At 52.3% G+C, this 262,132-nt stretch overlaps 6 protein-coding genes across 7 annotated transcripts; 1 reads left to right on the forward strand and 5 right to left on the reverse strand.

The window, feature by feature from the left end:
- Positions 1-15,465: 15,465 nt before the first annotated feature.
- Positions 15,466-52,569, forward strand: AKNA (AT-hook transcription factor). The gene is made up of 22 exons (XM_054584910.1): positions 15,466-15,766; positions 18,577-19,643; positions 21,411-21,485; positions 26,661-26,817; positions 27,549-27,703; positions 30,195-30,254; positions 32,470-32,597; positions 33,049-33,268; positions 34,826-34,980; positions 35,083-35,265; positions 36,069-36,315; positions 37,239-37,345; positions 38,096-38,307; positions 40,218-40,377; positions 43,512-43,688; positions 44,685-44,800; positions 45,575-45,721; positions 47,193-47,288; positions 48,847-48,849; positions 48,923-49,036; positions 49,221-49,413; positions 52,174-52,569. The coding sequence occupies exons 1-22, from the start codon at positions 15,493-15,495 to the stop codon at positions 52,436-52,438; spliced, it is 4,311 nt and encodes a 1,436-aa protein (XP_054440885.1). The 5' UTR covers positions 15,466-15,492; the 3' UTR covers positions 52,439-52,569.
- Positions 52,570-54,839: 2,270 nt separating this feature from the next.
- Positions 54,840-58,291, reverse strand: LOC129079626 (alpha-1-acid glycoprotein-like). The gene is made up of 6 exons (XM_054584911.1): positions 58,181-58,291; positions 57,673-57,815; positions 57,361-57,434; positions 56,451-56,558; positions 56,215-56,318; positions 54,840-55,101 (listed from the first exon to the last, which is right to left on the reverse strand). The coding sequence occupies exons 1-6, from the start codon at positions 58,289-58,291 to the stop codon at positions 54,988-54,990; spliced, it is 654 nt and encodes a 217-aa protein (XP_054440886.1). The 3' UTR covers positions 54,840-54,987.
- Positions 58,292-68,802: 10,511 nt separating this feature from the next.
- On the reverse strand, positions 68,803-72,498 carry LOC129079627 (alpha-1-acid glycoprotein-like). Its single transcript, XM_054584912.1, has 7 exons — positions 72,468-72,498; positions 72,034-72,353; positions 71,530-71,672; positions 71,224-71,294; positions 70,311-70,418; positions 70,069-70,172; positions 68,803-68,955 (listed from the first exon to the last, which is right to left on the reverse strand). The coding sequence occupies exons 1-7, from the start codon at positions 72,481-72,483 to the stop codon at positions 68,842-68,844; spliced, it is 876 nt and encodes a 291-aa protein (XP_054440887.1). The 5' UTR covers positions 72,484-72,498; the 3' UTR covers positions 68,803-68,841.
- A 9,568-nt stretch (positions 72,499-82,066) lies between these two features.
- Positions 82,067-85,440, reverse strand: LOC129079629 (alpha-1-acid glycoprotein-like). Its single transcript, XM_054584913.1, has 6 exons — positions 85,330-85,440; positions 84,833-84,975; positions 84,512-84,582; positions 83,603-83,710; positions 83,362-83,465; positions 82,067-82,254 (listed from the first exon to the last, which is right to left on the reverse strand). The coding sequence occupies exons 1-6, from the start codon at positions 85,438-85,440 to the stop codon at positions 82,138-82,140; spliced, it is 654 nt and encodes a 217-aa protein (XP_054440888.1). The 3' UTR covers positions 82,067-82,137.
- Positions 85,441-100,742: 15,302 nt separating this feature from the next.
- LOC129079630 (alpha-1-acid glycoprotein 1-like) lies at positions 100,743-103,743 on the reverse strand. Its single transcript, XM_054584914.1, has 6 exons — positions 103,586-103,743; positions 103,054-103,196; positions 102,748-102,818; positions 101,835-101,942; positions 101,592-101,695; positions 100,743-100,930 (listed from the first exon to the last, which is right to left on the reverse strand). The coding sequence occupies exons 1-6, from the start codon at positions 103,694-103,696 to the stop codon at positions 100,814-100,816; spliced, it is 654 nt and encodes a 217-aa protein (XP_054440889.1). The 5' UTR covers positions 103,697-103,743; the 3' UTR covers positions 100,743-100,813.
- A 10,620-nt stretch (positions 103,744-114,363) lies between these two features.
- Positions 114,364-243,373, reverse strand: COL27A1 (collagen type XXVII alpha 1 chain). Of its 2 annotated transcripts, XM_054584494.1 has the most exons (62): positions 243,334-243,373; positions 241,659-242,104; positions 236,695-236,765; positions 231,656-233,379; positions 223,775-223,828; positions 219,676-219,729; positions 215,749-215,802; positions 214,234-214,287; positions 205,620-205,664; positions 204,951-205,004; positions 204,486-204,530; positions 201,481-201,534; positions 200,554-200,598; positions 192,227-192,280; positions 189,985-190,029; positions 182,142-182,195; positions 181,431-181,475; positions 178,168-178,221; positions 176,938-176,991; positions 176,306-176,359; positions 173,363-173,416; positions 173,167-173,220; positions 171,406-171,450; positions 169,896-169,949; positions 168,132-168,176; positions 163,755-163,808; positions 161,949-162,002; positions 161,665-161,718; positions 157,367-157,420; positions 151,829-151,882; positions 151,217-151,261; positions 151,088-151,132; positions 150,756-150,809; positions 149,800-149,853; positions 148,881-148,934; positions 147,399-147,452; positions 146,361-146,414; positions 142,155-142,262; positions 138,156-138,209; positions 137,943-138,050; positions 136,866-136,919; positions 135,830-135,883; positions 132,292-132,348; positions 132,045-132,098; positions 131,459-131,512; positions 131,125-131,178; positions 130,630-130,683; positions 130,441-130,548; positions 129,903-130,010; positions 128,930-129,037; positions 124,762-124,815; positions 124,215-124,277; positions 123,789-123,842; positions 123,600-123,635; positions 123,460-123,477; positions 123,218-123,253; positions 122,889-122,915; positions 121,019-121,084; positions 119,882-120,050; positions 118,813-118,922; positions 116,562-116,780; positions 114,364-114,552 (listed from the first exon to the last, which is right to left on the reverse strand). In XM_054584494.1, the coding sequence occupies exons 2-62, from the start codon at positions 241,715-241,717 to the stop codon at positions 114,406-114,408; spliced, it is 5,529 nt and encodes a 1,842-aa protein (XP_054440469.1). In that variant the 5' UTR covers positions 241,718-242,104; positions 243,334-243,373; the 3' UTR covers positions 114,364-114,405. The 2 variants fall into 2 exon arrangements, with proteins under 2 accessions (XP_054440469.1, XP_054440470.1); XM_054584495.1 differs by lacking the exons at positions 136,866-136,919; positions 243,334-243,373 and having other exon boundaries at positions 241,659-242,123.
- Between the last annotated feature and the right edge of the window lie 18,759 nt (positions 243,374-262,132).

The raw sequence follows: 262,132 nt of genomic DNA on the forward strand, positions 1-262,132 counted from the left end.
CCTCAGTTTTCTCATCTTTAAATTGGGAGCATAATACTCACCTAACTCATACATTATTGTAAGGGTTAGCTAAAATTTCCCCTCCTGGGACAGAGTAGGCCTTTAGTGGATAGAGGCTGCTGCTACTACAATTACCATTAGACATGTGTGTAGACAGTCACTGGCCACCTTGGGGGGCTGGGAAGAACTGGGCTGCAACACAGCCACACGCAGGACCTTGAGAAAATCTCCAGGTTTATTTATCTACCCTGTGAAAGAGGATGTTTCGAGGAACTCTTTAGATTAGTTCCATTGTTTTATTTCCTATAGGCCTGGTGCCATGTTTATTTATTTACTCCCTCAGCAACACGGCGAGGCAGGTGTTGTGAATCCCATTTACCTAAAGCTCAGTGGCAGAACTGGGGCAAGAGCCTAGGCCAGTTTGACACCTCACACAGCCGTCCTTCAAGATGCGCTTTCAGTGGACAGTGGATTGTCTCTGTCCTGCATTCACTGCGGGACTTTGGGCAAGTTCTTGCTTCTCTCCAGGACTGCGTTTCCCCGCTTGCCTAATGGTGGTTTGGACAATATGCTAATCATAATACCAACCTACCTAATAGGATAAGATCGGTCATAGTAAGCACTTACAATAGTGCCCGACACATAAGTGCTCAAGAAGCAGACCGTTTCCACTGTTTTGAAGTGTTTTGAAGTTATCATTACTGTTTTGAAGCAGACCGTTTCCACTATGAAAGTTTTCTTTCTTTCTCACTGCGACCTTGCACAAATGTCTTAACTCCGGGTTTCAGTCTCACGTCTGCAGTCGGACGGGTTCCAGGAGGTACAGGCAACCTCCCGGATTTGAGATTTTTGGTGTTGGAGCCGCATTTGTCCCTGGGGGCGGGCCGCCTCTCTGCGATTGGTGGAGTTTCCGAGACCCCGCCCCCTGGGGCCCCACCCCGCCCCGTCAGAGGCCGGCCTCGGAGATTTTGCAAAAAGTCGCCGCCCCGCCCCGCGCCCGGATTGGAGGCCTTTGTTTGCCGCTCAACTCCAGGAAAACCCCGCGCGGTGGCTGCCGGCAGGTGAGATACAGGGAGGGGGGCTCACGGTGGGTCCAGGGCGGTTCCGGCCCCTCGCTAGGTCTCAGTTTCTTGGTCGGGGAAATGGGGAGGGAAGGAAGGCAGCGCCGATGGGCACTGACCCACAGGGACGGTGCTGCTCTCGGTGTCTCCCACGTGGAAATACCACGCGCACAGGGAGGAGACCGATCGCCGCTCTGGGAATGAGAGGGGAGTCCCGGACAGGCGATCGGATCTCAGTTCAAACCCTGCCGGCTGCTGGTTTCCGCAGTCTGCACCTTCCGGCCTCAGTCTCCACCTCCGCACATTGGGGGCGTTGGCTTTTTGTCACTGTCTCCGGCTGGGGCTGGTCGCTGGGAGGGGAGCAGTCCCGAGGGAATCTGGAGGTGGTCCTTGGCTGGCCCTTGGGCTGTGTTTGGGCTAGAGGTGTGGTCGGGTAGCTGTGGTTACGGGGAGGTGGGACTTCTCAGTCTTGGGATTTGTGTGAGGTTCGCTCACCCGGCAACAACCCGCGCACCCTGACAACTCGGAGCCGCGAGCCCTCCCCTGATGCCTAACGCAAGTTTCTTTTCCTCTTTTTGGCAGGAGGAGAGAGGTAGAGCTAGGGGCCAGCATGGGGGCCGGGGCGGGCAGCTCAGACAGTGGTAGGAACCGGAATGGACTGCAGAAATAAGGCCAGCCCTTCTTGGTACACAGCTGGGGAGACTGAGGCTCAGAAACGGGGCATGGCTTTCCAAAGGTGCACAGCAAGGCAGGTGCAGAGCTGGCATCTCCCCAGTGTGATGGGGCTAGCACAGGCAGAGGCAGAGCCAGCTTTTTGTGAGACCTGGATGAGATTCCTTTGCTTGACTTTTGTTGAAAGAAATCACAGGTTGCAGCGGATCATTACCTAGGTTTCAAAAGCTTCTGCTTCTGAGTGAGAAAGTTGGAAAGGAAAGTTGTTGATAACAAACCAGGGCTATTTTGGAGCTGAGAAGAGAAGCTGAGACAGGCTGCAGTGAAAAGAGACATTGTTCTTATCCTCCTGAACAGAAGAAAAAGAAATGGCTGAAACTGAAGCATGAAGGACTGAGGTTAGATACATACGGGGACCTCCTAAGAGAATTTTTCTAGGCGCCACCTCCAGAGTTGGTGGATTTTGTTTTTTGGTCATTGGTCTTGTTTTCTCAAGAAAACAATTTCTGCCTATTCATTTGAGGGGGCCTAAGTCTGGCTTACATAACCAGTGGGTGGATGGACCCCAATGGTGTTTTGGGGACTGTTTTAGGTTTATTCCTAGGAACTGTCTCAGTTCTGCAGTAGGAGAAGGTGTCCATGTGGGGCTTTTGCCTCCCAAAGTCCAGTGGTTTGCATGTAAATCATGTGACTTGGGCTGTTTATTGCGAGGAAATTTCATCAGCTCCCACCAGCCTGAACAAAGCGCCAGGGGCGCCACGGTTGGGGTTTCCATAGAGCCTGGGAATGGTCCAGGCACTGAGGCTGTTGCTCTGAGAGGGTATTTTGAAAACTGGTACATGCCAAGGACATTTCAATTTACCCCCACGGGGAGGGGGATGGTGGTGAAGAAAGTGTTTTTAAAGCATCCAGCTGAATCACCAGCTGAATTCCACGACCCTTTTGTGCTTCCTCAGTCCTGGGAGTTGTGACAGATCTGGAGACTGGGAGTTACTCAAACTTGGTTCATATCCTCAGCCTGGCTTCAGCTCTGAGTGTCTTAGTTTTCCTGCCTGTAAAATTGGAATGGTAATGCCTACTCCAGTGCCACTTTAAGGCTCATGTAGGGTGGCATCATAGAGAGTTTTGTGCAGCCCACATTCTGAGCCTGGAGATGAGGAAACTGAAGCCCAGAGAAAGGAAGGAATAACAATGTTAATACTATTGGTAATAATAACTAATGGTTATCGAGTGCTATATTCTAGCCACTGTGCTAAGGGTTTTACTGCAAGGAGCGGGGTCTGGGAAGGCAGAAGCCCTTGTCTATCCTGTCCCTAGTCATCCTCCTGGTGCCCTGTACAAAACCCTACACAAAGTAGGTGTTTAATACATTATTGTTCACCTAGATTATATCACTTAATGTTCACATTGTTGCCATGAGGTGGGTGTGATTGTTGTCCTTGTTTTACAAATGAGAAGCCTGAGGTTCAGAGAACTTAAGTCACTCACCTGAGGTCACACAGCTCTTCACTGGGGTTTGAGGTCCGTCCTTTGGGATGTTGCAGGAGTGTGTCATCTGGTGAGAGCTGATTGTGCACCTCTCTTCCCACTGCTGTGCTTAGTGATATCATGTTGGTACCTGAAATTGTCCATAAAAAGAGTATTTATGCTATGAAAATCAGTAAATGCCACAAATCAGGACTTTTTCTTTCCTTTCCTTTTTTTTTTTTTTTTAAGGACAGTTGCATGTGAAGGGTGTTTGGGGATGGTGGCCAGCCTTGCTCTGGATGGCAGCCAGGAGTTGAGGGTTCCTGACTATGCAGGGAGCCCCAGGGGAGACAGGCCAGAATTCCCACACACCGCTGCAGGGCCCTTGAAGGGTGGGATTTGGGAAGGAAACCTTTCTGGATGAGACTCCTAGTCTATGCTATGGGTTGTGCAATATAGCAGCCCTCTGACTTGGGAACAGGTCCGTACAGGCCTGAATACCAGGCCAAAATATCTAGCCTTTAACCTGAAAGTGATGGCACCATCAGTAATCTTTAAGAAGGAAAAGACGTGACCAGAATGGTGCTCGAAGAAGATTTATCCAGCAGCATGTGCCCAAGGGACTGGAGGGTGGGTTGGGGCAGGGCAACTGTTTAGTTGACCCGGGGAGCCAGGATGAGGCTAACGATGCCCCCTCTGTGTTTTCTGAGCACCCACTGTGTGCTAAAAGCCATGAGAATACATCGTGCTGTTACTCTACACACATGCCCCTGAGGAAACTTTTACCCTCAGCCTACAAATGAAGATATCGGGGAGGTTCAGAGCTGCCCAGGCCTTCCTGCCCCCAGACCTTCTACATTTTTAATGTCTCGGTCCCACCTCCCTTTTAACCTACAGTCCCATTTTGGCTCTGGTCTTCCTTCCCAAGTGCTAGCCAAACTCCACCAAGGTTGTGGAGAGAGACCCCCTGCTCTCAGGGGTGGTCCAGCACTGGCCTCTAGATCCTAGTCAGCATGCTACCTCCCCCTGACCCTATCCCGAGGCTGAGCCTATTCTGGGGCAGGGGCTGTGCTTACAGCCGGAGTGGGATGCACAGCTGTTAGTCTTTTGGAATCTTGGGACCCCACAGCCAAGGACCAAAGACCATAAAGGACCAAACACCAATGTCCAGGAGGATGCACTCAGTCCTTCAATGTCAGGGATTCATTTGGAGGGTAACGCGTCACTGGCTGGTGCAGATCCAAGTCTGCCTCTAATGTGCTGTGTGACTTGAGGCAAGCTGTGTGACCTCTCTGTGGCTTCCTTCATCTGTCAAATGCCTGGTTATGAGCATCCAATCAGACAACGCATGCCCTGCCCTACATCTTTGAATGGCTAAGGCTGGGATTGCTTCCTTTCCTTTTTGTGATTTTCACATATTCCTCCATGTTGTGTAATAGCTATCTGTGCAGGAAAGAGCACATAGTATCAGGGTCTAAAAAAAGGAAGAGAGAAGGTGTGGGGCGGGAGTTACCGAACGTCCGAGCTGCCGAGGGCCTTGGAGAGCCCAGCCTCTCCGCCCAGCCTGCACCTGCGGCGGGAGGCCGAGGAGGGCGTACCCACCGTCAGGTCAAAACGGGGCAGACCTGTGGTGGCGGCTTCTGTCTTTCAGAATATAAGTGCTCACCTTACTCTCATTTTTTAAAATCAACTGTTATTTTTCCAAAAGACACATGAGGAAAAAGAGTAAACTTTTCTTAGTTCTACTACCTAGTAAAAATTATCAAAAACATTTTGGAGCACCTCTCTCTTTTTTCCCCTTTTCCCTGCCTTTCCTTTCTCCTTCCTTTCCTCCTTCCCTTCCCTTCTTCCATATTTTACTGCTTTCTTCTTTAATGGACTCAAACCAGATATATATTATTTTATAGCTTGGCTTGTTCACTTATCACGTTGTTTACATCATTTCATATTGTTCTCCACTATGACTCTCATAGCTGCATAATATTTCTCTGAGTGGAAATATAACTTAATTTAATGATCCATTATTTTGGGATGCTGCAGCTGTTTCCAACCTTCTCACCTCCTGCTAGGTTCAGTGGCAAAGTGATGATGATTTACTGTCTATATTTGGACGGCTTGGTTCAAACCCAGACCCTCTCCTGTTAAATGAGCATTGTAATTCCTACCTCCTTGGATTGGTAGGAGGATTAGATAAGGAGGTCCTAATCCATGGGAAGGCATTTACATAATAGGTGCACAATGAGGTTTGGCTGTTAGCAGTGCATTTCTGGCACATACACTCTCTTTTTGTTTGTCTCTCTGCAGAGCATGAATTTGGGAGTGTGTGTGTGTCTTCTCCTCAATATGCCACAGGCTCCTCATAGCCCATGTTTCAGCAGGCTGAGAAAGGCCTGCTTCCTCCTCTCCTTAAGTATTCAGGGTGGGGACGCAGTTTCTAGCTGGGTCAGTGACCTCCTAGAACTGGTGTGGGGACCACAGGGAGAGTGTCACAGGGGAATAGCAGCCTTTCTCTCCACTTGGGAGGGCTGGCTCTCCCTTTTTGTGTAGAGCACCCAGAACTAGAGCTGTGGCTAATATGGGGGAAGCTCCAGAGCCAGGAAAATTAAACTCAGTCCTGCAAGGAGCAAGCCATCTGGGCACTTCACGAAGATGGCCAATGTCATTTATGTGTGAGCTCTGTGTCAGCTGGGCCCTGGGCCAGGATCTTAGGCACACGGTCTCATTTATCACCCGAATGATGCTATAAAGTCAGTATCAACCCCATTTTACAGATAAGGAATCTGGAGTTTGGAAAGGTCCAGCAATTTGCCCAGGGCCACACATTTTTCAAGAGAGAACCTGGAGGTCTCTGACCACCCAAAAAGCCCATGCACCCCAACCCTTGTGCCCAGCAGCCTCCCATATATGTGGCATTTCTGCCTATGTGGGCAAGTGGAATCAAAGAACACAGGAGATTGAGTGCTGGGTGATCATTTCTGAAAATCTCATTAAGCCCTGAGGCTCAAAGCTAAGAGAAGGGAAGGCACTTGTCCTGTGTCACTCAGGCTTGAACTTGGGTCTCTACTTTCTCAGCCAGGCTCCCATCGGTTCTCCTTGGTTCCCTCTGGAAATCCTCACCTGCCTCCTCTCAGCCTCAGGCTCCCCGTAGATGAAATCTATGGGGGTAAACTCAGCAGACTGGCCAGGAGGCAGTGGGTGACCTTGAGGAGGGTGTTCTTTTCTTTCTCAGGAGAATGGGAGAAGTTGGGAGCTCAAGGAGGGGTTGAGAATGAAATAGCACAGCCTTCAGCTTCCAGGGCTCCTGAAGTTGCCAGCCCCTGGTTTTCTTCAGGATGGCTGAGACCCCACTGTACCTCCTGGGCCTCAGGACATTGTATGACAGAGTGACTGACTGCCCAGGGCTCATCACATCAGCAAGTAACACCCATCCCGGCACTGGGCTGTGTCCTGGGCTGCACCAGACGGCTTGAAGAGCCTCAGGCTCACCTTCCAGTCTGGCTAGTGTGCCAGGCACTTGGGCGGGGCTCAAGAAGGATTGAGAGAGGGAGGGGATGGAAGAGTGGGTGAGAAATGACTGCTGCAGCGTTAGAGCATCATGGCCCAGGGGCTGGAGGGAACAAATGACTGAGGGCTTGCAGGGCTCCTGTGGTAAGGACTTGTGCAGATGCAGCCACATGAGGGCCTCCTTCTGGGGAAAGTCCTCAAGTCTGGCAGTGGGGGCCAAAGGGTTTTTTGTTGTTGTTTTTATTGTGTGACCACGAACTAATCTCTTCCGCATCTCTGGGCCTCAGTTTCCTCGCCTCTACAAATACAATGGAATCATACTCCTGTCTTGCCTCCTTCCCAAAGCTATTTTCCAGCATCTTGCATTGTGAAGGATGAGAAAGCACATTAGAAAACGGAAAGGCTCTGCAGCACCAGAGCCTCATTCTAAAGCCAGAACATGGACTCAGTGAATTACAATTAGGTGGTAATGAGCTCCACTCCCGATTTTATCATGCCCACGTTATTAATTATCTCCAGAGGCTGCAACAGTGTGAGCACCAAGTGTAGTCATTGAGAGTTGGGTCCTTTGTGTGTCTGAATCTCTACCAGCACCAGCTTTGTGACCATGGGCAAGTGGCTTGAAATCTCCAGGCCTCTGGTTACCCACCTATAAAATGAGGATGTCACACCTGCCTCAGTGGGTTGTTTTGACAATTACTAGCCAGGGTTGGGCCACAGGCTGGACCCAGTAGCTCGGCCCTCATATATCACTGTGCTTCTGCTGCTGGGCACTGGGGATGTAATAGCGAGCACTTCGCAGATCTCCCTGTTGTCGGGGACAGATTAACTTCTCTTTTTTTGAAGATTTTATTTTATTTTTAGACAGAGGGGAAAGGAGGGAGAAAGAGGGAGAGAAACATCGATGTGTGAGAGAAGATGTGCAAGAGAAACATCTATTGGTTACCCTTCACATGCCCCCAACTCGGGACCTGGCCTACAACCCTGGCATGTGCTTTGACCGGGAATTGAACCAGTGACCTTTTGGTTTGTGGAATGATGGTCAACCCACTGAGCCACGCCGGTCAGGGCCAGACTTAACTTCTAATTCCAAAGGGTGAGTCCCCAAGGAGAGCACATGGGGCTGAGATCTACAGGTTGCCAGGAAGTTAACAGGGAGAAGTGGGGTTGAACGATGAGCGAAAGCACAGGTCCTTTGTCCCAGGAACAGCAAGGAGCCCCATGTGGCAGGAGCCCCCAAGGGAGGCCAAAGGGGAGGAAAGAGGGAGAAGAGGCAGGAGCAGCGGCCAGGCTATGGGGCGTGCCTGGCTGCCTGCCGTGGTAGCCACCTGGCGTTGATACCTGTGCTGCCGGGGTTAATAACCAGGGAGGGAGAATGAGTGAGTGACAGGGTGTCAGAGGAGCCGGCCCTTTGCAAAATGGCCCACATGGTCACCAGAGCTGGCAGGGAGGGGTTCTTCGGAGGGTTGGCTGTGCTCCCTGTTAGGCTAGGGGGTGTGGTTAGGACTCCACTGCCCAGACATGGGTAAAAGGCAGGGAAGGGGGCAGGGGTGGGGTGGTAATGGGACAAGGGCACCTGGTTGTAGCCTGGCTTTGCCAGATATGCACAGGCTGACCTGAGGAAGGTTCCTTTGTTCATTTGTTTGTTCGTTCGTTCATTCATTCATTCATTCATTCATTCGCTCGTGTTCCAGGCCCCTGGCTCTGCACTTTGCAGGTATTACCTCATTGGATCTTGGCAGCCGCCCTGTAACGTGGCTACTCCTCTTTTCCTTGTTTTACAGATAAGAAACTGAGGCTTAGAGAGATAAAGACTCAAAGGTCACAGAGCTAGCAAGAGATTTGAACTCAGGTCTGCATTGGCTCTAGGGTTCATTTTTCTCTCCCCCACTGGTGGTTCACAAACCTGGCTGCTCATCAGAATTACCTGGAGGGTTTTTTTGAACAATACCTAGACCAAATTGTTTCTCTTTTCTTTTTATTTCCCGAGCAGGGCCAGAGCTGGAGTCACATACATGTGGGGACTGGGTGCTGAGCCAGCCCCTCCACCCTGGCTCCTGCCTCTCGCCCCCTTGGTTCCCTCTGTTCTGGGTACACAGCCTTGCTCTTTTCAGGGAAAGCCTAGTTGACCCTCACCTTACCCACTGCACTTGCCCTTCTAGAATATTATGCCACCAGCCCTTCCTGTGGCTTGCTCCTGCCCCCTTTCTGCCTTTCAGTCCCTTGATTGAATGTCGCCTTCTCACAGAGACCTTTCTGGTCATCTCCATACCCTCTGCCCCAGCCTGTTACTCTCTGATCCATGGATTCTCTAACAGGACCCACATCCCTGTCACCTGAGACACTTCAAAGTCTCGATGCCCAGTGATTCTGTTGGTCTGGGTGAGCCATAGGCATCAGTATTACCAAAAGCAGCCTAGGATATGGATCACTCCTCCATCCTATCCTCTCTGTTTTGTTCGTGTGTGTGTGCGTGTGCGCGCGCGCGCACGTGTGTGTGTGTGTGTTGTCTGTGTCTCTACTAGAGTGGAGCCAGGGCTTGGCCTGTCTTGTGCCCTGCCTTCAAGGTCCAGAACCTTGAAAAACACTCAGTACACAATATGCTCAGTAAATAACTTGCAAATGAATGAATGGAAGGAGGGGGGCTTGTGGTAAAGTAGCTTGCCTTCTGATGAGCCCTGGGAACAAGAAGGGAAATTCACCTGATTGGCCGGTTCCCTATCTCTGTGCTATCTAGAAGATCCTACTGTAGCTATAGGCCCTGCTTGGGACAAGGAGAGTGGGTGGGAGGGCAGGAATTGTTGCAGCCTCGTTGGGTTGTTGTGTTGCATATGGGCAGACAGGATGGAGAATCAGAGCTGGAACGGTACCAAGCAAACATCCAGTCTGAGCTTCCATTGTATAGAGCAGCACTGAGGCCTAATGAGAGAGGGAGCCTTGGAGCTGTGGAAAAAGTTCCTAGAGGTTTGAAGCTGCTGGAGGCCTCCTTCCAGACTCTGCCTGCTGAGTGACATTGGCCAAGCCTCTGACCTTCTCTGGGCTTTGGTATACTCAGTCTGTATTTTGGCTGTGATGGTCCCAAGCTCTGACATGGGGAGTTTCCGTGAGCCCTTTCCTGGGCAGAAGAGACCCACCAGAGGGCCTGCAAGGGGTTAAGCTCCTCCTGCTCACTCTCACTCTGCACTCAGACAAACCCCCTCCTTCTGACAAACACTTATAGGAAATCAGGCTAGGCGCTTCCTGCCTAGGCGAGGCGAGGCGGCCCCAGCCGCAGCAGGGGCGGGGAGAGGTGGGGAGAGATGCTTGTCTGTGAGCAGCAGCTCGGGCTGGCAGAGCGGCCTGGAGGCGGGCCAGGGCGCCATGGAGGCAGGGGGCTCCCCAGGTTTAGAACAAAGACCTCACACGCAGGTCCTCTGAGCCCGGGCCAGCAGGATGGTGAAACCCGAGAGAGGTAAGGGAGTGGAGGAGGGCAGGGGAGGCCGCCTTCCCTCTGGACCGGCCAGTCACAGACTCTCTGGGACAGTCCAGGGAGGTTGGACCAGCCCAGCCAGGAAGTTGCAGCTGCTGCGACAGCTGTATGACTTCTCTCCCGGCTGAGGAGAACCCGGCCTCCACACTCGGGCAAGGGTGGACTTTAGGGGGGTTTCCTCAAGCCTCGAGATGCTGGATTCCGGTCCGAGCTCTGATTCTGATCTCTGTGAACTTGGACGAGCGCTGGTTCCTCTCTGTGCCTGGAGTGTCCTCATCTGAACAGGGAGAGTTAGTCCCACAGGCTGCTAAGGGGCCTCAGACATAATGTACGAATAAGGAGCAGGCCAGGAGGCAACAGAGGGTCCCCTTGAAAGAGTGGCCCCTTGTGCCACGTAAGGGCATGGAGAGGAGCCAGGGATGGTCCAGCAGACACAGCCCAGCTCTTCAGACCGGGGGACTGGAGTTTGCAGTAGCCAGCGTGCCTTTCCTCTTTCTCCAGGGCCTCTGCTTCTGCTGGGAAGAGTCAGGGGCTGGAGGGGGCCCGTCCGGAGCGGGGAGTGGCTGGTGCTTCCCCATGGGTCTAGTTTCTACACCCCTGGCAGGAACCCCTTGAGGACAGCAGGTCTGTGCCCTGCCAGCTGGTCAGAGAGGGAGGCCAAGTTTGGGGCTCTGACCCCAACAGCCCAGCCTTTTCGGAGGAGCCCCGCCACTTGATGTCCTTCCCCTTTCTCCTCCCCACGTGTGCCCCGCTACCCCCCAAGTGTGATGGACTTGCTTGCAGAGTCTCAGGCCCTGGGTTTGAACCCCTGGGCCGCACTTCCTGGCTGCGAGGCCATGTCAGGGCCTGCCACCTCTCTTTTGCTCCTTTTTGCACCTAGGAGATGTCAGAGTCAGGGCGGGGGCAGACGCGACATCCGGGACAGCGCTGGCTGGATGAGAAGGGGCTTCAGAAGGCATGGGGAGGGAGGTGGAGGCGGGCTGCGTGGCTGCAGGTGGCAGAGGAGAGCCAGGGAGATGGAGGCATAAAGGGAAGGGTCCTCAGGTTTGGAGCGGCTGAGGGGGCAGAGAAGCCTCTGAGTGGGGGTGGCTGACCCCTTCGGGAACTGGAGAGAGAAACCACAAGGGTCTCATAAACCCTTGAGAGAACCAGGGGCAAGGGTGGGGTGGTGGAGGGGAGGGGAGGTACAAAAGCCGGGGGGGGGGGGGTTAGTGAATCGTGTTTCCTTGAGGGGTTAGTCTCTCCAGGGCTGGCAGGAACCCCGCGCCCAGCAGCTCTGCCCTCGAGGGGCCTTCATGCCAGGGGGACTCTCCCGGGTTCAGTCCCCAGCTCATGGAGGCTGACTGGAACAACCGTGCCTTTGGCTGCCGTTCAAAGACCCCTGCCCACAATTCTATCGAGTTCTGTTTGTCCTTTCCGGCCTCTGTGCCTTTGCCTGTGCTGTTCCCTCTGCATGAAATGCCTTTCTCCCTTCTTCTCCCCACAATCCTCTTGGCCAACTGATACTTCTTCGATTACTCTTCTGTATAGTCCCCTCGCCCCCGCCCCACCTTCATTTGGAACGCTTTTACTCATTCCTGTATTCCTGTGTCTAGCGTTTTGCTGGCACATAGTAGGAGGCCATACACTTTTTTAAAAGTTAACTTTTAAAAGTTAATTTGCTCAATCTGTATCTTTGTTCCTATGAAATGGGGTCCCAGAACGGGGGTTAGCAGTTCTGAGCCTGTTGCCCTCTGAAGCCGACGACAGCCAGGAACCCCAAAGTTCATTTAGCCACCTCCCAGCCCGCCCTCACAGGGAGATGCCACATGGCCATGGCAGGAGCAGGTGGCATTTTGTCCACTATATAGTGAAGAAAACCGGCCCAGTGGGTCACTGAGGAGCAGCGGCCCCAGGCCCAGAACCTGGCCCCCAGCTGCCCAATGAGAGAGAAGTTTGCCTGAGTTTGGCATGTGGCCGGCATGCATGTGTGTTGCTGACTGACTGACCAGCTGACTGCCCGGTCCTGAGCTCCGTGGCACCGAGGGCCGGGACTTGCCTGGAAGACAGAGTCCCAGCTCAGAAGAAGCTCGTAGGTTTCGGGGCCTGGGCGCCTGTGCACAGCTCAGCCAGTGACCGCAGCTGCCTCTGGTGTGCGGCCTCCCCTGAACACAGAGAGATTTCTGAGCTGACTGAGTCATCCCAGGAGACAGGATGTTCCTCTTTGTGCCCCAGAGGCCTCTGTGATTGGGCAGGCTGCTCCATGGCATGGCTAGAAAAAAGCCCTTTAAAAAGTCAAAAAACCCACACATCTCCCCAGCCCCTTCGTTGGTTTCGGAGGTTTCAGAAATAGAAGGGCAACAGCTCTTAGCACCCGTTACACCTGCCATAGTAGCAGCAGTGGGAAGGTCTAGTCAGCCTAAAGGGCTGGCCTTGCTTGGGGTGCTGTTCCAAATGCGGATTCCTGGGCCCTGTCCCAGGGCCGCTGAGTGTGGCTCTCTTTGGGTCGAACTAGGAGTCTGCATTCTCACAAGATTCTCAACCAGCACTCAAATTTAAGGCCCACTGGCAGAGATTTCCAAGAGGGGTACAGGCCCCCCAGAGGGTATGAGAAACAGGATTAGAATGTCTCTTTTAAATATTTATTTTCTACTGCATCTTTTTTAAAATTTATTTTTGAAATATTTTTTCTAATACATGTAGTATATCTGCATGAGAATACATATGTATAAAGTTATAAGAATATACAGAGCAGAGCAAAAGTTAGTTTGCAGTTGTTCGTATGGAAAATAAATAATACAAGAATAAACTCTGTTTTGCATACTCACAAGTGTAAACCTACTTTTGCCACACCCTGTATACTGGGTATGCAAGCAAATATATGTCTTTCCTGATGTGTTGTGTGATTTTTAAACATTTTGGGTGGGAGACCACTGGGCCAAAGCAGGTAGTTCCAAATCTTGTTCTGTCATAAGCAGTGGGCGATCTTGGCCCAGTCACTCTTACATGTTGAGCTTCAGTTTTCTCATCTGAAAAATAGTATTCCTATGCCCCACTCACCTGTTGAGAACATACAGGAAAAGCTTCTAGCCCAGGCCAGCAAGAGAAGGTACAACATATGTAGTGGGTTCACAGGGCCATTCACCGGGTGATCTGGAGGGCACGCGGGGGGAGAGAGGAAGATTGAGGCCGGGAGACAATGAGGCTCCTGAGCCCCTGTCCGAGAAGCAGGGTTGCAGCCAGAGAGGGAGAGGGTTATTCCCTGCCCCGACCCCAGCGCTTGAGACGGCTGCAGCCTTTCTCAGGCTGCACGTTCCCTGGGGAGCTTTCTCTCCAGAAATAGTTGCCTGCTGACTTTTCTCAACCATACAAATCCGACTCTGACCAAGACCCAAGTGCTCACGAGGCTGCAGGGACAAACACAGACCTGTTTGTCCTGGGAGGCCTGGAGTTATTTATACTCAAATGTCTCCACTGCAAGATGACCTTTCACCCCAGGCTTGTGCTGGCCGTTGTGTGGCTGGACCTTAGTCTGCCCACCTGTGGAGCGAGGCCTGGAGGTCCTGCCAAGCTCCTTGGGTGGGACCATGCCTGCAGCTGTCAATCCTGTGTTTCTTTTTTTTAAACTTTTATTTGTTGTTCCACTTACTTATGCATTCATTGGTTGACTCTTGTATGTACCCAGACCAGGAATTGAACCGGCAATCTTGGCGTATCATATTGGGACGATGCTCTTACTAGTGGAGCTACCCTTCCAGGGCTCAGCTCTGTGTTTCCAGGACTCTGTGTGGTGCTTGGCCCAGAGGTGGCGCCTGGGGAATGAATGTTGGCCTTACCAGGAGGGGAGAGAAGGGAGTAGAGAGGAGATGAGAGACAGAGAAGGAAGAGGGAAAGAAGGAAAAAGAGGGAAAGAAGGCAGGCGGGGAGGAGCCCTCCTTCCGCTGCCACAGGTTCCTCTGCAGCCAGGCTTCCCCCGCACCCTCCCACCTGGCTCCTGGTTCATTCTCCCTGAGCAGCCAGAGATAAACTGCTTAGCCAAACCTCGATGTGCTCCTGGGTCAGGGGTGCTCTTTAAAGGCCCGAGCAGGACATGAGAGGCCCTTCTGGGCCTGGCCACCGCCTCTCCTTGCCCACACTCTCTGCTGTCCCATTGCCCAACCCCCAATACCACAGCCTTCAGGAAACCACTACCAGTCACCCCTCCTGCCTCTAGGCCTTTGTACTTGCCGGCCCCCGTGCCTGAAACGCTTTTTTAAAAATTGAGGTGACACGTAACATAAAATTAACTATTTTAAAGTGAACAGTTCAGTGGCTTGTGGTATAGTCACAATGTCGTGCAACCACCACCACTAGTTCCAAAACATTTTCATCAGCCCCCCAAAAAACCTGTGCCCATTAAGCAGTCACGCCCCAGGCGCCTGTCCCCCAGCCCCTGTTAACCACCAGTCTGCTTTCTCTCTCATGCATTTACCTATTCTCAATATGTCATGTCGGGGCACTCACACCGGATGCGACCTCCTGTGTCTGGCTTCTTTCACACAGCAGCAAGTTTTCAGGTTCATCCAGGTTGTAGCGTATGTCAGCGCTTCATTCCTTTTTATGGCTGATTTGTACAGCATTATATGTTTATACCACAAACTGTTTATATTCATCGCTGGTGGACGTTTGGGTTGCTTCCACTTTTGGGCTATACTGTGAGTACAGCTGCCCTGAACGTGCATGGACATGTATTTGTTTGAGTACCTGTTTTCAATTATTTGGGGTCCTGGAATGTTCTTTTCACCATCCCCCTACTCCCGATTTGAATTCTTACGGTGGGGGGTTGGGGGGTCAGAAAAGGTTCCCAGAGGAAGTGGCTTCTAGAGGGGACCTTCTCTGACTTCCTAGGCCTGCACTGAACCCCTGCCCTCCTCCTCGCCCCCCAGGCTCTGGCCTGTGCCCAGCGCCCATGCGTGGAGCCTGGCACCTGGTAACAATAGCACACACCACATACCTACCAGTGTGCTGGCCGCTGGGCTCCTTATCCTGTATATCAGGGAATTTTATACAACTCTTGAGGGAGAGAGGAGTTATTATGCCAGTTTGCCCATGGTCACACAGCTTCAAGGGGATGCAGCCAGGCACTGAACCAAGGCCATCTGATTCCAAAGTTCCTGCTGGTCACTTCTTGTTCAAAAGAAAGGAGGGGACTTGAGGACTAATGCCATCCCTTGATTGTGTCCCCCACAGGCCTCAGGCAGGATGGCTGCTGCTGAGAGGAGCCAGTGGTGACTGATGCCCTTAGTGGCAGCTCCATCTCCTGCAGATGGAGTGGCCCAGGTGAAGCTCAGGCCAGGCCCAATGGCCAGCTCGGGGACGGAGGTCCGCTGGGCCGAGCCAGGCCTGGCCAAGGGGCCCCAGCGGCGGCGCTGGGCCTGGACCGAGGAGGAAAAGGATGCTCTCGGGAGCGGGCCACACAGCTGGGGAGAAGAGGGGCCCTTTCCCGCCGCTGCCAGCCCCGAGCTTCTCGAGGACTTCCGCCTGGCCCAGCAGCACCTGCAGCCAGCGGAGTGGAACTTGGAGCTGCAGCCTGATGGGCACCAGGCCTCCGAGTCGGGAGAGTCTGCAGAAGAAGGTGAGACTTCCTCTCCCGGCCTCGCCCTGGGGTCCGCATCCAACCTCTTGGCCAGAGGCAGGGGCTGGGAGGGAGTGTTGGAAAGCCTTTAAATTAAAATCTGTGAAGCCTATAGTTTAAAATTTTTTAAGATTTAAATTACACAAGTAATACTGTTTATTGCAGAAATATCAGTGCAATATAAGCAAACAGAGGAACAACTAAAAATGAAGCATCCAGATGACTCTTTTCCATGTGTGCATATACAAATGTTATATGACTACGGAACAGTATTTTACAAACTATAGTGTAACCTGCTTTTTTTTTGTAACTTAATAGACACGAACAATTTCCCAGCTCATCAAAGATTCTTCCACAACCATTCCTAATGCCTGACTAGGAATTCCATGGTATGGATATTCTGAAATTTGCTGGGCCAGTCTCTTCCTGCTGGGTATTTAGGTAGTTTCTAGTTTTTGCCATTATAAATATGCAGAGATGGTTGTCATTAGCACATCTTTGCACACTTGATTTGCTAATAACCTCGGTCATTGAAATTGCCTAGTCCAGGGGTTATACCCATTGTCATGACTTTGTAAAATCCCACTTAGCAATGGGAATGTTGGCATCCCTTATTTTCTAAAATAGCCATTCCCCTTGCACTGAGACTAACTTAGACTAACTTGCTAGCTTGGCTTGGCAAGTCCCTTCTCTCAGAATCTTACTCTCCCCTTCTGTGACATGGGTGTCAGAATGCCGTTGGGAATAGTAAGAGATTGATGCGTGGTGCCTGTTGCACTCAGAGTATGAAGGAAATACCCCGTCTTAGGGTTCTGCGAATCTGGCAGGACCACATTGTGGGTAGAGGAGCCATTAGGCTGGTAGTGGATTTTTTGTACCTTGACTCAAAGCTCCTCCTGCCAGATCTGCCCAGAGCTCTGAGAAGCCACTGTGAGCTCTCCCTAAGGGAATGGTGACTGGCATGCACTGGGAGAAAAGGGCAGAGGCATCTCTTCCTGAGGTCGCATGGTAACCCTCTGCTATGATGTAACAGCTGCTGCCATGTCCTGTACCCTTAACTGTGTGCCCAGAGCAGGGCTAGGCAGAGCACAGGACTTGCCTCCTTCCCGCCTCATCGCCTTCTGCCAGGTAGGAGGGACTAGTGTCTAGTCTCAGTAAGGACTGCAGAGAGGTCAGATATTTGCCCATGGACCCCAGTGAAGGAGCAAAGGGGCCAGGATGGAACCCAGGGCTCCCTGGCTCCATAGCCCACCCGCTTCATCTCACTGCATGAACCACAGTGGCAGAAACTGACTTGCCTGCATGGCTGGGACATGGTGTTAGATCCAGGCCTGCTGGGAACCACTGTGTGATCTTTGGCCAAGATGCTTAACCTCTCTGGACTCCAAACATGCTACTGTAAACAAGAGAGACTTGCTGAAGGAGATTTAAAGGGGCTGAAGGATATAGATTCCAAGGGTAGAGGAAAGAGCATAGGGGAGGAGCAGAGAGTGGTACACGGGTTAATGATGAAGGTGCATCTGGCCAGAGCAGAGAGTCTGTGCTTGGCAGTATGCCGGCTGTGTCTCATGAAGCTTTGGGTCTATCCCAAAGACCTACATAGGATCTAGGACAGAGTAGGTGCTCAATAAATATTGCATGGATGATACATGGGTGAATGGATGAATGGGTGGGTGGGGAATGGATGGGTGAGTGGCTGGGTGGATGGATGGATGGATGGATGAATATTTCTTGAGCATTCATTGTGAAATAATCACAATGACTATCCATTTTCTGGGAAATTTACCTACCTTGTTGTCCTCCTTCCTTCCCTTTCTTTCCTTCTTTCCATTCAATTAACAAGTATTGAGCACCTACTCTGCAAATATAATAATAAATAAAAACAGAAAGTGTCCTTATACTCATGGAACTTACAGTCTAGTGAGGGGGGATATTAATGATAAAACCACACAAATAAGTGGAAAACTGCTGCTATGATAAGTATTTCAAAGTAAAGATTTTCAGCCTTCTGAAAACATATTAAGGGAGAATTAGACCTCGTGAGGGAGATGTGAGAGGACTTCCTTGTCGAGGCTGAGCGAATGTCCGAAGGACAAAGAGGAGGTAACTTAACTAGGCCAAGGGAGGTAAAAAGGACCCTGGCAGAGGGACCAGCATGTGCAGAGGCCCTGTGGTAGGAGAGGATGTGGTACGATGAGAGCCGGGAGAGGTCAGAGGGGCCCTGGAGAGAGATGGATCAGGAGAGCTCATGGGGGCCGGAGGCAGGGACCTTAGGGCCATTTTAAAGGTTCAGCTCTATCCTGGGAACAACAGGAAGGTATTAATGAGCTTTCAGATGTGGGGGTGAGGGCGAGGATTGAGGAGATGATTCGGTGGCCACTGCAGTGCTCCCAGGTGAGGTAAGATGTTGTCTTGGGCAAGGTGTGCTGCTCGACTTCAGAGCAGTAGGCGAGTTTGACGGCTCTATAGGAGGTGAGGGTCACAGACTGGATTCTGGGGGTGAGGGCGAGACAGATGGCAAAGGGGCCTCCCAGGTTTCTGGCTTGTGCAGCGGGATGGGATGGTATTGCCATTTGCTGGGACAGGAAACACAGGGAGCGGGGATAACCGGGTTTGAGGTGTGAGTTTGGAGGACCTTGGAGACAACTAGAGGAGGTTAGGAAAGTACTTGGCCATGTGGGCCGGGCCTTACTGGGAGTCTTACGGGGGTAAGATGCGGAACTGAGCACCCAGAGGGGTGAAATGGCTTAGGCAGCCTTCCACAGTGAGCGCAGACCCGACATATGCTAAGCAATTAACTGTCTTTCCAGAGCTTGAAGCAGAGGATGTGGACAGCCCAGCAAGTTCCAACCTGCCTCTCAACTGGCTCCCCCAGCAGGATCCTCCACCGGACATGACTGAAGAGGAGCCAGATGAGGCCCTTCGAGACCATGAGGCCGAAGAAGCTGGAGAGGGCTCCCCAAGGCTGGGGTATGAGACTGGTCTCTGCCCTGAGGACGATGGAAACACCAACCCCATGGCTCTGGGGTGGGGTCAGGCCACAGGCTGGGTAGCTTCTGGCAAACACACCAGTGGAGACACACTTCCAGAACATTCTGAGGTCAACCCAACTGTTGATCTCAGCTCTGCAAGGTCCTGGAGCAGTGGGACCGTGAGCCTCGGCCACCCTAGTGACAGCCTTGATTCTACCTGGGAAGGAGAGACTGATGTCCCCCAGCCCGCTGCCCTAGCAGAAGCTCCACCACAGAGCCCCAGTCACCACCTCCTAAATTCAGACGGCAGAACTGGAGGAAGCGTTGCTCTGGCAACCCCCACGGAGTTCCAGGACTCCTCCGCACCCCCAGCCCAGAGCCTCCAGTGTCCTGAAGATGGATGGAGGAGAGAGACTACCAGCCTCTCCTGCCCTCGGCCGGGGGACCAAGCCTGGAAGTGGACACGGACATCCCCTAAGGCGCTCCCTTCCCGATTCACTGGCTCTGTTAGCCCCTTGAATCCTCGGCCTAGGCCTGCCCGGCAGGACAGGCCACCGCCCAGGGAGGGAGCCGCTGTGGCTGGCCACTCATCTTCTGATGGCCCCAAGTACGGCCGGGGGCGGCTGAACTACCCGCTCCCTGATTTCTCCAAGGTGGGACCCCGGGTAAGGTTCCCCAAAGATGAGATTTACCGCCCCCCCAAGGCCAGGAGTCGCAGCAGGCAGCCTCAGGACCCTGGCAGACCACTGATCTTCAAGTCACCGGCCGAGATTGTACAGGAGGTGCTGTTGAGCAGTGAAGAAGCCTGCTTGGGAAAGGACCCGCCTCCTAGCCACCCTTTCACAGGGGTACCCCAAGAATTTCAGACGCCCGAACAAGCCACCAAGCTGGTCCATCAGCTCCAGGTAAGCCAGACTCATTTCTATAGGCATATCACCAAGGCACACGCCAGCTTGGGAGGCTTGGAGACTGGTAAGGATGGGGGGGCCTCCTGCTGGGCCAGGAGCCCCCTGCTGGTGGAGAGAGCGTTGTACCCCCAGCCATGAAGATAGTCCCAAGCCCTTTGCTCAGCAAGAGAAGTGAGGGCTCACTCATGCTGCAAGGATAGTCCATGCTTGTTTGTTTTGAACTTCTGCTATGAAAAAATTGGAAACATACACGAGAGAAAATAGTATAATGAGCCCCCCACATCCATCCCCCAGCTTCCACCCATGTCCCCATCACCCATACCCTGGCAGCCTTTTTCATCCGTGGCTCACGCCTTCTCCCCTCCCCCTGCTGGAGTATTTTGAAGCACATTTCAGGCATCAGATCATTTGATTAAAAAATATTTCAGTGTGTACATCGAAAGATAAGGATTCTACTTTAAACATACCCCCACTACCGTTATGATACCTAAAGTTAACACCAATTCCTTAACATTATCCAATATCCAATCAGTGTTCAGATCTCCCTATGTGTCTCAGAAATGGCTCATTTGTCTAGGGGGTTTGATTAAGGATCCAAACACAGCTCAAATATTGCATTTGGCCAGCGTGTCTTTTGAGCCCCTCCCTTTTTTTCTGTTTTCTTTTCCTTTTTCTCTTTCCTTCCTTTTCAAATTTCTTTCTTCCTTGTAAGTTATTTATTCAGGACCCAGTTCTGTCCTGCTCATGCACTTCCAGTGTCTCTTCCTATGTCCCTTTATCCTGCGTATGTTCAGTGTAGAGCTAGGGGCTTTTTCGGGTTCTAATCATCTGTGCATTTCCCCTCCAGACCACAAACATCACACAGGTAGGGAGCACATCCTGGGTGGCCCCCTCTGGAGGCAGGGGATGCCTGCTGGTCTCAGCTGTGATGTGAGCGGTGGCTGATGGCCACTGCCTTGATCCTGCCCTTCGCTTGGGGGTGACAAATGGTAGTATCCTCATGCTATCATTCCTTCTGCATTTATTTGATGGAAATTTTCTATAAAGTGAAACTTTCCCCTCCTCAACTATTTGGTTACCAAGGTCTTGTTCACATGGGAAAGACAGGAGAAATGCTTGACACTGTCCTTCCAATGACCAGTTTTCAGAACTATGCGTCACTTCCCTTGCATCCTTCAGAGGTAACGGGGGACATTCGTTTTTGCTGTCCTCCTTGTAATGACTTGTTTTAATGAAGCTCTTCAGTTTTGTTTAAGGTAAGTAGTGACTCTGAGTAGACACAACTGTTGTCTTCAAGCCTTCTATTTTCCTTCCAAGGGGGCCCTTGATCACTCATTCACTCATCCATTAAAACACACTTATTAAGCACATAATACTAAAGCTGCAAATAGGGCAGCGGGAAAGAGAGATGTGGGCCTTATGCGCAGAGCCTGCGGACAGGCAGGGAATCTAGACCCAAGCAGTTGCCGCCGTCTGTGATGGGGTCGTGCATGGAGGTAAAGCAGTCCCGCGGCCCTGCCCCCTGACTCATTGTCGGGGAGAGGGGAAAGGCTGGTGGGTAAGCTGTCTTGCGCCCTCGGACACGCCAGAATTTGGCCGTGGGGGTCTGCATTACATGTGAATCTGAAAGGGTCTCTCAGATCCCAACACTGAGTTTTTCCACTGTGAGGGGCCCAGAAGCCCCTTTGGGGGGTAGGATCCCTGGGAGGGGCCTCACAGCGAGGAGTCTGGGCAGGTGACCACATTGCTGTCTCTTTCCTGCAGGAGGACTACCACAAGCTCCTCACCAAGTATGCTGAGGCTGAGAACACTATCGACCAGCTGCGCCTGGGGGCCAAGGTACCCGGCTGCGGGGGCGGGGGGGGAGCCGGAGGTGTGGGCCCTGGCGCCTGGCAGATGACACTTTTTCAAAGTCTGCATGAGGGCTACTGCCTCTTGCCTCCTGAGACCTGCCTCGTAGGGATAGTGGAAGCCAGTCCTTCCTGGTTCTACCATAAGGTCGCTTGTTCTGAGACCTTGGCTAGCAGTCTTCAGGCTCAGTCTCCTTTATCACTGATGAGCTTTGATGTCCTTGAATCCTAGAATCCCCAGGGATGCCACCAGAAGCTCTCTCCTCCTAGATAAGCTCTAGGTTAAGACTGCCTGGGCTTGATTCCTAAATCCATTGCAGGTTAGCTGTAGGACCTTAAGGCAGTTACTTGGGCTCTCTGAGCCTCAAGGAAGTAGCACAGAATTTCTTAATTCTCCCCAGCCCCTCCCCACTCCCATCCACCCGTGTTTGTTTCCCTGGCCTGATCCTTCCAGGATCACAACTTTGCCTTTCTTCTCCCCCACCATTGACCACAGCCTCTCCCCTCACCCCGTGACTGAACGCTGAGTGAGTGCCCAGTGTGTGGCAGGGGAGCATGGAGTGCGAAATCCACCCACCCAAACAGAGCTGGCTGCCATCCTGCCCAGCCCCCATGTCAACTTGGGAGGAAGCTGTGGGACCTTCCCCTTTTCTGGGGTGAGGCAGGAAGTGAGACCTGTGGTTTCCTGCCTTCCCCCTCCCGCCTCTTGCCCCATCAGGTAGCAGCAAGGGAGGGGGTGGGAGCTGAGGCACGGAGAGGCAGACCCTCCCTCTCCCTGGCCTCCGGGCTCAGGCTCCCCACAGGGGCCTGCCCTGGCCACGCCCCAGGGCCCCTCCCCCACCACAGGGCCGCTCTCTGCCATCTAGAAGTGCCTCCCTGAAGTGTGTGCGGAGGCAGTAGTGTTGAGAAAGGGCCCTGTCCTAGCAGCAATGCCTTGCATCCCCACACCGGCCTCACACACAGGCAGGTCCCTTCCCCAGCCCCCCAGCCTCCTTGGACACATCTGTAAAAGGGGTCAATCAGACCTTTCTCCTGGGAGCCAATGGGCTCCACCCCAGATCTTAAGCCTCCTTACAGCTTTGAACTGCTGAGCCAGACTCCAGTGGAAGGGGGACGGTGCCGGGAGGACAGTAGGGAGGCTGGGTGCAGCCTCCTCTCCCGGGCAGCCACGTTCTCATGACTGTAGACCCTAGAAGGTCCCAGGGGAAAGACACTGGTCATCAGGTCCAAACCCACGGCTCCCTTTCTTGCAGAGGCTCCCTTTCTTGCAGAGGCTCCCTTTCTTGCAGACGGGAGAATTGGGGCCCCAGGGAAGGAAGAGGCTGCCAAAGGTCGTGGTCAGGGGCAGAGGCTCGACGCGTCTCTTCCTTCCCTCCTTCCCTTCTGTTCCTTCTTTACTCATTAAGGAAATGAGTCGATACAGGGAAAGCACAGACCTGGCACCTGGCAAGTTCTTCCTTAGAGATGGGGACAATTATTGTTATAACAGTATTACTAGGAAGGTGTCTGCTGGGTGCCCTTGTGCCGGGCGCAGTGCAGGCACAGGCAGCGGGGGCACAGTGGGAGGAGAGCTGTGGCACCTCCTCTCGTGGGCACTCCCCTAATCTGGCGGGGACTGGGGTCGCCCTCTGTGCAGTTGCCTTGGCCTAGCTGGTGACCGAGGCCCCATCAATAGGGAAGGTGGGAGAGGCTGGGAGTGGTCTGATGCCAGCTCGCCTACTCCCATTTCCTGGGAAAAGGACCCCTTGGACTGTGGGTTCTCCTCCAGAGAAGGGTGGGCACAGGTTAGCCGGACCCTTCCAGAAGCAAGACAACGTGCTCCTGAACCCTTAGTCTCATGGCGCCCTGGGGAGCAGTAGGGGAGGGTGCACCATCCCAGCGTGCAGAGGACACGGAGCCCAGGTGGGGAGGGGAGCAGTCAGTCCCGCGGGGCCTAGGGCTTCCATCCAGGCTTCTTACTCTGTCCAGGACTCTGCAGACCCAGCCCTGCAGGCTCTGGAGACCTGGGAGGAGTTTTCTGCCCAGAGCCCTTGTCAGGGAGGTGGGCGTGTTCCTGTTCCTCCAGGCTGAGCCTCCTGAAGCCACCTTTCCTGGACCTGCTGAGCCCCTCACTCTGCTCAGAGCCCCCTGGGGAGGGAGGCAGCCTGGGGACATTGCCCTGGGCACCCAGGATGGATGGCCAGCAACGGTAGGGCCTTCGCTGAGCAGTAAAAAGGTGCCAGGCCCAGGCCAAGTGCACTACCAGCGTTACTTTGTTTCATCCTCTTCCCAAGAGGAAACCAAGTCTGGCCAAGTGGAGTGGCTTGCTCTACACCCCACAGCTGGCAAGGGATTAAAAGCTGGGGATTAAACCTAGGTTCTGCCTGATTCCAAACTGTGTGCTCTCCCGCATTCTGGGTGAGCTCAACAACAGACCCTACACAGCAGACGCTTAGGGACCAGGCAGCATGATGATGTCCCAGTGAGAGTAGCAATAGTAATAAGTGATGTTTACTGACCGCTCTCCTAAGGAACTTACCATGGGGGAAACTGAGACATGGAGAGGTTAAGTAATTTGCCCACGATCACTCAATAAGCAGGTTCCAGAGCGGGGGTTTGAGCCGAGCAGTCTGGCTCCAAAGCCCACTTTAACACCACACAGTCTAGCAGGAGAATCTGGGGAGGCTGACCAGGAAGTCCCATGGCCTGGCCTGGGACCCTCCCTGGATCCAGACTGAGGGGGACTAGGAGCCAGGGCTATCAGGAGTTACTGCCTGGCTCTGTTCTCTACGTAGCTTAGGGCCAGAGTTTACCGTGATCTCTCGCATTCGGTGCCCTGTTGCCACCTCCCTGCAGCCTCTGTTCCCCATCTCAGTTGCTTCTCAGCTGCCGGGGCATCTGGGAGGCTGAGAGACCAGAAATTTACCCCAGAAAGAACCCAAGAATGACATAAAGCTGCCTTTCCTAGAAGTGTCTGGATGGCCACTAGTTGCTCCAGAAGCTCCTGGTGGAGGTGGGATGTGCTAGGGCTGAGGGGCAAGAGAGAGAGGTTTCTATATTCAGAGCGATTGGGAAACATTTCCTATTCTCTCCACTCCTTCCCCCTCCTCACCCCATTCATAAAGCCCATTAGCATTTTAAAGGCTCTGGGAAGCCCATCTGTGCAGAGTACAGTCAGTTATTTAACCCAATGTTCCCCCGCACTCACGGATTCACCCATTCACTGATAACCCCCTTGAGGGAGCTAGTCCAGTTTCTGGGGGCACCATGGGACACCCTGGCTTAAAAGGGGCACCCTGGAGCACATGGGTGGCTCCCAGCTGTGCTCTGGGAGGCAGCTCAGTAGCTGCCCACAGCTGCCTTCAGCTCCCTGATACAGGGCGTCTGCACAAGCCTATGGCCCCTCTGCTTCAAGCTCTTCTTGTCCCTAAAATAATGAGGCCTCGCACTGAAAGCTGCTTGTTCCTGTGGGCCGTAGGAGGCTGGGGGAGGGACAGGTGGGACAAGGAGTGACACAGAAGCCCGGGCTTCCCCCAGATTTGGGTCACCCTGGGAGGAGAGGGGTGGTGGTGGGCAGGGCCCCAGAGTTGGGTCTGAGCAGATGGCCAAGGGGATTATTAAAATCCAGCTTTGTTCTCATCAGAGGCTGGGTCTGGCCGAGGAGGAGGCAGCTGGAGGCAGGGTGGGGGTGTAGGATGTGGGGTGCGGGGGGAGGGGGACTACTCCCAAGCAATGCAGGACCATTGTCCCTCACGTTGTAGCAGATTTTTCTGCCACAGCCGGACGTGAAGGGCAGCTTAAGCAGGGAGAGGCGGCCTGCCTGCGGCCAGGGAGCTCCCGCCACCAGGCCCACCCTGAACTGCCCGCTCCTGACCCTGGGGAAGCGCCAGGCAGGAGGATAAGCTGCCTGGCACCTTGAGGAGCAGGGAGCACGGAGGCAGCACAGGGGAGTAGCTTTTCCAGGGACCTGGGGGGAGACGAGGGTGGGGGTGGGGGCGAGTGATCAATGGTGGTGGTGATGACGATGATGATGATGGTGATGGTGATGGCGATGCTGGCAGTGATGTGAGCGATGGGGCTTACAGTGATGATGGTGGCGATGAGGATCATGGCGGTGACGGTGCCAACAGTGCCGGTGATGGTGGTGATGAACGTGAGGCTGCTGTTTACTGAGCACTCGTTCTGTGCACAGAGAGGCCAGTGAACTCAGCTGCTCTAGGGCCCAAAGGGGGACGGGAATCCAGGCTCTGCAGAGCTCTTACACTACTCTGGGGGGCAGCAGACTTTTCTCTGTGGGGGGCCAGATCGTAAATATTTTTGTCTCTGCGGACCACATAGCCTCTATAGTAACAGCTCAGCTCTGCAGATGTAGCATGAAAGCAACCATACACAACACCTAAACAAACGAGCATGTCTGTGCTCCCTGGAACCTTATTCACAAAACAGACCGCAGTTTGCCCACCCGGCTCTAAACCACCATACGGTACATGGGTCTCCTCTAATTTTGAGCTTCAGATGGTCTTTCTTGGTTGACAGCCTGACTCCAGACCTCTCTCACACACGGAGCTACTTACCGTGTCAAATCCCTCTTTGATGATGGTGACCGGCTACAACCAAGACAGTAGTTCCTTTAGCTGTTGGTTTACTCATTCACTCAAACAGCCTTAATTGCTGGTATTATCAGTACAGTATTATTAGAAAGCTTTTATTAATAAATGTTATATCATTATAATATAATGATACTTGCTCTATGTTAAATATATTAAATATAGTATTGTGGTTATATTATAAATTATTATAACAGATATTATTTTAAAATTATTAACATAAAAAAATCCATAGACTTTGGGGTCAAAGCCACGTTATAATCCCAGCCCATGGGTTTATCAGCTGGAGGTTTTGGGTTAGTGACTTAACCTCTCTGAGTCTCAGTTTTCTCTCCTGTAGAATGGGAATGATCGTCCCTGCCCTGCTTCCCTTTGGGGACTTCCATAAGGAGAGAATGAAATGTAAGCCCTTTGGCCAGTCTTTGGCTTCCCTACCCAAGGGCTCCACCAAAGGTAGCATTTATTATTTCAGGCACGTTTGTTGAGTGCCTGAGTGACAGTGTGAATGAAGGTGAGGCCTTTTGGGTAGGTTTGCCGCAGCCCTGACCTGGCTCTTCCTGTGCCTCTCTCCCCGGCAGGTGAATCTGTACTCGGACCCGCCCCAGCCCAGCCACAGCATCCACACAGGGATGGTGCCCCAAGGGACCAAGGTCTTGTCCTTCATCATCCCACAGCCCCGTTCTGTGGAGCGGTGGTCGGGGCCCACCGAGGCCCCACAGGCCTCTGAAGCCTCAGGTGAGTTTGCGAGAGGAGAGATGGCAGGAGGGTCCCTTCCACTTGCGATTCTGCTCTGGGGGCACTTGGTTCACCCTGGGCTGGCACTGGCTTCAGGCCAGGCGAGGAAGACATATGAGGCCCCTTTCTGGGCCCTTTGCCTGGAAGAGGTCACCTGGAGATGTGGAAAGAGTCCCGCTTTAAACCAGAGCAGCCTGGGGGAACGCTTCTGCCACTTACCAACTGGGTAATCTTGGACGAGTTGCATCACAAAGAGCGTTGCCACTGTGGAGCCCATATGGGGCCCAGGCCCTGTACCCAGCCTTGCCACACATGATCCCAGTTACTCCGCATGGCTGGGTACATGTTGGCAATGTTACCCCTTGGTAGTTAGAGAGACCAAGGCCCAGGGAGAGGTGAGCACATGCTGGAGGCCCCACTGCTTCACGGGGGAGGGTTGGGATTGGAACTCACATCTTTCTGAGTTGGAGCCCACACTATTGACTGGGAACTCCAAGGCCTGACCGAGCTCTAGCTGTGTGGTCTGGGAAGATCCAGACCTTGTTCTCTCCTGTGAATGGGGACAAGCGCTTCCCAGCTCACTTCTATGGGCCTACATGAGGGAGGCGTGATCGTGAGGTAACTGAGCTGTAACTTGACAATGGGGACGGTTGTTTTGAGGTGCGGTGTCAGTCCCTGTGCCCCAGGAAGTACTGGTTGTGGCTCCAGTGTTCAGTGGTTGCATATTCCAGGGTGGTCTTCAGCTCGAGGAGACCCGAGCCCCTCCTCGCCCTCCAGCACACACACCCCAGGGTGGCTTCCAGAGAACCCGGGCATCGCCCAGGACCAGCCTTCAGCAGAGAGTACCCAGGCGCTGGCTTCTCAGGCTCGTCGGTTCCTGGCCAAGGTGAGTGGAACTCCAGCTTTGCCAGGTGAGACTGAGTCACTTGGAGGAAACAGAGCCTCTTCCTTTTAACTTGATCACGTCAAAAATGAGAGCCTCTCCCCTGGTTCCAGCCTCCTCCTTGTCACCCAGTGCTAGGTTGAAGTCCCTTTGTGGCATTACATCTTATCAAACTCTGTCCTGTAGTGCTTGCCAATGTCTTCTGGTTTGCCCCTCAGGGGACGCTCTCAGCTCTCAGGGTTCTGGAAGGGTAATGGAACCTCCACTTGACCTTTCCTCTTCAGGATAAATCACCCCATTTTCTTAGTTCATTTCATTACAGAAACCAACTCTCAGTCACCTCTCAAAGGGCCTTTATATTTTCATCGAAGAGTCCAAATAATGGTAAATTGTTTAGTAGGGCTGTTTATAACTGTGCACTTGGCCTCTTTCTAAAAATGGCTTAGAAAATACATGTATTATAACCACATTACAAAAACGGAAGTGAGCAAACTGGGGCAGAGAGGAAGTAAGGGTAGAAGGCAAAATAAAATGATCTTAGGGTGGAGTGAGGAAACAAAGTATTCTGTTGGACCCTGAACAGTACCAGATTCATGTCTGTCTTTGAGCTTCCTCGTTATCAATGCAAAAAGGGAGATGGAATAGTTACATACATCACTATGTTCAGAAAACCAATTCCTCTGGAGAAACACCAGCATTCTCTTCTTTTCCTTCTTTCTTCCTCCCTTCCTCTCTCCCTCTCTCCCTCCCTCCCTCCCTCCCTTCCTTTCCTTCTTTCCTTCCTCTCTTTTTTTGGTGACCGTTTTATTGAGATATAATTCACTCATTTAAAGTTAATATGTCAGTCATTTTTACTATATTCACAGTCATGCACCACCACCAAAATCAATTTTAGAACATTTCATCATCCAACAAGAAACTCCATCTCTATTAAGCAGTCACTCCCCATTCCCCTTCCTCCTTCCCCTGGTGGTTGCTCATCTACTTTCAGCCTCTAGGGTTTGTCTGTCCTAGACATTTCAGACAATAGTTGTCCTTTTGTGTCTGGCTTTTCTCACTTAGCATAATGTTTGCAGACTCATCCCTGTTGTAATAGCATGAACGGCACCACCATTCTGGGTCCCGTAACTGGAGAGACATTCTGGGCCGCTTGTGTTGTAAAGTGAAGCCAAGCCAATCCAAGGTCATCTCACCGAGCAGGAGCTGGGGAACCAGCTGACCCCTCCTGAGCCAAAGTTGCGCTCTCATTCAGGAGCCACTGATCACATGGCTATTGAGTGCCTGACCTATTGTCAGTCCACGCTGAGGTGTTTTCTAAGTGGAAAACACGTACTGGATTTTAAGGACTCAGTGAAACAAAAAGAATATAAAATGCCTCAATGATTATTTTTTTATATTGATTACATGTCAAAATTATATGTGAGATTTATAAAATATTCAAATTAACTCACCTTTTTCTACATTTTTCATATGCTTACTAGAAAATTTGAAATTAGAGCTGAGCTTTCATTACATTTTTATTTTGTGTTATGTAGATTATATAATTATATAAATTTCTGTTACTTTTCAACACTGATTTCAGTAGAGCTTTCCCAGAAATGATCCCCAAGTCATCTTTTGCCTTTTGCCTATTTTAATTAAAAATAGTTGTAAAGATAATAGATGCACATGTTAAAGGCCCTCACACAGTACATGGGTATATTCAGTGAAAAGTCTTTTCTCCTACCCTTGCACTTCTGTTCCATGCAAAAATGGTCAACATGCACACATGCACTTATAGAAATGGTCACATAGGTATACGGTACCCTGACCTTTTTAATGTCCTCAATTTGAGTATTTATTTCTGGGCAGGCCATAAATTCATTTTGTTCAAAGTTCAGGGAACATTCCTGTCCTTCTGCCACCCAGTGCTCCCTGGAAACAATGAATGTTTTAGTTTCTTGCATCTTTCTAGAGACAGTTTATTGTATATAAGCAATTGTATTTATATTTTTCCTTTCTTATTTTCCACATATTTTATACAGATGGTAGCATCCTGGAATCACTGTGCTGTACCTTTACTTGATGCTTTAAACTAAGTCTTAGAGGCATTTATACATCAGAACATATACGTGTGCCTTTCTCTTCCTGCTGTTTGCATACAATTCCACGGATAGGCATTTAACCTGTTTCCCCCAACGCCCACACCCTGCGCCCCATACTTCAGTTAACATCCTGCCTTACAAATCTTCATGCACATGAATGAATGTGCTTTGCTGTTGATAAATTCCTGGAGGTTCCCCTTTCATTTTCCCAAGGCTGCCCATGGCCAAGGTCGATGATGAAGTCAATTTCTGGCACGTGCCCCTCCGCACTTGGCAGAAAACCCACATCCCGAGGCAGGACCCAGCTCCCTGTGCCAAAGCGTGAATGTGGCTGAGTGCGGGAGTCCATAGGACTCATCTTCCAGAGTCCGGACTGATGGAGTGTGTTTCCTTCTGCCCCCAACGTCCAGGTGGAGTCCTTTGCGGGCCTGATGCAGGCGGGACGGCTGACGCCCCAGGATCAACTCAAGGTACCACCCCCTTCGGGAGAAGCCCTTAGAGCTGCCAAATAACCACTCTGTCTCCCGTCGTGGAGTCTCTGAAGCCTAACGTGCTGGAAGACAGGCCAGAGAATCCCAGACACAGTGTCTCCTTTTAGCAGAAACAGCCTCTGCTTAGCTTCCCAATGATAATGATCATTATGTCACAACAGTTACCACTTACTAAGCAGCGATGGTGTGCCAGGCACGGTGGCAGGCTTTTTGAGTACATTATTTCATTTTATCATAACAACCCAGCAAGGCAGTTACAGTCATCACCCCCATTTAACTGGCATGGAACTGAATCCCAGAGAGGTGACTTGAAGGCCACATAGCTACTAGGCAGCAGAGCCTGGACCCAGGTCTGTCTGATTCCCAAGTCCAGGGTCATAATCATTGCCCTGCATGGCTTCCCACCAATTACCTACTTTCAGCAACTAGAGAGAGGCCTCTTCTTCTTTATTTTCTTTAGTATAATAGTAATTGCCAAAAAATTGAAAACTGGGGGTGGGGGTGGGAGTGGGCGGGTAATGGGGAAGACCCCTGATCTAACCATTGCTGGCTTACTTCCTTTTGGGCTTTGGTATTTCTAGGTAGCTCTCGTCCTATGTAAAATTCAGGTTTTGGCTGCATCAGCCAGGGTCCCAAAGGAGCGGATGGAGCGCTCAGACCTGGGAGTGTGGGGTTCAGTGGAGGGGCAGTTTGCAGGGGTGTGGCAGTATCAGGGTCCTGGCAGGAACTGGGACACCTAGCGACTGGCACCTGCCTGGAGCTGTTCCTTCCCAGGTCTCTCTCCTCTTGCCCTGTGACCTCTCACAGGCGCCTCCCAGTGGACAGACCCCATGGGAAGCCAACGGTTAGGGAGCCCCGTTGGCACTCAAGGCACAGAACAGGGCAGGGAGGGAGAGGGCCCAGAGGGACAGACACTAAATTTTTGTAGTAAAAGTTATGGTACAGTGTTTCCTTCTGTGATTGTACAGATGTCACATGCATTTTCCAATTATAAACATATGACATGTATTGTATTAACTCATTGAGAGGATGATCAAGGACCTTAAAAATGAAAGCCATTCATTTTCTTCCCCTTTATCCTAATTCCTTCATAGACAGGGGTTGGGAGCTGTTAGAAAATCAAGCTTGACTGGGGACTATGGGGACCAGACGCTAGGTTGTCCTTGGCCTCAGTCTCTCGTCAGCAAAGAGTGAATGGGAGGGGATGATACTAAGCCAGGGATGGTGATCCCACCGCCCGTGGTTTCAGCCGTGTGTCAGCTATTGCCGCATCTACTGTGCAGGCCAAGTATCATTGTTAGGTCCAAAAGCTATGGAGCCAGAGGGCTAGGTTCAAATTCTGCCCTATATCTTGTTCACTCACTGAGAAACCATCACCAATGTTGTGCCTGTTTCCTCCTCTTTAAATGCAGATAATATTATACCCATCTTATTCAGGTTATGTTTAAGGTTAAATAAATAATGTGAAGTGCTGTAGCCCAGAGCCTCAATGCTCAGTAATGTTACTTATCTTTATCAGTAGTACGACAGTGATAAGGGTTTGGGAAAAAGTAACTGAAGTTCCAAAACCCACAGTGTTGCAAATTAAGAAGGAAGACCATCCTGACCAGGTGTCTCAGGTCATCACCTGGTTGGAGCGTCATCCTGTACGCCAAAAGGTTGCTGGTTCGATCTCCAATCAGGGCACATACTTAGTAGCAGGTTTGATCTCCAGTCAGGGCACGTACAGGAGGCAGTCAATTGATGTTTCTCTCTCTCTCACCCCCCGCCCCCACTTTCCCTCTCTCTAAAATCAATAAACATACCCTTGAGTGAGGATAAAAAAAAAAGTGAAGACTCACAGTCTCCCTAGGACGAGGTCCTTACAAGGACATAGTGATAGCGTATTTGACACTACAACTGTCATGGAACATTGGGGTTCTTGTAGTTCTACCCAGTAAGGACTGGTGTCCTCTGGAGCTGGTGGCTGAGACTCTATGCCATGCCAGTCTGTTGGCACAGAGCTCGACAAGGGCAGGCAGGCAGGCTCCAGAGGGTCCCAACCCCCGCCTCCCGGGGCTCAGAGGACCAGAGGCCTCCGCAAGCCCAGGCTGAGTGCATGGCCCTTGCGTGGACTGTCTTGGCCACTGTGTCTGCAGGGATGGAATGCACAGGGGCTGGGCACTCAGGTCTTATTCACCTGGTGTGGTTTCAGGGCTTCCAGCGTCTAAAGGCTGCCCACTCGGCCCTGGAGGAAGAATACCTGAAGGCCTGCAGGGAGCAGCACCTGGCCCAGCAGCCTGCTGGCTCCGAAGGGACGCCTGGGAAGTTTGATCCTGGCAGGTACCTGCTGGGGAGGGAAGCCAGGGGGAAGGGATAGTGCCCAACCAGCCACTTCCCTCGGTCACCAGGAGGCGCACACTTCATCCTCATAATTTATACACTAGGGGAACAGGGAGAATAAGTGCTATCCTAATTAGCTACCTATCCAAACGGGTAAATACTGAAGGCTGAGATTGTAGCCTTCTGGACACACTGCAGTGACATGTGGCCTTGGAGATAAGAGCTGAAACCTCTCATTGGAGAACAGGGAAACTGAGGCAGGAGGGTCAGGGATTTACTCAAGGTCCCATAGCCTATTAGTGCCAGAGGGGCACTCGGGCTGAGGCCTCCTGATCCGCAGTGGAACAGACCCTCCGTGGGCGCTCTCTGGGGTGTCCTCTGAACCCCGTCTCCCAGACGGGCCGATGTGGCTGCCACCCCCAGTTCCCTGTGCTGGTGTTTCCCATTCCAGGGAACTGGAGGCGGAGATATTCCAGCTGGGAATTCGCCTGGAAGAGTTGAAGGACCACATGGAAGAGAACCCGCAGGAGCCTGAGCGAGCAGGGTCCTCTGAGCGAGCAGACTCATCTCTGGACAGCCCCCCAGCCACGCCCCCCCCTCACAGGCCCACATGCCTGCCCTCTCCCTCGAGACCAGCCCACACGCCGGCCATCCAGACCCTCTGCCCGGAGGTATCGCTTTGCCCCATCATGTTGGTCTGTTCTTTCCTTCCGTCATTTCTTCATTAACTGACTTCTTTACTACATATTTATGAAGTGTGTACCATATGCCAGGACCCATGACACATGGTAGGAATTCAGTGGGAAACAAACAAACAAACAAACAAAAGGGTGGCTTCTACCCTCATGGAGTTTTCTGTCCAGTTGAACTAATTATATAGTTATTTAATTATAACTTTGATCAGTGCTATGAAAGAGACTTAGAGGGTTCTGTGAGTACAGATTATAGGATAACATAACTGAACTTGAGGGGGTCAGATAAGCTTTCCTTGAGGAAGTAATATTTAAATGAGCTCTGAGAGTGAATAGGAATTACCAGGTACAGAAGAAGCAATTCAGTGGCGAAAACAGCCTGTGCAAAGGGCCTGTGGCTAGCATGTGAAAGTGAAGGGGCAGTTGTCTGAAAGATGTGGCTGGAGAGGTGGGGGGGGGGGTCCCATGATGTAGGGGCTGTGGGACCCATCAAACACTTGATCTTAAACTGCTAGGTTTTTCAACAGGACACGACATAAGAGGGTATGCTGGTAGGCCAGTCAGAGGTGGGGAGGCGGCAGGGCAGACGGAGAGATGAACGTGGACTTGCAAGAGGTTTAACAGGCGCACTGACTGCGCTTGAAATGGTGGTGAGAGGGGAGGGAACCAGGATGACATCCAGGCTTCTAGCTTCTGGTACTGGATGGATTTGGGGACTGTTCGCCAAGACGGGATACCCTGATCAAAGGCCGTACACGGAAGGGGCTTTGTATAATTTTCTCCAGTCACGATCTGTTTTGCAGTGGTCACGCGGATGACTGAGGTGGAGTCTCTGTGCCTTGTTGCCTGTGCCCGTTGGCACCTGTGCTGCAAAAACTTACCTGCTGGGAATTAAGAGCAGGAGAGTGGGCGGCATGTTAGGTGGCCTGGGGCTGGTGGAGAGCTGCGTGCTGGCAGACTCTCCATGCCCGCTGACGTCTTGGGGCCCAGGGATATAGGGGAAATTCTCTCACCAAGTGCTCTGCCCCAGAGGGTGGGGAAACTCTACCAGGCGCTATCTCAAGTACTAATTGGTAAAAGCCTGAGGGCAGGAGGGGCTTCCAGGCTCTCGCAGTGAAGGTGTTTTGGGGGGCTGGATGTCTATACTGGCATGGAGGGGGGTCAGGGGAGATGCTTCTGGCAGAAAACCTAGGGTTGAAATCTCAGTTCTGCCCCTCGCTTCTGTGTGACTTTGGGCAAATCGCTTGTGCCTCAGTCACGACTGTAAAATGGGTCGTAATAATCGTATGTACTGACGGGATTGCTGTGAAGTACAGTGCCGGGCATGTAGTAGGTGCTCAATTAATGGCTGTTAGTATTGAGAACCTTATGCTTGGGGCCCTATATTTTGCATGCACATAAAAAGATCGGTGGAGCTAGGGAGTCTAGCCTACTTTTTACTCTTCAGCACCCAGCATGAGCCTGGCAGGAGGCAGGTCCTTAAAAAGTGATGTTTATGTATCTGCTGAATGTCTGCTCCTCCTTTCTGGCCCCCAGCACGACACGGCCAGCGTTGACCCCTGCACATTGCACGTGAACGTGGAGGCGAGCCCCGCTGGCAGTGGGGTGGCGGGCAGGCCACTGGGGCTCCCGGCCCGACTCAGGCACAAGGAGCTGCAGGTGGAGCAAGACTTCCCTGCACTCCTGGAACGGTGAGTGCCCCCCAGGAGGGAGCTGGGCATCTGGCCCAAGGGCTGGATCTTGGCTGTTCCTGCTGGGCAAGGGTCATGCCCCCTCTGTGTGCCCTTCTGCAGGTACCTCAGTGTGAAGTCCCTTCCAGAAGCCATGAGGGCAGAGGAGGAGGAGGAGGAGCAGCAGCAGGACCGAACCCTGACAGTTGATGGGTCAGCTCCAGACCCAAGGACAGCACAGACCAGCAGGCTTTCCTCAAGGCAGCTCCCGGTGCAGGCTGAGAGAAGTCACAGGACCCCCCTCGAGTACGTCTGTGAGCCTCCGCCACTCGCCCCATGCCAGCTCTGAAACAACAAGGGTGGTGATTGTCTTTGTGAGCCAGACAACTCTTCACAATCGAGACAGGGCTTTCATGACCTATAGCTCAGTATCTCTCCACGTATGCCATTGATAGCACTTGAAATGACTGTGGGTTGTGTGGGATGTGATTTTCAGGAGGAGAAAAGCAGCCTTAAATAACAATATTCTCCTTGTCAGTCTCAGACCATCTAAGTGCATCAAGGAGAGAGCCTCAGTGCTATTATATCTTCCTTGATCTTCCTTTAAAAAGAGAGAGAGAGAGCGCAAGCCTAAGGCCCAGAGTCTTTAACAGGCAACAGGATCTGTCTAGAATATGATAATACTGTTTTTGTGTTGCTTGTGTTTATTTTCAATGCTAGTTTCTTTTTGCAATGCAAAATACTGGTCTCCTATTTATAATAGTGACATAAAGTCTTTTTGAGTAGACTGAAGTTTAAAGAAATGGCTAAAACAGGGAAGATGGTATGCAAATTCCCGAAGCCTGGGAAACGATGCTTTCGCTCATGTGTTCCCACACTATTTCCCCTGTGGTGTGCTGGGTAGGTTTTATTGGCATTGCGTTTTGTGGTTGAGGAAAGTGTGGTTGAGAGAGGAGATGTGCCTTACCCAGGGTCACACAGCCAGAAGGTGGCAGAACCAGGACAGGCATCCAGGGATGCCTGATCAGAGCGTGTGCCCTGGATGCCGACTCCCAGGACAGGGCTGCCCGACTCAGGCCGGGGTGTGACATCCTCTCCTTCTTTGCCAGGGAGACCGTGGAGCAGATGGTGTCGAGGAAACCAGCAGGCTTCCATGCACCCATGGCCAGAGATGGGTCCCTGCTGGGCCTGGGCGAGGCGGAGGCAGCCCCTCCGGGCCCTGGTAGGCCATCCCACTCTCGGGGCACCGAGCCCGCGGCGTCCCACCAGAGCAGCCTCACCAGCCTAGAGGGAAGCGGCGTCTCTGAGCGCCTTCCACAGAAGTCTCTACGCCAAGCTGGTGGGCAGCATCCGGAGGTAGGTGTCCACAGGGGCATGGGCTCAAACCTCGGGGAGCTTTCTGCCTCCAGGCCATTGCTTCCACCATGCCTTCTCAAAATGCCTGCTCCTGTCGCTGCCAGTCACAGTCCTGCCCAACACACAGGGCTTACATCCAATGCCATCTGTTTGTCTTATCTTTGCCCGCCCCCGTCCCTCTGCCAGCGGCTCTTGTTCCTCCTCTAACTTGCAGCCCTCTGAGCCTGCTTAGCACAGCTGGAGGCTCATCCTTGACTCCACGTCCTATTTGTACCATTAGGGCAGTGGTTTTTAGTCTGTTACAGCGATCACGGGTCACTAGGGAAATGCTATAGAATATGACATGTTCCCATAGAAGAACACATACATAAGCATGCACATACAGACATGCACGCACACATACACCTATAGTCCTAATGAGCCCGTGGTAAGGAATCTACATTAGACCATGCACTCATGAGGGCCGGCACCTGGGTGGCTCTCTTTACGTTCTTTGTGCCTTGCGTGGGAGACCTGGTGTGCAGGAAGTTTGATGGGTTTCGTGTTCCTGATTCATTGGGCATTTCTGCAGTCAAATAGGACCATGGCGTCCCAGGCCCAGGCCAGAAGACATGTGGAAATGAGCGTCCCCATCCCATAATGGGCCTGCTTTCTCCTTTTTCTATTCCTCAGCTCAGGAAGTCTCCCCAGGGCCCTGGCTCCCACTCCTCAGGAAAGGGACTGGCTCAGGGTCCTCTCAGGGGTCTCTGCTCTTGGCCTGCTGCTCATGCTGGGGGCCTGTGCCTGGCTGTTGGAGCTGGGCCAGCCTCCCTAGTCCAGTCTGTGAGCTTCTGGAATGTGAGGCCCAGGCCAGGATTTGGGAAGGTCTTCCCAGTCTGCCTCAGGCACATTCCTCTGACTTAAAGAGACACTGCCTCTTACAGGAGTCCTGGATGGCATCCCCCGAGACAGACAGTGGCTTTGTGGGCTCAGAAACCAGCAGAGTGTCGCCCCTCACCCAGACGCCAGAGCATCGGCTCTCCCACATCAGGTACCCCGGGGACCCCCACCATTGTTTCATCAGTACCACACGCTGGGATAGCCTGGGAATCGAAGTGGCCTGTGAGCCCAGAACAGGGGCAGATGGGCTGGGTATTCTCAGAGACCTCATCGTCCCCTCAGCAATGGTCCCTTGTCCCCATCTTATTGACAGAAGGGAACTGAGGCTCAGAGAGGGAAAGTCACTTGCCCAGCGTCACTCAGCCAATTAACAGACCAGAAAAATAAATATGTGTTGAGCAAACAACCAAGTGAATACTGAATAAATAAACTCTGGGAGGGTGGTGTGAGGTGAGCAGGAGACAGGACAAAAGGCAGTCAGGGTGGCTACTTGGGGAAGAGACGCCTGGAACCCCAAGGGAAAAGAGAGGGTGAAGGGGACTTGGGTGAAGGGTGAGTGGCGGAGCCACCATGGAGTGACGGCCTCCAAGGCCAGGCACAGGCGCCTCAGGAGGCCCACGTGGCAACCCAGGACTCCATGGGAAGCAAGGATTAGAAATTCTATTTCTTTATGGATTTTCTAAGAACTGAGCTTTATAATTCTGCATATGCTAGTAGACAAACGTGAAACCCTGTAGTTTATAAGGAAATGCATTGTAATGGGCGTGTGCCCTCAGGAACACTCCTATCCTGGGTGCACAGTCCTAAAGTCGGGAGGTCATTGGTTTAGGGTCTGGAGGGGCTCGGAGACTGTGGCCTTTGTGTGTGTGACCTCAGTGTGTCTCCCTCCGTGATCCACCAGAGCCCCAGGGACATTAGCCCCGCCCTTCACGGCTTCTGTGCCCCGGGATGCAGCCTCCTACCCCCACACCAGGGGTCTTCCAGTCCCCAGAAGAGCCACTGAGCCAAGAACACCCAGGAGCCGAGCCCAGAGGCACCCCTCCACCTGGGACAGCCCTCTCCGGCGGAGGGCACCCAGCTTCCACCGGGAGCCGGAGATGGCGGCTGACGTGGGTGAGCGGACGTGCCTGGATTAGATGGGGTGGCTGGGTGGCCTGGATTAGAAAATCAAGCCAACAAAAAAACTTACATTACCCTTCATGATACAAAATATCATACAGGTTCATTGTAGGGAAATTTGAAATTACAACTAGGGTGGGCAAAATGGAACAAAAAAAAATATGCTGCAAACTGTTGCTGCTGCCATTTTGGTGTAGAACCTGTGAGAGGCCATCTGTGGCAGGGTGCGCGTGTGCCCGCGCGCGCTGATTTATTTACACTTAAAGCAAAAATAGGATCATATGATACATTAATGTTTGATAACCTTTTTTTCACTAAATATTCTATCATGAACACATCCCATGTCTATAAAAACTATCTGTAATTTATTTTTTTTACTTTTAAAAATGCACGTGAGCTTTTTATTGAAATAAAACACACAGGAAAGAACATAAATTGATGAATTTTCTCAGAGGGAACATAGACCCGGAAATGGAAGATGATCAGAGCCCCAGAACCCCCTCAAGCCCCTGCTAGTTGCCCCTGCCCCTCCCGAAGGTAACTACTGCTGTGACTTCTGACACCTCAGATTAGCTTTGTTTCCTTTTAAGGTGCATCATTTAAAAATTTTTAAATTAATCTTTAACTGAAAGCTTTATTAATTAATGGTAGAGTCACAGGCCATTGTAAGAAATAATACAGTGAGATCCTGTATGCTGTTCACACAGTTCCCCCCCAGTGACAACTTCTTGCAAAATTACAGTGCAGTGCCAACCAGATACTGACATGGACTCAGTTAGGGCCCTTCCACAGCAAGGACCCTCGTGTTGCCCCTCTAAGGACACACCCCCTTCCCTCCTGCCTCCACCCTCTCCTTAGTTCCTAGAAACCACTAATCTGTTCTCCATGTTTGTAATTTTGTCATTTCTAGAATGTTATTTATATAAATAGAACTATATAATAGTGGGTGTGACCTCAGTGTGTCTCCCTCCGTGATCCACCAGAGCCCCAGGGACATTAGCCCTGCCCTTCACGGGGCTAATATAATATATATATATTTATTTATATAAATAGAACTATATAATAATAAAACCTTGTGGGATTGGTTTTTTCACTCAGCCTAATTCTCTGAAAGTTTATCTAGATTGTTCCCTGTATTTGTGGTTTGTTTCTTTATCTTTATTGCTCAGTACTATTCCAAGGGCTCATTGTTTGTTTGTTTTTAAAGATTTTATTTATTTATTTTTAGAGAGAGGGGAGGGGAGGAGAAAGAGAGGGATACATCAGTGTGTGGTTGCCTCTTGCATGCACCCTGCTGGGGACCTGGCCTGCAACCCAGGCATGTGCCCTGACTGGGAATCCAACTGGCAACCCTTTGGTTTGCAGGCCGGCACTCAGTCCAGTGAGCCACACCAGCCAGGGTGGGCTCATTGTTTTTAATGCACAGGCCAGATTAGTGGTATTAACCTCTGGCTGCCCATCCCTTTGGGAGGCTAAAGTCATGAATGCTTTCCCCCAAAACATGCTCTCAGGGAAAAATGTGACTCATTTCAGAGAGCGGTGGAGGCTCCGAAGCCAATTCCAGGACAACATGGTGAGACGCATGACAGAGACTGGGGGGCTCACATGGGGCACAATGAGCTCTTTGCAGGGGGATTGCCCTGGAGACTTGGATCTGATGCCAAAAGAGTAGACTGTGAGAGACATTCTAATTTAGAAATAGCTCAGCAGGCCTAGCATATCACCCTAAACTCCCAGCAAAAACCTCATCTTCTGGTTTTGAGGTTAGTGGGTCATTACCTCATCAGGAACTTCATTTGTGACCTCTTCACCCCTCTCTCCCCCCAATTCTTCTACCCATACAAGTTCGCATATTGAGGGTCTTCTCCACGTAAACTCACTTGGGTCTCATTCTGCCTCCCCAGCTGTCCCTGGCTCGCAGTTGGAGGGGCGAAAGCGGACTTCAGAACAGCTCCACTCCAGCATGAGAGTCGGCCCACCCTCCACCCCGGCTCCTGCAGCTGCTGCTCTGCCCCGTGAACCGCCAGAAACCACCCCAGCCCTCCTCACTAGGACAGGGCGAGAGTAAGTCAGAGGCTTGGTCATCACAGAGACGAGACAGTTATGCTCAAGGGAGATACGGGCTTGCTCAGCCTTCACAGCCAGTGGTGGCTATGCTGGGGCCAGGCAGACGAGCCACCCGCCTTTCAGGCTGTTTCTATGGCACCTCACTGACCTAGACTTTAAAGACACATCTCCAGCCAGTGGGAGATGACCTAGGGGTTCACCTTTATGGTGCTGGAACCCCTCTTTCTGCCCTACAATGTTTCCCTTCCAAAACGGGTCTGCACTTACCAAGAATATGTTTTCTGCAGTTATGTATTCATTGTATGAACTGAGAAGAAGCACTTTTCAGTTTTCTTCCTTTCAATCCAAGCACAATTTTTCTACTAAGAAAGTTTTTCCTTGCTTGGTTGAACAGAAATGGGAAAATAGGTTGGGCAACACTCTTACCTCTAAGTCACTTTTGGCCAAAGATCAATCACATGCCCTTGTTGGATTGGGGTACCTGTTCCAGAATCCCAGGGGGCACTGGGGAGACTGCTTTGCAGTAACCACCTGAAGCCTCCATGGCTGTGCCGTCATGGGGCCATCTGTCATGTTGTCTCTGTGTAAAGTCAGGTCCACCTGCTGGTGTTTGGCTTCCAGGTCTAAGTTTAATAAGTGTACTCTGTGATCTCCCTGACATCAGCCTAGGAACTACAGGCGTATTTGTCTTTGATATGCCAGGCCTTGGGAATACCACAGTGGACAAGACACTGTCCTTAGCCTCATAAGGCTTACCATCTTGTAAGAGGGACAAAGAAACAGGTGGTCACGCCTAAGTGTGATAAACACAGATGGCAGAAGCTTGAAGGACAGTTGAAACACAGAGAAGGGGCATTTAGCTCAATCAGAGGCTTCAGGGAGGGCTTCCTGGCAGAAGTGGTTTCTCAGCTGAGACCAGAGGGAGAGGCATGAAAGAGTATCATGAGCAGGGGGAACAGCATATGCAAAGGACTTGAGGTGTGAGTCCTTTGAGGAGTCAAATGTTTATTCCAGCCAGAACTTTGAGCGTGAGGTGACGGGTGTTGAGCAATAAAGGCAGAGGTCAGGGGGGATACCTTGGAGGGCCTCAATGTCATGGTTAGAGGTTCGGATGGCGGCTCGGCCCAGAGGTGTTCACTGAATATCCATGAATGCATAAAGACTCACTTGAGCCCTGGCCGGTGTGGCTGCATTAGTTGGGTGTTGTCCCTTAAAATGAAAGGTTGTGTGTTTGGTCCCTGGTCAGGACACGAACAAGTGCCAGAGGCAGCCAATAATGTTTCTCTGTTGCATCGATGTTTCTCTCCCTCTCGCTCTCCCTCCCTTCCTCTGTCTCTGAAATCAATAAGCATGTCCTGAGGTGAGGATTAAAGAAAAAAAAGAATCACCTGAGACAGTAAGGGGGCTTTGAAACAGGGGAGTGGCGTGGTTAGGCTTACATTTTAGAAAGGGTTCTGGCCTCCACAAGGGTGAGAATAGAGGCCAGGAAAGAGGCAATGGGGCTGTGGGTGGGAAGCGGGGTGCATCTGAGAAGACACATTTAAGCACTGGGCGCACAGGACTTGGTAGTGGGTTAACTTTCGGGGGTGATCAGAGGAGAAGGGCCTCGGATGACTCTGAGGTGGGGCTGGCCGTACAGCTGGGTGCTGATATGGAGATGGGAGCCCAGCAGGGGGTGAAATGTGCAAGGAAAGATGAATTTTAAGTGCCAGCTCAGTCTCTAGAGAATTAAGTCAGGAAAATTAAGGTCCTGATTTAAAAAGAAGAAGGAGAAGGAGAAGAAGGAGCCAGAGAGAGCGACACCCAAGTGGGCGTTCCAAGTCTCAGACCCTCTCTGGGCCTGGGACAGGAAGCCAGAGCTGCCCCGGGCCTGGCCTCCCAGCGGTTACCTGGTGACGGAGCTCTGCCTCTCCTGCCGCCACCCTCACAGCTTGCCCTGGAAACCGCAACAAACGTCTCCTTGGGGATTGCCGGGGGAACTGACCGCCCTTGGACACGCACTGCACTGGGACGTAGCTAGAGACAGGCCTCCCGATCCCTGTGGCACCCTCATCCGAGAGCTGATGATTGCTGGAGGTGGTGCCCGGGGGCATCCACTGACGAGTCCAGGGGCCACCAGGCAAGAGCTAGCCCTGAGGGGAGCCCCCACTCCGGACGCTGGTCCCAAACAGCAGATGGAGAGGCTGCATTACCCCAGAGGATGGCCATGCTGAAGCAGACCCTGACTCTCTACTGGGGTTGGGCAGTGGGGGGGGTTTGTGTATGGGATTGTCCGGGTGGGACCACCTGCCGCAGCGTCAGTTACACCTTCAGAATGAGACTAGGGATTCAGGGGCTGGTTGGAGAGAAATGCAGACAGTATTCACTCCTAAGGTGCTAGTAGCTCATTGAGGTACCTTCCGATAAGAGGTTGCGCTGTGTTTGGGGTTCACAGGGATTCCAGCAGCCCCTTATGCTGCTCTGTCTGGGAGCCTGGAGTCTTGTTCAGTCATGTTCCCAGACCATCTGGGGTGTGTAGGGGTCTCAGGGGTCATGGGATGAGGAGGCCTGCTCCTTGTTTGCTGGAGGCTCACTGCCTGGCTGGGGAGGCAGATAGGTAGGCATCTTCTGCCAGGAGTGGGGAGAGGGGCTTGAACAACATAGGAAGCATTCGGGGAAACCCAGGAGGGAAGGGCTGAGTCAGGGCAGGAAGCGGCCAGGCCTGGAAGGATAGTTAGGATTTCTATAGACAGAGGTAGGAAAAGGAGGGCAGCCCAGCGGCCGAGGCAGGTCAGAATTCAGATTTTAAAGGGAAACTTCAGCCAGCACTCTCTGTAGTCTGTGCCCTTGTCTCTATCTTGAGAACTGGTCACTGGCGGTTCAAAAGAGCAGCTCAGAGGCCCTGCGTGTCAGGACAGGTGAGCCTCAGAGAAAGTTATGCTTTGTTCATTGAATGTACAGGGACGTGAACTCAGAGAGGTTCAAGATGAGCGGCAAAAACACAGAGAAGGTCTAGAATTAAATAACAGCGGAGTTGGACCCCATGTCTCCTAAGAAGGGACAGAGGCTGCTCCATCGGGCTGCACTCTGGGGGTGGCTGCAGCCCCGTTCACGTGCATCTGTCCTTTGTTGCTGTCTCCACCCCACCCCAGCCAGGCCATCCGCGAGCTGCAAGAGGAGGTGTCCCGGCTCCAGCTCCGGCTGGAGGACAGCCTGCACCAGCCACCCCGGGACAGCCCCACACGACCAGCGTCCACCTTCGACCGCCCTGCCCGGGCCCAGGACCGGCCAGCAGATTCCCCAGCCGCCTGGGGCTCTCACTATGGCAGGTGGGTCACCCCTAAACTCCCACTCTCGTGCCCTGGTAGCAGCTACAGAAGGCAGATGTGGCTGGCCTGTGGCTCCTCCAGATGTGCGGACGCAGGCACAGCCGCCCCCTCCCTCCTTCTCTCATTCACTTACTCATTCATTCACTCAACCCTTCATTCACTGTTACTTTTTTTTTTTTACTGTGTTATATTTGGTGCATAAAAATGTAATAAATGTATGTGTTAATAATAAAGTCTGATACAAGGAATACCGCTGACCTCACTGCTGACCTCACCACCCACCTGAAGAGCTAGAATATTTTCAGGACTCTCACCCTCTCACCCGCTCGCTCAGCAGATACTCCTTCGTGATGATAACAAAAGCGGTGAACTTGGAATTGTTCTCTAGAGGTGGGAGGAGGCACTAGGCTAAGGGTTTTATGGGCATTGTCTCACGAATCCTTCTAATAACCCTCTGAAGTAATTGCTCTTATTATCCCCATTTGACAGTTGAGGAAACTGAGGGTCAGAGAGGCCCAGAGCCATTTTCTGTGACTCTGACTCCAGGGTCTTTAGTTTGGACTTCCCTGCTCTCTTCCTCCCATTACAAGTAGTTCTCTGGGTTGACGGCCTCACTGATCATCTTTAAAGGCTGCATAAAACCTGCCCTGGCCAGTATGGCTCAGTTAGTTGGAGCATCGTCCTAAATACCAAAAGGTTGGGGGTTTAATTCCCAGTCAGAGCACATGCCTATGTTGCAGGTTCCATCCCCATTTGGGGCATGTAGGGCACATACCTAGGTTGCAGGTTCAATTCCTGATCAGGCCACATACCTAGGTTATGGGTTTGATCCCTGGTTAGAGCGCATATGGGAGGCAACCAATTGATGTTTTTCTCTCACATCGATGCTTCTCTCTCACATTGATGTTTCTCTCTCAAATCAGTAAACATATCAAAAAAAAAATTAAAGCTGTATAAAACCTCACCCAGTGACATCAGCTCTCATTCTTTTGCTAGTAAATCCACAGAGAGATTGTCCAGTGAGCCTGGAGGTGCAGAGCAAGCTGTCCCCACAGGAAGGCGGCGAGCCAGGTCCTCCTCGGTGCCGCGGGAGGTGCCGCGGCTGTCCTTGAGTAAGTGACCATCTGCCAAAACTGATTTCTGGAGGCCACAGTCTGGGCATGTTGGTTCAGTGGTGAGAGACTGCAGCAGCAGACTTAGAAAAAACTTGAGGAAGGCTTTTGTGTATCTGTTGTAGGCAATTGTGGTGCTCTGAAGCACAGTGAACATTCAGTAATAGCTATTGCATCTATAAGATATGTACAGGGTCCAATAGAAGTAAGGCATGCTTGAGTGTTGTTGGTAGGGTAATAACATGCGTGTAATAGTTCATAGTTTTAATTTGAACATTTCACCTAAAATGTCATATGGTGTGCTTGAGTATGATATTGTTATGTTACAGAATTACAGGTTTATGGTTTTGTAATTAAAAAAAAAAAAGGGTGTTGTTTGTGTCAGACCCTGTGTAGCACCTCACTTAATCTTCACTGCAAGATGGGCCATATTATCCATGTTTTGCAGATATAAGGACATGCAAGCCCAGAGGTACAGAGGACTTGCCTAAAATAACACAGCTCTGGAATCAGTGGCCGCATTGTTTACCTCCCCCGTGCAGTTAAAGGGACAGTTAACAGTGCAGGAAAGATAGCATCTTCCTCCTGGGATTGCTGTGGGGTGCACAGCATGGTGCACACAATGTGTCTAGACCAATACTGAGCGCAAAGGCAGGGGTCCGGATGTGTCGGCTGTTTCCACTAAGGGGGCGGATCTGGCATTCGATATGCGCACTCCCTGTGCTGCATGACCCACCTGCCTGCCGCTCTGAGGCCTCTCTCTTTTTATCCTAGGTTCCGAATCTGAGCCCACCTCCCCCTGGCTGTCCTCTGAGAAGGGAAGGACCACCAGAGATAGACCCCAGGCAGCTCGGGACAAAATGAGAGCAATGCGCGGTACTGGACAGCCAGACAGGGTCACCTTCCGGGGCCAATATACAGGTGGGCCAGAAGGGAGGGCTGGACTGGGCACAGTCCCCAGGGTGGTCACAGTCCCCAGGGTGGTCACAGTCCCCAGGGTGGTCTTCTCTATCATGAGAAGCCTTTGCCATTCAGCCATTTGAATACTATCATTTCTATGAGTTCTGAGCTACGGAAAACTTCAGGGAGCATGGCCTCTGTGAATCTCAGTGCTTTTCTTCCCTTGCTCAGCAAATAGTTTCTCCCCTTTGCCAGGTCCATGCATGGTTCAGCGCATTCAGCTGGTCAATCATAATGAGGTTTATTAGGCGCCTGCTGTTTGCTGGACCTGGGCTACAGGACAAACACTGATTCATTTATTCCTGGCCAACCTTCAGGTCTGATTCCCCAGGGGACCCCTCTGTCTTATGAAACAGGCACCTGGCACATAGTAAAGCTTGAGATGACACTTAGCAGGATTTCAAAGTGCTTAACATTAAAACAAATATGAATAGGGCTCCTATTTTCATGAATCTGACTATCTAGAGGAGAAGACAGTAACAAATAAGCACTTAGAGTAAGTTTGTAAGTTATTATGGTAAGTAAATTGCAGACATGGCTCTCACCCTCGCCTCACTGGGAGGGAGAGCGGTTAACCTCTGATTTGCACGGTTGAGCCCTGGGGACAAGGCAGGAAACAAGAGGCACTTACCCTGCCCCAGGGGGTAGTTCGAGGCCAAGAAATTAGAGGTGAGAGCAACAGTGAGTCCAGGGGACCGGAGTGCAGCACATAGAGAGTATAAAGTGGGAACCCCATAATGGCAGAGGAGAGAAAAATGATCAGTCATCCAGCATTATGCAGAAGATCTTATTTAACACTCAGGGATGCACAAGGCAGGGGGTGGCGGAAGGATCTGAGAGGCTGACCAACTTTCTAATAACATTGAGCGCTTTATATCTGCCAAGTGCTAGGCATCCTGCCTCGTGGATACAGCCCCATTCAGTTCTCCCAACAACCATTCACAAGCTGTTATGACTATGGGATGGATCTGGAATTCGATACACTCACTCCCTGAGCGCACGGCCCCATGCATAAGCCCTTCCCATCCCAACCAGCCAGTCAGGTCCGGGGAGGGTGGCTGTGCTCTTTGTCACTCATTATTATGTCTTCCTGACTTGCTTTCAAATCCTAACAGCCTGGATTTATTGATTGCGAGGTCGAGAACTGAGCAGACTATACCTAAATAGGATTTGAGATGAAACGGGAGTCTGAGAGAGCTTACCATAAACAGAAAGATCAATGTATTTTTATGTACATGTGTATACGTACGTACATGCATATATTTATATATATGTATTTGTGCACATACATTGTGTGTATGAGCGCACAATAGACAAAGGAGAGAGTGACTGTTCAAACCGTTTGGAGGGAGAGGAGAAAGGTCATGATACTAAATCCCCCTCAACTCTGCAGCCATGTAGAAAACCATGAAATTTCTGTGTTCATCCGCAGGCCAGGAGTACCATGTTCTGACCCCCAAGATTGTCCCAAGAGGCAGTAGCACAGTCTCCTGTCTCCACTGCCAGCCTGTTAGGACCCAGAACACAGGTAAGGGATGAAAGCGGCCAGGGCAGCGAGGCCGCTGCTTCTTTTCTCCAGGGAGGGGGCAGTCGGGCTGGGTGGGGGCCGGACCCTGAGCTTGAAGGCAGGTCGAATGCACAGGCGAGAGAACCAGATTTTTCGGTGATTCTCAGGCCTCCCAGGGTGTCCTTTCCTCACACCTGTTGCTCCAGGTGCTGCTGCCTAAAGCCACCTTGACCTTGACCTTGACATGGAGAAGCCATGGACACGATTTACGAAGTTCTTGATGGGTCCCCTTAGGAGTGGGCTGGGCAGCAGAGGGGCTGGTAGCAATGATTACATCTTTTCTCCCCTCCATCCTCCCTCCACTCCTGGTCTTTTCTCCCAAACCCAACCGGGGAAGAGTAGTGGGGAGAGCAATAGCCTGAGAATATGGACAGCTGTTTCTAGTCCCAGTTCTGCCACTGACTTCTTGTGTGACCTTAAGCAAGCTTCTTAACTTCTCTGAGCCTCAAGTTCCACATCCATAATGACAGGGTTGGAGATGGGCCCTGGGGCCCTTTCAAGCAATGATGATGATACGGATGAAGCTGTCATTTATTAAGCTCCTACTGTGTACAGGGCAGCGTGCTAAGCATTTTACAAACATTAATCCTCACACTTCTAAGAAGTATTTTATTATTATTATTATTATTATTATTATTCCCATTTTATGAGTGAGGAAGCTATGCTCAGAGAGGTCAAGTAACTCCCCCAAGGGCACATAGCTTACAAACGGTAGAGTCAGAATTTGAACACAGGTCTTTGTGACTCCAGAGCCCTGACTCTTCACAATGCCCCTCTGCCTTTGCTGGAGTTCCAATAGTACTTTTCATTGTTCGTTCATTCATTCATTCACTCATTCACCGCCTTCCCCTACTGGGCCCTGAGCTTTTCCCCAAGAAACTGTCAGCTAAGCAGACAGACACAGCAGAATGGTCGGAGCTGGGACGGGGGAGCACAGGGTGGGCTGCGGAGCACGCAACTCAGCCTGGTGTGTGGGAGGGTCTCCCAGAAGGTGTGCTGGCTGAGCTGAGGCCTGAAGGACGAGTGGGCTGGCCCTGGGACTCACTCAGAGGATTTGCATGGGAGAGAACAAGGCCACCCACTCTCCTCCTGCTAACTGGGCAGGTTTAGGCCCCCCCAACCCCTCTGGTGCCCGGGATCACTGTGAGCTGCTCCCACATGGAGAACCAGGTCGGTCTCTCTGTGGAGGATGGACCACAGCTACCGGGCTGCAGTCAGAGAGCTAGCTGGGCTTGGCATCAGAAAGAGGAGCGCCGCTTCCCAGCCCCGTGACCTTGGCAAATTATTCAACCTCTTGGAGCCTCAGCTTTCCCATCTGTAAAGTGGGGAGGGGGGAGTGATGACAGTAGCTAGCAAGTGGCTGGGGGGATTTGATAAAATAATGCACGGAGGCCCTGAGCAGAGGGCTGGGCTCATAAAGTGTGGACTCTCACTGTCTTGGTGGTGGTTGGTATTGTTGTCACCCAGAGGGAGGTGCTTCATCCTCTGCATGGTTCCTGAAGGAAGCTCAGTGCTTCAGGGGGTCTGCTTGGGAGACTCCAGGCCTCCTGAGGATTCAGACATAATCCTCTCCTGACATCTTTCTTGTCTGCCAGGTGCTGTCACCAGGGACCCACCAGGACCATCTCCCACTGATGCCCTGCGATGTCCCCTGTGTGGTGGATTTGGGTCCGCCCTGGAGGGGGAAGGCCCAGACTCAGCCACCTCAGGTAGGGACAGACCCTGAGCCTCTTCCCTCAGCTCTCCTTGATGGGGGTTTAGGGCCCGGGTCGGGTTCCCAGAGTGGCCAGCCCAGTGTCCAGCTCTAATAGGGCAGTGTCTGGACGGACCCTCTCTTCTCTGCCTGATCTTTCCAAGTGGTCACACCGTCTCTCTGGTGTCCTTCTGTGACAGAGGCCGAAAAGTCCACCACAAGAAGAAATGCACCTTCAACTTCCAGCCCCAAGCAGAGGAGCAAACGGACAGGGTCACCGCCCCGGCCGCCCGCTGGCCTGTGGTATCTGGCTGCTGCGCCCTCAGTACCAGCCCCTCCTGCTTTTGCCTACGTCTCCTCGGTTCCTGTCGTGCCTTACCCATCAGCCACTGTGTAAGAACCTTCCATTCCAACCCTCCCAGCCTCTCTGCCTGTAGTGCTTAGTAGTCAGCATTGGGACCTGTCTCAGGCAGCTGAGAACCCAGGCAGCATGTGCTCCTTTGTCTCCTCCTTCATGTCTAATGTGCAGAACAGGTCTGACCCTTGTGGAGTCACTCAGCAGACCCCGAATGCACTGTGTGTACCATACCGCATGCTTCGGCTTCCGGCGGAGGTGGTGGAGACACCTGTCTGTGCTCCGACTCATTGGGCAGGAAAGGTTTCACCTGGAATTTGGTGGCCCAGGAGAAACTGAGTGCTCCCTGTAACCGTGGGGTCTGTATTTCTGCAGCCATTCCATATCCTTGCAAGCTCAGACCTGTGGACAGAACTAACCAGGTTGCCGTCCCCAGGCTTGGAAGGGACATAGGAGAGGAGAAAGGCACTGGGCTTTGGTGCTCTGCAGAGCTGGCCAGCAGGACCTGTAATCTTAGGCAGGTTACTTTGTTCTTCTGTGAAAAGGATTGTGGTGAGGATTAAATGAACTAGTGGATGGACAGTCCATACTACACAGAGGGTGACCAGTAAGCACAGTGCTTCTAATGCTGCTGGAACCAGGGGCTGATGATACGCTAGAATTTTTCCAGCGGCAGGACTGAGCGTGCTCAGAAGGCTGAGGCCCGAGCACCCTTTGAAAGCTGCATGGGCCTATGCTGCCACCTAGTGGTCTGATCCCTCATAGTCCCTGTACCAGAAGCGCTCTCGCCAGGAGGGTTGGGCGGTTGGTCGGTCAGGTTTTGTTTTTGCAGCTTCTGCCTTCAGAGAAGTTTTGGGTAACTCTCGGCTGACCTGGTCATCAAACTATCCAAAGGTAGGGGTATGTGGGAACCCAGTAATTACATCAGAGAGTCCCCAAAGGGCAGGTTATTGTTCTTCAGGTTCAGGTGATATGTATCAGCGTCTACCAGGTGCTAGTTAGCTCTGAATGTGAATTCAGAGCTGGCCCTTTCCAGCCCTCTGATCCTGGGCCTCTGTCGCAGACAGACATTTACAGAGCGCTTAACGTGTCCAGGCAGCCTACAGAGGTTTTACCTGAATTTTCCTATTGGGTCTACCTGGGAGGTGGTTTCAGGCGAGGAAATGGAGCCCTTAAAAGGTGAAGTAGCCTGGCTAGGGCTCTGTGGCTGGACCAGTGGAATGGCCGAGCTTTGGGGCAGCCTCTTGCATCACCTACCTTCTCTGAGCTTCACTTTGCTCATTGGTGAAATAAGCGTAATAGAACTGACCAAATAAATGAGATGGTGCTGGTAAAGCACCTATCTCAGAACCTGGCTCGTGGGTTCCAAGGGACGGGGCCAAGGCACTGTATGTTACTGTTTGGGGAACTGGCAGACAGTTCTCAAAGGGCCTGCACCATTTTACAGCAGTGTATACGAGTTCCAGTCTCTCCACATCCTCGTCAGCACTCATTACTGTCTTTGACATTAGCCATCCCCACGGGCGTGAAACATATGAAGCAGCATCTCATGTGGTTTTGTTTTGCAGCTCCCTGAGGGCTAACGTTGTCAAGCATCTTTTCAGGGGCTTGTTGGCCACCTGTATATCTTTGGCGAGATGTCTCTTCAGGTCCTAGCAAAGCCCTTCTTCATTCACTGTACAATAATGCAAGTTAGAAAGCAGAAGATCAGGAATAAGACTAGAGTTCACAGTGTACCAGCAGATGACTCAGGCCAAGTCCTCCTAAACTCATTCCTGCTTGATTTAGGGGAAATGCTTCTTTACCCCCCACCCCCCACCAACACACACACCCTTTATTCCACAATACAGGGGCCGCACCCTCCTCTTGCCCAAGGCTGGTTTCTTTGAACCCTCAGCTCAGTGGCCTTAGATGAAGGCAGTAATCACCTCTTGGAGAAATCATGCCTTGTCTCCTGGCTTGTCAGCATACTTTCCCCAGCACTTTTTTTTTTTTTTTAAGATTTTATTTTTATTTATCTTTAGAGAGGGGAAGGGAGAGAGAAAGAGAAACATCAATGTGTGGTTGCCTCTCACACTTCCCCTGCTGGGGACCTGGCCCACAACCCAGACATGTGCCCTGACTGGGAATCCAACCAGCAGCTCTTTGGTTCATTCACAGACCAGCACTCAGTCCACTGAGCCACACCAGCCAGGGCTCCCCAGCACTTTAAAATGACACCCCACGTTCCTGCAGGACCAGGCTGGGAAGGACGCCTTTCCGCCTGCTGCCCTGGATGAGTGAAGCCAAAACCTCCCCCCACTGCAGAATCCTAATTATCATAATTGCGTCTCTCGAGCATTCTGCACTGGCACTGGGAGTCCCCTACATTACCTCTCTGAAGAACGGGGTTTGCTATAGAACCTAGGGTGATGCTGATATCCCCCACAGCTGGCTGTCAGATTTGAAGCTCCAAGAAAGTGACAGGGTCTGTGTTGTTCATTCACCGCTGTAACCCCAGGACCTAGCACCCAGCACATGGTCAAGAAATATTTGTGAAATAAATGGATAGACTGTACCAACCATTTTTGAGTACCTGTTCTGGATCAGGCACTCCATTTATCTTCCTTCGTCCTTCTAAGACATTCCTCGAAGTAGGTGTTTATTGTTCTCATTGTAGAGGTAAAGAAACCGAGGCCCAGAGAATAGGGGCCAGTGCCCTCACTGGGGCTGAGCACGGAGTTGGGTACAAACCTGGCGCTCCTCAGCTGCACCCAACCCCTCTCTGTGGTTAACAATGCACTTACCTGTCTCCTCAGGTTCTATGCACCTCCAGGAGGACCTACCTCAGCGCCCTCAGCCCGACTAGCGGCCGAGTGGCCCCCCACAGCCTCCTCTTGGCCAGCTGGAGGACAGCGGCACTCCATCCCGCTGGATCTGGAGGACCTGGAGGAGCTCAACAAGGCCCTGAGCCGAGCAGTCCAGGCGGCCGAGCGCGTCCGCTCCACCGCCAAGCACATGAGCCGCTCCCTGTCGGCCGACCTGCGCCAGGCCAACAGCCTGCGGGGCTCCTGCCTCTTCTGACAGCACGCAGCACTCGGAGACAGATGGCAGACCGATGAGCAGGCAGCCAGCCTGTTGCCGTCTCCAGTGAAGGCCCTTGAAGACCCCTCATGAGGAGTTCTCCCCACAGCACAGGCCCTGCGAGCTCAGCCTTGGTTTTTTCCAAACAGAAGGGCCCCGGTCATCAAGAGAAGTGACTTCCCAGGGCACCGTCCCCTGAAGGAAGTGTTGGGACCAAGGCCACCTTCTGTCCAGATGCAGTCTCTGGGGGTCTCCTGTACTTGTCCACCTCCAGCTAATAATATGTATTTTATATATGGATGGACAGATAGTTTTGAAGCGAGGAGTTTTCCCGGGGTTGGATCCTCCTTAGGAAGCCAGATCAGAAGGGATGGGTTCAGGGTCTCTGGCCCAAGCCTGTCCCCCTGCCTGTGATCAGCCACTTGGGAGTAGGCACCTCTGGAAAGATGTGGCTGGGGACCTTTCCCCTGGTGGCTGATGGTGGGACACTTTGGGATCACTGGGCTATCTTAGGATGTCGGGCCCCAGGATGGCTCACTCCCACTTCCCTGTGGTTGGGTCAGCCTTTGCTGTGGACCCGCTGGGCCTGAGACGCCTCAGGAAGCTATTCACGGTGGCCCCTCTCAGTACCTCATCTCCAAACCCCCGCTTCCTCCTGGGGACCCCTGTGGCCCAGGGCCAGGCCGTCTTCTGCTCCCTGACCCCATAGTAGCATGTACCTCAGCTTTTCTGGAATGTGTGTGCATCAGTGATATTTGTATATTTGAGGCATTTAAAAATTCTATTTTCGTTATGAAGGCACATGAAGAAGGAATATTGATCTTTAAAAAAAAGAAAAGAAAAGCCCCCCCCAAACAAACAAACAAACCCCAAAACATACCCAACATTGCCTGTGTCTCTGATGTGTCTCATTGACTTGTGGTTTCTAAAGTCAGCATGGTGGGGTGGAGGGTGGACGCAGAGCCCTCCCCCAGGGGACATGTAGGGTGCACATTCCCAGACTCTCCCTGCCTCCTCCTGGTGGCTTCTGTTTCTCAACCTTGTCCCTTCTGCCTATCTCAGAACCATAAACGTGTCAACTGGAGGGACCTGCACGGAGAGGCCATTTGGCCAGGCCTCTTTTTTATTCAGGCCAGAGACACAGAAACTTGGTGGCTGTAAAACACAAGACTGGACTCTTGCTAGTGCTCCTTTTAGTAGCAAACAGCAACAGCAGCTCTTCTTTACTGAGCCTCTACAGGACGCTGATCCTTGGGCCAAGTACTTACCATGGCGTACTCCACAGTGCACATTCCAGCCTTTCCAGTTCCCACTGTGTCCCCATTTTACTGATGACACTGGGGTTCCGGTGGGTCACCTGCCCAAATTCACAGTGGTCCAAAGTTTGTTTTTTGTTACTGATTTTCTCTTCCTAAATTTCTGCAGTTCTCATGGCTTTTTTGTCAACCTTCCCTACCTCCCCTCTTTTGCTTTGCCACGATAACCAGGACACATTTCTATTTCATTTTTCAGCTTCTCAATAGAGCTGAAAATGTGATCTCGTTGAAAGTAACGCTGAGATAGACAGATTCCTGGTAGGTTCTGAGTCTCTTGGTTCCTCCCTCTGGGTGCCAAGAGGCTGTCCCATGGATGTCAGGATGGAAAGGGGGGAGCCCAGGGTGGGGGCCCAGGGCAGTGACCTCAGACTCAGTGCGCTGGGCAGAAAGGTGGCTCGAGCTTGGAACAAAGGACGCTGGAGCTTAAGCCCCGGAGCTGGCTCTTTGGAGGGTGTCCGCGTGTGAGCCACGGGACTGAGCGTCGGGCCCCTGGGTAACACACCTGTTGCTCGACGTGGCTTAGGACACTTTGGATTTTCTGAACAACTCAGCTCCAACTTTTGTGCCACTTGAGCGGCGCTCCTTCCCTCACAGGACATAAATCGTGAAGGCCCCGTGTGAGGAAGAAGGCTGGGCTTTTCCTGCTGGACTCCTGGCTTCAGGGGCTCAGTTCACTTTATTCTACTCAGTGGACCCGCCTCCGACAGGGCCCCATCTCCAGGGCTCAGAACGCATGAGCAACAGGGCTGGTTTCTGGGGGCAAACTTCATTCCCCGGTGTCGTATCCTCTTGTGGATGTTGGGTGCCCAGAGGCTGCCATGAGGACACTTCAGGGAGACACCCAGCCCCCCTGACCTAGGTCCCTCGGTCTCCCCTGATCTGCCCCTGCCCTGGCCTGGGCCCCACCTCTTACCAGGGTCAGCTGCATCCACGGACTCCCCTTGCCTACAGCCAGGCCCTCCCAACTCGCCTCCCTCGATGGCCAGGCGAGGTCTGCAGAGAGGCCCTTCATGCCTGGCCACACCTGCCTCAGGCCCCCCTGTCCCTTAGCCACCTGAGCTCTCCTTTGGGTCCTATCTGGTGGTCCTCCCGGGCTCAACTCTGGGCAGCCTCAACGTGAATGATTGGGAGAATGAGTGAAGGAGCTTATGTGACCAAGTACTTATTCCAAAGCAGAAGCTTTATTGATGCCACAGAGGGAAAGAACTGAGGTACAAATGTTGGAAGGGGGGCTCAGGACAGACCCCCGACGTCTCCGACGTCCTTATCCAATACTGTGTCTCTCTCGGTCTCACCTTTGGCCTTCCTCTCCTCCTCATGTTGTTTCTCCAGCGTCTTACAGAAATCCTATTGGGGAGTGGGAAAAGAAGAAAGCGCATGATGGTAGGAGGGCAGGGGGCTCCTGGGGGGAACTGTGAGGTCCCCTCTGGACTGCGGCAGAAGCATGAGGATGGCTCTAGTCCGGTCTCTGACACTTCCGTTGGGTGACCTTGGGGAAGTCATTTCTCTCCCTGAGCCTCGGCTGATTCAGCCCTGGAATGGGGGCTCAAAGCCTTAAGAACAACTGGAATTTACAGAGCACTTACGACCTGCTAAGCCCTTATGTGGATCTGGATTTCTCACCACCATTTTGCAGAAGATGCGGCTGAGGCTCTTAGTGGCCGTGTGGCCTGACCGAGGTCCCCTGGCCCGTAGGTGGGCAGAGCAGGCTGTGGGCCAGGGAACCCCCTCCAGGGCCGATGTTCATAGGCCCTTTCCCGGGGTCCCCAGGAGCGAGGGGACAGTCTGTTTCACCCTTGGTCATGGGAGATAACCTCGTGGCAAGCAGATGGGGACATTTTTATTTGAATAATGCTGAAAGGATGCCATGTACTTCCAACAAAGTGTGAGCGGCTCATCAGCTCTGGGAGTTCAAATATGGTTGCGTAAAACAAGACCAAGTAAAGCCTTCCACTTAACACAGGTTTACAGGAAAGTAATGAGACCGTTACTCAGGTAATGCTCAGTTACAGCAAAAATCGGGCTGGTGGTCCTGGGCTTGCTGCCTGCAGTCAGATGACCCTGGGCACCACAATCATACCCGCCCTCCATTGCGTGGTTGAGAGGCCAGCATGGTGGCAGGGCCTTGCGACAATCTTTCCCTTCATGTGTCTCTTTCCCCAGCCGGCACCACCAGTCCTTGGCCATGCTGTCGCCCTCCTCTTAGCCTTCTCTATCCTCCCCCCTGCTCCACCCGCCTTCCCTGTTTCCCCAGAGACGTCCCTTCTGGGCTCTTGTCCCCCCCTCCTGCCATGGGCCTCTCTGAAGCTCAACAGTCTCTGCAGTGAGGCGGGCACTTAAAAGCAGGATCTCCTTCCTCGCTCTGCAACCCCAGTTGACAGCTTTCTCTCTCTGGACCTCTGGGCTGCCCAAGGCAGGAGAACCCTTGCATGAGCACCGCCCAGTCTGCCTTGTACTCACCTTTCTCGTGTTAGTGAACTTAACTTCCGACCTCTTTATGCCTCTGCACTTGAGTTCATTATAGAACTGTTTCCTTTGCCTCCTCGTCACCCTCGGACTGAGAGCTGCAGAAATAAAGGACTTTGAGGATGTTGCAGGGCCTTGTGACAGGTCAAGGACCTCTGGGGTCTGGGGTGCCATCCCCTGGAATGGGTGCTCCTCTGTGAAGCCTCAGTGGGATTTGGGGGGATGCTTACCAAAGAAGGATATCCCGATTTTCTGTGGGTCGTCTGGGAAAGCAACAAGCATGTAGATCTTGCGATCCTTGGGTAATATCAGGCGGCCAAAGTGTTTTCTGCCATTCTCTGGAAGAGAAAGCCTCTGGGTGAGACCATGGGAACAGCACAATGGTTCCCAACTCACAGGTGAGGAAACTGGGTGTGCCCAGGGCCACACAGCAATCGGCAGGGGCCAGGGGTCTACCTGGGCCATGTGTCCTTCTCTCTGACCGCACACCAGGCCCCACACTGAACACTGATGTGTGTGGAGTCAGAGGAGCTTCGCGTGAACTGTGGCTGTCGGGGCTTTTCTGCCCATTTTACAGATGAGGGACATGAGGTTCAGAGAGGAGCCTCAGGGCTCCTCTTTGGTGTTGGTTCAATTCCATTGGCGCCTCCTTGTTCCCACCCTGTGCCCCCACGGCAGTGATGGTGGAGACATGGGCGAAGTCACTTCCTGCCCAGCGAACAGGCTGCCACCGTTAGCTCCCAGAGGACAGAGAGGGGTTGAAGGGGGACAGTCCTGGAGCTGACTGGGGGGCCTAACCCAATTCTCGTCGCGAGCTGTGTGACCTCGTAGGAAGTAGTGGACATCTCTGTTTCTCCATCTTCTCATCTGATCACTGTAATGTCCTCCCAGGGTTGCTTAAGAGTATCAAGTGGGTTAATTCACATAAAGCACTTTGTACGGTGTCTGGCGCATAGAAGGAGCTCAGAAATGTTGGCAGTTATTACTGATTATTTTGGTGCGCAGGCACCGGGCCGACACAGATATGAGAGTGGGCCTCTCCCATGTCTTTGCCCAAAGCCCCCATATGCCCACCTCCCTTGGGCTTCTCCCCCTATCACCTCCCCCTTCCACACAGCAGCCCTTCCCCCGAGGGCTCACCATCGTATTTATACACGGTTCCATTTTCCCGGTGGATCCTCAGCACACTGTAGGTATAGATGCACCGGTCCCCACTAAAGCCAGACAGAAGTAGGGAGACTAACCATTAGATAGTAGAGGAGAAGTAGATAGTCTCAGTCACTGAGGGGCAAGAGTCAAGTGGCAATTAGAGTTAGACTCCCACCCATTCCATGCATGAGAAGGCTGAGGACAGGAAGAGAGAGGGGTTTGCTCAAGGTCTCCCAGGTGCTAGGAGTAGAAGCCAGAAGCGGGGGCTTGGCCTGGAGCTGAGCTGGCCAGTGAGGGTCTTACGTGGTCGAGTACTCTCTGAGCAGTAGTGAGTCCTTCGTCTGGTTGTATGTCATGTGAAAGAAGCCTGCCTTGAGGTCTCTAGTTGACTCCTTATATTCGGGGTCACGGTAAGCCCAGGCGATAAGGAACCACTTGCCAGAGATCTGGGGAAAGCCAGGAGCAGGTGATGGAGCTTGAGAGGAGACTGGGGCAGGTTTCTCCATTTTGCAAAACAGGAGACTGAGGGCCCCGGGAGGGAGCGCACATGCAGGAGCGGGCATGCAGGAGCTCACTCTAAGAATCAGCATCAGCCCCACCCCCGGCGGCCCCTCTGAGGGACTTTGCAATGAGGCTTCCAAGTTTAGAGGCAGGGGAACGCAAAGCCACTGGAGGCTGACCGGATTGCCTCCCCCGGAGCCTGGAGAGAAAAGGCAGCATCAGGAGAGGGCGCTGACCACAAGCCAGCAGGGTAACGGGAAACCCAGGGAGGGAGAGAGCTGCCCACGGCGTCAGGGGCCCAGGCACTCACCCGGTCCAGGGTGGGTTCGGTGATAGGAACCACATAATTGGTACATGCCAGCCTCCGGGCATCCAGCAGTGGAAGAAGGCTCAAGACTGCAAGGGCCCAAGGCAGTGCCATCCTGAGACAAAGATGCACCAGAGTTAGGTGGTACTGGTGGCTGAAGACTGTGGTGACCTTTATAATGAGCTGTGCGCAGGACCTTGGGGACCTGCTGTGACACAACCAGGAAGCACTTGGGAAATGTCACACACAGAGTGGAATGTTCCTCCTGGCTGTTAAAAGCCAAGATGGATACCCTGTTCAGCATGGCTCTGTTGGTTGGGTGTTGTTCCACAAAGTGAAGAGTTGCCCGTTATATTCCCCGGTGAGGGAACATGCCTGCGTTGGGGGCCCAGTTGTAGGTAGTGGCGCACGGAAGAGGCAACCGGTCTACCTTTCTCTCACGCGTTGATGTTTCTCTCTCTCTCCCTCTCTTTCTCTGAGGGACCGTGTCATGAGGGTATGTTTGTGATACAGCCTCTCCTGTAAGTCAGCTCCGCATTCCACCCCTTGGTTCTCACAAAGGTGAGGAAGGAAAAGAGAGTGGTGGGAATCACTGAAAAATAATCCTCATGCCATTATAGTTTTAACCTAATTCGTAGGCCACAAGTTTCAACAACAAATATCAACACATATTAATATTTACATATTTTTGTGTATATGGTGTTGCCCAAGTCCTATCTGATACAGGATTAACGCTCCTAGAGGAACTACTGCAAAACGGAGTTATGCAGAAGGCATCCCAAGGTGTTCGTGGAGGCACTATTAACGCACTGGGTAAATTTTGTAGCACAATTTATTTTGTAGTTTTAAATCTTGCCCAAGCTACAATAATTGTGCTTGGAAAGTACACCATGGAATCTTGTGCATTTACAAGTGTATAATCAAAAAATTGTAAGCCGAATAATTTTTTTCAGAGACGTTAACGTAAGTTTCACAACATTTTGTAGATTACAATACACACAAAACGTTGTTTTCCACATTCACGTTTAGCAGTACAGAGCCATTTAGGAATTAGTAAATACATATAATGGCTATGATCATTGCTGAGATATTTAATACAACTTCCTTTGTACCAATCCATCAATTGCTTAAGAGGTGGGAGATGGAGTGTGCAACTACTGTAAAGGGATTGAAATCAACCCACGAACCTGAGCACATTTCTCTGCGCAAGGCTCCTGTCGTGAGCCCGCACAGTAAACACTTCTTAGCGAGTGCCACGGCAGTTCCTGCTGCAGAGAGTCCCTTACGGACTGTGCCTTTTCTAAAGTTTTTCATGGTGCTTTAGAGCCTCTCTCTGTTTGGAAATGTCATTACTTTTTCTTTCTAGTAAGAAATTCTGCCCATTCTGATTTGAAGCGTTAGGAATGTATGGGGAGTCTATCCAAGGGATGTTTCCTATCTATCTGGTCTTTCAGTGTTGGGGTAAATATCTATAACTTAATTCAAGCTTTTCATGCAATAGGATGGATGAGTTCGAGATGCTAATATTAATAATATTTTGTAGGAAATAGTACAAATGAAGATTAGTATACCAAAGTTTGCCATGATTTTGTGATGAAAACAGGTTAGTGTGTGGGTGTCTAAGCAGAGGGTCCACTCACCTTCACCGTTATTGTGTGTAAGGTTACGTCCGTGTGTTTCTACCAGGTCTAAATCAAAAAATGAAGGCTTGATAAACACTTTCTGATATTTGTGAGAGGTCTTTTTCATCAATGTAGTATCCACTCGGATGTAGAATGTCTCCTAAAATTGTGTAAAATGTATTTCCCGTAGTTACTGGTGCTGGCATTACTGGCTAAGCTATTCCTGAATCAATGTCTTGTGTGCTCAGGACGCGTGGTGTGCAGTCGCCCTCTGCAGAGCATCCCGATCGCTCTGATCTGTCCGCGAATACAGAAGCTTGGTCTAGTCCGTGTAGGACGAGCTTGGTCATTTACCAAAGGTGGTCGATTCTCTTATGCTTTCTGCTAGTGATTGTAGTGAGGGGCATAAACTTTCACATTTTAAATGGATTTGGTTGTTGAGTACTTCTGCCCTTAGGGTTAAGAGATTACCTTGCAGTATATCACACAGTTCTGTTGAGTCATCCCTCCGCTGTTTGTTTCAAGCCTTTACTGTAGTCCTGGCCCCGATGGATGGACTGTTTGTCTGATTTCTCTCCTCGCAGGCAGTATCATGCCGATTTCATCCTGAATTTCCTTAAAACGCTGATGATTTTTCTTTTCTGCTGAGAGTGGGTGTGACCTTAACGTTGGTGTTTCTCCTTCCTGTATTCCTGCCCAGCTAAAGTTTGCTGCTAGGCCTATTGCAAGTCCTCAGTGCAACAGCTTCCTTCCTGGTTGACTCAAGTTTGGTATTCCACTTAGCGAAGAAATTTGATATTTCAATTCTTGTATTGCTTTACATTGTGGTATGAGATTAGTAACCTTAAATTGTCCCTGTATTTTTTCTCTTACTTCTTGAAGTCCTCCCTTCAGGGGATATTGTTTAGTATGCGGAGCTCTGGAGGGTTTAGGCACCACACTTGGCTCCATTTTTACCTGTGCTAATTTTGCTTTCTGTAGTCGGAGGGTTTTGGATGGAATGAAATCACCTCACACAATTGGTAAATTATCCATTCCTATTATATTTTCAACAGTAGGTGTTGTATATCCTCTTACTTCTACAGGTTCTAAGTTATAGCGAAGAATAAAGAATTTAATAGCAAAGCAATGTGTACTTTTACCATCTAGTCCTTCTACATTAACAGGAAATCCTTTTTCTACTTTAAAATCTTCCTTAACTTAGATTGTTTGGGATGCCGTGTCTGTAAGGAATTCAGCTACCTTTTCCCGACTATTTACGAGGATAAGCTTACTGTAAGGCCTATTATCTAATATCTGTTGCCCCGGTCTAAGGCCGGGATTGACCCGGGTTCTTTGAAAAGAAGTCTTGAGCAGCTTTTCTGGCCTGTCCTTGGATCTGCTTCGTGTTGCTTTGCCTAGGCTTAAAATTCTGACCTGCATAATTGTTTCTGGTTATAAATGTATTCTGTCCTTTGTTTCTACCAGTAATCCCATTTTTCCTTTGAGGCCGAGGCTGGTAATTCCTACCTGGCTGTTGCCAGTTTCTATTTTGGGGTGGTTGCCATTTTTTGTTATTGTTCGCCCCTTGGCTTAAGTTCTGCCTGGGCGCATTATTCCACCTTGGGGGTCCCGATCTGTTTTTCTGTTTTTGGCATTGAAGGTGAATTTGGGTTGGCCATTCAGTTCAGATGATAACTTAAATATATTCAATATGTCCTCAGCCATCCTGGCATGAGCCATAGCCTGCATATGTGACATCTTTAGGCAGGTGGTGCTCCTTAAGAATTGCCTTTTTCACGCATAGTGCTGCTGGTACCTGTGAGGTCATAGTCATTCCTGTCCTGTCATAAATCAGAGAGAGCATTGCCATTCTTCTAGTGATATCAGTGGCCTGTGTGAGGTCTGTCCATTTCGCGCCATCTCCACCCGCTGCCATGTCCGCTGTGGGGAGTGCTGCCCTCTATACTCTTGCTGTCCGGTCCTGCAGCATGAGAATTTGATTTGCCCCTCTCTGTGTTAGCTCTGGTAATGCTGTGTTAACTGCATTTTGTTCTGAAATGCCTGGAATTGGCCTCACTTCTCTTCCTGTGAGTAAAATAGTATCGGCTCGTTTGTCCCAAATCATAGCCAGCCAATCTACATCGGTCATGTCCTTTTGCTGAAAATCTTCTCATTTTCTGCTTTTCCCATTGGTGTATTCTCAGCCTTCCTCTGTACTGTACTGTGGCCTTTCTTGTCCATGATTATAGTCTACTATTAGCTTTCCTTAAAACTACTGGTCTGGCAGCCTGTAAGTCCTCCAGTGGGTTGCCATATTCTCCATGATCCTTTGGATGAGGATCATCATCAAATTAACCTGAATGGTGTCAGATGACTTACTTCTTTGTATAATTCTGTGCACTACATTCTTGCCTTTATTCCTATTGGCACCTACGTGGGACAATGTCTTCAGAAGCAGTGCCGGCACTTCTTTGTTATCAGCTCTATCAATGAGCGGTTCCAAATTTCATGGAACAGTGAAGACTGTCCATACATCCTCAATGCTCTGTATGGACAGTTTCTTATGAACTTGCACCTCGGTCTCATAGCAGGGGTCTTCCACTGGTAGGACAGGGTTTGGCCTCCTCCTGAGAGTCACACCTTTTATAAGTTTCTGTCCAAAGGCTAACATTTTCACAAAATTGTGGTAGTTGCCTTATATAAATTTTAGTTATGCTAATTCAACCTGCCACCTCCACAAGTTTTGTCACAATGGAGCTTTCTTTCTTTAGCCTTATTACAGATCTGTTTCGTGAGCCAATCCCACATTGGTTGCTGCCAACCATGCCAATGTCATGAGCATATGTCTGTGATATAGCCTTTCCTATAAGTTGGCCCAGCAACAGCTCAGCTAGCCACCTTCTGGGCAGCCCAGCCCCAAGTAATAGACAAGAGTCAAACACTATAACTATGCTGTTCACTCGGCTTTTATTGAATGCAGGTCACTCAAAGTAGAATATTAACACACTTTAATATCCTACTCAGACTCTAACAATATAAGAGAAACATAAAATATACACCCAGCAATCAATGTGTTATAACGAACCCACGTCCCAGAGTCTCAGTCTGCAGGATGAGGAAACAGCACGGTAGGCAAGGGTGTCATCACCATCTTGTAAAGAAGGATCTCTGGGCCCAGGTGGGCATCAGGGCAGGCAAAGTCCTCAGTCCAGCAGGTCAGAGCCTCCGGCAGCTGATGTCAGGGGAGATCAGCGTGGCGTCGAGCAGCGTTCTGCTGTGTGGAGCTTAGTTGTCTCAGCAGTGGTCTGAAACCTGCCTCAGTTATACCTTGCAAGTGGTAGACTCCAACTTTCTGGGTCTTTTCAGTAAATATCTTGGCACCCCTTATGCCAAGTGGGCAATTTGCCCGGGAGCCTATGGGTGGTACATGGCTATTCTGCTTGACGCACCTGCTACCAAGTGTGGAATTTCCCCATCGGAACCCACCTGCGGGTGGTCCTGCTCTGCAGACACAGCTACTCTGACCCCGTGGGCAGATATGTGTTCTTGCCAGATGTGTTTACTCTGACTTAGGTAATTTTCCTCTTCAACCAAAGTGTCATGGCTGACTGACAGCCATTTCAGTTGACATGAGTGACTCCACTTGGCATTACATACTTTATGTGATCTTGATCAGACAAAGGCCATTTTATTGGTCCTGCTCTCCTCAAACCCAGTCATAAATAAAATGCTGAAGGCACCTTAGAGTGCTCCCAGGAGAGAATGCAGTCTAGCGGACGAGGAGTTGCGGAAGGGGTGTAAGGGTGTGGGTAGAGCAAATGTGGACTCCGTCCCACCTGAGTGTGGTAACAAGGGTGAAAGAACAAAGGTCCAGAAGGGCCCCAACCCAGTCCTGGAGGCAGGGACATTTCCAAAAAAAGGAGGCACAAAGGCAAACGTCTGTTTTCAGTAAGTGTGTCACCTGACTCGCCTCCCAACAGGTAAAACAGGAAGTTATTTCTGCGTTGTCTCTACCCTCTGCTGTCTGAACAGGCAGCTTGCCTCTCTTCCCCCCGGGGTGTCCCCCAGCCCGGAACAGCCCAGGGCGCAGCGGGCCTCGGGAGCTGCCCCGGGTCACATCTCTATCCTCACCGATAGGACTTACGGAACTACTAGGGTGTGCTTATCAGACTGCATTCTCGTTCATTTTATATATCTCCAATAATTTTTCATACTTCAGTGTACTCTGTAGTTACAATTTTAAAGCACACGTAACCTTTTATTCACGTCCTCGGTTAGCATTTACTTAATCATGTCCTGTCTATACTCCCAGAGGATTTTATTTTATTCTTTTCCTGCTTCATTGAGATATAATTGCCCATAGCATTTTAGATTGTGATGTTTTCCTCCGATGAGAGCTCTCAGGGAGTGACCAGATTGCTTTCTAAAATAACCGTACCGTTCCAGACAAAGAGGAGCATATGTCATGTGTAAGACTTCAGTGTTACTTAAAATAGGCAAAAACTAGAAGGAGTTCAACTGTCTGTCAGCGGGAAAATGGAAAAACGAATCGTAGCATTTTCACGCCACAACAGATTACTTAGCAATGAAAAGAAACGAACCACTGACACATGTAACAATGTGAATGAATCCTATAAACATTACCCTGAGCAAAGAAGGCCAGACTCGGTAAAGCGTATGCCATATACTCCGCAGGGGTTCCGAATGAGCCTCCTCAAGATGTGCCATTCAGGAGATTATTCTGAGGCGGCAGCAACCAAGGCCCAGAAGTGAGAGGAACCTTTGACTTCCCCCACTGACTGCCTGCAAGGGTTTCAGAGCAAGGACCTGCTCCAGGAGGGGAGCTATCGCCCTGGACAGCTACAGTTATCTAAGGGGAAGTGGGGACCAAGGCAAGAGCAGGGTTTGGTCTTTCTGCTGTCCAAGTAACAGCTCTGGCCTAACCAGTGTGCCTCTTGCAGCTGAACGGCAGACAGTGAGTGTGACAGAGTAAGAAGTAGGGATCTGGTCTCTGCCTCTGGTTCCTGGCAGGCTTGTCCTAAAAGCCTGGGAATCTTCACCCTGATAAGTATCTTTTTGTATGCGAATGAGATGACTGGTGTCTGGGGACTCCTAAGTTATCTCAGGATGGGGGCTGGTTACCAGGGGAACCGACCAAATGATCGTAGGGTAGAACTTACACCCCCACCCCTGCCTTCTGGGGAGGGATCTGGGGCATGAGATTGACTTGGTCTCTACAGATGGCTAATAATGTAGACATTCATGCTCACATAAGGAAGCCTTCATCAACATTCTAAAAGATGAAGAGAAAGGATTTGATAAAATTCAGCACCCATGTATGATTAAAAATTCTCAGCAAAGTGGGAACAGAGGGAATGTAAATATATATAATAAAGGCCATATATGAGTAATCCACTGCGAGCATCATACTCAACGGGCAAAAACTCTAAGGGTTCCCGTCAGGATCAGGAATGAGACAGGGAGGTCCGCTTTCACGTCTCTCATTCAGCATAGTTCTGGGGGTACTAGCAATAGCAATCAGACAAGAAGATGAAGGAAAAGGCGTGCAAATTGGAATGGAAGAAGTAAAACTGTCTTTATTTGCAGATGACATGATATTGTACATAAAGAACCCTAAAGATTCCACCAAGCAATACTAGAGCTGATCAACGAATTCAGCAAACGAGCAGGACAGAAAATCCATACCCAGAAAATATTGCATTTTTATATGCCAACAATGGACTATGATAAAGGGAAATTGAGAAAACTATCCACTCACTATTGCTCCAAAAAGAATAAAATATCTCAGAATAAAGCTAACCAAGGATGTAAAAGACCTGCACTCAGAAAATTATAAGACACTGAGGAAAGAAATTGAAGAAGATACAAATAAGTGGAAACGCAAACTGTGTTCATAGATAGAGAGAATGAACATCATCAGAAAGTCCCTGCTACTCAAAGCAATCTATAGATTCAACACAATCCTTATCAAGACCCAATGACTTATTGCACAGGGCTATAACAAGTATTTCAAAATTTATATGGAACCACAAAGTGCCCAGGAATACCAACAGCAATCCTGAGAAAGAAGGACAAGGTTGGAAGAATATTGCTACCTAATATCAAACTACACTCTAAGGCCAAAGAAATGAAAACAGCATGGTACTGGTATAAAACAGACACATAGATGAATGGAATGAAATGGGAGCCCAAAAATGGACTGACAACTTTAAAGTCAAATAATATTTAATGGAGGAAGCAAGCACATGCAATGGGCTAAAAAAGTTTATGCAATAAATGGTGTCGGGGATTTCCTGACCAAGAGAGTGGCATAGGGAAATGCAGCTACCTCCTCACACAGACACATCAAAATTACAACTAAAGTATAGAACAACCATCACTCGGAATCAACAGACATCGATTGAATGAATGTCCGACAACCAGGAAATTAAAGAAGCCATGTTCATTCAGACTGGGGGGAGGCACAGAGATGCAGAGACGGGGAGGTGGGGAAAGGGCGGGTCCCACACCCATGTGCAGTGGTTTAAGTCCAGGAGGGATATCTCAAGAGTAAGGGGTGGTAGCCCCACGCCAGGCCTCCCAGCCCAGGGTTCCAGTGTCCAGGATTCCCAAGCGGTTCCTCTCAAAGGGCCCACACACAGACGTACTCAGACTCGCTCCCTCTGAACTCCAGCACGGGGGCAGCAGTGAAGGGGCACCAGTGGCATACAGCGAGGACGTGAAGTGTCTGGCATCAGGGTGACACCTGGGAGACAGCTTTCTCCCAGACAGAATTCCGAGCAGAGGCCATTGTTCCTTTTCTGTGCCCTCCACCCACAGAGCAGGCTGGCTGGAGCCATATCGGAGACTACCTCAACCGGGCTCACACTCCGTGGCCCACCCCGGTGTTTCCCTGAGGGTCTGCCCCACCCAGCTGCAGGGCCCACCCAAGCTCTTAACAGCGGCTTTTCCACATGACTGCCTTTGTCTTGGCTCACGCTTCAGATGTTCCTAGAGCCTCTCCAACAGGCAAGAGCCAGCCCTGGCTGGCCCGAGCCTCAGTACCTCTTGCTAAGTGGCCCCCGGCCTGGATCTAGTAGCATTAGCCTTGGCTCACAAGCTGGCTTCGCCTGGGTTCTGAGAGCCCAGCACAAGTAGCAGCGGCCTGCGGATCGCTCTGCCGCTCACGCTGGGTGGCCCCAGGCAGAATGCCGGTAGTGGCTGATGTTGGTCTGCACCACCCAGGAAACCCCGGAACCTGTGCACCCAGCGGACAGCTACAGACCGCGTCAGAGCACCACCGACCAACCACCTCTGTAAGCGACACAGTCAGCGGGCGGACTCAGTGGGCTCCAGACCCTCTTGAAGAAAGTCCAGAGCCGAGGAGTGCATCCCTGCGCAGCTATCATTAATAAATGATCACCCAAGTGCTGGTAATGATGTGGAGAAAGGGGAAGCCTTTTGCACTATTGGTGGGAATGCAGATTGTTGTCCCCACTGTGGAAAACAGTATGGAGACCTTGAAAAATTAACGACGGCACTGCCTTTTGACATAGTGATCCCACCTGGGAATACATCGGCGGAAACCCCAAATACTAATTTGCAAGAACATAAGCACCCCTATGTTTATTGCAGTGTTATTTAAAAATGCCAGGATAAGGAAGCAGCCCAAGTGTGCATCAGTGGATGAGTGCATAGAACAATGAAGGGATATTTACACATTGGAATACTACTTCACTCATGAACACAAAGAGAATTTTACCCATGTGACAGCATGGATGGATCTGGAGAACCGTAGGCTAAGTGGTATAAGCCAGCCAAAGGAAGACAAATACCTCGATTTCACTCCTATGTGCAATCTAATGAACAAACTGAATTAATAAGCAAAATGGGGTCATACTCATACACAGAGAGCAGGATGACAGCTATGGGGGGCGGGTGAGGCGGTACGGGGATTGAACAAGGATGAAAAAGGACTCAGGCCGTGGACAACAGCGTGGTGATGGCAAGGATGGGGGAGGGTGGGTTAACAGGGAATAAAGGGTATTGGGGGGGAAATGGAGTAAAAACGAGGGTGTGATCACGTTGAAAGTAAAACAGATGTGGAGATTTCCTGTAGCTTCTGAGTCTCTGGGTCCACACTCTTCAGGGTGCCAAGAGGCTGTCCCATGGATGTCAGGATGGAAAAGGGGAGCAACCCGGTGGGGGCCCAGGGCAGTGGCTCCAGTTTAGAGCAAAGGACGCTGAAGCTTGGGCCCCGGAGCCGGCTCTTTGGAGATTGTCCGCGTGTGAGCCATGGGACTCAGCGTCGGGCCCCTGGGTAACACACCTGTTGCTCGATGTGGCTTAGGGCACTTTGGATTTTCTGAACAACTCAGCTCCAACTTTTGTGCCACTTGAGCAGCGCTCCTTCCCTCACAGGACATAAATCGTGAAGGCCCCGTGTGAGGAAGAAGGCTGGGCTTTTCCTGCTGGACTCCTGGCTTCAGGGGCTCAGTTCACTTTATTCTACTCAGTGGACCCGCCTCCGACAGGGCCCCATCTCCAGGGCTCAGAACGCATGAGCAAGAGGGCTGGTTTCTGGGGGCAAACTTCATTCCCCGGTGTCGTATCCTCTTGTGGATGTTGGGTGCCCAGAGGCTGCCATGAGGACACTTCAGGGAGACACCCAACCCCCCTGACCTAGGTCCCTCGGTCTCCCCTGATCTGCCCCTGCCCTGGCCCGGGCCCCACCTCTTACCAGGGTCAGCTGCATCCACGGACTCCCCTTGCCTACAGTCAGGCCCTCCCAACTCGCCTCCCTCGATGGCCAGGCGAGGTCTGCAGAGAGGCCCTTCATGCCTGGCCACACCTGCCTCAGGCCCCCCTGTCCCTTAGCCACCTGAGCTCTCCTTTGGGTCCTATCTGGTGGTCCTCCCGGGCTCAGTTCTGGGCAGCCTCAACATGAAAGATTGGGAGAATGAGTGAAGGAGCTTATGTGACCAAGTACTTATTCCAAAGCAGAAGCTTTATTGATGCCACAGAGGGAAAGAACTGAGGTACAAATGTTGGAAGGGGGGCTCAGGACAGACCCCCGACGTCTCCGACGTCCTTATCCAATACTGTGTCTCTCTCGGTCTCGCCTTTGGCCTTCCTCTCCTCCTCATGTTGTTTCTCCAGCGTCTTACAGAGATCCTATTGGGGAGTGGGAAAAGAAGAAAACGCCATGATGGGGGGAGGGCAGGGGGCTCCTGGGGGGAACTGTGAGGTCCCCTCTGGACTGTGGCAGAAGCATGAGGATGGCTCTAGTCCGGTCTCTGACACTTCCGTTGGGTGACCTTGGGGAAGTCATTTCTCTCCCTGAGCCTCGGCTGATTCAGCCCTGGAATGGGGGCTCAAAGCCTTAAGAACAACTGGAATTTACAGAGCACTTACGACCTGCTAAGCCCTTATGTGGATCTGGATTTCTCACCACCGTTTTGCAGAAGATGCGGCTGAGGCTCTTAGTGGCCGTGTGGCCTGACCGAGGTCCCCTGGCCCGTAGGTGGGCAGAGCAGGCTGTGGGCCAGGGAACCCCCCTCCAGGGCCGATGTTCATAGGCCCTTTCCCGGGGTCCCCAGGAGCAAGGGGACAGTCTGTTTCACCCTTGGTCATGGGAGATAACCTCGTGGCAAGCAGATGGGGACATTTTTATTTGAATAATGCTGAAAGGATGCCATGTACTTCCAACAAAGTGTGAGCGGCTCATCAGCTCTGGGAGTTCAAATATGGTTGCGTAAAACAAGACCAAGTAAAGCCTTCCACTTAACACAGGTTTACAGGAAAGTAATGAGACCGTTACTCAGGTAATGCTCAGTTACAGCAAAAATCGGGCTGGTGGTCCTGGGCTTGCTGCCTGCAGTCAGATGACCCTGGGCACCACAATCATACCCGCCCTCCATTGCGTGGTTGAGAGGCCGGCATGGTGGCAGGGCCTTGCGACAATCTTTCCCTTCATGTGTCTCTTTCCCCAGCCGGCACCACCAGTCCTTGGCCATGCTGCCGCCCTCCTCTTAGCCTTCTCTATCCTCCCCCCTGCTCCACCCGCCTTCCCTGTTTCCCCAGACTCATCCCTTCTGGGCTCTGGTCCTCCCTCTTTCCACGGGCCTCTCTGAAGCTCAGCAGTCTCTGCAGTGAGGTGGGTGCTTAAAAGCAGGTTCTCCTTCCTTGCTGTACAGCCCTGGTTGGAGCTTTCTCTCTCTGGACCTCTGGGCTGCCCAAGGCAGGAGCACCCTCGCGTGAGCACAGCCGAGTCTGCCTTGCACTCACCTTTTTATCATCAGCATACAGAACTTCTGACTTGTTCATGCCTCTGCACCTGAGGTCCTCATAGAACTGGTTCATTTGCTCCGGGGTCACCTCTGGCTTGTCAGCTGCAGGAGGGACCACGGGGACTGGTAAGGATGTGCAGAGGGCTGGTGACAGGCCAGTGAAAGCTGGGGGTAGGGGCACAAGCCCCAGGAGTTGGTGCTCATGGGTGAAGCCTGGATGAGAGTTTGGAGCGTACTTACCAAAGAAGGATATCCCGATTTTCTCTGGGTCATCTGGGAAGGCAACAAGCATGTAGATCCTGTGATCCTTTGGCAACATCAGTCGGCTAAACTGTTCTGTTTCATTCTCTGGAAGAGAAAGCCTCTGGGTGAGACCATGGGAACAGCACAATGGTTCCCTACTCACAGGTGAGGAAACTGGGTGTGCCCAGGGCCACACAGCAATCGGCAGGGGCCAGGGGTCTACCTGGGCCACGTGTCCTTCTCTCCGACCGCGCACCAGGCCCCACACTGAACACTGACGTGTGTGGAGTCAGAGGAGCTTTGCATGAACTGTGGCTCTCAGAGTCTTTCTGCCCATTTTACAGATGAGGGACATGAGGTTCAGAGAGGAGCCTCAGGGCTCCTCTTTGGTGTTGGTTCAATTCCATTGGCGCCTCCTTGTTCCCACCCTGTGCCCCCACGGCAGTGATGGTGGAGACATGGGCAAAGTCACTTCCTGCCCAGCGAACAGGCTGCCACCGTTAGCTCCCAGAGGACAGAGAGGGGTTGAAGGGGGACAGTCCTGGAGCTGACTGGGGGGCCTAACCCAATTCTCGTCGCGAGCTGTGTGACCTCGTAGGAAGTAGTGGACATCTCTGTTTCTCCATCTTCTCATCTGATCACTGTAATGTCCTCCCAGGGTTGCTTAAGAGTATCAAGTGGGTTAATTCACATAAAGCACTTTGTACGGTGCCTGGAGCATAGAAGGAGCTCAGAAATGTTGGCCATATTTACTGATTACTTCGGTGCGCAGGCACCGGGCCAACACAGATATGAGAGTGGGCTTCTCCCATGTCTTCTCTGCCCAAAGCCCCCATATGCCCACCTCCCTTGGGCTTCTCCCCCCACCACCTCCCCCTTCCACACAGCAGCCCTCCCCCCGAGGGCTCACCGTATTTAACTAGGGTCCCATTTTCCCGATAGATTGTCAGGTTGCTGGATTCATAGGTGCAGTTGTCCCCACTAGGCCAGACAGAAGTGAGGAGACAATCAGTAAGACAGTCAGGGAGAAGTAGACAGTGCAGCCACTGAGCAGCAGGAGTCGAATGGCAAGTCGAGTCAGACCCCCATGCGTTTCATGCAGGAGAAGGCTAAGGCCAGGAAGAGGGAGGGGCTTGCTCAAGGTCTCTGGGGTACCTGGAGCTCAAGCCAGGAGCTGGGGCTGGGCCTGGGCTGAGCTGGCCAGTGAGGGTCTTACATGGTTATGTATTCTCTGAGCAGTACCGTGTCCTCCGTGTGGTTGGGTGTCATGTAAAAGAAGGCGGTCTTTATCTTGCTAGCTAGCTCCTTATACGCTGGGTACCGGTAAGCTGAAGCAATATAAAACCACCGGCCAGAGATCTGGGGAAAGCCAGAGGCAAGTGATGGAGGTTGGGAAGAAGCCGGACCAGATCTCTCCATTTTGCAAAACAGGAGACTGAGGGCCCCAGGACGGAGTGCACATGCAGGAGCGGGCATGCAGGAGCTCACTCCAAGAAGCAGCATCACCGCCACCCCCGGCGGCCCCTCTGAGGGACTTTGCAATGAGGATTCCAGGTGTGGAGGCAGCGGAACGCAAAGCCTTTGGAGGCTGACCGGATTGCCTCCCCCAGACCCGGGCGAGAAAAGGGCAGCATCAGGAGAGGGGGCTAATGACAAGCCAGCAGGGGAACGGGAAGGGAGGGAGAGAGCTGCCCACGGCGTCAGGGGCCCAGGCACTCACCCGGTCCAGGGCGGCTTTGGTGATAGGCACCGTGTGATTGGTACACACCGGGCTCCCAGCATCCAGCAGTGGAAGAAGGCTCAAGACTGCAAGGGCCCAAGGCAGTGCCATGCTGAGACAAAGATGCGCCAGACTTAGGTGGTACTGGTGGCTGAAGTCTGCGGTGACCTTTATAATGAGCTGTGTGCGGGACGCTGGGAATCCACTGTGACACAATCCGGAAGTGCTTCCGAAATGCCACACCCAGAACATTCCCTCCTGGCTGTCCAGAGCCAAGGTGGATGCCCTGGCCAGCTTGGCTCTGTTTGTCGGCCATCCTCCTGCAAAACAAAAGGTCATTGGTTGCCTTCCGGTCAGGGCACATCATGGGTTGCTGGCCGGCTCCCAGTTAGGACGAGTGACAGAGGCAACCCGTTGAACTCCCTCTCACGCACTGATGTTTCTCTCCATTTCCCTCTCTTTCTCTGAGGGACGCAGACATAAATCAAACATTTCAGGCAGGTTGGAGGGTTCTCAGGCCAGCACTGGGTGGAGGGTCCTTGGGGTGAAGAATGACTGTAGGGGTGTGGGTAGGGCAAACGTGGACTCCGTCCCACCTGAGTGTGGTAACAAGGGTGAAAGAACAAAGGTCCAGCAGGGCTCCAACCCAGGCCTGGAGGCAAGGACATTTCCAAAAAAGGGAGGCACAAAGGCAAACGTCTGTTTTCAGTAAGTGTGTCACCTGACTCGCCTCCCAGCAGGTAAAACAGGAAGTTATTTCTGCGTTGTCTCTACCCTCTGCTGTCTGAACAGGCAGCTTGCCTCTCTTCCCCCCGGGGTGTCCCCCAGCCCGGAACAGCCCAGCGCGCAGCGGGCCTCGGGAGCTGCCCCGGGTCACATCTCTATCCTCACCGATAGGACTTACGGAACTACTAGGGTGTGCTTATCAGACTGCATTCTCGTTCATTTTATATATCTCCAATAATTTTTCATACTTCAGTGTACTCTGTAGTTACAATTTTAAAGCACACGTAACCTTTTATTCACGTCCTCGGTTAGCATTTATTTAATCATGTCCTGTCTATACTCCCAGAAGATTTTATTTTATTCTTTTCCAGCTTCGTTGAGATATAATTGCCCATAGCATTTTAGATTGTGATGTTTTCCTCCGATGAGAGCTCTCAGGGAGTGACCAGATTGCTTTCTAAAATAACCGTACCGTTCCAGACAAAGAGGAGCATATGTCATGTGTAAGACTTCAGTGTTACTTAAAATAGGCAAAAACTAGAAGGAGTTCAACTGTCTGTCAGCGGGAAAATGGAAAAACGAATCGTAGCATTTTCACGCCACAACAGATTACTTAGCAATGAAAAGAAACGAACCACTGACACATGTAACAATGTGAATGAATCCTATAAACATTACCCTGAGCAAAGAAGGCCAGACTCGGTAAAGCGTATGCCATATACTCCGCAGGGGTTCCGAATGAGCCTCCTCAAGATGTGCCATTCAGGAGATTATTCTGAGGCGGCAGCAACCAAGGCCCAGAAGTGAGAGGAACCTTTGACTTCCCCCACTGACTGCCTGCAAGGGTTTCAGAGCAAGGACCTGCTCCAGGAGGGGAGCTATCGCCCTGGACAGCTACAGTTATCTAAGGGGAAGTGGGGACCAAGGCAAGAGCAGGGTTTGGTCTTTCTGCTGTCCAAGTAACAGCTCTGGCCTAACCAGTGTGCCTCTTGCAGCTGAACGGCAGACAGTGAGTGTGACAGAGTAAGAAGTAGGGATCTGGTCTCTGCCTCTGGTTCCTGGCAGGCTTGTCCTAAAAGCCTGGGAATCTTCACCCTGATAAGTATCTTTTTGTATGCGAATGAGATGACTGGTGTCTGGGGACTCCTAAGTTATCTCAGGATGGGGGCTGGTTACCAGGGGAACCGACCAAATGATCATAGGGTAGAACTTACACCCCCACCCCTGCCTTCTGGGGAGGGATCTGGGGCATGAGATTGACTTGGTCTCTACTGATGGCCAATAATGGAGTCCATCATGACCACATAGGGAAGCTTTCATAAAACTCCTATGTGATAGGGAGTGTAGAGCGTCCAGGTTGGGGAACATGAGAAGGTGCTGGCTAGGTGGCCCGCTCACAGAAGGCATGGGAGTCTCTGCCCCTAACACAGGCTTTGCTCTATGCATCTCCTCTATCTGGCTGTTCCTGAGTTAGATCCTTTTCTAATAAACTGCTAATCTAGTAGGCAAAGTATTTTTCCTGAGTTCTGTGAGCTGTTCTTGCCAACTGCCAAGCTCAAAGGCAAGTTGGGTCAGAAGTACAGGTGACAACCTGGACTTGGGATTGTCCTCTGAGTGTAGACAGTCCTGTGAGACTGAGCCCTTAACTTGTGGATATGATTCCAACTCCAGTTAGAGTGAGAAAAGCATTGACTTGTTAGGACACCCTAATGACACCCGGAGAGTCGACTCGTTTGTTGTACAAGAACACTCACAACTGGTTGCCAGAGTATTGTGAGAGGAGAGAAATAAGATTTTTCCCTTAAGTGAGTAAGCGGAGTGCCTCTCCTCGGAAGGACTGAGTTGCCCTCAGCATCCTCACTGGCCAGGCTGCCCCTTGTGGGCCTCACTCTCTTCCCAAAGGCTACTCAAATAGTTCCTTCCAGGGCACCCAGCACCCACCTTGACACAGGACAATTTTCTCTGTCTTCCGTAATTTCAAAGACTCTCTCGTACCTCCATGGACTGAGCTTCTGAGCAGCCCTGTATTGTCTGCCCCTTCACCTGGCCCTGGCACAACCTCAAGAGAAGTTTCACAGGAAAGAAAGAGACAGAAGAACCATTAGGGTAGTTAAAATGGTGCTGAAGTGTTTTCCTGAAAATCACTGGCTAGCTAGCTGTGTGACCTTGGGCAAGTACTGAACTTCTCTGTGCCTCTATTTTCCTACCTGGAACATGGGGATAATAATAGTGGGTACTTGTTGGATTGTTTGGAGGATTAAATCAGTTCACTTTGTCAGTGCTTGTTAAATGAAACAAATTTGCTCCTAAGTGTCTGCCCCTTTATAGTAATTATCACCGTCAGTTTAATGACAAGCTGGGGTGGGGAGGAAAGAAAGACAGGTTCCTGCACGCCGTAACTGCTCCAGTGATCGCAGGTTACATCTCACTTCTAAAGATATCAGAATGCAAAACTATGGCTGTAGTAGGAGCAAGGAAATAGGATATTTCCCCCCATTAGAGAGATGAGGAAAGAGATGGCCCAGCGAGGAAGGGAGGCACGGTGAAGAGGCGAGGTTTAGACAACCAGGGAAATGAGCCCATTTGAGAGCATTCATTCTCTGAGAAAGCCACTTGATCTATCCTTCGTCAGACCCGGGCTGAGCTCTGAGTCCATGAGTACTTTGTGGTCTCCCGCCTGAGCAGCCACAAAAGTACATTGGCAGAGCCAATGTAATTCGCAAACTCTGCGAATTAGGAAGTTTGAGTTTGGTTGAGGAAATACCCCAAAAGAAGGTTTGCTACAGTTCAGATCCTGTTCCGTGGTTTTGGGCAACTTAGGTAACCTCTGTGGACTTCAGCTCCCCCATCCGAAGAGCCAGGGTCGGTCTCAGAGGGTTATGCACGGGCTGCGAGCATATGACATGAACACACTCCGGGTGCACAGGCAGCGTGCACGAAATGCAGCTGCTCTCATTTTGAATGGTGCTGCCATTGGGTTGAACCCTAAGATGCCGTGGGTTTTATAGGTCAAAAAGCAGTTGACTATCATTTTTTCCACTCCCTTTACCATGCTATTATGAAACGATAGCCCTGTCTGTGATTGGCAAGGAGGGAAGGGCACAGTATCCCCATGTTGCAGAGGGGGACACTGAGGCTCAGCGACGGGCAATGACATGCCCAAGGCCGTGTTTGGTTACGCGGCCGGGACGGGATTCAGCTGCCAGGCTCTTCCCTTGTTGCCTGCTGCTCCTTTACTCTCCCAGCGCCAGGCAGCTGGGCATTGTGGGATGTGGCTGCCCATGGCTGGAACTTGATTCACTGTGGACAGAGCAAACACAGGCTGGCCTGGACTGTCCCGGAGTCGACAGGCCTGGGACGTCCAGCCTGGCTGTTTCCTGGCCCTGGGTTGGGCAACAGGAGATGGGAAACTGCAGGCGCTGCCCACCCAGGAAAAGCTGCCTCCTGTCCCCGGCAACCTCCTACTTGCGCCTGCTGGGAATGAGCTGGCATTTGGTGGCGAGGTCCCGGGAGGCCCTCCTGGAATTCGGACCAGCTGAGAGCGCACGTCACAGTTTTAACACAGCCCCTCCCCTCTTTTCTCTCTGGCCCTTCTGCCTGGTCCTGTCTTCCCCTCCCGTGTCTTCAGAGCCACACACATGCTGCTGACGGTTCTGGAGCTCTGGCAATGGCTAGGACCTCTTTCCCGTCCTCCCAGCCCAGCCGGCTGCCTCCTGGACAGCTCCGCTCCAGAGCCCCATTGTCACCCAGCCGACTTGGCCCACCCAAAGCCTGCCTTCCTGTGCAAGCCCGTGGCTTGTCCTGTTTCTAGCCCAGTACCCCAGGCCTTCCTACACCCTGACGAACCATTTGAACTCCTTACGCTTCCCCGCGTACGCAGTGATACCTTTACTACCAGGCCTTGTCAGGTATGTTCTCTCTCCCCTCAGTTGGGTGCCCAGATACTTAATTAAACTGCTTGAGATAAACATCGGCCTTTTCTTGCCCTCAGACATGAGTCGAAACATCAGTTCGCTCTGGGTCTCAAGCCCGCCAGCCTGCAGCCTAGAACGATATCAGGTCTCCTTGGTCTCCAGCTTGCCAACTCATTTGGTAGATCTTGAATCTTGCGACCGTCGTACTCATATGTGCCAATTGCTTATAAGAAAGTCCTACACACACACACACACACACACACGGTTCTGTTTTTCTGGAGACCCTGCTTCATATCGTGTCACCTCTTGACGATCCTCCCCCTGTTGAGGTTGCATCAGCTGTGCCCCTTTTTGATCCCCCTGCTCCCTCACACCTGGCCTCCTAACCCTTAATCACACAAGTTCCAACCCCTTTCTCCCCCTACACCTGACTCGGAGGCCCTAGGACTCGAGGCCAGATCCATCTCGGTTACTGCAGTGCCCACACATGGCTCAACACGCAGGCGGTACTACTGATAAATGAGGGAGGAGGAAATGAAGACACGAGCAATCATTTAACTAGCCCGAGTGCCTTCAGTGTGCTCTAGTCTGGCTGCAGCAGGGAGCAAGATACAAGTCCTGCCCTCAGGGAGCTTCCTACGGGAAACAACTTTAAAGTGACTGCACTTTCTCTCTGTAGAATGGGAAGCATGATCGAACAGCTGCATATTAAAGTGACTGAACTGTCTGCACATCGGGAGGTGTGATCAAACAGGTGGGTGTTAAAGTGAATGGACTTTCCCTCTGCACATTGGTAAGGGTGACCAAACAGCTGGGTATAAAAGTGACTCAATGGACCCTCTGAAATTCGAGAAGTGTGATTGAACAGCTGGGTACATTCCTTGAGGTTCACAGTCCATAGGGAATGGGCCATTCTGCCTGTTTTATTTCTGATTAATTCTTAGTCAAATAAATTTAAAAAAACCATTCTTATCTCTTTTCCGATTTTTCCCCCAAGTCAGAAAACCATTTTTCTGATTTAGGACACAGGGCAAGGCAGTGATGTTTGGGATCTGAGCAGGCACTCAAATCTCCAGGGAGGCTTTCAGATGGCTGGCCCCACCTTCAGGATTAATGATTCTTTAGGATTGTGAACGTGCTAAGGATGTGCATTTATAACCATTTCCAAGCCTCACAGGAGTGTCTGTTGGAGAGGACCACAGACACCTAGAACATACACAAACCCACCCACCTGGGAATCAGCCCTGGAATGGCTTTATTTCCTTTTGGGTAGCTGGGGAAGTAACGGAAAGCAGGCCGAGAGCAGAGCAAGCGGCATTGTATCCTCTCAGACTCTTCTCATGTACAAGTGTCACTGTTCAATGACCTGGGTTGCAGCACCCTGGCGAATACCTAAGGCTCTGCCCCACCTAATGTAACAGGTACACCCAGCCAAAGAAACATGGCCCAAATGAAAGGGCAGATCAAAGCTCCAAAAATAGAACTAAGCAATGAATTGATAGCCAACCTATCAGATGCACAGTTCAAAACACTGGTAATCTGGATGCTCAGTGAATTGGCTGAGTATGGTTGCATAATGGAGGAAAAAGTGAAGGCTACGCGAAGTGAAATAAAGAAAAATATGCAGGGAACCAACAGTAAAGGGAAAGAAACCGGGACTCCATTCAATGACTGGGAGCAGAAGGAAGAGATAAACATTCAACCAGAACAGAATGAGAAACAAGAATTCAAAAAAATGAAGAGAGGCTTAGGAACTTCTTGGACAACTTAAATTTTCCAACCTCCGAATCATAGGGGTGCCAGAAGACAAGGAAGAAGAGCAAGAAATTGAAAACGCCTTTGAACAAATAATGAAGGAGAACTCCCCTGATCTGGCCAAGAAAATAGACTTCCAGGAGAACCAGGAAGCTCAAAGATTCCCAAAGAAGTGAACCCATGGAAGCACACACCAAGGCACATGATAATTACATTACTCAAGATTTAAGATAAGGAGAGAATCTTAAAAGCAGCAAGAGAAAACACGACAGTTGTCCACAAAGGAGTTCCCCTAAGAGTATGAGCAGATGTCTCAGAAGCAACCTTGCAGGTGAGAAGGGGCTGTCAAGTATTCAAAGTCGTGAAAGACAAGGACCTACATCCAAGATTACTCTATCCAGCAAGGCTGTCCTTCAGAATGGACGGGCAGACAAAATGTTTCCCAGATGAGGTCAAGTTAAAGGAGTTCATCAGCACCAAGCCCTAATTATATGAAATGTTAAAGAGACTTATCATAGAAAAACTATGAACAAGAAAATGTCAACAAACTCACAAATATCCCCAACTGAACCTATTTAAAAAAACAAAACTAAGCAAACAACTAGAACAGGAACAGAGTCATAGAAATGGAAATCAGAGGGGAGTGGCAGGGGGAAGAATGGGGTGAAACACGGAATAAGCAGCATAAACACCAGGTACTGAATCAACAGGGGGAGGTTAAGAATATTACAGGAAATGGAAAAGCCAAAGAACTTATATATATACGAACCAGGGACATGAAATCTGTCCATGGGCAGATTGGAACAGAGTAGGGAGCCCAAAAGTGAACCTTTATAGTCAAATATTTGATGGAGGAAGCAAGCACATGCAATGGACTAAAAATAGTTTATGCAATAAATGGTGTTAGGGGACTCCTGATCAAGAAGTCAGGATAGGTAAATCCAGCTACCTCCTCACACAGCCACATCAAAAGTACAACTAAATTATAGAACAACCATCACTAAGAACCATCAGAAATCAGGTTGAATGGACAACCAGGGAATTAAAGAAGCCATGTTCATCTAGACTGGTAGGAGGCACAGAGATGCCGAAATGGGGAGATGAGGAGAGCGCGGGTCCCACATGATGTGTGGTGGTTTAAACTCAGGAGAGATAACTTGAGAGTAAGGGACCCACACCAAGCCTCACAATCCAGGGTTCCAGTGCCAGGGACACAAGTCTCCATAATGGCTGCTTGAAAAACCAGGGGGGATTGTCAGTGGAAGAAATTGCTGAATTCCCAAGCAGTTCCTCTCAAAGGGCCCACACACAGACGTACTCAGACTCGCTCCCTCTGAACTCCAGCACGGGGGCAGCAGTGAAAGGGCACCAGTGGCGTACGGCGAGGACGTGAAGTGTCTGGCATCAGGGTGACACCTGGGAGACAGCTTTCTCCCAGACAGAATTCCGAGCAGAGGCCATTGTTCCTTTTCTGTGCCCTCCACCCACAGAGCAGGCTGGCTGGAGCCATATCGGAGACTACCTCAACCTGGCTCACACTCCGTGGCCCACCCCGGTGTTTCCCTGAGGGTCTGCCCCACCCAGCTGCAGGGCCCACCCAAGCTCTTAACAGCGGCTTTTCCACGTGACTGCCTTGTCTTGGCTCACGCTTCAGATGTTCCTAGAGCCTCTCCAACAGGCAAGAGCCAGCCCTGGCTGGCCCGAGCCTCAGTACCTCTTGCTAAGTGGCCCCCGGCCTGGATCTAGTAGCATTAGCCTTGGCTCACAAGCTGGCTTCGCCTGGGTTCTGAGAGCCCAGCACAAGTAGCAGCGGCCTGCGGATCGCTCTGCCGCTCACGCTGGGTGGCCCCAGGCAGAATGCCGGTAGTGGCTGATGTTGGCCTGCACCACCCAGGAAACCCCGGAACCTGTGCACCCAGCAGACAGCTACAGACCGCGTCAGAGCACCACCGACCAACCACCTCTGTAAGCGACACAGTCAGCGGGCGGACTCAGTGGGCTCCAGACCCTCTTGAAGAAAGTCCAGAGCCGAGGAGTGCATCCCTGCGCAGCTATCATTAATAAATGATCACCCAAGTGCTGGTAATGATGTGGAGAAAGGGGAAGCCTTTTGCACTATTGGTGGGAATGCAGATTGTTGTCCCCACTGTGGAAAACAGTATGGAGACCTCGAAAAATTAACGACGGCACTACCTTTTGACACAGTGATCCCACCTGGGAATACATCGGCGGAAACCCCAAATACTAATTTGCAAGAACATAAGCACCCCTATGTTTATTGCAGTGTTATTTAAAAATGCCAGGATAAGGAAGCAGCCCAAGTGTGCATCAGTGGATGAGTGCATAGAACGACGAAGGGATATTTACACATTGGAATACTACTTCACTCATGAACACAAAGAGAATTTTACCCATGTGACAGCATGGATGGATCTGGAGAACCGTAGGCTAAGTGGTATAAGCCAGCCAAAGGAAGACAAATACCTCGATTTCACTCCTATGTGCAATCTAATGAACAAACTGAATTAATAAGCAAAATGGGGTCATACTCATACACAGAGAGCAGGATGACAGCTATGGGGGCGGGTGAGGCGGTACGGGGATTGAACAAGGATGAAAAAGGACTCAGGCCGTGGACAACAGCGTGGTGATGGCAAGGATGGGGGAGGGTGGGTTAACAGGGAATAAAGGGTATTGGGGGGGAAATGGAGTAAAAACGAGGGTGTGATCACGTTGAAAGTAAAACAGATGTGGAGATTTCCTGTAGCTTCTGAGTCTCTGGGTCCACACTCTTCAGGGTGCCAAGAGGCTGTCCCATGGATGTCAGGATGGAAAAGGGGAGCAACCCGGTGGGGGCCCAGGGCAGTGGCTCCAGTTTAGAGCAAAGGACGCTGAAGCTTGGGCCCCGGAGCCGGCTCTTTGGAGGGTGTCCGCGTGTGAGCCATGGGACTCAGCGTCGGGCCCCTGGGTAACACACCTGTTGCTCGATGTGGCTTAGGGCACTTTGGATTTTCTGAACAACTCAGCTCCAACTTTTGTGCCACTTGAGCGGCGCTCCTTCCCTCACAGGACATAAATCGTGAAGGCCCCGTGTGAGGAAGAAGGCTGGGCTTTTCCTGCTGGACTCCTGGCTTCAGGGGCTCAGTTCACTTTATTCTACTCAGTGGACCCGCCTCCGACAGGGCCCCATCTCCAGGGCTCAGAACGCATGAGCAACAGGGCTGGTTTCTGGGGGCAAACTTCATTCCCCGGTGTCGTATCCTCTTGTGGATGTTGGGTGCCCAGAGGCTGCCATGAGGACACTTCAGGGAGACACCCAACCCCCCTGACCTAGGTCCCTCGGTCTCCCCTGATCTGCCCCTGCCCTGGCCCGGGCCCCACCTCTTACCAGGGTCAGCTGCATCCACGGACTCCCCTTGCCTACAGTCAGGCCCTCCCAACTCGCCTCCCTCGATGGCCAGGCGAGGTCTGCAGAGAGGCCCTTCATGCCTGGCCACACCTGCCTCAGGCCCCCCCTGTCCCTTAGCCACCTGAGCTCTCCTTTGGGTCCTATCTGGTGGTCCTCCCGGGCTCAGTTCTGGGCAGCCTCAACATGAATGATTGGGAGAATGAGTGAAGGAGCTTATGTGACCAAGTACTTATTCCAAAGCAGAAGCTTTATTGATGCCACAGAGGGAAAGAACTGAGGTACAAATGTTGGAAGGGGGGCTCAGGACAGACCCCCGACGTCTCCGACGTCCTTATCCAATACTGTGTCTTTCTCGGTCTTCTCGCCTTTGGCCTTCCTCTCCTCCTCATGTTGTTTCTCCAGCGTCTTACAGAGATCCTATTGGGGAGTGGGAAAAGAAGAAAACGCCATGATGGGGGGAGGGCAGGGGGCTCCTGGGGGGAACTGTGAGGTCCCCTCTGGACTGCGGCAGAAGCATGAGGATGGCTCTAGTCCGGTCTCTGACACTTCCGTTGGGTGACCTTGGGGAAGTCATTTCTCTCCCTGAGCCTCGGCTGATTCAGCCCTGGAATGGGGGCTCAAAGCCTTAAGAACAACTGGAATTTACAGAGCACTTACGACCTGCTAAGCCCTTATGTGGATCTGGATTTCTCACCACCGTTTTGCAGAAGATGCGGCTGAGGCTCTTAGTGGCCGTGTGGCCTGACCGAGGTCCCCTGGCCCGTAGGTGGGCAGAGCAGGCTGTGGGCCAGGGAACCCCCCTCCAGGGCCGATGTTCATAGGCCCTTTCCCGGGGTCCCCAGGAGCGAGGGGACAGTCTGTTTCACCCTTGGTCATGGGAGATAACCTCGTGGCAAGCAGATGGGGACATTTTTATTTGAATAATGCTGAAAGGATGCCATGTACTTCCAACAAAGTGTGAGCGGCTCATCAGCTCTGGGAGTTCAAATATGGTTGCGTAAAACAAGACCAAGTAAAGCCTTCCACTTAACACAGGTTTACAGGAAAGTAATGAGACCGTTACTCAGGTAATGCTCAGTTACAGCAAAAATCGGGCTGGTGGTCCTGGGCTTGCTGCCTGCAGTCAGATGACCCTGGGCACCAAAATCATACCCGCCCTCCATTGCGTGGTTGAGAGGCCGGCATGGTGGCAGGGCCTTGCGACAATCTTTCCCTTCATGTGTCTTTCCCAAGCTGGCACCACCAGTCCTTGGCCATGCTGTCGCCCTCCTCTTAGCCTTCTCAATCCTCCCCCCTGCTCCACCCGCCTTCCCTCTTTCCCCAGAGACGTCCCTTCTGGGCTCTTGTCCCCCCTCCCACCATGGGCCTCTCTGAAGCTCAGCTCTCTCTGCAGTGAGGTGTGCGTAAAGCAGGATCTCCTTCCTCGCTGTGCACCCTTGCTGGAGCTTTCTCTCTCTGGACCTCTGAGCTGCCCAAGGCAGGAGCACCCTCGCGTGAGCACCGCTCAGTTTTCCTTGCACTTACCTTTTTATCATCGCCATACACGACGTCTGACTTCTTCATACCTCTGCACCTGAGGTCCCTATAGAACTGATTCTTTTGCCTCACTGTCACCTTTGGCTTGATTGCTGCAGAAAGAGTAAGAGGACTTTCAGGATATCAAGGGCCCTGGTAGCAGGTCAGGGACAGGTAGGGGTCTGTGGTGCCTGCCCCAGGAGTGGGTGCTCCTGGGTGAAGTCTGGGTAGAATTTGGGGAGATACTTACCATAGAAGAATAGCCCAGTTTTCTGGGGGTCGTCTGGATAAGCAAAAAGCATGAAGGTCCTGCGATCCTTGGGTAGCATCAAGTAGCCAAAGTGTCCTATGCCATTCTCTGGAAGACAAAGCTCTTGGGTGAGACCATGGGAACAGCACAATGGTTCCCAACTCAGAGGTGAGGAACAGGGTGTGCCCAGGGCCACACAGCAATCAGCGGGGGCCAGGGGTCTACCTTGGCCATGTGTCCTTCTCTCCGACCGTGCACCAGGCCCCACACTGAACACTGACGTGTGTGGAGTCAGAAGAGCCTCGCGTGAACTGTGGTTGTCAGAGCCTTTCTGCCCATTTTACAGATGAGGGACATGAGGTTCAGAGAGGAGCCTCAGGGCTCCTCTTTGGTGTTGGTTCAATTCCATTGGCGCCTCCTTGTTCCCACCCTGTGCCCCCACGGCAGTGATGGTGGAGACATGGGCAAAGTCTCTTCCTGCCCAGCAAACAGGCTGCCACCATTAGCTCCCAGAGGACAGAGAGGGGTTGAAAGGGGGACAGTCCTGGAGCTGACTGGGGGCCCTAACCCAATTCTCGTCACGAACTGTGTGACCTCGTAGGAACTAGTGGACATCTCTGTTTCTCCATCTTCTCATCTGATCACTGTAATGTCCTCCCAGGGTTGCTTAAGAGTATCAAGTGGGTTAATTCACATCAAGCACTTCAAAGAGTGCCTGGAGCATAGAAAGTACTCAGAAATGTTGGCCGTTTAACTGATTATTCCAGTGTGCAAGCACCAGACCCACACAAATATAAGAATGGGCTTCCCCCATGTTTTCTATGCCCAAAACCCCCATGTCCCCTCCCTTGGGCTGCTCCCCCAACCAACCCCCTCTTCCACACAGCAGCCCTCCCCCTGAGGGCTCACCAGGTATAAGCTGGGTCCCATTTTCCCGATGGATCCTCAGAACACGGGAAGTATAGAGGCACTGGTCTCCACTAAAGCCAGACGGAAGAGGGGAGACAAACTATTAGACAGTTGAGTAGAATTAGACAGTCTTAGTCACAGAGGAGCAAGTGTCAAGTGGTAATTAGACCAAGACCCCAACCTGTTCCATGCATGAGAAGGCTGAAGCCAGGAAGGGGGAGGGGCTTTCTCAAGGTCTTTGGGGTACCAGGAGTTAAATCCAGGAGCTGGGGCTGGGCCTGGGGCTGGGCCTGGGGCTGGGTTGGCCAGTGAAGGTCTTACATGGTTGCGTATTCTCTGAGCAGTACCGTGTCCTCTGTGTCGCCTGGTGTCACGTAAAAGAAGGCGGTCTTGATATTCCTAGTTGCCAACTTATACTCGGGGGAACGGAAAGCCGAAGCAATATAATACCACTTGCCGGAGTACTGGGGAAAAGCCAGGAGCAGGTGATGGAGGCTGGGAGGAGACCAGAGCAGATCTCTTCACTTCGCAAATTGGGAGACTGAGGGCCCCAGGAAGGAGCGGGCATGCAGGAGCTCACTCCAAATTCAGGAATCACCCCCCACCCCTGGCGGCCCCTTGGAGGGACTTTGCAATGAGGCTTCCAAGTTTAGAGGCAGGGGAACGCAAAGCCACTGGAGGCTGACTGGATTGCCACCCCCGGAGCCGGGAGAGAAAAGGGCAGCATCAGGGAAGAGGCTGATCACAAGTCAGCAGGGGAACTAGAAACCCAAGGAGGGAGAGAGCTGCCCAGGAGATTTAGGTACACGGGCCCTCACCTGGTCAAGGGTGGCTTTGGTGATAGACACCCTGTAATCGGTACATGCCAGCCTCCGAGCATCCAGCAGTGGAAGAAGGCTCAAGACTGCAAGGGCCCAAGGCAGTGCCATCCTGAGACAAAGATGCACCAGAGTTAGGTGGTACTGATGGCTGAAGACTGTGGTGACCTTTATAATGAGCTGTGCGCAGGACCTTGGGGACCTGCTGTGACACAACCAGGAAGCACTTGGGAAATGTCACACACAGAGTGGAATGTTCCTCCTGGCTGTTAAAAGCCAAGATGGATACCCTGTTCAGCATGGCTCTGTTGGTTGGGTGTCGTTCCACAAAGTGAAGAGTTGCCCGTTGTATTCCCCGGTGAGGGAACATGCCTGCGTTGGGGGCCCAGTTGTAGGTAGTGGCGCACGGAAGAGGCAACCGGTCCACCTTTCTCTCACGCGTTGATGTTTCTCTCTCTCTCCCTCTCTTTCTCTGAGGGACTGTGTCGTGAGCATATGTTCATGATACAGCCTCTCCTATAAGTCAGCTGAGCAAGTGCTCAGTAGCTGCCTGCTGAGTGGCCCGGCACCAGGGATTCGGCCGGAGCGCGCACTACGGTATTCACTCAGCATTTATTGAATGCAGGTTCACTCAAAGTAGAACATCAGCATACGTCAATATCCTACTCCCACTCTACCTACCCTAGAGTAATACAAAACACACGCATAGCAATCAATGGGAGATAAGAAACCCAAGTCCCAGAGGCTAATAAGTCTGCAGTTTCAGGAGCTCGCACAGTGGGCAAGGGAGTTGTGACCATCTTGCAAGGAAGGATCTCTGGAGCCAGGTGGCAGCAGGGTGGGCAGAGTCCTCAGTCCAGCAGGGCAGACACTTCAGTGGCCCATGCGAAGGGAGATCAGCGTGGCGTGGAGCAGCATTCTGCTGTGTGGAGCTCGGTTGTCTCAGCAGTGGCCTGGAACCTGCCTCAGTCATAGCTTGCAAGTGGTGTGCTCCGCCCTTCTGGGCCTTTTCAATAAATGTCTTGCCTTCCCTGATGACATGGCCCAGGAGCCTATGGGTGGTACACGGCTGCTCTGCTTGACACCCCTGCTGGCAAGTGTGGAATTTCCCCATCGGAGACCATCTGCGGGTGGTCCCGCTCTGCGGGCGAGGCCACTCTGACCCCGTGGGCAGATATGTCTCCTTGCCAGACGTCTTTACTCGGACTTAGGTAATTTTCCTCTTGAACCGAAGTGTCGTGGCTGACCGACAGCCATTTCAGTTGACCTGAGCAACTCCACTTGGCGTTACATACATGACGCTATCCCGATCGGACCAATGCCATTTTTTGGTCCTGCTCTCTGCATTCCACCCCTTGGTTCTCACAATGGTGAGGAAGGAAAAGAGAGTGGTAGGAATCACTGAAAAATAATCCTCATGCCATTATAGTTTTAACCTAATTCGTAGGCCACAAGTTTCAACAACAAATATTAACACATATTAATGTTTACATATTTTTGTGTATATGGTGTTGCCAAAGTCCTATCTGATACAGGATTAACGCTCCTAGAGGAACTACTGCAAAACGGAGTTATGCAGAAGGCATCCCAAGGTGTTCGTGGAGGCACTATTAACGCACTGGGTAAATTTTGTAGCACAATTTATTTTGTAGTTTTAAATCTTGCCCAAGCTACAATAATTGTGCTTGGAAAGTACACCGTGAAATCTTGAGCATTTACAAGTGTATAATCAAAAAATTGTAAGCCGAATAATTTTTTTCGGAGACGTTAACGTAAGTTTCACATTTTGTAGATTACAATACACACAAAACGTTGTTTTCCACTTTCACGTGATTGTAGTGAGGGGCATAAACTTTCACATTTTAAATGGATTTGGTTGTTGAGTACTTCTGCCCTTAGGGTTAAGAGATTACCTTGCAGTATATCACACAGTTCTGTTGAGTCATCCCTCCTCTGTTTGTTTCAAGCCTTTACTGTAGTCCTGGCCCCGATGGATGGACTGTTTGTCTGATTTCTCTCCTCGCAGGCGGTATCATGCTGATTTCATCCTGAATTTCTTTAAAACGCTGATAATTTTTCTTTTCTGCTGAGAGTGGGTGTGACCTTAACGTTGGTGTTTCTCCTTCCTGTATTCCTGCCCAGCTAAAGTTTGCTGCTAGGCCTATTGCAAGTCCTCAGTGCAACAGCTTCCTTCCTGGTTGACTCAAGTTTGGTATTCCACTTAGCGAAGAAATTTGATATTTCAATTCTTGTATTGCTTTACATTGTGGTATGAGATTAGTAACCTTAAATTGTCCCTGTATTTTTTCTCTTACTTCTTGAAGTCCTCCCTTCAGGGGATATTGTTTAGTATGCGGAGCTCTGGAGGGTTTAGGCACCACACTTGGCTCCATTTTTACCTGTGCTAATTTTGCTTTCTGTAGTCGGAGGGTTTTGGATGGAATGAAATCTCCTCACACAATTGGTAAATTACCCATTCCTGTTATATTTTCAACAGTAGGTGTTGTATATCCTCTTACTTCTACAGGTTCTAAGTTATAGCGAAGAATAAAGAATTTAATAGCAAAGCAATGTGTACTTTTACCATCTAGTCCTTCTACATTAACAGGAAATCCTTTTTCTACTTTAAAATCTTCCTTAACTTAGATTGTTTGGGATGCCGTGTCTGTAAGGAATTCAGCTACCTTTTCCCGACTATTTACGAGGATAAGCTTACTGTAAGGCCTATTATCTAATATCTGTTGCCCCGGTCTAAGGCCGGGATTGACCCGGGTTCTTTGAAAAGAAGTCTTGAGCAGCTTTTCTGGCCTGTCCTTGGATCTGCTTCGTGTTGCTTTGCCTAGGCTTAAAATTCTGACCTGCATAATTGTTTCTGGTTATAAATGTATTCTGTCCTTTGTTTCTACCAGTAATCCCATTTTTCCTTTGAGGCCGAGGCTGGTAATTCCTACCTGGCTGTTGCCAGTTTCTATTTTGGGGTGGTTGCCATTTTTTGTTATTGTTCGCCCCTTGGCTTAAGTTCTGCCTGGGCGCATTATTCCACCTTGGGGGTCCCGATCTGTTTTTCTGTTTTTGGCATTGAAGGTGAATTTGGGTTGGCCATTTAGTGCAGATGACAGTCAGGAGCCGGCTGCAGAGACTGTATCCTGTATGCAGAACACACATCTTGCCAGTGGTGGGCCAGCTGAACGGTATGACCCTGAGCAGCACAGTGCACAGGTCCAGGACTGCACTCCCACTCTTGCGCTGCGAGCAGCACACAGAGGCTGGGGGTAGCACATGGAGCAGCAGGCTGGGAATGTTCGTCAGCTCGGGGGGCACTAGCTGCCTTGTGTGCTGGGGCTCTTTGAGGGAGCCCCTTGCATGACCAGTATGAGTAATCTGGTAGCGCGCACCGGCCACAGGAGAGAGAAGAACAGCGCGAAGTGATGGCAATGCTAGAACCCACAAGCATCTGAGACAAAGAGGGAGAAAGCCTGGAGTGGGAGAGATGAAGAGCCATACGTAGCAGCCTTGAGCTACAGATTAAGAATGATGGGGAAGTGCTGGGCATGGCTTTGGGTTTCAATCTTTCTGGGAACAAGGGGATTTCTGTATTTGTGCAGAAGAGAATGGCTTGGACCAGGGGGACCCCAGATCCTCCAAATCAGGCAAACTTATCATAAAAATATCTTTCCTTCCTCCACTATTTCTGTGTTATGCTTGTGCATGGCAACAGGCAGCCAGACCCCAGGCTGCTTGGCTAGAGGCCATCATCCAAAATTACTGCCGTATTTAGAAAAAGATGTAAATACAGAGACACAAATAGAGAATGTCGGGTGGCTATGGAGCAGGAATTGAGATGCTGACCTGCCAGCCAAGGAATGTCTGGGGACACTAGGTGCTGGCTGAGGTAAAGAACCTCCCCCAGAGGTATCAGAGGGATGGCAGCCCTGCCAGTACTTTAATTTCAAACTTCTAGCCTCCAGAACTGGGAAAGAATGCATTTCTGTTACTTTTAAGTCACCAGTTCTGGGATACTGTTAGAGCGGCCCAAGAAACCAAGACTTTCTCACTTTTAGACCCACCGTTCCCCACTGTGGCGTCACGTCTCTGACGTGAACCACTCCCTGTCAGCCAATTAATGCTGGGTCCACAGCCTGAGGGTCTCCTGTCTCTTCTGATGTCATGCCAAGCTCAGGGACATATGGTGGACAAGTGACCAAGCAACCGGCCTGTTGCTGTCTACCCTGAAGACCCCTTATGAGGAGTCCTCTTTCCAGCACAGGCCCCGCGAGCTCAGTCTCAGTGTTTTCCAAACAGAAGGGCCCCGGTCATCAAGTGAAGTTACTTCCCAGGGCACTGGCCCCTGACGGAAGTGTTGGGATGAAGGCCACCTCTGTCCAGATGCAATCTCTGGGAGCCTCCTGCACTAGTCCACCTCCAGCTAATCATATGTATTTTATATGTGAATGGACAGATAGTTTCTTTAAAAATAATGTTTATTTATTTATTTTTAGAGAGCGGGGATGGGGGAGAGAAAGAGAGAGAAACATCAATGTGTGGTTGCCTCTCATGCACCCCCAACTGGGGACCCGGCCCACAACCCAGGTGTGTGCCCGGACTGGGAATCAAACCAGAGACCCTTTGGTTGGCAGGCCAGCACTTTATGAGCTGAGCCACACCAGCCAGGGCTAGACAGATAGTTTTTAAGTGAGGAATTTTCCTGGGCTTGGATCCTCCTTAGGAAGCCTGATAAGAAGGGATGGGGCCCGGGTCTCTGGTGCAAACCTATCCACCTGCCTGTGTCCCACCCTTGGGAGTAACCATCTCTGTAGAGACATGGCTGAGGACCTTTCCCCTGAGGTAGACAGTGGGACACTTTGGGACCACTGGGATATCTTAGAATGCCAGCCCCTGGGATGACTTCCCCCCAGCTTCTCTGTGGTTGGATCAGTGTTTCCCATGGGCCTGCTGGGATGGAGATACCTCAGGAAGACCTACGAGACAGAAAATCAACAAGAAGACAGCAGCCTTGAACAACACACTAAATCCTATGGATTTAATTGATATCTTCAGATCATTTCACCCAAAAGAAAGAGAATATACATATTTTTTTCAATGTTTATTGTTTAGAGAGAGGGAAAAGGAGGGAGAAGTAGAGGGAGAGCAACATCGATATATGAGAGAGAAACATCTATTGGTTTCTCCCTCTCCCCCATGGAGGTCTCCCATGCCCCCAATTGGGGATCTTCCCCACAAACCAGGCATGTAACCTGACTGGGAATCAATGTGGCCACCTTTTGGTTTGCAAGTGGGCACTCAATCCATTGAGTCACACCAGCCAGGACACAATATACAGTCTTAACAAGTGCACATGGAACATTTCCTAAAATAGACTGCGTGATAAGACACAAAACAAGTCTTAATAAATTTAAGAAGATGAAATCATATCAAGCATCTTCTTGGACCATAATGCTATGAAACTAGAAATCAGTACTAGAAGAAAGAAACTTCCGGCCAAGATAATGGTGTAGGTAGATACACTTTGCCTCCTTGCACAAGCAAAAGAAGGACAGCAACAAATTTAAAAACAGAAAATAACCAGAATGGCTAGAAAATCAAACTGTATGGAAGTCCCACAACCAAGGAGCTAAAGAAGAAACATTCATCCAGACTGGTAGGAAGGCGGAGACAAGCAGCCAAGGCAGAGAGGACATGTGGCAAGGTGGTACCTGGAGGACCAGGTGAGTGAGGTGGCAGCTGGTGGACTGGGTGGTCCCACATTTGCATGCGGATTAGCAGGAGGAACAGCTGGGGAACGAGATAGACCATGAAACCCAGGGTTCCAGTGTGGGAAAAAGAAAACCTCAAAACCACTGGTTGTAAAAACTTGTGGGGGTTGCCGAAGTTAGAGAAACTTTCAGCCTCACAGGAGAGTCTGTTGGAGAGGACCACAGGCACCTAGAACATACACAAGCCCACCTACCTGGGAACCAGCACTAGAAGGACCTGATTTCCTTGTGGGTAGCTGGAGGAGTGACTGAAAGCCACCCAAGAGCCGAGTAAGTGGCATTGTTCCCTCTTGGACCCCTCCCACATACACAGTATCACAATGCAGTGACCTGGGATACCGCCCTCTGGTGAATACTTAAGGCTCTGCCCCACCCAACGTAACAGGTGTGCTCAGACAAAGACATATGGCCCAAATGAAAGAGCAGATCAAAGCTCCAAAAATAGAACTAAGCAATGAATTGATAGCCAACCTACCTGATGCACAGTTCAAAACACTGGTAATCTGGATGCTCAGTGAATTGGTTGAGTATGGTCACATAATGGGGGAAAAAGTGAAGGCTATGCAAAGTGAAATAAAGAAAAATATGCAGGGAACCAACAGTAAAGGGAAAGAAACCGGGACTCCAATCAATGACTGGGAGCAGAAGGAAGAGATAAACATTCAACCAGAACAGAATGAGAAACAAGAATTTGAAAAAATGAAGAGAGGCTTAGGAACTTCTTGGACAACTTAAATTTTCCAACATCTGAATCACGGGGGTGCCAGAAGGCGAAGAGGAAGAGCAAGAAATTGAGAACTCCTTTGAACAAATAATGAAGGAGAACTCCCCCGATCTGGCCAAGGAAATAGACTTCCAGGAGATCCAGGAAGCTCAGAGAGTCCTAAAGAAGTTGGACCCAAGGAAGCACACACCAAGGCACATGATAATTACATTACTCAAGATTAAAGATAAGGAGAGAATCTTAAAACCCTCTATCCTTTCCCACTTTGGCTTTGTCCATGGACTCTATACATGTTCCTTGATTTGACCCTTCCCCTTCTTTTCCCTGTTATCCCCTCCCACCTTCCCTCTTGTTACTGTCTGTTTTTCCTTTCAGTGTTGCTGGTTATATTTTTCTTGTTTGTTTGTTTTGTTGATTAGGTTCCACTTCTAGGTGAGACCATATGGCTTTCACCACTTGGCTTATTTTGCTTAGCATAATGCTCTTCAGTTCTATCCATGCTGTTGTGAAGGGTAGTAGCTCTTTCTTTCTGCTGTGTAGTACTCTGTTGTGTAAATGCACCATAGTTTGTTGATCCACTCATTTACTGTTGGGCACTTAGGTTTCTTCCAACACTTGGCTATTCTAAATTGTGCTGCTATGAACACCGGGGTGCATAGATTCTTTTGAATTGGTGTTTGGGGATTCTTAGGGTATAATCCCAGCAGTGGAATTGCTGGGTCACAAGGCAGTTCCATTTTCAGCCTTTTGAGGAAACTCTAAACTGTTTTCCGTATGGCTGCACCAATCTGCATTCCCACCAACAGTATACTAGGGTTCCCTTTTCTCCAGAACCTGGCCGCACTTGCTGTTTGTTGATTTGTTTATGATGGCTATTCTGACCATCGCGAAGTGGTATCTCATTGTGGTTTTAATTTGCATTTCTCTGCTGGCTAGTGATGTTGAGCATCTTTTCACATATCTCTGGGCCATGTGTGTTTCCTACTTGGAGAAGTGTCTGTTCAGGTCCTTTGTCCATTTTTTAGTTGGATTGTTTGTCTTCCTAGAGTAGAGTTGTGTGAGTTTTTTATGTATTTTGGAGATCAAACTCTTGTACAAGGTTTCATTGGCAAATATATTTTCCCATATGGTTGGTTCCCTTTTCATTTTCCTGACGTTTTCTTTAGCCATGCAGAAGCTTCTTATTTTGATGAACATGACACCAGCACAGAAATAATCAAGTAGATCAATGAAATAAAAAGAGCATTCTAGAAACAAACATATATATCTAACAATATAATATATGTTGAAATTTATACTTCAAATCAATGGGGAAAATAAGGCTTATTCAACAAATAAAGTGCATGGACCATTGTTACTTGAAATAAAAAAATAGAGAGAGCCCTATTTCATTCATTATACAAAAAAATATTCAGGTGAGTTAAAAATCAATATGTAAAATGTAAGGAGTTTTAAGAGAAAATACAAAATAATATTTTTCTTACCCTGAAGTAAAATATTCAAACCTAGAAGCTATAAAGTAAAATATTGACAATATGACTACATTAAACATTTAAGACTATACAGTAATATACATATAAAAAATAAAGGAAAAGTAATAGGTAAGAAAAGTATTTGCCACACATCTTATAAAGGGTTGCTACTTTTTGTTTTCTTTTAGGGAAAAAGTTCTACAGACATTTAATCAAAAAAATGGATAAAGAATACCAAAAAGTCATTTAAACCATTTTTAAAAGTAATAGACATGGGCAAGAAATGTACAAAAACAGGTTTAGTTTCAACAAATAATAAAGTAACAATTAAAATCACACATCATTGTCACAATTATATTGATAAGTATTAAAAATATTGGTAATATCAAGCATTGGTGATTGTGAAAGGAACTGTGTATTCATAGACTCTTTTTCTTCATCTTAAAGCAGTTTCTTTAGCATATTTTGTAATGCTGGTTTGGTGGAGGTGTATTCTTTTAGCCTTCTTTTGTCTGGAAAACTCCTTATTTCATCTTCTATTTTAATTGAGAGCCTTGCTGGGTAGAGCAGTCTTGGTTGCAGGCCTTTGCTTGTCATGACTTGGAATACGTCTTGCCATTCCCTTCTGGCTTGTAGTGTTTCTATTGAGAAGTCAGCTGCTAGCCATATCCGGGCTCCCTTGTATGTTACTACATGTTTCTCCCTTGCTGTCTTTAGGATTCTCTGTTTGTCTTTGATATTTGCCATTTTAATGATGATGTGTCTTGGAGTAGGCCTCATTGGATTCCTCTTGAATGGAACCCTCTGAGCTTCCTGGACTTGAATGACTTTTTCTCTCCTCAAATTAGGGGAGTTTTCCATCATTACTTTTTCAAACAGATTCTCTATCCCTTCCTCCTCTTCTTCTCCTGGTATACCTATTAGACAGATATTATTATGTTTCAGGTTGTCCTGCATTTCCCTAATTGCCTCTTTATTATTTTTGAGTATTTTTTCATTTTCTTGCTCTTTCTGGAAGCTTTTTTCTACCTTGTCCTTCAGCTCACTGATTTGATCCTCTACTTCATCTAGCCTGCTTTTGATTCTTTCTACTGTGTTCTTCAATTTAGAAATTGCATTCTTCATTTCCTCTTGCCTCTTATTGATCGATTGCATGTCCTTTTTCATGCTGATGTAGTTTGCAGTAAGTTCCTCATAGGTTCCCTGTAGTTTTTTTGTAATTCTCTCTGAGCTCATTGAGCTTCCTTAGAACCATTGTTTTGGACTCAATATCTGAGAGTTTACTTGTCTCTATTTCTTTTAGTTCTCTTTCTGGGGATTCCTGCTTTCCCTTCGATTGGGGGGTGTTTCTCTGTCTTCCCATTATTTAGGAGACTCTTCTTTTTTTCTTCTGCTTCTTAAATTGATCTGTCTTGATTTCCTGACTTTGTGGTGTGAACTTCTATGGTAGGAGACTGCTGTTTTTTCTTTCTGGATCTGCCTCTGATGATGTCACATGTTGACCCTGTCTGACCTTAGGCAGTCTGTTCAAGACTTCAAGGAATCTACTGTCTGTGGCTGCCTCCTTCAGTTGTTAATCTAGTCACTCTGTACTCAGCAGTCAGGCTTAGGCACCACAGGGTGGGGGAGAGTCCCTCCTGGGGAGGGTGCTATTGTGTCCTCTCACGCTGGTGCCACTCATGGGAGTGATCTGTTGAGCAAGATGGCTGCTGCTGTATGGGGAATGAGTCAGCACTGGGATCCTGCCAGCTACTCTCTCAGTTATCTCCCCAGAGCTTCCTTCCCTAGTCTCTCCTCAGGCGTTTCTAGCCCACTCTGCCCCTGCCTTTCCTGGAGACCAGGGTAAGTAGCTGCAAATAAAAATTTATGCATTGGCCCTTTAAAAGGCTCTTTGCATCTCCAGCTGCCCATCTCTGGCAGAGAGAAATCCTGCCACTTTTCACAGCTGGTTGTTATCTGTGTACTTTTTGGGCTCTGGTGCTATAGGCTGGAGATTCCCACTTATGGTTTAGACCTCGCTCTTCTCAGGGGGATCCAACTGGCTGTTTCAATATCCCTCTGGTGCTGCCGTCTCTGGGCTCCCTGCCCGTCTTCTCAAGTCTCTACCACAATCCTTACCAGTTAGGTGGTGCTAAAGCTGATTCTTCTGTCTGTCTGAGGTTATAAGGCTCCTCTCTCATTATTATTCTGTTATATGTTCCAGGTGATTTCTCCACAGTTTAGTTGTAATTCCAGATTGCTCCTGGGAAGAGGTCAGTGTGACTTCCATTTACTCCTCCACCATCTTGAAGTCCACAAGGCTATCCTTTAGAATGGAAAGGCAGATAAAGTGCTTCCCAGATAAGGTAAAGTTAAAGGAGTTCATCATCACCAAGCCCTCATTATATGAAATGTTAAAGGGACTTATCAAACCTAAGCAAACAACTAGAACAGGAGCAGAATCATAGAAATGGAGATCAGAGGGGAGGGGCAGAGGGAAGAATAGGAGAAAAGGTACAGGGAATAAGCAACATAATTGGTAGGTACAAAATAGACAGGGGGAGGTTAAGAATAGTATAGGAAATGGAGAAGCAAAAGAACTTATATGTATGACCCATGGCCATGAACTAAGAGGGGGGGAATGCTGTGGGGAGAGGTGGTGGAGGGGAATAAAAGGGAGAAAAAATGGCACAACTGTAATAGCATAATCAATAAAATATATATTAAGAAATACTAAAAGGAAGCTGAAAAATACACAAAGACATGGGAGCTAAATAACATGCTATTAAACAATGAATCGGTCCACAATGAGATCAAAGAAGAAATCAAAAGATACCTTGAAACAAATAAAGATGAGTACACAACACCCCAAAATCTGCTGTTCCCAGTGAGGGCAGTCCAAAGTGGAAAAATTACAGCATTACACGCCTATGTCATGAAACAAGAAAAAGCTTAAACAATCTAACTTTACACTTACAGGAACTTGAAAAAGAACAACAGACAAAATCCAAACTGACTAGAAGAGAAGATAACAGATCAGAGAAGAAATCAATGAAATAGAGTTGAAAAAAATTATACAAAAGGTCAATGAATCCAAGAGCTGCTTCTTTGAAAAAATAAATAAGATGGACACACTTTTAATCAGACTTTTCAAGAAAAAGAGAGAGCACCCAAATAAATAAAATCAGACATGAAAGAGGGGAAGTAACAACTGACACCAAAAAAATACGAAGAGTGGTAAGAAAATATTATAAACAACTCTATGTCAATAAATTGGACAAACTCAATGAAATGAATAAATTCCTAGAAATATACAATCTTCCTAAACTAAACTAGGAAGAATCAGAGAATCTCAAAGCCAGATCACACCTAGTAAAATTGAAGTAGTAATAAAAAAACTCCCAGCAAACAAAAGGCCTATACCAGATACCTTCACTGGTGAATTTTACCAGATATTGCGTGAAGAACTAACACCCATCCTCTCAAACTATTTCATAAAACTCAGCATGGGGGAAGGCTTCCAAATTCATTCTAGGAAGCCAGCATTATCCTAATTCCAAAACCAGGTAAAGACACTACAAAGAAAGAAACTTGTAGGCATACACAGTAAAATCCTCAACAAAATATTAGCAAACAGAATACAGCAACACATCAAGAAGATCATATTCCATGATCAAGTAGCATTATTCCAGGAATACAAGGTTCTACGACATTTGCAAATCAATACATGTGGTATACCACGTAAACAAAATGAAGGAGAAAAACCACCTGATCATTTCAACAGATGGAGAGAAAGCATTTGATAAAATACAGCACCCATGTATGATTAAAAACTCAGCAAAGTGGGAACAGAGGGAATGTAAATACATATAATAAAGGCCATATATAAGTAATCCACTGCCAGCATCATACCCAATGGGCAAAAACTCTAAGGGTTCCCGTCAGGATCAGGAATGAGACAGGGAGGTCCGCTTTCACGTCTCTCATTCAGCATAGTTCTGGGGGTACTAGCAATAGCAATCAGACAAGAAGATGAAGGAAAAGGCATGCAAATTGGAATGGAAGAAGTAAAACTGTCTTTATTTGCAGATGACATGATATTGTACATAAAGAACCCTAAAGATTCCACCAAGCAATACTAGAGCTGATCAACGAATTCAGCAAACGAGCAGGACAGAAAATCCATACCCAGAAAATATTGCATTTTTATATGCCAACAATGGACTATGATAAAGGGAAATTGAGAAAACTATCCACTCACTATTGCTCCAAAAAGAATAAAATATCTCAGAATAAAGCTAACCAAGGATGTAAAAGACCTGCACTCAGAAAATTATAAGACACTGAGGAAAGAAATTGAAGAAGATACAAATAAGTGGAAACGCTTACTGTGTTCATAGATAGAGAGAATGAACATCATCAGGAAGTCCCTGCTACCCAAAGCAATCTATAGATTCAACACAATCCTTATCAAGACCCAATGACTTATTGCACAGGGCTAGAACAAATATTTCAAAATTTATATGGAACCACAAAGTGCCCAGGAATACCAACAGCAATCCTGAGAAAGAAGGACAAGGTTGGAAGAATCATGCTACCTAATATCAAACTACACTCTAAGGCCAAAGAAATGAAAACAGCATGGTACTGGTATAAAACAGACACATAGATGAATGGAATGAAATGGGAGCCCAAAAATGGACCGACAACTTTATAGTCAAATAATATTTAATGGAGGAAGCAAGCACATGCAATGGGCTAAAAAAGTTTATGCAATAAATGGTGTTGGGGATTTCCTGACCAAGAGAGTGGCATAGGGAAATGCAGCTACCTCCTCACACAGACACATCAAAATTACAACTAAAGTATAGAACAACCATCACTCGTAATCAACAGACATCGATGAATGAATGTCCGACAACCAGGAAATTAAAGAAGCCACGTTCATTCAGACTGGGGGGAGGCACAGAGATGCAGAGACGGGGAGGTGGGGAAAGGGCAGGTCCCAGACCCATGTGCAGTGGTTTAAGTCCAGGAGGGATATCTCAAGAGTAAGGGGTGGCAGCCCCACGCCAGGCCTCCCAGCCCAGGGTTCCAGTGTCCAGGATTCCAAACGGTTCCTCTCAAAGGGCCCACACACAGACGTACTCAGACTCGCTCCCTCTGAACTCCAGCACGGGGGCAGCAGTGAAGGGGCACCAGTGGCATACAGCGAGGACGTGAAGTGTCTGGAATCAGGGTGACACCTGGGAGATAGCTTTCTCCCAGACAGAATTCCGAGCAGAGGCCATTGTTCCTTTTCTGTGCCCTCCACCCACAGAGCAGGCTGGCTGGAGCCATATCGGAGACTACCTCAACCTGGCTCACACTCCGTGGCCCACCCCGGTGTTTCCCTGAGGGTCTGCCCCACCCAGCTGCAGGGCCCACCCAAGCTCTTAACAGCGGCTTTTCCACGTGACTGCCTTGTCTTGGCTCACGCTTCAGATGTTCCTAGAGCCTCTCCAACAGGCAAGAGCCAGCCCTGGCTGGCCCGAGCCTCAGTACCTCTTGCTAAGTGGCCCCCGGCCTGGATCTAGTAGCATTAGCCTTGGCTCACAAGCTGGCTTCGCCTGGGTTCTGAGAGCCCAGCACAAGTAGCAGCGGCCTGCGGATCGCTCTGCCGCTCACGCTGGGTGGCCCCAGGCAGAATGCCGGTAGTGGCTGATGTTGGCCTGCACCACCCAGGAAACCCCGGAACCTGTGCACCCAGCAGACAGCTACAGACCGCGTCAGAGCACCACCGACCAACCACCTCTGTAAGCGACACAGTCAGCGGGCGGACTCAGTGGGCTCCAGACCCTCTTGAAGAAAGTCCAGAGCCGAGGAGTGCATCCCTGCGCAGCTATCATTAATAAATGATCACCCAAGTGCTGGTAATGATGTGGAGAAAGGGGAAGCCTTTTGCACTATTGGTGGGAATGCAGATTGTTGTCCCCACTGTGGAAAACAGTATGGAGACCTCGAAAAATTAACGACGGCACTACCTTTTGACACAGTGATCCCACCTGGGAATACATCGGCGGAAACCCCAAATACTAATTTGCAAGAACATAAGCACCCCTATGTTTATTGCAGTGTTATTTAAAAATGCCAGGATAAGGAAGCAGCCCAAGTGTGCATCAGTGGATGAGTGCATAGAACGACGAAGGGATATTTACACATTGGAATACTACTTCACTCATGAACACAAAGAGAATTTTACCCATGTGACAGCATGGATGGATCTGGAGAACCGTAGGCTAAGTGGTATAAGCCAGCCAGAGGAAGACAAATACCACGATTTCACTCCTATGTGCAATCTAATGAACAAACTGAATTAATAAGCAAAATGGGGTCATACTCATACACAGAGAGCAGGATGACAGCTATGGGGGCGGGTGAGGCGGTACGGGGATTGAACAAGGATGAAAAAGGACTCAGGCCGTGGACAACAGCGTGGTGATGGCAAGGATGGGGGAGGGTGGGTTAACAGGGAATAAAGGGTATTGGGGGGGAAATGGAGTAAAAACGAGGGTGTGATCACGTTGAAAGTAAAACAGATGTGGAGATTTCCTGTAGCTTCTGAGTCTCTGGGTCCACACTCTTCAGGGTGCCAAGAGGCTGTCCCATGGATGTCAGGATGGAAAAGGGGAGCAACCCGGTGGGGGCCCAGGGCAGTGGCTCCAGTTTAGAGCAAAGGACGCTGAAGCTTGGGCCCCGGAGCCGGCTCTTTGGAGGGTGTCCGCGTGTGAGCCATGGGACTCAGCGTCGGGCCCCTGGGTAACACACCTGTTGCTCGATGTGGCTTAGGACACTTTGGATTTTCTGAACAACTCAGCTCCAACTTTTGTGCCACTTGAGCGGCGCTCCTTCCCTCACAGGACATAAATCGTGAAGGCCCCGTGTGAGGAAGAAGGCTGGGCTTTTCCTGCTGGACTCCTGGCTTCAGGGGCTCAGTTCACTTTATTCTACTCAGTGGACCCGCCTCCGACAGGGCCCCATCTCCAGGGCTCAGAACGCATGAGCAACAGGGCTGGTTTCTGGGGGCAAACTTCATTCCCCGGTGTCGTATCCTCTTGTGGATGTTGGGTGCCCAGAGGCTGCCATGAGGACACTTCAGGGAGACACCCAGCCCCCCTGACCTAGGTCCCTCGGTCTCCCCTGATCTGCCCCTGCCCTGGCCCGGGCCCCCACTCTTACCAGGGTCAGCTGCATCCACGGACTCTCCTTGCCTACAGTCAGGCCCTCCCAACTCGCCTCCCTCGATGGCCAGGCGAGGTCTGCAGAGAGGCCCTTCATGCCTGGCCACACCTGCCTCAGGGCCCCCTGTCCCTTAGCCACCAGATCTCCTTTGGGTCCTATCTGGTGGTCCTCCCGGATCAGTTCTGGGCAGCCTCAACGTGAATGATTGGGAGAATGAGTGAAGGAGCTTATGTGACCAAGTACTTATTCCAAAGCAGAAGCTTTATTGATGCCACAGAGGGAAAGAACTGAGGTACAAATGTTGGAAGGGGGGCTCAGGACAGACCCCCGACGTCTCCGACGTCCTTATCCAATACTGTGTCTTTCTCGGTCTTCTCGCCTTTGGCCTTCCTCTCCTCCTCATGTTGTTTCTCCAGCGTCTTACAGAGATCCTATTGGGGAGTGGGAAAAGAAGAAAACGCCATGATGGGAGGAGGGCAGGGGGCTCCTGGGGGGAACTGTGAGGTCCCCTCTGGACTGTGGCAGAAGCATGAGGATGGCTCTAGTCCGGTCTCTGACACTTCCGTTGGGTGACCTTGGGGAAGTCATTTCTCTCCCTGAGCCTCGGCTGATTCAGCCCTGGAATGGGGGCTCAAAGCCTTAAGAACAACTGGAATTTACAGAGCACTTACGACCTGCTAAGCCCTTATGTGGATCTGGATTTCTCACCACCATTTTGCAGAAGATGCGGCTGAGGCTCTTAGTGGCCGTGTGGCCTGAACGAGGTCCCCTGGCCCGTAGGTGGGCAGAGCAGGCTGTGGGCCAGGGAACCCCCACCAGGGCCGATGTTCATAAGCCCTTTCCCGGGGTCCCAAGGAGCGAGGAGGGTTCCTTCTCTATTTCTCCAGAGACATCCCTTCTGGGCTCTCATCCCCACTCCCGCCATGGGCCTCTCTGAAGCTCAGCCTTCTCTTCAGTGAGGTAGGTCCTTAAAAGCAGGATCTCCTTCTTTGCTGTGCAGCCCCAGTTTACACCTTTCCTTTTCTGGACCTCTGCGCTGCCCAAGACAGGAGCACCCTCACATGAGCATCACTGAGTTGGCCTTGCACTCACCTTTTTATCATCGGTATACATAACTTCTGACTTGTTCATGCCTCTGCACCAGAGGTTCTCGTAGAACTGGTCCATTTGCTCCGAGGTCACCTCTGGCTTGTCAGCTGCAGGAGGGACCAGAGGGACTAGTGAGGATGTGCAGGGGGCTGGTGACAGGCTAGGGACATCTGGGAGTCTGTGGCGCGAGCCCCAGGAGTAGGTGCTCCTGGGTGAAGCCTCAGTGGGATTTAGGGGGATACTTACCATAGAAAGATACTGCTATTTTCTGTGGGTCGTCTGGGAAAGCAATTAACATGTAGGTCCTGTTATCCTTGGGTAGCATCAAGTAGCCAAAGTGTCCTGTACCATTCTCTGGAAGACAAAGCCCTTGGGTGAGACCATGGGAACAGTACAATGGTTCCCAACTCACAGGTGAGGAAACTGGGTGTGCCCAGGGCCACACAGCAATCGGCAGGGGCCAGGGGTCTACCTGGGCCACGTGTCCTTCTCTCCGACCGCGCACCAGGCCCCACACTGAACACTGACGTGTGTGGAGTCAGAGGAGCCTCGCGTGAACTGTGGTTGTCAGAGCCTTTCTGCCCATTTTACAGATGAGGGACATGAGGTTCAGAGAGGAGCCTCAGGGCTCCTCTTTGGTGTTGGTTCAATTCCATTGGCGCCTCCTTGTTCCCACCCTGTGCCCCCACGGCAGTGATGGTGGAGACATGGGCAAAGTCTCTTCCTGCCCAGCAAACAGGCTGCCACCATTAGCTCCCAGAGGACAGAGAGGGGTTGAAAGGGGGACAGTCCTGGAGCTGACTGGGGGCCCTAACCCAATTCTCGTCACGAACTGTGTGACCTCGTAGGAACTAGTGGACATCTCTGTTTCTCCATCTTCTCATCTGATCACTGTAATGTCCTCCCAGGGTTGCTTAAGAGTATCAAGTGGGTTATTTCACATAAAGGACTTTGTACAGTGTCTGGCGCATAGAAGGAGCTCAGAAATGTTGGCAGTTATTACGGATTATTTTGGTGCGCAGGCACTGGGCCGACACAGATATAAGAGTGGGCCTCTCCCATGTGTTCTGTGCCCAAAGTCCCATATGCCCACCTCCCTTGGGCTTCTCCCCCTTCCACGTCCCCCTTCCATACAGCAGCCTTCCCCCCGAGGGCTCACCGTATTTAACCAGGGTCCCATTTTCCCGATTGATTGTCAGGTTACTGGATTTATAGGTGCAGTTGTCCCCACTAGGCCAGACAGAAGTGAGGAGACAATCAGTAAGACAGTCAGGGAGAAGTAGACAGTGCAGCCACTGAGCAGCAGGAGTCGAATGGCAAGTCGAGTCAGACCCCCATGCGTTTCATGCAGGAGAAGGCTAAGGCCAGGAAGAGGGAGGGGCTTGCTCAAGGTCTCTGGGGTACCTGGAGTTCAAGCCAGGAGCTGGGGCTGGGCCTGGGCTGAGCTGGCCAGTGAGGGTCTTACATGGTTATGTATTCTCTGAGCAGTACCGTGTCCTCCGTGTGGTTGGGTGTCATGTAAAAGAAGGCGGTCTTTATCTTGCTAGCTAGCTCCTTATACGCTGGGTACCGGTAAGCCGAAGCAATATAAAACCACCGGCCAGAGATCTGGGGAAAGCCAGAGGCAAGTGATGGAGGTTGGGAAGAAGCCGGACCAGATCTCTCCATTTTGCAAAACAGGAGACTGAGGGCCCCAGGACGGAGTGCACATGCAGGAGAGGGCATGCAGGAGCAGGCATGCAGGAGCGGGCATGCAGGAGCTCACTCCAAGAAGCAGCATCACCGCCACCCCCGGCGGCCCCTCTGAGGGACTTTGCAATGAGGATTCCAGGTGTGGAGGCAGCGGAACGCAAAGCCTTTGGAGGCTGACCGGATTGCCTCCCCCAGACCCGGGCGAGAAAAGGGCAGCATCAGGAGAGGGGGCTGATGACAAGCCAGCAGGGGAACGGGAAGGGAGGGAGAGAGCTGCCCACGGCGTCAGGGGCCCAGGCACTCACCCGGTCCAGGGCAGCTTTGGTGATAGGCACCGTGTGATTGGTACACACCGGGCTCCCAGCATCCAGCAGTGGAAGAAGGCTCAAGACTGCAAGGGCCCAAGGCAGTGCCATGCTGAGACAAAGATGCGCCAGACTTAGGTGGTACTGGTGGCTGAAGTCTGCGGTGACCTTTATAATGAGCTGTGTGCGGGACGCTGGGAATCCACTGTGACACAATCCGGAAGTGCTTCCGAAATGCCACACCCAGAACATTCCCTCCTGGCTGTCCAGAGCCAAGGTGGATGCCCTGGCCAGCTTGGCTCTGTTTGTCAGCCATCCTCCTGCAAAACAAAAGGTCATTGGTTGCCTTCCCGGTCAGGGCACATCATGGGTTGCTGGCCGGCTCCCAGTTAGGACGAGTGACAGAGGCAACCCGTTGAACTCCCTCTCACGCACTGATGTTTCTCTCCATTTCCCTCTCTTTCTCTGAGGGACGCAGACATAAATCAAACATTTCAGGCAGGTTGGAGGGTTCTCAGGCCAGCACTGGGTGGAGGGTCCTTGGGGTGCAGAATGACTGTAGGGGTGTGGGTAGGGCAAACGTGGACTCCGTCCCACCTGAGTGTGGTAACAAGGGTGAAAGAACAAAGGTCCAGCAGGGCTCCAACCCAGGCCTGGAGGCAAGGACATTTCCAAAAAAGGGAGGCACAAAGGCAAACGTCTGTTTTCAGTAAGTGTGTCACCTGACTCGCCTCCCAGCAGGTAAAACAGGAAGTTATTTCTGCGTTGTCTCTACCCTCTGCTGTCTGAACAGGCAGCTTGCCTCTCTTCCCCCCGGGGTGTCCCCCAGCCCGGAACAGCCCAGCGCGCAGCGGGCCTCGGGAGCTGCCCCGGGTCACATCTCTATCCTCACCGATAGGACTTACGGAACTACTAGGGTGTGCTTATCAGACTGCATTCTCGTTCATTTTATATATCTCCAATAATTTTTCATACTTCAGTGTACTCTGTAGTTACAATTTTAAAGCACACGTAACCTTTTATTCACGTCCTCGGTTAGCATTTACTTAATCATGTCCTGTCTATACTCCCAGAGGATTTTATTTTATTCTTTTCCAGCTTCGTTGAGATATAATTGCCCATAGCATTTTAGATTGTGATTTTTTCCTCCGATGAGAGCTCTCAGGGAGTGACCAGATTGCTTTCTAAAATAACCGTACCGTTCCAGACAAAGAGGAGCATATGTCATGTGTAAGACTTCAGTGTTACTTAAAATAGGCAAAAACTAGAAGGAGTTCAACTGTCTGTCAACGGGAAAATGGAAAAACGAATCGTAGCATTTTCACGCCACAACAGATTACTTAGCAATGAAAAGAAACGAACCACTGACACATGTAACAATGTGAATGAATCCTATAAACATTACCCTGAGCAAAGAAGGCCAGACTCGGTAAAGCGTATGCCATATACTCCGCAGGGGTTCCGAATGAGCCTCCTCAAGATGTGCCATTCAGGAGATTATTCTGAGGTGGCAGCAACCAAGGCCCAGAGGTGAGAGGAACCTTTGACTTCCCCCACTGACTGCCTGCAAGGGTTTCAGAGCAAGGACCTGCTCCAGGAGGGGAGCTATCGCCCTGGACAGCTACAGTTATCTAAGGGGAAGTGGGGACCAAGGCAAGAGCAGGGTTTGGTTCATGTTTGTCAGTGCTTGTTAAATGAAACAAATTTGCTCCTAAGTGTCTGCCCCTTTATAGTAATTATCACCGTCAGTTTAATGACAAGCTGGGGTGGGGAGGAAAGAAAGACAGGTTCCTGCACGCCGTAACTGCTCCAGTGATCGCAGGTTACATCTCACTTCTAAAGATATCAGAATGCAAAACTATGGCTGTAGTAGGAGCAAGGAAATAGGATATTTCCCCCCATTAGAGAGATGAGGAAAGAGATGGCCCAGCGAGGAAGGGAGGCGCGGTGAAGAGGCGAGGTTTAGACAACCAGGGAAATGAGCCCATTTGAGAGCATTCGTTTTCTGAGAAAGCCACTTGATCTATCCTTCGTCAGACCCGGGCTGAGCTCTGAGTCCATGAGTACTTTGTGGTCTCCCGCCTGAGCAGCCACAAAAGTACATTGGCAGAGCCAATGTAATTCGCAAACTCTGCGAATTAGGAAGTTTGAGTTTGGTTGAGGAAATACCCCAAAAGAAGGTTTGCTACAGTTCAGATCCTGTTCCGTGGTTTTGGGCAACTTAGGTAACCTCTGTGGACTTCAGCTCCCCCCATCCGAAGAGCCAGGGTCGGTCTCAGAGGGTTATGCACGGGCTGCGAGCATATGACATGAACACACTCCGGGTGCACAGGCAGCGTGCACGAAATGCAGCTGCTCTCATTTTGAATGGTGCTGCCATTGGGTTGAACCCTAAGATGCCGTGGGTTTTATAGGTCAAAAAGCAGTTGACTATCATTTTTTCCACTCCCTTTACCATGCTATTATGAAACGATAGCCCTGTCTGTGATTGGCAAGGAGGGAAGGGCACAGTATCCCCATGTTGCAGAGGGGGACACTGAGGCTCAGCGACGGGCAATGACATGCCCAAGGCCGTGTTTGGTTACGCGGCCGGGACGGGATTCAGCTGCCAGGCTCTTCCCTTGTTGCCTGCTGCTCCTTTACTCTCCCAGCGCCAGGCAGCTGGGCATTGTGGGATGTGGCTGCCCATGGCTGGAACTTGATTCACTGTGGACAGAGCAAACACAGGCTGGCCTGGACTGTCCCGGAGTCGACAGGCCTGGGACGTCCAGCCTGGCTGTTTCCTGGCCCTGGGTTGGGCAACAGGAGATGGGTAACTGCAGGCGCTGCCCACCCAGGAAAAGCTGCCTCCTGTCCCCGGCAACCTCCTACTTGCGCCTGCTGGGAATGAGCTGGCATTTGGTGGCGAGGTCCCGGGAGGCCCTCCTGGAATTCGGACCAGCTGAGAGCGCACGTCACAGTTTTAACACAGCCCCTCCCCTCTTTTCTCTCTGGCCCTTCTGCCTGGTCCTGTCTTCCCCTCCCGTGTCTTCAGAGCCACACACATGCTGCTGACGGTTCTGGAGCTCTGGCAATGGCTAGGACCTCTTTCCCGTCCTCCCAGCCCAGCCGGCTGCCTCCTGGACAGCTCCGCTCCAGAGCCCCATTGTCACCCAGCCGACTTGGCCCACCCAAAGCCTGCCTTCCTGTGCAAGCCCGTGGCTTGTCCTGTTTCTAGCCCAGTACCCCAGGCCTTCCTACACCCTGACGAACCATTTGAACTCCTTACGCTTCCCCGCGTACGCAGTGATACCTTTACTACCAGGCCTTGTCAGGTATGTTCTCTCTCCCCTCAGTTGGGTGCCCAGATACTTAATTAAACTGCTTGAGATAAACATCGGCCTTTTCTTGCCCTCAGACATGAGTCGAAACATCAGTTCGCTCTGGGTCTCAAGCCCGCCAGCCTGCAGCCTAGAACGATATCAGGTCTCCTTGGTCTCCAGCTTGCCAACTCATTTGGTAGATCTTGAATCTTGCGACCGTCGTACTCATATGTGCCAATTGCTTATAAGAAAGTCCTACACACACACACACACACACACACACACACACACACGGTTCTGTTTTTCTGGAGACCCTGCTTCATATCGTGTCACCTCTTGACGATCCTCCCCCTGTTGAGGTTGCATCAGCTGTGCCCCTTTTTGATCCCCCTGCTCCCTCACACCTGGCCTCCTAACCCTTAATCACACAAGTTCCAACCCCTTTCTCCCCCTACACCTGACTCGGAGGCCCTAGGACTCGAGGCCAGATCCATCTCGGTTACTGCAGTGCCCACACATGGCTCAACACGCAGGCGGTACTACTGATAAATGAGGGAGGAGGAAATGAAGACACGAGCAATCATTTAACTAGCCCGAGTGCCTTCAGTGTGCTCTAGTCTGGCTGCAGCAGGGAGCAAGATACAAGTCCTGCCCTCAGGGAGCTTCCTACGGGAAACAACTTTAAAGTGACTGCACTTTCTCTCTGTAGAATGGGAAGCATGATCGAACAGCTGCGTATTAAAGTGACTGAACTGTCTGCACATCGGGAGGTGTGATCAAACAGGTGGGTGTTAAAGTGAATGGACTTTCCCTCTGCACATTGGTAAGGGTGACCAAACAGCTGGGTATAAAAGTGACTCAATGGACCCTCTGAAATTCGAGAAGTGTGATTGAACAGCTGGGTACATTCCTTGAGGTTCACAGTCCATAGGGAATGGGCCATTCTGCCTGTTTTATTTCTGATTAATTCTTAGTCAAATAAATTTAAAAAAACCATTCTTATCTCTTTTCCGATTTTCCCCCCAAGTCAGAAAACCATTTTTCTGATTTAGGACACAGGGCAAGGCAGTGATGTTTGGGATCTGAGCAGGCACTCAAATCTCCAGGGAGGCTTTCAGATGGCTGGCCCCACCTTCAGGATTGGTGGTTCTTTAGGTTTGAGAAGGTGCTGAGGATATGCATTTAAAATCATCTCCCAGGTGCCGCTGGTTCTGCCAATCTGAGAATCACTTGTCTCATAATGCTCATAACAACTCCATCAGTAGTGTTGGCTTTGAATTGCAGCTTTGCTTGGTCTTCACCAGGTGATTTCAGGCACTTCCCTGGATTCAGTTGTTCTTTCTGCAAAATGGGAGGGTGTACCTGAGATGTGAGAGTCTCCATGCCCTTCCAGACCATGAATCCTGGGCTTCATGGATGGGACTTTGGGATCCACAGATAGCAGCAGCTGCTGGTGCTCAGTGCCTGAGCTTGGGGCCAGCATGGGTAAGGTAAGAAGACCCAGCTGCATGTAAACTGATGACTGGGAAACTAACAGCCACTTTAAAACAAAAAATCTCAGCTACTAACTCAACTGCTTGTGATTCGTTCTTCCCCCTAGATAAGGGCCGAAAAGTTCTGATTCTTCCAAGGTCCCTGAGAAGGAGAAACAAGCTAAGGAACAAAAGTCTGAACCAAGGGTCAGGAGCTATGAGGTCCAGGTCTGTCATGTATAAGTATGTCCCAAATATTAAAGGGGACATACTTATGCTACAAATATATCTATTATTTATCTGAAATTCGAATTTATCTGAATTTCATCTGAAAAAGCATAGGTGTCCTGTTTTTATTTGCTACATCTGGCTAACTCTATCTCCCACGGTCTCACTCACCTGTTCCAAGGCAGGCGTTGTGGCCTCTCTCAAGACCCTCACAGATAAGAATTGCTCTGATTGAAGTATTATGCACAATTGTCAAAACATGGAAACAACCCAGTGTCCCTCAATGGGTGAATGGATAGCCAAATTGTGGTCTATCCATACAATGGAGTATTATTCAGTCATAAGGAGGAATGAAGTACTCATTCATGCTAAATGAAAGAAGTTCATCTCAAAAGGTCCTATATTGTATGATTCTATTTATATGAAACATTTATGCAGGCGAAGCCATAGACAAAAATCAGATTAATGGTTTTTCCAGGCAATTGTTCAAGGGGGAATGGGGCGTGACTGCTTCAGGTGTATGTAGTTTCCTTTTGGGGGCGATAAAAACATTCTGGGGCTAACTAGTGGTGAAGGTCATAAAACATTGTGTAAGTACTAAATATCATTAATGGCGAGTTTTACGTTACATGTAATTTTATCATACTAAAAATAAGGAAAGGAATTGCTCATGTTAAACTCAATATACCCCCACACTGTATGTTATGGCGCAGGTCCCCAACCCCTGGGCCATGGGCATGTATCAGTCTGTGGACTGTTAGGAATCAGGCTGCACATCAGGAGTGCGGCAGGTGAGCAAGCCTATGCTTCAGCTGTACTTACAGCCGTTCCCCAACACTTGCATTACTGCCTGAGCTCTGCCTCTCAGATCAGCAGCCGCATTTAATTCTCTTAGGAGTATGAACGTTACTGTGAACTGCACAAGTGAGGTTTCTAGGTTTTGTGTTCCATATGAGAAGCTAACACCTGATGATCTGAGATGGAGCTGAGGCAGCGATGCTGGGCACTGGGGAGCAGTTGCAAATACAGATTATCATTAGCAGAGAGGTCTGACTGCACAGAGACCATAATAAATCAATTGCTTGCAGACTCATATCAAATCCCTACCCGTGAGTGGCAAGTGACAATTAAGCTGCACTTGGTGGCAGGCTTTATCGTGGCGAGTGAGTTGGTGTACCTCAATTGTGCAGCCTCATCTAGTGGCAGGCTTTAAGTCAGAATCCGACACTTTAGTCCATATGTAGTCTGCCCGTTATTTTATTTACCACTTCTGTCTGAGCCTCTTTCTTGCACTGCACACTTGTCTCAGTCACATATTTGGTAAGCCCACACGCTAACCCTAGCCAAAATGAGTAAAAAACCAATGTCCCTGGAGAGCTTCTTTGAAAAGAGGAAAAGACCCAATGATGAGACAGCAGAAGATTCTAAGATTGCCAACAAAAAGAAAGTTGCACTTAAAAACAAACAAACAAAACACCAGGGGTCCTACTTAAATTATGGATGGGTTCACTGCAACAGGTGACTCACATTCTGCAAGCCTGCTTTGTACAATATGTGGTGACTGGCTATCCAACGAAGCCATGAAACCTTCAAAACTGCTTCATCAGTGTGGAGACAAAGCACCCCGCATTAAAAGATAAGCCTTTGGAGATTTTCCAAAAGAAAAAAACATGAACATGAAAAACTGAAGCAATTCCTGAAGGCCAGCACTTCATCAAATGTGTCCTCACTGAGAGCATCATTCTAAGTGGCTAACCACATTGCTGAAGCTAAGAAGCCCTTTATTGTTGGTGAAGAGTTGATCCCACCTGCTGCTAAGGACATTTGTCATGAACTTTTAGGAGAGGTTGCATGTGCAAAAAGTGGCACATGTTCCTATTTGGGCTAACACCATAACGAGACGAATTGACGAAATAGACAATATTGAGGTACGATTGTTAGAGAAGACTAATTAGTCACCGTGATACACAATCCAGGTTGATGGGTTTACCAATGTTGACAACAATGCAATGATGCTTTTTTTGTGTGTGATATATTTTTCATGAGGGTGTGCATGAGGATATGTTACGTGCATTTTTTTTGCCAACTAACAATTCAACTGCAGAACTATTCAAGTCGTTGAATGATTACATATCAGGAAAACTGAATTGGTCATTTTGTGTCATTATATGCATGGGCGAAGCGGCTGCCATGACTGAATGGCTTTCTGGTTTCATTACTTAGGTCAAAAAGGTCGCCAGAATTTGAGTCTACATACTGTGTCATCCATAGAGAATTGCTGGCTCTCTGAAAAGTATCACCTGAACTTAACAATGCTTTGCAGGATGTGATTAAAATTATCAACCACATTAAAGTACATTCCCTTAACTCACATCTGTTTGCGCAACTCTGTGAGATGGATGCAGAACACATACATCTTCTCTTATACACAGAAAGCAGATGGCTTTCTAAAGGTAGATCACTGGCCAGAGTGTTTGAGTTATAAGAGCCACTCCAGAGATTTCTTTTAGAAAAACAGTCACCACATTTCAGGGACACAGAATGGGTCGCCAAACTTGCTTTCTTGTGTGACATATTCAACCTGCTGAATCAACCCAATCTGTCACTTCAGGGGAGAATGACAACTGCATTCAAGTCAGCAGATAAAGTGGCTGCATTCAAACCTAAGCTGGAATTATAGGGGCAACAAGTGAACATTGGGATTTTTGACAAGTTTCAACCATTAGCAGAGATTTTGAAAGAGACTGAGCCAGGGCCTTCTTTCCCCAGCCGGTGCATGATCACCTATCTCAGCTTTCAAAAGAATTTGAGTGTTACTTCCCCACCACAAAAGAATGGATCCGTGACCCATCTGTGAAGAAGCCGGGTGAATCGACTTTGTCCGTGCCAGAAGAGGGTCAACGGCCTGAGATCGCACATGACGGTGGCCTTAAAATTATGTTTGAGACAACTTCAGATCTCCAAATGCTCTGGAGTAAAGTCAAGGCAGAACAGCCTGTGATTGCCACAAAAGCATGGAAAAGCCTGCTTCCATTTCCAACATCCCATTTTTGTAAAGCAGGGTTTTCTGCAGCGACAGCAACCAAAAACGAGATTATGGGGTAGACTGGACATCAGCAACACACTGCGAGAGTCACTGTCTCCCCTCACCCCAGATGGGACCATCTGGTTGCAAGGAAACAAGCCCAGGGCTCCCACTGATTCTGCATCATGGTGAGTTGTATAATTATTTCATTATATACTACAGTGTAACAAAAATAGAAATAAAGTGCACAGTAAATGTAATGCATTTGAATCATCCTGAAACCATCCTCCCTACCACCTGGTCTGCGGAAAAAACTGTCTTCCATGTAACTGGTCCCTGGTGCCAGAAAGGTAGGGGACCACTGTGTTATGGGGTGAATTGTGCCTCCCAAAAAGACATGTTGAAGTCCTAACCACGTTATCTGTGAATGTGGTTTTTCTTGGACATAGGCTCTTTGCAGGAGTAATCAAGAAGTCATTAGGGTCAGCCCTCATCTAAAATGACTGCTGTCCTTATAAAAAAGATGTGAATACAAAGACACACAGGGAGGCCGTCACTGTCATGTGACTGTGAGTCAGGGACTGAAGTGCTGACCTGTAAGCCAAGGAATGTCTGGGGCCACCAGAGGCTGGACCGGCAAGGGACCATCCTCAGAGGCGTCAGAGGAATGGCGGTCCTGCCATACTTTAATCTCAAACTTCTAGCCTCTAGAACTGGGAGAGAATGCATTTTTGTTATTTTACGCTTTCAGGTTTGGGGTACTGTTTGAGCGGCCTAAGAAACCAAGACTCTCTCACTTTCAGCGCCACTCATCCCCACTGAGGTGCGGTATCTCTCGCTCCACCTGCCCCATGGGGGGAGAAGCAGAAGGGAGACATCCTCTAAGTATCTTCCCGCCACCTCCAGGCCTACGAGGAGCCTCCCTCCCGTCTTTTCAAAGAAGCACACAGCCACAGGTATGTCATTCCATTGCCTGTTTTAAATATTTATTTAAAATCCAGAAGGGAAAAGGAGAGACGGAACCCACTGGGGTTTAATACACTGACATGTGGACAGAGACGTAAACAAGGACAGCAGGAAACCCCAAGAACAAGACAGAGGCCAGGTGGAGACAGGCAGCGTGGGGAAACCAAGCACTGCATTGAGGCCCGAACTGCTACAGAAATGCCCTTCCAACAGGGAGCATCTAGGCTGGGGCCGGAGGGCCAGGAACACAGGATGTGTTTGGTGGGTAGAGTGGGCCAGAGTGAGGTATTAAATAATGAAAATAAAATCCAATTCCCAAAGAGACACAACTTTAGGGAAAGAAAAGACAAATAGACTTTCACATAAAAGTTCCCCTTCTATAAAAATAATTCCTTAGTTAAAATAACCTCAAAATCCAATGTGGGTACTGACTAGTTCACTGATACAGGGCAACTGAGGTGATGCTGAATATCCCTATTATGCTGAACTTCAAGGTTCCCATAATTCTTCTTTCTCCTCAGCCCACATTTACACTTGGAGCTAATGACGCTGCATTTCTATAGGATTTAATGACAATAAAATAGCAAGAGTGAGGACTGTATCTTGAAAGGACAAGCTCCTGGAAGGGAGGAACTTAGTGGATGGTATGCGGCTTCATGAGATGGTTCCATATTTATATTCCACTTTCACAGTCCGCCCTGACCCATTGCTGTTCTTGTAACTGGTTTTTTCAAGGTCAAGTCATCTCCCAGGACTCTCCAGTCTAGATCGTATCCTCCAAGACAAGCCTAACTCCCCTCCAAGACTGCGAAGGGCCGAGTCAAAATCCTTCATGCTCAGCCCTCCCCCTGCCTTAAGAGGACAAACATTTCAAAGTCCATAAATTAAAAGGTAAATCTTACTACTTCTATGTCTGGCAGGGTTTGTTGTTGTTATTGTTGTTGTTTCTGGGGTTTTTTGCTTTGCTTATTTTTTTTTTTTTTCTTCTTCCTCCTTCTCCTTCCCCCTCCTTAGCAGATTACCTGATCAGCACAAGGGTGATGCTAGGAAAATTTTAAAATTCTCCAAACTTTGTCATTTGGAGGAGAGAGAAAACTGTGGAGGATAGCCCATATCAAAGTGTTTCTTCAAAGTCTGTGGCAAAAATGGTAGCACCTTCAGAATCTTAAATAGGGTTTTTGTTTCCTTAAAAAAATCACATACACTAAGAGACAATTGCGAGCACCAGCGATTTCACAGTGGGAGGTAGCAAATGGCGCGCCCCCAAACCAAGGGTCTCTTCTCCCTTGGTCTCCTTTGCTCCCTGCCCCCGGCTGCTCTTCCAAACCCTCTCACCTCTTTCCCAGGTGAAAAAAAAAAATAGTAACGCACCTTCTTTGTGTTTGTTTAAATAAAAAATATATATAGTTCTTTCTTTCCTTTTCTCCTTTTTTCATGTCTCCTCTCTAATATTGCACATCAAAGCTCCCTGGCAGGGACCAGCTGCCCCCTTCCCTCAAGCTGGCTGGAACATGGGGCTCTTGCTTGGGCAGGAAGCTGGGGAGGGAAGGGGGTGGCCACGGAGCGGGGAGACAGGCTGCAGGGCTCAGGCAGGATGCAGGCCCGGCTTGCTCTGGCTGGCTCTTTGGTTGGTCTTTGGAGCAGCGCTGGGGTCACCCCATTCCCTGCTATCCCCAGCCACTTCTACCGGGCAGGCAACATCTGGGGCCTGCCCTAGGATCCTCAGGCAGGTGAGCTGCCTCTCCTGGGCCCGCCTGCCCCTTAGTACCCTCCTTTCACCTCCTCTTCCCTCCCTCACGAGACCTAGAGGAGCCAGGAGGTCAGAGGTCAGAGGAAGCATGCAGGTCCAACTTCTAGGCGGTACTGCTTCCCTGATGAGGCGGGGGGGAGGTTGTCCACGCTGACAATGGGCAGCTGCTGGGGATCCTGGGTCCGGAAGGTAAAGAGCGTCTGATGCCAGCGGCCATCCTGGACCTGAGAGTAGAAGAAAAAGGGGACACATTTATCCATCGTGGTCCTCGTCACATATCATGTGCATTTCCCGGGGCACCTGTCCTCACAGTTTCTAATGGGCACCTGGTATTGAGGCAGGATAGTAAGAAACTAGGGGATATTCCTTGGCAAGTGGAATAAGGGAGACTGAAACAAAATAACCAAACAAGGCCAAACAATTCCAACAACTTACAGCCAGCTAATGAAGCACAAGGATTTATCTTCTCTAACTAAAGACACTTAGGAGCAAATGGTTTACATACTCCAGACCATCCAGGAGCAGACAGGCCTTGGTCCCAGTCCCCTCTTTAATGAAGTTCTTTAAAAATACCTCCTTGGTTAAATTTATTACTACCATAGGATCTCACTCATATGTGTAATCTGATAAACAAAATAAACTGACAAACAAAATAAAACCAGAGGCTTAGATACATGGAAGAGATTGATAGACCTCAGGGAAGAGGGGGTTGGGAGGGACTGGAAGAGATTAGCCAAAGAACATATGTGTGTGTGTGTATACACACACACATACATATATGTTCTTTGGCTAATATATATATGTATGTATGTGTGTGTGTGTGTGTGTGTGTGTGTATGCATAGCCCATGGACACAGGCAACAATGTGGTGAAGGGTGGGTGGGGGGCCTGGGGCCTCAGTGGAGGGGGAAGAAGGGGAGAAAATGGGGGACATCTATAATAGTATCAACAATAAAATAAAATAAAAATAACCAGACAATAACCATGACCCCTCTAAACACACATTTTGATGAATCAACATATCTAAGGACACACCTGAAAAGCTAATGAATACTCTATTAAGATCCTCCCCTGAGACCTCCCCTGCTAAAGATAAAAACCTTCAAGACGATGTCTCGCTAGAACATGCCCACACCTTGTATCTCAGCTCTCTTTCCCCTGCATTCTAAGGGACACCATGAGACCCGCAACCAGGGGAGCAGCGGGCAGCAGCCGCCCGTCCTGGGCTTACCCCCTGCACCTGCCTCCAAGGCCCCCTTTTTCCTCTCACTTTCCAGTGAGCTGACAGCAGCTGCACCTTGGCCCACTTCTTTCACGGTGACTTTTATTTCTTAATGAGCCAAAGCAGCCTTGCCCAGGCTCCCTCTTGTTGCTTCTTCTGTCCTAAGCCTTTCCTTCGTTTCACTTTCCCCAGCTGGAAGAAACATCCTTTCAAAATCACCTGAACTCGTGCTGTGAAATCTTTCCTGCATGAAGTCAAGAACCCACACATTACAGATTAGCCAGAGGCACACCCACTCCAGGCCTGTCCCCATCTGGTAACAGTATTTCACCATAGCAACGACCTGGATTTGTCCATTTAGATTGCTTCTACTATTTTTATTCTTATGAGTCATGCTATAATGGCTATCATTGTACTAAACTTTGGTGCACATCCTTGTTTTTATAGAACAAATTCTAGAAGTCGATTTGCTGGATCAAAGAATAGGTACATTTCCAAGGCTTTGGAAACAGTTTTCAAAACAGCTTTGTGTGAGCATGTTGGTTTCCCCACATCCTCACTAATATTGAGTACTACTTGTTTTGTTTAATCTTGTGAAATGGTTTTTTTTCCTTTCCTTTTTGTCTCTCCCTTCCCGAACAACTCACCCTGTTTCAGGCATTTGAAAATAATAAAAACTGTTAAGAGAAGAAATTAGCCTGGCCAGGGTGGAGGCAGAAAGTAGAAGTACATCCTTCTATAAGCAGCAGCCTTGCATTTAAATAAGTACTGCATCTCACAGCCTGTAAAATTTTTACCAGCCCAGCTCTTCCCTCAGAAGGTTCCCAAAGAAGAAAGTGAATAAAGGCAATTTCATAAAACTGTTATGATAAAATAATTACACAAGTGTAAACATTATAGGTATCATACCAATACATTATAGCATAAAAGTGTCATAGGTAACTTTATAATAAAAACCCAGTTTTCCACTTGTGTGTGTGTGAGGGGCCTGTGCAGGGCTCCGAGAGTTACCTTGCAGCCATCCATCGACACTTCCGGTCTGAACTGACCCCCAGCCTCAAAGATCTGCCCGTTCCAGGCCCGGAAGCGAACTGCTTGCTTGGCAGGGGTCTGCCCGGTGCCCTCCTGCCACACAGTCATGTTAAGGCAGTGGATGGTGATATGCTGCGTCACCTCAGAGCTTAGCAGGTGCAGAAAATTCATCTGGACCCGGCTGACCGCAAACTCGACCTGTGGAGGAGGCATTGCAGTGGGACCGAGGCTGGCGTGGCGGACCACAGCTCTCGGAGAGTGCGGGGATGGGCTCCTTCCTGGGAAACCTTCCCAGCCATGCTCCCACATAGGGAAACTGAGCTCTGTAGGAGCTGGTCCACAGCCAAGGAGCAAAAAGGAAGGGAAAGAACGGAGGCCTGCCCGCCTCCAGGGTCCTGGAGCAATATTATCCATGCATCACCACCATAGTAGGGGGCTGGATCAGTGGAGCTGAACTGGGACCCTGAGACTGAGAGGCGCTCGGAGCGCAGAGGAAATGAGAAGTGCCCTCCTGTCCCTCCTGAGTCCCAATATCCCTGTGAAGTGGGTTGGGGTAGAAAGGCCAGACCTGGCAACATACAATAGGGCTGGATTTATGGCTTCATTGGTTCTAGTGTGAGCCCTGACAGCTGGGGTTTCTCTAGTTTTGTAACTCAAGTAACTGACGTATGCTTTGATCCAACCCGCTTCAAAGATGGCCGTCTCCAGTAGACACGGTGCCAGCCACAGGACTAGACAAAGAGCCAGGCCTCGTCCCTTCACTGAGCCTCCTTTGTTTTAGAGATCTCGGTTGCTTTCAATAACTGACCATTTGGGCCGCTTGTTCTTTCTCTTCCTGTGCTTTAAATTCCCACTGTAACGTTTTAAATTCACAAGTAGCGTGAGCCCACAAAATCCCAGGCTCCTGGGACCTCCTGGTGTGGCCCCAGGTGTGCTATGTATGGTTTTTTTGCCGTGTACAATGCGCTCCCATGTATAATGCGCACCTGTGTTTTGGTGAGCATTCTATACGGGATTATTATACCCATTATTATATGCATGGTATGTAATCATTATACCCATGTATAATGTGAATCCTTATTTTTCCCTCAAAAATTTGGGCAAAATGTATGCATTATACACAGCAAAATATGGTAATTTCCAGTCTCCTGAGTAATGAATGCTTATTTTTTCCAAAGTTCCTGATAAGTTATTGTCAAAGGGCATCTTGCAATCATGATAAAAACCACAAGGGCTGGTCCAGCCACAACATTGGTTTTTGACAGATTGAGACCAGCACAAAACAGTGGTTCATTGTTCCTGATGGGGATGGTGACTCAGATGGGCACTCACGCTTGCCAAGCCAGGTGCCAACTCTGGCCTCATCCCTCTGCCAGGTGGGTTTGTTACATGGCCCTCAAACCTCAGAGTCAGAGGCAAAAGGGCCTGCTGGGCCGTGAGCTCTGGCTGCAGGGGCGGTGGCAAGCCTGCTGTGTTTTGTGTTGAATCCCAGCACCTGGCACATGGTAGGGACCCAACTTGTTGACCAGCTGGTTTGCCTAAGAGATTTTCATACTCTGGCTCTGAGATGGTCAGCGCAAGGCACCTCCTAGAGCCTCCCAGGGAGGCTGCTGGGAAGGGATGCCAGGTGCGCTATATCCCTGTCTCCCCTGCAGCCAGAGCTGCTCTTCTCACTGCAGCACAAATCGTTCCATGTGCAGGACTTGCTATAAGGGCAGACCCACAGTGCTCTGCGGGGTGCCCTGGGAGTGGGAGTGGTCATGTTCCACTGCTGCCCCCTGCCCTGGCTTCTTGTCAAGGTGCCCTGAGCCACCTAAAGTTCTCAGCCCAGAGATGGGTACCTGGTAAGCAGGCAGTGAACATTCACTTAATGTTTGCAAATGCCATTCTGGCAACATGTCCCAGGGGAGTGGCACACGGACTTATTGTGCGCTGATGGTTCGCAGCTCCCCAAGCCAGGCCAGCTTGGCCAGCTATGCTGTTTTAGGTATTAGGCAGAAAGTCCTACTTGAAGAAAGAACCCTTAGCATCATACAAGTCAAAAGGGTTTGGATTTAGAACAATTCATCCCCAGTTTATAGATGAAGAATCTGAGGTTGACTGAGGTTCAGAAATAGGAGATGACTTCCCCAGGGCCATGCCGCTAGACCAAAACCTTCATGGGCTGTGGCCCAGGGCAGGGTTGGGGTTGAGAGGGCCAGCCAGTGGGGGACAGGGAGCACATGGGTACCTTGGAGGCTGTGATGGGCTTGAGACATGTCTGTCCACCATGTGTGAAGTTGCAGGAGACTTCGATGGTATCGGACGAGCAGCCAAGGTTTGGATCCACCCAGTAGGTACCTGCAGGAAGCAATGGGGTAATGGCGTGTGTATGCAGGAAGGAGCCCAATGCTTGGTTCTGCAGGTAGGCCCCGCACCTTGTGACCTCTGAACCCCAGCTGGATATGAAGTCAGGGAGGGGGGAGTAGAAAAGGGATTCCATAAGCCACAGACCTCTGAGCAGAGCCCCCGGAGCGTCACACGGCTGAGCACTTGACGTGTGGCTATTGGGAAATGTCAGCTTTACACAGGGGACAACAGAATTTGAAAGGCTGAGCCACTTGCCCAAGAGATTTAGGGATGATCGAGTGGAATAGCTCCTCCCCTGAGGCTAGGGATCCTCCTTGAGCTGGCCAAGGAGGGGGCTGCCACCCCCTCTGAAGGCATCACGTTCCTCCATTGAGCTTCCAAGGGAGCCAAAGGTGCCACAGCTGAAAGAGGACAGCTGGCCCCGGACCACCGTCTCATGTGGTGAAGGGAAGAATGGCTCAGAGCGGGGAAATGGCTGGCCAAGCTCACAGGACTGACATTCAGACTCAGTTCTGTCTGCCTCCAAAGCTGTGGTCCTTCTGTGGACCACATTAGCTCACAGAGAGAGAAAAGAGTTGGATGAGGTGAGGAGCCCCGTCCTGCTCCCATCCTCTCCTGGCCCTTGGGAGCTTTTTCTGCCAAAGCTCTGGTCTCTTTACACTGAAACAGCCATCCCCAGCTTGACGATCTGTGGCCTCTGGAAGGGTGGAACCGCTGTGCGGGGTTTCCCACTACACCCCACCCCCAGGGAACACAGGGCATGTTGGGGCTCAGTGACTGTTGGTTGAGTGAATAAATGACTGACCATGTGCCTATCTCTCTGAGAACAGAAACTTGGCCTGGGTGAGCAAAGCTCTATCTCCCCTAGCTCCTCCTGGAACCCTGCTTTCCCTGTCCCACCCCACCCCTGGAGCAGGAAGTCCCCTCGCCAGGCCCCCAGGCCTTCATACCATCTGCCATCTTCTGCTCACAGTCCATGAGGTCCCGGCAGACCCGGGCAGGGTTCTCTTTGGTGCCCAGGGGAGTCTTGATGCTCTGGATGAGGTTGCTGAGGTAGTGTAAGGTTTTAAAGATCTCCCCTCCCTGGTCCAGCACCAGCCGGTCCGGGTGGCTGTAAACCTGTTATGAAGAGAGGGTGGCCATCAGCCCCTTGAGGTCCCAGCTCAGCCCAGGGTCTGAGCCTTCACAGCTCCAAGTTCTCGATATTTGGGGGATATCTGAGTCCCCAGGGGCATGGTGGGCCAAGGGTTGTGCCTGCTCTACTTGGATAAAGAAATTGGGGTCCAGGGATAGACAGGGTGGTGTTGCCGCCATGGAGGCCTAGAGGCCTGAGAGGAGCAGAGGGCAGCCTGGTGTCAGGTGCGGGATGGGCAGGCCTCCGTGCGCAAGGCGGGCAAGTGTGCAGAGCCCTGGGGAGTGAAGGGGTTGCCGGAGGTCCTTCCACCGACCCTCCACCCCCATGGGAGGAAGCGAATGGGTTCATCCACGCTGCCCTTTTCCCTGGATTGTGAATCCTGAGAAAGCAGGCTGGGCATCACCTTGCCCGGCATCCAGCTCAGGGAACATATGGAAATGTGTGTAGGAGGTCCAAACTGGGCTGGGGTGGGGGTGAGTTCCCCTTGGGAAGGAGGCAAGGCAGCAAAGGGCACTCTTGACAGGGGTTCATGTTTGACTAGAGGGCATCAAGACCTCAGCCTAGAGTTTTGGAGTTGAGGTAACCACAGGCCAGGGCCCTGTGCGATGGCCCTGTGCGATGGCCATGTGCTTCCTGCTCCTGGCGTCTGTGGGACTGACCCGTGGGAAGCGGCTGTGGGCTCTGGGCCAGCTGAGCATCTCTTCCCGACTCAGGCCAGCAAGACCTCTGACACCCTGAGAGGGCTTTGCAGGAAAGCGAAAAGGGCTCAGGGACTGGCTGTGTGACCTTGGATGTATTGCCATCTACTCAGCCTCAGCACAACCCTCTCCCACCCGTGGTTGTGAGATGCCATCAAGGGCTTTGAAACGCTCGGTGCAGGCCATGTGGCTGGGGGCATTGGTCACATGCAGGCCGTTACTTCTGTCTCCCCCAAGAAAGGCTCCTGTGGTACCTCTGCTCTCAGTGCTCCATTAGTGTCCATCCACGTCTGGAAAGCTGCCCCAAGGTCATCTTGTTGCTGTGCAGGGAGAAGACAGGGTGTGCATCCTGGATCCCCCGACCCACCAAGCAGGAGCCCCAGGGTCTGAGTATGCGTTCTCCTACCCCATCTTCCCCAGCAGGATCCTGGCCAAGTCACATGCCCTCTGTGGAACTGTCCTTCCTTGCAAGCAGAGTCAGAGCTGGCCCTTCCACTCCCTTCTTGCAGGCACTTCAGTAGCTCTCCATTACCCTCAGGATTAAGTCCAAACTTTTCAGTGTGGTTACAAGACCTGGCTTGCATGCTGTGGTCTCAGGCCCTCCCTTCTCCTCTCTCCCACAACTAGTCTGTGCACAACACATTACCATACTTCTAAGTTCCTAAATGCCATGCTCTGTCTAGCCTCAGGGCCTTTGCACATACTGCTCTGAATCCCTGAAACACTCTTCCTCCCTCCCAGTGCTCTGTCTGGCTAATTGCTGTGCCAGTGGTTCTCAGTCATAGTAATGTTGCCCCCTAGTGGACATCTGGCAATAACTGAGGGAGGTTTTGGAGGAGGGGATGTTACTGGCATCTAGTGGGTAGAAACCAGGGATGCTGCTAAACATCCTACAAAGCACAGGACAGTCACTCCCAGCAAAGAACCATCTAGTCCCAAATGTCAGCAGCCCTGCCCTACACTCATCCTACAGATGTCAGCGGCAGTAGGAACTCTTTCCTAATGCTCCTGCCGCCAGGCTGGGTGCAGGGCCCTCTCTGTATTCCACAGTCCCTCATGTCTCCTTTGGCTTGCACTGTAATTGTCTAACGTACACTTCGACCTCCAGCCCTCACACCAGGCTTGCCAGAAGCATAGCTGCGGTCTTGCCATGAAAACAGCAAGGGGCGGAATCTGACAGCGAGTGAAGCCCAGGATTGGGGTCCAGAGCTGGGACTCTGGAGGTAGTGCTTCTCAAGTTCAAATCCCAGCCTTGCTACTTGTTTAATGCATAATCTAGGGCATGTTGTTTAACCTCTCTGCCTCAGTCCTCTCCTCTTGGAACTAACAGTGAACTGTTGAGAGGAATAAATGAGTTAACACACGAAAAGCACTTCTAATGGTGTCTGGCATAACACGCACTCAATCAATTAGGTTAGTAGTAAAAAAAATTGAAATGCTCTAATTCTCCATTTTTTAGAGGGAAAGAGTTTTTCCTGGATCTCATCATTTTCCCTTTGCTGGCTTCCCTATCAATGAGAAAGATTAGGGAAAGTGTCCAGGGAGAGACCCAGCTGTAATTCCACTCTTGCGGATGATGCAGGAGGGCCAGTAAGAAGCCGAGATGATTCCAAGTGGCTCATGACCCAAGCGTCCCTGCTCTTTCCCCTTGGCCACTTCCTGCGCCACTGCCAAGGCCTGATTCTAAAAGTCAACCAGCACCACGGCCACGTGGGGACGGACGTGCCAGAGGGTTTGGGAGGGGGCCACGCTTTCACATGGGGCCCCAGTCCCCAGCAGGGAGGAACACAGGGGCCCCAATCTGCTTCCTCTTTGGACTCAGGATCTGATAGGAAAGAATCCTCAGCCATCAGCTGATTGGCTTGAGTGCACCAACAGGACCCAGGAGCCTGGCAGGTAGAATGTCTTCCTGGGTCCACAGTCTGGTGCTCATCCCAGCTAAAATCTGGGTTTCCTGCCTCCCCGGCCCAGGGTCCAGGTCCAGTATGGAGTGACAAAAGGACATAGGCATCCCCAGGCCCAGCTTAGGGTTCTAGCCACCATGGCCAGAGAAGGATCAGCTGCCAAACTACCCCTTCTCCCGGCCTTACCCAAGCAGACAAAAGAGAAAGTTCTCCAACTTACAAAGTGGATGGGGCTCCCTGGAGGGCCCTGTAAAAGAAGAGACCGGGTCAGTGTTTGACGGGGACTGGGTGCTAGACACCAGGGGACTGTCAGGAGATTGGAGGGGCGATTAGGGCGTGCGAGGACCCACCAAGCTGATATCTGCTTTCCTGGGGGCCTGGCCCCACCGGGGTGGTCTACACTCTCCTAAAAGTCTGTGCAGTACAAGACGCTTGAGAGTCTGTAAGGTCAGGGCTACAAGTGCCTGCCAGCAAACCCTTGGGTCTCATTCAAAGGAACCCCGCCTCCTGCTCTAGAGTTCAACATGTGCTGGGCGTGCAGTGACCTACCGGTGGGCCAGGTCGCCCTCTGGGGCCAGGAGGACCCTGGAGGAAGAGGAGAACAGTGAGGCTCTGGTCGAATGCCTTCCGCCTGCCCCCACCCCAGGTCTCCTGGAGCAGACCTAAGGCCCAGGGACATCGGTGGCCCTGGCATCGATGGGTACAGAGGGGATAACTGAGGTCCAGGAATGCGGAGTGCCTGCCCAGTCCCACTCCCCCACCCAGCAGCCCTCCCACCCCAGCCCACTCACCCTCGGACCTTGTAATCCCTGGATGGAGACAGAAGCGGGGAGAGAGAGTTAGGAGACCCATGCAGAGCCCTGCTCATATCCCATGAAATTCCCCCCTCCCCTACCCCCCTGTAGCCTGGCCCCCCAGCCCGTCCACTCACCAAGTTCCCTTGGCTGCCTTTGTCGCCCTTTGGACCCTGTAATGAACCATAGCCCAGTGAGAGACAGCTCAGAGGGAAGCCCCATTTCCCAGATGGGGAAACTGAGGCTAGAGCTAGCCCCAGCTCACAGAGAAAATCTGGAACCAGGAAGGCAAGGCAAATAGTCTTTTGTCAATCTCCTGCACGTACCGGGCGTCCTGAAGGTCCCAGGATCCCAAGGGGCCCAATGATGCCTTCTTTTCCCTAAAGGAGAGAAATAGGCTTGTGTGCCCTTGTCCCAGGGACTGGGGAATAGTCACAGGGACAGTGAGTGTCCCAAGGGAACAGAGTGGAGACCTCCTCAAGCAGGGGCCAGGCCACGTACCTGCTGAGCCCCTCCTATGGTCTTTGGGGTAGGCCACAAGACTGGGGGAGGGGAGCAGGTGAAAGGCGGAAGGATGCAGCCCAATTGGCAGGAACGGCATAGGCAAAGGTGTGGAAGTGGCAGGAAAGACCGTGGGCAGAGGGGGGCTCAAGACTGAAGGAGCAGGAGGACATGCATCCACCCAGCTGATGGCTGGCCAGCCTTAGACTTGGGCTACTGCCCTCACTGGGACACAGAGGGAGGAAACTCACCATCAAGCCAGGAGGCCCCCGAGGGCCCTGGATGCCTTTGAAGCCAATGTCTCCAGGGGGGCCCTGCGGGAGACAGAAGAAGGCTGTCTGCGTCCGGTGGCCACAGGTAGAGGCCCCAGCAGCTCCCTCCACCCCTGGGGCCTGGCCAACCTTTGATCTCCTTTGCCTGAGAGGCCTCAGAAACAGTAACAAATGTCCACAGTTAAGCAGGGACCAGTGTGCAGGCTTAGGGCTATGTGGTGTATGTCTGGTCTTAACTTAATGGTTACCCTCTCCTGTTATTATGCCCATTTTTTTAGATGAGGAAACTGAGGCTTGGAGAGACCAGGTGACTCGCCTGAGGTACACAGCCGATAATGGCGGAGCTGGGCTGAGAACCCAGGCTGGCTGCAAGGTGAGGCATGGGGTACAAGAGACCCACGCTGGGTTCTGGTTGTGCGCCAGCACCCATTGTAAGGACTGGAGAAACGTTTGCTGAATGACTAAATGAACCAGTAGGTAGATGGACGGGACTCCCACAGGGTCAGTATGGAGTGGGAGTCTGTACCTTGGGTCCGAAGAGGCCAGCCATTCCTGGGAAGCCCATCTCGCCAGAGTCACCCTGTGGGGAGACCAAGATGGGAGGGCATGAGTGGGGCCAGGGCAAGGGTGCCTGCCTTCTCCCAGGGGGTCAGCCACACTCCCACGGGATGGCCGGAGGATGAACAGTTCACAAGCGAGAAACCAGGTCAGCCTGGGTTCCCGGGGGCAAGAGCCTGTGCCATCTGTGAGATGGGAAAGCAGAGGCCAGCTCAGGTATTCCACAAGGAACTTTCTAGAACACTCAGGACTCTCGTCCCAGGGCTTCTGGGAAGAGCACGAAAGGACCCACAAACTCTTCCCAAGTCATCTCGAAAGCACCATTAAGGAATGGTCCCCTAAAAGTAACCCCATTCACTGAGGGCTGCTATGTGTCAGGCATTTCACATGTACCACCACATACACATGTCCCACATCAGCAGGGGAAGCACAATACGCCCTGTTCACAGCCAAGAAACTGAGGCTCAGAGAGGGCATGAACTTGCTCGAAGTCACACAGCCATTATGATTTTGGGGAGTGTGCTCGATGCACATTAGGTGGGAACAATTCCAGAGGCCTGGACTATATGGCAAGTATATGCTTAACTTTTTTTTTTTTTAAGTATATTTTGTATGCTTAACTTTTAAAGAAACTACCCAACTGTTTTCCAAAGTGGTTGTACCAATGTACAGTCCTATTAGTACAGTATGATAGTTCCAGTTGATCCACATTCTTGCCAAAACTTGGTATGGTCAGTCGTTTAAAATTTTCACCATTCTGATATGCGTGCAATAGCATCTAATTGTGGTTTTAGTGAGTTTGCCTGATAGCCAACAATACTGATCTTTTTTTGCATGTACTTACTTGCCATATGTACATCTTTTCTGAATTGTATTAAAATCTTTTGCCCAATTTTTTAATTGAGCTGCTTCTTTTCTTATTGAGGGTTAAAAAAAAACCCTTAAGGATATGTTTACTGATTTTAAAGAGAGAAGAAGGGAGAGAGAGAGAGAGAAACATTGATGTGTGAGAGAAACTTTGATCAGTTGCATCCTGTACACATCCTGACTGGAGATCGAACCTGCAACCTAAGTATGAGCCCCGACCAGAGATCAAACACACAAGCTTTTGGTGTGCCGGCCAATACCCCAACCAACAGAGCCACTCAGCCAGTGCTTATTATTGAGTTTTGAGAGTTCTTTGTATATTCTAGTTATAAATTCTTTACCAGATATATGATTTGTGTTTCTTCCTAGTATGTAGCTTGTCTGTCTATTCTCTTAACGGACTCCATTCAGGGGCAAAAGTTTTAAATTTTGATGAAGTCCCATTGATCAAATTTTCTTTTCCTTTTTTAGAAAATAAGTTGTATTAGTTTTGTTTTAAAAAAAGATTTTATTTATTTCTAGAGAAAGGGAAAGGGAGGAAGAGAAGGAGAGAAACATCAATGTGCGGTTGCCTCTCGTGTACCCCCATCCAGGGACCTGGCCTGAAACCCAGGCATGTGTCCTGAGTGGGAATTGAACCAGCAACCCTTTGGCTCGCAGGCCAGCACTCAGTCCATTGAGCCACACCAGCCAGGACTGATCAAATTTTCTTTTATGGATTACACTTTTGGTGTCATATCTAAGAAATCTTTGTATAACCCAAGGTCTCAAACATTTTCTTCTATGTGTTCTTTTAGAAGTTTTAGCATTTAAGGTCTTATACTTGGTGTATGATACATGTTGAGTTAATTTTTGTACATGGTATGAGGCATTTAATTGTTCAGGCACAATTTGTCAAAAAAGGCTATTCGGTATCCACTGAATTGCTTTTGTGCCTTTGTCAAAAATCATTTGTCCATATATGTACAAATATATTTCTGGACTTTCTATTCAGTTCCTTTGATCTACTACTATATGTATAGCCCTCCCAATACTTTGTTGATGACCTTAAATTTGTAAGCCTTGAAATCAACTGCTGTTAGTCCTTCAACTTTGCTCTTCTTTTTCCAAGCTGTTTTGGTTATCCTAGGTCATTTTTTCCAAGTGAACTGTAGAATCTGCTTGTTATTTTCTTCAAGAAAAGCCAAAATGGGATTTTGACTGGGATTGTGTTGAATCCAGAGACCAACCTGAGGAAAATTGACACTTAAAAATAATGAATCCTTTGACAAATGAACACAGTATCTACATCTATTTATTTAAGCAATGCTTTGTAGTTTTCAGTGCACATGTCTTGTATATCTATTGTCAGATCTATCCCTAAATATTTCACATTTCTATGGTATTATATATAGTATTATGTTTTAGATTTCAAATTCTCATTGTTTGTTGCGAGTGTATAAAAATACAGTTCAGCCTGGCTGGTGTGATTCAGTGGGTTGAGTGCTGGCCTGTGAACCAAAGGGTAGCTGGGTCGATTCCCAGTCAGGGCACATGCCTGGGTTGTGGGCCAGGTCCCTAATAGGGGGCGCACAATAAGCAACCATACTTTGATGCCTCTTTCCCTCTTTTTCTCCCTTCCCCTCTCTAAAAATAAATAAATAAAATCTTTAGGAAAAAAAAAAATACAATTCTTCTGTGCATGTTGAGCTGGTGTCTTGCCATCTTGCAAAACCCACATATTCTAGTAGCTTTATTACAGATTCTGTTGGTTTTCTAGATAGCCATTTCATCTACACATGGAAAGTTTCACTTCTTCCTTTTTGATATGAATGTTTTTTATTTACTCTTCTGGCCTTACTGCATTGGCTAGAACTGCCAGCACAGTGCTGAATAGACCTGGTAAGAACAGAGATTTCTGATTTGTTTCAGCTCTGTGAGTGCAGAGGAGAGGCTATTCCATGGCATGACGGCTGCCAGACTCACGAGCTGGACCTGGGCGAGAAAGAGGATCCTGTTTGCCACATACCCCGCCCCGTAGAGATTGTCTGATTGTAATTTGTATTCATTCTGACATAAATCAACACCCCTCCCTTGCCTCCCACTATATGCTGGTTCCTGGAACAGGCCGTTGTTGATCTGGTCAAGCATGTCAAGTGACTTCTCATATCTGGTAGCATTCACATACTGATAGTCCCTGTGAGTCAGTCCGCTGTTTACCCTATATAATTCTTTGGCACCTGCCAAGTGCCATGCTGGTCTGTTTCACCTTGCGGCTGCCCAAGACATGCCTTGCATGTGCGTCCCTTAATAAACTTTATGAATCACCAGACAGGAGTGGCCAGCCTCTTTCTTTGATCTTTCCCTGCTTTCTGCTTATGGAGGTGGATTTTCAGTCCCAGGAACTTTCCCAGAGCCTTCATGCACTAGCGTTGGGAAAAAATGTCCAGTCATTCACCATTAAGTATGATGTAAACTGTAGGTTTTTCACGGATGCCCTTTATCAGTTGAAGAAGTTCCTCTCAGTAATAAGTTTGTTGAGAGTTTTTATCAGAAATGTAGTTGGACTTTGTCAGATCCTTTTCCTGCATCTACTGAGATGATCTAATGGGTTTTCTCTTTTATTCTATTAATAGGGTGAACTATATTGATTTATTTTCAAATGTTATACCATCCTTGCATTCCTGGGATAAACTTTGCTTGATCTTGATGTACTATCCTTTTGAATATATTCTTAGATTCACTTCTCTAAAACTGTACTGAGAATTTTTCTATCTATTTATGCGATATGTTGGTCAGTAGTTTGCTCTTGTAATGCCTTACCTGACTTTGACATCAGGGTAGTGTTAGCCTCATAGAATGTGTTGGGAAGTATTCTCTCCTCTTTACTTTTTGGGAAGAGTTTTTGCAGCCTTGGTATTATTTCATCCATAAATATTTACGAGAACTCACTCACCAGTGAAGTGATCTGAGCCCAGGGTTTTCTCTGTGGGAAGCTTTTAAGTTACAGATTCAGTGTCTTTCATGGATGCAAGGCTGGTTATGTGGCTGTGGCCTCCCTCTCCTCATTCAGAAGGGCCCCCTCATGTCTCCTTTCTCAGCCTCCTCCCACCCATTCCACTGGACTCCAGGGAGGCAGAATGGTACCTGGTGCCCAGAGAGGGTGTTGCTCTGCCCTTGTCACAGAGCAGACAGGTGGCTTCTGCATCTGTGTGCGCACAGATGGGAACATGAGTATTGGTGTGCACATGTGAGCAAGTGAACATGTGTATTTCCTGGGGTTCACTTACCGGCTGGCCTTTGGATCCAGGCTCCCCCTGGTTCCCAGGAAGCCCTGTTCCGCCCTCTGTCCCTCGCTTACCGGGGGCACCCAGCTGCCCAGGTAATCCACTTTCACCCTTTAAGAAATAGACCAAAATGACCAAAGGGGGAAAAGGTTCTGGGAGAGGGGGAGGAGGAACTTAGCAGAGACAGAATAGTGATACCACAGGGTCCGCTGAGATCTCAGAATGCTGGGGCTCTGAGATAGGCCTGCTGGGGCCTCACAACTTCAGCCTCTTTAAGAGGAAGTTAAGCCTCTTTCCTTACTCGGGCATTCAAGACCTCACTGCCCCTCTGCTCTCCTCGCTGCCTCTCTTCTTCATTGTTTCTCCCCAATAGAACATGAAGTTCCCACCTCTGCACCTCTGCTTGTGCTGCTCCTCTTGCTAGAAAACCACCTCCCCTTCCCTCATTTCAGTCCTTGATGGGTCAAGGCTGCCTCTCGCCCTGCCCTCTGTCCTCCTGACGGAGGTTCTAACCTCTCCCCAACTAAATCTCGAGCTCAGAAAGGGCAAGAGTCATGTCTGATTCATTCACCTCCTTCTTCCTTCAGCCCTGGGCTCATACTGACTTACAGCTGACTCCCCCACCATATCACCCAAGGAAGCTTTCCAAAAAGATGCCTTGGAGGAGGGTCCTCACAGCAAGCAACAGCTGTTGTTCCACACAGGACCACAAGAGGGCGCCCTGGGACAACGTGACAAGCAGTTGAGGGACCAGGGCCTGGTTAGGGGGCAGTTTTACAGCTTTTCGAACAAGCTATCCTTTAAGTTAGGTTCACGCTTGGACAGCAACCCCTGAGAAAGGTCAACAATGTGGACTCCATTTTTACGCAGGTCCTGAGACATGGATGCCCATGTCAGCATTATAGTCGAGGTCATTATAGTTAGTACCACAGCAGAAAGGGTGAAGGGTAGGTGAGTGGATCAATAAGTGACTGACCTTGAATCCTGGGGGTCCCTGTGCTCCAGGCAAGCCAGCCACACCTGGATTTCCTCTCTTCCCAGCAGGGCCAATGGGGCCAGGAGCCCCATCGTCTCCTTGCTCCCCCTGCAAAGAAGGAGGGCAAGGAAGATCTCTCATGTTTTAGGAGGCACAAGCAAGAAGGCAGAACGGCTCAAAGCCTGGGTGGACTCTGGGTGGGGCTGGAGGCAAGGAAGTCACACTCCAGGATGGAGGTCACGCCGCCGGGGTGTGAGTAAGGCTGGACCAGCAGGGCAGAGAAGCTGAAGGCTTCCGTGTAGGGAAAGGAAGGAATCTTATAAACCAGAAGCTCATCCACTGAGCAGGGGAGGGCCTTCTGGGTGCCAGCATGGAGGAGAGACAGCCAGAATGGCCACACTCCCAGGTCTCAAGCCATGAGGTGATTGCCCACACAGGGAACTTCTGGGTATGTTGGTTCTGCCCCACCCAAGTTTCCAAATCTCCCCGCCCCCTTAACACACCTCATCTCAAATGGAGATGCCCAAGCCCTGCTCACCTGCTGCCCCGGTTGACCATCCCTGCCAGGAAGCCCGTCTGGTCCAGCAACACCTTCGGGGCCCTGTCTCCCCACCACGCCCCGGGGCCCTGGCAGCCCCTGCAGGCCCTGCAGGTACACAAGAAGCTCGTTAGGTCTTCTGGGGAGGACAAGGGGCAGGTGGGGCAGGAGCAGCTGTGGGTCACTTACCTGGATCCCCCTCCGTCCAGGGGCCCCGGCCTTGCCTTGCTTTCCCTTTGGTCCCTGGAAAACCAAGTGGCATGTGAGGGAGGCTGTGTGGGGAGGTGCAGAGCCCAGAAGCTCCAGAAGCAGCGCAGTGAGAGGACCCTGGGCCCCTGTGTGGCTGGGCCCTCTGCCTCTTGGACCTTGGCCTCTGAATCTGCAAAGGGGCCTAAGTGCCTGGCCTGGAAGTCCAGCAGCTGAGCTGGCCTTGGGGCCTGCTGGTGTTGTCACTGACCCTGCTCTGGGCTGATCTCTCACTGGTCCCCTGCTACAGAGGCTCTGGGCATTGGCAATTTCCTGGTGGAAGCCTGATCCCACCACTGGCTGGTCCATTGATCCTACCTGTGCTTCCCTCCTTTTCCTGTTGCCCTCCTAGCCCTGCCTCCCCCTTGCTGCGTGCTTGGGCCAGTATTTCCCCTTCCCAGGGTCTCAGTCTCCCCTGCAGACACAGCGCCCTCTTACCTCTTCCCCTTTCGATCCTTTGGGTCCCGGACGCCCCCGGGGTCCCGGATGCCCCTGCAAACCAAGGTGAGATGACGCAAGGCAGCCCCAGGATTCTCTCCCGGGGAGGGTGGCCAGTCTCCGCCTGGAGGGGGAGGGGTGGGGAGGGGTTTGGGGGTGTAGGCTCTGGGGGTGACCCCAGGGTCAGGGCAGGAGAAACCAGAATTGGCTGCCCCAGGCCCTCCTACAGGGAGGGTCCCTTTAACCTTTAAATAGCCCATTCTTTAATATCCCTCATAGCTGCTCCACCCCCCCTGCAGGGCAGGACAGGGACAGGACTGGAAGCACCACTCACGGGTAGGCCCTGCTGGCCGGGGTTTCCACAGAGGCCTTGTATGCCCTCCTGACCCTGGAAGCCAAGGAGAGACCGGTGAGGAGCCATTCTTGGAGGGGGCAACTTTCTACCTGGAGGAGCCCTGGGAAGCCCTTGCTGTTCCTTGCTGTGTGTCATTGTCCCCCTGAGCCTCAGCTCCCTCATCTGCTGGGTGGAGGGCAGGTAAAGAGCCTGCTGGGGGCCTGGTGCTCATTCCGTGGCTTGTCTCTTGCTTCTGTCCACTGCTTCTGCTGGGAGCGCTGTTCCCGGCCACAGATGGGGAGACAGAGGCCCTCCAAAGTGAGGAGCCTCTTTCCTCCACCTCCTCCTCTCTCCCCCTCAGAAAAGGCCTCGGACTAGACCCTCCCCCCCTTCAGCATGAATTACGCCTGAGCCCTCCCTCAGGAGCTGTGCTTCCAGGCTGGGCACTAATGGTGGGCGGGAGGGCTCGAGTCCTGGTGAAGGCTGTTTCGATCCCAGGCAGCGTGTGACAGGGCCTTGGGGCTGAGGAATGGCCTCTTATAACACGCCCCCTCTGCTGCCCGCAGAGAGGATCTCTGATACTTACAGGGTATCCAGGGTCCCCCGGTTCCCCGCGGTCTCCTCGATCCCCCACAGGGCCCTGAATGACAAGGACAACAGCATATATGGGCCAGCCACCAGGTGTAGGGGTTGCCTGACCTGGGCCTCACTGGCCACACCCTCTGTGGAGCTCAAAGCAGCCTCACCCCTACTCAGCTTCCCCCTCCCCACACGGCTGGAGGCCAGGTTCCACCTTGGCCTTGGTCCAGGGGATGGAAGCTGGGGGGCCTTACCGGATCTCCAGGTGGTCCAGGGGGGCCCTCAGCTTTGCCGTCCTCACCTTGCTCCCCCTGTGGATACAGAAGCAGCTTTAGGACAAATCACTTGTTCTTGATGAATGGGGGGAATTCCAGACACTCCATACTAAGGCCAAAAGGGCCTCCATCGGAGATGGAGTCCAACCTACTCAGGGTTACAGATGGGGAGACTGAGGCCAGGGAGGGAAGAATGGGTGGCCGTGGGGTCAAAGCCAGCTCTGAGTGTGGAACTGGGATTATGAACACAAAGCAGTGCTTGTGGTCCTCCCCCTCAACACCCCCAAACCATCGTCTGCAGGCTGCGAGCTCCCGCTGAGCTGGGGCTGGGACTGTGGCCGCAGCCTGCTTGGAACAGGATCTTGGAGCTCAGCACCCATGGGGGGAGGGATTACATGAAATGATGCAGAAGTCCCTGCATGGCGCTCAGCAGGGGGTGACAATTATTCCAACTGCTTGCATGCTTGGGCACTGCCATGTGGCAGACACAGGCACGCAGTGAGTCCTCCCAACAACCCTATGAAGCAGGCCCTATTATTATTCCCATTCTACAGATGAAGACAGTAAGGCACAGAGAGGTGATAGGAGATGCTCAGAGTTATTCAAATGAAAGATGCCCTTTCTGTCATCTTTGTTGGGAGAAAGTGGGCCAAGAACCAGCTCTAGGATGAACCTCCTGCTCTTGATGGGAGCCCCAGAGAAGGCCCTGGGCTGCCCCAGGCTGCATTCAGCGGAGGACCAATTTGGGGATTTTGTCCATTAGCCAGTGTCCTGTCTGCAAAATGGGACTGTCGTGCCTGGCAGCACGGCTCCGAGGACCCAGGGAGGAGAGACTCCTCGGCTCTCAGCATGCTGCTGCACACGCAGTAGGGGCTCGGTCAGTAGCTGTGAAGACGGCTGATGTTGATAATAAAAACAGCAGGGATGGTGTGTGGCGCAGATATAATCAGAGTTTAGGGTGGACGTCCTTGGGCTGTGGCAGGCCAACCTGGGCCCTGGTCCCCCTGCAGGACAAGTGGCTGGATGCCACGTGCCAGCTACATGGAAGGTGTGCACAGAACAGCCAGCGGCAGAACCTCAGGGCTCTAAATGTTCCAGCCCCAGACAATACTGGTGTCATCTCCCATGGGGCACATTCCGGGCAGGGCGCTCAAGTCAGGGCACCTCTGAGCTCCGAGCTCCATCGCGGTGAACAGGGATTTGAAGGGGAGGCTTGAGAGGCAGGGGCGAGGGGAGCCATGCCTGGGGCTGGAGCCCGTCCCAGGCACGAATCAGTCCACAGGGCTGGCAGCTGGAGCACCTTGGCCCAGAGCCTCTGCGGCTCCTGTGGGCAGAGACTGAAGGCGGGAGGGGTTTGGCCCCAGGCCTAGAGGCAGTTGTACCCAGGGGGCTGGCCCAGGGAGTGGGGATTTCCTCTCTGCCCTGCCCACTCTCTCATGGCTCTTTGTCCTAGGGCTCAGTCCCACTGTGGAGAGAGGCAACTGGGCTGGGGGTTTTTGAGGACGGGCCGTGTTTACCTAGTGTTCTACGTGCCAGGCGTTTCATGAGGTGTGCCTCACTGGTCTTTCATAGAATCCATACAGCAGCCATGTGCTGCTGAGACTATTGTCCCATTTTACAGATGGCGACATTGAGGCCCAGGAAAGGAAAGGTCTTAGCTAAGGCCACACAGAAACCAAGGGGCAGTCTGGGCCAAAACCCAGCTGTAGCGCTCTCTCCCTCTCCTGCCACATTGCGGCTGTAGTCTGGGGGTGCATTTTTAGCACTAGAGAGCTGGTGGAGGCCCTGCCACCCTTCCTTCGGTTTCTAGAGTCTCATCCCATCTCCCCCGTGCCTCTCTGGCCACTGCCTTTGCCCCACAGGGAATTTTCAGGCTGAACAACCTATGGGCTTATTGGAGCATCTGTGTCTGGCTAGCAAAGCAGGGTCTGGCCTCAGACAGAGTCTGAATCCTGGCCCTACCAGCCTCCCACTGACCCTATACTAGCCCTGAAGCATCATGGAGACTGAGTTCCTCCCCCTCTCATGTGGGACACTGATCCCTTCCTGTGGGGGTCATGGCGAGGAGCGGGGAGAAATCTTGAGGAAACCACTTGCTCGTGGCCTTTATGCTTCAGAGTGATGAGGTCTCCCCAGGAACTTGCTCTCTCTCCCCCTGCCCTGAGCTTATGATTGACTCTTCACTCATGTTACTATTTTTGTTTTTAAGCTCTTCAGGGCTACATGCTGCAGCCCCCACATTAAATTACCATTATAAATCCATAAATACCTGTTGTGTAGCTAGACACATGACCAAACTAATGATACCAGGTAATTCAGCAAAGGCTTCTGGCTGATGTACAGGTGATGCACTGTTTAGCATTTGCAAGGTACCCGCCCACTTAACAGATGAGGCAATCAAGGCTCCAGGGGGGCAGGGGCCCCACCCAAGGCCCCAGCAGGCTTAGGGCAGATTTGGGGTTTGGGTTCCACTCTCAGCAGCCACAGGGGCTACTTCAGGGGCGGTAGATGGCCCAAAGCAGAGGGGCCCAGCCCCTCTTTTTTTAGGGTCTGTGTTAACCCCTCCTGAAGCAGCCTTGGCAGACTGTGAGGGCCGAGGAGGGACTCTGGGAACTAAGAGACACTTCCTGTGGCTTCCCGTGTGATGTCAGAGCCTGTGGCTTGCTCGGATGGCAAATCTGTTCTTCGCCCAGCAGGAGGAATGGGCCAGCTGGACAGCAAGCCGGGCCAGGGTGACTCACCCACAGCGGGATATAGTTAGTGGGGAGCTGACTCGGCAAAAGAAAGGAGGGCTAAGGAGGCAACGGGTCAAGGAGACAGCGGCCGCCGCCTGCCAGGAGGTCTTCCAGCTAAGCCTTCAGGAGAGGAGGGAGGAAAGGAAGGAGGAACTCGGAGCCATTAACGTAGGACCCCAGAATGGGTCCCAGGGCCAGGTTGGTGCTGCCTTGGGACGCGATCCAGGCCCCATGCCCTGGACCTCTGGCCCCCCACGTCCCCACCCTCACAGCGGGGCAGGGTGCAAGGATCAACAGGGGTCCTCCTGGCAGCTCCTCTCCTCCACCAAATCTGGAGCCAGGGGGCTGGAAATGGACATGCCTCCCCTCTGGCTCGTCCACTCCTTCCTCATCATGAAATGCTGGTGTTTCTCACACTCCTTCCTAAGCCCTCTCCTGGCTCTCGCTGGGTGATCTCATTCACCAGCAAAGCTGCAGTTCCCATGTGCATGTGGATGATGGAATTGCATAGTTTCGGTCATTACATAACTGCAGTCCATTTCCTTTGCTGGACAGAAAGCTCCCGGAGGGCAGGAGCTATGTCTGTTTTTGTTCCAGTGCCGGGCACAAAAACGATACCCATATATCAGTATTGATTGCAGGTCTAATGACTCCTGCCTCCTGCTGCCTGCGGTGTGAGCCTGCTGGGAACTTCCTGGGCTGTCCCAGCCACAGAGCCCCAGGGTCTTGCTCCTGCCGCCCGGATATCAGGGAACAGCTGCTTCCCATGACCCAACACCCACCTTTTCGCCCTTTGGTCCGGGAGGCCCCAGGGGTCCCACGATGCCTTTGTGTCCCTGCAGGAAACAAGAAGGCCAGACAGGAGGTGAGAGCATGGGGGTGTGAGGACTTGGGAGGAACATGTGACAAAGGACTGGGGCTCAGAGATGGAGACATTGGGCTGTGCGACTTTGTCCTGGCTCTGTCCCAACTTGCTGTGTGACTTCGAGCAGGCGCTATGCCTCTCTGGGCCCTGGCTTTCAAGACTTGCCATGTGGGTCCCAGATACACCTCTAGGGTAGGTCTACTTGGATGGTGGAGGACTCGGCCCGCCCTGCCCTGGAGCTGATCTGGGACAAGATCTCAGGAGAGCCAGCTGCGTCTTCTGGGGCAGGGGCAGAATGCTCGCCCCAGCAGACTTTCCCAGGCCGTGGCTAAAACTGCACATATAGGTTCCTCCATGGGCGCCCAGTGCCCCCTCTTCCACTTTCAGTTTCCTTCGTCCTCTCTCTTCTGTTCTCCTCTCCCCGTCTTCCCCTCCCTGTTGGATCTCTTTTAGACCCTGGATCCCACCACTAAACAAGCTGCCAGACCTTGCATACACCTTCTTTAACAGCACCCTTCCCGCCCCCCCGCCCCGAGCCTCCGTTTCCCTTTCTGAGCAAGCCCTATGCCTCCCGAGGCCTAGTCTCCCAGATGTGTCATGTGGGTTTGGCTCAGCCACCTCCAAGGGGTGCCAACTGGATGCAAAACTAGGCTAAGGCTCTTTCCTCCCACACGCGTGTAGCTGTGCAGCTCAGAGGCGAGGTTCATGGGGCACCCGCCATCAGAGGAAGGACTCAGAGAGAGGGCACGGAGGGAGGATCTCCACCCACACCACCCCACCTGGCCACCGATGGTCCTCGACCCCCGCCCTGGCCTATGGGCCCAGGTGCTCCCTGGAGATGATGAATCTCCAATGGCCCGAGGGCTGGCCCCCAGGTGGGAGGAGGGGGGCCGGAGGACCCAGACTTGCAGGACAGAGTTCCAGAGAGAGAGAGAGAGGTGAGATTTCCTTACATCGTAACCAGCCAGTCCTGGTTCTCCTTGGGGCCCCATCCGTCCTGGAGCACCCTACGAAAGGAGGAGACCCGCGTTGGTATGGAGTGTGGTCCTCAGAACAGGGACTCAGGCCCAGTCTGTCCCCCAGGCTCCCGCCCAGTTCAGCCCTGGCATGTCTGTTTTGCCCAGAACCCAGGCTGGCAGAGGTCAAGGTGAAGAGCAAGTGTCGTTGTCCCCTCTGTCCTGGAGCGCCCCTCCTCCCTCCAGCCCTTCCTTCGTCAAGATCCAGTGATTCCTGAGCGCTGATGGCTCAATTTTCCCCAATTTTGTGAGCAGAATGGTTATGAAAAATTAAATTATATGAGCTTACCGTTCAATTCTATCAAAACCAAAGACAATGAATATTCGAAACTCACTGCTTCCTAATTGTTTTACGTTTTACTATTTGTTAGCTACGCTCAGGAGGTCATCACGTCTGTCACATCTGTGCGGTGGGAACACTAGGGACCGGAGCGCTCCTGCGCGTGCGTCTCCCCCCAGCCTCACATTCAGTGACATCATGTCGGTAACTTGATATCAGCCCTGGTGGCAGCATTTCTACCATGGAAACAGGCGAGTGCCACAGGCCAGCACATCTGAGATGCTGCGTCCCCCTCGTCTGCCCCGCCCTCGCTTCCTTCTAGGGTCCCCTTCCCTCTGCAGCTGTCACGCTCCTCAGACCGGCAATGGCCTGGGCACCGTCAGTCACCCAGGGGGCACCAGCAGCTTTGCCCCGATCCCCATGAATCTATTTCCAGTTCGGTAAAAACATGCCCAAGGGTCTGGCTTAATAAGAGTAGGATTAAGCAGGACTTGTTAATCTGGGTCTTGAGGAGACCCACAGGCTCTGTCAAGTGGCATAAAACTGTATTGTGTGGAACTTTTCCAGAAGAAGGTCTGTAGCCTCTGCAGGTTCCCAAAGGGATCTGTGACTCAAAAGAAGTGGCTGGGACAACAGACGTTCAACTGACACTGGAGTGGGGGACACCTCCCTTTCTGCCCTCGGCCCCTCTGCTCCATGACTGACACCAGCCCACCCACCCTGAGGGTTCTCACCGTTGGTCCCAGGCTGCCCCGGGACCCTTTAGGGCCTGGGGTACCAGGGGGTCCGGGGTGTCCAGGGGCTCCCATCTCACCCAGCTGTCCTTGGTAGCCCTTGGCACCCTGCAGTGGGAGGAGACACAGGCTGTCACCAGGCTTCGGGGGGAAGTGGGGGAGAGGAGGGGGGACGTGGGCGGATCAGGGCAGGAGGAGGTGTAAGGGTCTGACCTTGGCTCCAGTCCGGCCCTTCTCGCCTTGCTTCCCTGGTTTTCCTTCAGGACCCTGAAGGAAAGACAGAGTAAGATGAGAAATGAGGGACCATTGGCACAGGTCCATCCAGCATCACAGCACTAGCTCTGGAGGCCAGCCGCCCGGGTTCACAACTGATTATGCACTCAGTATCCACATCACTTTGAGCATGACCTCGGCCTGTGATTGGCATATTTGTCTGCAAAGTAGGGACAGTGGTGTTTGCCCTACAGAGCTGAGGATTCAACCTGGTGGTACAGTATCATGCTAACAAGGTGCCTGGTCCATAGCCAGCGCTGGATAAATAGGTGTTGTCATGGTTACTGTCCCAATGAGAACACCTCTCTGTACTGTGTTCTCTCCACGTGCCATGAAGTGTTCTATCTTCCTAGAGACCCTGAGGCCCGATTCAGACCCCCTCTCATTGATGGTGACAGCTAAAGTGCCCACAGGTAAAGAGACCTGCTCAGGACCCTCGCTGACCCATGGCAGGGCTTGGATTCCATTGCAGATCTGAGTCCCTGTCCAGGGCTCAGGGTGGCTCAGGGTGCCTGCTGGTGACACCAGGCAGGCAGGAGAGGTGTTCTAGGTCCTCCCTCATCTCTGAGATGCTGAGCGTCACTTCTGAAAAGCCCTGAGGTCACATCCCGCTAACAGGGTCCCTCTCAGGACCCAGGGCTGAAGGGGCATGGTATGGCCCCAGGAACATCAGCGGCCCCCCCCCCACTCTCCTACTGGGGCACCCAGGACATTCCCTTTAACAGGCCATGCTGCCCGCCCCCTGCCAAGACATCCCCCAAATGCTGCTCTCCCCTGCCCTGCCTCCAAGGGGGGGCCAATCTGGCTTTGTCACCATAGTTATCAAGGGAACTCAGGTCAGTAGAGGTTGAGTGAGTAAGTGTAGTGTGCATGTGTGAGTGAAATAAGAAAGCAGGAGAGGGGAAGAGAGTTCCCACCCTGGGTCACACTAGGTTGGGATATAGGAGATAGAGCAGGCAGCATTTCTGGCTTGGAAAGGACATCCCACCTGTCCCCAAGAAAAGGCCCTTGAAGGCTCAAACCTCAAAGGGAGCTGGGAAGAATATCTACATTCTTGGCAGGCACCAGAGAGCTGGTTTGATTCGATCCCTTTGGCTGCATGAACAGAGGCACACGCTGCAGGATGAGGGACGTGATGGTCCCATCTGGGAATAGGAGCTGCCCTCTAAGAGGAGGCACTGGCTAAGGGTGATGGAGAAGGGGTAGGAAGAGGGGATCCTAGAGGAACAGGGAATTACCTGGGCTCAACCAGAGGAGCTCGATTCCTGTCTGCCCATTTCAACAGACGCCTTGAGGGTGGCTAGTGAATGAAACTTATGTGGGGGGGGGGCATTAATTTAGCATAAGGGACAAATGTCTGCTCAAAAGACACAAAATGACAAAAGTGTATTGGAGAAGATGATTCTGTCCCGAAGGAAGGTGCAATCAGACCATGCGGGGGCCTTCAAGAAGTCAAGAAGTATCGGTGCTGGAATGACCAAGCTGTGTTATATCCCAGTGCTTGAGTCCTCATGTGACCCTGGACAAGTTCCTCCTCTTCTCTGCGCCTCAGTTTCCCCAACCTTTATATATGAAGGCTTTCAGCTGGCCTTGGACTGTCCCATATGGTGGCCCTTAGCCACAGATGGCTACTGAGCACCTGAAATGTGGCTACGGTGACTGAAGAACTAAATCCTTAATCTGATTAAATTTGAATTAAATTAAATTTAAAAATGGACAACTAAATTATTGGGAAACATTGAAATATATTAGGAATAATGGGATATGAATCTACATTTTTCAACCGTTTATTTTATAAAATCTAAATACAGATCAAGTTTTTTCAGTGAAAATTTAGCATCTGAATTGAGAGGTGCTATAAGTGTAAATTACACACTGGGCTTCAAAGATTTAATGCAAAAAAATGCAAAACACCTTGACAATAATTTTTATACTGATTACATGATAAAATGTTTGTACTTTGGGTATATTGGGCTAAATAAAATGTTACTACAGTTAATTTGACCTGTTTCTACTTACCTTTTAAAAATGTGACTATTAGAAAATTTTAAATGATAGACATGGCTTATATTCTGTTTCTATAAGACAGCCATGGACTTGACAATTTCAAGGTTTTTTGCTCCTCCAATAATAAAACAATGACAATTGTCACGGCCTCAATGCTGGCCAGGCACTGTGTCTACCCTCTACTTCGTATCTCATTCAATTCTCACCACAGGACTGGGAAAAGGAGACTATTTATCCCATTTTAGAGCTAAAGAAACTGAGATTCAGTCAGATGAAGGCGTTGTCTGCAGGTCACCCAGCCAGGTTAGAAATGAGACACGAATCCTCAGTGTCTAGGTACCCCTCAGCCCAGGCTGGTCCCAGTAGGGGACTGAAATCAGGATACAGGGCCTGATGGAATTTGCTGGTGGCCTGAGGTGACTGCAATGGCTGACCCCTTGTCAGAAGGAGAAATGAGTCAGCGCCAAAGTGCTCAGTACAAGGCCAGGGAGACAGAGTCTCCCCCAGGACAGGGAGGGCAGCCGGCCACTTGTTCTGACGAGCCCTCTGCAGCTGGGAGCTTCCCCGTGGTGTGGGAAAACCCTGAGCAAGTGCTGGCACTTCCAGCGGGGTGAGCCTATGGGGCGAGAACGAAGACTTGCACTGGGCCCCCGTCCATTTGGATGTATTTCTGGAAAGGCCCTGATGGCTCATAAAGTTCTATTTTTAAATACTCAGCTGTTTCCAGGCCACAGAGTGGGAGATATTCATCCTGCAGCCCCGTTACAAAAAAAAGACTCAAATGTAGGGTTCTCACCACCTCTGTCACCCAACACACACTCAGTCTGGCCTCAGTGAACCTCTCTACAGCTCTAGTGTATGAGAATTGGGAGCGACAGCAAGACAGGGACATAAGGCTGCTGCCCCCGCCCCCGCCCCCGCCCCCACCCCCACTAAAACAACCGGCATCAAATTAAATTTAATGTCCACCGTCACCACCATTGCCACTGCGGTCACCATCACACGCACTGCCACCATCATCATTGCCATCATCACCCACATCTCCACCATTACTACCATCACCAACCCCATCATCACCGCCGCCACCATCATCACCACCGCCACCATCATCACCGCCGCCACCATTAAAACCTCCTCCCTCGCCATGTCCACTGTTATCATCATGGCAACTGCAACCACCATCACCCGCTCTACCGCCACCCTCACCACCACCACCATCATCATCACCTCCAGCTTCCAGTCATTTACGTTTCCAGATTCATAAAGACAAGCTTTTATATTCCTGGTGCACTTTTCAAAGTGCATTCTTATCCAAAGTTTCATTGACTCTTCATAAACGAGAAAACCAAGGCTCGGAGAGAGGCAGCGATTGGTCGAAGGTCATACAGACAGTGGGGGCCTGAGCTGGATCTCAGCTTTTGGACTTGAGTTCCAGCACTATTTCTGCCGTGTGTTTTTCCCGTTCCACAGCCGTGATACTCAAAAGCTCACTAAAAAAGAGCCCCTAGAACATTGGGACTCGAGGTAACCTCAACACACATTCCTTCCAAATTTTTCATCATACCAAGGGTTGGACCCAAAGAGGGCAAGGGCAAGTGAAAGGTCGCGCAGCAAGGCACTGATGGAGAATGGGGCTGGCACCCCTCCTGCTGGATCACCCTGCTACATTCGGTGTGGCTGAATGTGGGGGCTGGGCTGGATGTGGTCAGCAGGGGCCAGATCTGTGCAGGGTATAGCAGCCAGCTAAGGAGAGTGATATTATCCTGACAGTATTGGGGAGCCATGGAGGTTTAGGCAGGGGAGGAAGGACCGCAGCGGAAGACCCTTAGGTAGCTCCTGCCAAAAGGCCCCCCACCCCACTGCCTGAACTAGGCACAAGTGTTATTTGCTCTCCGGAGCCCTAAGTGCTGGCATGCAGCCATGCACACTCACCCGGACGCCAGTGATGCCAGGGGGGCCGGGGGGCCCATCATCGCCCATCAGTCCCTCCTGGCCTTTCTCGCCACGCTCACCATCAGGCCCTGGGTCACCCCTGTCCCCCTGGGTGGGAAGGGCATGAGGAGAAGAGAGAGAGAGAGAATAATTAGTCACCCAGCCCAGCAGAGGGCCCAAACCCCAGGGTGCATTCAGATGTCCACAGCTAACCAGCTTCTGGATTCCCTGATGGTTCTGAGCTGCCAAAAGGGTTGGACTGGCATGGCTCTGCCGGCACAGGGAACATCCTGACCTGGCAATTGCTAGTATCCGAGCCTGGGCCCAGGAGAGGGCGGCTCAGGGAAGGGAAGACCCTGGCCATGCGCACTCCTTGAAGTTTACGGGAAGGGGCCAGGGTCAGGAGACTAGGGCTAGTTCTCTCCAATGTAGATACATGGGGAAGACAAGAATTGTAATACACTGAAAAAAATTTTTTAAAAGATTTTATTTATTTATTTTTAGAGAGACAGGAAGGTGAGGGAGAAAGGGAGAGAAACAGGAATGTATGGTTGCCCCTTGCATCTCCTTTCCTGGAAACCTGGCCCACGATTCAGACATGTGCCCTGACTGGGAACTGAACAGGCAACCCTTTGGTTCGCGGGCTGGCATTCAATCCACTGAGGTGCACCAGCCAGGGCTAAATTTTTATAAAGAAAAAAAAAATACACCCAACTCTGCTTCTTCGAACTTTTTCCATTTTTCTGAGATGCATTTTCAACCTTTGCTCACATGCAAGCAGTTTACAACATTAATAAGAGGTAATAGTTTTGATTGCTATGTACCAGTCTCAGCAGCGAAACAACGGCTCCAAGGTTACACAGCTGGTTAGCAATAAACTAAACTTTAAAGGCATAATCCAATCAGACTGTACAGTCCTGTAATTGTTTTTGCTAATGTCTTTGTCTGCTGTGAGCACGTTTTCCCATTGCTGCCCACTCTGCGTAGTTCTCATTCCCACTGGCTGCAGAGCATGCCCTCTGGCGAGAGGGTGGCCACTAGCTCTTATATAGCACTGGCCATGTCCTGGTCTTGTCTGGCAGGCGGGCTGTGCCAGAAGGGGGCCTAGGCTGCTGCCCTTGGCCCCATGGCAGAGCAGGTACAAGGGGTACAGTGTAGGCAGCGGCCGCAGAGGGACAAGGCAGCGCCCATCAGAAGGCTGCCCCCTCAGGGCTGGCGGGCCTGGTGGGACCTACGGCCAGTCTGAAGGCGGCCCAGCTGTGACGGGGCGAGCGGCCCTCAGGAGATGGTATGAAGTCATGGGTATGAGGCAGGGGTGGGTGGGGGAGCCGGCCTGGAGAAGCAAAATGTCTTTTGTCAGTTTTGTTTCCTGGTGCTACACTTTACGAGGGACACAGATAAACTGGTGTGCATCCAGGAGAAAGAGCGGGTTCAAGAGGGTGTGAAACTGGAGCATGGGAACAGGATCGTTGAGAGCACATGCAACAGAGCCCTGCTGGGGCCTGGGCTCTGGGCGCATGGGGCTGGTGTCGGGGATCGCCGGGGCAGCTTCTAGCTCAGCCAGGGAGGGCTTTCCAATGGAGAGAGGTCCAGAGATGGCACAGATGAGGGAGAGCCGCTCCAAGCCATTGAGTGAGCCAGCACAGAGCAGATCTGGGCACCAGAAAAGGGACAGGCAGGTTGCTTTCTGAGGTCCCTGCTCACTGAGATTCTTTGGTTCCGAGCATTGCCTGGCATGGAGACAGGGGGCTGGCCCTGATGATCCTCTCACAGGTGCCCCTGGCTCTGGGGTTCCCTTTTCTGGCCTGTCATCCCGGGCAGCCTGCTGTCCTAGCTCTCAGAGGCAGGTAGTCATTCAGGTGGCTGAGTGGTTTGCAGCGAGGAACCCTAGTCCGGGGTCCTGCAGGAGGTCAGGCTCCAGAGGCCTCCCAGGATCCAGGGATCTTTGTGGATCCCATGCAGAGTGGGCTCTGGGGGTTCTAGAGAGTTCCCGAGTTCTAGGACATCTGCCAACACTCAGAAGAGCCTTATAGGTTGACTAGCTCAATTCTTTCAGCTTACAGATGAGGAAACTGAGGCCCAGGGAGAGGCAGAGACTTCCCAATACCACACATAAGTCAGGGGTAGAGCATGGTGAGCGCCCAGGGTTCTGGTTCTTCTCATTCAAGGTTCTGCGCCCAGGAGATAGTACCTCCCTCACCTCTGGGGTTACGCTGCCGAAGTTCCAATCTCGCTATCACTTCTCAATAGCTGTCCAACCCTGGGCAAATTCCCAAATTTGTAAAATAAGCACCGAAGTGTTCCTGTGAGGGTTGAAAGACAGTATTCCACGTGACAGTTTAGCACAGCCTCTGGCGCACGTGCTGACTAGGAATCACTGCCACTGTCCTTGCCACCGTGATGGGCTGATCATCAGTACTCAGAAGAAATAATCAGCATAAAAGCACTCTGTAAACTATGAAGCGCTGTGCACCGCCCAGAGGTTGTTTTCACCATGAAGGTGCTTCAACAACCCCCATGGAGAAAACAGGCTCTCTCCCGGGATCCCCAGGAGGACCAGGGAAGACACTGCACTTCTGCGTGACTCCTCTAGCCCAGGGGCTGCGGGAGAACCGGCTTTGGAGGGAGTGACAGGGGAAGCAGTCAGGGCCGAGGAGCTGCGACAGGCGAGTGGGGAAGACCGTGTGAGGCACCAGGCCTGGGGGCCCTTACCATCGCACCTCAGCCACGATTCTAAGGAGAAGCAGGCGACTGTGCTGAGGGGGAGCAGGCCTCAGTGTTATGCCTGCTTTCTCATGTGCCAAGTGGGGACCGTAGTGTATCTGGCTCACAGGGTGGCCGGGAGGATTAAATGTGTTAATTCATGTGAAGTTCTTAAGGTAGGCGGTACAAGCCCACCGTGAGCACACAAAGCATTTTAGCCAGAATGATCTTCAACGTCGCCAAACAGGGAGCAGGCGCTTGACAAAGGGTGTGGAGGGGCTGTGGGGATGCCCTGGCTACCCCCCAGGATGCGGCAGGTGGGAAGGGAGAGAGGCAGGCAGGGGGCGCTCTTGCCCCTGCAAGAAAAACACGGGCAGATGGGAGCCACCCAGGGGTCATCGCAGAGGCGCCCTGGGAGAAGGGGAAGCCCCAGACCCCGAGCAAGAGAGGGGAGAGGGCAGTGGGGGGTGCAGGCCTAGGGATGGGGGCATTCAGGCCCAGAGAAGAGGGGTGCTCCTCTGCGGTCCCACGGGGAGTAAATGGATGACACAAGGAATCCTGGGACATGGCACTTGGCACCCTGGGCTGAGGAGCTGACTCACACGGTGTTACAGGTCAGCCCTGGGGAAAGCCAGAGAGGGAGGCCGGGCCAGGCCTGAGCTGGGGGCAGGGCTGGTGGCATAGGGCAGTGCTCGCCTGCCCTGGGGTTCGAGGGAGCCGCAGCACCTCCTTGGGGTTCTAGCATCTGTGGCTGACTGATGAATCCATGGGACGCGCCAAGTCTGAGTTCAGCGCACAGGCTTTGCTGCCAGTGAGCCACCCGGGTTTGAGTTTTGGATCCTATAGACATTGGATGAATACACTTCTGCCTTCCCCCAAACCTCAGCCTCTTCCCCTTTAGAGTGGGTACACGGTATGGGGAGCAAGCCAAGGCTTGGGTCTTGGCTGTGCTAATTATTAGCTGTGTGTCCTTGGGCAAGTTGCTTAACTTCTCTGAGTCTCGGTTTACCTAAAGACAGAGCTGACCCCATAATATCGATCAAGGTGATCCACTTCAAGGACGTAGCATAGTACCTTGGACATGTGTGACTAGCCCTCCATAAGCGTTGGGTTGCAGGTCATGGGTGGTAACAATTATTTTCCTGATCTTTTAGGATAGTGGGAGATAGTCAACATCCAAGCTGCTGGCTCGGGTCTGGCACCACCCGTAGCCAAGAGAAGCTGCAGTTTTGAGGAGAAGGGAAGTGGGGAGGAGTGGAGAGTGGGGATGGTCCTCAAAGCCGCCTGAGCCGGGTGGGGACAGTGGGCAGGGTGGGGCGCGGGCACTGGACAGGGCTCCCCCACTCTCAGGGGGAACCAGTGGGAGCTCTGCTCTCAGAGCTGCATGGGAACCAAATGCTTCTGGGAGAAAACAGGTATCGGATAGGAGGGCAGAGGGGGACAGGTCGAGGCAGTTCCGGAACACCCCCTCCTCCCCAGACCCTGAGCCCGAAGGACACTTACCTTCAGCCCGTCGGGCCCTGCAGGGCCACTGTCACCCTCGAGGCCCGGCTCTCCCTGGAAAGTGTGATGGGAAAAGACAAGAAAGTGTTACTGGGGAGGGGGCCCCATGTGCTTTAACTTCCTCCCCTCCTTGAGGCAGGACCCCCGATCCCTCACCTCTAAGCAGCGGGGCCCTGGCACACACACAAACAGTGGGGGGCTGAATTGTGAGTGAACAGGAGGCCGAGGCACCCACTCAGTTCCCAGAAAGAAGAGGCAGACCCCCAAGCACAGCCCACTGTCTGCAGGGTAGGCAGCGGCCAGGGCTGCATGAGGTCTCGAGGTAGAAATTGCTGGTCACAGAGCCACCCTGGTTGTTTGGTTAGACTGGGAGGCAGTGCAGCCCAGCAGGGCAGAAAGGCTTTGCTGTCAGGCAGACCTCAATCAATGCCCCCTCTGGGTTTCCCGATCTCCGGCGGTTTGACCACAAGCAATCTATTCAGCCCCCATAGGCGTCTGTTTTCTCCTCTAAAAATAGGGCTGATCCCACTTCCTTTCAGGGTTCCTCCAAGGCACAGTGTAAGTGCCTACTAATGGTAGCCACTGGCGACCCTGTTCCCGGAATTAGAGTGAGCCCTCATGGAACCCCTTGGTGTAGTGGAACCCCCTTTCTCAGGTGAGGAAAGCGAGGCCAGCCCTCTGACTTTCTTGCCAGCAAGTTTGGGAATGACACCCAGACCTTGGATTGGTCCAAAAAAAACCAATTTCTTGGTTGCAGGCCCCCTCAGAGCCTTGCACATGCCACTGCTAATGTGCAGGAGGGAACGCGGCGCAGGCAGTGAGCCCCAGACATTCTGACCGCAGAATGCTTTTCTTTGAAGAGCCCCTCCCCACTGTGAGAATGCTGACCCACCCAAGGAGCCTGAATGAGGCTCCAGAGATTCCTGGTCTCTTTCTGCAAGTGAGGACACAGACTCAGGGATGTTGAGCAGAGCCCTCCCCGACCAAACACCCCTGAGGGAGGAGCTTTCCAGGGGGAATACATTTGCTTTGACTTACCCGCTGCCCAATGAGGCCCTGCTCCCCAGGGGTGCCCAGAGGCCCAAGGTCACCCTAGGAGAAACCAAACATGAGTCCGTGGGGGTGCGTAGGGTCAGCCCCAGCCCATACAAGCTCTGATGGGGAGAGGGGACAGCCCTCTCTTCCCAAGAACCAAAGAGAAATTGTAAAACACCCACCAGAGCCCCTGTTCCAGTCAGCCCAGGCCACGCCTCCCATCATCCTAGCTCACACTTATATAGCGCTCTTCTAGGTACAATCGACCCTTTAACAATGCCGGGGTTAGGGACACAGTCGAAACTCTGCACGTAACTAGAGCCACCCCACGAACGCCGATTCCCAGCCTCAGATTTGACCCTTGAACAACGCAGGTTTGAACTGCACCAGTCAATTGAAGAAAAATCCTCATATAAGTGAACACACGCAGTTCCAATCTGTGTTGTTCAAGGGTCAACTGCCCATTTTTATTTCACATATTTTATTCTCCTAACAGCCCTAACAGGAAAGGTATTTTCATTTTTATAAATGAAGACACAGAAGGGCCAAAGGGTTAAGTAATCAGCCCAAGTACATGGCTCAAACAGATTCACAGGGCGTTTGACTCCAGAGAGGATCAGATGCAGAGAGGGCAACCCTGGCTGGCCACTGCTTTTCCTCTCCTTGAGAGCCTTGAAGAGAAACCCAGTAAGGAAGAGGATCCAAATAAACCAGAATCAATGTCACCGCCTCTCCAAGAGACCCCAAAAGGGTCTTTCTCCTGTGGTGATGTCCCAGCTACACTCTCTCCCTGCTGGTGTCTGGGGCCCAAGGAAGAAGCAGAGCTCTGAGCCCGCAGACCTACCCTACCCTGAACGGCCCCACTTCTATTGGTTTTATCAAAGGGGTGGTTTTCTGCATTGTTCGAGCGAAGGATTCTGGAAGCCAAGACGGACAGTCCCAGGCCTGGTCCCCCTCCCTCTGAATGTCTGGGAGACTCAGGCACAGATGAGGGGTGATCTGCCTCTCGTCTTACAGCCCCTCAAGGACCCGCCTGCCTCAATGATGCCCTCAGGCCGCGAGCATCGCTCATCAACTTTGGGGCCTGCTTAGGGAGCAGAGTCTTCTTCCAACAGTTGAGCAGGGAGAGGCTCTCCCCCCGCAGAGCCCAGGTATCAATGGGTGCCTAATTCCCAGCAGGTAATGAGGGGCATCGGTGCTGAAATGCAGATGGTATCGGGAGGCCAGGAGGCAGGGCCGCCCCAGCGTGGGGGTGGGGGCAGGTGCCAGGGAAAACGTTGCTGGGCAGGTGGTGGGGGCGGCGGCACTGGGCCAGCTGGGCCCAGTGCTGTGGCCATGGCCGGGACCCACTCCCCAGCTAGGTGTACAGAGAACCCATTATCCTGGGCACAAGAAAGGCCCGTTTCTCTTTGGTGGGGAGCACGTGGCTGCCAGCAGGGAGCTGGTTTCAGCAAGTCATTTTGCTCTTCTTTCATCCCTCCTCACCTTCATCCCGGCTTCCCCAGGCAGGCCCGGTTCTCCCACTGCACCCGGCGGCCCCTGCAAGAAAATGCCATTGGTCCCTTCCAGAGCAAGTTCTGGCCCCTGGTTGTAAGGGCGGAGGTAACTGAGGTAGGCTCAGAGAGAGCAAGGGACATGCCCCAAGTCACATGGTGTGAGAGACGCAGAGGGGTCTGGGAGCTCGGAGCTGGGACTAGGGGAAGGGAGGTGATTGGCTCAGGCTGCTAAGCCTCGGGGCTCCCCAGAGGCTGCTAGAGCCCTCCCTCTCCCCAAGAGTGTGGTTTACCACATTAGGAGCCCCTTGGCAAGCACTAGGAGGAAAATTTCATGATTCACATAAGGCCGGGGAGGAAGCCAGCAACTGCTGTGTTCAGGGCTGAGTGATTCCAGCCCTTCGCTCCGCAGCCGGGCCAGGAAGACAAGGGCGGGAAGCGGTCCTGAGTTATCACCATTAGCATGGCTGCATAAACCCTGGGTCTCCGTTTTCTCCCCTGGATAAGGCAGGGGTGTCTGAGGCTCCTTCCGAGTGCCTTACTGCATGACCTTAAGAGGGCTGATTCTACAATCAAGCCTCGGCTGGGTTGAAGTCCCCGCAGGGTGAGGGCGAGGGCATTGCTGCTTTCCCTGGTGCCAAAACGGAGGCACTGCCCACCCCTACCCCCACGAGGGTTCTGGCACCCTGCATCCCACCCGTGACCCCTGGGGCTGGGTGTCCAGCTCTTCGCCCTCTGCCATCAGAGTGTGTCTACCTTTTTGGCCAGGGTGCCTGCTCTTCAGTCTCTGCGGCACACAGCACACAACCTACTCCCCGGGCCTGGACAGACACCCCTACGGAGGCAGGCTGGGCGGGGTTGACACCTCCTTAGCAGCATCACAGGACAAACAAGGGTCCCTCAGCACTCACCTTGGGTCCCATCTCTCCTGGAGGCCCAACAGGTCCCTGGGGTCCCTGAGGGCCCTAGAAGACAGACAGATACACAGTTGGGAGAAGCCAGCCTGGGCCGTCTTTGGGGTCTGGGGCTTAATAATGCAGTCTGGGGCGGGGGTGGGTGATGGTCAGCACCCAAAACTCCTGGGACCCTGCAGCCCACACACCCACCCCGGACCGTGTTGAGGGTCCTGGTGTCTCCAGCATATCTCCTCCAATCCATCTGCACACTCTCCTATTCATCCACCTAAAACCCAGTGGGGCCCCTCCCCTGCCCAGAAACCTTCCAGCTCGGAAGCCTTGCCCACTCTGTTCCCTCTGCCTGGATGCCCTTCCACCTCAGATCCACTTCTGGAAACCCCCACCCTAGGCCCTGGTCAAGCCACCACTGTTCAGAAGGGCATCTGCTTGGGCCTCAACCTGTGGGACTGCAGTGCAGCCTGGGGGGACAGGAGCCTCCCGGGCTCTCCCTGCCCCATCGGGCACTCTTCCTCCTGAGCCCCAGGAGACTCTGCCCTCTCCTCTGCATCCCCAGCAGTACCGCCTCCCCACGGGGCTCCCGGACACAGGATGTGCGCCGCACCGCCCACCCCGACCCCGCCCATGTCTGGCTCTTGCCCCTCCAGCTACACTGGTCTCTGTAGTTCTCAGTCAGCTTGTTAGTTTATTCTCACCCTCCCCCCTTCCTTCCCCTTCTCACTGTGCTAAGCACTCTCTACACATTCTTTTACTTCATCTCTAGGACAGGATGACAAAGTAGGGACCATTACTCCCAGAGGTCCTGAGCTCCCCAGCCAGCGCTCTCCCACCCCAATCTGATGCTGTCCCATCAGCCCCAGCGCTGTCCCTCTCCAGCTTCTCTCCTTGGGTGGTCCCCGGCCCACACCAGCTGCCTGAGCGAAGATGCAGCGAGGGAGGGTCAGGGCACTTACCGGTTCTCCTGGGAGGCCCTTGGTGCCTGGCGGGCCCGAGGGACCTGGGATGCCCTGCAGAGACAAACAAAGGTGACTTTAGTCCCTCCATGGTCTTCTCCACCCTGCCTGTCCCCTTGGCCATCACAGCTTATGAGGTATTATCCCCTCCATCCTCTGCTGGGTAAGGATGGGTCACTGATCCCCAGGGAAAGAGGCGCGTTGGAGGGTCTTCAGTGCAGCAAGTGGGCAACTAGAAACTTTGGAGTTTCCACAGCAGGATGGGAACTTGGCTAAAGGGGCTATTATCTTCCCACAGAACCCACAGATTTGCAAGGACCAGCGATACTTACAGGAAAGCCTCGTGGGCCCAAGTGCCCTCGCTCACCAGGTGCACCCTGGAAGCACATTTGGGTTCATTAGAGGCACATGTCACAAAGCAGGGAGCGGGGCGGGGGGCTGGCAGCCGTGGCCTGACGTACCTGCTGCCCAGGCTGGCCCAGTCTGCCCTGCGGTCCTGGAGGGCCCTGCAGGAAGCAAAGCACTGGGAGATGGAGCGGGTACTCGGGAGGCCCCTTGACAGAGGGGGGACCCACTCTCCCACAAGAGATATAAGGAACCATGGGTTCCCCCCTCCCCCCAATATGCAGGTGGGGAAACTAAGGCCCAACACGGGAGTGGCTTGCCTTAGGAGCTCTGGGTCGAGAACCAAGGACCACGTGTTCCTGAAGGGTCTAGAAGCAGCCTCCCCTCTCAGGGGCCCTGGAGGGGTTTGGGTTCAGGGGCCGGGCCCGGAGGCCATGTGTGATTCCTCCTCACTCTCTCATTCACATGCTTTCTCTCGCTCTCGCTCTCGCTCTCGCGCTCCTTCTCCCTTCCCCTGATCCCATGCTCGCTCCCTTGCTGCTTAGTGGTGCATGGGGGAGGGGGGCAGAAGAAGTGGCCGGATGACCTCTCAGGAACTAACACACAGCCTCCCAGGGACTCCTGGCTGACCCCCGGGGGCCTGGCGCTGAGGGGGCGTGAGCCCTGTTTCCTGGATTCTTGACCTAGCACAGGAGGTGAGAGGAAGGGCAGGCCATGGGGGTCCATACCTTCAGACCCCGGGGCCCCTGCTCCCCAGCTGGTCCGTCTGGTCCTCGGGGGCCCTGGAACAGGGAAGAGGGACTAGCACAGTGGACAGCAGGGGTCTCCCTCGGGCTGGGAAGCAGGAGGGTGGGGCTGCCCGGAGCCTTGGGCTTTTCGCCGAGTTAGGCTCCCTCATCCTCACATTTCCCTGCTCATTCTCACCCTGCGGCTGGTCACCCCGTGTGCTATGTGTCTGCTGGGATGGCTCTGTGGATGGCTCCCATGGGTGCACTCAGCTAGAGGCCTTACCATTCCAGAATGGGGTCAGTGGTGCCTTTAAACTCCGTTTAAAGAGACCTTGGGTGGTTGGCCAGCCAACCCATTCCACAGACAGGGAGACTGAGGGCTACAGCCAAGAGACACATGGCCAAGTCCTCAGAGCCAGGTCTTCAGACTCTGCAGTTGCATGATTTTCCCAGAGCGCACCTGGGCATGAACAGGTATAGGAACCATAGCGCTTGGGGAAACTGACAGAGAAGGGCCGGCTTGTGGCCACAGGTCCCTCTCCGTCCAGCAGTCCAAGCTCACTTAGCCAAGCCCACACGCGGAGGGGGCAGGAACAGGGCAGGGGTCAGGCGGCTGTTCCCTGGAGTTCAGGACTCAGGTCTGAGCCTCGAGACAAAATTCTTGGTCTTTTGAGAGCTAGGAGGTCTCCAGGGCAGGTGGAATCTCCCTTCGCCCCCACTGCACAGATGGGAACACCAAGGACAAGGTCAGTGAATTGTCTAAGGTCCTTTAGCACATTAGCAGCTGGTATCCCTTCCAGGGTTCCACTACTGCCCCATGTTTCCCCTCCATGGGATGGGACACAAGATGGGATAGGGTGCCCTGGGAAAGGCCACCATGGAGAACACTGTGGTGCCCATTCTACTGGGGGTCAGAGAGGCAGCGTTGGAGAGATAAAGAGGGACCTAAGAAGGAGGCTGGCGCACCCAGTCTGGGAGCTTGTGGACCAGCCACAAAAGGGGATGGCAAAGTGCCTGGGTGGAGGGAAGATGAGAGATGAGAAAACAAAGGAAGAAATTATTTAAAAACCGAACAAGGAAATTTTTGATTAAAAATCGAGCTGGAAAAAGTGACAATTGCTCTTATCAGCTGCCTGGGGCTCTGGATGCTTCAACTCCGCGCCACAGCCTTAAACGGTGCTTCACTGACTAAATCAGCTAGATGAGAGGTCCCGGGGTGGCAGGGGCTGCAGCTGGGTGGTCCGGTGGTTCATCTGGGAGCCTTTGTTCCCATCGTCACCAAGCCTAGAGAGCCCAGTGGGAGTCCAGCGCTAGGCACATTGGTGCCCAGGAAACTTTCCATCTTAGGGACAAGGGATTGCCCCTAGCTCAGGCTGTTATCTCAGAAATGGGGATGAGAAACCTTTATAATGCCCACGGGCAGCTCAGCACCTGGCCTGTGTAGTAAGTGCTCATTAAAACCTGGTTCTCCAGAGGAGGCTGCAGGCTCCCAAGGGTCAGGAACACAGAGGAATAGCTTGGTGAATCTGGATTCAGTCCCTTCCTCAGAATAGGCAGCTTACATCATGCTGCGTACAGCCGGCTGAGAGTTTTCACAGGTTCAAGACAAGGGTTGATTACAGGGTGTGTGGGTGCAAGTTCTGGGTCTCCTGCCAGCTTGCTGTGTGACCCTGGGAAAGCCCCTTCCTCTCTCTGGGCCTCAGTTTCAGGTGGACAAGAGCAGATAATGTGTTAGATTTAACCCCCCTACCTCCCGCCCCATCATTGACAGGGGCCTGGTGGAGATGGAGCCAGACTGGGGTGGGGCGTCCTGGGCTCTGGGAGCCAGAACAGAGGCTGAACAGAAGGGTGGGCACCTGGGCCTTTCTGAGAGATGTCTTCTGGCCGCTGGCCTCTGTCTCACTGCGACATAAACCTCCCCGGAAAGGAAGAGCTCTGGGAGTGGAGCAGAGGCCCGGAAGGCTCAAGGGCTCAGCCCGAGTCACATAGCCCCCTGTTTATCCTAGGAGTCAAGGCCTTTCTTGAGAAAGGTTATGTGATCTGTAATAATAGTAACAACAATAGCAATAGCAGTAATAATAGTGAAAGCTATTGTCCCCATTTTACATGTAAGGAAACAGCCTATGGCCACACAGCTGACAAGGAGGGGAGCCAGAATTCGAACCCATGTCAGCCAGATGCACATGGTTCCCCACCGCTGCCTGTCACTGTTTATCAGTGTGGGAGTGAGCTCCCCATCACAGTGGGTATGCAGGTCAGGGCCAATGGGGGCCTGCCAGGAAGGCTCTGCGCTGGGGCAGGGTGTTAGAGAAGACTGTCTCAAATTCCTGTTACCTAGGGGACTCTGCTATCCCCTGGGAGCACCGGAGAGCTCCGGAAGCTCGGGCTGGCTCAGGAAAAAGAAGACCGACCTTCCTATCTGGAGGGAGAAGGAGGCAAAGGGCCCCAGCCACCCTCCCTCCCCATCAGGGAGAGGAGCGAAGGCAGCCACACACCCGCACCCTTGCTCCAGCCACTCTGCAGCTTGTCCTATGTCCTGCAGGTCCTCCTTTCTTCCCCAAAGGAACACAGCTGCCCCACTCTGCTGGAGGCAGGCCTGGATTTCTCTCAGAGCCACATGTCATGGTTCTCGCGGAGCCACTGCCCAGGAAGGTATCTGAAGTCATAGCTGGGGCCTTGGTGGGAGGAGCCCCTGCCCAGGACAGAAAATCTGGCCAATGGCAGCTCTTGTGAAAAAGAGATGGACGATCAAGAGGGCATAAATACATGCCAAGCACACCCTGCACACCGCTGCCTGTCAGGAGCTGACCTGTGCGAGGTGCTAATGAGGGGGCCATCCCATGAGGTGGGCTCTGCTGCTGACCCATTTTACAGAGGACAACTGGAGGCTCACAGAGGGGAAGTCGGGATTCAGGGCTCAGTCTGCTGGTCTCTAAGTCCCACCCACAGGAGCAGAACCCAGTGTCAGCACCTGAATCTCAGAATCCTCCAACTCCCTCAAAGTGGGTAAGTGGAGGGAGAGCGGAGTCTCCCATTGTCTTCTCCATCACCCTGCCCCAGCACACAGCCTTCCTGGCAGTCCCTTGTAGGCCCAGACCTGCATACTTCATCTGATGGGGAGCTCACTACCACACTGATTAACAGTGACTGGTAGTGGTGAATAAAAGTGGGCATCCAGCTGACTGGAGTTCAAAGTCTGGCTCCTCACAACCTCCTCCTAACATCTCCTCCTAAGCCTTAGAGAGGTTAAGACACAGGACTGAGGTCCTAGAGCCAATAACTGGGGACACTGAGGCTTCCCCTTATACCTGTCTGACCTCAGAGCTCCCACTCTTTCAACTAGGGCCCGTGGGTCCAGACTCTGTCTGTCAGCCATTCTCCAAGAGCAGAGGGGTCCTATCCTGCTTCTGGTCCATCCTTTAGCGCTCACGATTCCCAGGGCAGGAGGGTGGGGGATTTGGGGGTGGGGGACCACAGGGCCCATCTGCACATGGGCAGGGAAGCAGGCAGGGCCTTGCAGATGGAACTCCAAGTCCATTGTCCATGGCCCATATGGGGAAACCAAGGCCTGGAGAACAGCAAGGCCTTGCTAAGGTCACAGAACAAGCCAGGAGTTTCCAGGGCCTGGGGATGGGCGCTGCCCAGAATTGAGTTTTTCAGCAGCACAGCGGGTGCCTCTCTAGGTTCCCACCACCCCCAGTAATTATCCCATCTGTGCAGCAGCCCCCAGTGGCCTGTTAGGCCGGGGACCTAGAGGGCAGATCCCACAGGGTTTGGGATTAAAAAAAAAAAAAAAATCCATTTTCTATAAAACGTTCCTCAGAATAGAGGCTTCCGACACCCATGAAAAGATGAGAATTCAGGTTAGAAATCATAATGTGCCAGGATTTACTAGTTCACTGTTAAAAAGTACCTTATATTTGCTCTTATTTGAAATCAATGAGTAATTATATTTCGCACATAGGATAGTTGGTACTTTACCTACATTAGAATTATATCAACCTTTAGATGGACATTTACATTGTTTTACTTTTAATCTTGTCAGATCCCACAGGTTTTGCATTCCTGCCAAACCCAGCAGGCGGGAGGGGCTCGTGGTCCTGAAGCTCCCCTCCCAGCCTTCGACTTTGATGTGGTTGGGAGCTTGGGCTTCCTCAAGCAGGAGATACATTCTTCCAGCCTTTGCTGGGAAGGAGTGCACATGTGGGCCTGAGCCTTTCATCAGGAGGGAGGGGGCAGGGCCTGGGCCAGTGTAGCTCACCCTGCAGCTAATGTGGCTTCCAAGGGGAAATGTGCATGAGGTCAAGGTGGGACCTGGCTGTCAATGGGCCATGGGCCACTTTCATAGACCCAGGACATGCTGGGAGGGGCTCTGCAGGGCAAGAGGAATGTCTCTTAATCCTCCCTTTCCCAGGCTGACTGCTCAAGCCATCTGGTTCAGGGGAAAATTTAAAACCACTTGAAATTCAGCCAAGAGGAGCAAAACCATCACGAATCCCTCGTGTGGCGCTTGGCTAGCAGGCCTGGGCTGCGTGCACTACCTGTGCCATCTCGTTTCCTTTCGACAGGGCTGCATGGCCTAGCACCTGTGCACCCGTTGCTCTCCCTGCATGACTGAAAGTAAGGCTGCATTCAGTATGCAAAAGAGCCAGAGTCACTGGGTTCAAATCCCAGCTCTGCATTTTCTAGCTCTGCAACTTGAGGCAAGTGGCGTAACCTCTCTGTGCTTTAGTTTCCTTCTCTGTAAAATGGAAATAAGAATAGCACTCACTTTAGAGGGTAGCGTTGAAGATTGAAGAGTTAATGTATGTGATAAGACAGTGCCTGGCACATAGTAAATACTAGCAATTACCTCTTGCTACTGTGCTCGGGCCAGTCCTTGCTTAAAACTCTCTATGGCTCCCCACTTCCCTTGGAGCATAGCCCATAAGCCTAGCTCTGGTGTTTGAGGCCCTGCTTGGCTGGGCACCTGCTAATTCTTGGTCTCATCCTTCTCCCCTGCCCATCTGTTGAACCAAAGCGGATCTCTAAACAGGCCACACCTTCTCTCACCTTAGGGCTTTCCCTCTGCCTGGAATAGGGCATCACTCAAGCCCTGGTCCCTCCCTGAAGCCTTCCCTGATACTCTGTCCAGCTGAGGTGCCTTCTCCAGACTCCTAAGCTGCTTTATGCCTCCCCCGAAAACATGCTCATGACCCTAAACTGTCTGTTTGACCCACTTGATGGAGTCATAAGGGCAGGCAGGTGCTAGTAGCTGTGGTATTGACAGAGCCTCCAACAGTGGCCTGCACAGAGTAGGTATAAATAAAAGGTTGCTGAATAAATGAAGGAACAAGAGCCCACTTGCACCCACTAGATGGCAAGGCCTGGTGCTCAGCAATGGGCTGGCAAAGGCGGCTGGGATCCTATAGTGAGCCTGGAACCCTGCCTGGTGCTGTGAAGGTCAAAGATCTCAGGACTGGGCAGGGGGCAAGGTCCAGGAGGTGGTCTCTCCAGTAAGTGACCAGTGTCAGGCCCCAGAGGCTGGGCCCCACTTACCCGGCGTCCCTTTGCGCCCCTCATGCCTGGTGGGCCTCGAGATCCTGGAGGACCCTGTGGGGAGGAGACAGTGTTTGGAGAAGCCCTTTTTTAGGGATTAAGTGTCACACTGAGGGCTAGGAGTACAGGGGCAAAGCTTGGCCTCAGGAGCAGCCCCCTGCCTGGGCTCAGCAGCCTTCGTATGAAAGGGATTGGCCCAGTGGACGGTCTGTCCCACTAGGAAAAGCAGGGGAAAAGCTGCCTGGAGCAGGAGTCTGCCCTGGGTTCAACGGGGGTCTCAGCGCCCCCTAGGAACCCTACGTGAGGACAGGCTTCCCTGGATGAGCCATTTCCTTTTTCACCTCAAAATCTACAATCAGAAGCTACATGACATTTCTGAAAAAAGGTCTCTTCCAATTCCCATTTCCTCCTTTCTGCCCCCATCAGCAAGGTGAATGTGGCATCCCAAGTTCTGTCCCTGACCCCAAATATCAGCTGAGAGCTAACTGAGAGCCTAAAAAGAGCCCTGGGGTAAGAGGGAGAAGACCAGGCCACAGCCCTGAGGTGAGGGAGGGGAAGGGGAAGCTTGCATGGCAGGGGAGGGTCAAGGGTAGAGAAGTGGAGGTGGCGGGGAGGCAAAGAGAAGGGGCCAGGCCTGGCCCAAGGGGGATGCTCAGTTCTCTTGGTCTGATGTTTGAATGACAAGAAGAGGCACAAGAAAAAGACAGGGAGGGAGGGACAGAAGACATAGGCTTTGTTCCTTGAATTCTGGGCACCTGGTCCAGTACAGGCCAACGACAGAGATTTAGAAATCTGTTGAAGGAATGATGAATACACGAACAACTTAAGAGGGCAGAAGGAGGTTGGAAGGGAGAGAAAGAAGGCAGAGAGGAAGCGGGCGTTCTCACTGCCTAACTCCTCTCCCTGGGTTCCAGCTGCAGCTATACACATCGAGCAGCAACTGCCGGCCAGGACCCCTCCCACAGCTGCAGGAGCCTCCCCACTCAGCCGCCTGTCCAGGACTGGGCTCGCTCCTTTTACAAGGAAGAGTCAGCCTCAGGCCCCTCCAAATACCGGGGAGAGGACCCTCCATCTGTGGCCTCAGGAAAAACTCCTCCAGCTCCCCACCCCCCCACGCCCCTCTTTTCCTATGGCCTTGAGGGGTGTGGACCCCCCGACTGCTGCTGCTGATGTGACAGGCTGGGCCCCAGCCTGACCCCTTGTCAGCAGAGTAATAAACAGAGTGAGAGCCTATGCGTGGTCCCCAAAACGGGCAGATCTGGCTCCCGGATGGTGGAGCACACAGGGACTGGGTGAGAAGGGATCACTTTGTGAAGGGATCTCTGACTGCGGAATGCCTGCCAGGTGTCACTGGGAAATTTCAGGAGCCAAGTCTCCACTTAGACGCAGTAGAATGGAGTGTTTAAATGAGCCAACTGCTTGCTCCACCAGAGACATAGGTTCAAATCCCAGCCTGCCACTTAGTAATTCTGTGACCTTGGACAAGTGACTTAAACTCTTTGGGCCTCAGTTTCATCAACTAAAAAATGTAAATGAAAGATAGTGGAATGAATGAAGGAACAAGAGCCTGTCAGCGCCCACTAGATGGCAAGGCCTGGTGCTCAGCAATGGGCTGGAAAAGGTGGCTGGGGTCCTGTAGTGAGCCCGGAACCCTGCCTGGTGCTGTGAAGGTCAAAGATCTCAGGAGGTAAGGAGAGTCCCTGCCTCCAAGAGCTGCTGAGAAGACAAAGTGACCTGGAAGGTCCCCAGGAAAGGGCAGCTCTGAGCTCTCTTAAAGGAGGTAGTCAGAAACTGGAGAGCTCAGGACTTGACTGCGTCCCCTCCCCTACTCATGGAGATAATAACCTTGACTGACCTCAGGGCCTGTAGAAAACATGGATGTTAAAGTGATTGGAAAAGTGGGAAAATGCCAACCCGGTGTGAAAAGCATCATCAGAAATGCGTTAATAATAGTTTTATTAATAATCGTGGTAATTAGTGTAGCTAACAAGTAGTAACAATTACAAACTAGTAGTAATTATTATTCCTAATGCCATTCCTTAAGCACTTAGTATATGCAGGTAGTTTGCTAAGCAACGACATCATGAACTGTATCCTTCGTCTCGTGACAATCTCATAATGAAGGTAGGACTGTGCTGGCTTACAGATGGGGAAACTGAGGCTCGGGGAAGCTATGAGTGTTGCCAACAAGCACACAGCTAGCAGGTGGGGGAGCCAGCATTTGACTCACATGGGTCTGACTCTGCGATTGGGTTTCTGGGCCTCTGTGCTCTCCTGCTTCCCCTCCGCACGAGGGGGCAGCTGGCCGGCCGGAAGGAGCCCCAGGGGATCAAGCGCACCAGCCCCATAGTGCAGCGGTGAAGGGGCAGTGGCCACCTTGGGATCTGTCTGATCTCACTAGTCTGAGCCAACCCATTGAACAGATGGAAGCACGGAGGAAACGGGGCGGGAGGAGGTCAGTGGGGACACCGAGGCAGGGAATTCAGAGGCCAGCACCTTCCTCCCATGCCTTGCCCTGGGCATCCCCACTGTTTGCCCACCCCCCACAGCCCTCCATTTTGTCCCAGCAACTCCTTTCCAGGCTTTCTTCTTCCCAGACGGGGACAGACGGGGAGACAAAGGCCCAGGGAGGCTGAAACCCAGGGGCACAGGAGCTAGACTTTGATAATGGTCCCTGGCATCCTTGTACTTGGGCTTTGACCCCGGGCACCTCCCTCGCTGACAGGGTCTAACCACGCTATTTCTAGGGGTGTCTCCTGGGCCCTGGTACTCAGGTCCTCTAAACACTGGGGAGGGAGAGAGGACAGTAGCCTACGGGGTGGGTCGCTGGGACCCTCGGGTTCCAAGCAGGGCGCCTCAGCCTGCAACCAGTCCCTCCAGCCCCAGGCCAGATGTGGCTTTTCCTCCTCTTCATGAACTGGGAAACAACATGCCACTGGGGGCCCAGGGTGCTGGCTTCTGACCGCAGCTCTGCACTCGGCACGTTTTCTACATCATCAGGGCTGTGGGGGGCAGACAGAGACTCCTGTTGCCTGGCACCTCTATGTTCAGATGATGGTTGCTTGCCTGGCACCGGCACATAGTAGGTGCTCAGTAGAGGTCTGCTAATGAGCTAGGGGATGTTTATACTTGGCATTCCCTCTAGACAGCGAGACTCCTAAGAGCAGATCTATTTCTTATCCATTTTGTGCCTCCAGAGCCAAGCACAGGCCCCGCATGCAGTAGGTGCATGCAAAAATTAAGTTGGCCTTGCTTCCTTAATTGGCACTGAGAACTGGTGTGTGCCCACTTTCCTGGGGTTCAGATCTTCAAAGGCTCTTGTACCCTCCTTCATCAAAATCTAGGGAGCCCCTCAATCTGGGCTTTGAAGGCACCCGGGCAGCCTGAAGTTATTATCCCCCAGTCCTGCCCGGGGATTCTGACTGGGCTGAACCGCCTTCCCCCACACCCTTCCCACTTGCTTGAAGCACACCCCCCCCCCCCCACCTCCCAGAGGGGGCTCCCAGCCCTGAACCCTGGCCTTGGCTGAAGTGTGTGTCCTTGCCAGTCTCCACAGCCTCCATCAGCCAAGGCAGAGAGACAAGAGTTCCCCGAGCTCTAGAGGAAGCCGGCTCTCCCTATCCCCACATTACCCTCGGGGGAGTAGAAGGGGCCCCTGAATTTGGGTGCTCTTACCACACCACTCCCCCAGCCCTCCTGCCTCTCCCACCCCTCTCTGCCTGGGATCCTCAGGAAGATTCCAGGTTCCTCAGTGATCACATGAAGCCCAGAACCCCTGCATCCTCAGCTCTGACCCTCAGCTCTTTGTCCTCAGCATTTCCAATTTCTTCCCTCCTTTCCCGGTAGCAGGTATTTCCTATTTATTGGGTCCTCTCTCGCCCCCAAGCCAGGATATAACCTCCTAAAGGATGGACAGGGACAACTTTCTGCCTTGTGGATGGCTGCATCCCCAGCTCCCAGCGAGGCCCCAGGCACATATTACACAAGATTTCCCGAGTAAATGAACAAAACCATGATGGGGACAGTGACCAAGATGCCGTGTAATGAACATTGCTATGTGACAAACATCAGCCGCGTGGTTTCCTTTAACTTGTGCAATCACATTGTCATGACCATAATTATTTTCTGTTTTTCAGCTGAGCGAAATTTAGGCTCAGAGTTCAATGATCTGCCCTGCCAACATAGCCAGGGAGTAGTGGAGCTGGGACTTGAACCCAGGTCTCTCTGACTCAGGCCTGGATTCCTCATCCTTATGTGACAGTGCATTTGAGCCCAGGGAACATGAGGGCTTTGCTTACCGGGGGTCCAGGCTCTCCGGGGGTCCCAACACCACCTGGCATTCCAGGATGACCCTACTCAGAAAAGAAAAGGAAGGACTCAGAAGTGGTAGGTGCCACTTTCTCCTTCAGCCCTGCCTGGGCTGGCTCAGCCCCAGCCCCGGGACACAGGGCAGCGGCCGGGCCCCCCTGAGGGAGAAGGAGCAAATCATCTTGAGCGCCTGGGGTAGGCAGAGGCAGGCAGAGCAGAGCTGTCCCCATGGCTGTGACTGGAGAGGGTAAGGGGGCGCAGACTGGCTCCTTACCATTGACCCCTTGGGTCCAGGCGCTCCTGGGGGTCCCATCATGCCCCGGTCACCCTGTGATGGAGACAGCAATTCAGGGAGGTTACAGCTACAGGGCGGCTCGGGGTGGGGAGGTGGCGGGGGGGCAGGTACAGAGGACAGTGCATGCGGCCTTCCAGAGGCCAAATAGGGAAAGGAACTTGCCCAAGGTCTATAGAGTCCCTGCCTCGCTCATGGACACATCACTCCGGGCAGCGACAGCGGAAGAGTCAGGGTCTGGGACTTCACTCAGCAGAAGCCAAGACGCCCGGCAAGTCCTGGGAGGCCTCAGCTGCACTACAGTGTCCCACACAGTGGGCTTCCCTCAGGCAAGGATGGTCCTGATTAAAGATACGCTAATCGCACGTCTCCGTTGATCTGGGCCCCCATCACGTGGTCCTTGTGAGGCCTGGCACCCCCTGGCTGGCCGTGCTGAGGTGGAGATGGCAAGGGAAGGTATTTCTTTCACTCTCCCCACCCCCTGCCCAAACCTAGGAGAATCATAGATGTAACTCTTTCCCTCTCAACCCATCCTGGCAGACCAGCAGATGGTGTGTGTAGCCAACGGAGCTCTGGCAGGGAGGCAGGGGCTCTGGGTTCGAATCCTGGCTTTTTGTGAGGCCCTGGTTCTTATTTTCGCCCACCCAGCCAACAAACACTTATTGAGCATCTACTATGTGCCCAGCACGATATGCTGGACCCAGAAGACAGAGTAGAAATAGACAGATCCTGCTCACATGGAGGGAGACCCAGAGCATTAGAAGGCGGTGCACACAAATCACCGAAACAGATGTACGCGGGGGTGCGACAGTGACAGAGTGGCTCTTGGCCACTAAGGCTTTTCAACAGGGGGTTTGACCCATGTGGCCACAGGTGTCCCGGAGGAAGTATAGACTGACCTGAGAGCTAAAGAATAACTGAGAGTCATTTAGGCAGAGGGTGGGGAGGGTGTGAGTGGGAAGAGCATTCCTGGCCGCAGGAGCTGCATGGTCCGTAGATGAGGAGGGACATGGAACATTTGACAACAAGAGAAGGCAGAGTTGGCTTTGATATCACACCATTGTTATGCAAGATGTTACCACTGGAGGCGACAGGGTAAAGGGCACGCTGGATCTTTCTGTACTTTTTTTTTTTGCAACTTCTTGTGAATCTCTAATGATTTCAAAATGAAACGTTAAATTAAAAAAAGAAAAAAAAAAGAGGGAGGGGAGGAAGAGGAAGAGGGGAAGGACAGGAGGAGAAAAATGTGGTGACCAGAGGGTGAAGGATACAGAGAATGATGAGGAGGGAGGCTCAAGATGAGCCTGGAAAGGGTCAGATGGGGGTCGATGCTTCCCCTCTCTGGGCAGATGGATGTTTCTCCATCTACACACTGGGGTTAACACTGGCTCCCCCTGAGAGCCTGCCTGGGGGTGACAGAAGCCCACAACAAAAAAGCAGGTGCCCTCCTGGGCCCATGGGGGGAAGCGGGACGCCACAGGCTGTTGGTGAGCTGGGCACCAGCACGAGGCAGAGTGGTGTAGCAGGCAGTGTGGCCTTGGGTCCTGAAAATGGTTCAAATCCCTGCTCTGCCACTTCCTGCCTGGGTGACCTTGAGCAAGCCACCTCCCCTCTTTGAGCCATGGTTACAAAAGGGACAAGGGTTCCTTGAGGGTCCAGATGCCAGGGCAACGAGGAGAGGCCAGGAGAAAGGAGTCTGAAACCCCCAGGCCAACTGGCCCCTTCATCTTTTTCAAATTGCAGAACACAAGCCCCATTTGTTTATACGTTCCCCTCAACACAACTTACCTTCTCTCCCACGATTCCTGGCTCCCCAACCAGGCCAATGAATCCCAGAAGTCCCTGCAAGAAACATTTATGAAAGCAAGAGAAAGGAGGAAGCAACGTGAATTCAGGGACGTGCTGAGTTTCAAAGGCAACTTCCCTGTGGCTTCCTTCCTCTGGGGCTCGTCTCCCGTGCCCCCTGCCCTATGCCTGGTAACCCTGCCGGCATGGGGCTGCCGCTGAGAGAGCTGCCTCTCTCCCGGCACTGTCCTGACTTCCCTCACTCCGCCAGATGGTTCTCATTTTGGAGCCAAGCGGTGGGGCCGCTGCCAGCATCCCTGGGAGCGCCACACAGTCTTCCCGCGCCAGAATCCGGCTGGGAGACGGCCACGTTTGGAGAGCGGTGGTGGGGGGCGTGGGGAGGGGGGGGCAGGCCCTTAAGCTGTGCTGGGCAGAGGCCTGTCTGTGAGAAATCTGTCCCCATCTTTCAGGGCTCTCGGCTGTTTCAAAGAGAGAAACAAACTCACTGGCCAGGATAGAAATACCCTCCCAGTCTCTGCCAAAAGACCTGATTGAAATCTGGGAAGTGGAGGCCTTTTTACTGTCTTGTGAAAGGCTTCCTCTCCTTTCTAAAAGGGTGCGCACGCGCGCACACACACACACACACACACAGGCACACACACACACACTGTGGTTCCGGTTGCTCTTTTTAACTCCATTGGGTGATAACTTGCTTCTGTGTTCCAGGGGTTCTTCTAGGTGGCTGCAAGCCTCGTTGCTGCCCTGAGCAGGCAAACACAGGCACAGAGGGCTGAAGAGCCTAGCGGAGCCACCCAGGAAGGCGGACAGTTCCCTGTCCAGACCCTGCACTCTTCTCTGCTAAGGAAAATTGAAGCTGAGGAGGGTCTCATGTGGTTCAGGGGGAACAAAATGCCTTGGAAGAACCCAGGTCTGCAGCCAAGACTTTCTGGGAGAATTGGGAAAGACTGAGGGATGAGTGGGTTGGTCCTATACTATCTGTTCCCTGTCCCCAAACTATATTCAGAAAGGAGACCTTGAACCTGATCAGAAAGAGATCAGAAATTGTGCCCTCAGCCAGCGAAGCTCTAACCTGTCAGTCAACTCAAGGGATAAAGTGACCCCCAGTTCCAAAGGGCTAGCTCCGTGGGTCTCAGGGTCAGTTTTAAAGTGGCACCTCGGGCCAGGACCATGTGTGTCTTCTGCTGCAGCCTAGAGCTGTGAGGTTCCAAAGCCCAGGCACCTGTCCTTCCACTGGGGCCTCCAAAGCACGTGGCTGTGGGCGGGGCACAGATCTCCCTGGTCCCTCGACACAGTCACTACCCATGGAGTGTCCTGGATCTCTGGGCTCAGAGACCCTCTGAGGTTGAAGTGAGAGGTGAGAGAATGAGGTACACGGTATGAAGTCATGACTAATAAGTCACAGAAAATAACTCAGTATTTGACCTCTGCAACAACTTTTAGGAAAATAAATTAGAGCATTTTCAGGTGACGGCGACGTTAGTAACAATGGCTGGCACCTGGCACTTGATCTATGTCATCGTTGTTGAATCTTCAGGTTTGTGGACTCCCAGCCAATCACAGAGCCTCTCTGAGTCCATCTGCAGAAGGGGGGACTTTAGATTAAGGTCCCTGCCTATGTCCCAGGTTGTCCTGAGTCCTGGAGATGATGGGTGGCACACGCAGGCGCCCCATAAATGTTAGTTCTCTCCCATCCCATTCTAATTTATTTTAAAGGGGCATGGGGTTAAGACAGAGGCCTGAGCTCCCCACCAGGGAGCAGTCAGACATTCAGGGGGTGCTGAGTGGAGGGAAGAAAAGCTGCTCTGTTAAGAGGCCGCTGCCTGACTGGCCCAGGGAAACAAATTTCATAGCTACTTTAAATTTATGGGTTGCTGGGTCCTGGAAGGCAGGCGGATCATAAACCTCAAACAAGAAGCCAAACAGGATCCTAATGAATAAGGGCCATACAGCACGTGCCCTGTTCCCCTGCCCCCCACCTCTGGGACCCGCACCCCCCCCCACCCCGGGGCACTGTCCCGGAACATCCTGGCAGGCCTGTGCTGCAGGTGAAGCTGAGGCTGGCGGGCGGGGCCGGGGGGCCAGCGCCAGAGGCCCAAGGCTCCCACCTGGAGGGCCGGGTGGAGAGGCAGCTCGGACAGCCGCAGGGCGCTGGCTCCTCTCCGGCTGGCAAGAGAGCACGGGGGAGGGGCAGTATGGTCACCTACAATGGCCACTGCATGGGCAAGATCTGAGTCCCCTAGGTTGGGGAGGAGGCTGGCCAGGTCCTCCGTGTCTACAGATAAAGGGCCACTGTCTGCTATGGGAGCTTTTCTCCCTCCCTCTTTTCTGTCACATGATATTCTGCCAGGTGCTGGGGAAGCAACCAGGAACAAGACAGTTGTGGGTCAGACAATGCAAGGCTAGGTGTTTGCATGTCTGGCTTCCCCCTGGACAGAGCTTCTTAAAGGCAAGGCCCATGCCCTGTGATCATCTTTGTGTCCCCAGCACCAGGGACAGGGCCTGGCAAGCCAGCTGCACTCTAAGTTAGGAGTTACTTGAAAGCAAGAGGTCAAAGGGTTTCCAGTCCCTCTCGACAGGTCTTGGGAATCCAGCAGACCTGAGTGTCAAGCCTGTTACGTTACTGCCTGGGAGATCTTGTGCAAGTTACTTCTCAGGACCTGGTTTCCTCATGTGCAAAATGGGGGAATAACACCTACCACCAGAGAGGGACTGAAGGGGACTGTAGGTGACAGTGTGGAAAGTGTCCAGTGCAGAGCCTCGGACCTAACAGGCGCCCAATAAATGTAGCCAATACTGTGATGGTAAGGAGGCTGTAACTGTCATAGATATTGATATGTCATAGTACTGCAGAAGCTTCAAAATGTATCATTAAGGCTTGTTACCACTTTGCAGTTGAGGTTGTTATTAGACCTGCTGCTAGATCTCATTATCTGTTGCACTAATAAAGAAGCATATCTAGGAGTAGATCACGTTTGAACATATTTTCGTAACTGTATTTTGCTAGGATTGATTTTCCTTGTAATCCTTGTTTTGTATTTTCTGCACGTAAGCGCTTTATTCTGAGAAGGGATCCACGAGCTTCACTAACCTGCTAAAGGGGTCCAAGGCGCAAAAAACATAGGACCTTGAGATACAGTGATTTCCAAGGACCTTCCGCATTCTGACATTCTAGGTTTCCACGTCTCTATTTCCCGAGGGCCGAACCATCAGCATAACTATGAAATTAAATTTGCTGATTGTATTGCCTTTTATTTTTTCCAATCAGGAAATATATCCAGGCCGCAGCAGCCCTTCCAAACTCCTGGGCTTCCCACAGAATGCGCTCAAAAATGACACTGGAAACGTTTCAAAAAATCCAGTCCTCCCCCCCACTTTAATTCCTTTCTTCCCCCCAACAGATGTTGCAGTCCTGGTGAGGAAGCCCATCATGTGCACCTCTCACGCCAGGCGTGGTTCTCAGCAGAGACAAATTCTTCTGGGTCCCCAGCATCGTCCCTCCTTCTGGACTGAGGCAGCCCCTCACAGGGTTTGAGGAATGGGGTCCTTCCTTAAAGGAGTGGAGGAAACTGCTACCTTCCCACCTGACCACCCGCCCAGCGCTTAGAACTCCTTCTCTCCAGCACCAAGGCCCTAGCCGGGGGAGTCCAGCCTTTTGGCGTCTCTGGTCCACACTGGAAGAAGAGTTGGCTTAGGCCACATGTTAAATACATTGTGACATGTCATCACCAAAAAATCTCATACTGTTTTCAGTAAATTTACAATTTTGTGTTGGGCCCCATTCAGAGCCAACTTGGGCTGCAGGCAGCCCATAGGCCCTAGGTTGAACACCCCCCCTAGGCTGTGTAAATGAAGGCTGTGATCCTCCAACCTCCTTTTAACAACTGCTTGCAATCTCCACTGTCTTTAGACTTCGGCCTGGCTCCTTAACTAGACAGAGCCACTGGTTTGAGTTTCTTTCTTTATGATTGAGGGACGCCTGACCACGAGCTCCTGGCAACTGGCAATGCCTCTCTGGCCACCAGCTTCCCATCTGTAAGTCGAGCACAGACGGCGAGTGTTAAAGGGCTCTTCCAAGTTTTAGTGCTCTGGGAGCAAAGTCACGTCACCTCTTTGGGCAAAGGCCCCAGAAACATCGACAGAATCAGGCCATGGGGAACAACCATTGTGACTGTGATTGATGGCTCTCTCGTTCAGTGACTTCACCTCCCTGAGACGCAGTGTCCACATCAACGAAAGAGGGAGACGAGTGAACGTACCACCGTAGCTGGGATGGGAAGGAATGTGGGGTGCATGTGGCTTGGCACATAGTCAGTGCTCAGTAAAGAGAGCCATTATGCTCAGAGACTGGTGTTGACCTACCTGCTCACCCACAGGTCCCGGCCGTCCACGGTTGCCTGGCTCCCCCTGCAAAGAAACAGAGGGGGTCACTTGGGAATAGCGACAGGAGTCTAAGGTCTCCTGGAGAGCACCCCGCCTGACTGGCCTTAGTCCCTACTGCTGGGGATGGACAAGGAACCTCATTATTAAAGTGTGACCTTGGAGACTCCAAACAAATGGCAGGGACAAAGGAAGAGTGGGACAGACCCTCTGGCCCTAGAGATGACCCACGTCCTCTGAGTGGCCCTTGGTGGGTTACTTGGCACCCTGATGACCACATTGCATGTGGGCCCTTCCTCAACCCACTGCATTTTGCGGAGGTGGAAACCGAAGCTCAGAGAAGTGACCTGCTCTGGGTCACACAGCCAGCTAGAGGAAGGGCTGGAACTGGATCTTTAGACTGACTGACTGATTGACTGAAATCTCCGTTCTTATGGCACAAGCCGCCTCACCGCAGGACGAGTATGGACTGGGGAGCCAGGGCCCCTGGGTCCTGGACCCCAGCCCCCCGCCAGAGCTCTGCCACCAGCTCCCACGTGACTTTGGTAGGTCTTGTCTCTTCCCCAGGCTCAGCCTCCTCAGCTATGAGTAAGGCAGATCAGACTCATTTGTCTCCAAGGCTGTTTCTAGCTCTCAGTTGGGTGGTCCCTCACAGCCTCGTCTGTCAGCTTTATCCCATGCTGGGGCGGCTCCTGCTACTTAGGCAGCCATAGCCGCTGGGGTTACCCCACAACATGAGCCGGGCAGAGGCGAGAAGAAACATGGGGTAAATCCACCCAAGCTCTGTCACCGTTCCCACCACAGAAACCGAAAAGATGTCAGAGGGAGAAAGGTCGCGGCCTCAGAGGGCAGGACAGGGCCTCAGACTAGCCAGGACTTTGGCTCACAAATGGATGTGGCTCACGGCAATCCCGGTTCCAGCTCCCCCTCCCCCAGCTCCTCCTTCAGACCTCTGCTTGTGAATCCCAGAGGGGCCAGGGAGACGTGTGGGCCACTCCCCCCGCCCAGGGGTTGGAACGTGCACAACCTGCCCTGCCCCCCAGCCCTAACCCTCTGTAAACTTGCCCAGCTGTACACTTGGCCCAATAATCCCTGTCCAGGATGGCTGGGAAAATCCAGCCCCTCAAATTTGGGAGGGGGAAGTCCCTGGAAAGCCGTGAAGTGAGGCTACCCCTGTGCTGAGGGGCCATTCCTGTCCTACCCAGCTCGGTCCTTTTTCAAAACTTTAAAAAAAAAGCCCTGTTAACAAATATAATACAAATTTATTGTACATAATGGGGAAATACAGAGGTTCAGAGAAGAAAGTGGAGATCTCCTAGAATCCCAGGACCCAGAGATAACGCTGTTCTCATTGCAGCCTCTGCTCTGAGCTCACAGGAACGCAGCGCAACTAGCCCGGTGTAGGCTTGGGCTCTAACACTCGGTTTTACAACCTGCTCCCTCCCACTACCGTGCCCACAGGCACTTTCCCATCTTGTAAAACCTTCCACCACACCATCTTTGGTGGCTGCCTTGTATCCCATTACTTGAGCACTATCCCACTGTGGGACATTTAGATTGTGTCCATTTTTCCTTGTTACCGATACTTGGAAAAAAACAGGGATTATTTCCCCCAACTCCGTGTCCACAGCTGGCCATGGAGTTAGGGTTCGTCCTGGGTCTTCATGTGTTGGCACCCCCCTCGCCTGTCCTCCCCAGGCGTTCCCCTTGCTGTTCCTCAGCCTCGTCACTTCCAAGTCCCCTCACCTTCAAGCCATCAGGGCCGGGCCTCCCAGGAAACCCTTTCCTGCCAGGTTGACCCTGCAACAGAAAGAGAGGAGTGAAAGGAGCCTGGGGGGACAGCATCGCTGGGGTCCTGGGAGCTGGCACAGGGGGATGGCCACGGCGCTGGGGGCGGGCGCCAGTCATGTGGAGCCCCGGTGTCAACAGGCTGTCCTGAGAGTGCAGGGAAAGCCTGCAGCTGTGCGACCTTGGGAAAGTCCCCCGTCCCCAGCTGATCTCTTTTATCAGTGGGGAGATGACACCTGCTTCAAGGACTGAGGAAATGGGAGGGACAGCACGGAAGATAAAGGGCACAGGGCAAGGGAGAGTTTACGCCGGCAGCCCTGAGAGTGTGGTGTGGAGACTAATCCCTGTGGGTCCCTGAGACTCTTTCAGCAGATTCATGTGGTCAAGACCATTTTCACGATGATACTAAAATGTCATTTGCCCTGGCTGGTGAGGTTAAGTGGATTGAGGGTCAGCCTGAGAACCAAAGGGTTGCTGGTTCAATTCCCAACCGGGGCACATGCCTGGGTTGCACGCCAGGTCCCCAGTAGGGGGCACGCAAGAGGCAACCACACATTGATGTTTCTCTCCCTCTCTCCCTCTCTTCTCCTCTCCCTAAAAATAAATAAAATCTTAAAAAAAAAAAAAAAAGGAAATGAGAATATGTTGGTCTCAGAGTCCATGTTATAAATATTTTAAAATAAAATAAAATGCCATTTGCCTGCATCACTCTCACTCTTGTGAGTGTAAGATTTCCAGAGGCTACATGACATGGGCTATGGTCAACAGCTTGAACACAAAAATAGTAAAACGATGCCACTCTTTTCATTAGATTATTTTGATTTGGAAAAATATAGCCATTTTTCATTAACTAGTATTTTTGGTAATGTGAAACGGGTTCATGACTAATTTTCAATAGGTTAATAACTACATTTCCAATTTCTGGGTTTTAGGGACTAATATTGTTAGATGTAACCCAAACAAGGAAAAGTATTTTGGGTCCTCAATTAGTTTTAAGAGTGTCAAGAGGTCCTGGATTAAAATATTCATGAACTGCTGATTGATGCAATCCCAGATATGAAGGCGGGCGCCAGGGGCGGGACAAGCACCTCCTGGATGGCTGCTGAGGGTGGCGGAGAGGAGGCAGGGCTAGGTTCCAGGCAGGGCATCCCCGCTTCCTGGCTGTGAGATAATAAACTAAACCTCACTCTTTGAGCCTTGCTGGCCCCCAGCGAAATGAAGAAAAGTGGCGCATCTCTCACAGGAGACTCAACGGAGACCATGGACCCAAAGCAACAGCACACAGTAGGTGGGCAAGGACAGAGGTCAGTTTCCTGCCTCTTGTTTCCCTCCTTTAAGATCTGTCCCAGGCCCCTCTCTGGCTGGCCCGAGGTTCCCGTTGACGACTGCTGTCAGAGTACCACCCAGCATTGCCCGACTCTGCACAGCTGGCTCAACTGCAACAAATCCCCAGGCCAGCAACACTCACCTCCAAGCCAGGGGCCCCAGGTGGCCCCATGGGTCCCTCATCGCCCTAGAGCCAGGAGACACGAGAAGGGGAAAAAGGAGAAGGTTAATCCAGTAGGACTCTCGGAAAACTTGTCCTGTAAGAAGAGAAAGGGGTGGATGGAAGAGAGCCCTCCTGGACCAAGAGAAATGGTACCCAGGCACCCTGCCTGACCCCACCCAGGACAGAGGCACCATGGGTCATGGCCTAGAGGCCAGGCCACATGGGAACTTCCATGTGAGTGGGATCCTCAGTGTCATCTGAATGTGATCAGCCTGGGTTCATGGCAGTACAGGGCAGGAAAACCACACCCCATCGTGTGCTGTGGGAATGCAGTCCCAGGCTGCAGCTCAGACCTATGGGTTTTATTCTGAGCTTTGCCATCTGCTTTCTGGCAGACCTTAGCCTCACCGTGCCTCAGTTATCCCATCTGTAAAATGGTGCAGAGCAAAGAGGATCACCCTACAGTATAATGACTGGCTTAAGTTGTGCTCTTGGAGGACAGCAATGAACGCATGCTTTTTCGAAGCTGCCCCCAAACATCACTCAAGATGGGTGTGTGCACAGTGTCTAGTGGGTGTGAGGGGGAGGGAGGGGGGCACGAGAGGGAAGAAATGGAGACATGAATGAATGTATGGGTGGATGAATGGACCGATGAAGATGTGAGCAAGTGGCAGGCACACGGGGGGTTCTCTTGAGCGGTAATGCGAGTGCAGATGAAAGCACGTGGTGGGTGCCATTTTTCTCTTCTCTAACCGTCCTCCCTCCTCCCCACTCCCAGCCTGTGGAGACTCTCCAGGCCTTCCCGTTGGCACAGGCAGCCTCCAAGCCGGTCCCTCTGGCATGCCAGGCCTGACCAAGGGGCCCTCCTCTGAGCTGCCCCCCCGCCCCAGCTTCCAGGAAAGCAGCCTCATGCAGCGGCTCCCAAAGCCAGATCTGGGACCCTGCCAGACCCAGAACCAGCTGGATGCCTGCCTGTGGTCGTGTTGCGTCTGGGCCTCCTGTACCCTCACCCGGGGCTGTGTGTCCCAGGGCCCAGGGCCGGAGCCAAGGCGGGTGGTAGCGGGGTTCATGTGTGGGCAAAATCGGAAGCCTGCCTCTGGAGGGCCCCGCAGGCCTCCAGCTGGTGCCCCAGCAGCCCAGCAGGGGTCCTGTCAACCCTTTTCACCATATGTGAGTAAATGAGAGTTCTCTCTGCCACTTACTAGCTGTGTGAGCCATGTGCTTCTCTGAGGATGCCCCAGGCAGCTCCCAGGAGCACGTAAGTCAATGGCATACGGCCTATGCCCTGGTATTCATGGGCTTTGGGCTCAAGCAGATCTGTGTTTGAATCGTGGCCCTGCTTACTGTTAACCTAGAACCCCAGTCTCTTCACTCCTGTGAGTCTCAGAGCCTCACTTAGAAGATAGAGCCGACAATTCCTAACCTCCCATACCAACGGCCCAGTAACCCGTGCCACCTAGAGCAGGAGTGGTGGTAGTGGCTCCGAGAAAGAAGCCTCAGGGCAGTGGGTGCAGTGGGGAGGGAAGGAGTGACCCACCCGCCAGGCCAGGGCAGAAACGGCCCCTGGAAAGGTCACCGAGCAGGGCTGTCCGGGCTGAGCCGGACTGGCAGCCTAAGGCCACCCCAGACTGTGTCCTGACGGAGGCCCCACCCCCCGCCCAGGCCTCCAGGACTCAGGACAGAGTGGGCTGGGGGCTGGGGACTGGGGGAGGGTGGGCAAGGCAGGGCCAGGCGTCTTACCTCCAGCCCCAGCTGCCCAGGGGGTCCTGGCAGGCCTCGCGCTCCAGGCTTACCCTGGTGAGAAGGGAGCAAAAGGGGTCACAGAGGTGGCACCTCCATCTCCATCTCAGGTTGGCAAGGCTCCCCCTCCTCCAGGGAGGCAGTGGTTTCCACGGAACTGTCAGCCCCCTCAGTTGCTGCTCAGGGCAAGACTCACCTTCACACCTTCTGGGCCATTGTCCCCAGGGGGGCCGATGTCTCCGGGGAATCCCTGAAGGGAGGCAGAGAGCAGGGTCACCCACGGGGACTGTGAAGGGGCGCTAAGGGCATTGGCCTTGGAGGGGGCTTCAACCTGGGTCTCCATCCCATCCTGAGGGGGCATGACCCTGGGCAGGGTGATGAACTATCTAAAACAGGGACGGTGGCACCAGCCCTACGCCTCAGGCAGTTGTTGAGAGAATTAAATGAAACAAGGCAGGAGTGTATTTAGCACAGAAACAAGCACATACAAGATCGTCTTCAAGACGATCAAACAAGACCCAGAATTCCCCAAGTCCTGGGCCCGAATCGGTCAGGGTCCAAAGCCAGCCACCTCCTGCTCTGAGAAGCGTCATCCTCAGAGGGCAGGGATCCTGCAGGTAGGAGTGTGTTCTGAGTTTGCTGCGACTCTGAAAGGCTTGAGAGGCACTGATCACATTGTTTTTAGCTCCTCCTATTTGAAGCTGAAATCCCATCCCTGCTATACCCGGGCCAGGCACGTTGGATTCTGCCCCACACCCACAAGGGGGGCTCGCTGACCCCAGACTGGCCTTCCAGGTGGATGACTGAGCAGTGGAAGCTTCGTCCTGACATGGAGCAGAGTCCCCTCTCTTCCTCCTCAACAGCTTCATGCTGTCCCTCAGGGCCCCACAAAAGCACAGAGGGTCCCTCTTCCCACAGTGGTCTTTGAACAATTTGGAGACCAGTTACTCCCTCCCTGGAAGTCTGCCCTTCTCTGTCCCTTCAATAGCTTCTAGCCAGGGGCTAGGGCCCCTTGGCCTGGCTGCCCCCAGCTGGTCATCACCGGGATTCCTAGGCTGTGGTGGGTGTGAACTGACCAGCACAGGCAAGTATGGGGACACCCCCTCCCTTGTGTTAGGCGTAATACCTCTGTTAATTCAGCTTAGAACCCCATTCGCTTTGGGGGCTGCCTCACTACTCTCTTGCTTTCCTGCCAGCAAAAAACTGAAGTGTCGTTTTTTTTTTTATGAATCCCTGAAACCAAAACGCCCCCTCCCATCTTCCTTCATAAGGCGGCTTTTCTTTGTCTCCTTCTTTTGACCCTTTCGTAATTCCTGTAAAATTGCAGCTCAGATATCCTCTCACCCTTGTCACCGGCGAAGGCAAGAAGGTCCCAAATTTGGAGCTAACACAGGCAGCCGAAGCCCACATCTTTTTCTTCAAAATGAGGAGTCAAAATCCTATTTTGCCACCAACTCACCGTGTGACCCCAGGCAAGTTCCTGAGGCTTTCTGTGAGGCCTTCATCTGGGAAATGGTGACTGCTAACACCCACCTTACAGGGCTGTTCTGAGGCTCAAAGGGAACAATGTGAGCAAGGCACGTAGCTCAGCACCAGGTGCCTAGTAAGTGTGCAGTAAAAGCCTGCATCCGAAAGGATGTTGGGCCCTGGCTGGGTGGCTCAGTTGTTTGGAGCACTGTCCCGTGTACAAAAAGGTCGCAGGTTTGATTCCTGGTCAGGGAGGCAATCAACTGATGTTTCTCTCTCATATCAGTGTTCTCTCTTTCTCTCCCCTTCCCTCTCTGCCACTTCCTCTCTCTCTAAAATCAATAAATGAATCCTTGGGTGAGGATTGAAAAGGAAAAAAAAAAAAAAAAAGACCCCAAAGGACTTTGGGTCCCACCTCCTAGGAAGAAAAGTCGGCCTGGGGCGGGTCCCTCTCCAGGGAGAACTTGGTGACTGGGATACTGATCAAATTCTGGTGCTCACACGGATGGGGCCCACTAATGAGTAAAAGAGATCATTTGTGCAGGGGCTGGAGAGCCGAAGCTCCCACCCATGGTCTCTGGAAGACGAGGCACAGAAAGACCCAGGGAGGTGCTGACAAGCTCGTCAGCTTCTGTCTTCAGCTGAGCAGAGCCATCTTCTGTGTCAGCCAACCCAAACAGAACACAGAGCTGGGACAGGCAGACCCCAGATGCTTCCAGGGACCCAGGAGGGAGCCAAAGTCGACCTTACTTGCTGCAAGTAGCAGGGACACTGAGGAAGTCACTCGCCTGCACTGTGACTCACTTTCCTCATGTGTAGTTGGTGGTAGCAACACCCCCCGCAGACTGTGCTGGGGACTCAACAAGTTCTCACCCTAAAGATGCTACACAGCCTCCTGGCACGAGGTGGAGCCTAATAACTGCGAGGAAGAGTGCTTTCCAGCCTCACTGGCCAGGCTGCTGGGAAAACCCGGACTCGCAGAAAAGTCTTTTTCCACAGTGACCAAGGGAAGTAATCAGGGCCATGGAAGAGAGGCCAAGTCCATTTGTCTAAAGATAGGACAGCGTCACACAGCCAAAGTCAAAACAGGGGAAAGTCAGGACTTGCAGCTTTCAGGAAACACTCCCTCATCCATCCGGGCGTTACCAGGAGTGATCTTTGGAAGGGTCCGGAGAACCCACCAGAGCCAGATTTTTGTCTCTGAGTCCTCGCCGATGAGTAAGCCCCAGGCCCGGAGCAGAGAGTGGGTGGGGCTCTGGGTGGGCTTGGCGGAGACCCCCAGAGGATCTGGATGTTGATGATCCTGGACAGACAACGGCCCTGGCACCGCTCACCCTGTTCTCCAGAGCAAGTCCCCAAATTAGAGAGAAGTGGCGGGGGGGCGGGTGCACAAAGAGAGTTCACCCAGCTGCTTCACTCCATTTTATGAGGAATGTCTAGCATACCTATGCTAATTCTCACAGGGATCAGAAACTCACAGGGTTCTACGGACACCACTAGGATTGGACACAGGCAGAAAAGATGGCCAATATCGGAATTTCTATTCTCAGGCCCATCTCTCATTTGCTGGGTGATCTCAGGCAAATATCTCCCCATCTCTGGGTCTTGGTTTCCCAAGGACAACACCCAGTCCCAACTGCAGCCAGACATAGAGAAATAGGGCATCACATACCTCGGGTCCAGGGGGCCCAGGAAACCCAAGGGATCCTTTGTCTCCAACTTTGCCCTGTGGAAGAGAAGAGATTACGGGAAAGGCAGGGCTAAGTGAGGGCTCACCTTCTGCTGTCCCCTTGTGTTATTCCCCTGCCTGGCAATGGCTGGAAAAGCTCAGGAGTATACGAATGAAATCTGCCTAGACAACTAGAAGAGCTACCACTGTTCAAACCCTGCCTCCTACACTTGCTAGGCATGGGAACCTGGGCGAGTCAGTTCACCCTGTGGAACCTCAGTTTATCCACCTGTAAAATGGGAGCAATAATAATTCTCTAATTCCTGAGGTCATTGGAAGGATCTGATACACAGAAATATTTAATAGGTAAATGACACCCCCTGCTATTATTAATTACGTTTCTATTATTTACAAGGTATGGGGAGCCCAAGATTCTTGCCCATCACTGAGGCCTCTCTCTGATGCTGGGTAAGTTCCTACCCCTCTGGGTCTCAGTTCCTCATCTGTGAAGTGGGTGAATCTCCATTCCTGCCTTGCCCTGCTTGTCAGCCAGAGCAGCTGCAGGAGAAAGTGAGGTCCTGGCTGACCTTTTGGAGAGAGTGAGGTTCGGGGGTCTCGGAAGGGAAGGTACTTACCATAGGCCCTGGCTTCCCCCGTGCACCTGGGAGCCCCGGCAATCCCTGGCTCCCCTGGAAAAGACCCAGAGCAGGCTAGATTAGCGAAGAACAGAAATAGCCAGAAGAGCAGCTGCTGGGTCATCCTTGCCAGCCCGAGACCTGAAGAACACCTGCCTTTGGGGAGGCTGAGCTCCCCACTCACTTTCCCTGCCTGCGAGTCATCCTGAAACCTGGGACCCTGGGGCTCCAGCAGGCTCTGCAACACCCTTTATGCCTGGGGAAGTCTGAAGACTGGAGGCCAGCGGGAGAAGCAGCCAGGCCTGCGTGCCTGGCAACCCAGAGACACTGAGGCTGGGTGAGGACAGGCTAGCCAGGAGGGAGGAAGGGGAAGAGGGAGAGCTGGCCACATCTGGGCCTCATTGACTGACCGGGTAAGGTCCAGATGTGGCCGCATGGTGCCAGACACAGGCCGAGAGGATCCGGCCTCGGCAGGCTGCCTCAGTTCATCAGCTGGTAAGGCCAGTTACTCACTCACTCACTCAAACGCTCCCTAAATGCTCATTTTTCTGTGTGGGACCCTGAGCGCAGCTGTACCAGGCAGTCTGGCAGACAGTCTGTCTGCCAGGGGACTGAGCACAAGTCCCCATCTAGCAGGGGAGAAAGGTGCTGCCACAGGTTAGGGACAGACAGGCTGCTCAGGCCACTGAGAAAATGAAATGGCCACGCCTCGAGCCAATGGAGAAAATGGCATCAGAGCAGGTCCTAAAAAGCGGGGCAGGGTTGCGCCAAGCAGAGGTTGGGCTGAGGGTATGCCGGGCAAGGCAGCAGCATGAGCAACACCTAGAGGTGCAGCGGCCAGTCCTGTGGGGCTGTGAGGATGAGGGACAAGCGAGCATCAGAGGGGCCTGCTCACTGGGTGCTGGGGCGGGGAGCCGGGACTTCCTTCCTTCTGGGAGCAGTAGGGAGCCATGGAGAGTCTGTGAGCATAGAGCAGAGCTGTGCCCTCGGGAAAAATGTGTGTGACAGGGAGGCCGAGGGATTGGGAGGGAAGAGGCTGGGAGCCCGGAAATCACTCAGGAGGCCTGTAAAGTGCAGGAGGGAGGTGACGAGAGGGTGGACTGAGGACAGAGAAGACAGGATTGTTCGAAAGGACGCTATCTCGCGGGGAGGCCCTGGCCTCTGATGGGCCCTGGGACAGGCAGCCGGGGCCGAAGAAGAGCAGGACAGGGGGAAATCGGCCACAATTACCTTGTCTCCTTGGAATCCAGGATCGCCTGACACACCTGGAACCCCTTGTTCACCCTAAATACACACCAGCAAAGAAGGTTACGATGGAGGCCACAGTGGGTTCTGGAAGCTCCCCCCCCGCTAGCCCCCCGCCGCCTGCAGACCCACTGGCCAGGTATAGCTTTGCCCAGACTGTTCCTAAAGTCGATCTGACCAGAAGCAGCCTTGTCAGAGAACAGGGCAGCCCCCCTTCCCACCACCAACGCTGGGGGAGCCTGGGTGGGGAAGGCAGGCCCAGGGGACCCAGCCAGCCTATCTGCAGACATGCCTGGGGTTGCTCAGATGGCTGAAAACTGTTAACAGAAGCTAAACTGCCCAGGGCCGCCTGGCCTTTCCAGCAGAACTGACTGACACTTGCAGGTCCTAGGAACTGTTTCTTGACCTTTGAACCTCTTCATCACCCACTGACGCCACACAGGGCCATGTGCAGCCTGTGCCATGGTCCCACACTTCTGTGGTTTCTGAGTGCTTGCATCTGTCGCTCCATATTTCTCACCACCAGGCTGTGAGCTGCCACTTCTTCCTTCCGTGGGAGTTTCTATGCCAGGAATCAGCTTCAGTCTACTTCTAATGAGCTGCTTCTAGCCAGCTTATAGCCTGAGGAACCAGAGAGCCTGGCTTGTGGAGACAATATGTAAACAGAGAGTCAACCAGTCTCGAGTTGGGTCTGTGTGTTTCTTTTCTAAAATGACGTATTGCACAGGCATCCTGACACCGATTCTGGCTGTTGGAGGCCTCTTCTGTTCTCTCCCTGTTTTCAGCCTCATCCCTGTAAATGAGCTGTTGCAGGACCAGACCAGGTCTCTCCTTAGAGCTGGAGCCCCCTTGCACAGTCCTCCTGCTTTCGAGCTTTCTGGGGTGGTCATTACCAATGGTACACTGGCCCCAGGGCTCAGAACACATTCACAGCCCGGGGAGCCGTTGGGAGAACGGAGACACTTAGAGGACCTGTGTCATGCAGCTAAGGCCACGCCACAGCTGAAAGTTCTTTGGTAGAATGAAAGCCAGAATTTTTAAAAAACACACACAAAAGAATTTTTTTAACTTTGGTTTTTCCAATTTGGAAAATCCTGTACAACATCCCAGAGTTTTAGCAACCAAGGAACTTTTTTTTTTTTTTAAATGTCCAAAGGAGGAAGGAGGGGGTAAAGCCACCTAAGAAATCAGGACAATGGATTTGGAGAAAGCTGAACGTGGAGCAGGAGTCTTGGTTCCAGAAATTGCCTCCACGCAGGGAGAGGGAGCCAAGGGGTTGTAAGTCGGACGGAGGCCAGGCTGGGTCATGGAAAATCTAATATTCCAGGCAGGATGACCACGGAACATGAAGCGATGGCTCCTCCATCCCTGGGAAGGGCCAGGGTGGCGGATGGGGGGCTGGCTGTCACCCCACTTCTCCCAACATTAAGGCCCCTCCCCAGCCCAAGGGGTGGAAAAGAGACTTCTTTTTCTTTTCTCCTTCTTTTCAACCCTAAGGAACTATTTGGTGGGCAGAAAAACAATTTCTTCCTCCTCTTTTTTTCCTCCCAGAGCCTCCACATCTCTGAATGTCCCAGGCACCACCAGTCGGCAGGCCAGCCGAGTTCCACAGAACACGTTTATTTCCATGTTCCTGGAGAAACAGTGAGCTAGAGGCCAGCTCTGCATAGGAGCCTATAAAAAGTTCACTGCCTACATTCCCATTTCCCCCAATTTCTTTCTCCCTCGTCCATGACTTCAACATTTCCAGAGTGCTGATGTCTCCAACCTTGGGGTAAGCAGGTAGCTGTGGGAAGCCCCTGTCTCCAATGGAAAGCCCTCCATCGCGATTGGGAGGGCCGGGAAGCGGGGCTCAGCAGCCAGCCGGGCAGCACCGGGGGGCAGAGCTGGGGGGTGAGGGCAGCAGGGGCTGCAGCTGGAGGCTTGCACATGACAGCAGGGGACAGAAGAGGTGGAAAGAGATGGAGAAAGGAGTGGGGTTAGCCTCACACCCCTGGTGACCTACAGGCTGGGGGCTCTGGTAAGACAATCTGGGTGTGCCCATCACAGCCAAGTAGTTCCCGTTTTCTAAGAATCCAGGGGCCCAACCGATCATCGAGCGTCCTTTGACAAATCCCTTCTCTTTGGGTCTGTTCCCCCAGCTGCAAGAGGCAGGCCCTGGAGGAGGCGGCCTGCGAGGGCCTCATGAGCTGTGCCCTTCTGACCTCAGTCACACTCCTGGTTAAGCTGTCTGGAGGCAGCTGGCTGGGTTTGCGTCCTGACACTACTTACCAGCTGTATGGCCTCAGGCAAGCTTCCTATCTCACAGTGGGTGGAGGATGGATGGGTTAATCCCCACAGAGCGCCCAGGTGGTACCCAGCACTGGTACCCTGCACTGGTCCCTGTTCCTGCTTCTCAGGTTTAGGAGGAGAGTCATCTGGAGACAGGTACAGTAGGAACCTGGCCTCTCTCCTCCACTCAGGCTTGAGGAACTTGTATGCTGCCCCGAAGCCCTCCTACGCTCCCTTTGGAGTGCCCGGTCTGTCAGGGACTGAGCGGCGAGGGCAGAACGACAGCCACGGGGCAGGCACGCGTAGCTCCCTTGCTGCTGACACTCAGGTGCTGCACAGCAGGGCCAGGTCCTGCCCGTTTGGTTCTGGGCACCTGCCTACCCTCTTCCACCTCTGCTTTGGCACAGGGCGAGACAGTGAGAGTTCAGTTCAGCTGCAAGGCTGTGCAAAGGACACACAACTGGGAAGAAGGCAGGGCAGGGGCTCAAGGGCCCATCCAGGCTTTTCTATTGCATTTTCCCATCTGTCTGGATGGGTTCCCAGTTCCAATTGGACAGTTGATGTGCATTTGTTTCCTCCTGTGTCTGGAGAGGTCTCCGAGGCCCATCATCTCAGCAACACTCCCCACTGTCGCCCCCCACCCCCACCTTCATTCCATGGCTTTGGCCTCAAAGCCGGACCCTGGCCTCAGCTTTGCTCTCTAAATCCGGACACCTGCCTTGCTTTACTCCCAGCTGTGCCTCAACGGCCCCCCACGCTCTATCTGCCAAGGCTGCATGCCCCCAGAAGCACCTGTCTGAGCCCTCCGGAGTCACAAGGGAGAAGCTGGGGAGCAGAGATTGAAGGGGGCCAGAGGGGAGACGAGAGAAGTGCAGGGGAGTGGATCTGGCGAGAAGCCAGCAGCAGTGCCAAGGGGAAGGTGGAGGGGGCGTCACATGCAGATAAAACACAGTGCAACAAGGGAGTATTCAGATCACCTTATCACCTTTCAGTCCGGGCTCCCCCACGTTTCCCATCAGTCCCTGCAAAACAAAGGCAGGGGTCCAGCTGTGAGGGAGGCTCAAAGTCACTGACATCGAGAGGCCTGGCTTACACCCACTGACTTGCTGCGAGCCCCTTGTGCTCAGTGTCCTCATCTGTAAAAGGGGCGCTAACCCTAGCTCCTAGCACAGAGGACTGAGAAGGAGCATGAGAAGGGACAGAGGACTCATGAGCCGCAACCCTGGAGAAATCCCGGGGGAAAGGGTACTGATGGGGACAGATGGGCCTAATGAGCAGTGTCCCATGCATGCTGGCCACCAGGGCCGTCCCTGGAACACGGTCCTGGTAGTTTTAGCCCATCTTTCTCTAGCATGCTCATCCCCCTTAGGAACGTATGGAGTCCGGTGGTTTGCCAGTAATAGTTTCTCTGCCCGTGGTGATGAGATCTGGAACCACATCAGACTCATGCTCAGCTTGAGGACTGCTGTCCAATAGAAGATGTCTGGCATTAATAACAAACAGATAATTGGCTCTCAGGCCTGGGAAAGACTGAGCTCCTGACCTGGCTACTTCCACCCCAGCTCTGAGCATCCCTCTAACCCATGTCCTCCCCTCCCCCAACATCATGTCTGGGCGCCCTTCCTTCTGGGCTGAAATGGGTTAGGGGGACTGGAATGAGGCCTGGAATAGGGTACGGCCCTGTTTACCTTCATGCCCTTAGGTCCTGGGTAGCCGATCGGACCCAGTGCTCCCATGTCGCCCTGGGAACAGAAAGAGAAGAGGATTCTGTGAGAGCTGGCCTACAGGAGGCTGGCCTGGGTTCCCACGGTCCCTGGATAGGTTTCCCAGGATGCAACCCCACTGCATTGCTCTTGGAATTAAGAACGTTCTTCAGTCTGTTCAATTCCATTGAAGTGTTGGAATAAATATTACGTAGGTCCTTTCCCAAAGTCACTTCTTGATTGCTGCCCCTCCCCCACCACTTCTTTCCATTTCATATTAGATATCAGATCTTTCTACTCCATATTAGGTCCTTTACATCCCTTACCAGCTAAGGGACTCAGGGCATTTCATATGACTTCTTTGGACCTCAATCTATATAAATATTTATAACATAGGGACAACGATCCTTCTCCCTTGGGCAAGCCGCTGCAAGGATTAAATAAGCAAACGGGCTTTGATTCCTCTAGCTTAGTGAGGGGGAGGCACTTCCTGCTTCCCAGAATCTCCCTGGGCCATCTCCTCGGGAGAGCAGCAAGGAAGGAATAGGACTGTCAATCACAGGCACCCCAGAGTTGGAAGCAGACCCAGACAATCCGGGACCACAGGTTGGAGGCCCAGCTTCAGGCCAGAGGAGACTGTCCCAGGTGGGAACGTCAAAGTTCCTAGATCCTGGAGAGCTGGGAGGCGGTCTTCCAGAGTAAGTCCGAGCCAGGCCACCCGGTCTCATTTCTCCTCTGCTGCTCACTCGTTGATTTGGGGGAGGGGGGTGGGGCTAGGCTTTCTGTGCCTCAGTTTCCTCATCTAACAAATGGGAATAGGTACCTCCTGGAGTTGTTTTGAAGAGTTATGGACTTACACGTCTGGTGGCACTTTGGGTTGTCACAGCTGAAGAGGTGCTACTAGCATCTAGTGGCTAAGGGCCAGGGATGCTGCTAAATATTGTACAATGTACTGGCCAGCCTCCCACAACAAAGAATTATCTGGCTCCAAGTGACAGTAGTGCTGAGGTGAGAAACCATGGTTTATGGAGTAAAGTGACTGTATTTTCTCTAAACAGGCCCACCCTCTTTCTCTCAAACCTCCTTACTTCCCAGCCACCCTCACTACTGCCCTCAGCCACAGCTGCAATATTAAGCCCACGCCAGAGACAGGGAGCCCCTGAAAATATTCTCTTCTTTCCCTTTTATATCCTCTGTAATAGATCTAAATGTCTGGCTGCTATGGGAGTCAGTCAATGCGTTTGACCTCTCTGAGCCTCAGTTTCCCACGTTCCTGAGCCAGGCTCCATGGAGGCCCTGGGCAGGTGCTCTGAACCACTGGAGGAACAAAGGCAGCTCTTGGTAGCCAGGCTGGAGAACAGGTTCCTGTGCCAGAGCTGCCTGGAGTCTGCTCGGAGGAAGGCTAGGCAGAGAATAAAAAATCACATTCCTGCCTGACTCCTGCAGAAGGGCCCCGGGTCCTGCGGGGTAGAATGCCCTGAGAAGAGAGAGGGAGGAAGATGCAGCGCTCACAGCCCCCACACGGACCGGCTGAGGCAATGCTGATTCTCACCCCTCCCCCCACCCCACCTTAAATGACTTAGATTAGCTGAGGCAGATGCTGGAGTCAGGCAGCGGTCCTACTGTGTGATCTCGGGCAAAACACCTTTCCTCTCTGGACCTTAGGGTCCTCACCTGGTTGGGTCAAATCGAACCTTTTAGTGGAGCCTTTGCTAAGAAAACCTGCTTTCAGTTCCCATCTAGAAATCTCACTGAGAAAGTGAGGTCTCAATATAACAGGTGCTAATAGTCACACAGACGACGCTGGTTGCCAGGCCCTGTGCTAAGCACCTTACATGCCTCAGCTCAATTATTCCTCACACCAGCCCTTAAAGATCTGTTCTCCTACTGTCCCCATTTTACAGAGGAGGAAACTGAGGCCCTGAGAGGTTAGGGCTTGAGCAAATCAGAGCTGGGCAGAGCTGAGATTTACACAAGGCAGTCCGTCTCCACAGCTTCCAGGCAATTCTTGTCTTGGTAGGCATCTTTGGGGAAAAGGGAGTGAAGAAGCCGGAATCACTGGCAGGGAGAGGCTGGAACCAGGGGGTAAGCCAGCTCTTCAAAGAACTGCACTTCAGCAGATCACTTTGGCAACCTCTCCCTCTCTCTTCCTGGATGAAGGGAGCCAGGGGTGGCCTGCCCCAAGTTCCCCGCGGTGCACAAATAAACAAAGCGGGCTCTACTGGCACACTGGCTCCGACTTGGCCCTGGTGAGGGCACAGGACCAGTAGCAGCTCCAAGAACACAGGCTCCTTCTTCCCGGCTCCAGGCTTGAAGGCGGCTGGTTGTGCGGGGACTGGATGCCACAGAGGCGTGAGTGATGCCCGTGGGGGCCACAGGGAGCCGGGGCAGCGCAATGCACTCACGGCCTCTCCAAAGGGGTCTGTGTGTGGTGGGGCAGGGCCCCAGTGGAGGGATACACCCCTAAGGGACAAGAAATCAGGGGGAAAGGACTCTGGCTGCAGGGGACATGGGGAGAAGGTGGTGCTCATTTAGAGCAGGTCTTTCTTGTGTTGATGACGGGACCCCCACACTGGGATATCAATGCATTTGGGGGAGAAGCAGAGAAAACTCCAGGCCACTTTCCCTCCAGCACAGCCTGAAGTAGACCAGTTCTCTCTGCACTAGACACCCTCACGGGAAGCTTGGCAGAGTGACACAGAATGCTGTGTCCCCGCAAGAAAGAACAATGAGTAATACCCTTCATTTGGATCCTGTTTCCACTTTTGCCTAAGCTCCCAGACACGGCTCTACACACTTTGCCCTCTTCTCTCTAGCTCCCACCAAGAACACAGCCAACCACATCTGCAACCACTTATAGAGCTCCTACTGTGTGCCAGACACCACGCTCAACACTTCAAGTCTCGTCAGATCCTCTTTAGCAAGAGCTCATGCTGTGCCAAGAACCACGGTGTGTGCAGCTCTGGCACTCACCAGCTGCTCACAGCAACCCCTGGGGTTGGCACCGTTCTCAGTGCCATGCTGCTGAGCCGAGGCTTAGAGAGAGGTGAAGCAACTTGCCCAAGACTAAGCTAGGAGTAGGGGGCACAGGCAGGACCAGGACCCAGGACTGGCTGGCTGGCCGGCCTCATGGTCCACGCTCACTAGCCCTGGATTGACCCTGTTTGCTCCAATAAAGGAGCCAAGGACGGCTTTCCTCATTGATATCACTCGTGAGTGCCAAGGCCTGAGGAGGGGCTTCCGACACAGAAATAGACATGAAGTCTGCCCCTCTGAAGTACGCCATGGGGCTTTCTAGGATCCCTGAAAGAAAACCCAGGTGCTTCCGATGCCCACACTTCATGGCAGGAGCACTGGCGGGCCTCTCTCCCTCATACATCTCACCACCCTGCTCTGCTGTCTCTCTGCAGCTGTGACATCCTTAGCCACTCTTTCCTGTACCTGTGTGCTCATGTTGTTAACACCCACTTGTCCTTCTGGGTGACCAGGCTCCACAGGCCAGGTCAGGCACCTGGTGTCAGGTTTCAGAACCTGACATGGCTTTCACTCCTAGCCCGTGAAACCACTTCCACGCTGAAGACTGTTTCTGTGTGTGCCTATGTAGCCACGCCTCCCCTGTGCCCCAAAGGAGCTACTAAAAAGAGCCTAATGAATGAGTGGGAAAATAAAATACCCGGCAAACTCTCATTTACCAAACCTCTAGGCAAAAATCTTGCCAGAGTGTTCCCTGGCACTGCCTTTGGAGGCAACAAGGCCTCTTTCCAGAAACTCTGATAGAGGGTCCCCAGCTTGGGAACAGGGACCTGGGGGTTGCAGCCAGTCCTGGCTCCTGTGTGATCATAATAAGTACCATCTGTCACACAGAACAGCCCCTGGCACTGCCAGTCCATGTCCTCACACCTCTGAGGTCCCCCTTCAGCACAGAAGTCTTGCAGAGCCGGCTGTTGGTGTAATGGTGAGCGTGAGCTGTGCACACCAGGTCCAGCTTATCAGCCATGTAACCTTGGGCAGGTGCTCCAGCCTCTCTGAGCCTCGGTTTCCTTAACTGTCCACGGTGATCCTACTCCCTACCCTCAAAGACTTGCAATGATAATTGAGTACTTAGCACAGGGTTTGGCAAATATCAGTGAGTGGGGTTCCTGATCTCGCTTTATAGACAAAGAAACAAAGCTAGGTGATCAGTTAGTGACAGACTGTGGAGGACTTGTCCATTATATCCCACATACTGGGTTTGGGCCAGATCACATATTCTTTGGGTCTCATTAAATGGAGGAGCCAAAATTCCTTCTGTCTCACTCGGAATAAAAAAGACAGAAATCTTTTTTGTTGAGCAGATTCTGGAATCAGGCACACTTTTCTTGAGGGCCAGCCAAAGGGTTTCAATTACTCAAAGGAGGCTGTTTCGCGGCAGTCTCTCACCTCGGAGGCTGCAGGCAGGGGGTCCTACAGGCCTGGGTTGCGAGCTCCTGGCTGGTGACCTCGGGCCCCAGCCCCCCCATCTGGGTGATGAGGCTGCCGCAGCCTGCCTTAAGAACCTCAAGGCTCCCACAGCCTAATGCACGTTAAGCACACACAGAGCAGACAGATGCTCTGTAAACGTTCGTCTGTGCTCTCCCACACTTCCTCCCGGCTGGAAAGACCCAGGTGACAGGGGACGTTTCAGCTTCAGTCTGCATGCAAATTGCTTCAGCTGACTAGACGGAGGGCATTGAATAAATATGAATCTCCCTTAAAATGATTATCAAGTCATGGAATTCCCATTTGCTTAGCTAAAAACCCACATCCTCTGGGAAACCAAAGGTGACTCACAGTCCATCCCGCCTTGTAACTCCTGGTTAGAAAATTTCTTTTTTTTTTCCCCCCACTCTTTGGGGAGGCAACTTTTCCTCCAGGCACAGAAACCACTGTTCCCAAAAATCTGGGGAGGGGAAATGGTGGGTGACTTGGGTTAGAAAGGACTCTGCCTGGTGGGGGGTAGCGGTGGGGGTTGGGAGCAGAGATTTGGTGGTCTCAAGTCCAGCCCTGTGACGCCCAAGGCACAAAGAGAAAGGGACCATCACCTTGGCAGCAAAGGGGATTTAAAAGCGCTAAGAGAGGCTGAGAATAGCGGAAGAAAGACCCAGGCCAAGGAGGAGTCACGAGGAGGAAACTCATAAACTCTTCAAAAGGGGACATCAGGAGAGGGGTGCATCATCTGAGCAACGCTGGGGTGCCCAGGGTTCACCCCCCCGCTAAGACCCCTCAGAGGGGAGCAGGAAGAGAAACACCCTAGATTAGGAGTTAGGAGACAAGGCCTCCGATTATGCCTCTGTCCTCTCCTGCCTTGTGTGTGGCCTTGACCAAGGGCCTCAGTTTTCCCATCCGCCAAACGGGATTCCACTAAGAAATCCTGCAAATAGGGTTGCCAGGTTGAGCAAATGAAAATATAGGCTGCCCAGATAGATTGAATGTCAGATAAACAGTGAATGATGTTTTAGTATAAATGTGTTCTAAATATTGCAGCTGACATTCGAATTTCTCTGGGCGTGTTGTATTTTAACTGGCAACATCAACTGCAGAGAGAAAGGGGAACGCAGGTGGGTGCAAATTTTGGGAAGAGTCAGGAGGGCCCAGGGCTGTGATGGCAGAGTCTCTGTCTCCAGAATTTGGCCAGGCAATTCCACCCTCGGAGGAGTCAGTCTAGTGGATGTGGGGACAATGACAAATAGGAATATGTGCCAAGATGACAGCCAGGATACACAAACATTCCTTCAGAAAAGCTTTAGGAGCTGGGGTCATAGAACCTGAGGAGGGAGCCTTGGGAAGAGCAGACAATGACCATCTTTACGTCTCTGGCAGCCTCTCCCAGAGGGGGGACAATGACTTGGGCTCAATACACAGGGACATTTATACAATGAGAGCTCTGTGGAAATGGACTGGGCTCCCACAGTGTGAGGGAACGTCTAACACCAGGATGTTCACATTGGAGTTTCACGACCATGTGACCAAGAGGCTCCAGAAGAGACCTCTGCTGAGCTTAGAGAAGGTTAGACTAGGACACTTGGAAAGTCCCAATGAAGCCAGGTTCTCTAACTCTCTGTGCACAGATTGATTTTTCCAAAGCATCTAGGTCAGTGTCTTGTGCCAAACAAGGTGCTCAGCAAAGGACATCGGGGATGACAAATGTATGACTCATGTGTTGACATGTCCTAATCCCAGGCCAAGGCAGGCATCACTAATCAATTGCAGCATCTTCTCCCATTAAGTTCCAATGTGACTTTTTAAATCTTCCTCAATGTAGCAATCTGGACAGCTGCTCCCAGGCACAAAATACCTTATGTATATGTGTATCATCATCATCATCATCATCATCATCATCTATTATTATTATAACTAGTACTTTTGAGTGTTTACTATGTACCAGGCACTTGTATATATACTAGTTTCTTTAAACCCTTGCGACAATCCTCCAAGCTAGGTACTACTATTATCCCTATTTCACAGATGAAGTTAAGACACAGGGAGGTAAAGAAATTTACTCTGCATTGCAATTAAATGAATGGTAGAGCTAGGATTTGAGCCTAAAGCAATCTGGTTCCTTGTTAGACACGGGACCAGACTGGATATGTGTGTGTATCTGTGGTCCTAACAACAACGGACACAATGAGCCCATCTTACAGGTAGGATCCCTGAGGTTCAAGGAAGCAAGGCCACAGAACCAGGAGGAGAGGAGGCCAGGATTTTGACACAGTTTGATCTGACCCTCCACCCCCACCCCAGTCACCTGACAGGAGCACATTGCGACTGAAGGCCTCTGGGGCCCTCTTCCCAGGGCTGGCCTCCCCAGGACAGTGGCGCTCCACAACCTGCCCCCCAAACCCCCAAGGCCTTCTCCAGCCTCCCTCTGAACAGGATTTCTCAGCCCAGTAGCTGGAGTGGCTGAAGGACTAGGGAACAGTCTGCTGTGACCCCATGGCCTCTCAGACTGAAATCCCAAGAGGGGTAAGCCAGAGGACAGAACAGAGGGGGCATCAAACCCTGCGGAAGTTCCTAGAGTCATTTCCCAGACTTAGGGCTTTCATTGGCCCTTGGGGCCAAGCCCAAGGTCAAGGCCCACCCTCTGAAGGCCCAGGAGGGAGCCCCGGTCTTGGCTAATAGAATCACTCACTCCATAATATCTGCCCCAACCCGGATGGAGTCAGAGGTCAGATTGCCTCCCACTTTCCTGTAAACAGGCCTCTCAGTGCCAGGTACATCAGGAGGTAATAACAGTAATTAATTAGACAGTATTTCCTACTAATTGCACATTCACTGAGTGATAGACCTCATGCCAAGGACCTCGTGCACATGTGATGCCTCAGTTAGTCCTCACAACCACCCTGAAAGGATTCTGCTATTATCCCCATTTTATAGATGAGGAACTAAAGCTCAGAGAGGGGAAGTAACTTGGCCCAGGGCACACACCCAGGATGTGGCAGAGCTGTGACTTGGTCTGCCTCCAAAGTCAGGTCCTCTGGACCTGAAGTACCTCATCTGTCAAAAGGGCACGTCTACACCTCTTTGCAGAGTGATGGACAGGCAACAGGTATGAAAGTACATCAGCAGTGTCACGCTTCAAGCGCCCTCCCCAGTTAACTAGTGACGAAAGGAGCTCGGCGAAGGTAGGTAATGCACCTGAAACCATGCACTATGGCCTTCGTCCCTCAGCCCCCTGCCCAGGATGGTCTGTCCCGCTATACCAACTCCACCTGGGGTTTGATGAGAGAGGGGACTTTTCAGCACAACTTGTCACTTGTTCCCCATACCTTGCCTCCTAGCCCTCTCCCTCCCCAGGCATCTGTGTACTTACAATGAGGCCGGGGACTCCGGGGGGCCCTGGCAGGCCCAGTTCTCCCTGCGAATAGAGAGAGACCAAGGTGGTTAATTGTCCTGTCTCGCTCTGGAGCCCCGCCCCCCACACATACACCGTCCTGCACACAGGTGCATGGTGGAGTCCTCTGAGCTACCCATTCCTTCCTTGTCCCTGACGGGTGGCTTTCCTGAGCCTGGCCTACAGTTTGGACAAGACCCTTGCCTGCTCTGCCATTAGCTTTCTGCATCAGTAAAATGTGAAGGCTGGATTTCCAAGTTATAAGTGTGACGGAATGGGTAGAATCCTGACCATGGTAATAAGGACCTGCAGGGTGCTTGACCCAGATCTCATTTCATCCTCACTCCACAGATGGCAAAACTGAGGTCTGAGAGTTAAGTGATTTGCCCAAGGTCAAGCACAAGAAAATACCATGGCGCTGAGGGCTCCAGGCTGCGAGCCACCAGGCTGGCCTCCCCGCTCTCCCAGCCAGGAGGCACCCAGGGCCCTTAGAGAACCTTCCGCATGGGCTCACAGGTTTCTGCCTCCCAAAGCCTCTGAGATGCTAGGAGAACTCTTGCCCAGGAGTCAGGAGATGTGGCTGGGTCCGGCAGTAGGCATGTTTCTCTTTCCTCATCTCTACAAATGGACCTTCAATTGCTTACACCAGAAAAGGTGGCAAAGGGGTTTGGATCAAGTTCAAAATGCAAAGATGTGAATGAAAATAAGGGGCTCTAGAAATGGTGACTATCAGTGAGAACTGCCAACACCATCCGGGGGGTTGCCTGCCATCATCGGTACCACCCCAGGGCTGCTCAGACAGAGGTCATCAATGCAGCCACCAAGAAGAGGAGGAAGAGGTGAGAAGCAGCCGTAGGCTTTCAAAAGAGGCAATTGAGGCTCAGGGAAGGGAAGGGGCTTATCCAAGGCCATGCAACAACTGTGTGGCACAGCTGGGACCACACATGAGGTCCTCTTCCCGCTCCTCTAGTATAAAGTCATCCCTGCCCCTCCTTGGGGGCCTTCAGGGATGACGTCACATATTGTAATGGTTAATCCAGTGAAGGAAACATTCTGGTTTCTCACCCCTGCCTTTGCTGGTGTTCTTTCCTCCACCTGGAATGTCTCCTCACCTCTTTCCTCAACCCAATTCTAATGTCACCTTCTCCAAGAGTCTTCCCTACTCCTCTCCCTCCTCCACAGCACCTGGGACCTCCTGATCCCACCCATCTGCTGCTCTGCTTTGTGTGGTAACCAGGGAGAGCCAGGCGCTCCTCGAGGGCAGGAACTATGCCCTGTTATTATACGTCCTACTGTTCATAACAGCTCCATCCAGTGAACAGTGACCATGGGCCAAACCCCTTCCCCTCTCTCATTTCCTTCTCCCAGCAGCCCTCAGAGGCTGGCATCCTGACCCCCTTGATTCACAGAGAAAGAAACTGAGATCCAGAGATCTGAACTGGTTTGTCCAAGGGGCACGCCTGGCAAGCATCACGGCAGGATTCCAACCCAGGTCCACCTGGCTCTGAGGCCAGGGCTTCGGCCCCCGAAGGAGCTTAAGGTTCAGCCCCAGGGAGCATTTGCAGAAATGAAATGAGAACATCATCAGGTGCTGATTATGGGTCCAGCAGCCACCTCTTCAGGAAGCTCGGCTGCTCAGGAGGGAAGCCCCAAGGAGAGATGGAGGGACATGGCAGGTGCTCCAAGGAGCTCTGGGCATGGTCTGCACCTCCAGGTTTCCTCTCTCACCAAGCCTGAGCCTGGGATGGGAAGGGAGAGGCAGGCTCGGCTCCCCAGGGCAAGCTGACCTGGCTCCTCCACGGGCCTCTGATTATTTACAAACTCTATAAACATGCCTGTGCTGGAGATTTCTTTAGAACTCAGCTCTCCCCTCCATACAGAGCCTGCAAACTGTCTGCTCCCCGAGGCTGCTGCAATCTCATAAATATTTCTGGCACTTTGTAAGATGGCAGTAGCCCTGGCTTCCCATGGGGAATCACCCATGAACCTTCCTAAGTCCTTGACAATGGGGCACAGCCTGGGGGTGGGGTCACAGGGCCTCCATCATAGACAGGAGCCTGGGGTTCAGCGAAGTCCCACAATTTGTCAAAGAGTGCCCAGGTAGTAGGTGGCAGGGCTGAGATTTGACCCAGCCTGTCTGACCCCAAAGCTTGGGCTCCTAACACCTGCTGCATGTTCTTTCTGAATCTCTCTCCTCTTCCCAAAGACTTGAAATACTTACGGGGTTTCCATCCAGTCCCGGTGGGCCTCTTTCCCCAAAGTCTCCAGGAAACCCCTGAAAGCACAAGAAAGAACAAACATCTATAGATTAGTGTTTGTATCTCTGGGTGGCTTTGATCCAGACCGCCGGGGGGACACAAGGACACGTCCGTGCAGTCTTGGTTCTGGGACCAAGGCTCCTTGTTCTGGGACCTGAGCAAGCAGTGGGGTCGGGGGATCACCCTGCACCCTCACCAAACATTCTACCTAGAGGATTTCTCAGGGTCCGGCTACTGTGGTGGGACCCATGGATGGTGAGCCTTCTTCCTATGCCCTCAGAGTCTCGGAAAAGAAACTGGTACCCAGCTCCCAGCGTGGAAATGCCAAACCCCCAATCTGAGACCTGGTCCAGATAGAGTTGGGTGGTGGGGGGCAGTCAGGACTCTGGGTTCAGGCCTGGAGACCAGTTGCTGATTTGCTAAGATAAGAGTATCTCTTTCCCCTGTGGGCCTCAGTTTCCCTACTGGTCAAAGAAGGGAAGGCCTGTGAGGCCTTTTCCAGCTCAGACCTTCTATGATCGTGACATGCTCTTTGAAAGCCACCCTGTGGAATCATGATGCCTATTTTACAGACAAAGAGACTCTGAAAGGCTAAGGGACAACGACATACAAGGTTACACAGGTGGTGAACATCAGCGCAGTTGCCGCAGGTAAGTTTCAGCATCTCAGAGAGAGGGCGGGTCGCCTGGCCAAGGCAGATCTTGCGTCTCGTCCCCTCCCTGACCCTGCTCCATACTCTCTGGGGAGACTGGCAGCTGAAGAACATCAGCTGTGGGGACACACCTGGGGTGGCAGGCGGGCAGCCCCATTCTACTTCAAAAGGAAAAGAAAGTCCTCAAGCTTGGAATTTAGGAAAACCTGTTCTCCCTTTCCTTGAATTCATATCATTGTCTTTTCAGGGAAACTTCATGTTTTTCTGACCAAGTAGTTACCCAAAGTGTTCAAACAGCAATGATTATTTTATGGAGGATAATTCGTTACTCGTTTCTAAGGCTACTGGGGACATCCAGTTGAGTAGGTAAAGTCAAAAAATAAAACCCAAACCAATCACAAAGTCTCTATTGGCAGAGCAGAGACCTTGAAATGTGTGTGCATCCAAGTCTTTGTCTTGCCCTGCCCAGGAATCCTACTCCCCTCAAATCCCTCCTCTGTCAGGAAGCCCTCTTGGATCAGAAGGGCAAGGAATGACGTTGACCTATAGGCGGTGTGGCTTCATTCAGACACCCAAGGGAGGAAATGAAGACACAGCGAAGAGATTTGGACCAAGCCAGTCACTTTGCACATAAAACTTCACTTGCCTTTAACATCCACCCTTGAGGGGAAGGTTATCAATTGAGGTTCAGGAAAAAATGTCTTTTGGCTGAGGCCAAAAAAGCAAGTTTGTGGCAGAGCTGAGCCCAGGTCCCACCTCTCAGGACTCTGCCATGTTCCTCTGAGCTGCACACAGACGAATCCTGGCATGCTCAAATGCACTGGTTTCAGAGTGGCCGAGGTGCATGTGTGTGTGCGTGCCTGTGTGCACGTATTGGCCCACCTCCAGATCAGGTCTCTGTGGGGATACATCTGACCCTATCTCAGGTTCTTCTCCCCACATCCTTGGGGTCTCCTGTGGCAAATTCCAGCCTTGCCCCAACCCAACCCCTCTTTTTCATGTTATGAAGTAGATTCCTCCAACCTCCTGGGACAGGAGATGCCAGCCTGGGTGGGCTGTGGTCAGGGGAGCCTTCTGAAGGTATTGAGTTCCTGTCTCCACCTTTGGAGGTTGGAGCTGGGGCCAGACAGGCGAGGAAGACAATTCTTTGGGGGACAAGAAGGGTTCCATCCAGCTGGGCGTCTGGTCAACTCCACATGGCCTACAAGGGGCGGGACTTGGAAAGCCCATGCTCTGTTCTCCAAGTCCAGCATTTGGAAGACAGTGCGGAGACTCATCCTTGCTTGCCTCCAGGCTGGCTGTGGAACCTTATAACCTCGCTTGACCCTCTGTCATGCTTAGGCTAGGGTGTGTGATTTCTAAGAACCCTTGAACCTGGCCCAACCCGTAGACAATGCCTGGGAGGAAGGAGCCGGGAGCAAGATGGAGACCTTGACAGCATTCCTCAGGCATAGATCCTGGCTGCCATGCCCAATATACTCACACCTATCAGGCGCCAGGTAGGTCCCAAACTCATGGGTCTGCATTCAGAGGCCACTCCAGGCTGGATCAAGGACTCCACTCAGCCCCAGCTGCCAGGCCAGTTGACCGGGGCAACCTGATGCCAGCCCTGCCTCGAGCAGCCACAGTCCTCTCCGAGGATCAGAATTCTGATGTGTAACGAGGAGTATCAAGGGGGTGAGCTGAGAAGGCACACTAAGGACGAGCCCTTGCTGGCACGTGGAGGCCGCGGCAATGTGAGGACACATCTCTGAGGCATGAGCAAGGCAGAGACTATGAGAATGGGCAAACCCCAAAGGAAGGCACTTCTGCAGACAGAATGCAGCCTGATTATAGCCAGTGGGCAATGACGGTGAGATGACAACAATGACAGTGACGGCAAAGTCCAACAGCCCAGTGAGATAGGTCCTGTTATTGGTCCATTTTAGAGATGAGGAAACTGAGGTCCAGAGAGGTTAGATAACTTGTTCAAAGTCACATGCCTATGGAATAGCAGGGCTGGGATCTGAATCCAAGCAGTCTGACTCCAGTGCCCTTTCTCTTCGCTACTCCTGGACACAATACATAGAACAGACTACAGCAAACCTGGGGTCTTTCAAAGGGCTCAGAACCCTGGGCTAATAATGCACAGGAAGGAATGGCATGACACATGCTGAGGGCTGGTTCTGCTTGCACATGCTTGGTGGCCTCAATACCCAGCCCCCATCTCCGTCTTTGGTCACCCTCCCTTTAGGGGAGTCCAGCAGATGACCTCCAGGCATCTAGGGTTTGCAGTTAAGAGCTTAATGGTTGGGAAAAAAAGACAGGAGCTTTCAAAGTACTGGAACAAATCTTTCACTGGAACAATCATAAGATGGCCTGAGACGGAAAGACCCTAGCAGTTCCTGACATTCAGCACTTCATTGCCTCAGTGGGGAGACTGAGGCCCGGCACGTGCCCAAGGCCCCAGCACCCAGCTAGCTTGCCACATCCCTCCACTACTGAGCCACACATCCCATTTCTGACACTTGGCCCAGGGCCCCCGATGCTTGGCCCTTCTGCATCTCAGAGGGGCGGCCACTAAGCAGAACATGTGGCCCCGCTTCCACCCTGCCTGCTACCCCCATCCAGCTGTGTCTGCCTGTGCGTGGCATGCACTCTTAGCCCAGCCAGCAGCAGGACCCTATTCCGCAGGCCTGAGCTTCTGGCTGCAGCAGGCTGGCCTGAGGCCCAAGCAATGAGCTTGGCACCCTGCCAGAGCCCTAGCCACACGGCTTCTCTACTTCCCCAGGTCAGTCCTCCCTGGGGAACTGGACACCTTGTACTTTGAGCAGAACGAGGCCCAGGAGAAGATAGAGCCAGGCTCTGGGAAGAGACAATAGATGACACGACACCCGGAAGAGACAGGGACGGTCCTCGTCAGCACATCCATGGCAGGATGTTAAGGGCAGAGGAGGCCTCCGAGGGCTACCTACCCACTCCCCTGCATCCAGGCAGTGTCTGCCCAAACGGCCTGCTCCTGAAGCTGGGCTGTAGAGGCAGGGACAGCGTGCAGCCTTGAGGGTCAGCAGTCCTGCTAAAGCCTCCAAGGCTCAGCTCCCTGACCTAAAATATGGTCAGTCCTGCCCAAGTCACCTGGCAGAGTTGGGCTGAAGGAGTAGAGAGATGTTTGTAACGCAGCCCCCGGCAAACTCTAATGCGCTATCATCACCCACTGGTTAGGGTTTGTGCTAACAGTGGAAATATTTACTAACCTCTAAGAAGAGCCTGCAGGAGGATCTTGGAGACCTCTTTACAGCGCTTAAATTCTCCAAAGTTGGGAAGTTCCTGCGTAAGTCTAGCCTGCATCTTCCCGAAGGCACTCAAAGCACCCTGCATTCGTTTCTAGGTGTGTGCTCTCCAGGTGTGCTGACGTTGAGAGACCCCTGGAGGTCCCAGGACCCTTTTGTTTGGATGCTGAGCATGTTTTCACCCTGCCCTTTTGAAATCCACTAGGGAAGCCACCCGAGAGTTCCCTCAGGGAATAAGAAGGAGGTGGGTAGGTGGAGTTCTCACCAGGATTCCAGAATCACCAGCAGCTCTGGGACAGCTCCGGTGCAAGTTGGGAACACCGGGGGCCATATCCCTAGCCCACAGCATGACTACGGCTAAAAACTTGCATATGTTTTGGCCTCAGTTTCCCCACTTGGAAACTTGACATCTCTGTCACTTTGCTCTCTTCTCCCCACAGTCTGAGAACCGGGAAGAGCCTTGAGCTTGAAAACAAAATGCACCATGTTAGAAGCTCTGTCCCACCCTGGATAAGGCGTGGGGCCTTGGGCAAATCTCAGTTGTCCCTAAGCCACACACACCAAGGGAGAGGGAGCCAGAGCTGGGCCTTGCCAGCTCTAAGCTCTATGGTCTTGCTACATGAGACCCACCTTGGCAGGCCTGGCCAGAGGCCACAAGAGAAACTGTGAGTGGTGGCTGGCCTGGCCAGGTCTTCCAGCAGCTTGATAGTGAACAGCATCTTTCTGGCCCCAGTAGAGACCCTCAGTTGGAAGGCATGGCTCGGACCCCAGCCATGAGTGCCGCTGGGCCATGCCCCGAACAAGCCAGGACAGCCAGGAGAAACCCCCTGGAGCTAACAGCTCCAGTCAAGTTCATAACATCTTATATCTGGACCTCTCCTCAGAAAACCACAATGCACTTCTCTTTCTAGGAGGTGATATGAGGAGGAGAGGAGAGCTACAGACTAGGTTTGCCTTTGGAGGCTGAAGATGTAAGCTCAGAGAGAATAGAAGTGAAGTGACTAGCAAGCAAGAGTCCTGGGTTCGAGACTTGATTCTGTCACCAACTTACTGCGTGATCTTGGCAAGTTACTGATCTCTCTGAGCTATGCTTATCTGTCTGACTTAGAGGTTGGGCCAGCTCATCACCAAGGCTCCTGCAGCTCTGATGTGCTCTGGCCTCCGCTGTCTATTTCTCGCTCCCATTAGCAGGACTCTCTCACATTCTCCTTCCAAACTCAAGACCAAGGAGGCCGTGTGCATGGGCCTGAGGTTTGGCTTGCTGGAGAGAGATGGACGACAGCAAAATCATCACCAGGCCTGCCAGAAATGAGGCCAGCTGCGATCTGGCACAAGGGAACTCAGCTCATTCTCTTGACATTTCCTCTTATTAATAAGTGCATAGGAATTGCCTGGCCCAAAGCTTGGATGTGTGGCAAACCCATTCATAGAAGAGGCCCCCAACCCTACCAGCCGAACCAAGGGCTGGGGAGCCCTGGCCCTAACGACCACTTAGGAGTGTGTGGGCTGAAGGCACGGTGGACTGGAGGTCTGGCAGAAGCAGGGACAAAGCCTAAAAGACTGGGTGATGTGAAGTCTGATTCCATAAATATTCTGTCATCTCCAAATGCGACCCTGCCCATTCACTGGCCATGGTGGCTGGACTAGAATTAAGGGGGCGTTCATAGCCCTCGGGGGTACTGTGCAACCATAGGGCTATTTGAGTGAAGGGAAGGGGTTTCCTCCCACCCACACCTGATACCCCAGTGCCAGGGAACAGCCCCATTGTGCATCGAGGAGCACAGAACCTTAGGAAGTCACTGGCACAGAGCAAGGATGCAGAGATGAGTTGACAGTTACAGGGATTGAGGTCGGCAAGGCCTTGGAGGTCTCTGAGCAAATGGCTTTGGCTGTCAAAGCCTCCATTTCCTCATCTGAAAAATCAATCTCACCTCAAAGAATTGGTGGAAGAATCACATGTAGTATAAATACCACGCAGGTAAGGCTTCAATTATTGCTTTGGTTGGGTAGAGGGATCTGTTCTGGCTATAGTGCAAGCCCTAGCACCTGGCACATGGTAGGTGCTCAATAAATTTCTGTTGAATGAGAAATACGTGGCCTCATCTCACTCCCACATGGGAAAATGGCACTGAGCACCTCACACCCAGCGCCGCCTTCCCAGCCATGAACAGGAGGCTTTCGGCTCCAAGAAGAAAACAAGTTCAGGGAGCAGGCAGATGAAGGGGTTGCTGGAAGTAGCAAAGGGGAGGTGGGGGGCTATAGAGCAGGGGGTGGGAGAGGACAGCTGAAGCAGGGCCCTGTTGACGCTCCTAGAGGTCGCAGGTAAAGAAGAAGCCATGGTGTGCTTGGGCATCCAGGAGTTCTGCTTCCTTCGCGCTCAGGAGACTCCAAAACCCACCTCTAAATGGCTGCATGCAGGGACGAGAGGCACGAGCTCTGGCTGCTGCATTCTAACCCAGCTCTGACCCTCCGCCTCAACATCCACTGATCTATCTCCTCATCTGTAAAGGGGCAATGTCTGACCCTCTGTGAGGCTCCCAGGATGGAGTTGGAGCAAATCCCCCCATGGGTGGCTCTGGAGGTGGCCTTGACCTGGAATGCTCTTCCCCAGATAGCCACAGAGCTCCCATTCTCCCCTTGCCTGTGTCTCTCAAAAAAGTGAGGAGGGCTTCCTGAACCAACTTATTCAACAGCCTATACCCCAAGTACTCACTGTCATCCCATCCTACTTTACCTTAGTACTCAACATCACCTGACAGTCAATCATTCATTCTTCATTCCCCCATGAATCATCATCTGTCTGCCTGCCCATGAGAATGGGAACTTTGTCTTGTTCACTGCTCAGCACCAAGCGTAGTATCTGGCCCATAGTGCACACTCAATATTCATTGAACAAACAAACAAATGAACGAATGGATGAAGGAATGAATGAACAAATGAAAGAATAATGAATGAATTAGTCTCCTTGCACAAGATCACCTGGCTTGAGAAACCAAATGCCAACCCAGCCCTCATAGACTCCGTGTCCTTGCCTGAAGCCAGAAGCATTAGGAGCTGCTCCTTGCCTTCTAGGGGTCAGATGTCAGATCTCAGGGGACAGAGGGGTCCAGGTCTGAGAGTGAGGTGCCTCCTGTCAGCTCCTTGCAGCCAGGACCTAGACTCTGCTTTTCTTTGCATCCCCGACTTGGCCCCCAAAGGGCCCAGGTCTCTATACTACAATAGGCAGGGTACGTGCCTGTGAACATGCAGTCAACCCCAGAATCACAGACAACCCCCTTCTGGCCACTCATGAGTGTTCCTCCCAGGCTCCCTCCCAGCTGATTCTCAAGTTCTAACCTCCCCATAGTCCCTTCTCCACTGACCACAAGCAAAGGGAGGCCCAGACCCAGAGCTGATGACAGATCCAATATCTTTAACATCTTTAACATCTTTCAGGTGTTAACCTGCAGGGCAGAGACTAGGAGCCGTAAGGCACCAATGGGGGCGGGGCCTGAAAGAACAAAGCCTCAGTGACAGTCCTAGGCCTCCCTCAGCCTGGCAGTGGGACCCAGGACATACCACTCTGCCTCTCAGGACCTAAGTTTTCCCTGGTGAATGTGAGAGCATTGGAATGAATGACTTTCCCTCAAGCCAAAATTCTAGGGAATCCACTTTTACAATATTATCTCCAGCCAGTGAACCTGAGCCATCACTGAGACCAGAAGCCCTGGGGACAAACCAAGTTAGAATCCTAGCTCTATTGTTTACTCAGTGTGAAACCATGGGCAAATTACTTAATCTCTCTATGCCTTGGCTTTTTCTTCCTGCCCCCCAGATGCCCAGACAAGGGGAAAAACAATTCCTACCATAGTGGAGAGTCATGGGCAAAGCTGGTTGATTGGGGGTTACTGCTGAGCTCCTCTTGTGGTCACACCTGCTGTGGGCCTATCCAGTACCCCACAGCCCTCTGGCCCCGTGTATGCACAGGTGAAACTGGTGACACCAAGACAACATAGAGACTAACTATTCTTTGAGTTAGGAGCACCGACGCCTAGCCAAGATCCCCCAGTCTGTGCAGGCCCCCAGAACGGACACGCATGACCCAGACAGCAGAACCCCCACCCCGGACACAGAACTGCACTGCAGAGCAATTAGTGCACACATACACAGAGGCTCTGGGCCCAGGGCCCACGGGAGCCCCAGCCCCAGCCCCAGCCAGGAAGCAAGGCCCAGACAGCCCTGCGTGCCGGCCCACGCACTCAAAGCAGAGCGATGGCTGAGCAGAGAAGCAAGCAGAGAATGCCCAGGCCACAGGTACACAGGGCAGTATGGCCAGTGGGAGGTCAAGTTCCCCCATAGAGTCTGCGTAATAGACACGGAAAATCTTTACCGGCCTACCCATCTTGCCCCTCTTGCCAGGAACACCAGGCAGGCCCTGCAGAGGAAGAGACAGGGAAGAGGTCAGGAGAGGATTCCTGCAGGGGCCAACCAGCCCCCGAGCAACCACAAAAGGAAGTCACAGAGGGCCTAACATCCAGGCCACATGCACAGTAGGTACCAGTTATGTGCAGAGCAGACGGATCATCTTTCCACTCCACAGAGGTGGGGTCTGCATGGACCTGAACTGGGGAGATGCCCCCCAAAATTGCCCAATGTTCCTGGTATTCAGCTGGTGCTCAATAAGTGCTCCTACTCTCCTAAAATTCTTGATACCCAGCTGGGTGATAATGCTACATTTGAGTTCCCAAATATAGGCTCAGGCAGGGAGGGGACACAGAAGAAAGTCCAGAGGCCTGTGGGTCAAACAGTCTTTGTCATTATGACTCAACTCTGTACTGAGAGCAAAAGCAACCATAGATGATGCATAACCATATGAGCATGGCTGTGTTCAATAAAACTTTACAAAGCCAGAGGACTGGCAGGATCTAGCCCACAGGCCATAGTTACAGACACTTGATCTGAAACATAAAATGGGCGAAGCTCTCATTTGCTGAAAGCCCTTCAGAAGCTCCTTGTGTCTCAGAACAGTCCCCTTCCTGACCTTGACCTCTGAATGACATAGAACTGGGCCCAGGCTCTCCACCCAGCCTCATCTCCCTTACTTCCCGCCTCACACGCAGCATTCGGACTGTATTGACTGTTAAACGTGCCATGTTATCCTGTGTCCCCGATTTTGCACACTCTGTTCCCTATGTCTGCAAGGCACCTGCCTTGCCTTCTCCCCTCAGTGGACTCCTACATAACTCAAGGGCACCTCTCTAGGAGGGATTCCCCCTGGTAGAAGGGGCAGGTGAGAGGTCAACGAAGATATACTCACTCGCTCTCCATCGGACCCGGGCAGGCCGAAGAGCCCTGGGAGTCCAATGTAGCCCTAGGAAAGAGCAGGTGTGGGGTCAGAGGGGCCAAGTGGTGGGGTGTGGCCAGCCCGACCCATCCCATCCCCCTCACTGCCCGCCCACGCTCCGGCTCCTCTTCCTGGCTGGTGGCAGTGGTGGCTCCGGCGGCTCCTCGACGACACAGGCCTTGAGGCAAGTGTATATGCCCATGGACTGCATGGTGCTGGCTCCCACGATGTAGTCCAAAGGCACATACCCTCACGCCAGGGAAGGGCACGGGCGCTCTCAGGGGGAGGCCCGCCCCGAGCCGGGGGCTCCGGGACCTGCAGGAAGGAAGCTCTCAACCGGGTTAGATGCTACAGTGGTACCAGGTCCCACCTCCCCACCCCCACCCCAGGGACACAGGGAGGCACCTGTGGCTTCTTCAGGGCCTCCTCCTAGGCCTCAAAGGTCTAGGATGTGGGGCTCCCATTCACCTCTGGCCTCGAGGCTCACATCCACCCATGGCCACCTGAGTGCTGGCAATAGCAGCAGCTGCCCCCGCCCCCCAGCCTGCTGATGTCCTGCCAGGTACATGTGTACCACTGCGTTCAACCCTGCCAAGGACCCTGCAGACTGGCCGTCATCCCCTCACTTGGGCAGACTAAGGTTCTGCAGATAGAGGGATATAACTTGTCACCACCCTAGAATGTGCCTGAGTTTCTGTCTCCCAGCCTATAGTCCCACTCTACCCCCTACCAGGCACACTCTTCCCACCCCTGTCAGAGCAGAGCAACTCCTTCCAAGTCCAGCGCTACTGCTCTCTCCTCTGGCAAGCAATCCTGCTGCCCCAAGCCAGGGCCAACCACCTCCCGCCACCCCAGCACCATCTTTGCACCTCAGTTCATAGGATTTATCACTCTCTCCACTGTATCTTCATTATCTGTGTCCACATTTCCTGTCCTATTAGCCTGAGAACTTCTCAAAAGCCAGGATCTAGCCCATGACTCCTACCACTATCTGCACTTTCTAGATGTTGGTGGAATGATTTAAGGATAACTATAACAAAAGCTAACATTTACTGAGCACCATCTATGTGCCAAGCCTAGTTCTCAGTAGTCTGCATGCATTAGTGCACTTACTGCGTCCTCGCTATACTCCCTGGAAGTACGAATAATGAGTCAGCCCCCAGTAGAGGTGGGAACATTCAGGCCCAGAGAGGTGAAGTGACTTACTCAGGGTCACACAGCTAGAACATGGTCGAATTGGTATTTGGATTCAAGTCATCAGAGTCCTGGGCCAGGCTCCTAACCACTCTGCTACTGTCTCCCACAAATAAACAACAATGCAGGCTTACAACCATCTTTCCTTCCCTAAAAGGTCAAGAGGTCACAAAGCCTTCTCCTTAGCATCCAGCATGATATCTATCATCTTAGCAAGTGACATTTGGTGATCCTCCCAAGCAGGGCTAATAACCCAGATTTACAGGTAAGAAAATGGGCTCAGAGAGCTCCAGTGACTTGCCCAAGATCCCACTGACGGTTGATAGCAGAGCAGGTCCCAAAGCCAGTTGCCCTGACCCCAAAGCCCACTGTCTGCCTACTTCATAAATACGAGGCCAGGGATGGCAGGCTTGGGTCAGCAGCTAGAATGGCGTGGTTCCCACAGGCTGCTCAGGGCCCTGGGACCCTAGAGAGGGTTGTGCTGGGCCAGACCAGTTCCCTCTCCACATGTGGCCTCAACATGCCTCCAGCATGGCAAACAGCAAGCAGCCCCAGTTGCCTGTTATTCTCCCTGTCCCCCTGGCAGATCAGGGACCCTGTGGCAGAACTAAGAAGACCTCCCTGCTGGGTTCAGAAGGACCCTCTGGAGTCACAGCTTGTGGGGACAGCTAGATTAAGAGAAGCTCAGCATCCTAGGATAGGAGCCTCCTTGGCCCCTGCATATCACCGCCTTCGCCACCACCACCATCAGCAGCAGCACCAGCACGTCCTGGGGAGCTGGGGAACTGGGGAACTTGCCCACTCACCCCCTTGCCTACCTCCCAGATGCTCCCCTAACAGCTGCCTGTTAGTTCCTGGGACTACAGCCGAGATCATGGCCATAAATAGCTTTGGCTCAGGAGTAGAGGACACGTCACACGGACCTGGCCTAACTGCAAACTGTGTAACTCACTTGCTGAGCGTTCTTTGAAAAGCAGCGAGCCCAGTTCTCAGGACCCCTGAGTCCTCATCTTAGCTCCACCTTAGCAAACTAGGGTCATTGGGTCCCCTCTTTCCTTGGATATACAAGAGAGGATTCCACCAGATCAACTCTTAGCCTTACAAACTCCACTTACTTCCATTCAAATCCCCAGAACCTTCTCTACCGCCCCACAGCTCACCTGGGAGCCCCCACCTGGTGGTCCCTCCATAGCACTACTTGCTTCCAAATTCTTGGCATCCCCATAACCATGCTATAGGAAGGATGAACATCACTCCCATTATAAAGACGGGCAAAATGAGGCAGGGTTGGCTCCTTCTTGGAGGAGGGGGACGGTTGATGTTTTGTCAGCCTCTAGGCCTAGGCAGCATTCAGCCATCAGACACCACTGGCCCCCCCAAAATGATAGGCCCATCACCCCCAATGAGGAGCAAGAGAGAGGACTCTGAGGATTCCAAATACACAAAGTGACTTGGCTTTGGTTCCCATCACTTGGGATGCGCTGGGGGACATGGCTAGCAAATGCCAGATCATAGCAGCTGGACTGTGGCTGAGCCCCCAGCAGACCTTTTGCTGCCCAGTCTGCCCGGCCATGGCTCAAGCCTGGCTCAAGAGTCCCGCCACACCGGGCCCTCCTGCTGTCCCTCTGCTCTCCAGGGAGCACTCAGGTGGGAGGGCCGCAGCCCCAGCCCCCCCACAGGCACTGGGTGGAGGCCTTCCAGCCCTGATTTCTCTCAGGCCCACTGGAAGGACAGGTAATACCCCCAGGGCCCCACCTGTATGGCACTTGCCAAGGCCCACTTACCCGGCTGCCTTTGGGGCCAGGGTCTCCTATAGGTCCAGGTAACCCCTGAAACATAAGACAGAGGGGCAAGGACATATGGAGACGTTCTACTTGTGGCCAACAACCCAGGGTGAGTCCTGTCTCCTTTGGGCCTCAGCTGCTCCCTCTGTAGAATGGGAGTGGGTGAGACTCACAGTTTTACTCAGAGCCCCATCCACCTCAGGATCTCAGGAGGGAGTGGCTCAAGGAGAGATAGGGTGGGAGGAGCCTCTGGAGCCCCACCCCCACCTCACCAGAACTCCTTTCTTCTATTCTCTCATCCTTGCCCTGCTACCTGGCTCCAGCTCCTTGCACATCCCTTTTTCAGGGCCCACCCAGCAGGTGCAGCTCCTTGGCTCCCAGCCCACCACCTCCCTCTGCCTGGGGGCACTGTGGCCATCTCCACACCACCATGGCCACAGAGCTTCCAGAAGCCATATACTGCACCTGCCTGCCAGGGTAACCTTTGGCCCCTGGGCTGCCCTCAGGTCCTGGCTGCCCCTGCAAAGGAACAGAGAGAAACATGAGGCAAGAAGAGACCCTGCCCAGCTCCAGGTCCAAGGGGTAGCGGGGGACTGGGGCTCACAATGGACAAAGAGAAGGGTGGGAATGTGAGACGAAATGGGAGGAAGGGGAAGCCACCGGCCTGCGGGGCCCCCAAGCCCACCCCTCCGTGAAACCGGTCAGACCAGCTCAGAGGGACAAAACCCCCTGTGCTGGCAGCCCAGGAATAAGAACACACTGAGGAGGCCTGGCTGGCTCTCCCACGCTGGCAGCACTGCTGTTTGATTTGGGCTAGGGGAGCCAAAATTCCTGCAAACCCCGTGGCGGCGTGTATAATATCCCCTAACATCGCCCGGAACAGGCCAGCTATTCATGGCTCTGAGCGGAGTTGAGCAGCTCATGCCAACGCCAGGCCGGCGTGGACTCCAGCTCTTTCAGGCAGATGTGGCAGGGGGAGAGGCAGGGTGGGGTGGGGACCGCAGCAGGATGGGAGGCACAAGGCTCTGGCTCTGGGGCTCGCTCATGGAGCAGGGCCCAGGGAGGGGCCCAGGGACAGGCCAGCGCTGGCATGCAGGAGGGCATGCAGGGTGGGGCTGAGGCTGTGGTCCTCACCTGTTCTCCGGGGTGCCCCGCCGGTCCAGGATAGCCCTTGTATCCCTGTGGGGGAAGAAACCGCATCAGCCAGGAAGACACGTGTGGGCCCGTGGTTCGCAGAGGCCCAGCCTCCCAGCCTGCCTTCTCAGCACCGTATGCACCATGGCAGGGATATAGTGCATGTAATAAACACCGGCCGAATGGATACATGTACATCAGGGTTAGCCGGTGCCTATGGTTTCCTCTCTGCTACTAATGGTTCTAGACCAGAAGCATCAGAGGAACTGTTCACTCCTTGGGCAGAGTTTGTGAGCTTAATTGACTTATGGCAACTGGGACAGACTGATGTTGTACCCTAACCATTCTTTCCAAATCCAGAGAGAGGGTGAGACCGTCAGAAGCCAGGGTAGAGGGAGCTCTCAGCGGATAGCTGGACTGATGTGGACCTCAAGGTCTAGGATATGCCCAACCACCCTGAGATTCTGGAACCTTCTGTCAGGACCTGCCGCTTCTCAGGAACCCCCTACTGGAAAAGAGCTCACACGTATTGGCCAAATATATTAACCAAAATAGCTGCCTGCCTTCCTCTCATTGGCTCCAGCAACTATTCCAACAGGACAGAGGCCGCCCAAAAACCTGATGGAGAAGGAATCTGGCAACATCCCAGCACCATCCTTGACCCTATGTCCCCATGGTTCAAGGCCAGGTCTCTAGGTCAAGAGAATCAAAGTTACTGTATGTTTTCAGGTGGTGCTGGGGATTGCCCTCCTCAGTCATTTCATGAGTTGGAAGCTCTCCAAAGAGAAACTCCAGATATCAAGCTTCCATCAGCTTAGAGGTGTTGTCAGATACAACCGATCAAGGGGTCTTCATGTCAGACAGGGTGGTAGCACTAATCCCCATTAGAGCCCCTCACACAGGGAGCCCTCAGCATGACTCAGACCGTTTCTGACTGACTGGGCAACTCTGTGTGGGTTAGAGCCCTTCCCTCTCTGGACCTCACATGAGTTTGAACTCTGCGTCTCCTTCGGCTCTGGCATTTGAGACCTAGAGCCATAAGGCTCCCCCAGAGGGTGCTACACAAGATGCTAGAGTGCACATGCACGCGCACACACACAAAGCCGGCAGACCCTTTATGGTTGTTTACTCAAGACAACACCTATGTGACTTCCTCTAGCCCTTACAACAGCCAGACAAAGTATGGGTAGGGATTATCATCTCCATCTTACAGAGGAGAAAACTGAGTCTCAGAGAACTGAAGCCACTCACCCCGGGTTCCATTGCTAAGGACCAGCAGGTTCACACTCACCACATGGTCCTTCTGACACCCGAGGCTGTACAGAAAACCCTGCAGACATCCCAGGCATGTACAGAGCACCCCAACAAGCCCCCAAGAAGCGGGACTCTTAATTATAAGTAGCAGAGTCAGTTTGACCCAGGAGATTTGGGGAGTTGACAAGCATTCCTTCTGCACCTACTCATGCCTCAGACTGCCCAGCGATATGATTCCATCTCAGTCAGGGCCCATGAGATGGATTCAGCATGGCCGGGTGAGATTCTTTGACGTGGGCGTGTGCTCTTCTCCCCAGTGGGCAAACTGAGGCACAGACCACAGCCAGTGGCGGGCATGCAGCATGGTTAAGATCCCTTGGTTTAGATTGCTCTGGGTTCCTCTCCGGCTTCACTGTGGGCTGGCTGTGTGACCTGCAGCCACCGATGTCACCTCTGAGTCCTGGTTGCCACTTTTGTAAGCTGGGGCTATGATGGGTGGCTCATGGGTTGCATGATATAATGTGTGTGAAGCACTAGCACAGTGCCTACCGTTAGATCCCAGAGGCCTGTAAAGACTGGCTGCTGTGAGCACTGTGATCTTCCTGTATTTCATTCATTCATTCAACATTTACTGAACTTTTAAGTGCCAGCACCATTCTACACATGGGATGAATGAGAAGACAAAATCCTCTGCCTCAATGGAGTTTACAGTCCAATTAAGGAGCTATAAAAACAAGTAAATATAAAGGATAACGTCTGGGGGGAGGGAGAATGGGGCGTAGTCGTTTTCATAGGTGTAGAGTTTCCGGTTTGCGGGAGTTCTGGAGATTGTTGTACAATGTTGTGAATATACTTAACACAATTGAACTGTACACTTAAACATGGTTAAGATGGTAAATTTCATCGGTTTTTTTAAGCCCTAATTCAAAATAAAACTTTAAAAAGAGATAACGTGGGGTAGTGGCCAGCGCCTTGAAGAAAAGCGAGCAGAGTTAGAGGACAGAGAGTAGCGGGGCTGGGGAGGGGGTGCCTGCAATGGGCGGGCAGGGAAGCCCGCTCCGAGGAGATGAGTGGGGTGAGAGAGTCGCACGTGGGACTGGCTCTCTGGGGAAAGGCATTCCCGGCAGAGGGAAGAGCAGGTGCAGAAGCCCTGAGGCAAGATCACTCTCGGGAGAGAATGAGGTCCCTCTGACTGGAGCAGAACGGTGAAAGGCGGGAGTGGTCAGGGAGAAAGCAGGAAGCCAGCACCTGCAGGGTGGTAATATAACGGGAAACCACGGAGGGTTTTGAGCAGGGATGTGTCATGATATGATCCGTGTAATCACCATTATTATCTTCCTCCACTTGGAGCTTGCAGAAAAGGAAGAAAAAGCAAAGGCTTTGAATTGAGCCTTGAGCTCTAGGCTGTGTGACTTGGCATAGGCGATTGCCCCCTCTGAGCCTCACGCAGCCATCCTCTGCCTGCCTTCAGGGGTTGCTGCAAAGACCCAAAGCAGTAACAGGCAGGGATCCCAAGAGAAGTGTGAAAGGCAGCTAGGGAGCCTGGGTGTCACTGGCTCCTTGAACTTCCTCAGCAGCCACAAAGAAACCTTTTGGAAACCAATGCTTGAGCAGAGAACTGTGGCCAGTGAAATCCCAGGGAGAGATTTCAAGTAAACCCTTTACTCAGGACACAGCTAAAGGAAAACCAGTGAAACATCAAGGATAGGAACCATGGCCTGCCCTATGCCTGGCTCGGTACTAAAGCCTTAAATACATCAGCTCATTAACTCCTTACAATCATTCCTAGAGGTAGGAATTACTGGGCACACTTTCCAGCTGAGGAAACTGAGGCTCAGAGAGGTAAAGTGACTTTCCTGAGGCCACACAGATGCCCAAGGCCAGTGCTGGGCTGTGACTCTAATCCGTACATACATACCGAGGCCTGATGCCCACTTAGAAGAGCCACAGGGCTGCCCAGAGAAAGACCCCCTTATAGCCCCACCTCCTCAGGACAGAGCACACAGATCACTACAGCATTACTGAGGCAGAGGATGGTCACAGAACCCTGGAGTATCTGAGTTGTAAGCGACCTAAGCTATCAATGTGACAACCTCCTTTCTCATTGGACTGACTGAGACACTGTGGCTCAGAGAGGGGAAGAGACTTTTGCCCAAAATCACTTAGCAAGTTACAGCCAAGCATGGACTCTTCCCCAAACTCTAGACGAGCTGGGCTGTGCTTTGTTTAGAAGGCCACGATCCCTAGGTCTGTCCCAATCCTGAAGGACCTTGAACATGGCCATGAATACCTGTTTCTCCTGGCTGGACAGGAGCAGCAGACGGAGCACAGCCATGGCGTGGGGGTGGGGTGGGCTCCCTGAAAGTACCTTAACAGTGTTTATTTACCAAGCTGAGGCCAGCCAAATAGCTTCAAATGACAGGGCCCCAGGACCTGCAACAATCTAAACCATTATCTTCTCCAGGGCCCCGGCAATTATGGGGCAGGCACTGACCGCAAGGTGGACCCACGGGCAGTGATTGCTCCATGTGTGATCAGCGTCTGACTGGGACTAGGGCAGAGCAGATGCTTCAGGACAGCTCCAGGGACCACGGGGTTCGCAAGGGGCCTCCAGCCGCCCAGCAGGCGGGTCTCCACAGGACCCGTGTTTATAATAGAGCTCAGTCTATATTTTGGTTTGGGAGCCAGATTAATCATTGCTTACAATGCACAAGGAGAAACCAGACATCACCTCACTGTTGCTGCAGACAGTCTCCCCGCCGGCTGGGATGCTATTTGGGCTTCGGGCAGAGAAAGGAGGGAGATCCTGTCCTTGCCCAGGGGTCCTGGGGACCAACGCGTTCACCCAGGCTCCACCTCAGCCGGTAGGAGGCCCTGGCTTCTCTTGTAGGAGAATGGAATGCACCCTACTTGCTTAGTGCTCCATGAGACTTCCCTACCACCTTGCAGCCCACACGCCCCATGGGGCAATCAACAGGAGAGAGGGCCCCACTTAACAGAAAGGATCAGCAAGGAGGAAACATGCCAAGAGGTAGGGTGACCCATTACATGATACCGGGTAGGTCCCTGGTATCATTTCCCCATTCAGACTCTCAAAGTATCCTGTTGGCACAGAAATGACAGAATTCTGAACATGCGCCTTGTCCAGAAGCAGAGTCCCATCATGGCACAGCCAAGGTATCTGACACAAAACCCTGCTCAGTGGACACTTAGGACATCAGGGCAGGAAGGTACAATTTCTGTATGTTTCATTCATTCCACAGAGTTTTGCTGAACCCTCGAAGTGATCCAGGCCCTGTGTTAGGCACTAAGAATACACTGGTGAACAAAACAAACTCACCCAGCACCTTCTGGTGAGTTCAGGTTATGGGTATTAAATACACAGTAAGTGGAACGAAAGCAAAGTACTGAGTGTTCGGAGAATACAGACAGTCCAACAGAAGCAGGCGGCATCTAAACTGAGCCTTGAAGGAGGGGCTGGGTGAAAGGGCAGAGGGGAGCTGGAATGGCAGTGGGTGTGGGCCCCAAAGCCCCAAGCCGCTCCGCAGGAGGGGAGCCTGGAGAAGGTGCTCGGTAAAGGCTCTGCATGGAACTGGGGGAGCTACATCCAGGTAGAGCGGGTAGTGCTGCAGCAAGGCAGGAGGTTGCCTCAGGCAGCCTCAACCATGCTTCCCCAAACATTCCCCGATGGCCCCCTCTGCCCTCCCACTATATCACAGCTTCCCACGGGGGGCAGTCTACTCAGGTGGCACAGGCAGGGCTCATGGGCAGGGTGAGGGCTGCAGGAAGGGGCCAGGAGGAATGAGCGGCAAAGCGCGTGTAGGACCGTGGGGAGTGAGGGTTTCTGCACAGCAGTTGCTCAGCCCCAGCACGGCTGCTCTGTGGGCTGGGCGAGCAGTCCTGTGCGTGGTAGGATATATAACAGCACCTCGGGCTTCTGCCCTTTAGAAGCTAGTAGCAACCCCCTCCCAGTGGTGATGACCAAAGACCTCTCCAGACATTGCTGTTTTCTGGGGCACAAAATCGTCCCTGGTTGAGAAGCACTGATCTACAGGAGGGAAAGGAGGAGTCAGACGAGGGACAGCACAGGACTCCACCTTCCCAAGGTGCAGATGATCAACTTCTTGGCTAGTGGAGGGTGGTTAATTGGTCACTAAGCAAGATGACTGATGGGACCAGGCAGGCAAGACCTTCAGCGCTTCTCCTTTAAGATCAGCATGATCATTCATTCATTCACTGAACAAGTAGGTATGTAGTGCCTTCCATGAGCCAGCCCTTTGTTACCTCCTGGGGATGTAATATTTTACTGAACCCTCCCACCACTCTATGAAGCAACCGAGGCTCGGTGAGGTGAGGCCTCTGGACTAAGCTCACATAGCAGCGAAGGGGCAGAGCTGACTTCCACCGAGGTCTGTCCGACCTGGTCTATGCACCTGTCCACCCCTTGGGAATCAGATCGGCGAAGCTCCTTGGTGAGCATTGCAGGTGGATACAAAGAAATAAACATTATGTGGGGAGCCTTCTTTTCACTTGATGGGCCCACTCTTACTTGAGAAGCTGTGTCATTCAGCATAGTGGAGAGAAAAAGAGGAGCAGAGGCCTGGGTTCAAATCCCAACTCCACCACTTAGTGACCCTGAAAAGTATTTCCATTAAACCACTGGCTCTCAATTTTGGCTGCACTTGAGAATCTTGTGCCAGGGTCCCACTCAGACCAATTGAACCAGGGTCCCTGAGGTAGGGCCCGAGCTCCCCAGCTGGACCTAAAGCAGTGTGCGGCTGCGAACCAGAGACTTCACCCTCCTCAATGCCCCTCAATGATCTCAATTGCATTGAACACTATTGCTGGCACAGGGCCTCACATACAGGTACATGTTTGCTGAATGACTGAGTGGTAGAATGAATGAATGAATAAATGAATGAACGAGACCTTGGCTTCCTCAGTTGTAAAGTGGCATGAGACTGCCTTACCTCTCAGGAGCTATTGGGAGGAAACACTGTGATGAGGAACAGTAACTCTGTGCCCCCTCTAACTTGCCACACTATTTAGTATGGGAGCCCTCTCAACCCAATCTCCTTTCTCTGCCTATCTTGTCTCATAGCCCTTTTCACCTTCTAATATACCTTGTTATTCTCTGTCTTCCCCACAAGAATAAAAGCTCTGGGAAAAGAGACAGGAATTTTGTCTATTTATTCAGCTCAGTGCATGGCACATAGTGGGCATTCAGTCAATTCTGTTGAGCAACAGAATGACTAGGATTATTGGCATTGCTCTGAGGTGACACCAAAATTCAATATGCTGGCGAGCTACGAGGATGCTGACCTTACCTTTCACCTACCTATGTCCCCTTCCTTCTCAGGTTTCCCATATGAGATGAGGCAGAAAAGCGACCCAGCAGGACCAGGGCAAAGTGGCCACTGTTGTCACCAAAGATGCTTATGGAGGAGGGACGGCTTATAAACAGTGATGATTCCAGGCATCGTTGCTTCCCTGTTAGTCCTGCTTCCCCATCACTGGAGACCTAAGGTCCCCCACGCACTGCCACTGCCCTCCATGAGCAGGTGACACAGGGCTGCCACAGACCAAATGCGTCGTGTTTCACTGGGCCAACCCGAGTGGGTACCCGAGGGTGTAATTGGCTTTGCCAAACCGGTTTCCAGCCACATGGAGGCTCTTCCTTAATTTACAAAAGACAGCCCTCCCTGCTCAGGTGAGCTGGTCCTTCCTGGTTGGCCTCCCTGGGCATCTGCTGAGAGCAGCGAGCCCTGGAACCCAGGCAGGAGCCAGTCTGGTCTGTTTTCCCATCTCCTGCCACCTCTGCTAGACTCCCACCGCCATGCGGAGAGAGACCACCACCAGCTGCTTTATGAGCCGGGACTGGAAGGAGACTTTCCACTCACACCTCATCCATCAGAAAGTGCTGGAGCCCAGAGGGGAAGTGAGTGAGGAGAGGGAGTCCCTGGGTGTTCTCTGAGCCAGAAAATTCCATGTTTCCCCAGCCCACAGCCAGCCACAGGCTCCAGTCTGGAGAAAGGGATGAGGGGGACCTGATGCTCTAAGTCCCTGTGCCACGGGGACCCTCAGAGCAAGGACAGGACGGAGCCAGGAGGCCCCGCAGCTGTCCAGATGAGAACCAGATGGCCCAGAGAGACGGAAGCTGTGGCCACAGCTGGAAGCTAGGGTAAAAACTTCAGACAGGGAGACCTACGTGGATATATCTGCTGGAAAACCCATCAGCAGTGGGGGATTTCCCTGCAAGTTGACCCTTGGCCTGCATTGTGCTCCTCCCATTTCCCGGACGCCTACTGTGTAGGGTCCCGTGCTAGGCTCAGTAGGGAAGGTGAGAAACCAGACCAGCACAGCCTAATGAAGCTGGACTCAGGGTAAAAATAACTAAGCAAGGATAAGCAAGGGGTCCTTGAACAGAGTGGAGACTTCTGGCCAGAAGGTTGCGTGCGGTTCCAGGAGGGCTTCCTGAAGTGGGCACAGCTCGAGTTGAATCTGAAGGACGAGGGACCCTGGCTGGAAAGCTGAGAGAAATCTAGGGGTACTGGAAGCTGGACACCCACCATGGAGGAAAATGACAGACTTTCCCTCAAGGGCATTTGAAGAAGTAACCCCGACGCCCAACTTGGCCGAAGCGGGGATGGGGGTGGGGGCCGCAGGAGAGCAGCTCAGAAGGTGCCGAGAACTCACTGCATTTGCAGAGCATCTGCCTTCCCCTGCAGCATGCCAGGGAGGGGTGAACGTCAGGCGCACTGAGGGTCTAGACTTGCCCAAGGTCCCGCAGCCAGGGGCTGGGGGAGCTGGGAGTAGAACCCAGGTCTGACTGAAGCCAGAGCCCACTCTCCCAATGTCCCTGCTGCACACAGACAGCCGCAGACAGGGCGTCAAGGGAAGGGGGTTACTGTCTCCAGCCCAGGTGGGAGGAGGCTGAGGCTCTGGGAGGGAACACCAAGGCCCAAGGCTACTCAGTCAGCTGGAGTTGGAGCCAAGAGAACACAGGCCCTTCTGGCTCTGAGAATTCTCCTTCCACCACCCACGCACCCCTCAGGGAGGCCTCCCAGCAGCATCTGGCCCCCTAGAGGAAGGACAATGAACCGGGGCCACTTCTTGTCACACCTCATTAACCACGGTGAGGGGGGCCTATTCCAAGCCATGGTGCTGCCCACCCCAGGCAAGCACAGACCCTCGCAAACCTCTCGCACCTCCCACCAAAGTTCTCTGTGCCCAAGGGAGCTGGGCTAGGGCCAGGGAGAAGCGGACAGGGGTCGGGGGCAGTGGTTCATGGAGGTCCTGCCAGGTGACCGCTTGCTAGGAAGCCACCCAAGCAAGGCAAAGTTTCAAAACCAAGGTGTACCTTTCGTCCAAGAGGTCCTGGATTCCCAAGGAGCCCAGGCAAGCCCATGTCGCCCTGTAAAACAGAGACAAGGGGGTGAGCTGGGGGAAGGGGAGCAGAAACACTCATTAAATTGAAAGTGTGACCTCTCATGGCCTGTTGTTTGTAAACAGGATTCACGGAGGCCTCAGAGGAGACTAGGTGCCTCTGAGGAGGGCGAGGGCAGCAGAGCGGGCAAGATACCCAGTCCCGCCCCACTTAACCCAGTCTCCCCACCTGGTCTGTTTTCTGTATTGGGCTTTGGCATAGGATGTCATTTGGGCACTGGGTCCTGCTGCTAACTATTTTGAGAATGGCTTTCCGAAAACCACTGCTCCAGGGGCATTTACAATAGTTTGTCCGTTCCTCTCCCATCAGCTCTCTCTCTGCATTCTTTATCCTTGTTGGGCATGATGGTCACCAGTAGGAGGCACTTCTGCCACCACCATGAGACCTGAGAACAGACAGCCCCAGCAGAGCAAGAGAGAAGCCTGGGCCCCTGGACTTCATTAGACCTGGCTACCCATCCTGCTCGGCACCTGGCCACCTGTGTGGTCTCCAGAAAGCCTCCCACCTTTGGGGCCTCTGTTTCCTCATCTGCAAGCTGGGCTCATCTGCCGCGGTTTATGAGGTTCCAATGAGGAGCAGATGGGAGTGTTTGTGATTGTTTACATCCAGGGTAATGAATGAAAAACTTATCAGTGAGGATGTAAAGGAATGAGCCACCCATGTCTTAGGGAAATCAAGCCCAGGAGGCTAGGTTGAAAAGCAGTGTTCAGGAGGACTCTTAGGCTGAGTCCAGAAGGAAGCCAGACAGACTGGAACTCTCCCTCCAGGACATGGAGGTCTGAGACGCTGGGGGACCTTACTTGGAGTTCTGGGTTCTCCTGTTCCCAAATGTCTGGCATTCCCTCCAGGCCCCTTGATTAGTTTATATTAGTTTATGGGGTGGGCACTTCAGGGAAGGGTGAAATCCTCTGGCATAAGTGTTTCTTTTCCATTGGAGAAATCCTGGTCTCATAGCCCTTCAGAGCTCAGGAGTCCTGAACCTCTGGCCCATTCCCTTCCCACCCTCTAGAAATTTACACACATGTCTATTAACAACCTCAGAGGGCACTTTGAATGTCTTTTGGAAGCTTCCTGAGCATGTGCTACCAGGAAGCTTCTGGATGCCAAGGGTCACCTAGCAGGCCCTACCGAAAGCCATGCAAGGCATTAGGCGAAAGGACATTCACCAACAGTGCCCTTGGGCAAAATCTTCTGTGGGTTTTATTGGTTGCAACCCAGAAGACAGCAGGAAATGGCTTTCGGTTTGGTGTGGGGAAAGGCCAAAGAACTTTGAGGAAAATATCAAACCAGGCCTGATCTGCCCAGGCCTTCTCACTTCCCTGCCTTGGTCAAGCAGCAACCCGGGTTGTTGGCTGGGGGTTCTCTCAGAGCATTTCTCTACTCTCCACTCCCCTGCCTCCCTGAACTTTGGGGTCCCTGGAAACCTACCTTTGTCCCATCATGGGCCTTTCCTGGTGAGAGCCCCGGGTCCCCTTTCTGTCCCTGAAACAAAAACAATTCTGCTTTGGCTGCTGAGTCCTCTAGCGAGGCTGTCTCCCCACACATTGCTCTAAGCCCTGTCCCATGGTTCAATACCCTCCCATCCATCCCTGTTCACATAGCTCCATTACTCCAGGCTCTAACACCTTCCATAGCTCCCCACTGATTGCATGATGACAAAGTCCAAACCCCTCCTTTGGGGTCCCAAGGCTTTGGTCAGCTGGTCCCAGCCATCCTGCCCAGACTGGACTTTTCTTCCACCAGCCAAGCACAGAGACGGGGTCCCCTCTGCCCCTTCCACAGACTGCAGCCCATTCCTCAGCCATGCTCCGCACTTCCCAGCTTGCCAGGCCCTTGCTCAGGCAGTCACTCCCACCTAGAAAACCATCCTGCAGTCATCGTTAGCCAAATCATAAACATTCTTCAAGACGCGGCTTGAATGTGTCCTCCCCAATCTGGGCCCACATGCAGGTGATGTGACCTTGTATGTGAGCCTTGCTAAGCCAGCCTCCGGGGGCTCTCTGAGAGCTTCTGAGAGACACATACAAGAGGCGTGCCCAGTTCTTTTCAATTTTCCAGTAGGCTCACTTCGCCATTCTAATCATGCAAGATCAGTGCAGTTAACACCCACTTGCATCTATGTACAGCCACTCGAGACTTTGCAAAATTCCTCACCTCACTCGAGCCTAACAGTAACCCAGTGAAGTGCGCAGGGGAGGTGTCATTACCCCCGTAACATATCCAGGAAAACTGAGGCCAGGAGAGAAGAGAAAAGCTGTCCGAGGCCCTAGGATGGGGTGTTGGCAGAGCTCAGACTAGACCCTGAGGATGAGTCAGAATGAGCAGTAAATCAGGGAGAAACTGACAAGCAGTGGATCCTCAGTGAGCAACAAGCACCCTCTGTGCCTAGCATTTGGGAGTGTCCCCATTGCAAAGACTCTAGCTCCTAAGAGCACGGGGCTCAGAGAACAGGCCCATAGACAGGCACCAGCTGCATCTCCTGCAGGGCTGGAAAGGGTGTTCCTGGCTGTGGGCCTGCTCATTTGGCCCAACCTGGTTCAATTACTCAGGAAACAGACCTTTGGAAAGTCGATTCACCCTGATGTCACCTTCTAAGAGCCCCAGCTCCCCTGTTCTCACTTTCACTCCCACGCTCCCTCTCCCAGCTGAACCCTGAGTGAGAAGTCCTGGGGTGAAGCCAGGGACTCACAGTGGGACCTTAGGCAAGTCATTTCACTTTTCTGGGCCCCATTTCCTCACCTTTAAAACAGGGGCTGCATAGCACATACATATAGGCATGCACACATACAGACACATGCATGCATAAGGGCACATGCAAACTGGTACATGCATATACATGCACACACATACACACAGGCACAGGCATGTGGCACTTGCACACATGTGCACATGTGTATATGCACGCACACACGGGTGCACGCACACAGGGACATGCACACATGCTCACACATGTAAATAGGTTCATGCACATGCATGTGTACACAGGTGGAAACGCATGCACAAACTTGTACACATGCACACACACCCGCCAGCTTTCCAGGTTTCTTGGCAAGGAGTCAGCGCAATAATGAACGTAGCACATGGGAGGGGTGGCTTGGCCAACTTAAATTAATTCCCAGTTTGTTCTTTTCTTCATCAGAACCCAGACCTTCCAAATCCTGACTCAGTCACTCTTCACAAGAAATCATGGCATTCCAAACTGGACAGAGCTTCACAAAGGGAAGGGCGCCTTCCACACACTCCATGCCTAATGCCAGGCCTGCTCTACACTGCAACCCCGTTAGTCTTCTTTACAACCACTTAATGCAACTCAGGACCAAAACGGGTTCAGAGAGGCTGAATCATAGCCTGGGGTGACATGAAGGTAAGAGGCAAGTTCTTATTAGGCCTGACTTATCCTGGGTCTGAGTCTACAGCTCTCGTTTACAAATGGGAAGCCTGGGTACTTGTCCCACACTCTGCAGCTGTCCCAGGCTGAGGAGCAGCCCCTTCCCTGCTAGGATCCCATCTCGCTGTTCATCTGAGCACCTCCAGGTCACTTCTGCAGAACCCACCCTCTGGGATCTCACACTGCGGCTGCCCCTCCCAGACACTCTCCCACCCTCTGCTGCTCACATGCCCAGCTCCACTGCCTTTTTTGTCCATAGTGCAAGGCTAGGCCCAGGGCTACCCAGGATTCCAATGGCCAAAAAAGGACAGCAGCTCTCCCCACCCCGCCCTTGCCCACCTCAGTCTACAGCTGGTAAAGGAGCTGGGTTTGAAAAGCTTTGGGGTGGGCCTCTGTGTATCCTATTCTGTCATTTTATAAAAGGGGAAGCTGAGACCCAAAGAGATGATAAACTTGCTCCCTTGCCTGGGGTTCTTACCTGGGGCATTTTAGCTATTTATGGGATTATCTCTGCATTCTCAGCAGCAGCACAGTGCTTGAGATGTAATCCTGGCCTGAGGACAACATCCGCATGTTCGGAGCCTTGTGGACCATCTACTAGGAGCCAAGTCTGGCCATGACTACAGGATTACTACAGGGAATACCACAGTGGGGAACAAGACGTAGGGCTTGCCCATGGGAAGCTCTTGAGGGAGAAAGCAGAGAGATGGGTAATGATAATAATAAGCCTAGCATTTACTGAGTGTGCTTCTAAGCTCTCACCATATAAATCTATGAGGGAGCAACCATCACTATCCCCATTTCACACATGAGGTCACTAAGGCACACAGAAAATAAGTAACTTGTCTGAGGTCATACAATTAATAAATGGGGTTTAGACTCAGGCAGTCCAGTTTCAGAGCCCAAGCTCTTTACATTTCAATGCACTATAGATAACAAGTGATGTCCAGGAGGAAGTGGAAGAGAACTGAGGGTAAATCCCAAGCAGGAGTTAGAGCTAAGCAAGGCTGGAGGAAGATGAGTAGGGGAGCCAATGAAGTTAAGCTCAAGAAATTCTCCGGGCACCTTGGTCAGGTGAAGGTGTGGCTTCTGAGCTAGAGAAGGCTGTACAGCTTCCTAGCCATTCTCCTGCAAATTCCCCAGGAAGAGATATAAGGACTGTATAAACTTTAATTAATGGTTTACACCCTGGTGAGGACAAGAACCTGGTTGCCAAACCCAGCTCTCCAGCCCATAAGCCTGTGTGATCTTGGGAAAACCATTTTTCCTCTCTGTGTAGGGAATAGTAGGCTGCTCAGACTAAGTAGCAAAGCCTTGCACAACAAGAGGATGGATGGGAAGGTATATCGTAAACCACAAATGCTGCAAACATAGAGGGAATGAGATATATGTTAAGATCCTGTCTTACAGGTAAGGTTAGGAGGTGAAAAGATCTGGCCCCAGTCCTGGAACATCCTCTGAAGAATCACAGGTCTTCTTACTATCGCTACTACTGTACTATTTCATGTGTTTAGAAATTCTGACCCATACAATAAAGCAGGAAAAACAAATAAGACTACTAACCTTTGAGGAAAAGGAGACAAAACATCCCGCCACGGCTCAAAATTAGACATGCACCAGGGTATATCTTAGGACCTCTAGTCACTAGTCAGACATTCAAGGCGTTCCCTCTCCAGCATCAAATGACCTTTCCTCCTACTCCCTTTGAGGGCTCTAGTTTCACACTGTCCTTCCTCCCCAGTCCCTCCCAGCCAGAAGTACACTCCTAACTCCTCACTGTATACCCCACCTAGCACAAAGCCTTGGCACTCAAGAGATGCTCAGGTAGTGCCTGTGGCCCAGTATGGATCCTCTGCAATGATCCTAAGGAATTCCCACCAGGAGCCCCTAGAAAGCACCCCAAATGTGGCCCTAATTTCAGCACCCACTCCATGGCCCAATCTCCAGATCCCACAGAAAATACTCACTTTGGCTCCAGGAGGGCCAGGTAGGCCTGGATTTCCATGAGGCCCAGGAGGACCCTGAAAGGAAAAAGAAACACAGAGATGAGGGGGAAAGGGGCCACTCCGCTTCCTACTGCAGTGCCGGCAGGTTCTTTCTGCCTGCTGGGTCCTCTCCCTTCACCAGGTCTGAGCAATGTTGCAATAGTGGTCCTCCTTTAGGTAGAGCTCCCTGGATGTCTGGGCCTGTGCTAAGCACTTTCCATTCATTATCTCATTTTATCCATTAACCCACAAGATAGGTGCTATCAGTATGCCTATTCTGAAGATGGGGAAGTTGGTGTCCAGAGGTTTATAACTTTATCAGGTGAGGCCAGCTGCTCGGGGACAGAGCTAGATCTCAACCTCAGATGTGACTCCAGAGCACAAGCCTCTAATAACAGAATTGACCACCTTTTCACACTCTCTCCAGCTGGCCACATCAGCCCTTCCCAGCTGACTTCCCTGGGCTCAAAGTACACTCAGCTGTTTGTTTCCCTGCTCCCCCTGGTACTTTCTCCCCTTGCTGCCTTCGCCGTGCTGTTCCGATCATCTGGCACACCTATCCCATCCATCCCCTCCAGCTGAAACCCAACCCATCCTTCAAGACTTGGCTCAAATGCCACTTCCTCTGGGGAAACTTCTACCATACAGACTCCAGATGGACTATTGTATGAGCCTTTGGAGTTGAGTGTTCAATGAAGGGGACGCTTGGCCTCTCTGGACCGAATGCACAGCCCTCCTGTGACAACACATAGCCAGAGCGCTCCCTTTGGATTACTACAGGCTCTGAGCTTACACTGTCCTCAGGGTCCGTTCAGCAGCTAGGAAGCCTGGGCCCAGAGAGTCAAAGAGGTTTGGCCAACACCACACAGGAGAGTAACGGCTAAACGAGGGCCAGAACCAGGCCTGTTGGCTTCAAGTCCAGGGCTTATTCATGGTATCGGATTTTTCTCAGGCCATATCCAAATCTGCTACAACAGCTGGACCCAGTTATGTCCACTTTCTCCAGCAAGAGCCCTGGACTACAGCCTTGCAGCCCAATAATAAAAACAAAGCCCCAATAGTCAGAGTAGGGTAGTTCCTGAGGGTCTTGGTCCAGTAGGCATAATCTGGGACCTTGGGGGTGGGGAGAAGCACCTCAAAAGGCCCCATGGTGCCCCCACCACACCAGCTTCCAGACACACTGCCCACATCCCTGGCCCTTCTTGACCCATCTAGCTGTCTGTGTATGAACTTGCTGCCTTTCTCCTTCTCTAAGGCCAACTTCCCAGCTGCAGCCTGTCACATTCCAACCGAGGCACCTCCTCCTTCCTCGATGCCTGAACTGGAACCCTCCCCTTCTCTGAAAACATCTAGAAAGTACAGTGTTCAGAAGCTCACTAAGCCTGGGGTATTTATAATAGTGTCACGGGGACCCTCCCACTAAAACAATCTGCCCTCCAGCCCCTCCCAACATCCTACCAAATACTGTCTCCTGGCAAAGGGATGTAACTGGGGAGTGTCAAGACCTGAAATTACTTCCCACCCCCAGGCTCAGTCTCCTGTCTGTCCCATCAGTGACTGGGACCCGGTGGTCTCTACAGAATCTGGAAGACCTCAGATGTTCACCCCAGCTCAGCCCAGCTCAGATGTTCACCCAGGGTCTAACCCCAGAGCTCAGCCTGAATTGGACAAAGTTTGGGCATAGATGTTTGAATAGGGGCCCCTGACCAGTACCCCAGAACCAGGTGTGGGCTGTGCAAAGTCAAGGGTGGCCACTTTTCCCCAGTCATGCCCCTAGTTGTTCCAAAAATGGTGGGCTGGAGCGCTCAGCTATCCCATCTGCAGCTCATGAAGGTGGGGGCTTCCTGCTTCCCTGCCCCCTCCTCCTCACGCCTCTCCAGCCACTTCATTTTGTTGCCTTTCAGTGAAACGAAGCACATAGTTGAGTGGTAGCCAAGCAGACCGATTCTGTAAAAGCTACAGCTCAGAAAGGCCGGTGGGGGCAGGGCCCAGGGATTTCCCAATGTCCCTCCCTGCACAGGCTGACAGGCTGCTGGAGCATGTGAAGGTGGGAAGGGGCAGGCCGCTGACCTCAGATGAGGCCCCACCCCTCCCTAAGCCCCAGAGTCACCATCTGCAGAGGAGCTGGGATTGCTTAATCCCAGCATTCTATTATCTTTGGAATTTTATGATCTATGGAATTTCCAGTCTAGAAACAGGATGGGGGCGGGGGGGCGGGGTACAGGCTGCGGCACACAGAGAGACAGACGGATGTCAGGAGAGTCTTTCACTCACTTGTGGAATTTCAGAGCTGGGAGGAGCCTCAGGAATGCCTTACTATGAGCCCGTGTTTTATAGACGGGGAAACTAAGTCCCAGGGAAGGGAAAGGACTTGGTTAAAATCATATGACTTCTCTGTGGAACTGTTCCCGACCCCCAGACTAGAACTCATCAGCAACCACTTGCCCAGCACCTGCTGCATGCAGGGCACACTGCAAGGTATCATGTAAGAAAAAGTAAGCAGGGCCTGTCTCTGGCCCAGAGCAGCTCAGCTGAATAGATAGAAAATTAGCACCTAAATGATTAAGACCATAGGCTCTGGAGTCAGAGATTGTCTGCTTTAAATCCTGGCTCTGGTATTTACGTTTGACGTTATCCAAAGTAACCGAACCTTTCTGAGCCTCAGTTTCCTCACCTATAAAACATGGATAATATTGGAACCTATTTCTCAGGGTGGCTGGGAAGATACAATGAGATCACGCATGTGCAGCTCAATAAACAGAGTTCAGCAGCTGATGTGAGTTTTAGAAAATGATCCATGCCATCCAGAGGGCCATATAAAGTGCCTCAGGAGCTACGAGAAGGGGTGGTCATCAGAAAAGGAGCTGGCACCTGTTCTCAGTCATGGCTAGAGGATGAGTTTACAGAAGAGGGTGTGCCAGGCCAACAGCACAGCCTGAACAACAGTTCAGAGGCTGGAGGGCTCCGGGGAAGTGTGGGCACATGGACAGACTGTCTGGGCCTGGAATGCTAGGTCAAAGGGCCTCATCCTGGTCCCAGGCTGCAAGGTCAAGACCAGCAGTGTCTATGACATCTCTGTGGTCCTAAGCTCTGGGCACGTGCTCCATGGAGACTCCAAATCCAAGAGGAAATGCTACTGCTGATAGCAGATGCCAGAGCCCTGGGCCCGGGAGCACAGGGCCAGGTCTAGAGGGAACTAGGGCTTGAGTAATTGCATAACCAGAACCATCCACTGGGCTCTGAGCTAAAAATATGCCCCAGGCAGCTATCTCTGCCAGGGCCTCACCAGGCACCCAGCGTGGGAAAGGCTGATTCAGCCTGAGCACAGATGCCAGGCGCCATGGGTCTGAGTCCTCTTGGGAAGGGGGCAGATTTCCCTCCAAGAGGGAAAACCCAGCATAGGGTTAAGAGCCTGGGTTCCAGTCCTAGCTCTTCCATTTATTAGATGCTTGGTCTCTTCATCCCTAAAATGAGAATGATCATACTGACCCATGGGGGTTCTGGGGAAGAAGGCATCAGATAAGGTGGCAGTGACTGACATGCCAGGCACCTAGAAACTGTTCTTCACTCAGAAGCTCAGGCTAGCTCATAGCAGCCACTTCAGCCCTGCCAAGCCATCCTCTGGCCTCCGGGTGAACCTCTCAGTGCAGGGAGCTCACCTACTCCCTGGCATGGCTCATCCAGTCGCCTATGACAGCATCCCTATCCCAAGGTGGTCCTGCAGATTTGGGAGGGTGAATGCAAGGGTCATGTCCTCCCAAGTCAGCTTTTTTCCTGGACAAACACCAAAACCCATCAGCTTCAGGGATGTGGTCTATAAAAACTACTTCTCCATCCCAGGCTGCAAGAGTCATACCTACAATGGACAACTGACGCCCTGCAAGAGGTCATTGCTGTCCCATGCCATGTCTGTCCACACATTGCCCCTAAGAGCCCTAAGTCCACTCCACTGGGCAAAGTGGAAAATGAGTGTCAGAGAAGGGCATGGAAAAGCTTTAGGTCACACAGCAAAGCTGGGACTTTAGGGGCATGCAGGCCAGAGATCCAACCAGAGCTCAAAAGATGGTGTGTGATCACTTACCCGAGGCCCCCGTGCACCGGGGGGTCCAGGGAGCCCAGGCAGCCCAGGGGGACCCTGAAGGGAAAGCAACACAGCGTCAGTGCCAAGTGGCATGATGAAAGAATGGGTTCAAGCATCCATTCAACAGACCCAGCCAAGAGCTCCGCCCATGGCTGAGAAGAAGGGTTCCCCCTTGTCCCTGCCTGAGGAGCTCAAACTCTTTGGGGCTTCCGGCCTTTGCGGCTACTGTTTCTTAGTCTTCAAAGCTCTCATTTTTTATTACTCAGCAAACTTAGGGTGTCACCTCCTCCAGGAAAACTTCCCTGATGACTCTTCCAATTTGAGCCAAGTTTCCCCTGTTTCTCTCTACTTTAAAAACCACTATATTATTCATGGAATTGTCTGCAGATAAGCCTGTCTCTCCCACCAGACCATAGTCTTCTCAAAGGAACTAACAGGATTTGAGTCTTCTCTCTCCCCTAAGGGCTCAGCCAAATGTTTGATAAAATAAAACAGCAACAGACCTCAGAGCTCAGCCACGTTCTCTGCAGAACCAGAGCCAAGAAGGGACTTGGCAAGGTCACACCAAGCATCTTTGCACCACGGAGATGCAGTGTAGCATAAAGGGCATAAGCATCAGACAAGCCTGGGTTCAAATCCCAATGCTGCCATTTACCAGCTAAGTTTGCGCAAGTGCCTATAAAATGGGGACAATACTACTCTCCTCACAGAATTATCTCGTGGATGAAATGTGAGATGGTAAATAGGTAACACCGTGCCTGGTAAATAACAGTCACTCAAATGTCTCATCTATTTCAGTGGCCACAGCCTGGCCCAGCCTTCATCACTGCTCCCCAAGAACCTGCAACAGCCCCTTCATTTGTCTCCTCGCCTCTGCCCTCTCCAGTCCTCCACACGGCTGGTTCACCTTCCCAAGGTGCTCCTCTGCTCAACAACATTTAATGGTTCCCCATTTCCCATAAGAGAACGGCCTAACCCTGCAGCATGGGGTTCAGGGAGCACCTCACCTCTCTTTCCTCCACACAGGGAGAGAGGAGGCCAAGGTGACTTACTAAACCATGCGCTGGCCTTTGTTCAAATCCGGGTCTTGCCATTTGAGAACTGGAACCTTCCTGCAAGCCTTTCAGCCTGCCTCCGCTCCGCCGCTCCCCTTTACAATGGGCTCAATAACTAGGGTCCCGTCTACCCCGAAGGAGTAAATGAGGAGGAACCAAGGGCCTGATCTGGACAACTAAACACGAAGCCTTCGAAGGAAGCCAGGCTTTCGAGGATGTGTGAGGCCTGGGGAATTCATTTGTTTCAAATAACCATCAACAGCAGAGATTCCAGGTTTCCTGCCCAGAGTTAAAATCAGTGTTGAAAACCCAGTACGGTTTGGCTGGTAATTAATCCAGACCTCATGCTGGGCAGCCTCGGTTCACAGTTCTGGCCTGTGAACACCACGTGCTTGCTCATCCATGAATAAAAATAAGAAGAGAGATCCAGACAGGGAGATTTGGGTACACAGGGCCCAGGGTCACTGAAAAGAGCCCTGGGGGGAGGGAGCGGGACCTCGTGTGACCTCAGGCAAGTTCCAGCCACCTCTGAGCCTCTGGTCCAGCAGGCCAAATTGGCACCCATCCTCCATGCAGAGCCCAGGGGCTAGGGGGACGGTCTCTAGTCTGTGTCCAGTTGTGCAAGTTTGGGATCCCGGGCCGGCCTGCTCCCTGCTGTCCCCAGGGGGCAGTAGAGTAGGTATAAGGGTGTAAGATTGGGGCCCTGGGCTCACGCTGGGCAGCCCTGCTCACCAGCTGTGTGGCTTTGGGCAAGTGACGTCCAGGCTCCAAGGCGTTCCTCCTTTACTATAAAAGAGGATATAACAGCATCTGACTGATAATCTACAAAAAGTGCCAATCCTGGTGCCTGGCGCACAGTGAATGCCCAAAAAGTTAGCTGTTGTTTCTGTTGAGCAAGCTGCTGGAACCTCCCCAGCCTGATATTTTAAGCCACCCTCCTCGACATCTGGTTTTCAGGAAGAACAGAAGATTTCCCTTCCTAGAAGGCCTTCCTTGGCCCTATTCTTTCACGTGGCCCGAATTAAAGGGAAATGCAGGGGCCTTAAGACTGTAGGTGTTGTTGTGGTCACCAAGCCCCTTTGACAGATGAGAAACCAAAGAGGGGTTCAGAGAGGCGAAGTGACTTTGCCCAAGACTGCACGGCTAACAGGCAGGGCCTGGATTCAACCCCAGACCATTTGACAACACCTCCTACCCTGGGCAACTTCCACACAGAAAATCCGGGCCAGGTATATTCTGACTAGCTGTGCAAACTTGGGTAATTCCCTTCCCTTCTGTGGGCATCTGTAAAATGAACATTCTGGAAGCATCCCAACGTTGGTACTTCCTGAATTGCTGGGTGGTAGGGATTTCCTCCTCCAGGTTACCTGGTGGAAGAGGAAAAGTGAGATCGCACCCATCTCACAGAAAAGAAGGCCGAGGCCCAGAGGGGTAGAGGGCTTGGACAGGGCTCCAGGAAGGGACAAGCTGTACGGCTAGAGCTCCCGCGTGACCCCGGTAGGGCCGCCGCTGCAGAGGGCCTGGACACTCCCTCTTGGCATTTCTTCTGCCCTAGAAATGGGGGCATCCAAGCTGAAATCTGACCTCATCCACAACATCTGCAAAGCAGACTCTGAGTGCCAGTTGGGACCCACGGCCCGGCCTGGTGATGTCAGCCCACAGCCCGACTCCTTGACATGGCAGCCCAGCCCCACAGCTGCAGGCCCTCCTCTACCGGCCTGGGCTGGGGCCGCTCAGCGCCCAGTTCCAGCCACAGGCCTGGCCCTTCCCCACTCAGTGGCCACTTTGTTAGTGGGCAAATGAGGGCGGGCGCCCCCTCGCCCCTGATCCAAGACCTTGCCTGTTCTCCGTGCAATGGAAAAATGCTGCCATTTCTTTCCAGGGCCCAAAGCCTGAACGGGTGACTCTGGGATGATTCACAAGGCCGGGGTGGGATTTTCCACTCCACGCTGCAAACAACGGGGCCTCTGAGAGGGCCCAGGGCTGGGGGGAGGGGAGCGGGGGCCGCAGGCCTATCTGGGGGAGGTGGAAGAGGCCTGGACTCAGGAAAACAGAGCCATGGAAACAACTAAGCCCCCACCCTGGGCTTTCCCCAAGGGTCCTGGCCTCTGACAGCCAGGCCTAGGGGAACCCCATCCCACGCAACAAGTCCACCCTTGTGTCCAGCTGCAAGAGCCCGCCTGCCAAGCCTTGCAGAAAGAAAGAAGTCCTGGCTGGCATGGCCCCTGGCAGCAAGCAAGGAGAGATTTCACAGGCCTGGGATCTGGGTGACCTGAGTCCAATCCTGAGTGGGCTGCTAACTGCTGGGTGACCCTGCACAGTGGACTTTCCGTCTCCGGCCCTCTTGCTCACGGCCTGCAGCCTGATGGTGGGAAGGCAGGGGATCTCAAAGCGCCCTCCTATCTCTGACACCAGAGCTCGTGATTATTCCCAAGAATGGCCCACAGGGTGCTGAGCCTTCCCCGGTCTCCATCTGAGGGAAGGGCCTCCTCGGACAGGGCTTCTCCGTGTGGCCTTGAGCAAGTTACTTCATCTCCTTGTGCCTCTAGCCTCGGTTTGTCCAGCTATAAAATGTGGATGCAATACCCATCTCCCAAGATAATGGGTATGCACTGATTATCATCCATTTGCTCCCCAAATCCACTCTGTGCCCCGAGAAGCGGGCCTCTATAGGCTGTAGCCCCAGGCTTCCTTCCTCTCTGCGTCCGGCTGGGTTTGGCTTAGGGGAGGCCGCTGCTAAGAATGGAGTAGGAAGATTTCTCTCCCGCTCCCTCCCTGCTGTATTATAACTTGGTCCCAGATCCTGTCAGAGACCGTGGTTGCTTTTTAACTCTCCTGGGTTCTGGTAACACCTTCCTCTCCCCTTATACCTTCAGGTTGGACCCCTGTGTGATGCCAGACCCTGTTGGTTTCTTCGATGGTGCCGACCACTCTGTAAATAGTCTCTTCCTTAAACTCTCCTCTATTACTCTGCTCCCCACGTGGAGTCGCAGGGCACAGCATGCAAGCTGCTTAGCACAGAACGTGGCACACAGTAGGAGCTCAAAAGCACTACAGCAAAGAGAGCAAAACACCCCTCCACTCTCCTGGGTTCTAGGTGATACTGATGTAAGCGGTACATTTCTCAAGGTCTAGTCCCAATTCCTAACCGCCAACATAGGAAGGTCCTCCTGGGTCCAAACCCTCCCGGTTCTCTCAGCACAACAATGCCTCCACCTCAACCACAACAACCCACTGGGACTCAGATTCTAGTGCCGGGTGCTTTACATGCCTCATCTCACTCCAGCCACACAACAGCCCCTGAAACGTAGGTGGTACCATATCCCCATTTTACAGAGGTGGATACTGAAGCTCAGAGAGGTTAAGTGACTTGCCAAAGGTCACACAGCACCTGCTACCTAGAAGGCACTCAATCAGCCTTTCTTGAAAGAAGAAAAAGATGGCTGGATAAGGGAATGGTTCAAACCCAGGTCATTCCAAACCTAAAGTCTGCAGGGCGTTTACACTCCACATGGCCTCCTTGTCCTACCAGCAGTAGAGATCTGTGTAACCTCAAGGAACCCAGCCTGGGAAGTCAGGACAACCTATTTTTTGTAAGGATCAAATTCCTTCATTCACAGATAGTCATGGGGCGTCTGCTGTGGGCCAGGCCTTCAGCCGGGTCTCCCTGAGGTGACGCCTGCAAGAAGTGCATGCGCGTGCAAATGCCAGCAGCCTGATCGTGAATAAATAAGGCCTTGACTCGCCTCCTCCCAGGCGTGGGGCTTCTGTGCGGCTTCTGTGCAGCCTCTGTGAACCACAGCCTCCCCGCTCCTCCCCAGCCTGGGCCCAGCTCAGCTTTTCCATGCTCCCCCCGCTCCTGGGGCTCCCACAGAGCTTCCCCGCTCAGTGGCTACAACTCCTGGCAGGCCCAGGCCCAGAGCTCTGTCCCAGCCTCAGCCGGTCCGTCCCGTGCCCCTCAAGAGGCATGAGGGACTGGTCAGACGTAGGCATGGCACCCCTCTCAGGCTCTGAAAGGTCCCATGGCTATTTCTAAGGAGGGAGCTCTTTCAATGCTGTATCACAAGGGGAGACAACCCCAGGGAGAGGAAAGAAGTTCCCCAAGGCACCCAGCAAACCAGATCTCCAAGACAGCCTTGGAGCTCATCCAACTTGCTTCCTCACAGGAGCTGAGAGCTGTTATCTTACATTCTGCAGAAACTGAGGGCTGAGAGTGAGTCAGGGCAACAGAGCTAGTAAATGGTGGGGCCAGGATTTGAATCCAGGTCTGCATGTTCCTACTCTGGGGGCAATTAAGCCCCGTGCCCCCAGCAACACAGGTTTTGCTTTGCTGGGATTAGATTTTGAATGTATATGGAGGTTGGGGGCAGATAAGAGAAGACAGAAGGAACATGTGTTCTTGTCAGCACTCAAAGATGCCACTTTGATTTCATAATATCTGGTATCTGGTGAAATATAAATGACCAGTTTGCCCCCTGCTACACGGAGGACTGAACAAGGTTCTGGAAGCTTCTGGGTTTCTATTGGAGTGAGGCTAGCTTCCAAGCTGAGAAAGGGTGGGATTAGAGGACAGTGTGAGCCAGGAGGCAGACTGCTGTCCTCCCTCTTGCCCTCATCTGTTCAGGACTGGAGGAGTAGGAAGAGCCATGGCCCTTGTAGGAAATCGGGGACCTGGAGTTGTATCTCAGCCCCTGCAAGGACACACTGGATGCCCTTGGCCAAGTCTTATGACCCCCTAACCCTTGTGCCCTCATCTATAGAGTAGGGATTAACACATACATCCTGCCCCTCCTGAACCAGTTCCTGTGAGGTCCTAAAGGGAAATGTCACACATGTGGAAGTAACTCCTAAACATGCTGGGGATAGAAACAGAGGATTCTAGATGTCGAGCTCTTCCTTTGAGGCCAAAGACAGGGTCCGACCCATCTCTGAAACCCCCAGCCTCTCATCTCTGGATCCTAACGTCTTAGCGTGGACATTCATAGGGGCAGGATGTAACGTCCCGGAGTCTGGAGCTGGGGCATACACTCCAGCTCTGCCTCCCATGTGCTGCGTGCTCTTGGGCAAGTCCTGGCCCTCTCTGTGCCCCGTCTCCAAGCTCTGCCCCAACTCACTGAGGAGGGTTGAACTGAATGATGCCTAAGCACCCATCCACTGCACAGGACAACTCCAGCACCTTCTTCTATCATGGGGAAGCCCAAGGAGATCTGGGAGGAGGCTTCACCTCCCCCTGCGCCACAGCACCAAACTCAGGAGGGAAGCGGGTGGCTGAGGCATCCGCCAGGTCCAAAGGCACAGACTACACCCTAAAGATCCATTCTTGCTGCAGTTCTGTTGGCTTGGACAAAGCCCTCCTCTCTCCACACTGCACGCAACTTGGGAGGCAGGGTTGGCTTCCTCTACTAGACAGAGTGGAGACCCTGAGTCTCACTACCCTCTGCCAGAGGGAGACAATCCACCCCCTTTCAATCTCACAGCCCGTGAGCCAGCACGCATGCAGCTTGGGAAGCTGAGCTGTCTGTCAGGGCCTCAGGCGCCGATGCCTGAGTCTCCTGCATAGCCTGGAGGGTCCCTCCTTTCCTCGGCCCCCAACTCTCTACCCTGCCAATTGCAGAACACGGGGACTTGAGGAGAACGTTGACATAATTGCAAAGCAATGCATACAATTTCCATAAGTTCTACAATATGGTTATAATAAAAACGGGCCCTCAGTCCCCTTGGAGACAGGCTGAATAAATATTATTCCTAATGATTATTAAAACTCATTAAGTGTGTTTGTAAGGCCCAGGAATTCCCAGCATCTGCCACTGTCTCCACGTTATAGGGGACCTAACGTCAAACAGAGACCACAAGGAGGAAACCACACGGTGGCCATCACCAAGGCAGGAGAACAGAGCGGAGGCCCAGGCTTCCTGGAAACCCCATCCCATCATTTCTCCACCTGTAGGAAGTGGCCTCCAGCTGCAGAAAGGTCGTTGCCCCTGGAGACAGTCCCAGGCATGCTGGAGGCACTGACCCCGAGAATGCCCCCTGCACATGGGGCGTCCTTTCTCCTTTCCTTGATTGCTCAGGTCCACGCTGCCCGCCCTAACCCCAAACTCCTCTACCAGGGACCACAAATCAAAGGTCTGCAGGATCCGGGTAAGTAACATAAATGGATGAAAGGACCAGGCTGGAAGACCCAGCTGGGAGACGTGGGCACTGGCACAGACAGGGACTGGCCTGTCCTGTCTCAAGGGGCAGCGCTGACCTGGCCCCAGCCCACTGCATCTCTACCACTTGCAAGAAATTTCTTTTATAAGAAATGTCACATATTTTCAAAATGTTAGTTAACTTATTAAGTGTTTTTAAACAATGTTGCATGTGCCAAAAAAAACACATTCAGGACTACCGGTGTGGGACCTTCGTCCAAAACTCCCCAGCAAGTTGGAGGGCCGAGGAGCTCTGCCCCAGAAATCAGGAGCTGGCCCCTGGGGGCTGTGTGACCTGGGGCCAGCCAGTCCATGGTTTTCCTTAAGCCACTTGACCTTCGCAGCTGGAGTGGTGAAGAATGACCAGGGGCCTGGGCCAAGGAAAGCCCAAGGGTGCTCTTTACCTGACCTGAGTCTGGCTCAGCGGATCAAGAATACAGATGACTTACGATCATGAACATGGCAGAGATGGAGAAGTGGGGGACCCAGGTTCACGTCAAGACTCTGCTCATAACCAGCTCCCTGCTCCAAGTACCTTCTCTTCCTCTGCCCTTACCAGAAACAACCACTTGACCTAAACTGCCCCCACTACCCACTGGAGCTCCAAGCAACAAGCACACCCCACCCAGTCTTACCGGCAAACCACAGTCTCCCTTGGGCCCTGGAGGTCCCATCAGCAGCGGGAAAGGCGTGGGTCCCACCAGGTGAAAGAACGAATAGCCACTGCTCGTGGGCCAGGGGCTGGAGGACAGGAATCGCGCTGGGACCAACACCGGGGCCGGGGTGCTCTGCCGGCCGGGCCGGGGCTGTCTGGGGCTTGGCCGTGCTGTCAGATTATTGACCGGGACATCCCTGGCTGCCTTCCCAGGTCTGAGAGGAGAGGGCTTCCGGGGGCTGCTCTTGGGTCTGGCTTTCTTTGTGTCTTCTGATCCAGTGGGTTTCTTGATTCCAGAGGGGACTGAACCAGGAGTGAGGGTAGGAGGCAGCGCTGTGGCTAGTGGCCGAGTGGTCCTAGTAGAGCCAGGACCGGGAGCAGGTGATGGGGACGGGACGGTAGGTCGGGGAGGTCTGCGCGTGCTGGTGTGGGCAGGAGACGGTTCACTAACACGACTGCTCACCTTGGCCCCTGTGTGGGCCACTGGGGGAAAGGGCTTTTGAGAGGCACCGGTGGCAGGGGGTAGGGGCCGGGCACTGGGCGGTGGGGGCCTGGGCGTGACAGGGTTCCTCTGGATCGGCTTCACTGTGGGACGGGACACTTTGGCAGGGACTGGGCGTAAAGTCGGTGGCACTGGCTTCTTGGTGGGAGGGGCTGACTTTGTAAAGGAAGGTGGAACTGCCTTTTGGGTAGGGCGGGGGCTTTTGACAGGGGCAAGTGAAGGAGAAGGGGCTGAAGGCTTAGTTGGGCGACTTTTGGGGATTTTGGTGGCTGTGCTCTTTTGCAATGGCTGGACAGGCGCGGTGGGACCGCCAGGAGAGGCTCGGGGCACAGGAGGACGCACTTCACTCGCTGACAGCTTGGCAGGTGGCAGTGGGGTCCGGGCTCGGTCGCCCACTGAGGCAGGCTTGTGGGGGTCTGTGGTGCTAGTCCTTAGGGGCTTGGCGGGCACGGCGGGCCCCACAGTCACCCTGCCAGCTGGCCGTGACCCCAGGGCTGGCATGGCAGTGGTCAGGTTCTCCAGGCCTAGCAGGGCAAGGTCGGTCTGGAAGGTGAGGGGTGCACCAGGGTCTCGGGGGAGAAGGGGCCCCAGCTGGGGCCGGTACATGTCGGCCTGTCCACACTGCTTTCTCAGGTGGGTACAGTAATTGTGAGCGACCTGCGTCACAGGGTAGATACTGAACTGGCACAGAGCACCTTCAAACTGGACCGCATGTGGGCTCATCTTTCCAAAGAGGAAGGAGCCCTCGGGGTCGAGCGTCGGGTCCCTGTGGAAAGCCAGCGGGACGGGCACCCGGCGCTGCCCACAGGCCGTCACCAGGGTGACTGTGCGGCCACGGAGCTCCAGGGCTAGGTGGTGCCAGCGCCCATCGTGCACGTCCAGGTCAAAGGCCACAGAGCGCCGGGGCCCCATGTGGACAACCGTCTTGCCGGGGAGGAACTGCAGGCCCAGCTGCAGCTTGTGCTTCCGGCTGCGGATGGCGAAGAGGAAGGCATGGTTCACCCGATGGGAGCAGAGGCTCAGCACCAGCGCCAGCTCCGTGCCCAGGGCAGCTGGGATGATGGCGGTCGTTGGGGCCTGGAGCCGGGCCCGCTGCGTAACGATGAAGCCTGACTGGAATGGGATGACCCCCGGGGGTGGGGGGTTCCGGCCACCCACTGCCTTGGTCCAGCTGAGGCCCAGCCGCTGGAGGACGTCCACATCTGGAGACAGAGGGCACAGGGAGAGAGGGCACGGTCAAGGTCTGCCCCGGACCCCGCCAGGTGCACAGGCAGGGAGGAGAGCCCACCTACTGCAACTCACTGCCCCAAGGTTCTGGCTGAGAGTACCGAGTTGGAACGAGTCCCTTGTCTGTCTGCATGAGCTTGCACCTAGCGGTTAAAAAAACACAGACTCTGGAGCCCAACTTCCTGAGTTCAAATCCCAGCTTCATCACTTACCAGCCTGGTGACTTTAGTGCCTTTGTTTTCCCATCTATTAAGTAGGATAACAGTAGTGCCAAACTCAGAAGGGTGTTGTGAACACTAAATAAGCTAATACACTTGGGAAAAAAAAAAGTGCCCGGCACAAAATGTGCATTTTCAAAAAAATAGCTATTAATATTAAAAATAATGATCACCACCAAATGTTAGTGCTAAGAACATTAGAGGCTGTCCGACGTGACCTGGTTCCCCTTCTCTCTGCTGCAAAAGCCATCTCCTCCAGGAAGCAGTCCCGTAAGTGAGGGAGCAGTGTGACAGAAATGAGCATGTCACTGGAGCTTGGTAAGGCTGTCCACCTTTCGGAACCTACTGAGTCCCCTTCCCACCCCCAAGGTCTCTGTCTGGCTGGAGCAGGCTCAGGGGAGCTTCTCTCTGCACAGAAAGGAGAGGACAATCCCAACGACCACCGCTCCGCCCCCGTGGGGCCTTGGAGAGAGCAGAGGAAGTCATCAAGGCAACCCTGCGACCTCTGTCCTCTGGCAGAACACGGTCTGGCCAGGTCACATCCGCCCAGTAATTATAGCGGCGGGGCTAGCCAGAGCAAGAGAAGGGCTTCCAGGGTGTTTGTGGAAAGGCGACCTGATCTTGCCTCTCATGAGCCACTCCACCGCTCTCAGGGAGCGGAGCTGCCAGGGTCTGCAGAAGCTGGCTCCGAACTGCCTGTCTTGGCAGGCAAGGAAAGGCTGCCTCCGGAATTGGGGTCTGGGTCAGGGCCTCAGGGCCCCTGCTCTGAGCTCAGCACCCTAGCCCCGGAGTGCAGAATGTTATCTCCTCACTACCCGGTGCACGGGATAGACACTGGGCTGAATGCAGCACTGAGCACTTAGTAGGCCCTCAATTGACAACAGAGATGGTGGACAGCTAGGTAGGCTGGGATAAACTGAGAACACGGGTGCTGGCAACACGGCAGCTTAGTGGCTCCGTAGCAGGTTCTGGGGGCAGCAGGCCAGACTTTAGAGCCAGGTGCGGCCACCTGTGATTCTGGGCTCTGAGTCTCAGTTTCCCCTGCCATAAAGTCGGGCTCTGTCACAGGGTTGTCCAGAGATGGAACGATGGTCTTCTGCACCTCCTCCTACTTGGCTTGCCCCAGGACCCCTGGGCCAAGTCTCTTCCTAACTCCCAGGCCTCGGTTTCCCTGCCCGTAAGATATGGGAGAGGAGACTGGAGATGGCTGCAAAGTGCTAAATCCTTTCTAAGAGCCCTGTAGCTGCAGGCTGCTATTTCAGTCAACGGCACTGAAGACCCTTATTCCTCCCTAGGGCCTGAAGGCCTTCATTTCACTTCAGATTCCTCCTTTTTCCCACCTCTGTCTGCCCCCAGGCCCTAAGCTAAAATAAACCACTACTTAAGGATTCTCTGAGTAGTAGTATATTTTATGTGTTAACCACCGAAAACCTCTTTATTATCTCGAAATGCTACTCACTATAAACAACTTAGAATGGAAGAGCCACTTGTTGGGGAAGAGGTAAAGGCAGGAAGCCATCTGTCCTCTTCCCTGTCCTACCTCAGCAAGTACCCCAGGCCTGCGCACATCTCTGCCAGAATACTGCAGCTTATAGCCACTTGTATTTGCCCCAGGGAAAATGACACCTGGCCAGGCCAGGTGGCACCAATGAGGTTTCTCTTATCATCCACTCCAAGTGGGTTTCAAAGCTGACACCAGCCAGTCTACAAACCTCTCTCACGGGCTGCCTGCAGCTCATGGGCAGGAGCCCAAGCTCTTATACCCGGATCGGAGCTGGTCATCACCGAGTTTCCGAAACATCTGGTCACTGTGGACTTCCCAGCAGATAGAGAGGGGCTGTTCTTGCCCAAACTTTCCAGATATGTAATAAAGTTAACAATAGTCACTATTATTTATTGAGCATTTACTACGTACCAAGTGCTTTACATGCATTATCTTGCTTGATTCTCTCAATCATCTATGGAGCAAGTATTGTTTGCTAACTCCACTTTATAGATGAGGGTCCAGAAAGTTAGCTATAACTTGCCCAGGGTCAGGCAGCTCATAATAAAAGGCACAGCTGGGGTTTGAACCCTGACTGCTTGGCTCCAGGATCTTTGTGCTTAGCCACTATGCTATCCCGTGCTGGAGCCCCTCAGGCTGACTGGAACGCAGGGTAGAGACACATCTAGAATCCAATCAGGAGAGAGGAACGAGGGGACAAGAGAATGAATGCAGCCCAACGCCAAGATGGAAGGGCCCAGCCAGCTGGCCACAGCCAAATCCCTTTATTACATAAACCTGGCTCCACGCAGCTCCGGCCTCTCCCCAACCCCCAGTGCCTGACTCAGGACTCTGGACAGCTGTTCACCTACTTTGTGGGGGAAACAGCAAGTTCGGAAAATATGACATTTGCACAAAATGTTGCCGGGCAGCAGGAGTCTCTTCCGGGCACGGCCCTCCCCTCCCAGGGGCCCAATCCCAGCCCAGCAGCCAGGTCAGACCACAGGGGCTCTGGGAGTGCCCGGCGGCCTGCCCCGCACACGGCGGGTGTGGGGAAGGGGGAAGGGCTGCTATTTTAAGAGGCCTCATGGCTGCTTGACAAACAGATGTGGGAGAGGTTTCAGTTTCAAGGGGCAGCTGTGTAGCCAGCCCACGGCTGCCCGGGCCCCCTGGACAGCTCCTCCGGGGGAGCTGGGGGGAGCAGGATCTCCGGGCAAGGGGAGGGCTGGGCACAGCCTGGGGCAATGATAGTTGCGGACTTCATGCCTCCTCTCCACAGTTGTCCCAGGACACATAGGGACAAGTGAGACTGAATGGCCCAAAGTGACCCACTCAAATTGTGGCCCGAAGAGGAATGAAGGGATCACCCCTGCACGTTTCTGCACTGAGCCCTTCCCACCCTTTACAGAATGTCAAACGTGATTCTTTTGTGCCTGGAGAGAATTCATCAATGATCGGCTCCATTCTAACACTGATGAGAAAACCGAGGCTTTGAGCTCCATTTGGGCACATGGATGTCTCCTAGCTCTGCATTCTCCAGTCCCTTCTGTTCTCCCACCTCCCCCTGGACAAAGAGAAGAGAGCATTACCTTCAGGAACTCCTTGGGTGGAGGCCAGGTGACAGGCAAATGAGACTAAGATCCAGGTGAAGAGAAACCCCCTAGAGAACAGGACACACAAGCAGAGGTGGCATCAGCTTCCACCCCTCGGCCCAGATCCGGCTGGGGAGTTGGGGTAGATCACCCAGTCCCGTCCCATCCCGGTCTCACCCATGGGGTGTGGGAGGCAAGCTGTGGGCTCTAGGACCCCATCAGAATAGTCCACACCCATGGGTCTCTAGGCACAGCCTCCCAGGGCAGGAACTGCATCCATGGTACTGATACAACCTTGCTTTTTACAGAATGAAAAACCAAGGTCATGGAACAGGAACTAGTGAACAGGAGGCCCTGCCCTGAGTGTCAGGAAACTCAAGGTCCAGCTCAAAACCTGCCACCAATGCCCTGGGCAGCAAGGAACCAGCCCCTGCCCCTCCCCGTCTCTGGACATCAGTCTCCCCATCGTACTATGGCCTCAGGATCTTGAGGCCCAGAGGGTGGAATGGCAAGGGCTGCAAGGTCAGCGGGGAGGCCAGTCTAGTCTGCTTGGATGACCAATATCCTCAAAGGGCAGGAGAGAGGAAAACTCACTCCCCAGGCCCAAGGCAGGGAGCAGGAGGAGATCCCTTAACCAGGACCAGTGCCTGCTAAGGAGGCTGCCTAGCTGGCTTTACACTGATGGAAAACAGGAGGAAAAGAGAGAGGAGATGGTGGGGAGCCAGGCAGACGCAGGTGCAAACCCAGCCGCATGGCTTACCAGCTGTGTGGCCCTGAATGAGTCACTCAGCCTCCCTGAGCCTGTCTCCTCCTCTGAAACAAGACCGGCACTCCCTATCTTGCAGGTCAGGCATGAGGATTAAATAAGCTCATGCATGTTAAGGGCTTGGCCTGCCACCAGCCATGCAAGTGCTCCACAGGCTGTCCCTGCTGCTCTTGCACTCTGGGGACCGGAGGGTTAATGCTCCGCTCAGTGACTCCTGCCAAGATGGGCAGAAGCAGTGATCCGATTTCACCTTCCTGTGGGAGCAGCCACTGGTGATACCCGAAGCTACCTGGGGCATCTGATCCTTGAGCAGGCAAAGGGGAGGGCGGCACGTGGCCAGAGATGGCTGGCCAGGATGCAGGCCAAGAGAGCCGTGACGGACAGGCGGGCGGGCAGGGAGGGCTGCGGCTGGGACACACAGGCCCAGGATCCACCAATAACCAGCACCAGCGGTAACTACAGGCCAGCGTGCCTAGCTGTCCCAGAGTTGTCTGGAGAGCAGGTCGTGCCCAGGCCGACCTTCTGGCATGAACTGCCCACTTGAATCAAATAGCAGCCCCATCAGCCCTGCAAAGAAATAATAGGCAACTTCGTTGGAGAAAAACAGAGGCTTAGGGACAGCAGGTACTTCCTCAAGGTCACCCTGGGCAGGCTCTGGGGTCATAATTCTTCAGTACTATTTCCTCCATCCACCAGGTGGACACTATAGGAACCTGTGGCCAGATATATTGGGGAAGAAGCGTCTCCTGGAGCCCAGTCTTGGCAGTTCCCGAAGCCCAGCTGCACACCAAGGCTCTGAGAAGCCCTGAAAGAAACTGATTTCCCTTTTTGTCATTCAGCAGTCCCTGAATTTAGGGAACCAAGGACCTCATCTTTTTCTGAGAATGCTGCCGCAGAAGACGCTGCCCCTCACTTTCCAGTGTTCCTGCAACCTCACTCATTTACGTCCCACGTCCTTCCAGCCTCCTGTCTTCCCAGGTACCAGCCCTCACTGCTCAAGTCTCACCAGGTGACGTCACATCCCGTATTAGAATGTTTCCCAAGCTGCTAAAGAGAGGCCAGGTGGAGAGGAGAAGGGGCAACAAGGACACATGTTGTTCTCGGGCACTTCCTCCTGCTGCATTATGCCAAGGTGACTACTCTGTACAGAATAAGGGGGTAAATTAGGGGAAAAGATTTTTAATCCCCGAAGTTCAGGAGAAAGAAGACACACGGGGGAGATGGAATCAGAATCTTCTCCTCAAGTACGCTTCCTAACACCATGGTTTCTAACTTGAGAATTTCAGCCGTGGAGGCCTGTGACAAAAACATTTGTCCCCCATTCATTCACCTCGAAAAATGCCACTGACCTGGGTTCTGTGTGCACTTGACCCATAAACTTCCAAAGTAGAGAGTGGGAGTATAGAGCAGGAGGACTCCAGGTGAACTTTGAGTTCATCTAGAGGCCAGATTCTAGTCCCGTCCCCGTATTGTAGAGATGGGCAACTGAGGCCCAGCGAGGGGAGGTGCCTTGCCCAAAGCTACACAGAGCATCCGTGACCTATATCATCTGACTCTGCAGCTTAACACACAGTCCTTTTCCCTGGACTTGCCTCCCATGGAGAAGAAACTGGAGACTTACAGGGACTTCCTACTTGCCAGAGACCAGAGTCCCAGCCTTCACCAACAGAAGCAGAGATGCAGCCTGGGGAGCCAACCAGCCATCTAAGTGAGCTCCAGGCCTGGAAAGTTGGCTCCCAGAGGGAGGCCCTGCCGATCCTTTTGCTCCCGTTCCAATCCTGTTTAGGCTACTGCTAATAACATTTAGTGCCGGCGCTGGCTCAGGGCTTTGTTCTTCCAGACTTCTGTTTTCACCACTGACTTGTGGGCCTTGGCTCGATGAACCCAGGGCTCCAGAATGTCGGGAAGACCAGAGCATAGGGGCCAGAGCGGGCAGGCGGCAGCCGAAACTGGAGTCACGCTTTAGGTGCCTGACCCTAGGGACACAGCCTGGCCACGCACTCCTCCAGGAAGGCACTCATTTCCCCTGAAAAAGCCCTCTGCCAGTTCACCAAAGGTGGCTACTCCTGGACCACTGGCTGTCAGAATCTTTGACCAGTTAGCATGGATCTTCCTCCATCCTCGTCACCTGGGAACACACAAGATCTTGGAGACCCATGGCAGCTTGAACATCCACTGAGAGTCCAGAGCTGAGTCCCAGAGTCCTGAGACCCCGAAACATACAAGGAAAGGGGCCCTGGGGACTTGGGGCGCGGCTGTGCTCCTAAGGGGTAAACTGGGAAGGTAGCTGCCCAGAGACACAGATCAGCAAAGGGCGATGGACCTGTGCCACCTGCCTCCACGAAGTGGCCAAAGCCCATGTGGCCAGAAGGTCACACCCAGGCTCCTTCCTTCACACCTTATACCTCTTCCATGGGAACACAGACAGGTCATCTGTCTGGACAGGATGCAGCCCAGAAGTTTCCAGTTGACTCACACATCCATTCAAGATGCAGTGAATAATAATACAAATAACAGCTGCCGTTTACTAAGCACTTACTACAAGCCAGGCGCTGTTCTAAGCCCTTTACAAGCAAGGTCCCATTAATCCTCACAAAACCCTGCTACTCATCGGGAACTGAGACACCCATATTGCAGATGAGAAATTTAAGGAGCAGAGAGGCTTGCCCCAGCTGTCAGGGCAGAGTCAGGGGTCACACTATCTGAAGGCAGTGCTCTCCCTGCCCTGCAGCCTGACTCCCACGGGCGTGAGTCCTCTGCCACCAAGTGATACAGCACTTCAGTGGTCTGGGAAGAGGTGTGAAGGAGCAAAGCTGGACGCCTACCACGACCGGAGGGCACAGGACCCCGGGCCCTGCGGCGGTGAGGGAGGCAGCAAGACAGAGACGGCAGAGGCAGGGCTTCCAGGAAGCGTGGCTGTCCATTTGCCCAAAGCTTGGGCCCCACTGTGCGGTGCTCGCCTGGCACCACTTTTCGGCACAACCGCTGGCATCTGCCCTGGCACAGGGTCTTCTGGAGAAAATGAGTCAGCAATGTGCTTCCTGGTGCTGTGTGTGTATTACAGTGGGGGGTGGGGGATCTCCGCCAGCCTTCTTTTTCCAAGACATGGGAAAGAAGGGGGGCCTTCATCCCCCTTTCCAGCTCAGAGGGGCAGGGCACGGAGGGCGGGGCGGAGCAACAGCCAAGACCAGCCTCTTGGGAGTGTCCCTTCGTCCCGGGGGCAGGACAGAGAGCCAGCAACTTCTGGGCTTCTCTGGGCAGTGAGCAGGAACCACAGTCCATAAAGCCCCCAGGGGCTGTTCCCATCCTGATAGGTCCCTCCCACACATACCCACAGGGCAGTGCCTCGCTCTGGCACCGCACACTTCACTCTCTTACAGCTCCTACTGTACAGGCTGGGACTCAGCGCCTGAGTGCCGGCTCTACCTAGCCCCTCCCTGGACTTCCCTGCCCCTCTCTGGCCCTCTGTCCTCGGTCTCTGCAACTAGATGTACAATGAGGGGTTCGGCTGGGTGATCTCCCAGGGCCCTTACTGCTCTGACATTCTGGCTCTAACTCTCTTTCTCTCACACTCGGGAAAGCAACAGGAATGGAGGCCCCACCCCCCACCCCAGAGAAGCAGGGAAACACTGAAACACAAACCCAAACAGACTGACACACACGCGAAGATTTCCAGAAACCGGGGACGTGCAAAGACACACAGAGACAGACAGGAGCACAAGACACCGAGACCTGGAAGCCTAGAAACTTGGGGACAGTTTTACAAGAACGGCCAGAAACGGAGACTTACAGGCTCGCGACCTGTGGATACCGACGCTGGAACACCGGGACAGCAGAATCGGGACAGCGGAATCAGAGACCCCCTCCTCCCCCAAGCATCGCCCCCCCCACCGCCCCGCCCGCGCCCTCCACAGCCTGCCGGCCCCTCCAGGCGCCACCACCCACTTCCAATTCTGACCCCAGGCTGGCTCTTCACGGACCTTCCCTGGCCCGGCCAGGCAGGGTAGGGCGCGCCAACCAGGGGGCTGGGGGCGCAGCCCGCGTTAACCCTTGGCCACCCGCCTCACAGGGGCACAGGAAGGGGCAGGAAGTTGACGTCTTGCTGGAAGCGTCCGGCGCCGCAGGGAACCCCAGCTCTCCCCTAGGCTGGAGCAGCAGGAAGCTGGGGAGGGGGCGTCCCCAAGCTCATACTCACCCTCCGCAAGCCGCCGCAGCTGCTGTGCCTCGGGGCCCCCGCGCCGATCCCGCTCCCATGGCGGGCCCCTACTTCATGCTCCCGAACCCGGGGGGCAAGTGTGGGCGCGCCCCATGGGGCCGCCAGCCCCCCGCCCCGCCGCGCCAGGCCGGCTCAGAGCGCGCGGCCCTCGCGCAAGCAGCTCAGCCCCGCGCCCAGGGGCGCCCGAGCAGCCAGGCAGCGCGGCCGGGGCCCCTCGAGCGCCAGCGCCAGGCCCATGGTCCCAGGAGTGCCGGCGCCGCGCTCGCCCCTGCCTCACTCTTTTTTCTGCTTCAACCAAAAAGAGGCAGAAAAAAGAGAGAGAGAGATGATCAAACTTTTGGAGGCGGGCTGCTGGCGGTCCCCGGAGACAGAGCGAGGCCGGGCGAGGGCGCGCAGAGGGCGGTGGAAGCTGCCTCCCCGCCGGCCTGGGGGAGGAGAGGAAAAGGAAGGATTTGGGGGAAATGAAGGCGATTTAAAGTCTCGGCCCGCGGTAGCTCTCCACCTTCTCTCCTCCCCGCGCTGGGCCGCCCTCTGCTGCCCCCTGCTGCCCCCTGCCGGCCGCAGCCAGGGACACACCCTGGACCGGCCCACTACAGCCCAGCTGAGACACCCCCCACCCCTTGTAAAAATGGGGAAACTGAGATTGACAGAGAGGAAGGAGTTGGCCAGGGCTGCGCAGAAGGATGATCACAATAAAGAGATTCGGGACTTCTGGCTTATGAGGTCCCAAGTTTGGAAGTGGAGATAGAGGGGAAAAGGGGACAGTCACTCCTGCTGAAAGGAACCGGGAGTTCCAGGGACAGATGTGGGACCAGGACTCAGTGTCTGGACTCCCACAACAACAACCAGTGTCCTACCAGACACACACAGGCGCGCGCGCGCCTTTTCCTCCCCGATTCAGAATTCCCTGGAGAACAGACTCCTGGACCCGTAGTGGGTGGGCTTGCTAAATGTTGGTCAGCCCCCTCATTCTTCCCTGTCCATTCTGTAAGAAATGGGAGCTGACAATCAACCCCCCCCCCGCTACCCAGTCTATCAAAGAGGCTCCCTGAGACCCCACAGTGGAGCACACAACTGCACCCCTTGACCCTGCGGCAAACACCTGACAAATTCGCACACCCACAATCTCAGTCGGAGCCCGCATCAGAAGCCCCAGCTGCCTCCGCCTCCGCCTCCCCTTTTACGACTTGCTCGCTGGTGCGCACACACACTCCCATACACATCCACCCTTAACCCACACTCCAACACAAGCGCCCACTCATTCATACGCAAGCACAGCCATGCACCCCTCCTAGGCTCACACAAACACAACCTGGGATGTCTAGCCCAGGACGCAAGGCAGACTCCATACCCACAGATGTATGCACACTAGTGCTTACACGCGCACAAATACACACTAGCTTAGCCAGGTACTCCAGCTTACAAACCCATGCGCACATCTTTCATGCACACGTTCACGCGCACACACACCCCAGGTACACACCCCCAAGTGCACATACAAGGGCACACTCCCACTTACACACAGTTCTCCGCTAGTGCCCTCCGTATGCAGGCACAAACGCACTCATTCCCCAAATGTGTACCCCCGCCCCACATGCGCTCACCTTTACACACACACGTACCCCCAGCACTCTGAGAGCCCCGGGGCACTTACTGGGTCTCTAGGTGCGAGGCTGGACGGTCGGTCCTTCCTCGTGAGCCTAACGGCATTTGTATTCATGGGTCCCCGCAGCCCCAGGCGCGGGGGCGGGGGTGCCGGGTCCCCTTCCCTAAACTGGGCGCAGGCGCTCGCAGCGCAGCGGCACCGGGAGGGGCATGGGCGCACGGGGCTGAGCCGCCTGCCGGGTCCGACTGCGCTGAAACTTTGGCCGCTCTGCGTCCTCCGACTCCGTCGCGGGCTCTGGGCGCAGGGGGCGGCTCATAGGTGCTGGTGCCGCGGCGCCCGCCGGGCCTTTTGAAGTCTCCGCTGGGGGCGGGGAGGGTGCGCTGAAGGCGGCCTTTTAAACCGTGGCTGCACGCGGGCTCGCTGGAGCAAGGTGTCTGGTTTCAACAAACTTTAGGAAAAGTCCCAAGCCTGGTTTGGGGGGGCAGTGGTGGAGGGGGGCGGGGGTGGGCAGCGGTAAGCCAAGCAAGCAAGGAAAAGAAGCCGCAGAGTTGTGCTCTGCTTCCTGCAGGGGGCAGAGCACACACGGCTGCCAGAAGGGAGGCCCGAGGTGGTGCTGGGGAACCCACAGGCGGCTGGATGGAGCGTCGAACCACCCCACCTTGAACCAGAGTTCTTAACCTCCACGTGGACCGAGCCCCAGGAAATGCAGGAACACCCCAAAACTTCACAAATTGTGCATGTTTGAGCATTCTTCTGGATGAGAGGGGGCACGGGTTTTCCTCAGGTTTTCTGAAGCCCACGGCTCTAGAAGGTTTAGAACTTCCAGCCCAAAAGTAGTTGACATTTTTTGAGCTGCATGCTTTGTGCTAGGTGGATCATGCCCTTATTTACTTTTTTTTGGTATTTTGTTCATCATAGTTGTTTTGTTTTTTTTTGCATTAATTTGACATGTTTAAAGTATTGTATTAAAATACTGTGTATTTTGATTACTCAGGGTTTATTGTTGTTGGGGGTTTTTTTGTTTGTTTGTTTGGTTGGTTGGTTTTTTTTTTTTTTTTTTTTTTTTGGTGCCCCATTAGAAATAAAACTGCACTGTATACTGAGGAGGTTCTTTGGCATCACAGAGTATTTTGCATCCTCACCAACCTTGCCTAAGCCCAGTGCAGCACTGTGCTAAGTGCCGCAGTTTATGGGAGGCCCGTTACCTCCACTACAGGTAAGAAACCCAAAATTCTGACAGGTTAAGTCACTTTCCCGAGATCACAAACTGGCAGGTGGAGGAGGTGGATGCAAACTGAGGTAGTGTGATTCCTGTCCGCTGCAGCTAAGCATGAAATCCAAATCTTTGCCTCTAAGGAGTTCTGGGCAGATCCCTGCCAGCTTCCCCAGCTTCATGTCCTGCCCCAAGCTTCACTCTCCCTGATGCCTGGACCCAGGCTCTAGACAAGTCGGGATGCTTCACGGCCTTGTCAGCTCTGTTTTCTCCCAGGTTCTCCCTCACCCCCCATCCCCCTATTCTGCCTATTCCCAGCCTCTCTGTCCTTCTAGGTGCAGCTCAGAGCTCTGCCTCACACCCATATTGCAACACACATCACACTATGTTGTCATTGTCAGATCCCCACACCTAGCATGGAGCCTGGGACACAAAAGAGGCTCAAACCATTAATAATTTCAATAATTTTCTTTCAACTCTTACAGTGTGCAAACCCCAGTACAAAGCTGGGGGACAAGGGCCTACCATTGTGGGAGTGAAGACAAAGAAATTGACACATGGTTCTGCCCTCTGAGCACACATGTATTTATAGTGTGGACAGAAGACATGCACAGCAACTTAGGGCAGAGAAGAGAGCCTACATAGGAGACATTAGACACAGATATGTTACAGAAAACCTCCTGCAATCATAAAGATAACACTAGGAGAATGAGAAAGATATATCAGAAAGATAGAAATGAATGAAACTGTCAAGCAGACCAAGGGATCAAGAGAAACCAAGGAAGGCTCACAGGAGGAGGTGACCTTTGTCTTCTAAAGGATATATTGGAAACACATGCAGCCATGGAGAAAGACATCTCAAGTGGAAGAGTCACAAGAAGGCCAGAAGAGTATGAGTAAATTTCAGACAGGTTTTGCAAGAGGAGTGAAGTAAGCCCAGTGGAGAAGCAATCTAATTATCCCCTCTGCACACTGCAGGTGATGTCCTGTGACTCACTGGCCACAAGCCGTTTTCAGGCAAGAGGATGAATTTCCTCAATGGTCAGGCAGCAAGTCAGTGGCTGAGTACCAAGAACTTTTCAAATCTCACTCCCAAATCTGAGTATCCAGTGGTGAGCCCCAGGAAGCCCTGCTCCACTATGGATAACCCAAAAGACTCATGGGAAACCCCTCAGAGTCCAGAAATATTGATGGTGTTCCTTTCAAGATCCTGGCTATCTCCATCTATAAAATAGGTACATCAAACATGATCATCTGTATGGGCACTTTGAACTCAGGAAGATGAGATTGTTGTTTAACAATAAGTCTAATTCAGTAGATAATTATTGAGAGCTAGCTGCACTTTGCTAGGTTGCAAGGAAAACATGACTTAAGTTCTTCCAGGAGCTCATGGTCAGCTGGCAGGAGGAAACATGGACACTGATACGAATTCTTGGGAAGAAACCTTGTTTCTTGCTTCTGCCACCTCTTTACACCCCTTCTTCCTGGCATGGTACCAGTGACTGGGCACAAACAGTTCTGGATAGAACTTCCTAGCCTGTTGGAGACTCAAGGGCCACATAGTTTATTCCCTGCCCAAGCAGATCAGCCTGGGGCCCACTGCTCTCTGAGATACACCTGCCTTCAGAGAACTGTTAATCTCAATAGCCTAAATGGTGGATACACAGTAGTTGCTCCATGAATGTTTATAAACGAATCACTAGAGGGGTCTTAGCCTGCAGGACAGAGGGTTGCACATGGTCCACGTACCAGTCCCCATCGATTTATCCCAAGATTTTTCCAAGGATGCACTGTGCAGCGGGCTGTGCTTCCTGCTCCCCAAGTGCAATGCTCAGCTGCAGGAGGCTGGCAAGGAGACAGATAGGTACTGCAGGTCAGGAAGTCCTGCCTCAGCCATGCGTGTTTATTTGGTGCTGCAAAACTGGGACGAGAACTCAGGTTCCCAATCTTGGTCTTCGCAATCTTAGATTGAGTCTCAGATTAGTCCCCAATCTTCCCAATACCCTGCACTGCTGGGCACACCAAAGTGGATCTTTATTTCCTATTAGGCCCTTCATGGCATGGAAGATAGGGCGTTTGCACGCAATACATGTCTAATAATAGAGTCATTCATTCCCTGGTCACTTGGGGAGATGCTGCTGTGCATCAGACCCTGAGTTGGGCACTGGTCACAGGCAAATATAAGTTGTGGTCCTTGCTGTGAGCCATGCAGATGTCTGGCACCAGGATGAAGCACTAGACCTGGCACATGGAAGTGCTCCATAAATGCTGAGTGAAAGACAAAATAAATGAAGGAAGGGATGAATACATGGGAGAGTAAAGTTTGCCAGATTAGAGCAGGTGGGCTCCCCTTGCCACCTGCTCCCTCTCCTATATCATGACCCTCACCGGTGAACACATTTGTTCGGCAGCCGCTGTGTGGCAGGCCTGATTTTAGGTGCTGCCGATACCTTAACCATGCTCTGCTCTGCTCACTGCTGTGTTCCCAGCCCCTAGGATAAAGCATTTCAGTAGAGTGAACGGAACTAAGTCCAGGCTAGAGGGAGAGGCAGCCTCCAATAATGCCCTCTCCCTCTGCCCCTCCAGGCAATGCCAGTCCCATCCCTTTCTCCAGGGGAGGAGGCTGGAGACAGTGCTGGGCGTTATCATGACCTACCTACCTCCTGCGGGGCCGCGCCACTGTGGCCTGGCAGCTACAAAGACTGCCCCCCCCCACCAAACAATAATTCCACAAAGAGGAATGAGAGGTGAGGCCAGGGAAGCTCCAGGGCCACTTACCCAGGAGGGCACATCCTCCGGACACATGATCCTGTGGTCTGGGCATGCAGCGCACCTTCCCGGGACCTCCTCTTTCCTCTCCAGTCTGGTGTTATATCTTCGGGTCTGGACCAGGTGATCGAGGGCTGGGAGATATCCCAGGCCCACTTTGTGGGGGTTGATACTGACCCACATATGGAGTCCAAGAAGAAGCTCAGGCCTGGAAGACCCCTAGAGCCACCTGGCCCCATTTCCTCATTTTGCAGGTAGGAAAACTGAGGCTCAGAGACAGGGTGCTCGATTCTTCTCAAGACCACACAGAGCCAGTGCAGGGGCTGGCGTGAGAAGCTGGGCCTCCCAGGCTGATGTCCAGCTGGAGAGACACAAACCTGTCTCCTCATCCTTCAATTCGTTCGGCCAACCTTGGAAGAATTAGAACCATTTTCTAGATATGAGAGCTGTGACATATTATGATCTCTGGACTCTCTGTGATGATGTGTCTGGAACCACTGACTGTACCAAGCTGGCCACTAAGGATGAGCTCTGGGCCACCCCCACAGCTGAGAGTGGAGACACACCAGTTGAGGACCTGGGAGCGTTTCAGGCCTTCACTCCTATGACCATCTCTTTCTGGAATGCCCTTCCTTACTGACTCCTTAGATTCCCACAGTGGTAACACACCCAGCCCCCATCCTGCCTGGTGCTTAGCACATCATTTCAATCAGGGAATATATTTGTCTCATGTACGTACTGAACGAGAGCTCCTCAAAGCCATGGTTCTGTCCTGGGACCTACTCAGTGGTAGCCCACAGTTGGGTCTTTCCCAAGTTCACCAAGCAGCAAGATGACAGAACTGGTGCTAAAAATATGGTCCCAAGTGCTCTTTACAATATAGTTTCGTGGGAGGGGTGGTTGGGGCCTCAGGGTCCCTTAACAGCCCAAAGAGTAGTCAGTCAGAGCCAGCTGGTGAGGAGACCTCCAAGTGAATTTCAAAGAGTTGAAAATTTGTCCAGTCCAGAGCCCAGTCCCATGATGTCCTCAGCAAACCCCTTGGTGGAGAAACAGCTGCACTCGGGTGTCCTTCAAGACGTCGTTTCCTCTCCACCAGCTGAAATTCGCACTCCAAGATCACGACTACCTCGTTCCCCTATGCCGAGACCACGTGATGTGATACATTCCCGCTTAGGGGAGTTCCAGGAAAAATTGGCCAATATGAATGCTAATAGATGCTTCTGCTTGTCACAAAGTGAGGACAGAGGAGCCACACACACACATACCACTCTGCCTCCCTGTCCAAGAAACCAGTTCTGCCCTGACTGGTGTGGCTCAGCGGGTTGGGCATCATCCCACAAACTGAAAGGTCGCTGGTTCCATTCCCGGTCAGGACACATGCCTGGGTTGCGGGCTTGGTCCCCAGGTAGGATGCCTGAGAAAGAGCTGATCCTCACATCAATGTTTCTCTCCCTCTCTTTCTCCCTCCCTTCCGCTCTCTCTAAAAATAAATAAGTAAAATCTTTTTTAGAAAAAGTATGAGGTAATTTCAAATCCTGAGGTCTGTTACCAAAGATCCTATATTGCACCGTTTCCTGGCAAAGAACTAAAGATCTGTAAGGACTGTCATTCGGAGTCCTGAGAGTCTTCCTGAGTGATCGAACCCTGTCATTTGTACAGGACCATGCCACAGGCACAGGTGAATGGGAGAGGGTGACAAATGTTCTAATAGGTCATCAGAGATGGGCGATTACCATCCACTCTCCTGGGGTGGGCAATTTATTCATTGAGGGATTTTCTTTCCCCACATTTTCTCCAGTTTTGAAACCAGATTCTCCAGATATCTGGGAATGGCTGTAATTTTATATGAACCCCAAACCTTTCCAGCACCTGCGGTTGGCTACAGAGTGTGGCCAAGGTGACACCCCCTGGGCTCATGGCACAGACCCACTGTGGGACCTTGGGGACTCTCTTCACCCGTCTGGGCCTTTTTCCACATCCGTGTACTCAGGGTACTAACACGTGCCTCCGTGGTGTCCCGCTGTCGTCTCTTACCTGAGCCAGCAGAGAGCTGCAGTTTTGTCCTGGAGCAGAGACCCATCTCTTGCTCAATCGCAGGGCATCGTTTGGCACTGTAACCTTCTCTGCCTATTTGAAACTTCTTTCTTCTGCAACATCACACATTCCAGCTATAGTCAGCTCCTTGCACTTTCCTAAAAACAGTACGGTAAGTCCTCACTTAATGCCATCGATGGGTTTTGTCACTTTAAGTGCAATGACATATAACAAAACCAATGTCACGATGGGCTAATCGATACACATAAGGATTCAGCTCCTATGGCGTTTCATCAATGTTATAACAAAACAATGTTGAATGAAACAACATTATTCGAGGAACTCCTGGACAGTTTTTTCCATTCCTCTGGTGCTTTGCACTTTGATTTCTTTCTTTGGAGGGATGTTTTTTCTCTCCTTCTCTGGATTCTCATTCTGCAGACTTCAGAAAGTATCTCCTTCTCTGGGAAATCTTTCTTGTATTCTCTTCCCTCCAAGTGCAGCCTGGATATCATGGTGTCCTGCTAAATATTTAACAACCAGCTCTCCAAAAAAGGAGGGGAAATCCCTGACTTTTAGCATCTACCAGTGCCCATAGTGTAAATATTCTCACCATGACCAATTTCAATCCATCAATAGGCTATCCCTGAGCGTGAAGTTGGGAAGAGATAGGCAAGCTGATGGGAGTCAATTGGCCACCACTGGCTGGATCAGATGCCTGCCTTTGCTGTCCCACAACAGCCCCCAATAATACAGTGTCATGCCAAGCCATATCAGAGCCTGAGGCAAAAAGAAAAACCTGTAATATTGACTCTGTCTTCATTGAAAAGTTTTATCTCTTGCTCACCCATTAGTCTTTTGCATTAATTTTGATTTTTAAAATATTTCAATGAATTATTATTTATCTTGACACTGGGCTTTAATGCCACATTAAATTTTGTTCCTGGATAAGTGCCTCACTCACCTCACCTGGATCCTAGCCCTGATGTATAACAGCCCCTATCACGCTGTAATAATTAGCATTGGTATAGCTACCTCCTCTACTGGGCTGTGATTTCTTAGGGACAGGAATTCATTTCTGTGTTCTGAGGACTTGGCACCCAGTAGGTGCTCAATAAGTACTGCCCAGTGATAGATGGACTGGTGGTTCAGTTCCTTTGCCAACAAAATGACATGCTGATGAAATACATCCTCCACCCTTGATTAGGGGCAGATTTTGAATTTCAGCTCTTCCAACTCAACAAGGATTAACCTTGCCCTTGACCCGGGTGAGCCAGCCCCTACACTGGGCATTTTCACCAGGCCCAATTTGCAGACACCACCAGCCTGCCGCTGTGATGGAAGGAAGCTGAATCTATAAAGTGGAGGCCGCACTAGGACCAAGGGTGGGAAGTCACAGAGAGGCAGCCGCTTGTCTCTGGGTGCATCCCAGGAGAATGTCGCTTGGCAGGGTCAATGGAAAGGAGATGCAAGCTGTAAATACTTCAGGATGACTTCCAGCTTGACAGTTTGATGGGTCATCTGCCATCTGAGGGCACCAGGGCTTGTTCCCATGCCTGATCCCTTCCTCAGGGACCACCAAAAAACACATCTGGAGATGCCTCCCATTGGCTTCACAGGCATCTCACCAGACTCCATTTGGGGGGTAGGAGTTAAAAGATTCTATTTCTATAACATTGGCTATGATTCCATTTTTTTAAGCATGCGATAGATGCTGTGCCCATTGCAAAGGGCTTCACGCATATTAGCTCACTGGTCACCCGCAAAACCCTCAGTTAATCTACCCATTTCACAGATGGGAATCAGAGAGTTTGACAACTTGCCCCAAGTCACAGAGCTGGTAATTGACGGAACTGAAATTCTAACCTAGAACCAACCATCTGATTGTAAGCGTCTATGATCTTCACCACACTGTGCAACAAAAGGGAATTTCTTAGACCCACTTTGCACTCTAGAGCCTGTGAAAGTCAAAAAATGGGAGTGGGAGTGAGCAGATATCGCTGCTTTTGCCCTTCTTCTGACCTGGTCTTGTCATCTGCCTCCGGCAGGCTCCCTGCTCTCCCATGCACTCACCACAGACGCCCCCGTGGCCCCTTTCCACCATCTCCAAAGGGGAGTTGCGTGTTCTTCAGCTCGAAGATACTTGTAAATCCACACTTGGAGGGGGCAGGAGAGGGGGAAGAAGCAAACAAACAGTGGGCACATCCCATGTGCCAGGCTCTACATATACATTATCCATCCTTCTCACCCCAGGACTAGAAACAGGTGCTTTCCCATCTCCATTTTCAGGGCCGGCATCATCCTCTATGGTAGCCACGAGCCACATGTGGCTATTTAAATTTAAATTCCTTAACATTATTTTTTAAAAATTAAAAATTAACTTTCTCAGTCTCACTAGCCACATTTCAAGTGTCCAACTGCCACAGGCAGCCAGTGGCTACTGTAATGAACAACACAGAAAGAGAACATTTCCATTCTCAAAGAAAGTTCTAATGGACAGCACTGCATCGAGGAAGAATGGGGACTCTGAGGATGACCTGCTCGGAGCCACACAGTGAGTTGTAAACAGAACTGGGATGGGACCCATATTTCTCGCTTCCAAAGCTTGTACTCCTAGAGCATGGAATAAATTTGCTACCACCTGGCCCCAGAACAAGGAGGATTGTTTGCCTGGGATGGTAGGTTGACTTGGGAAACCAAATAAAAGATCAGAAGACTGTGGGTGAATACCAAAGTAGAGAAAAGGAGCCAGCTGTTCTTGAGGGTTATTTTTATCCTGCCCAGATATCCTGGGGAGCTGCCCCCTCCCCTTACAGCTATTTTTATCTCAAGAGCTGGAATCAGAACTCTGTCTCCCGAGGGTGGATGGAAGGATGCACTGATACATCAAAATTCCAGCATCAGGACCTCTCTCCTGCTGGCAACCTCCAAGGCAGCTTCATATCCATTCTCTGATGCCATTCTCATACCAATTTGGGAGGCCAGCATAGTCCGTGGAGAGTGCAAGCCCCAAACAGCAGGCAAGGTAACTGAGGATTGCATGAGCGCAGGGAGCTGTTTTAACAATTTATGGTGGAGCTGGGATTTAAACCCTGGCTGAGATAGGTTTCTCCTTTCAGAGCAAGGGTAGATTTTGCATGAGGCACGTCTACTGAGTGACAGCAAACAGCCTGAATTTGTTACTGACCCCACCGCACCCCTTTCTGGACGAGTGGGCAAGTTGCTCAACATGTTACAGGGAATTCTAATCTTTTTCTACCTCCTTGATGGACTGGCTGGGAATCTGGCCAGTGGGAAGGCTTTTGGTAAACTGGAAAAACACCCAATGCTCAGAAAAGATTATTTATTATTATCATCACCATCCACATCATCACTGTAAGTCATGAAATCTATAATTGTATGCAGCCTCCATCCCTTCCCCTTCTCTGGGCCTCAGTTTCACTGCCTGAAACCTAAGCAGCCTGGCCCAGCGGATCTCCATGGGGCCTTCCTTCCAGCCTCCACTTGCCATTTCTATGATCCATTCATTCAGTCAACAAGTGTTTATTGAGCCCGAGCTGCCTGACACGGTGGGGAAATAGGCCCGGCTTCTCCAGAAGGCTCTCTGCCCAGGCTGTTTCAGCCACATACGCAAATTTCCTTGTGTTTTCAAAAGGCAAATTATGGGAAACATGTTATTCACCATAACACACTCGCCTCATCTCTTAGGGGGGGAAAAATCTCTTCAACCCCACCAAGAACTAAGCTAACAGAGGACAGAAACCCACCCTTGTTCCTTTGGGCACCTTTCCAGAAGCTCACGTCCCTGCTGAAAGAGGGGAAAGTCTATGTGGCCGTGTCTCTCAGGGGCCACGGTGGACCTCATAAACAACCTGTGTTTGTCCCAGCGCTCTCCACGCGGAGGGTCAGCCATAGCCAAGGGAAAAAAACAGCCCTCTTCTGTGCCCAGCCGTCCCCTGAGTGAGGAAAATTGTCCACAAATATTTTTATCTTCATGGTCACCAAGGCAGCTGAGAGGAAGCCTTTGATTCTCCAAGCCCCCAGACCACTCCCTTCCTCTGGGGACTGGCTGGTCAAAGCTGACCTGGGTGTCCCATCTCCCACCCCCAAATTACAGGCTGCTGCCCATGCCGCCTGCCCCCAGGAGGTGGTGGCATTAGAGGCGGGACCACACTGCACACCATGGCTGGCCTCGGGGCTGTTGGAATCGCATCTCCCAGCCAGCTGGTTTCCTGCCGGGAGCTGGGTGGTCAAGGCAAAGGAAGGGAGGACCCAGAGATGGCGTTTGGGGTAGGGAGGGGGCCCAGGGCTGGGGCAGAGAGACGCCCAAGCTTACCATCTATGTTTTGAGTTGCCTTGCCTATCATGGCTCGTGTAGAGGAGACCGGAGAACATTACTGACCCGGAAGTGGTTTATGGCAAAGCAGATGCTTGGAGGTCAAAGGACTTTCAAGATCCAAGGGAAAAACTCTGTGAAATTTCAGACTCTCTGATAGCTACCAACAGCACTGGGGTCAGGAATTTCAACCCAGGACTCCTAAAATCACTCCTCAGAGAAACCTCCGATGTCCTGTTCTTCCTTGCTGTTAACCTCCTTGTCTACCTGACGAAGACTGCTACTTGCTCAAACTTTCTAGAAGGAAAACACTGCAACGAGATATATATCAGACATGAGGACCTCCAAGGGTCATCCAAGTGCAAGGTTCTATGGTGCTGTGGTTCCTAGATCACTTAAGCCATAAGGTTTTATGCCCAAAGTACTAGACTTCTAATGCCTTTTGATGCCAGCACCAAAACTAAAATCCTGGAATCCTATCTGGCACTGACTTTGGGCTTCTATGATTCTATGCTTCTGAGGCTGACCTCTGTGATCCTTCAACTCTGTAGCCTACTTCAGGGCAGACAAGGACCTCGCACAAGGGGGCATTCATTTGCAGCAGGGATTATATGTGGAGGAGCCCCGGGGGCTGGCTGACCGCTCCTCCATCTGCGATGGGCCGCGTTCCATGGCCCAGAGGCTCCCTGAGCCCAACTGGCCTTCTGACCTTTTCCCGACCATACCCTCACTTGGCACCCACTTAATCCTGCCCTGCCCCTCCCCATCCCTGTCACCAGGTATGGGCAAGGATGCTGCAGCAGCCGGCTCCAAGCTACACCGCCGCCCCCCGCCCCAGCCCCCCCGCCGCCGCCAACCCCATACACACAGCACCTATTCCCACAGGGCAGAGAGAAAGGGAGGCAGTAAATATGTTTCCTCCGGCAGAATGTCCTCCAAGAACTCAGAATTGGAAAAACCAGAGAAGTTAGGCTTGTCCCTAGACCTAGTCCTAAGTTGTTTTCTCCTCGTTTACCTGACTGGCACCAGAATGGCCATACCTGGGTGGTCCCACCAGCCTCAGAATAGGTTCTTCCATGCCTAACCCTGTGGAAATCCCACCTGTAGGAGAGGCTCCTTCCGATGAAGACCTCTGGAATGACTGTGTTAGCTGGAGGGAAAGGGGGGCCCTTCATTCCTATTTCTTGTCCTACTCACGTAGTCAACATGCACAAAAGCCGAATTTCAGTCTACAACTCATGGCACAAGAAATGTGACCTTCCTTTACTTTCTTTGAATAAACTAAAATCCAACCTCCAGTTCCTGCATCTCCACGCTGGCAGGAAATTCGGTGCTGGTCATTACTAAGCCTCCCTTACATCCCCCATCCTGGTTCTATCCATGCAAAGGTCCTGGGGTCGTATGGAGAACAACATACTCTGGGAGGTCTTTCTGTCCTCCTGCTTCCATCTTTGGCCACTTGGCCATCATCGCCTGCGCCAGATGGCTCTGGACCCAGTAGCATATGTTGGATATAGGAAGCTGGGACACCAGTGTGTTGGGTCCAGCCTCCTTGTGGGCACCATGGATCATCCGTTTAGGGGCATTATCTGTTTCCCACCAACCTGAGGACCTGCCAACACTAGCTGTCACCCCCTTCTTGCCTTCAAAGGCACTCACTTCTTCCCTTTCCCTGGGACCCAGAGCCTCGTCTCCTCACTGAGATCACACAAGGCTCAACATCAAGCAGCTTCTGCTTTCAGCTCTTCCAAATCCCCCGTGACCAGGACATCTTGAGGGATGAAGGAAGAAGCACGTCAACCTTAACACAAATTAACACAAATTCGTACCTCACCAGCTCATCGCCCCACACGTTTCTTCTCATGCGATCTTGGAAGATGCATTGGACCAGTTGCCTGGCTCCTCACTAACACAAGACAAGAGTAGAACCCTGGGGGACTGGGGCATGTCATAGGTATGGTCTGTGGGGTCAGCGGGGAGGGGAGCACTGAGCCCTGGAGTCCTTTGGGAAAGTAAAACTGGCGGTGACAATGTTGGGAGGCAGGGAGGAATTTGGAAAGGAGATGGACATTTGGGGGGCCTGATTGCCTCAGTGTCCCCATGATCCTGCCCATGGCCCTGGGAAGGGTCCTGCAAACTGCTAGGGAGAGAGAACAGCCACACCTGGTGCGGAGGCACCCGGCGCCCATGCTAAAAGGACTGGGCTTGGAGACTGGAGCCCTGCCTTCGGGCCCTGGACGTGCCACGGCTCGCTGTGACACCTTGACCGAGTCCATTTCCCTGCCCCTCACCCCCAGGTCCTGGCTCTCCATTGGGCTTTCCCTCCTGGAGGGCCAGGTCCCCATTGCCTGGGGGTCTAGCATTGCACTTGTGTTTGGTCTCCATTGAGCCCCTCCCCCCATCTTGAGTAGAGCAGGCCAAGGGCTTCTGTCTAAGGCGAATCTGGTCTGGAATCTCAGCTTAAGGATGGCAGGGGCTGCGGGGAAGCACAAGCCCATCAGATGTGGCTGCATCTCAGTATACAATGGAATATTACTCAGCCATATAAAGGAAGGAACTTTTGCCATTTGTGACAACATGAATGAACTTGAGGGCATCAGGCTGAGTGATGTAAGTTGGACAGAGAAAGACAGACACTGTGTGATCTTACTTAAATGTGGACTCCAAAAAAAAAAAAAAAGAAGAAGAACTCACAGAAACAGAGAACAGATTGGTGGTTGCTAGAGGCTGGGGGTAGGGAGTGGGGAAAATGGATGAAGGTGGTCAAAAGGTACAAACTTCCAGCTATAAGATGAACAAATTCTGGGGAGGTAGTGTCCAGCAGGGTGGCTGCTGTTGGGAATATGCAGCCCCCCCCATACACACACACATGAACCCACACGCACACACATGCACACGTAGCCCGGCCCTCTGGTGGGGCAGGGAGGACTGCCTGGCACAGGCGGCCCCTGAGGAGACAAAGCGGCAGAGCCTGGAAGCCCACAGGCAGCAAGACCCCCGCAGTCCTGCCTGTCACACCTGCGCAGCCCTATCTCTAGTCCCTGCCTGCACCCCAGCCACACAGGATCAGGCCCGGCTGTGGGCAGAAACGGGCGAGAAAGGAGAGGAAGAGGCATAGAGACTGAGAGATGGAGGTAGAAAAAAACAGAGATGAAATTCGAGAGAGACAAACGGAAGGAAAAGTGGAAACAGAAAGAGAGGTGGAGAGAAAGAAGACATACAGAGAGAAAACAAGACATACAAAAAAGAGAGAGAGATGGAGAAAGAGAGAAAAAGAACAAGACAGGGGGCCCTGAGAGAAGAAGGATACTTGTACGTATTGAAGGGAGAAGAGACAGATCACAAGAGGAGAGCCAGTGGGGGTCAGAGACACTGAGATTCAGGCAGGGAGGCTACAGGGGAAATGGTGAGAGATGGGCCAAAGGGAGAGAGGAGGACACACACACACACACACACACACACACACAGTCACAGTGAAACAGTCACACACACCAGGGACAGGCCAGCAGAGGAGCTGGAAGACACTGGGATTAAACCTCTAGTCAGGAGGACCCTTCACACGCAGCCAGAGCCTCGGCGACTCCCAGCCGCCCCTGGGAAGTCCCCAGATGCTGCAGATCACCTCACTAGATCGCTGCTCCCCTGCACCTGCTGTGCGCCCATCTCAAAGGAGTGAAAGCCTGGGGGCTGCTCTGGTGGAAGCCGGGGTCTGATAAGCGGGCACAAGAGCCTGCCTGTGGCTCTGCTGCGTGATGTGCGCTGCAGGGCAGGCCGCCTCGCTCCTTCCTTCCACTTCCCACGCTGCTACCCGCAGCTGCCCTCGCTTTCTTCCAGGTTTTATGAATAAACCACACACATGGTTCTCTTTCTCTCAGGCTTGTTTCTAGGGAATCTGGCCAAAGACACTCACCTGTCCACTTCAACGTCTGCTGAAAATAGGGGTAACCAGACTTACTCCCCAGGGCTGCTCTGAGAATGAAATGAAAGGTGATATGCAAATCACTTGTTATAGGGCCTGCGGGCATTGATACACGATTCTTGTCATCTCTATCATCATCATCGCCGTAATCATCATGATCGTCAGCATCATTGCTACCATCACCATCGTTGTCATCATCACCTCCATGATCATGATCACCGGTATCGTCATTGTGGTCCCCACTGTCATCACCGCCATCACCGCCATGGAGGGGAGTGGGGAAGTGGGGAGACAGAGGCCATGCAGGTCCTTCTTCTCCTCAGTGCTCTGTCTCTAGGACAGGGTCTACCATGAGCTTCAGGCCCATCTATCCAACTTCCTGTAGGTCCTCCCCAGTTGTCCCGTGAGCACCTCAAACTCCACCTGTCCAGCCCTTACTGGTGTGGCTCAATTGGTTGGGCATCATCCCACAAAGCAAAAGGTCGCTGGTTCGATTCCTGGTCAGGGCACACGCCTCGCTTTCAAGTTCGGTCCTGCATCAGGATGCATACAAGAGGCGGCAGATTGATGTTTTTCTCTCACGTCAATATTCCTTTTCCTCTCTCCCTCCCTTCCCCTCTCTCTAAAAATAAATAAAGTTTAAAAAAAAAGAACCCTCCACCGGTCCAAAACTAAACTGTGGCCCCCCAGTACGCCATCTTGTTCCCCCACCAGTGCTCCCCTCCCACCTGTTGCTCCTAAGAATGATAAACACTTTGTCACTTATTGACAGAGCCTGGAGTAGTGGGGATACTCAGAACAGGTTTGCTGAAAGGATAAATGAATGAATGAACAGGCAACAACAACAAGAAGGAAGGACATAACTCACCTAAGAACACACCAAGCATGGTGTGAACAAACTGAGATACAGGGCTCCTCTCTCACGGTCTCCCACAGACAGAGCAGGCAGCAGGAGCTGCTGGGGGCCAGCCTGAAGGAGTGCCTGCCCCCATCCCCGGCCCTTCGAGTCTCCGGGAGCAGCACCTTCCTGCCAACGCCCAACCCCCCCAAAATTATGGAAATAGTGGGCAGCCCCAGCAGAGGCCCAAAGACACTCCTGGGCTCCCCTAGGAAGCTGGCGACAGGATGCGGGGAGCTTCCAGCCACCTCCCAGTAACCTGTCCAGGCGCTGGACATGCAGGTAGATGCCCTGCAGGAGGGAGGCATCTCCTTTTGTTCTGCTGAAGTCCACCTCACTGGGGTCCAGGGACCGGGGATGGCCGGGCCACTTCCCATCGCCCAGATGGGAAGGTGGAGGCACAGGGGCTTGCCCGAGGTCGCCCGTGGATGGACACAGCGCTTTGCTCATCCTATCTTCTGAAGACAGAAATAACAGTCACTTTGATAGCTGCTATTCGTTCGGCCCTTTCTCTACCCCAAGCACCATGCTGGGTGCTCTGGCCATGGATCAATTCCTAGGTGTAGGTCTTATTTCCCCCTTTTAAATATTGGGACAACAGGACCTAAAAAGGCTGAGCAGCTCATTCAAGGTCCCACAGATTCAAGTTCAGGCTCGCAGGCTGCGGAGTCCTGGCTGCTTGCAGAGTTCAGCTGTGCCTCACCCTTCGATCCCTGTGGGTCTGCCCCTTGCCGTGGGGACCTGGACACAGGCACCCAGCATGGGTGCAAAGGCTCTCCCTCCACGGCCTTCACCCACCGGCCCTCAAAGCCCCTTTCATGGGCCTGCTCCACACCCCACTGGGGAGGCCAGACAAGACCGCTAGTGTTGGGATTATTTTTCTATTTCCAGATGGATCTGTTTGCTGGCTCCATCCAGGGCCTCCCATCACTGCGTGGGGGCCAGGGGCCCAGCGCCAGGTTAATATTAGGAGGCAGCAGGAAAAAAATGCAGCCCAGCGCAGCTCCTCACAGAGTTCTGGGCTGGCCTACCAGGGCAGCTTCTGAGGGATAGTCCCTGGGCATTTAAAGGAGCCTGGCAGCCAAGCAGGCCACAGGGAAGAAAGGATATTTTTTGTTTTCTTTAAAAATTTTCAAGGAAGTTCTTGAGTGTGTCATTTTGGTCTGGGGGCCAGCATGGAGTTCCCAGGTGACCTGCAGCGCTGAGCTGAGCTCTAATCACACTGAGCTGAGGACGGTATTTTAAAATTCAAGTAGGCAGTCATTTATTTAGCCAGCATTTCCCGAGCACCTCCTATTGTCAGGTGATGTACTGCACCGAGAGGAGACAAAGGTTTTTGCCCTGGTGGAGCCCTGGGTCTAGCAAGGAGATGGCTGTTAGGTAACTGTGCATGTGCGTGACACTTAGTACAATGACAAAGTGCTATGGAAAAGGGGGCCCAGATTCAGACAATAGCAGACTCAGGCTTTCTTTTTTTAAAACCACCCAATCTAAATGCCTCATTTTAGAAGAAGAATAGTCCCAGAGTGGGACCAGGAAGGGTACCAAAGCCAGAGCTGTACCTATCCATTTGGTCTGGGCCATGGCAGAACAGTATGGACAATGGTGGAATTCCGGCAGCCTTGCCCTTGACCTTGGGGGAATATGTAGATAAGATCGAGGTATAGGGGATTCACTGATCACCATTAATCAAAGCCAAGGATCTGAGCAAGTTGTCTCCAAAGCTCATTAAATCTGCCTGTTAATGGAAACACAACTCAGTTACTCTTACGAAAAATCCAACCCAGCCGGAGGAGGGAAAGGGCCCATCCCCTTCTTGGTCTCCATGCCCAGGAACAAAATCAACAGATGTGACAAACCAGGGTGCGTCTAGGTGGGACGCTGGGACAAGGAGACACAGGAGGTCCTCTGAGGCCCAGGCAACGTACAGGGAACATGATTTGAAGCAGAGTCCTCTCAGTGGGAGACAGCTGCTGAAGGGCTGTCCTGTGTAAGACAGTCCGTGTGGCCTGGGTGGCCTCAGTGGGCAGCTCCAGAGGGAGCGTTCAGCCCACACTGAAAAGGAATTTGTTGAGGTTCAAACTGTGGACCAGGGGAGAATGGGAGGTGGTTAACAACGAGTCCTGGGACAGAGGGGCCGGGGCCAGGGAAGGGGCAGTGCAAGCAGAAATCAGTGACTCCTTGGCAGAGGCCTGAGGGGAAACTTCTGGCCCAGTCAGGGGATTGGATCAGAATCCAAGGCCAAATGAGGTCTAAGATGTTGTCACACTCAGAATCCTGGCACGAGGCAGCACACGCCAAAGGGGTCAACTGAGAGATCATTGAATGCTCCAGGCAAAAAGACCAAATAGCTTATCAATAATAATACCACCACTACTGATAATGAATTAAAAAAACAACAACAAAGATTGGAATGGAAGTTCTCAGTGGAAATATTCAAAGCAAGGCTTCCACAGGCAAGCGGGCAGGGTTATGGGAAGCAGCCCGGGCGGGTGAAGCAAGCACCCTAGGGCTGGCGGCCACGAGGAGCCCTTGTCATCCCTGCTTGAAGGGACAAAGGGAGGGAACAAGCTGGTGGAGCCAGGAGGGAGCTGTGGCCTCAGGAAAACATGCATCGCCAGAGCTAGGGAAGGGCAGGGAGGCAGCAGACACCGCAGCCTCTCTCCTCTCCTGCCCTCCAGCGATCTGGTGCCTCCCACACACCAAACCCGTCCAAAAGCTGGGGGCAAGGAAGCCAAGGTGAGGCCGTCCGGCCTCCAGAGGTGAGCCTCCCGGGGCACAGACGAGGAAAGGCGAGAGTAGATCTGGGGACCCAAGAGGGAGAGAAGGGTGAGAGAAGATGTGTTGTGATTGGTTGTCCAAATATGTCCACCTTTGAAAAAAAATGCCCAGGGTGGTAAGGCATGCAGTTTCCGCTTGGCCACAGCCTCAGCGCCTCCAGCTGCCTTACTGGCCCCCTTTGTGCCTGTGTTCCCAGCTGGCCTCTGTGGTTATTCCAGTTTGTGACCCCAGGAAGGTAAACTCAAAGGTCACTTTCAAGCCTCCTCTGACTTTGTGACTCTCAGAACCTTAGATGAAAACAACAGGGCCACATGTCCAACAGGTACTGAGCCCCTGCTCTGTGCTGGGGCCCAGCTGGGGTCCTGGGGGCCCCGTGGTGGTCAAGACAGGCCTGTTTTTAACCTCAGGGGGATTACCGTCCGAGGGGGGAGACATGAATTGATTTGATGAGCAAATACCTAGTAAGTAGGCATTGATTCCTCCAACCTTACATTCCAGGTGAGGGAGACAGGAAATCAGCAAGGAAGCCCATGAATGTATGATAAAATTTTATAAGTACCGTGAAGGGAAAAAAAAGCCACTGAGTGGCCTGAATATGATGAGAAAGATGTTAAAGTGATCAGCTGCTGTCTAAAAGATACCAGCAAGCTTAGAGGCACAACCCAGCCAGCTTTTTTAATGCTTATGGGTTCTGTGGGTCAGAAATTTGGACCAACCATGGCAGGGAGGACATATCTCAGCCTCACGAAGTCTGGAGCCTCAGCTGGGAGGACTTAAATGGCTGTAGGTAACTTGAACAGCAAGGAGCCGGAATCATCTGGAAGGATCTTCATTTACACGTGGTAGGTAGAATAATGCCCCCAGGTGTCCACATTTGAACCCCCAGAGCCTGTGAGT

Source organism: Pteronotus mesoamericanus, unplaced genomic scaffold, assembly GCF_021234165.1.
Source record: "Pteronotus mesoamericanus isolate MK-2021 breed Mesoamerican mustached bat unplaced genomic scaffold, CSHL_Meso_final contig_78, whole genome shotgun sequence".
NCBI lineage: Eukaryota > Metazoa > Chordata > Mammalia > Chiroptera > Mormoopidae > Pteronotus > Pteronotus mesoamericanus.

Bases quoted from the DNA above. Each gene is read 5' to 3' on its own strand.
- COL27A1 (XM_054584494.1), bottom strand. From the start codon at position 241,717: ATGGGAGCGGGATCGGCGCGGGGGCCCCGAGGCACAGCAGCTGCGGCG. The intron at 200,599-201,480 runs GTGAGTATATCT...CTTCCTCTGCAG, and splicing joins CCGGGTCCGATGGAGAGCGA to GGCCTGCCTGGTGTTCCTGG. The intron at 138,051-138,155 runs GTCAGACCCTTA...CTCCCACTGCAG, and splicing joins AGGGCCGGACTGGAGCCAAG to GGTGCCAAGGGCTACCAAGG.
- LOC129079626 (XM_054584911.1), bottom strand. From the start codon at position 58,291: ATGGCACTGCCTTGGGCCCTTGCAGTCTTGAGCCTTCTTCCACTGCTG. The intron at 56,559-57,360 runs GTGAGCCCTCGG...TTTCTCTTCCAG, and splicing joins AACCGTGTATAAATACGATG to AGAATGGCAGAAAACACTTT. The intron at 56,319-56,450 runs GTAAGCATCCCC...TTATTTCTGCAG, and splicing joins AATCGGGATATCCTTCTTTG to CTCTCAGTCCGAGGGTGACG.
- LOC129079627 (XM_054584912.1), bottom strand. The intron at 71,673-72,033 runs GTGAGTGCCTGG...GGCTTTCCCCAG, and splicing joins CCAAAGCCGCCCTGGACCGG to ATCTCTGGCCGGTGGTTTTA. The intron at 68,956-70,068 runs GTGAGTGCAAGG...ACTCCCCAATAG, and splicing joins TGTATGCTGATGATAAAAAG to GATCTCTGTAAGACGCTGGA.
- LOC129079630 (XM_054584914.1), bottom strand. From the start codon at position 103,696: ATGGCACTGCCTTGGGCCCTTGCAGTCTTGAGCCTTCTTCCACTGCTG. The intron at 102,819-103,053 runs GTAAGACCCTCA...TGTCTGGCCTAG, and splicing joins CTCAGAGAATACATAACCAT to TGGGGACAACTGCACCTATA. The intron at 101,696-101,834 runs GTAAGTATCCCC...TCCCTCCTGCAG, and splicing joins AATAGCAGTATCTTTCTATG to CTGACAAGCCAGAGGTGACC.
- AKNA (XM_054584910.1), top strand. From the start codon at position 15,493: ATGGCCAGCTCGGGGACGGAGGTCCGCTGGGCCGAGCCAGGCCTGGCC. The intron at 26,818-27,548 runs GTGAGTTTGCGA...TGCATATTCCAG, and splicing joins ACAGGCCTCTGAAGCCTCAG to GGTGGTCTTCAGCTCGAGGA. The intron at 40,378-43,511 runs GTAAGTCAGAGG...ACCCCACCCCAG, and splicing joins CTCACTAGGACAGGGCGAGA to CCAGGCCATCCGCGAGCTGC.
- LOC129079629 (XM_054584913.1), bottom strand. From the start codon at position 85,440: ATGGCACTGCCTTGGGCCCTTGCAGTCTTGAGCCTTCTTCCACTGCTG. The intron at 83,711-84,511 runs GTGAGCCCTCAG...TTTGTCTTCCAG, and splicing joins TGGGACCCAGCTTATACCTG to AGAATGGCATAGGACACTTT. The intron at 83,466-83,602 runs GTAAGTATCTCC...CTCTTTCTGCAG, and splicing joins AACTGGGCTATTCTTCTATG to CAATCAAGCCAAAGGTGACA.